Source organism: Bubalus kerabau, chromosome 3 (assembly GCF_029407905.1).
Source record: "Bubalus kerabau isolate K-KA32 ecotype Philippines breed swamp buffalo chromosome 3, PCC_UOA_SB_1v2, whole genome shotgun sequence".
In the NCBI taxonomy this organism is placed as follows: Eukaryota; Metazoa; Chordata; class Mammalia; order Artiodactyla; family Bovidae; genus Bubalus; species Bubalus kerabau.
The window spans coordinates 85,032,399-85,289,287 of NC_073626.1; the positions used below are offsets into that span (position 1 = coordinate 85,032,399).

At 38.3% G+C, this 256,889-nt stretch overlaps 1 protein-coding gene and 1 long non-coding RNA gene across 6 annotated transcripts; one reads left to right on the plus strand and one right to left on the minus strand.

The window, feature by feature from the left end:
• Positions 1-16,281: 16,281 nt before the first annotated feature.
• COBLL1 (cordon-bleu WH2 repeat protein like 1) lies at positions 16,282-181,987 on the plus strand. The gene is made up of 17 exons (XM_055572396.1): positions 16,282-16,563; positions 17,255-17,369; positions 114,061-114,249; positions 127,883-128,084; positions 130,268-130,496; positions 131,364-131,402; positions 136,307-136,404; positions 136,516-136,752; positions 160,462-160,615; positions 161,090-161,164; positions 161,679-161,789; positions 164,849-165,083; positions 166,098-166,192; positions 169,569-170,846; positions 171,045-171,337; positions 175,586-175,762; positions 180,707-181,987. Exons 1-17 carry the CDS (start codon positions 16,554-16,556, stop codon positions 180,791-180,793), a joined length of 3,624 nt encoding a protein of 1,207 aa, XP_055428371.1. The 5' UTR covers positions 16,282-16,553; the 3' UTR covers positions 180,794-181,987.
• On the minus strand, positions 165,017-216,393 carry LOC129646364 (uncharacterized). Of its 5 annotated transcripts, XR_008711886.1 has the most exons (5): positions 215,582-216,393; positions 182,523-182,635; positions 179,855-179,895; positions 179,580-179,726; positions 165,017-165,141 (listed from the first exon to the last, which is right to left on the minus strand). It is a non-coding gene; the product is annotated as an uncharacterized LOC129646364 (long non-coding RNA). The 5 variants fall into 5 exon arrangements; XR_008711884.1 differs by lacking the exon at positions 179,855-179,895 and having other exon boundaries at positions 182,523-182,660; positions 215,582-216,389; XR_008711883.1 differs by lacking the exon at positions 179,855-179,895 and having other exon boundaries at positions 215,582-216,387.
• Positions 216,394-256,889: the final 40,496 nt, after the last annotated feature.

Below are 256,889 nucleotides of genomic sequence, written 5' to 3' on the forward strand. Positions count from 1 at the left end.
TGTAGACTGCCAGGCTCCTCTGTCCATGGGATTTTCAAGGCAAGAATACTGGAGTGGATTGCCATTTTCTTCTCCAGGGGGTCTTCCCAACCTAGGGATCGAACTCTCATCTCTTATGTCTCCTGTATTGGCAGGTGGGTTCTTTATCACTAGTGCCACTTGGGAAGTCCTTGTCCCCTCTTAGTTATGTGTAAAATGTTCAAGACTGTCTCCTGAATATTCGCTCAGTTATATATTCTTAAATTATCATTTATTAAAGGAAGTTGGTCTTTTATGTGATACACACGTCCTACCATTGAATGCAAAGTTCATAGTTTTGACAATGCTCTGTTCTGTTTTCTAAACACTCTTCTAGACTGGGTCCATGTTGTCTCTCCAATTAAGAGTTTATTCCAATCGCCACACATTAGGCTAAGCTGCTTCCACAATGAGGAATACTTTTGCATTTGTATTTCAAATTAACGTCTATCCAGGCCTCCCTCCTTAGCAAAACATTCTACAGATTTCTTCCAACTCTGAACTTCAGGAGCACTTGCTTTCTGAACCACTTGTTTGCACACAGGAACATATTTGTGTGGGCATCCCAGGTAGCTCAATGGTAAAGAACCTACCTGCCGATGTAGGAGACACAGGTTTGATCCCTGAGTCAGGAAGATCCCCTGGAGTAGGCAATGTCAAGTCACTCCAGTATTCTTGCCTGGAAAATTCTCTGGACAGAAGAGCCTGGCTGGCTACACAGTCCATGGGGTCACAAAGAGTCAGATAAAACCAAGAACTGAGCATGTACACATTCGTATGTTTCTGTACTGCTGTTGTTTCCTGTGTATACCTCTAACTACACCCAGGAAAGGGAGCAAGCTGCTAGAAGGCAGAAAACCTTGTTTTATTATTATTTGTTTTCACTTTGCCAATTCAATAAATGTATGATGGACCTTATGCACATCTAACTCTGAGCTAAGCACTGGGGATATTGACATCCTTAAGAATTTCTATGTGTAGTCAGGAATTTCACAATTACTCAGTATATCCCCCAATTTTTGTCTCAGTAGAGACAAATGAAGGGCAATAAAAGTTTTTGTTGTTGTTGTTGTTTGTTTTTAAATTGCTTACCTCAAAGTTTCCCATATTTTGAGGTGTAGTTTATACTTGGGTTGGAAGGGCAGGGTGGGAGTGGATCAGAAGACTAGGAAACCAGTATCTGTAATGGGTATACTAGTGATTATGCAGCTCAGCCTATTTAAAATCCTCTACTATTGTTAAAGACCAAATAACAGAACTGTCACAGAATTATTGAACTCCATAAATTGCCTTATTTGTATACTTCTTTTAACCTCTCCTTTGAGCAGGATTTTATTAATGTAATCAATGCTCAATGATTAGTTAGTTAGTTCAATGTCGGACTCTTTGTGACCCCTTGGACCGCAGCATGCCAGGCCTCCCTGTTCATCATCAACTCCCAGAGCCTACTCAAACTCATGTCCATCAAGTCAGTGATGCCATCCAACCACATCATTCTCTGTTGTCCCCTTCTCCTCCTGCCTTCACTCTTTCCCAGCATCAGGGTCTTTTCCAATGAGTCAGTTCTTCGCATCAGGTGGCCAAAGTACTGGAGTTTCAGCTTCATCATGAGTGCTTCCAATGAATATTCAGGACTGATTTCCTTTAGGATGGACTAGTTGGATCTCCTTGCAGTCCAAGGGACTCTCAAGAGTCTTCTCCAAAGCCACAGTTCAAAAGCATCAATTCTTCAGTGCTCAGCTTTCTTTATAGTCCAACTCTCACATCATACATGACTACTGGAAAACCATAGCTTTGATTAGATGGACTTTTGTTGGCAAAGTAATGTCTCTGCTTTTTAATATGCTGTCTAGGTTGGTCATAGCTTTTCTTCCAAGGAGCAAGCATCTTTTAATTTCATGGCTGCGGTCACCATCTGCAGTGATTTTGGAGCCCAAGAAAATAAAATCTGTTACTCTTTCCATTGTTTCTCCATTTATTTGCCATGAAGTGATGGAACTGATGCCATGATCTTAGTTTTCTGAATATTGAGTTTTAAGACAGCTTTTTCACTCTTCTCTTTCACTTTTATCAAGAGACGTTTTAGTTCCTCTTCGCTTTCTGCATTAAGGGTGGTTTCATCTGCGTATCTGAGGTTATTGATATTTCTCCCAGCAATCTTGATTCCAGCTTGTGCTTCAATCAGCCCACCATTTCGCATATGTACTCTGCATAAATGTTAAATAAGCAGGGTGACAATATACAGCCTTGACATACTCCTTTCCCAATTTAGAACCAATCCATCATTCCATGTCCAGTTCTAACTGTTGCTTCTTGACTTGCATACAGATTTCTCAGGAGACAGGTAAGGTGATCTGGTACTCCCATCTCTTGAAGAATTTTCCACAGTTTGCTGTGATCTACACAGGCAAAGTGTTTGGCACAGTCAATAAAGCAGAAGTAAATGTTTTTCTGGAACTCTCTTGCTTTTTGTATGATCCAACGGGTGTTGACAATTTGATCTCTGGTTCCTCTGCCTTCTCTAAATCCAGCTTGAACATCTGGAAGTTCACAGTTCATGTACTGTTGAAGCCTGGCTTGGAGAATTTTGAGCATTACTTTGCTGGTGTGTGAGATGAGTGCAATTGTGTGGTCATTTGAACATTCTTTGGCATTGCCTTTCTTTGGGATCAGAATGAAAACTGACCTTTTCCAGTCCTGTGGCCACTGCTGAGTTTTCCAGATTTGTTGGCATATTGAGTGCAGCACTTCCACAGCATCATCTTTCAGGATTTGAAATAGCTCAACTGGAATTCCGTCACCTCCATTAGCTCTGTTAGTAGTGATGCTTCCTAAGGCCCACTTGACTTTGCAGTCCAGGATGCATTCTGGCTCTAGGTGAGTGATCACACCATTGTGGTTATCTAGGTCATGAAGATCTTTTTTGTATACTTCTGTGTATTCTTGCCACCTGTTCTTAATATCTTCTGCTTCTGTTAGGTCCATACCATTTCTGTCCTTTATTGAGCCCATCTTTGCATGAAATGTTCTCTTGGTATCTCTAATTTTCTTGAAGAGATCTCTAGTCTTTCCCATTCCATTGTTTTCCTCTATTGCTTTGCACTGACCACTGAGGAGGCTTTCTTGTCTCTCCTTGTCTTTCTTGTCTCTCACAGAATTCTTTGGAATTCTGTATGGGTATATTTGGAATTCAAATGGGTATATCTTTCCTTTTCTCCTTTGCTGTTAGCTTCTCTTTTCTCAGCTATTTGTAAACCCTCTTCAGACAACCATTTTGCCTTTTTGCTTTATTTTTCTTGGGGATGGTCTTGATCACTGGCTCCTGTATAATGTCACAAACCTACGCCCATAGTTCTTCAGGAACTCTGTCTATCAGATCTAATCCACTGAATCTATTTCTCACTTTCACTGTTTAATCATAAGGGATTTGATTTAGGTCATACCTGAATGGTCTAGTGGTTTTCCTTACTTTCTTCAATTTCAGTCTTGATTTGGCAATAAGAGTTCATGATCTGAGCCACAGTCAGCTCCTGGTCTTGTTTTTGTCGACTGTATAGAGTTTCTCCATTTCTGGCTGCAAAGAATATAATCAATCTGATTTTGGTATTGACCATCTGGTAATGTCCATGTGTAGAGTCTTCTCTTGTGTTGTTGGAAGAGGGTGTTTGCTATGACCAGTGTGTTCTCTTGGCAAAACTCTGTTAGACTTTGCCCTGCTTCATTTTGTACTCCAAGGCCAAATTTGCCTGTCACTCCAGGTATTTCTTGACATCCTATTTTTGCATTCCAGTCCCCTATGATGAAAATGAGAACTCTTTTGGGTGTTAGTTCTTCAAGGTCTTATAGGTCTTCATAGAACCATTGAATTTCTGCTTCTTCAGCATTACTGGTTGGGTCATAGACTTGGATTATTGTGATATTGAATGGTTTGCCTTGGAAATGAACAGAGATCATTCTGTCATTTTTGAGGTTGCACTCAAGTATTGCATTTTGAACTCTTTTGTTGACTATGATGGCTACTCCATTTCTTCTAAGGGATTCTTGCCCACAGTAGTAGATATAATGGTCATGTGAATTAAATTCACCCATTCCAGTCCATTTTAGTTTACTGATTCCTAAAATGTCAATGTTCACTCTTGCCATCTCCTTTTTGACCACTTCTAATTTACAGAATCTTGGAGGCCACAAACAAAACCTTGTGAGCACCAGGACCCAGGAGAAGGGAGCATGACCCCACAAGAGACTGGCCCAGACTTGCCTGTGAGTGTCAGGAGTCTCCGGCAGAGGTGTGGGTTGGCAGTGGCCTGTGCAGGGTTGGGGGCATTGAGTGCGGCAGTGGGTGCATGGGACTTATTGAAGGAGGTTGCCATTATTCTCATTACCTTCACCATAGTTTGGTCTCAGGTCAAAGAACAGGGAGGGAATAGAGCCCTGCCCATCAACAGAAAATTGGATTAAAGATTAACTGAGCATGCCATCAGAATAAGACCCAGTTTCCCCCACAGTCAGTCTCTCCATTCAGGAAGCTTCCATAAGCCTCTTATCCTTATTCATCAGAGAGTAGACAGAATGAAAACCACAATCACAGAAAACTAATCAAACTGATCATATGGATAACAGCCTTGTCTAACTCAATGAAACTATGAGCCATGTCATGTAGGGCCACCCAAGAAGAGTTCTGACAAAGCATGGTCCACTGGAGAAGGGAATGGCAAACCACTTCAGTAAAGGCAAAAAGATAGGACACTGAAAGATGAACTCCCCAGGTCTGTAGTTGCCCAATATGCTATTGTAGAAGAGTGGAGAAATAACTCCAGAAAGAATGAAGAGGTGGAGCCAAAGCGAAAACAATGCCCAATTGTGGGTGTGACTGGTGATGGAAGTGAGATCCAATGCTGTAAAGAGCAATATTGCATAGGAACCTGGAATGTTAGGTCCGTGAATCAAGGCTGATGATAAATTAAACATTTTAAATTTATATTTAAATATTGTCTATGCCCCTTAAACTGGGAGTTTGAAAATGGAATCTTAATCTCTTGGAGAGTCAAAATGGGGATTTCCTTTAGGAAATCCTTTAGGAATTATGTCAAGATTATGTGGGAATCTTGATATTATTTATTGGTATAAAGTTGAGCGCTGAAGAATTGATGCTTTTGAACTGTGCTGTTGGAGAAGACTCTTGAGAGTCCCTTGGACTGCAAGGAGGTCCAACCAGTCCATCCTAAAGGAGATCAGCCCTGGGTGTTCATTGGAAGGACTGATGCTAAAGCTGAAACTCCAATACTCTTTCCACCTCATGTGAAGAGTTGACTCATTGGAACAGACCCTGATGCTGGGAGGGATTGGGTGCAGGAGGAGAAGGGGTGACAGAGGATGAGATGGCTGGATGGCATCACTGACTCCATGGACATGAGTTTGAGTAAACTTTGTGAGTTGGTGATGGACAGGGAGGCCTAACGTGCTGTGATTCATAGGGTTGCAAAGAGTCGGACACGACTGAGTGACTGAACTGAACTGAAATCATTATTGTGGGCTTCCCAAGTGGTTCAGTGGTAAAGAATCCACCTGCCAATGTAGGAGACACAGATCCAATTCTTGGATTGGGAAGATCCTCTGGAGAAGGAAATGGCAACCCTCAACCCACTCCAGTATTCTTGCCTGGAAAATCTCATGGACAGAGGAGCCTAATGGGCTACAGTCCATGGGGCTGCAATAAACAACAACAAAATCATTATTGTAGGTGTTTATCAAATATTGCTTGTATAATTTGTTTAGGTTTGGATATTAATTTTGTTAATATAGTTTTATTAAATATCTCAATAGCAAATGTAAATAAGTGTAAGTAAATACTAAATATGTAATGCTAAATAGTAAATATATAATACTTAAATGTATAAATAACATGAAATGTACAAATTAAACACAATATATAATGCTAAATAATAATTAACATTAAAATAGTTATCATATTCTCACTATCCAGCTGTTGTTTTAACAGCTTCTCAGTCTCTCCACATTTAGTAACCAAAATCCCCTGAATGTAGTAGATACTTATCATTTCTTATTTAGGAGCTTTAGTAAATTTGAGTTAAGATCACTATAGGGAAATATTGTTCATCTAAATGTGCTCTCTACCTATATGACAAAGAGGAACCCTTTCTTAAGGGATTTCAAAATATCCAGCTGATTTTGAGATAGATTTTAATGTTTAAATCATTTTATTTGTATATTGCACTCTTCTTATAAAATAATACTTTTGGCTAATGCCATCCTGGCATGACTATTTTTATAAGAGAAATTTTAAGGCCCTTCTATTTTTACTTCATTTTGTTATTTTTACAGTGATTTTAATATTATTAGTTAGAATAATCTTAATGTAATGGGTTTTTCTGTGGTCATGTATGGATGTGAGAGTTGGACTGTGAAGAAGGCTGAGCGCCGAAAAATTGATGCTTTAGAACTGTGGTGTTGGAGAAGACTCTTGAGAGTCCCTTGGACTGCAAGGAGATCCAACCAGTCCATTCTGAAGGAGATCAGCCCTGGGATTTCTTTGGAAGGAATGATGCTAAAGCTGAAATGCCAGTACTTTGGCCACCTCATGCGAAGAGCTGACTCATTGGAAAAGACTCTGATGCTGGGAGGGATTGGGGGCAGGAGGAGAAGGGGACGACAGAGGATGAGATGGCTGGATGGCATCACCGACTCGATGGACATGAGTCTGGGTGAACTCTGGGAGTTTGTGATGGACAGGGAGGCCTGGCGTGCTGTGATTCATGGGTTCGCAAAGAGTTGTACACAACTGAGCGACTGAACTGAACTGAGAGCTATATGATACTACATTATTCTTAGTTTTTCATAGCTAAGGTTTCACTATAACTAAAAATTACTTTAATCATTGACTAGACATATTCAGAAACATGCTTAGAGGAATAGCTGCGATTCAGTTCTGTTTAACAGTGAGGACCATATACTCTTGTTTTAGAAAAAAAAAGAAACTCTAATTTTTAAATGTGAGCTCTTTTCAAATTCTAAGAGAATAAATTAATTCAGAATTTGGTTACTAGAGTCAAGAGATTAGAAAGTTTCCATTTTAAATGATTTGGTTATTTTCAATTTTTATAAAATTATGTTTATGACATATTGTTACTTTGTTTTTCTAAAACATTCTACTATAGAACTTAATTCTTTGGAAGAGTTGTCTGTAAACCTTTAATTGTTCAGATTCTATTCCTTCATCAGTGTATAGTTAACTGTATACCCTTTGAAAAGAATTATGGAATTCCCTGGCAGTCCAGTGGTTAGCAATCCACTGTAGGGGGCAAACGCTTCACGCCTGGTTAGGGGACTAAGATTCTGCATGCATGGCATGGGCAAAAAAAAGAAAGAAATTAAGATACCTCTGTGGGTAAGGTTTCTGGATAAAACACAGGACACCCAGTTAAATCTAAAATTCAAATGGACAACAAATGATTATTTAGTATAATTAAATATTACATTGGACATACTTATGCCAAAAATTACCTATTGTTCATCTGAAATTCAAATTTAACTGGACATCTGGTGAAATCTGACTACCCTATGTCTCAGTTTTCTAATAAATGTAATGAATGGTTTGAGTAGACAATCTCCAAAGACTTCCTCAGATTTAACATTGTGTGATCCCTGTTTATTACAGTTAGACTTTAAAAAATATTTATTCATAATTCAAACCTTGCAACATAGGGTATCATACTAATTTATCACCATCTTATTGATGAACAAACTTACAAAATTATTTTCTAAATTTTCCTTCAGATATGGGATTACAAACACCGACTAATAAATCTATGATAATTATAAAATTACTAGCTTCACTGAATTGACTTGACTTTAAAGTGTGAATGGAAGGATTATATCCAAAACTACCATTCCTGTGTTTCACCAACTTATTCTTAAATTCCTCAACCTCCTCTAACATTCGGGGAAAAGAGAAAAGGTGAGATATTTCAGAATTAATTGGAAGGAAGCTCTTGGGTGTTGAAATAGTAACGATAGCAATAGCTCAGCCTGTTCTAGAGCATTAACAGATTGCAAAATTTGTAATATGCATAAGAATCATGCCTGGAGCTATGAGGCAACACTTAATCCAAATCAAAATATATAGAGAGAAAAGTAGCTTTACATTTGCCAGGTGTAAAACTATGTTTTAGTGATATTCCAAATAAAAGGTCACTGATTATCATAAATAGTTCCTATATATCAGGGAATGAAGAGGTTAAAACTGATACGGTTGTACACAATCTTCATTAGCATCCTCAGAACGAACATCTTAATCCCATTTTTATGTTTTTATCACCAAAATAACTGTATTTATTTAAAACATTCCCAGATCTCTGTATGAGAATATTTGTTCCTTTCTGAGCAAAGTCATCACTTTATTTAAACAGAAAATCATAAATACCTAGAAAATATATATTATTACCCCTGAAATTTACACAATAGCTCCTGTAACTATGTCATCATATAAAAACATACCAAATAAGAAAACCACTTTGTTCAAGTAGTCTTATTTTCTACCTACTCATCTTGCAATGTCTGATAACGCTATACCTTCAACACTGACCTAGAGTTCAGAGATGGGAAAAGATGTTCAACATGCTATTTACCTAATAACATTAATTTGCTGTGGTAGTACTTTTTTAAAGTGCTATACTTGCAGCAAAGTAGCCGTAGTGTCAATAAAAAATTTAAAAATAGAAACCAGATGAGGTAATTTTTGTTCCTAGTCATGCCATTTCACTCGTACTGCAGTTTTGGGCAAGTCACTTGCTGCAGTTTCCAGAACTGCTAAGTGGGGATAGCAGTGTCTGTCTCTGCAAATTCTTGAAAGGCTTGACCCAGTCTCAGTAAACAAAAATGTTTCACATGGTGTTATAGTGCAAAGTCTTTTTATTAATCATCCACCTATAAAAATTCAATAGTTCTTGACAGTAAGTTTGATTGCTCAGCACAGAGACAAAAAGAACTTAGAGATCATGGAATATTTATAGACTCATTATAGAGATAAGGAAATTGAAAATTCCCTAGTTGAGTCACTTGATTAAGATCATCAAAAGCACAAAAAGCCAGAAGTCTCAGCTTGGAGCAGGAAGACTTCTGCTTCATAAAGGGAGCCTTAACCAAGACACAGGTGACTCCCATTTGCAACATTCTTTAAGAAAAGGATCTTCATTACCTTCCCTGGATGCTGATTTTATCTTCACTGCTGGTTTTTCTCTACCAGGAACAGTAACTCTCCTCTTGTCACCCTGATAGTGAATAGCCAGGCCAGGGACGTGAACTCAAATCTGCCTGGCTCCAGAGCCTGGGCCACTGTGGTAGTTAGTTAATCACACACATGCTCACTCAGCCTCCCAAGAGAAAAGGCAGAGAAGGGGGTGGCAAGCCCTGCCAGAAGGAAATGTGCTGAGACTTGTTAGATTTTTAGGCCTGGAAAGCCAGAGTCAGTGGCTGCCTGGTTCAAAGTTGTGTATTTTGATACATGGAAACTGACAAGCAGTTAAGAGTTTACCAAGCTCTTTAAGATTTATAAAAGGAGAAGTGTAGTTCCCAGTTATATTTGCAATTTAATAGGCAATATTAAAATGCTAAACACCAAGATTTTAATTGTATTATATCAAATAGATACTATTTGAATTGATTTTTCATCCTTAGCCTTTTGTTAAAAGAGAGGAAATAATCATTATTTGAATGGCTTTTAAATTTTCAATCACAAGGATATTTTTTAACACCACTGGTACTTTAATGACCTAAAAGGGAATATTCTCTTCCAATGAGTAAGAAAATTTACTGCCAATCAGCAACAGATTACATAATAACCGAAATTCACTTTGACAAAAGGGCATCTTAAAAAGTGAAGGAGAGAGTGGGTTTTAGACAACATGGTGCTGACCTATCTAAATCTGTAGCTTAAAATTTGGATTGGTACTGAAAAGTTGGCCCTCCTGCATGTTCATTGTACTAAATATTTTATACATCCACATGCCCATGCTTGTTTCTCCAGGCCTTATCTTTATCCTAGAAAGTATGCATATTAATTAGAAAGTCTATGCCTAGAAATGTTTCTGATGATATAGACATATAGTGCCATTTATAAGAGACATGTAATTGCAATAAACAGGAGGCATATATTACAGTAACACTTGAAAACATGAATAGTTATATTACCACTTCATTTAAGTATGTCATTTATATCACATTATAAATTTCATGAGCATTCTTTACATATAAAAATAGCTATGATTACCATGGTTATCAAAATCTATATAGTAAAGCTTTTAATTAAATTTAACTGACAAACACTCATGAAGCAATTTCAATGAACAAAATGAATCCTGTAAGTTTTGCAAAGATGGGCTTGATAAAGGACAGCAATGGTATGGACCTAATAAAAGCAGAAGATATTTAGAAGAGGTGACAAGAATACACAGAAGAACTGTACAAAAAAGATCTTCACGACCCAGATAATCATGATGGTGTGATCACTCACCTAGAGCCAGACATCCTGGAATGTGAAGTCAAGTGGGCCTTAGAAAGCATCACTATGAACAAAGCTAGTGGAGGTGATGGAATTCCAGTTGAGCTACTTCAAATCCTGAAAAATGATGCTGTGAAAGTGCTGCACTCAATATGCCAGCACATTTGGAAAACTCAGCAGTGGCCACAGGACTGGAAAAGGTCAGTTTTCATTCCAATCCCAAAGAAAGGCAATGCCAAAGAATGCTCAAACTACCGCACAATTGCACTCATCTCACACGCTAGTAAAGTAATGCTCAAAATTCTCCAAGCCAGGCTTCAGCAATATGTCAGCCATGAACTTCCAGATGTTCAAGCTGGTTTTAGAAAAGGCAGAGGATCAGATCAGATCAGATCGGTCACTCAGTCGTGTCCACCCTTATGGCAGAAAGTGAAGAGGAACTCAAAAGCCTCTTGATGAAAGTGAAAGTGGAGAGTGAAAAAGTTGGCTTAAAGCTCAACATTCAGAAAATGAAGATCATGGCATCCGGTCCCATCACTTCATGGGAAATAGATGGGGAAACAGTGGAAACAATGTCAGACTTTATTTTTCGGGGCTCCAAAATCACTACAGATGGTGACTGCAGCCATGAAATTAAAATACGCTTACTCCTTGGAAGGAAAGTTATGACCAACCTAGATAGCATATTGAAAAGCAGAGACATTACTTTGCCAACAAAGGTTTGTCTAGTCAAGGCTATGGTTTTTCCTGTGGTCATGTATGGAGTGAGCGTTGGACTGTGAAAAAGGCTGAGCGCTGAAGAATTGATGCTTTTGAACTGTGGTGTTGGAGAAGACTCTTGAGAGTCCCTTGGACTGCAAGGAGATCCAACCTGTCCATTCTGAAGGAGATCAGCCCTGGGATTTCTTTGGAGGGAATGATGCTAAAGCTGAAACTCCAGTACTTTGGCCACCTCATGCAAAGAGTTGACTCATTGGAAAAGACTCTGGTGCTGGGAGGGATTGGGGGCAAGAGAAGAAGGGGACGACAGAGGATGAGATGGCTGGATGGCATCACTGACTCGATGGACGTGAGTCTGAGTGAACTCCGGGAGTTGGTGATGGACAGGGAGGCCTGGTGTGCTGTGGTTCATGGGGTCGCAGAGTCAGACACGACTGAGCAACTGATATTCCAGAAAAATATCTATTTCTGCTTTATTGACTGTGCTAAAGCCTTTGACTGTGTGGATCACAAGAAACTGTGGAAAATTCTGAAAGAGATGGGAATACCAAACCACCTGATCTGCCTCTTGAGAAATTTGTATGCAAGTCAGGAAGCAACAGTTATAACTGGACATGGAAGAACATACTGGTTCCAAATAGGAAAAGGAGTACATCAAGGTTGTATATTGTCACCATGCTTATTTAACTTATATGCAGAGTACATCATGAGAAATGCTGGGCTGCAAGAAGCACAAGCTGGAATCAAGATTGCTGGGAGAAATATCAATCACTTCAGATATGCAGATGACACCATCCTTATGGCAGAAAGTGAAGAGGAACTCAAAAGCCTCTTGATGAAGGTGAAAGAGGAGAGTGAAAAAGTTGGCTTAAAACTCAACAATCAGAAAACAAAGATCATGGCATCTGGTCCCATCACTTCATGGGAAATAGATGGGGAACCAGTGTCAGACTTTATTTTTTTGTGTTTCAAATTCACTGCAGATGGTGACTGCAGCCATGAAATTAAAAGACGCTTACTCCTTGGAAAGAAAGTTATGACCAACCTAGATAGCATATTGAAAAGCAGAGACATTACTTTGCCAACAAAGGTTCGTCTAGTCAAGGCTATGGTTTTTCTTGTGGTCATGTATGGATGTGAGAGTTGGACTGTGAAGAAGGCTGAACACCGAAGAATTGATGCTTTTGAAGTGTGGTATTGGAGAAGACTCTTGAGAGTCCCTTGGACTGCAAGGAGATCCAACCAATCCATTCTGAAGGAGATCAGCCCTGGGATTTCTTTGGAAGGAATGATGCTAAAGCTGAAACTCCAGTACTTTGGCCACCTCATGCGAAGAGTTGACTCATTGGAAAAGACCCTGATGCTGGGAGGGACTGGGGGCTGGAGGAGAAGGGAACGACAGAGGATGAGATGGCTGGATGGCATCACTGACCTGATGGACGTGAGTCTGAGTGAACTCTGGGAGTCGGTGATGGACAGGGAGGCCTGGTGTTCTGAATTCATGGGGTTGCAAAGAGTCGGACACGACTGAGTGACTGAACTGCTACTGCTGCTGCTGCTAAGTTGCTTCATTCATGTCTGACTCTGTCCGACCCCAGAAACGGCAGCCACCAGGCTCCCCTGTCCCTTGGATTCTCCAGGCAAGAACACTGGAGTGGGTTTCCATTTCCTTCTCCAGTGCATGAAAGTGAAAAGTGAAAGTGAAGGCTCTCAGTCCTGTCTGACTCTTTGAGACCCCATGGAGTGCAGCCTACCAGGGTCCTCCGTCCATGGGATTTTCCAGGCAAGAGTACTGGAGTCGGTTACCATTGCCTTCTCTGAGCGATTGAACTGAACTGAGAATTTCTCTCTAGCTAGTATTTTGAAATTACTTCCATGCAGAGAATAAATCTTCTCTAATAGAACAAACTCAACTTTTATCTGTTCCTTTTTAAATAATCCACTAGACCCTTTGAATTGGAAAAACCTTCCCTGACTTGAGGTCCCACTCACCTCTTACAAGTAACCTAGAAGTGGAGTTTTTAAGGATTCCCTTACTCCTTAATAGGGCGTTCCCGGTAGCGCAGCTGGTAAAGAATCTGCCTGCAATGCAGGAGACCTGGGTTGGATTCCTGGGTCAGAAAGATCCACTGGAGAGGGATAGGCTACCCATTCCAATATTCCTGGGCTTCCCTTGTGGCTCAGCTGGTAAAGAATCTGCCCGCAATGGGGGAGACCTGGGTTCGATCTCCGGGTTGGGAAGATCCCCTAGAGAAGGGAATGGCTACCCTCTTCAGTATTCTGGCCTGGAGAATTCCATGGAAAGAGTTCCATTCCTTTCATTTCTAAAAAGCAACAGTAAATAATGAAACATTTCAAATAAAGTTTCTGTGAGAAACATAAACACAAATAAAAAACACCTGCCATTTATTCTGGAATGTGAAAACTGACTGCTTGTAATAGCACTTTATTTGAATAAGTCATACTGTCACAGTGACCTTTACTGATATACTATTTCCCAATATAAAGCATCAATCCTGCTGCTTAAAAGATCTTTTTTTGTGTGCAAGACCTGCAGATCCATCAGGTAACAAAATAATGATTTGCTATCTGTATAGTCCATGGGGTTGCAGAGAGTTGGACATGACTGAGTGACTTTCATTTTCACTTTACTCCTTAATTCATTCCACAAATACATGCAGAGAACTTCCCATGTTCTGGGCTGTTCTTTCAGGACATAGAATAAGAGATGTCCCCCTAAACACTCTAATTGTGTTCTTCTGTAAATGAAAAACTGAAACAAAGTGTCATGGGGCCTGGCCCCACCTTGCAGAATCTAAAGGGGACTAACCATGACTGGATCAAGAGGTCAAAGGAGATTTCCAAATAGAAATTGAGCAGAATGTTGGAAACTTGGACAATTTTGCAGTAGTTCATCACAACGAGAGGAAAGGATGCGGGGAGTAGGAATAATTTCCCACTATTATATATAAAGACTTATAGCAACTTTATTTACTATTTTGCTAATGAACTATGTAACCAGCAGACTATAGGGGGAACAGTTTAGTGCCTACCATATGAGAACACCAAGTCTAGCCTATTAGGGATTCTGAAAATGGTCAACTATATCTAAGATAGGCTAAGTCATACTGGATAACAAATTGCTCCAATATTTTAGAAGCTTAAGCCAAAACAAGTTTATTTCTTGCTTTATGCAGATTCTGTTGTAGGTCCTGGGCTATCCAGGGCAGCTGTGCTCAGGGTAATTAATAGGGCATCCCAGGGTCCTTCAGTCCTGTGCCACTTCCATCTTATTATAACCTTCCGTGATTGCAGCGGCAACGGAAGGGAACCTAGAGAACCAAGCGCTAGCCTGTCAATGAGTCTACCAGGAAATGAAACATTACATGTCTGTTCACATTTACTTACAAGTTACATCACCATACCTAATTTCAGTGGGGTGGAGAGTATAATCCTCCCCTATACCTAAACCCAGAAAGAGGACAGGAAAAATTGGTAAGCACTCAAAATGCCTTCAGCAGTCATGAAATGTTATGGTAATGTTTTATGGTTCAGATTAGATTAATGGAGTTTACTGCTGCTGCTGCTAAGTTGCTTCAGTCGTGTCCAACTCTGTGCGACCCCATAGACTGCAGCCCACTAGGCTCCTCTGTCCCTGGATTCTCCAAGCAAGAATACTGGAGTGGGTTGCCATTTCCTTCTCCAATGCATGAAAGTGAAAAGTGAAAGTGAAGTCGCTCAGTCATGTCTGAGTTTTAGCGACCCCATGGACTGCAGCCTACCAGGCTCCTCCATCCATGGGCTTTTCCAGGCAAGAATACTGGAGAGGGTTGCCATTGCCTTCTCCGAAGGTTGAAACTAACTAAAGTTTATTCTTCATCTAGCGATTGAAAGTTACATATCTGATTCATAAAACTGTTTAACCTGTGTCATTTAAAGACTAAAATTCAGATGGATTTAAATGGAGTGATTTGATTATTAATATCAAAGAAAATATAGAAAAGCAAATTTTTCTGGTATGGTTCTGATATTGTAATCCACATAAGCTACTTTTTTCCCCTTTTTATACTCAGAGATAAACTGAAAGACATATATCACTCACAGGAGGGAATAAATATTAAATTAATGCCTCTCCATAGAGACAAAAGGCTACTACTAGATATTTAGTATGTTACTTAGTTTCAGCAATCTTTGTATCAATCACTGTAGTTTCAGCTACAATGGGTATATAACTGAGAGTACATTTAGTCAAGCAGTGGTTCTAAGTATCAACCTAATTTTTGCCACCTTCCAAATGTTATTGTGTCAATAGGGTGAAATGGCTACAGATGTACTACACGATGCTAATACCACAGTACAGGCCTCATTTACGACCTTCTTTCACTTAACCTCTCTACTACAGTTGATGGAAATACTTTAAACTGTAAAGTTACTTTCTTAATTAATTCACATTATTTTTCGGAATGCAAACTTTCTTTCGGGCCCATCAGAAATGGCTTGCGCCTTACAAAACCTGGCAGGCACATATAATAGCACACAGGATTTACCAATACTTGTTTGTCAGGTGTAAAGAATCCGGTAAAGAGCATGCACGTGGGAACTAAAACGTATACACAAGTACACGGTTGTGCCTGTGTGAGTCCTTTCTTCCCGTAAAACTTTCAAGAGGTGAATAAAACCTTCATTCGATTGTTAGTTTATAGATCGTTATTAGACATAATATTGTCTGGTCCTCATGTCACAGCTGTTAAAAGCTTAAAAATAAAAAAAAAAAGAAGGGAAAAAAATGCCTCTGAAGACAGGACAAGCTTAAACCTGCCACCAATTAGAAAGATCACAGTGTCACAGGTATGCTTTTAACAGGACAGCAACCTCAGAGGTCAAGTTGGGGGGAGGGGAAGAAAGCGCCCTGGACGGAGGTCAGAGCAGGGAGGGCAAGCTGCAGGCCCCAGTCTGAGGGTTTCTCCCGGTACTTCCGCAGCGCCCAGGTCCTCCGCTCCGGTCCTCGCAAGGGGGTACGCTCCCTTCCTCCCCACCTGTCCGGCTGGGCTTCCCGAAGCGATGCCCTAGCGGTGGGAGTGAGAACACGCCGCGCGGGAGCCTCCTTTCGGTTCGGCTCCCCCAGCTGGACCCCGAAAGCCCGGGGGAAGGAAACTACTATTCAGTGCTCTCCCATCCCCGCCCCGTTCCTCTCTCCGGCTCGCTGCCTGTCTCGCTTTGATGCCGCCGAGCCCCATCGCCACTTCTGGGCGGCCGTCAGGCGGAGGCAGCTGCGAGCTCCCGGGCTCCAGGGACGGAGATGGGGCAGGGTGAGTGAGCCGGCCCGGCGAGAGGCTCCGCACCGCCCCGCACCCGCCCACGGGCAGAAGAGGCGCTGTCTGGCCCGCCCGCGCGGGGCAGAGTCTGGGAGAGGCTTGCCGCTCTCCGCTTCCTCCCAGTCCCGTCTGGCAGCCGAACGCGAGAGCGCCGGCCGAGGGAGGGAAGAGTGGGAGAGGAAACCGCGGGAGAGAACAGGGAGCCACTGTGTCCTTTTGAAAAGAAAGTAGGAACCCTCGGTGGGGAAAAAACAAAGGCGCCCTCCCAACTTTTCTTCGCGGAAAGTTTTCCCAGGGCGTTTTGTTTGTGCGAACTCGGCCGGCGGAGCCCGGGATCGCGCTGCCGGCGTGGCGGCTGTGCCTCTGCGCCTCGCCCCGCTCCTCCTCCTTCCAGCCTGGGCAGCTCCGCTCCCTCCCCGAGAGGCGCCAAATGGCTACCCAGTAACCTCGCGGGGCGGGGGCTGCAGCGCCGCCTCCTGCCGCCACCGCTCCGGGCGGCCGCTAGACCCGGCGGCGGCGCTGCCCGCGGGCGGGGAGCCGGGCCCGCAGGTGGAAGCGCACCCTGGAGGCGGGCGGGCGGGTCCCGAGCTGGGGGCGGCTCGGGCGGGCTCTTGTGCGGCCAGCCCCGCTTGGGCCTGGGGTAAACGTGCGTCCCGCCCTGACCCGCCGGCCTCTCCCACTCCAGCAGTGACGCGCCGCCTCGAAGCCAGAGCCCGCGCAGCGCCCCGCAAGGCGATGGACGGCCGAGCCCCGCGCGTGCAAGACGCTCCGGCGGCGCTCCCGCCGGCCACACCCGCAGGGTAAGCTTCGAGCGCCGCGCCGCCGCTCACCCGGGAGGTCGAGAGCTGCCGGGCCTTCACCCGTCACCTGGCTGGCAGCTCGCCGCCCCGTCGGCGGCCGAATTCACGGGACACGCGGCCGACGGGGCTGCTTCCTCCCGGCCTCTTCGGAGGCCGCCCCAGGGTGGGGGCTCGGTAGCTTTTGATTGCTTTCCTACCCGGGCTGCTCTGAGTTGCTAAAGGGCAGCTGAATGCCAAGAATTGGGTAAGGACTCCGGGAGCAAAAACGGTTAACAAAGGGCTCCTTGTTGGGGCTCTGGGAGACCGGCGGACGGTACCTGTGAGTGAGCTCCTGAGAAAGGGAAAAAAGTTTCCTTGGCCGAGGGCTGAGGCTCAGCAGGTGAGCCGTGTCAAGGTGACTGTAAGGAAGAGGTTTTCTGCGAGCGGGTGGAGGGCGACAGGACGGTGTGCCAGCTGTCAGCCCACAATGACAGTTCCGGGACCCGGCCGGGTGCGCGCCTCTGATTGGGGGTATGTATGTGCCTGTGGCCAATTGCCAGTGCCAAAGCCTAGCGCAGAGTCAGACCGCAGACACGGTACATTTCTTTGTACCCTCACATGTTTAGGAGAGATTGGAATGGAAGGGGCTGTCACATGGTGAGTTAATATTCAGTGGAGCACGTCTTCCTGCCAGATATGCTAATAATCACCTTGCTAAGCGTTTGGGTAAACAGTAATGAGAACAGGTAGTTCTGCAAGAGGTGGGGAGAACCTCAGAATAACCTTCGTCTTGGTAAACAGTGAAGGCTTAACATGGGCGCTAGTTGAACTTCTGAAGTGGGAAATCCCTTTGGGAAAGTGTAACATTTTCCTTCAAATGTTCCCCCAATTCAGTTTCTTTTCCGATAGTTAATAGGAACACACCGGTGCTCTCAAGAGACCATGAACATTCAGAAAAGAATAGGGAAGGAAAAGTCTGTTTTATAGCTAATGAATGAGAGTTGTACAGTTTTCTTGATTTGAGAGTAGAAAAATCATTTTTACCCCGGAACATGACACACGTTTCCTTAGAAGCAAGTCACAGCATGTTTATTCATCAGAGACCATTCGAACATTGGCAGTTGTCTAGAGGAAACATGGAAAAGTCTCAAAGCAGCATGACTAATATAAAAGATATTTAGTATAATGCTTACGTAGAGGAAACATGCAGTGTATGAATTAATTCTTTTTCTTCCAATTAGTTATCTTCTCCCCTCTGCAAACAGCTGTATTTCTGTTGACTTCTGTTGCTATTCTTTACCCAGTTTTTTCATTATTTAGATATGATCATATATATTATCACATTAGGATGTATGGGGAAAGAAGTACCTTGGCAGGAAGATATTAATCATAAAAGCATGAACGTCTAAAGGCAGCTGCGGGAAGACTGAAATGTATTCAGGTTACCTCAAAATAAAATAGTATTAAATTGGTGAATTTGGAAGTGGATTAGATTAAGGTACTATTTGGGCTTCCTCCATGGCTCAGTGGTAAAGAATCTGCCTGCAATGTAGGAGACAGGAGTGGAGGGTTGGATCCCTGACTGGGGAAGCTCCCCTGGATGAGGAAATGGCAACTCACTCCAATATTCTTGCCTGGAAAATCCCAGGGACAGAGGAGCTTGGCGGGCTACTGTCCATAGGGTTGCAGAGAGTCTGACATTACTGAGCACACACACAGATACTATTCAAAAAAAAAGAAAGAACCCAGCATATGCATGTACACAAAATAACACTAGTATACTTTTATGGGTGTTCAGAAGTTAAATAATTCTGTGAGTAAAATAGGCGAGGTCAGATGCCTCTGACATAAAGGAAATGAGAAGAGCTTTCTAATGATAAGCATGACTGTAGTAGGACACTTCAGATTTTACTTTTGAGGATTTAAAGGTTAAACTGAAATTCTGTGCTACAAAAAATGTATAAAATTGCTTTATCTAATTTCTCAAATATGAAGAAAATACATTTTAGAAAATTTGTCCTGCCCTCTCCAAATTTAAAAAGAAATAAGTTGAAAAATGCTTCAACATCTAAAATAGCATCCCCTCCCCCATATCATTTTACTCTGTATTATTTGGAGACGTTAACACTATTTGAAAGGTATAAATGTTAACAAAAAAAATTACTTCTCTGCTTTCACTTGTCTATCTTGTCCCTGGGTGTATTCCAAGTGCCTGTTATATAGTATTTGTTGAATATTCATTATTCAATATTACTTTTGTTCTTTTTCTCAAAACCCCAGTACATTAAAAAGGTTTTAATTCTGAGGGGAAAAAAGGAATTATCAAAGAGATGAACAATTCTTTGGGAAGTGGTAGGGCCAATCTATATGTTATAATAAAATGTTAGGTTTGGAAAGTACATTCTTTACTAATCATGATTCATGACTCCAATAACTTATGAGGCCTAGCTTAGTCCTTATTCTTGAATATTGCTGCTCTAAAGAACGCTTCTGTATGTACTTTTCCAAGTTTTAGATCCTTGTAACATGTCATTTTAAAGAAATTTAATGCAACTCCTTATTTTACAAATGAGAATCTGAAGCACAGAGACAGTGATTTTCGAAGGCCTAGAGCAAATTAATGGCAAAACCTGAAGGAAAACCCAGGGTGTTAGTCGCCTAGTTCATTGCATTAATTGCTTTTAATCTTTTTCAGATCACAATATGATAACATTTCAGCTGGATACATTATCTTTAGAGCGACTAGTGCTGGTTATTTTACTTGCCAAAGTAGATAGATATTTTTAACTCTTTGAAATTTAAATGTCAAAAGTTGACCTTGCTTTGAGGGACCTTATTGGTGTTTTGATTCTGAAACAAATTTTCAGGCATGGCATATTTGCATATTTCTTTATTGTCTTGCAGCATTGGAACTATGGAGCTAACTGAAGGCATAGTGAAAAAAAACTAAGAAGAAATGATTTAGCAGCTGCTTCCTTTAGTTTTTATTTGGAGGCTTTGGTTTGAAAGTTTTACTTTTGATTGTCTAAACAAGTCTTGTTAGCTAACATGTATTGACTACTTAGAAGCTGAATGCCTTTAGCAAAGGTTTCAACATAATCACCTGGGTATCTTTAAAATAGGTACACATGCTCTCACACTCCTACCTGTCCTAATTTTAATTGGTCTAGGAGGGGAGGAGGACATGGGGAATTTTAAAATACTGCTAGGTGATTCTAATATGCATCCAGATCTGAGAATCACTGATAAAGCAGGTATCACCAGCTGAGATAGAGATGAAGCCATAAATGGAATGGAGGCTGCTGTTAATCATTTTTAGCGAACTCAAGACCCTAGAGTTCAGCTTTCTTTTTACCTTTTGAAAGATTCCATTTAGATGCTCTATAGTATTGTTTAATTTTTATTTTATATTTTTACTTTTTGAGGAAATATATTAACTCCATTTTATGATTTTGGAACTGGGGCTCAGATAACTTAATTAACATATGCAAGGCTATACAATGCTAAGATATGCAAGAGTAATAAAAACAAGGTCTGATCCCCAAAACTATGCTCTTCATCCCTAGGCCTGTTATCCAGAATGTTTGCTACCATGGGTGATACTGAATGGATTATTTAAAGTGGCCTTATGCATACGTTGTCTTGATTCTTTTTAAAATTATGTTTGTAGTATCTTTAAAAAAACAAAATCCTACAAAATTGAATGCATATGAAAAAAACCCAAAGCCTACCATTTAAAAGGAACTTAAATTTTTGGTTTATATCTTTAAAGTCATATTTAACATTTTCATGTGTTTGGGATGATTTATCTCATAATAAATTGGCACCTTTCTTTTTGTCAGATGACAGATATGTCATAGCTGTACTTATTTTTGCTCTTAGGCAGCAATTAAATTTATTATAGCATAGTTTCAAATGTAGGATTTTTGACCAAGTAAGAAAAATAAGTGTTTATTAAGACACTGCTAGACATTTTCTTCAAAGTCTATAATTTTCTCTGAATGTATTAGAGGGTAATTTAATACTGTTATCACTTAAACTAATTATTGAAATGCCAGTTGTATTTATATAATAGATTTCAAGCTTCAGGTTATTGAGACAACTGCTCTAATGCAATTAATTAGTCAAAACGTGTGAGCCCTTATTTTATATAAAATACATTTTTCTGGGCACGGGGAGACTGGCTCCTGATCTAAAGAGTTTTACAAAAAAAACTATTTGTAACTATGCAGGAAAAAAAATAGAGTGTTGTTAGTGTAGAAGTGGTACTTTGATATTAACTTTAAAAGCATATACTTAGGATTTAAAATATAATGTCATGGTTCATTGGTCAGCAAACTTTGTTCAGAAGGTTGAATTCTGTTTGTATTATGTTTTCCTCCTTTTTTTTTTTTTTATTGTGGTGTAATATACACAAAATTTACCATCTTAACCATTTTTAAGTGTACAGTTCAGTATTGGGTACATTCATATTGTTGTGCAACTGTTATCAGCGTCTGTCTCCAGAACTCTTTTCATCTTGCATAATAGAAACTCTGTACCCTTTGAACACTAACTCCCCATTTCTCCTCTCCCCACCACTCCTGACATCTGCTCTTCTGCTATCTCCATGATTTTGGACTACTCTGATTACCCCGCATCAGTGGAATCAGTCTTTTGTCTTTTTGTGACTGACTTAGTTCACTTATTATAGTATCCTCAAGATTCATCTATGTTGTATCGAATATCAGAATTTCCGTCCTTTTTGAGACTGAATAGCAATCTACTTTTATGCATTTATTTATCAATGGACACGGGTTGCTCCCCATGTTTTAGCTACTGTGACTATTGCTGTTAGGAACATGAGTATTTAGCTATCTCTTTGGGACCCTGCTTTCAGTTCTTCTGAAGCAGAATTACTAGATCTTATCGTCATCCTGGGCTTCCCAGGTGGCGCTAGTGGTAAAGAACCCTGCTGCCAATGCAGGAGACAAAAGTGACGCAGATTCGATCTCTGGATTGGGAAGATCCCCTGGAGAAGGGCATGGCAACCCACTCCAGTATTCTTGCCTGGAGAATCACATGGACAGAGGAGCCTGGTAGGCTACTGGCTATTGGTTCTCAAAGAGCCAGACACGATTGAAGCGACTTAACACAGCACACACAGCATGGTCATCCTATTTTTAATTTTTTCGAGGACAGCTTTACTGTTTTCCATAGCAGCTATACCATATTGCATTTCCCAGAACAGAGCACAAGGCTTTTGGTTTTTCTTCATCCTTGCCAACACTTATTATTTTATTTTTTTGAAAGCATCCATTCTGTTACGTGTGAGATGGTATCTCGTTGTAGTTTTGATTTGCTTTTCTCTAATGATGTTGAGCATCATATCACATGCTTATTGGCCATTTGTATACCTTCTCTTGAGAAATGTCTATTAAAGCTTTTGCCTATGTTTCATTTGATTTGCTTTTTCTGGCTGTTGAGTTTTAGGAATTCTCGTCATATTTCAGATAGTAATCCCTTATCCTCTACCTGTCTTTGTAAGGCGTTATTGGCACACACCCATACCCACTTATTTGCATATTGTTTATGGCTGCTTTCATATTATAGCTGAGTAGTCCAGGCAGAGATATTATGATCTGTAAGCTAAAAATATTAGCCTCTGTCCATGTACAGAAAAAGTTTGCTGATCCCACAGGCCAACTTATGAAATTGGTAAATGAAGTAGTGGTGATTCCAAATTTATTTACTTGGGAGGGAGGCATGTAAGTATTGAACTTATAAATTAGAACAAAATGATATTTGTTTGCATAAAGCAAGATAATTCTTATAGTAAGCATTTATATTCAATGGTGATCAGTGGTTGTGTTTCCTCCTGCCCCTGCCAAGTGAAAACTTAGGCTTGGCCCGTTGGCAAGCAATGTGGAAATTATAACATTAATGTGATATCAGAATATATTTTAAAGAAAAGTTCTACACTTCTGTGCTGGAGATTCTGTCATGAAAAATGACTGATGTATGATAGTGTTTCTGCAATATGGTATAGCTGCTATGGAAAACAGTAAAGCTGTCCTCGAAAAAATTAAAAATAGGATGACCATGCTGTGTGTGCTGTGTTAAGTCGCTTCAATCGTGTCTGGCTCTTTGAGAACCAATAGCCATAGGTTATGGCTATCATAAACAGTTTCTAAACATAGGTGTTTAGAAACAAACGTGCCTACGAGAAGCTTGACCAAAGGTATACTTAATTCCTATCTAGTTTTTTTCAGCCTATACCTATTTTCAGTTAAGCAAACTGTCTTTATAATAGTGTTTCATATCCTGCAGCTTTTAGTGCTCTAACATTAGAGTGACAGTTATTAGAAGACCTTTTTTTTTTTAATGACTTTGCTAAATTTTTTCCCATCTGTTATAGTAAAAACAAACTAAAAGTATGGGAGAAAGAAGTTTCCCATGGCTATTTATAAAGGGCCAAATGTCTTCAGTTTTGATACAAACTTCATATCTGAGGAATGAATCCCTTGGAAAAGATTCTCTAAGACTGACTAGTCTTTAGAAATATGCTAGAGTGAGCTTGTTCCCCCCACCCCATACTTTAAGTTCACACTGCTGCTTATAAATTTAAATAAGTTGAAACTATTTATTGACTCTGGACATTAAAAAAAAAAAAAAAAGACTGTAGAAGGGAGTCCCTGGTAGTCTAGTGGTTAGGATTCAAAACTTACACTGCAGAGGCCTGAGTTCAATCCCTGATCCTGTGTGCCACACCATACAGTCAAAATACAAAAAAAAAAATAAGAACAATCTCACTTCAGATGAGCATGTATACTTAGGAGTGGAATTGCTAAGTCAGAAGAGTATGCATGTATATTCATCTTTTATAGACAATCATTTTTCCAAAGTGATTCCACCAATTTATACTTCCCATCAGCAACATGCGAGAGTTCTAGTTGTTCCACAGTTTTGCTAAGAATTAGTAATGGTCAGTCTTTTCCACTTTAGTTTTTCTGTCAAGTATGTAAAAATACTGCATTCTGTAATATCTCAATAAAGCTGGGGGCGGGGAATGGAAAAAAAATGCTGTGGAGTTGAATTGTGGAGTAGTTTGACCAAGAAATGCTTTAAATGGGATGCTCATCTCATCATCACAACAGCAAAGAATGCAGACAGGAGAAACAGTTTAAGCTCAACTCGTAGAAAGCCAAAAACTAAGAATTATTTGCAACTTTTACTGTATTTTAAATAGCTACACGTCTTTACAAAAGTTACAATTTCCAAGTTTCACAGGGAACAAATGAAGATATTTAGGTATCCTATATGGAGCAGTATCGTGATGTGCCTTTTCATGCTGTGTAGCTCAGACTGATAGCTCAGACAGAGTCAGGCTTTCAGGAATTTGGTGGGAGGGAAACACAGTACATTACAGAACTGAGTCATTTTCTTAACCTCTACTCTCTAGAAAAAAAAAAAAGGTAGCCTCATTATGGCTTTCAGGTATGTGGTTGTGACATGGTGAGGATGGATGGAGGTACTAGGTGAGCAGGGTGAAGAATGATGTCTGAATTCCTGTTCTTTCCTATAGGTACTCATGTACCCTTCCTACTGAATGCCCTCCTCCACTGAAAGCAGAGCTTTAGAGACAATGTAAATAAATAATTACTTTTTGAAAAAGAGTATGGGTTAATTGGACAGGGGTTTTCCTTGGTTGCCTCAGGCTTGGAGAAAATTGCTTTGGATGGAATTAAAAGTGAAAATGCCATCCATATTGGATGGGATTTGATTTTTTTAAAATAGCTCAGTTGGTAAAGAATCTGCCTGCAATGCAGGAGACCCTGGTTAGATTCCTGGCTTGGGAAGATCCGCTGGGGAAGGGATAGGCTACCCACTCCAGTATTCTTGGGCTTCCCTTGTGGCTCAGCTGGTAAAGAATCCACCTGCAATGTGGGAGACCTGGGTTTGATCCCTGGGTTGGAAAGATTCCCCTGGAGAAGGGAAAGGCTACCCACTCCAGTATTCTGGTTTGGAGAATTCCATGGACTGTATAGTCCATGGGGTCACAAAGAGTTGAATACGACTGAGCGAGTTTCACTTTCAAAATGGTTCAGAGTTGAGCCTCTGCAGTGGGATCAGAAAAGAACCTGAGATACAACACTTTGGGTTCAAAATGTGGATCTGCTTTTAAAATAATGATTTTGATTTTCTCATGTAGGGAGTAACTTGATTTAAATAGGGTTGAATACCAAGGGAATCACAGTATGTTTTTTAAACAATAATATCAGTGGAAAAATGCATTGTTTCTCAATGTAATTAATTTGAGAGATTAAAACTACTTTGTATATGTTTTGGTGTATTTTTTAAAATTACACCATTTTACTTTGTAGCGATGCAATTGCTGCTTTTATACTTAACACCAATATTCATTTGTAAGGAAATAGAGTTAAGATGCTCAAATCTGGGTGGGCCATTTATCACCTGTCCTTGACTTTCATCTCTGTAACCTGTACACCTGCTATTACAAGCACATTCACACATGCTATTGTGTCTGGAGAAATGGAAGTGAAGAAGTATTAGAATAACCCCAAGGGGAACAGCCAGAGTTTTAACAGCTGCTATAGTCGTGTATATCAGTTCAGTTGCCCTGGGAAAGCAGGAAATTGAGTTGCTAAATCCGAAAATGGCTACCACTTGGCCTTTCCCACGTCTGATGGATGTGCTGTAGTTTCTAGATCAATTGAGTTCACAGTGGTCAAGATAAATATAAAGCCATTGAATTGCTTTTCTTCTTTGTGCTCACGTGGTCGCACGTTACACACGAAGTGGAAGTGGCCTAGAGAGGAGCAGTCTCCTCCTCCTTTTTGTCAGGTATCCCAGCTCCAGGACAGTCAGGAAATAGACAGGGTCCCTGTCTTATAGGACAACCTCTGTGTTTTGAGGTCTGAGCAGCTCTCGTTATTCTTGGGTGTGCATGGTTCTGTTTGTTACTGGCTGCAGGACTACTGAGTAAAGTGTCCTACCTCCCTCTCTCTCGTTTCTACGTAAGGTGCTCATTCCCAGAAAGCAGTTAGATGCTTTACCTTAAAACAGAATTTTTTTGCTGTGTTTCAAAAGAGCAAAGCTGAAAGTGGCAAAGAATGTTGGCGGGTGGAGAGAAACTACTTTTTACACATTTGTCTTTTGATACCAGGCTACCAGTCGTCTTTCCTCAGTTTTCTCTTTCTCTAAAACAGGAGAAGTTTGACTGACTCTATTACCAGTGAACGTTCCCCTGCCTGCAGAAGAGTTAGGTGTGACTTCATCTGAAAAAATATATATATTTAATTTAACACTAGATCTCAAAGGGGAAATAATACTGATTTTTTCCCCCCTTACATATAATTAGGACAAATTTTGTATCTAGAACTTATTCCAACCTATAGTTTACTCTAGTTTATCATACATTTTTGATATACAGTCTGATCTGAAAGGAGCAGTGTCCAAGAGTAGTTCATATAGTCTGTTCATCTGTTGTGATCCTGTATGTATGTGGAAATACATAGGAAATTCACTCTTAGATGATGTTAAGAAAACGTAGTCCTGAAGTTTGAACTGGTAACTTTGTGAAGCCTAGGAATGTGTTTTCAGCTAATTTAGTAGTTGTAAGTGATATAGCCTAGAATGAATGCATTTAGAGGCATTTTTAGAGTTTCCTAATTAAATTTAGGATTATGTATGTGTGTGTGTGTGTGTGTGTGTGTGTTGCACACCAAATATTTTGGACTTTTATTTTTGTGTGACTCACAGTTATTTAGGACACTAAGCAGATTATTCAAGCTCAACTTGGTGGCAATTCTGAAAGTTATCTGAAGGTGTTGAATGAATATTTGCTGTAATTTTTGTATTCTCCCAGGTATTAAGCATAACACAAGTTGAAGTTGGCAGTGTAGATATTTGAATGTCCTGGATTTGGGGAATTCACATTTTCCTTATATCACTGTAAAATCTAGGCAAGGTAAAGAGATCAAATTTCTGGAACTCCTCAGAAAATTGTAATGGTTTGGACACAAAAGCATCCCAAGTGCCATTGATGTTAAAGGACCAACCAAAGGACCATCCAGAAATGACGGGCTATACTGAAGGCACATTCACTATAGGAGGGAGTTGTACAGCGGTAGCTGTTTTTATCATCGACATCTTTACCACCTACCAGTCTTCACAGGGGATATCATAAAATTTCCTGTCAAGAAACAATTTTTAAAAATTCTGGCACTTGGCCATTTTGCTTTACTAGGTAAAGGCATTTCAGAATGCTGTGCTGTCAAACCCAGTCAGAGCCTTTGTTCATTGTGATGAGTGCGCATCCTGGCCTGTGATCTGTGTGACTGGGGAGGGTGTGTCTCAGGGCTGAACTTTGCACACTTTATCTCTCTGGCCCCTGGAGTATTTCCTCAGGATGATACTCACCAGTGCAGCCCTGAGTCGGGGACTCTTGTGAAGGGGGATGGAGAATATGCAAGAAAAGGAGAGGAGCCTTGAGGAGTTGAGAATGGAGGCTTTTTTCTTCCTTGAATCCTGGAAACCCAGTTTAAGATTAACACTGCCAACAAGAAACAGTTTTCACTGATGTATGTATTTAAAATTCTAAAACTGGGGACTTCCCTGGAGGTTTAGTGGTGGGACTTCGTGCTTCTACTACAGGGGGTGTGGGTTTGATCCCTGGTTGGGGAGCTAAGATTCTGCATGCCCTGCAGCACAACTAAAAAGGAAAACAAGTCTAAAATTGGCTATGTCAGTGCAGAAACAATGTTCAAAGTATTTATTTTTAAAATAAAGTGGGGAAAATGGTAATATCTGTATGTAATTTGATTTTTTATATTTAAATACATTAAGTGTATTTCAGTTGTATATTGAGCCCTTAAGTGATCTGCTTATGTTTTTACACTTCTGTTTCATGAAAAGTGAAATTTCATGGTTTGTGAAGGGGAGAATTTTCTTGACATTTTTCCTTCTTTGGTTAGCCAAATAGATGCGTGCTGAGTTAGGTGGAAATGTAGAGGTAATTACAATTTTCTTTGGGGAGGTAGGTGAAGAAAGGAACAGGAAAATAGGCAAAATATATTCAGTGATGGAAAAATGAAGAGCAGAACAGTCTCTGATGGCAGAAGAGGAAGCAGTGGTGCAAAATTGCTAGACTATGCAGGCGCTAAACTAGCAGATTGAGGCTTGTAGTCTTTAATCTCTTACATTCAGTTGGTAACTCTGGTACTATTAATTTGTGAAACACTTCTGTGATCTTAGGTTATTAGAAAGCATTTTCTGCCCCAAAATGTATATATAACATCTTCAGAAATACCCTGTATGTTTTGTGGGAGGATAGATTCCATGAATGTTAATTAATGGCTATGCCAGTGACAGTTATTCTCTACAGTGTTATTTATAGGTCACATCACTTTATTGCTTATTTTTATAATAGGCAATATATTCAATGGCACAGAATTCAAAAGAGAAAAATGATGAAACAGTGAGAGATTCTCCCTATACACCGTTCACCCAGGCTTTCTCCCTAGAGGCAACCGTGTTATGGTTCTTACAAACCCTTGTGGGATACTCTACACCAGTGCTGTCCAATGGGAATATAATATGAGCCACAAATACAATTTTAAATCTAGGAGCTAGATTTAAAAACTCAATTTAAATGATATATTGCATGATGTAGTGGTTAACATGTTTCTAGTTCCACAGAACAGTAAAGTTGTCTTTAATAGAAAAAAATATTTTACATTGTCAGATTTGAAATATAGATAAGCTATGCAAAATTTGAATTTTAGTTTCTTAGTCACATCAGTCACCTCTCTAGTGCTGAAAAGCCCTATGTGGCTGGTGTGTACTCCATTGGACAGAGCATCTCCTTACACTCAGGAGGAAATGGGTGTGTGTGTGCACATTGTTTCTTACCCTTTTATATTCTATTTTATTACATAAAGGGCTTTATTGTTTTCTCCATAACTGCATGTTATGTCTTTGTAGGGATGACCATAATTTATACAACCAGTCCCTTAATGATGGATACTTGAATTTATTTCTCCCTCTCCTGCCCTTTTACTGTTATTAAGTGATTATTAACTTTTAATAAGCATCCTTTAATCAGGGTACAATTTCCTGTACTAATATCCTTTCCTGGTATGTTTGGTTAAATTAACTAGATTGTGAAACCCTAAAAAGCAGAAACCGTATTCTTTTTTTCTTTTTAATTTTTCATCTTCAGTGAATTTCTACATATGTGAACTTGTAATCACAAACCAGATCAAAATATAGAATATTTCTAGGAGCATAGAGTCCTCTATCTTGCTCTCTCCTCATTACTCTGACTTCCAGCACAATAGATTAGTTTTGCTTATTTGTAAACTTCATATAAATGGAATCAAATAATTCTTTTGTGTCTGGCTTAGCATTATGTCTGTTAGATTCATCTACGTACTTTTGTTGGTAGTAATTCTTTTTTTTTCATTGCCGTGTAATATTCCATCATGTAAGTATATATTTTTATTGTTATATTTATAGACATTTGGACCTTTTACAGTTTTTAGCTCTTATAAGCAAGGCTTCTGTGAACAATTTTGTACCAGTCTTTTCATTGGCATAAGGATTCGCTTTGGCTAAATAACTTGGAGTTAACCTCATCTCTCTCCGCATACATGCATGTGTGTGCATGCACACACACACGATTCTTAATTCCATGTGGTTCTTAACACATGCTAGATGATCACTAAATGATTAAAGATACATTACTAACTAGTCATGTACTGAGAGGTTAGTTGAATCTTACTAAAAATATTGAACAATAGTTCCTTATAGATGCTATTATTCTTATGAGATATAAAACATAGTATTTTACCCAGGCTATACACATTTCTTTTCTCTTGCTCCCCTTTTTTAAACCTTATTTTAAAAACTGAGGTATAGTTGATTTACAATGTTACATAAGTTTCAGGTGTACAGCTTAGTGATTTCAATTTTTAAAGGTTAGAGTACTGGAGTGGGGTGCCATTGCCTTTTCCTATATTCCATTTATAGTTATTATAAAATACTGGCTATATTCTCTGTTAGACAACATATCCCTGTAGCTTATTTATTTTACACTTAGTAAAATACTAAGTGTATTATTTTATTCTTTGTACCTTTTAATTGCCTACCCCTATCTTGTCCCTCCTCTTCATTTTCTGCACTGGTAATTACTGTTTGTTTTCTATATTTGTGAGTCTGTTTCTTTTTTTTTGTTATAGGGACTAGTTTGTTCTATTTTTTAGATTTCACCTGTTAGTGATATCATTCAGTGTTTGTCTTTGTCTGACTTACTTCACTAAGCCTAATAGCCTCAAGTCCATCCATGTTGTTGCAGATAGCAAACTTTTGTTCTTATAAAGTTTATAACTGAGTAATATTCCATTCTGTGTGTGTGTGTGTGTATGCCACATCTTTATCCATTCATCTGTTGATGCACACTTGGGTTGCTTTCATATCTTAGCAACTGTATATAATGCTGCTATAAACATTGGGGTGCATATATCTTTTCAAGTTAATGCTTTCCTTTTCTTTGGATATATACCCAAGAGTGAAATTGATGGATCATATGGTAATCCTGTATTTAGTTTTTTGAGGAACCTCCATACTGTTTTACATAGTGGCTGCACCAGTTTATATTACCACCAACAGGGTACAAGGGTCCCCTTTCTCTACATCCTCACAAACATTTGTTATTTATGGGCTTTTTGATGCCAGCCATTCTGGCAGGTGATATCTTATTGTGGCTTTGATTTCCATTTCTCTGATTAATGATGTTGAGCATCTTTTCTTATGCCTGTTGGCCATCTGTGTATCATTTTTGGAAAAATGTCTGTTCAGGTCTCCTGCCCATTTAACTGTTTTTTTTTTTTTTTAATGTTGAGTTGTATGAATTCTTTATATATTTTGGATATTAACTTCTTATTGGTTATATCATTGTCAAATATTTTCTCCTCATTCGGTAGGTTGTCTTTTTGTTTTGTAAATGGTTTCCTTTGTGAAACCATGTTCTTAAATATTGTTCTTGTATGTATTGCTGGGTTTAATTTAATGCATGAACATACCTAGATACATAATAAGTTATTGGTTGGATGGGTGTTATTTAAATTATTTGTGTGAACCTGGGCAAGAGATCAGTGTTGGGGATACGGATCAGCAAATTACTTGTCTACTTGTTACTTGTGGTATAAGCTTAGTTACACAAAAACTGAGTAGTTAACATTCATCTTCTTATTTGAAACTGTCCAATATTTTTCATTGAAATATGGTTGATGTACAATGCTAAGTAAGTTACAAGTGTACAATATAGTTAACATTCATTTTTGTAGCCATTAACCAACAAATTGTTGCTAAGACCCTATCAAATAGCCTCACATGTAAAAGTGCTATTGAAAATCTCTCAGTATTCTACTATAAAACTCTATTCTTTGTTTGAGATTCTCTTTTAGCATTAATCCCTGCAGTAGTATTTATGAAAGAAATATACATTTCATTAGTAGTTCAAGTGAAAATTCTGAGTAATGACACTTCCATCACAAACTTCCAGGAAAGAATAACTCTGGCCTTCATGGGTAGTGTTGTTTAACAGGACATAAGTGCTGTATTATTATTTGCAGCTTAAATAGTCCTATTTGAATAATGATAGCAGAGTAACATTTGATTTACAGAATAATTTATAGGTTTGAGAGTAAAACAAGTAGTCATGATTAATTAGTACATACGAATTCTTCTCATTTGTGTCAACACCCTGAAATCTAAACTGACGAGAGCTTTACTATTTTGATCCAGTTCCTTCTATCAGTAGAAGAAATTAGTATTTTGATGTGAACAGTAATTACAGAAGAGTAAGATTAAAAAAAAAAAAGAGGGTATATTTTCCAGCTCATGAAAGAAGAGGTTGAAAATTTAGACGTGTCATAACGAAAGAAATTATATTGTCAGATAGGCACTTAGGAAAGAAAAATGAGTATGAGTGTTCCTCCTAGTGTTTTTGAGAGTTACACTTCAAAATGGGTCTAAAACTGTGAATATTATAATGGCAAACAAGTTCATTCTTATTTTTTTCTTAAGAATGCTTTCACCAACAAGTTGGCATTTTACACTGTTCCAAAGTAAGATAAAATTCTTAAGCCAGAATTGATCTAAAAAAAAAAAAACCCTCTAAAGAAGTAATCATTTAATTCATGGGCAGGTGAGAGGTCATTCTGTAAAGCATTCTAAGCAAGTCTGATCCTCTCCATGTAACTCAGCAGCCTACCTTACTGTTGTCTGACACGGCAAATGAGTACATTTAATTTGGCTCTCTGGCGTTTAACAACATTTGGTTTTGGTTTCAAATAAAACTGGTCCAGCCAGAAGTCAGAATAAGCACTTGGCAGGCAGCTATTACAGAGGGCAGTTGGAGGCAGTAGGCCTGGAACCAAATCTCTGCTCTGCCACTCACTGGCTTAGGCACTTTCTCTTTTGTCACAGGTGTTTCCCAGGTGGCTGGGTGGTAAAGAATCCACCTGGCAGTGCAGGAGACTGAGGAGTCATTGCAGTTCCATCCCTGGGTCGGGAAGATCCCCTGGAAGAAGAAATGGCAAGCTACTCTAGTATGCTTGCCTGGAAAATCCCAGGGACAGGAACCTGACGGCTACAATCCATGGCCTCTCAAAGAGTTGCACACAAATGAGAAAGCACACACACTCCTCTCACCTGGCCTTGGCTTCCTCCCTGGGGGAGGAAGTGACAGCCCAGAATGAAAGTACGAAAGTAACACCACACGCCAGGCGTTGTGTTTATGTTTGTTAACTTTTAAATATTATCTACTTTGTTGGTACTCAGCCTTTGTAATGCTGGCATCATTACTACACTAACTGGAAACCACAGAACAAGGAGTCAGGCCCTATTTTTATTTTCCTCTCCCCGGAAGTGGGCAATGGGTTGGTTTTCTTCCTAAGTATACTGTGAAAGTCCCCATGCCAGATGCAGGGAAGTTGTTCTTGGAACACTGAATACAGAATTGGTACTGATCTGGATGAAAATCACATTTCCTTTTAAAGGAGAAAAATGCCCTGAGATTTGGAATATGCTACCAAGGTGATTGCAATTGTTTGTTTCTCTGCTTCACCATTTGGGAAGTGCCTACCTTTTAATATTTCACTTTTCTCCTGTGTAAGATGAGAGTAACCCTAACTGCATTTCTCTGATTTTGTTAGAACTGATATGTAGTGACTGAAAGTTTTCCATTGTAGTATCATACATTAGATCATCAGTATTCAAAAGAGGGAGTTGAGGTATGATACACCATTCTAATCATAAGCTATCATGTTTTGAAGAGAACTTTGTTGTTTTTACACATAAATTATAATAAGATCTTTCACCTCCAGTAAACAAGAAAGTTTAGTCCAGTTCAGTTGCTCAGTCATGTCTGACTCTCTGCGACCCCATGGACTGCAGCATGCTAGGCTTCCCTGTCCTTCACCAACTCCCAGAGCTTGCTCAAACTCATGTCCATTGAGCTGGTGATGCCATCCAACCATCTCATTCTCTGTCATCCCCTCTCCTCCCACCTTCAGTCTTTCCCAGCATCAGAGTCTTTTCCAAGGAGTCAGTACTTTGCATCAGGTGGCCAAAGTATTGGAGTTTCAGCTTCAGCATCAGTTCTTCCAATGAATATTCAGGACTGATTTCCTTTAGGATTGGCTGGTTTGATCTTGCATCTTCTCCAACACCACAGTTCAAAAGCATTAATTCTTCAGTGCTCAGCCTTCTCTGTGGTTCAATTCTCACATCCATACATGACTACTGGAAAAACCATAGTCTTGACAAAATGGACCTTTGTCATTAAAGTAATGTCTCTGCTTTTTAAATATGCTATCTAGGTTGGTCATAATTTTCTTCCAAGGAGCAAGCATCTTTTAATTTCATGGCTTCAGTCACCATCTGCAGTAATTTTGGAGCCCCCCAAAATAAAGTCTGTCACTGTTTCCATTGTTTCCCCATTTATTTGCCATGAAGTAATAGGACCAGATGCCATGATTTTAGTTTTCTGAATGTTGAATTTTAAACCAACTTTTTACTCTCCTCTTTCACTTTCATCAAGAGGCTCTTTAGTTCTTATTTGCTTTCTGCCATAATGGTGATGTTAAGAAAATTTACTTGACTCAAAAGTATAATGAATCATTATATTTTACCACAAATGCTGTAGAATGAAGTGACAATTTAGAAACTAACTTTAGTTATTGATAAGAGGGATCTCCAGGTGCTGACTCTTTCACCCTCAACGATGCTATGACTGTATTATTTAGTACAGAGGAGGCAAGTGGGCAGCATTTGTCTAGATTATGTTGGACATAATCTGGTTGTACTTCTTTAAGTTCTGGTGGCAACATGATGACATAGTCTGAAAATTAACCCAGTATACCCTTGACTAAAAGTCTGTTGTCGAGAAAATAGTTAAACTAGCCTTATTCATTTTCCTGGATTCACTTTTTATGTTGTTGCCGTTGTTCAATTGCTCAGTCATATCTGACTCTTTGTGACCCCATGGACCGCAGCACGCCAGGCTTTCCTGTCCTTCACCATCTCCCGGATATTATATAGGAATATTTTCTCTGTTCTTGGAGGTGAGTTTTGATGTCAAAGAAGAAAGACTAATTCAAAATTTCTTTGCCTAATTAAGATCCATTTTCCCTTAATTGTTGTTGTTGTTCAGTTGCTAAGTTGTGTCCAACTCTTTGCAACCCCACAGACTGTAGCATGCTAGGCTCCTCTGTCCTCCACTGTCTCCTAGAGTTTGCTCAAATTCATGTCTGTTGAATTGGTGATGCTATCTAACCATCTCATTCTCTGCTGTCCCTTTCTCCTCTGATTGCCTTCAATCTTTCCCAGCAGCAGGGTCTTTTCCAAGGAGTGGACACTTTGAATTAGGTGGCTAAAGTATTGGTGCTTCAGCATTAGTCCTTCCAATGAATATTCAGCGTTGATTTCATTTAGAATTAACTGGTTTGACCTCCTTGCAGACCAAGGGACTCTCAACAGTCTTATCCAGCATTACAATTTGAAAGCATCAATTGATGCTTTCCAAGTAAACTTGATAAATTTAATGAAAAAATTCAGGCAGAATAAATTATACCCATGTACAGACTCTGTACTTGGAAAGTTTCTTGAGCACTAAGGTGTTCCTGGTAAATATACTTTTTAAAAATATGGAGTGTGTTTGCTTTACAATGTTGTTAGTTTCTGTTGCACATTGACGTGAACCAGCTATATGTATACATATATCCCCTCCGTCTTGGATCTCCTTCCCCCTGTGTTTTACAAGATAGTATGTAAAATCACATGAAGCCTTATTAAATGCTTCAAAGATTGAATGAATATTTGTAAATTCCTTCAAATTTCTACTAAGTGAAAGGATCCGGGTCACAGTTTTTTAAGAACAGAGGATGATGGCTTGAGTGACTCTGATCATACAAGCAAAAAGCGTTTACGGAACACTGTTCACCAGGTTTGTGTTAAATCCATGGCATGTACTACTGCATTTAACAGTCAACAACCATTCTATAAAGCCGATGTAGTTGTTATCCAGGTTGTGCAGAAGAGGAAGCTGAGGGTCCTGTCTGGGGTCACATGGCTAGGCAGTGGCCGATCTCAGAGTGGGATGCATTGTTTTGACCACTTTGCATTCTGTTTCCCTCCCTCCTCAACTGCTAGGGGTGGCAAAGCCAATATAATAACTAATAATAGGAGTGACGTAAACTGCGATTAAACTTTTTTTGGTATTTTGCTTTATTTTATTCTGGTTATTAAATGATATGCTTATCACAGAATATTTGAAAGCAATTAGACTATATGTAAAGAAAAATAATCATTATCTAGACCAACTGGAGATAACCACTGTTACATGTTTACATTTTAGCATTCCCCAAGCTACTTTCTGAATAAGACATGGTAACATGTTTTCTGTCAAAACAACTTATATGGTCAAATAATTTTGGGAAAGTGAGAGTGAAAGTGAAAGATGCTCAGTCATGTCCTACTCTTTGCAACCCCAAGAATTCTCTAGGCCAGAATACTGGAATGGGTAGCCTTACCCTTCTGCAGTGGATCTTCCCAACTCAAGAATTGAATTGGGGTCTCCTGCCTTGCAGGCGGATTCTTTACCAACTGAGCTATCAGGGAGGTCCCAATTTTGGGAAAGTCTGGGTTAAACAAAATGAAACTGTTTTCTTCCCTAAAGGTCTTCTTGGAAACTTTACTATGCTAATATGTGCAATGGGCTTCCAAAATGGAAACATGGAAAAGAACATTTTTCAAATTTATAAGAAGAACACTAATTTGTATCTTAAAATGAGTGTTGTCTCAAATAAAATTTAGATAAAATGCATCCTTCTAGGCTCTTAAATAAACATCTAAGTTTTTAACTACAAATACTATTTTTCTTTTCCTTTTCTTCAGGATTGTATTATAGGTTATTCTGGCTATTTAAAACTCATTTAAAGATGCCTTTTGAAATAGTTATATAACAAACCATATGTGGGTCTCTGTGTGTGTTTGCATTTCTTTTAAAAAAAATCTTTCATCTGTGGTTAAACATTTGGACCGTTTCCCATGAAATCATTAATAGGGTCTGAGTTTCAGATTTGGGTAAATGTGATTCCAGAGCTGAAAGACTGCAGAGTCTTTAGCAGTGAGGAAACCAGCCTAGCTAGAAACTGTGAAAACCATTATAAGTTTCAAAGAAATCTGTGTGGGATGGCCCTGTGACTTGCTCTCTGAGAGAGACATGCCAGAGGAAGAACATTCTTAGGGGGAATAGGAGTAGTCAGTTATTAGAATGGGCTGGGAATTTAGGTGTCTCTGTGTATAATTAGTCACTTAGTTTGGAAGAATGCATTTCTTCACATGCAGCCTGTGTGGTCCCCAGGCTAGGCTTGATCTCCCAGAAGCCTGGACACATGGGGAGTTTGGGTTAGTAAATCTTCCCTGGGTCAAGGAGGGTGAGAGGGCTGGGAGTCCCAGGCTCTGTTGAGGGGTGATAAAACTGGGCTTGGCTTTTTAGAAGGCTGGTTTTAAACTTGGATTAACTGGGGAGATTTGAGTTTGAAGTTCTTTAATAGATAACTCATTTTAACAACAACAAGGAAAAGAAATCTCCCTGAAAGAATCAACAGTTCATTTTTTTCCCCCCATTCAACAGTCACTTATTGAAGGTTAATGATGTGTCAGGCATTGGGCTGGGCATTGGCAGCTAATTATATTGAAAATATACAGTACATGGAAATTATATTCATGGAATAGAATTACTTTGGCTGGCATGAAAATGTGATTCAATCTTATTAAAAATACACATCTTTGAACAACCTCCAAGGCACAGTAAACAATACCTTCTCTGTTTTAAAATAAGTAAAGTCCAAATCTCTGAAATGCCAGTTACTCTGTAGTTTCAAATACTTTTTTTTTTTTTTTTCTTTTTTGCCTTGGTTAACATTATGTCTGGTTCCTCAGATGAACCTTTCCTTGAATATAGAACTTATAAATGTAGATGTGCCCTCTCCCTCCCCACATGAAAATTCTCCTTGAAATTAGTTCTTCTCACTGGACTCTAGGAAGTTGTTAGCATTGACTTTCTTTGAACTGAGTGTCTAAACTGTCTTCCTCAGGCTGAGATTTTTAATGGCAAGACTGGAGAATGCTGCCCTCACTGGGGCAGTGGATTGCAAGGCCCGGTGAGGTGCCAAAGGGAAAATTCCTAAAGGGAATATCCAGCAGCCCAGGAGGCCTGAGGACCGTTGCTATGGCAGCAAGAGGTGGTTGGCTGTGGCCTGTTCCCTCCCCGCCTGGAGCTCCCAGCGGGGTGGTGGGGGTGTTCGGGGGGTACAGCTCAGCAGGCGCAGGGCAGAGCCACCAGTCTGACATCAGGCAACAGTGGAGGTTATTCTTCATCCTGCTGGGCTCCAGCCGTCACCTTTGTAGCCTTAAACTTGTGACTGATCTGTGTGAAGTGACAGTCAAGAAGAACTGGAAATAGTCTTGGCATTTCAGGACAATGTAGTATTGAATTCTGGCTCAGCCACTGAACACTTAGAACATTTTGGACAAATTGTCTCACCTCTTTGCTTCTGTTTTCTTTTGCTTTTTTCCATCTGCAAATGAAGATACCTATTTCATAGGCTCAAGCCTGAGGTTAACTGGAAGTATTTGTTTGTGAAATCATGAAATATTGACAGAATAATAAAGCTCATTGGCTGTGATTTAAATTTAACAATTAAATGTCTATAGTTAAATTATTAGAGATTTTGAACATTAGCCATATGAAAAGTTCACATGATTGGTTTAAGCTGGTGTCTCTTGGTTTCAAGTAAATTAGTATTTGACATTTGGGTAAGGATCATGGTTCCCAGATAAAAATCATGCTGTTTTGTAATTTGTTACTTCGTGGAATGTGGTTCTCTGTAAGCAGGCTTTCTTGTCCTTTACAATCATTGGAAAAGCCTCTACCTGGTAAGATGTGGAGATAGTGAGCACACAATATGTATATTGTCAATATTTGTTCCTTTTTTCCTCTAAAAAAGAAAATAACCAACTAACCAAATATGTTCTTTCACTGGGCTTTATTATTGGCAGTGTTTCCTGATGAAAAGAGCTTATCTTTGAGATTCCAAGGCAGTTCGCTCCTGTATAAGAAGACCAGGTTTTAATTTTTGGACCTTCCCTATCCATGGCTCGGGTTTCACTCTTTTATCAGGAAGCTGCAGGAGCAGAAAACAGGCTGGCCACCTGGTACCAGGTGTTCACATACTGTAAAGTATAAATAACCATTTATAGTTTATGTTAAAAATGATCTGTAAGATAGGAACCGTTTATGCATTGTTACAGATACCTGTCTTGAAGTGATTTGGTTGAACGGGTTATGCATTTCCTTCTAAGATTCTTGATGAGGTTAGTTCTCTTGACAGCACAAATTCTCTTAGGTGTGGAGCACAAGGTGACATCTGCATAAAGCTGTTCTTTCTCATCACGTGTGTTGGTGCCATCTTCATGTCCTGCCAGTTTCGTTTCCACATGATGTGTGTTCAGTCATGTCCAACTCTTTGTGACTCCACGGACTGTAGTCCACCAGGCTCCTCTGTCCGTGGGTTTTTCCAGGTGAGAATACTAGAGTGGGTTGACATTTCCTACTCCAGGGGATCTTCCTGAGCAAGGGACTGAGTGTCTTCCCAACCCAACAATCCAAGTGTCTTGATCTCTTGTGTTGGCAAGTAGATTGTTTACCACTGTGCCATACCCATTCAATTCAAAGGTGTCAATGCCATTTCTGAAGGAAGATAGATGATTACTTTGGTCATAAAGTGAATAGCTACATTGTTTTCTCACTACGGTATCCAAACCAGCTTCCCTCTGGTCATAAACTATAGAAAATTGATGAGAACCCTCAAGGTCGTGAAGAAAGAAGGAATGATCATGGAAGAGGGTAGCACATTATAGTGTGTTCACATTTTGAACTGATGTGTTTTGTTAAAAGTGCAAGCATTCTTATTGAAACTGGCTGCTCTTTGAATGGTATGAACACTAGGTGCACATTACTAGTTTGTGATTTCAGAGAAATAGACATACTTAGTTTCATGACAGTAGTTATATATTTTATGGGGCTTCCCAGCTGGCTCAGTGGTAGAGAATCCAATGTGGTTGACAGTTTGGCATCTTTTCTGGTATCACTGAGTCTTCACTGCATTTTTTTAGTTTTCAATTTGATTTAAAAAAAAAAATCCTTTTCGGCCTTGTAAAACCTTGATGGTTTCCAGTCTCATGGGGGAAAATAATTATGATTATTTTAAATGTGTATTTCTTAGATCATTTGTGATGTTTGAGGAACTCTTTAAATGTTTAATTTTTATTCACTTTTCTCTTAAAATTCTACTTCATATGCTTTATCTCATTTATGTTTCTATATTCATCTTTCTCTTATTGATTTTGTGAAAGTCCTTAATATGTATTTTGCTCTTAATATGGAAAAAATATTGACTTTTGATTTCTTGTGTTCTAAATATTTCTGCAGTCTTAATCACTTATCATGCAGGTTTGTTTATGGAAACATATTTAGCATTCTAGTTTTTCATTATTTGAGAGACAATTCCATATGTTTTCCTTTGTCTTACTCAGAAATGCATGTACTTGCTTAGGAATGCATTACTGTATAAGTCTTAAAATTATTCCTTTATCTTAAACTTATGATAGATTAAATGTTTGACAGAAACAAACTGAAGTTAATCCTTTTGTGATATGAAGTAAGGTCTAAATTTTGAAAAATTGCCTCAACATTATCTATTGAACAATTGATCTTTTCCTACCAATTTGAAATGGCACATTTATTATATATATTTTTGCTTCAGTGTTTGTTAATGTGTTGTTTTGTTTTGTGTCTGTGTTCTGTGTTTCTCTTCCACTCTGTTGATTTTTCTGCTTTCCTATGGGTCTAAAATGTTTTATTTAAATGTGTTTAGGGGTCTCTTTAGTATGTTTTAATGATCTGGTAGGGTAAGTCATCATGGTTAGTTTTCTTTGTAGAAATTCTTCTGGCTGCTCTCAGGCATTTCTCTTTCCATGTTAAATTTAGAATTGGAAATGAGAATTGATTAGCAGCTTCAGTTTTTATGCAAATGTTTAGGGAATTGGTATTGCTATTCTATTGAATTTTCTCATTTGGGAACATGTCCCCAGCACTGTTCTCTTCCCTTGATGTCTACCTCTGTTAAGAACAGCAGAACTTACAGATTTTACCATTGGGAAGAAGTATGCCTTCCTAGATGCCCTCTGCCAATAACAAATCACCTTGAGAGCTACTGAATTAACCAAGTATCTACAACTAAGTAAATTAACTTTGTCATTACAGTACACTGCAGTGGTTTTCAAAGTGTAATCAGCAGTGTTAATATCAAGTGGGAACTAGATAGAAAAGCAAATTCTCAGACCTACTTAATCAGAAAGTCTGAGAGTGGGGCCCAACAGTCTTTTACTAAGCCCGCCAGGCGATTCTAACTAAAGGGAAAGATTGAGAACTGGTGTAATGGATGGAGCATAGCGCTGGAGTCATACAATTGACCCTTGAACAACACAGGTTTGAACTTTGGGCCTTCTTAAATGTGGGTATTTTTCACTAAATGCATGCTACAGTAATATGTGATCCTTTCTGGTTGAACCTATGGATAGATGCAGATTCCAGGATACAGAGAGCTGGTATAAAGTTACACTCAGATTTTCAACTTTGTGGAGGGTCAGTCTCCCTGTCCCCATGTTGTTCACGGGTCAACTGTAGTATAAATTCCCACTTTAGCCCTTTACTCCTTGGAAATATTGGGTACTTACATATTTTATATTTATATATCCTCATCTGTAATATGGGCTGTTATGAGAATTACATGTGAGTGTATGTATGTGTGTGTGTATATATATATAAAAGAATTATATCTACACCCATAAGCAAAGGGTATAGACGCTGAGTAGCTATTATTGTTATCAGATTGCCTTCTAGTACACAATATGAGTATTAGATAGTTGTGACATCTTGGGAAATGGAGAGAAAGGTCTGGAAAGCAAGGGGTGTTGCTGGTTTTGATGGGTTCTAGATAATGGGTGATGCCCAGAAAGGCATAAGAATTCCTAGTGTAGGACAGTGAGGGTTAACACTTTCGGTCTTGTTCAGGTTCGATGCCTTTTAAGTGAGAAAACACGATAGCCCTCTATTATTGAAATCCCTGAATTCCATCAGGAATTCATGGAACCCTGGAAAATGCAAAAAAAAAAAAAAAAAGTTACTCAGTATATGGATGGGTTAGTTTATGCCAGAAATGTCTAGGTATTGGGCATGAAATAGTGGTTAGGGTTTAGATATAGCTTGAGTGGTTCACAGTTGAATGGTGGAAATGCCTATTGGATGTGACACTGTCGGTAGCAAGGCTAGGAAGAAAGGCACACGTGGGCGGCTGTGAGAGCTCTGAGGCTTCCTGGAAGAAGCGACTCTTGAGCTGATCTTGAAAGACAAGTATATCCTCCTCCGGGAGAGGTATGTAGAAAATGCTGTAAAAACTCACCCAGTCATTAGTTCTGGTTGATGGCACCAGGGTTCTTAAAGTGAAGGTGACTTAAAGGATAGGTGGAAGTTGCCAAGCCAGAAAAAGGAGACGGTATTGTAAATGGAGACATACATACACCAGAATGCCCTGAATGTTGGGGACTGTGGAGTAGTCTGATGTGAGTAGAGCTTATGGGCTGGGCAGGGGGCAGGTGAGGCTACAGACAAAGCTGAGCCCAGTTACGCAAGTTCCCCTAAGATTATGGTGGACTAAAACACATTTTGCTTTAGTACTTTGCCTTGTTTTTAGGTCTTCATCTTTTTTTTTTTTTTTGGTAACCTATACCATTACAATCATATCACCTAAGGAATTTAGGTTATGAGTTCAGAAAAGCATTTCTGTTTAAAGTTCATGTTATGTAGCACAATTTTATTTTGTGTCCTGTTTGGCCTTTCTCAGTATTAAAGACATGACTTGTGGGTTCAAAAGTTGGTTAGTGAATTCCAACAAAGCCCCTTCCCCCCTTGGGTGGGGTCTAGAATTACTCTTGCTGCTTGAAGCGCCATTGCTAAGCATGCTGGCAACATCCACGTACCCGAGGCTTCCCCACCGAGCCTATGGATGTTTCTTATGCCTCACTGGAGTCATGCCTTGGAACTAGGCCATTTGACTGGGCCCTGAGTCCCTGGCTAGCTAATTTTTTACTCTTGGGGCCTGGATTTCTATGGCCTTTAATTAGCTGTGAGACTGCTATGAATCAGAGAGACCCACCAAGAGCCTTGACCGCATCCCCAACCTGACTTCCACACATACCACAAGTGTCTTGAGACCTGGGCTATTGTGTTTTATCTACCAACTGATAGCCCTTTATTATAGCATAGCTACCTTTTATAACCAATACTGAACCTAAGCCTAGCGACTCTGGGGGGTTAATTTTGACTTTTGGTCTCACAGGCTGGTCAGCCCTTCTCGCCCCCATGCTCCTTAGCCCACTGTTTACTTTTATTCTGAGTGGAAGAAATGTATTTGTACATTATAAGAATTAGAAATTGCTGAATCTTGTGGCCTCTTACAATAAAATGTCCTTTTCCTTGATGTTCTTGTTTGAGCCTGGGCTATTTTGATAGCCCCTTTTAGCTCTGAGTTTTTACTTTACAGGATTTAATATAATTATAGGAATGTTTCCAAATCATGACGTATTTCTTATCAAGCTTCCCTTGCTGTCCCCCAAAAGGTCTTTCCTTGCTATACTGTAAAGGCCAGACTCTGTAGCAAACACTGGGAATGCATGGATGCCTGGTCTTAACTTTCCTTTCTAACTTCATCTCCCATCATCTCCTTCTATTCACATGCTTTTCAGACCTGGGGGTATCTCCTGAATACTGGGAAGTTTCAGTCTCCTTGCTTTGGTCAAGTGTTTTTTGTGTGGAATTCTACTGGCCCACCTCACTGCCCAGAGGAATCCACATATTTTTTTCAAGGCTCAATTGCAAATTCCACCTTCTCCTGGAAGTTTTTACAGATCTCCAAGCCAAATATATTTCTTTTTACTTTTTGCTTTCACGGTACTTTGATTCTAACTCTGTCAGAGCATGTATTATTGTGTTTTATTTTTCTTTTGTTTATAAGCTTGTTTCTCACTAAGTTGTAAGTTTCCTAAGGGTAAGATTTATTTATCATTTTATCCACAATAGCAGTGGTTCACATTATTTTGTTCACAGTGGGTTTTCAATTACTGCTTTGTCCATTAGGATTTTGGTGGTCTAAGAAACTACTTTTTGCGAAGAGCAATGTAGTGGAAGGATTTGTGTTTTTCTGATAGTTGCCTATTTATTCTAGCCTGTTCTTCCTCTCTTCTCCTTCTTACATGACAGAAGAATCTGGGTGAATGCTTGAGACTCTAAAAGGAATAGTTTGGGAAGGAGCACTCCCTAGGGACCTTTAACTAATTAAAGTGATTGCAGTGCTTTCATTGAAAGTTGCTTGAAAATAAGTCATAATCCTTATCATTTATTGATATGATTAAAACCAACTACTATGGCAACACTTTCACATACACTGGCTCACTTAGTCCTCCCAACAACCCTATGGGACTCATGTTTCATTCCTTTTTATACAGGAGGACACTCTGAGGCTCATAGTTTTCTTAACTGAGATGGAGGAAAGGATAGAACCATGTTTTCATGTCGTCTGATTCCAAAGCCTATATTCTCCATCACAGTGCTGTCCTGCTTTACCTTAACATTTGAATAGTGTATGTTTCTGACCCTACCTACCTGTTGTAGAGATCAAATTAAGTTCAGCTTCAAGATCAGCTGGCAGTGGAAAAAGTAATTTCAGTGTGTACCCTTCCCCAAACTAGTGCTTATCAGCTTGTAGATGCTTAAGTTGACAACAAGGTAAATTAATTTATCAGAATCAATTATAAAGATGTTAAGTTAAAAATGTAAACATTAATTCAAAGACTTTTATATCATATAGAGTTGGTCAGTGGATAAACACAAAGAATTGATTTTTAGCTCTTCTTCCTTTGCTGTATGATTAGAGGACTAGTAATCAGATCCTACTGGAGGGTGGTGGAAGATTTCAGAAGATGAGAATTTATACATTTTTCTAGAGTTCAGGGTGATACCTTCAAATGGAGAAGGAAAAGCTGTGAATTGAATTTTTTTTTTCATATATGTCTACCTAGTTTTTCTTTACCTCATGTATGGAAGTTCTGTTTTTTTGTTTGTTTTCTTTTCTTTTTTTCCTCTTTAATCAAATAGGATTTCCAATGAAGGATCATTTGTCCTCAGAACTTTTGAATCAAGTCATCATTGTGGGAAAAATAAATTAGCAAAAGTGATAACTTTTATTTTACTGACCATCAATATTTATGCAGTTAGATAAAAGTGAATGGGAAATTATTAGATTTATTTATTCAATAACTGTTGAGCACTTACTCTATTCAAAACTCTCTAATAGGACAGACCCAGTGATTTCTTCAGAGACCTCATAACTGATGATCAGTAGAGAATACTCTTTAATTTTACACATGACAGCAAGAGTAATGCATAAAAATTGATGAGCATTTATTAAGACCTTATTAGATGCTAAGGACTTCCCACATGTTGCAGTGGTAAAGAATCTGCCTGACAATGCAGGAGACATGAGATGCAGGTTTGATTCCTGGGTTGGGAAGATCCCCTGGAGAAGGATATGGCAACCCACTCCAATATTCCTGCCTGGAAATCCCATGGACAGAGGAGCCTGGCAGGCTACAGTCCATGGGGTTGCAAAGAGTCAGACACAACTGAGCACACATACTATTAGGTGTTGGATCTTATGATAAGTGTGTTAACTATGTTAGAGCATTTGTCTTTCTAACTTGTGTACGAGATACTACTATCTTTGTCCTTATTTATCAGATGAAAAAATAAAACAGAACAAAACCTGAGATAATGAGAGAGAGAGCAACTTCTCCAAGATCATCCTTGGTACTTTACTGCTATGATCCATCCTTTCAAAGTGTATGTGATTTTAGTATGTCTCATGTGAAAGACTTTCTTTAGAAATTACTTTTCCAAAACTTCTTGACAAACAATATTCTGCTGCCTGTTCTGACTTTGTCACATGAACTTGGGTCTGAAGATGTGCCATTTTCTTATTGAGTAACCTTGGGGAAGTTACTCTCAGAGCCCCTGTTCCCTTGCTCATAAAATGGCAATTAAAACATTTTCATGTATTTGTAAAGCACATGGTAGTAGATCCCTAAAAGCAGCTCCCATTTCTTTTCTCTTTTACTTTTCCATAAAATGACTCAATCACAAAACCATATAAAGAAGTAGTACTGAATTTTTTTTAGCTTGACCACTAATAATTTTCTTGTAAACAACATGAGTTCCAGCAGCCTAATAAGTTGTGAAGTTGGAAAGTAAACATTGAATTTAAAATTGGAAGTCTTGTGTTTTGTTTGCTACTTTGTTGTCCATTTCTTATTTTAAGAGGGATGGAAATGCTTTCAGTTGATAATTACCTCATGACTTTTACTACTTCTTCATGTTTGAAAGAGCTACCAGTCAGGCAGCTCTGCAGTCAGGCAAAGAGAAATAATCCACACCCTTGATGTTCCATTTGGATGATGAGAGTCAGTTACATAATGGGAATAATGCTGTTTCTATCTCTCAAGCTAAACAACCGTGTGTGTGTGTGTGTGTGCGTGTGTAAGCTTGCACGTGTGTGGGCCTACTCTCACACAATCATGCTCAGTCATGTCTGACTCTTTGTGACCCCACGGACTGTAGCCCCCAGGCTTCTCTGTTCATGGAATTTTTGAAGTCAAGAATACCGGAGTGGTTTGCCATTTTCTACTCCAGGGGAATCTTCCTGACCCAGGGATCAAACCCACATCCCTTGCATCTCCTGCCTTGGCAAGCAGATTCTTTAACACTGTGCCATGTGGGAAGCAACTGTGATTCTAGATAAAATCTTTCCTCATGGGTAAGCTTTTCGAGTGCCCAGTTTGACTTTACAATTTCGTAACATTTGGTTATCCCCATGAGGTCTTTGAAGGTACATGGTTGTTTATCCAGTGGTTAAAGTAAATGCATGACTAGAAAATCTTTGTTGTTGATTAAACAAAGATGTCATATGACAGTGTGGATTTTCTTGTTGGTATTGTGTTAAACTGTGCTGAAAAACTAGATTTAAAGTAGCAACTCACTACAGTGAAGATGTGTAATACTGTATTAATTTAATGTTTCCGCATCATTCTGTTTGATACACCTATATGAATCATAATTAAAAGTATGTCACTTTCTGGAAAAGTTGTTCAAAATAGCTTTTTTAAAATTTGGAACTTTGACTTTTGATCTTAAATATACTGAAAGAAGTTTATTTAAAGGAATCAATGTGAAATTTGGGGTGAGGTGAATAATCAAACCCTAATATATTTGAGTTTACATAAATGAACTTTTGAGAAGGAAATGGCAACCTACTCCAGTATTCTTGCTGGAGAATTCCATGGACAGAGGAGCTTGGTGGTGTGCAGTCCATGGGGTTGCAAAGAGTCAGACACAATTGAGTGATGAACACAGCAACAAATGAACTTTATTGAGTTACACCACATTTATGGACAAAATACAAAAAAGGACTATCTTGTTACACATCATTTTGCAACTGTGTAATTAAAGTTAATAACTTTTTAAAATAAGGTCTATTCTATTTTAAATCAGGGCCCTACTTTTTTTTTTAAACATAAAACCTAGCAAACAGTTATGAAGTGTTTCCTTATTATAAGCCAGGCATTGTACCAAGAGCTTAGCATGTGTTTTATTTTTGTAGCAACTCAGAGATGACTGCTAAGATGCTTATTGAGCATCTGGAGGAATTCAGGCAGAGAAAGGCGAGACCTTGTCAAGATTAGAGACTTAGAAGTGGTGAGAGCAGCAGGGTGGACCCGTTCACATTCACTTCACCACTAGTCTACCAGGCTTCTCTGGTACTAGAAGAATGGTCCCTATTTGATGAAGGTTTTTTCCTGTGGAAATGAAATTTATCATTAATATTTTATTCTAGAATATCGATAAATACTAGATGTGAACTAAGTTGATTATGAAACTAGAGGACTACAGGGACAATGTATGCCTTACCCACTTCCCTACATTGGTCACAAATGCCTAGCACACAGTAGACCAGTTAATTCATTTTTTAAATGGAATCAGTTAAAATGAATATTTGTAGAATTGTGGTATGAAAAAAATTATACATGTATAATGATTTAAATTTTGTCTGTAAAGCAGGCATTAACCATAAAGGCATTCAGTGTCTTGTCTACTGATCTAGTTTCTTACATAATATAATGAATGTCAGAAATTCTATTGGTTTTCTTCTCTTTTATTTGTGGTGCTGGATGTTGGTGGAAGTAAGTCTCTAAATACCTCTAGTTGTGATGTCTTATGAAAATGCTACCACAGAGGATGATAAATTTATATTAATAGGTATGAGTAGATGTCTAGCATTTGACTTGGAAGATATAAACGAAAACTTTTCCCCCTGCATTTTTGCAGATTGCTGTTCAGATTCTTGATTTATTCTTAGCCTTAACTTGATGGCAGAAACTTGGACTTGCTTTTTGTCTGTGTCATTTTTTAAACTTGTAAATTTCATCCTTAATGTTTGATTTTTTTCGAGAATACCTCTTTTTTTATTTTCCAGAATATCTTTTTAAAATCAGTAGTCATAGAGGCAAGGAAATTGAGAGAGAAACTGGTGCAAATATTTGCATTGGGGTGTGGAACGTCTAACCCAATATAGACACTGGTCACACATGATGGATTTTAGCTCTCTAACAGTCACTGTTTATATATATTTCATTGAATCTAAAATGCTATCGAGTTTTAGGTTCACCTTTATTTTATATACTACTAAAAGAAAAAACACTATCAATTAAACTAGTACACTGTTCTTAAGTTTTTCTTTTTTTTATTAAGGCATAATTGTATGGTAAAATTTACTTAGTTTAATGTTTATTGCTGCAAGTTTTGACAAACAAATGCAGTCTTAACATACCATCCCAACACTGTCAAAACTGAGCTATAGAAAAATTCCGTACACAATATATTTCCAATTAGTTTTTATATTTAACAATGTTGAAAGAGATTTTAAATAAATTTGACATATTTAATTATGTTGTTGTTCAGTCACTGAGTCATATCTGACTCTTTGTGACCCCATGGACTGCAGTACGCCTGGCCTCCCTGTCTCTCATGGTCTTCCGGAGTTTGCCCAAGTTTGTGTCCGTTGAGTTGGTGATGTGACTCTGCACATCTTTGTTGGCAAAGTGATGTCTCTGCTTTTTAATGTTGCTTTTCTTATTTCACTTAAATTCTATTTCTTGGATATAAAAAATTTCAATTTAATTATTTTTTTTTGGTAATCATAAAAAGGAACATATAAATAAAATAAACATTTTTTCCCCCTTAAATTTCTTCATATTCTGAGTCTGATTCTATTTTTGGACTCAGAGTTGTCAGTGACTACTATTTCATTCAATCTCGTCCTCTGCAGTCAAGAGCATGGAGGATGATACGGCACTCCTGGAAATATGCTCTGTTGTTGGCTCTTGGGATTTTTCCTTCAAGTTGATTATATCCATTACATAAATTTTGGCTAACATTTTCTTATTTGACTAACTTCTAGGTTTTGTTTTTCTCTTGAGTGGACTGTCACTGAAAGTTAAGCAACTTCTGTGCAAAGTCAGTAGGAACTTTCTCACATATTGAGGCTTGAAGCCTTTGTGTTATTCTTTCAGTTCAGTTCAGTTGCTCAATCATGTCCAACTCTTTGTGACCCTATGGACTGCTGCACACCGGCCTCCCTGTCCATTGCTAACTCCCGGAGTTTACTCAAACTAACGTCCATTGAATCAGTGATGCAGTCCAGCCATCTCATCCTCTGTCATCCCCTTCTCCTCCTGCCTTCAATCTTTACCAGCATCAGGGTCTTTTCAAATGAGTCAGTTCTTCCCATCAGGTGGCCAAAGTATTGGAGTTTCAGCTTCAGCATGAGTCCTTCCAATGAATATTCAGGACTGATCTCCTTTAGGATGGACTGGTTGGATCTCCCTGGAGTCCAAGGGACTCTCAAGCATCTTCTCCAACACTGCAGTTCAAAAGCATCAATTTTTCGGTGCTCAGCTTTCTTTATAGTCCAACTCTCACTTGTTAGATGCATAAAGTCATTGGTCTCATTAGCTGTTTCTTGCTTTCAGGTATCTTTGTCTTTTCCAAGAGCTCTGGTAGTTTCTTTACCTCCTGCTGTTTTATCTGGTTGGCATTATCAAATGAGTAGCTGCAAGAGTGCACATAATTCCTGGACGTTAATGACAACATGGATACCTAGGCCCGCACGTGGATATCCTGCATCATGACTGTGACCTGGCCAACAGCGAGTGTCAGATGACATTGAGTGTTAGACACAACTAGGCTTCACACTTGTTAAAAAGTGAGGGAAAAGTGTGGATTAGCATTGACAAAATAGTGTTTTATGCCTACCACTACAGCTTATTATGCATGAGAAAATTGAGGTACACAGTGATTAGTTTCGGGTCATAGAACTCTGGGAGCAAAGCTGAAGCCAGACACTAGGTTTCTGTCTGCTAGTTTTAAGATCTTTTCATAATACCCCTGGGAGAGATGTTTTGATCTAACAGGAGTGATAGCAAGCCTATTGGCTTGGTGGTCGAACAGATGAGTTATTTGTATTCTGGTTCTGGGCTTACAAACCTGTGTCTTGGGAAGTTATCTGCATTCCTTGCCTCTCATTTTTTCTTATCCAAGAAATGAGATGATGATGATGATACTTCTTCCTTCAGAGAATTGTTACAATTAATGAATACTTGCATAAAAATATGACATACTCTTTTTTAGAATTGAAAAAATATTATTTTTTCTCCACACTTTTTTCCTTTGTATGAAATTAAACCTGTTGTCTCAAATGTATGGTAGATAACTCTAGAGGCTTTTAAGTTTCTCTATCATGTTGTGAAATTCTGTGGTCCTGGCGTGTAAGTGTTGGGGCATGACAAAAAAGTCCCACGAGTCTGATCATTGACATGAAACATATACTCGGTAGTTCCTTCCTCAAAGTCATGGGAGCTTCCTGATTCAATAAGTGACTCTAGCACAATACTGTCCAAATGTTTAAAGGATTCTATGTTGTTTTGCTCTTTGTATTTGTTTTGAAAAGTTAAACACAGTTATGTTTTAGAAGTTACAAAACACATTCAGATTTTCACCACCCAGAAATCATTTAACATTTTTTTCATAATATTTTACTATCTTTTTTTCAAAGACAGAAAGCATTATAGATAAAGCTAAAGTCCCCTTTAACCACCATTCCTGTTCTAGTCACCTTCGAGAAGTGACCAATACCACTTAATGTGTGTGTATTTCTGATCTAATTTTTGTACTTAGATAGGAGTAAGCAATATAGTGCTTTTATAATTAATTGGTAAAGCTTTTCATATATTTATTTTTCTTTATTTCTTTTCAAGTAATTTTTGTTTAGGATAGTTTTGGTTTTAAAGCTCCCATTGTCAACCACATTTCTGACATCTGAATTCTATTTAGGGAACTGAATAAAATCCAGCAGTAAGAATTTTGATAATTGGTGATTTGGAGAATAATCAATTTTTAAAATCTGTTCATGGCATAGATAACAATACAAAATTAGCTTCAATTTTGCTATCCAAAAAATCGAATATTTTGATTTTAGGTGTTTTTTTTCTTTAACTGCTTTAAAATTTTAGATTCTGTATTTTTCTATAAATATTTCTATGTTGGTACAATCTTCATCAGAATTTTAATTCTACATCATATTCAATTGTATTGTTGTGCCATTATTTAACTCTTGTTTGGCACATGATTTCTTATATAATTACTCATGTTATATAGCTTGAATTTTTAGAAATTAAGCTTTTTTAAAAAAACAAATTTTCCTGTTAAACGTTTGCTCTGGAAATATATATGACATTCTTATATTTTCGGAATACAACCAGTCCCCACCCCTAATTCAATTTTCATATCTCTTAAGAAAAAAGATCTTGAATTGAATACATCTAAAATATCAGCCAATGAAGGTATTCCATAGTCAAGCATCCAAAAATATGTTGATTTTCATTAGAAGTATAGGCAATAGAACTGACTTAAATGGGTTTCTTTTAATGTCCGAGTCCCTGGTGGCTCAGATGGTAAAGTGTCTGCCTACAATGTGGGAGACCTGGGTTCAATCCCTGGGTCAGAAAGATCTCCTGGAGAAGGAAATGGCAACCCACTCCAGTATTCTTGCCTGGAAAATCCCATGGATGGAGGAGCCTGGTAGGCTACAGTCCATGGGGTCACAAAGTCAGACACGACTGAGTGACTTCACTTTCATTTTCAATATTCCATTGTGTATATATATATACCACAAATTATCTATTCATCTATCAGTAGACATCTAGGTTGCTTCCATGTCCTAGCTATTGTAAGTAGTGCTGCTATGAACATTGGGGTTCAGTTCAGTTCAGTTGCTCAGTTGTGTCCGACACTTTGCAACCCCATGGACTGCAGCATGCCAGGGCTCCCTGATTATCACCAACTCCCGGAGTTTACTCAAACTCATGTCCACTGAGTCAGTGATGCCATTCAACCATCTCATCCTCTGTCATCCCCTTCTCCTCCTGCCTTCAATCTTTCCCAGCATCAGGGGCTTTTCAAATGAGTCAGCTCTTCACATCAGGTGGCCAAAGTATTGGAGTTTCAGCTTCAGCATGAGTCCTTCCAATGAATATTCAGGACTGATTTCCTTTAGAATGGACTGGTTTGATCTCTTTGGAGTCCAGGGGACTCTCAAGAGTCTTCTCCAACACCACAGTTCAAAAGCATCAATTTTTCTGTGCTCAGCTTTCTTTATACTCCAACTCTCACATCCATACATGACTACTGGGAAAACCATAGCTTTGACTAGACAGACTTTTGTCGGCAAAGTAATGTCTCTGCTTTTTAATATGCTGTCTAGGTTGGTCATAGCTTTTCTTCCAAGGAGCAAGCTTCTCTGAATTTCATGGCTGCAGTCACTATCTGCAGTGATTTTGGAGCCCCAAAATAAAGTCTGTTACTGTTTCCACTGTTTCCCCATCTATTAGCCATGAAATGATGGGACCAGATGCCTTTTAAGCCAATTTTTTCACTCTCTTCTTTCACTTTCATCAAGGGGCTCTTTAGTTATTCTTCACTTTCTGCCATAAGGGTGGTGTCATCTGCATATCTGAGGTTATTGATATTTCTCCTGGCAATCTTGATTCCAGCTTGTGCTTCTTCCAGTCCAGCATTTCTCATGATGTACTTTGCATATAAGTTAAATAAGCAGGGTGACAATATACAGCCTTGACGTACTCCTTTTCCTATTTGGAACCAGTCTGTTGTTTCATGTCTAGTTCTAACTGTTGCTTCCTGACCTGCATGTAGGTTTCTTAAGAGGCAGGTCAGGTGGTCTGGTATTCCCATCTCTTTCAGAATTTTCCAGTTTGTTGTGATTCACTCAGTCAAAGGCTTTGGCATAGTGAATAAAGCAGAAGCAGATATTTTTTCTGGAACTCTTGCTTTTTCGATGATCCAACAGATGGCAAGAGTGAACACTGGGGTATATGTGTCTTTTCAGTTACGGTTTTCTCAGGGTGTATGCCCAGTCGTAGGATTGCTGGAACATATGGTAGATTTACTCCTAGCTTTTAAAGGGATCTCTATACTGTTCTCCATAGTGGATGTATCAGTTTACATTTCTACCAACAGAGCAAGAAGGTTTCCTTTTCTTCATACCCTCTCTAGCGTTATTAATCTGAAGCCTGTTATTCAGACTGAAGTAAGTCCAAAAGGGAAAAAAAAATTTCGTCTATTAATGCATATATATGGAGTCTGGGAAAATGGTACTGATGTATCCACTTGCAGAGCAGGAATAGCGATGTAGACATAGAGAACAGACTTTGGACACAGCAGGGGAAGGAGAGGGTAGGACATATTGACAGAGCAGCATTGAAATAGACACATTATTATATGTAAAATAGACAGATAGCTAATAGGAAGTTGCTGTCTAACTCATGGAGCTTAACCCAGTGCTCCATGATGACCTAGAGGGGTGGAATGGGCTGGGGGGTTGGGGAGAGGTTCGAGAGAGAGGGGACATATGTATACTTATGGCTGGTTCACATTGTTGTGTGGAAGAAACCAACACAATATTGTAAAGCACTTATCCTCCAATTAAAAATAAATTAAAAAAGTTAAACTGGCAACACCCCCCCAAAAAGAAATACAGGTAATCAATCTTATGATTGGATGGTATGTCCTCTCTGTTATAAATTCATCAGTACATTACTGGGTAGGTTGATAATAAGTGACAGATCTCTGAAAGAGTTGCAAGTTTGTTTTGTCTCTATAGTCTTTAAAGCCCCAAGTATGAAATTTATTGATAAACTCCTTAGTAGCTAACTTAGAGACTAAATGTTATCTTGTCATTTCTTAATATTCCGAGAATTGACTATTTATTTTTGAAAGAACAATTCTATAATTTGGAGGTATTTTACATTTACTTTGGGCAACTAATCCTGTACAATTTTAGACCACAAAAATATTTTTATGTTAATCTTCTGATAATATAGGTGAAGACTAGGAATCCCTAGCATGACTTTTTAGAAACAAGAATTTTGTTGTCTAGGGAAATTTTATTATATAATGTAGAAATAATTCATCATCAAATTTGTTATGTAATAAGGAATATTTATTTCCTTTGTATGTGAATATGTATATTACATAGTTTATATGAATGTTATTAAACATACCTACCAGAGTATTAAAATATATAAACTGCATATATTTCTCAGCTTTGTGGTTTCTACAGAAATGTGGTAATAGATTGCTGAAGATTAATTGTTTTTTTGAAATTCATCATATAAATTTTATTCAGATCCAATGAATTGGATTGAATTGGATCATTCTATCTGATTGAAAGATCTTATTTATTTGGATCATTTATTATGATCCAAATAAATTTATTCTCTAAGTTAACAAAACACTGTTAGACAAAATGGGAATGTGAGCTACTTAACGTATTATGTTTTGAGGATGATAGTCCAGTGGTTAAAGAATCCTAAGTATGGTCTAGTGCTGTTCTCAAAGGAAGAAGGTACATTGAGAAGAGTGAATGTTGTAGGAAGTACCACATTGTTTAGTTATAAAAAGAAACATTGTTCTTTCTCTTTAAGACTGTGAGTGGGGGAGCAAAGCAGCTATTTCTGGTTGAAACAGTTTCACTTAGTGATAGCCTCTCTCAAAGACAGGGATATAGGAAACACTATAAAAATACTGCAGACTTTTCTCTGTATACTTAACACAAATTAAAAAAATAATGAGTAGCATTTTATTGTTTAAATGTACTTGTACTTTTAAAATCCTTATAATTAAAGTACATAAATACTTTAAAGTATTTTACTAATCTCTGTGCTATGTGCTTAGGCCCTCAGTCATGTCCGACCCTTTGTGACCCCAGGGACTGTAGCCCTCCAGGCTCCTCTGTCCATAGGGATTCTCCAGGCAAGAATACTGGAGTTGCCATGCCCTCCTCCAGGGGATCTTCCCAACCCAAGGATCAAACCCATGTCTTCTGCATTGCAGGAAGGAATGTTAGTTAAACTTACTCTGTGCCTTGGGAAACTAAACTGAGAGCAAGAAAGTAAGTAAATATTATGAGATTGGAATAGCTAAAGCTTTTTTCACAGAGGTCAAGCATTTTTCTCAAAGGGTACTGACAGACTCTTGACTGAAACCTTATCAGGTCTTCTTTAACATTTATTCCTAACAGGTGATACTATTACATTTCAAAAGCAAAGGCAGATGCTGGAAGGAGTGATTTAGAATCGTGGAGATAGACAACTGCAAGTGACACGCTAACAGCAAGTGGTGGTGACTGAAAGAAAGAGGCAGAAAAGGCTGTTAGAACTAGATTCAATGACTTGGTGGACCTTACCATGAGGGCCTGTATATACTAGTGAAGCCCCCAAAGTGGTATGTAATCCAGTACGCGTAGAGCGCTGAAAATCGTGTTCACCCACTTAGAAGAGACCATAGGGCAGCAAACGAAGGTAAAATGTACTTTTTATATTTAAGAAGGTTAAAAATTAATTATAGACTGGGCCAGAAGAAAACCTAGTTTATTTCCATAAATATGAGTTGTACAGAGACATTATTTGACCCAAAGATATTATTTAAAGCTCAAACAAAGACTATTTATGGAAATAATCATCAAATTCTTCTAAGCTCTTAGGGTAACAAATGGGCATCCCAGATGGCTCAGTGGTAGAGTTCACCTGCCAATGCAGGAGATGTGAATTTGATTCCTGGGTAGGGAAGATCCCCCTGGAGGGGGATATTGCAACCCACCCTAGTATTCTTGCCTGGAGAATTCCATGGACAGAGGAGCCTGCTGGGCTATAGTCCATGGGGTCACGAAGACTTGGACACAACTGAACTGACTGAGTATGCATGCATGCATGCAAAATAAAATAAGAATATTTAATAAAATAATAATAGAATAAATGTGTATGTCACTAAGTAGAATTATTATAGGAATTCACAAATGGCTTAGTAGTATAAAGCTGTATCTCACACTAATAAATCAAGGGAAAATCATGTTCAGGGTTGCATAGTTTATAAGTGACAGCCCTAGGTGTTAAACTTAGTTTTGTGATGCAAAAGCTAGCCAGTCATTATCCTTTCCTGGGAAGTGATTTCTTATTCTTACAAATTGAAGTACTTATCCTAGGTTGTTGGAGGTTATCTACCTTGCTGTATCTCCCAGTTTTATCTTTTCTCTAATACTAAAATAACTCCAAGGCAAGAGGCCACACACCCTTCTAAGCCGGTCAAGGTCCTTGACATCGTACTTGGCCTTTCATCCTATGAATGTTGACTGAGTGCCTGCTCAGGACCAGCCACTGTGTTAGTATCTGGGGAGACAAAGGTCAATAACAGAGGGTTCCCGACTGGAAAAATTCCTGGTCTATCAATACTTCTGAATGCTGTAACAAACTGTTTTGTGGAGGATATAATTTTTTTCCTTTTAATGCTCATTTTTATTCTTTGTTAGAAAATATAATTTCATGGATTTGATATATTGTTAATTAAAATCAAAGAAGTTAAACTGAGTAAAATATACAAATAAAACATTAATATTACTCTAATGTGGTGAAAACCTTGAAAGGAAATAGATTAGGAAACATTATATGGTATAACTGGGCAGCTTAGACAGAACAATGTCTTTATGGAACTGAAGTGCATGTCCTTATAACTTTTACTTTATAGTTGTATATAGTTATATATATACAGTTATACATAGTTATGTCCTCTAAAGAGATAAAGCATTGTCTAGTCCTTCTGTCACTGAATAGCTCTTCTCAAAAGATGATGGAAAATTAAGAACTTAGAAACCTAGAAATGGAGGGATATCAATTAAGCAATATGTGTATTAAGCTAATAAAAAACATTGTATTTAATAATGAAATATTAGCTCTGTCACTGAAACCAGGAATGAGTCATCATTACTGTATAACTTTTCCCCTGAAAGTTCTACAGAGTGCTGTTAGATCAAATATGGCAATGAGAGGTAAACAAATTTCAAAGGAGTGTACTTTTTCCCCTCCCCTTTTTCTTTATTCCTGCCCCTTTTTGGTAAGTAAGCTACCTAAGATAATCAAGGGGCAAAACATTTAAAGACAATGAAAAGTTTTAGAGAGTTGTCTGGATGTGAAAGTTAATATGCATATATCTGTTAAAACGGTTAAAATTCAAAACACTCACAACACCAAATACTGACAAAGATATTGAATGATAGGAACTCTCATTCATTGCTGGTGGGAATGCAAAATCATACAGCCACTTTGGTAGACAAGTGAGCAGTTTCTCACAAAACTAAACATACTCCTAACCATACAATTCAGTTATCATACTCCTTGGTATGTATGTGTTTCAAAATGAGCTGAAACCTTATATCCACACAAAAACCTTACATGATTGGTCATATCAGGTTTATTCATAAAGGCCAAAACTTGGAAGCAAACAAGATTTCTGTAAATAGGTGAATGGATTAACTGTAGTATGCTGCTGCTGCTGCTAAGTTGCTTCAGTCGTGTCTGACTCTGTGCAACCCCATAGATGGCAGCCCACCAGGCTCCCTCGTCCCTGGGATTCTCCAGGCAAGAACACTGGAGTGGGTTGCCATTTCCTTCTCCAGTGCATGAAAGTGAAAAGTGAAAGTGAAGTCGCTCAATCGTGTCCGACTCTTAGTGACCCCATGGACTGCAGCCCACCAGACTCCTCCATCCAGAAAAGCACAACATGAGATTTGCAAGTTAAGTTTCATGTGGGGCAAAATGAGGACTACAGCCCAGAAGACAGCATTTCAGATAGCTCTGAGAAACTGCTCCAAAGAGGCAGGGTGGAAGCTTAGTGTCTGTGTGATTTTGGTGAAGGGGGGATACATACAATCCAGCACATATTTTTTAGCAAGTTTCTGCTAGTCATGAGGAGCAGTCATCACCATGAAAGATTTTAGTGCTTTTCTAGATGTGAGGAGATACAAGAATTGGGCTCATAAAATTGGCTCTTGAGAGTATCTCACTGTCTGAAGACCTGTTCTGCCAGTTTTTCCCAGAGCGCTGCTGCTGCTGCTAAGTCGCCTCAGTCGTGTCCTACTCTGTGCGACCCCATAGACGGCAGCCCACCAGGCTCCCCCATCCCTGCGATTCTCCAGGCAAGAACACTGGAGTGGGTTGCCATTTCCTTCTCCAGTGCATGAAAGTGAAACGTGAAAGTGAAGTTGCTCAGTCGTGTCCAACTCTTAGCGACCCCATGGACTGCAGCCTACCAGGCTCCTCCGTCCATGGGATTTTCCAGGCAAGAGTATTGGAGTGGGGTGCCATCCCCTTCTCCGTTCCCAGAGCACAGAGTGCCTCGATTCTGCTCTCCACTCTGAGTTCCTTTCGGGACCCAGGGGTGTAGTGGGGAGGGGTTTGAAAATCAGTAGGTGCAAAAGCACATGGCTTAATCCTTGTAGAGGTAGATGGCAAGTGCCCGTGGCAAGTGCCAATTTGTAGAATTTGTAATTGACACCCATACAATGAAACTTTATTCATGGATGAAAATAAATGAGTTATCAAGCCATGAACAGACAGGTAGGAAACTTAAATGTATATTGCTAAGTGAAAAAAGCCAGTCCGAAATTATATACTGTGTTATTCCAACTACAAGACATTCTGAAAAAGGCAAAACGATGAAAACAGTAAAAAAGAAATCAACTGCTTGACATTTGGGACTGGGGAAGGGGGTGTGAATGAGTGGAGTCTGGGATATTTAGGGCAGTGAAGCTATTCTTTATGATACAGTAATGATGGACACATCACTACATTGTTTGAAACCCACAGAACTATACAACATAAGTGGTGAATCCTAATGTAAACTATTGACTTTAATAATAATGTTTCAGTGTTGGTTCATCAGTTGTAACACATGAACCACACTAGTACAAGATATAAATAATAGGGGAATGTGGGAGAGGAGAGGGGCACAGGGTATATGAGAACTCTTTGTACTGTCTCATCAACTGTTCTAGAAGCCTAAAATGTTCTTTTAAAAAGTCTGTTAAAAATGTCATATGGAAAAATCTGCATCTTTGCCCCTTAGCCATTTTAGGGCATCATCATCTGCTTCCAAATCAGTGGAATCTCCAGGGAAAGGGTGAGTAGGGGATGACTCACTGGTGTGAGAAAGTATTAGAACTTCATTGATATGTAATTTTAAAAGAAACCAAAGTTAATTTTTAATTGATTTTTAAAACATGGTTAAGCACTGAGGACATGACTCAGTCTGTGGGTCAGAGACTGTATGTGTGGTGCTGAAGTTGCGCTGTGGGAAGAGACCGTGGGCTTTCTGTGCTGGGGGCAACCTTGGCCAGCCTCATGTGGCTCTTTTAACATATTGCAATTTAAGTATGGGGTTTTGGAGAGTGGGTTATTTTCTGAGTTCTTCAAAGAGGAAGGCACATATGGACAAATAGATGGACTCTTTCTTTCCCAAACCCCTATCCCACACCTTGATCTTTTCAGGAAAGGACTCTTGTGTATGGAAGTGGCACCTTGTTTTAGATGCTGTATTTTTTTGTGTTTGGTGTTTCTTAAAGTTCTTGGCAGAAACTTGTAGCAGTAGGAACTTAATTCAATTCTTTGAGGTCCCTTGAATGGTGGAGTGGATTTTCTGCAGCCTCAGTCAGAAATCTGTCTGCTAATAAAACTAAATGTACGTGGAGGTCAGGATCCCAGTAGTAGGTAGGGTGGGGGCGGTGTTTGGGGATGGCTTGCCACATGATTACTTTTCAGTATTGGTGATCATAATACTTGTCTCCTGATCCTTTGGACATTAACCCTCCCTCCTCCTTTGATTTCAGTTCAGTTCAGTTTCTCAGTCACATCCGACTCTTTGCGACTCCATGGACTGCAGCACACCAAGCCTCCCTGTCCATCACCAACTCCCAGAGTTTACTCAGCCTCATGTCCATTGAGTCAGTGATGCCATCCAACCATCTCATCCTCTGTCGTCCACTTCTCCTCCTGTCTTCAATCTTTCCCAGCATCAGGGTCTTTTCAAATGAGTCAGCTCTTCCCATCAGGTGGCCAAAGTATTGGAGTTTCAGCTTCAACATCAGTCCTTCCAATGAATATTCAGGACTGATCTCCTTTAGGATGGACTGGTTGGATCTCCTTGCAGTCCAAGGGACTCTCAAGAGTCTTCTCCAACACCACAGTTCAAAAGCATCAATTCTTCGGTGCTCAGCTTTCTTTATAGTCCAACCCTCACATCTATACATGACTATTGGAAAAACCATAGCCTTGACTAGATGGACCTTTGTTGGAAAAGTAATGTCCCTGCTTTTTAATATGCTGTCTAAGTTGGCATAACTTTCCTTCCAAGGAGCAAGAGTCTTAATTTCATGGCTGCAGTCACCATCTGCAGTGATTTTGGAGCCCCCCCCACCGCCCCCCGCCAAATAGTCTGCCACTGTTTCCACTGTTTCCCCATCTATTTCCCATGAAGTGATGGGACTGGATGCCATGATCTTAGTTTTCTGAATGTTGAGCTTTAAGCCAGCTTTTCACTCTCCTCTTTCACTTTCATCAAGAGGCTTTTTAGTTCCTCTTCACTTTCTCCCATAAGGGTGGTGTCATCTGCATATCTGAGGTTATTGATATTTCTCCCAGCAGTCTTGATTCCAGCTTGTGCTTCATCCAGCCCAGTGTTTCTCATGATGTACTCTGCATATAAGTTAAAAAGCAGGGTGACAATATACAGCCTTGACGTACTCCTTTTCCTATTTGGAACCAGTGTGTGTTCCATGTCCAGTTCTAACTGTTGCTTCTTGACCTGCATACAGATTTCTCAAGAGGCAGGTCAGGCGGTCTGGTATCCCCTTCTCTTTCAGGATTTTCCACAGTTTATTGTCATCTACACAATCAAAGGCTTTGGCATAGTGAATAAAGCAGAAGTACATGATTTTCTGGAACTCTCTTGCTTTTTCGATGATCCAGTGGATGTTGGCAATTTGATCTCTGGTTCCTCTGCCTTTTCTAAAACCAGCTTGAACATCAGGAAGTTCACTGTTCATGTACTGTTGAAACCTGGCTTGGAGAATTTTGAGCACTACTTGACTAGTATGTGAGGTGAGTGCAATTTTGCGGTCATTTGAGCATTCTTTGGCATTGCCTTTCTTTGGGATTGGAATGAAAACTGACCTTTTCCAGTCCTGTGGCCACTGCTGAGTTTTCCAAATTTGCTGGCATATTGAGTGCAGCACTTTCACAGCATCATCTTTCAGGATTTGAAATAACTTAAATGGAATTCCATCACCTCCACTAGTTTTGTTCATAGTGATGCTTCCCAAGTTCCACTTGACTTCACATTCCAGGATGTCTGACTCTAGGTGTATGATCAAGCCATCATGATTATCTGCGTCGTGAAGATCTTTTTTGTACAGTTCTTCTGTGTATACTTGCCACCTTGTTAATATCTTCTGCTTCTGTTAGGTCCATACAATTTCTGTCCTTTATTGAGTCCATCTTTGCATGAAATGTTCCCTTGGTATCTCTGATTTTCTTGAAGAGATCTCTAGTCTTTCCCATTCTGTTGTTTTCCTCTATTTCTTTGCACTGACCACTGAGGAAGGCTTTCTTATCTCTCCTTGCTATTCTTTGGAACTCTGCATTCAAATAGGTATATCTTTCCTTTTCTCCTTTGCTTTTTGCTTGTCTTCTTTTCACAGCTATTTGTAAGGCCTCCTCAGACAGCCATTTTGCTTTTTTGCATTTCTTTTATTTTTTCCTTTGATTTAAGATAAGGTTTGTCATAGGGAGGAGCTTCCCTGGTGGCTCAACTGTAGAGAATCTGCTTGCAGTGTGGGAGACACAGGTTCCATCCCTGGGTCAGGAAGATCCCCTGGGCAAGGAAATGGCAACCCACTCCAGTTTTCTTGCCTGGAGAAGCCCATGGACTGAGGATCCTGGTGGGCTACAGTCTGTGGAATCACCAAGAGTTGGACAGAATAGCATCATAGTCCCCATGGGAACACCTCCCTACCCCCCGGTATAATGCAAGTTTTAATCCTTGATTGAAGTGACAATTTCTGTTCTTCAGAAAGGGAAAGATCATTTAGCACTGCTATGCTATCTGATTATTCTTTTGGTTTTGGACAGCATCTGTCATGTCTTCGCTTAATCATTTCACTCTTTCCCTCTCTCCTTCCCTCCCTTTCCTTCCTGACTCCCTTATTTTAAGTTTGATATTTAAGTGTCATTCCCAACTTGATAGTAAAAGTAATTGGATGTTTCTTAGAGAATGGTACAGGCTTTTAAAAATAGTTGTATGTCAAAATATAGGTAATTAAAAGAATGAAACCTGTTAGCATTGAAATAAAACTATCTCAGAATTTCAATTTGTTTCACATTTTCTGTGGCCTACATCCCTGAACATCCACATGCTCTAACTTCCTCTGTTCCACCATCCAGTGGACCTTACTTGGAAAGTAAGTCAGTGTATTCGGGTGAATGGTGCCGAGGAAGCTGAGCATATACCCTCCCCTTGACTTCAGTAACCCCCATCCCTTGCTTTTTCTTGCTGTGCTGGGCCAAGTGAATCAGTCTTTCCACATTTACATCACTCCTGTCTTCAGGTTTATTACTGGTGGGTGCTGCCGCATGTTTGCCTGTGTGAATTGTTAAAACTTAGCTTTCCATGTATTGGTACATGCTTGGTCTGGGTGCCTAATATTGGATATTCCTTTTTATTAGGTGATAAGTTACAGAATTATGGTGATTGTTTCCGATGTGCCAGGTACTGTGTCAAATGCTGTGAAGTCTATAAAAATGCAACTCTTTTACTTTCTTAAAGATTCTTAACTTTGATTTCCCCACAGATATGCTTTTCTTTTTTGTTATTTGCTAGCATCCATTTGTGAATGCTCATCTCCTGTTACTCAGGTGCTAACTCTATATTTCCAGGTTCTAAGCTAAAATGAACTTCCACACTTACTTCAAGTGTAATTACAAAGAATCAGAAAAAAACATTATGTTCTTTTTATTTTTACTTTTGAATGCTCAGACAAAGCATGATTCAGATGACTAGCAGAGTCTGTGGGAATTGATACTCTATTCCTTGGTGGCTCAGACAATGAAGAGTCTGCCTGCAGACTCAGACACAGTTTCGTGCAGGAAACCTGGGATCAATCCCTGGTTCAGGAAGATCCCCTGGGTAAGGGAATGGCTACCCACTCCAGAATTCTTGCTTGGAGAATTCCATGGACAGAGAAGCCTGGCAGGCTACAGTCCATGGGGTCGCAAAGAGTTGGACATGACTGAGCAATTAACACTTTCACTTTCACTAACCTCCCTTCAGTCTCTAGAGCCCATTGTTTTGCTAGAAATATATTGCATGTTCACAGATAATGGAAATAAATGTGTTATTTACTTGTTCAATTGCCTTCTCCTGACATGGATATTTTTACTTTAAAATGGAGTGGAGGAAGGAACGTGAAAAATTATGTCACAGTATGGATATAAATAAAGGCCATTCTATTAAAATTTATTTAACTTGTGTAGACATCACATTTATTGGGTGTCAAAATTCTAGGAATTTTGACCCATGCACGGATTCGTGAAAACACCACAGTCAGCACACAGAGCGATTCTTTCTAGAAAAACTCTTCTTTGTAGTTAGACCTTCCCCTGTCACTAACACCTGGTGACCTCTGATCTAGTCTGTCTCTAGGCTGGCTCTTTAAGAATGTCACACAAATGGAATCATAATCTTTTGAGACTTTCTTCTTTCAGCATACTGCCTTTGAGATTCATCCAGTTTTTATATGTATCACTAGTTCTTTTCTATTGCTTAGTGTAGTATTACATAATATGGATATTCTATGGTGTGCTTTTTCATTCATCCATTGAATGCCATTTGGGTTGTTTCCAGTTACGAGTCATTTTAAATAGAACATTCATGTACAGGTTTTTTTGTAAACACTAGGTTTTCATTTGTCTCACGTCCAAGAGAGTGATTGCTGGGTCATACGATAAGTGTGTATTTAACTTCATGAGACATTTCCAAACCATTTTCCAGAGTGGCTGTAGCATTTTGCATTCCACCAACAATGCCTGAGACTTTTGTTTGTTCTGCATCCTCATCAGCACTTGGTATTGTCCGTATCTATTTTAGTCATTCTAATAGGTGTATAGTGATCTCATTTTGCTCATAATCTATATATCCCTAGTGGTGGTAGATGTTGAAGAACTTTTGTGTGCTTATTTGCCTTTTGCTCATCCTCTTTAGTGAAATGTCTATTTAAGTTGATTTTTAAAAAATTGGCTTGTTTTCTTATTGTTGAATATTCAGTTATTAATGTATTCTATATATAAGTTCTTTGTCTAATGTAAGTTGTGAATATTTTCTCCCAAACTGTAGTTTGTCCTTTCATTCTCTTAATGGTGTATTTTATAATTTCTTATTTCAATAAAGTCCAATTTGTCAGTATTTTTTCTTTTATGGATTGTTCCTTGGTGTCTTATCTAAAAACTTGTTTCCTAACTCCAGATCATGAAGATATTCTCCTGTATATATTTTGTGTGTGTAAGTCTTACAGATTCTCTTTTCTAATTAAAGCTATTTTTTATTTTGAGCTAAATTTTGCTAAAGGTATAAGGTTTTAGCATACATATGTCCAATTACTCAAAAATCATTTGTTGAAAGAGACTATCCACTGTCTATTTAATTTTAACCTACGTCAAAAATGCTTTCTTTATGTTTGTGTGGCTTTCTTTCTAGACTTTCTGTTGTGTTTTGTCAGCCTGTGTGTCTGTCCATTTATCAGTGCTGCACTGTTTTTATTAATGTAGCTTTAGAGTAAGATTGAAATCAAAGAGCTCTCTCTTCTTTTTCAAAATTGTTTCTATTTTTACTGTTTTGTCTTACTGTGTATTTTATAATTAGCTTGTATATAGATACAAAAATTCTGCTAGAATTTTGACTGGAAGTGTGTTAAATATATGGATCAATTTGGGAGGAACTGACCTTTTTACTGTGTTTAGTCTTCTCATCCATGAACATTGTATGCCTCTTCATTTATTTAAGTCTTTTTTTATTTCTTTTATCAGTGTAATGTGGGTTTCAGAAAATAAATTCTGTGTGCATTTTGATGAAGATATTACACCCAAGTAGTTCATCTTTGTGGTATTAAAATTTTTTTCTTGGCTACTATGTAGAATTTTTTTTTTTTTTTTATGAAAGGAAAATGTAAAAGGTATTTTCCTTTTAATTTCTGTGCATTAAGAGACTATTTTCCTGCTCCTGGACCCTGAACTACAGGGCTGGGTCTCTCTTTGCATCTGTTGTCTGCTTCTGAGTTTGGGGCTGTCTTAAATCCTGGCTAGGGTATACTGAAGGAGAGGTTAATTCACTGCCAGTTCAGTGGTACTTTGAATTCTGGTCATCTTCAGTCTGCTTATACCAGTTTACTCTGAGTCTTCAAAATTGTTTTTTCATACATCCTGTCCAAGATTTATAGTTGTACTCCGAGAGAGAGGGTAATGTGTGCTTACCTGATCTTTCCTGCAACTGGAAGAACTATCTCTTTTGCAGTGATTGTAGCTATCTTTTTAATCACATATCTAATTTTGTTTGTTATTAGGGAATCCACCGATGTGTTGAGATCTTGTAACATTTCTTCCTCATTTACTCCCTGTAGAAAAATTATGGTACTCTTTTCTTAACTCTGAATGTCCAATGCCTATTTGTAGTCTTAAAGTATTTTTTGAAGTATTTTTAGTTTGAGTAATTGAAGTTGAACATGTGATGCCAAAGTGACATATTTATGACAATTTCCCTTAAAGGACAGTCATGAAAGATTATATTTGAGTTATTTAAGACTGATTAGGCTGGTAGCCTTGGCAAACTTTAGAGAGAATTAAAGAATTAATATTTAAAAAAACAAATCTGTGTATATGAAACAAATCATGGAAACAAAGGAGGGGTCAGTTCTTTCACAGGGAAACAAAATACTCAGTGACTTTTTCAAAAGTGAGCAGAGTCCTCCATATTCCCTCCTGCTTTTCTTGGAAGAAAAGTGTACCTTAGTTCAAAAAATATAACTGAAATATCTTAAAGACTAGCTGACAAAATATTCAGTTATGCTCGTTTTGATGAAGGATAAGCATCTGAAGGGAGGAATGGGTAGATGGTCTTGATGAAATAAAAGCGCATAGACTCTGGGATCAGAAAGATCCCATACAGGATTTATATGGACATTTTATCTTTCAGGTGAGCTCATGAAGGTATTAGACTGATAAGAAGTTGCACAATAAAAAGTAATAGGCCAAGTAGTGATTATATGAGTTTCTTACTTCATGTTCCTGAGAACACTGACCATGTTATTTAGCATCTGTAGTCATCTAGGTCTCCTAAGGACGCAGAAAGCACACACTAAGTTAAATGGGTAATTTATTATAACACAAATGATTATTTATATTTAATATAATATCAAGAATTATTAACTAAGATAGATGAGTAACTATAACATATAAGGAAACACTGCCTAGTGTCCTAGGGCAGGAGGAGAGTAACCAAGGATGAATAGACTCTCAAAGGGTTCAGACCTCCTTGAAGATGTGGATCAGGCCCAGAGAGCAGAGAAGCTTGCTGGGTTAGCCAGTCTAGAGATGCTCTGCAGTTTCTGGATGAGCAGTAGACCACCTTCCACAGTGTAGGCATAGAGCAGACGTGAGCTTGCCGTGGGAGTCTTAAGTGCTGGAAGTAAAAGGTGGCAGAAGTCCTTCCCAGTGTGTGAGATAATGGGAACCAGGATGATGGGGCTGGTGAAGTTGAAGGGATGTAGAGGAGTCACTGCTCAGTATGACCTTCTGGGTCACAAGTAACTGTGTGTGGGCCATGAAGGGCCTTGCCTAGGAAGTGAAGACACCAGTACTACAGGCAGAAGCCCTTCAGAGCATTTGGTATGTGAGGGCTCTCAGAAAGGTTATTTCTAGGAAGCAACAGCAAGATCATGGGGAATAGTGATGTATGCCCTGAGTGAGGCAAGGTCTACCAGATGTCCTTACCCAGCAGCAACAACTAGTAGACTCGGGGTAGGAATTCCAGGAAGCCCCTTACTTTTTAGTGTCCTAGTGCCCTTTCTATGAAAGCTTAACATCATATCTACTTTAAAGGAGGAGTGCTTAGAGGAATTTCATTGTTTATCTCAGGGCCTTCTTTGGAGCATTTGGGACCAAGAGGCAGTAAGTTGATAACTCACATATCATCTGTTCTAGGGGTTATACCAGCTTATCAAATCTAGAGATTATGCAAAATGTGAACTTCGTACTCATTTTGCCTTGCATACAATTTCTTGTCTTCTGTAGGAACTATTTATAAAACTTATGAGAACTGAAATCTTAACAATGGTATATGAAAGACTTGCTGAACTTTGATCATAACATCCTTTAAATCTGCTGTAAGCTGTTTAGTTTTGCATCATCTGGTCTCAAGTTAATCATGGTGGTCTTGGAGAGGGTATTTTAGGTTGTAGTATAAGTGGAGAAGCTGCAGGTCCATCCCTCCCTCTCTGTTACCCCTTATCATCCCCCTCTTCTAGCTTGCCTAACAGATTTCAGCCAGCAGGGAGCCAACATTGCTTAGCTTGGTAATGCCTGCACATGAAAGGACTTTCAGTTACATCGATACTTTACCTGTGACTGATGACATCACCTAAATTCCTAGAAGTAATGCTCTATTTTCCTTCTAGTCTTGTAAATAGCACTAAGTTTTAGAACCTTAATGTGTAGTACTAGATGTGAAAGGATTTCAGTTAACTTTTTTCCATCAGACGGTTTTATTAACTAAACACCTTTCCTTCTTTTTGGAAGGCCAGCAACTTTACCTGTCATCACACAGATACCTGTCTCCTATAAAATTTTAGAAGATTGGTTGCCTGGGCAGAAGCCCAACCTTTTTCTTTTTCTTTTTTTTAAAGGTTTTTATTTAATTATAATTTTGTTAATGCTACTTTATTAAAAATATCCATTCTAGAAAGTAGAAGATATTAATAAGCAAAAGTAAGGTAAAGAGACATTCTCTTATCTAGAGATTATCTCCATTTACCCTTCAATATGCAGAATTTAAGATCTGTTTATGTCCACACACATTTGTTTTTATGCAAATAAAATGCTGTTTATGCTGGTTTATCAGTTGCTTTTTTTTTCTGTTAATACTTTTAACCTTCCCATGTCAATACATTTTCATTTTCCATAATACCCAGTCCATTCTCACAATGGTTCAGTCACCTCTAAATCATTTATAGGTACTTTGTTCTAACTAGGACCTACTCTGGGACTTTGCCGTGCATCTGGTTATGTCCTGTAAACTTCTCCACTCATGACACTGACTTTTGAAAGAAGCAGGTCATTTGTCCAACAAAATATTGCACTTTCTGGATTTTTCTGTTGCTTCCTTGTGGTGGTGTAAGCTTGTTCTTAAATCCTGTATGGAAAAGTTAGATCTAGCCAATGTAGGTTGAAGTTAAATGGTTTTTGACTAAAATATATTTGTCATATGAAATCATAGCATGTCACATTAGGAAGCACAAGCTCAGGCTCACAATCCTAGAGAGAGTTAATTTAACTGGGAGATGATAATTGTGCAGTCTACCCACTCCAGATACAAGAAGGGTTTAGAAGATATTTGCATGGTAAATTTAATAAAATATAATCAATGGAAATGATTAGTAATAATGCCATGAAAAAAAATTAAGTGGCATTTAATTCATTTTAATTTGCTAGGCCCTAAGGGAATTGCATATTTTTATCAGAAGTAAAAAGTGTCATTTCCCTTTTGTAATGTCTTCTCTGTTGCCCTCTTTCTCTCTTTCTCTGTGTATATCTTTCTCTGTGTATATGTGTATAATGTGCATAATCCTCTTCTGTTGAAAACTTCAGTGCATTTCAAAGTACTGTGTCACTTTTTAAAAAACAAAGTTCTCATTTTAGTATGTTATTATAAAGGAGTAACTTTAAAAGAAGCATCTAAGGTAGTTTCCCTTTCAGAATAAACATATTTGATTACTTGATATGTGGAAGCAACTTTCCCCTAGGGATGAAGATGAGAAGAGTCCTAGAAGGAAGTGGGCTTAGTGAAGACTGGTAACTGTGATAAGTATTCCTCACAATTCACTGTTGTTTGTATTGGCTCTTGCTGTTGGCATTGGCTTAGGAGGCTTAAAAATTCATATTCTTGGCTTTTCTAAACAATACCAGGTCTTCATTACTAGTCCTTATTGGGTGGGGAAGGGATTTGTGAGTTTACCAATGTCTTTCACTTTTATGTATAAATGGTATTGACTTAAGAAGAAAACACTCCAGCAACCCAAGGCAGGGAGGGTGGAGAAGGGGGTGGAGTGAAAGGGGATGTCTTTGAACAATCATACTCTGTTTAGGGAGTTTAAATTCCCTTGTGATTCTTGGGGAGTTTAAGTACCTGCGCTGTGTATGTAACTGATCTCCACTTAGTCCTACTCTTTCTCTTCCCTTCATCTCTGACTGCATTGTTCAAGAGTGTGCACTGACTGAACAGTGGAATTTGCCATTTAGTATGAAATTTGCTGGGTCATCACCATACCTAAACTAAAGGGTCACTGAATGTCAGAATTCTAAGTATGGCATTGTACAATTTTTAAGAATGTCTGCATTTCCCTGATTTTTGTCTCTCCTGCCTACCTCACCTCATGCCCTCAAATCACCTGAAATGAATTTGCATACTTCTGAAAATTCTTACCAGGACTGTCCCCAGGTATAAGATACCTCTCAAACTCAAAGATACTCTCTCTACCCTTCACATGTAGCCTGTAGACAAGTGTACTTTTCTTTCTTTCTTTTTAATTTTAGTGAATCTTCTTTCTTTTTTATTTTTTTAAATTATGAAAGTATGATAACACATTTGCAGGAGACTTGGAAAATATAGAACAAAGTTGTATATAGTTCCACTATATATTATAATTATTTTTTAAGTAGATAAAGATTTTTAGTTGAAGTTTTGATATAAAACTCTCAATACTTAATGAAATGAATAGACAGAAAAGTAGAAGGATGTAGTAGACCTGAGAGGTACTATGAACCAATTTAACATAATTAGGATTTATATAGTTTTCACACAACCAGTAGGATTCAAATTGTATTCAAGTTCCCATAGACTATAAACCAGGAGACACTGGAACATATCCAGGGACATAAAACAATGTGCAAAATTTTCATAGTCTAAAGGTATTGAAATCATACAGAGTCTGTTCTCTTATCACTATAGAATTATGTTAGAAATCAATATCAAAAGATATTTGAAAATAACCACATATTTTCAAGTGCAAGAAAGATTTTACCAAGAGAGATTTTGACTTAGCCATTGAAAGCCTCAATATAACTAAAAGACTGAAAAGACACAGAGGGTGATGGCAGAGAAAAAAGCATTTAAATGAGAAATTAATCTCAAAATGAGAAATTAATCTCAAAGCAACCTAAAGAAAACCCACATAGTTAGAAATTAAATGTCCACTTTTAAATGATGGGTATATCTTAGAAACCATAACAAGGAAAATTAGAAAATATTTGTAATGGAATAAAAATGAAAAGAGAATTTATCAGAATTTGTTGCATGTAGCTGATACTATGTTGTAAATAAAAAAATTTTTTTAAAGACAAAAATTAACATGTGATACAGTATTACTAACTAAAGTACAGATTTGGTTCAGATCTCACAGCACTTTATGTTAGTGTCCATTATTTGTTTTCATATCCTATTCAAGATTCCATATTGTATTTAGTTGCATTGAGCAGCTTCAGTTGCAGTTTTCTTTTATCTGACATCTATGGAATTATTACTTAGGTATGCATAATTTAAGCCTTATAATGACATTAAGAATAGGTACTATAGGTGCTATGATAATCAGGATACACATGAGAAGGTTGTGTGTGGTTCTACTTCAGTTTTGAGGGACTTTTTCCTTTCAAAGAGATTGGCACATTAAAAAGGCAGACAACTCTTTTGCTTGATAGAGAGAGTCCTGCTGTTACTTTATTCAAATTTATTCTTTGTGTTCTAGGTATGTGTGACCTAGTGCTTGTAAATCGAATACCATGTAATTTGGGGAGGTCCTAACTATGGTTGAGTAATTAAATAATATTATTATATATAAATAACATATAGAAGCTGTTTTAACTGTCTTGCAAACCTTTCATAACATGAATTTTAACACACACACACACGCACGCACGCGCGCGCGCACACACACACACACACACACACACACACTCTTTGCCTTCCAGTGCAGTCAGGAGTGAGGGTTGGATCCCTAGTTTGGGAGCTAAACTCCCACTTGCCTCCTGGCCAAAAAACCAAAACGTAAAACAGAAGCAGTATTGTAAAAAATACAATAAAAACTTTGAAAATGGTCTGCATCCAAAAAAAAAAGAAAAATCTTAAAAGAAAGACTCAAGAATGGGAGGAATTGAGAGAGTAGCACTGAATTATATGCATTACCATATGTAAAATAGATAGCTAATGGAAAATTGCTGTGTAACACAGGGAGCGCAACTGGGTGCTCTGTGACAACCTAGAAGGGTGCGATGGGGTGGGAGATGGGAGGGAGGTTCAAGAGGGACAGGATGTATGTCCCTCACCTATGTCCCAGACCTATGGCTGATTCATGTTGATGTATGGTAGAAACCACCACAACACTGTAAAGCAATTATCTTCCAATTAAAAATAAAAAACCCAAGCACACAAATCTTTAATTTGTAATTGAAAATTGCTTTTATAATAAATGAGCCTCAAGATTTTCATACTTTGCAATGCTTTGGAAAGGAAAATAACTTCTGGTCTTACTGGTTTTTATGATAAGCAATATGATACTAATCTCAGCCTGCTATCCTGCTTATAAAATAGGCACTGATGCTTGCTTTTGAGTTGCTGAATGTTTCCTCATACAAATGTCTGTCTTATTCTGTGAAATACCAGGACTCCTTTTTTCTTTTTATTCCTTATCACATGTAGATCCATTAATATTGGAATAGATTTTTTCACATAGAACTTAACATGAAAGCTGTAAAAACAAAAATCTGTCAAAGTACAAGACACTTCCTAATCAATCACTAATGATTTGAGCTATAAGGATCTGATGAAAGAAGATGAATTAGCATAAAATATTAACATAAAAGTCTCTCATTTGTTTTTCTCTAGCGTTTCCCAGCAAAATGAAATATATGGCAAAATTACATACATGTGAAAATTCTTGAAATTAAGTCTTGTTAGCTAAAGTAGATCACATTTGTAAAAGGTTCAGTTTTGGTGGTTCTGGAGATCTAAGATGGTTTAAGTCCCTTCTTTCTTATTTTAATATTTTGAGGAAAAAGCCAAAACCTTTCCTGAAAAGGATTTATAAACCACTATTATGTAGGAGGGTTTTGTTCCAGCTGTAAAAAGAGTTCCATTTATTTCTACAATTTAAGTAGTGTGCAAGTCACCTTAGAAAGGGATAAACCGGGTATTTCAAGAGATTTCAATCATATTCTACTTAGAGGTACATCTGGCTTATTAGGGTAAACAAATATTTCTGCTTCTTGGTGGGGGTTTCTAGGAGCATATTATCTCTGGATTGTTTTTATAATTAAGGGGCAGAAGATAAATCGGTGATTCTTTTTACCCCAGGCTGAGTAGTGACACCTAATAGGAAATTCCATGGAGTTGTGTGGTGGGAATGCCCATGGGTGGGAACCGCGGGATGAGCTTCCCCTGGAATGTCTGCCCTGGGGAGAGGTCCTGGAGGAGGAGGCCATGGAAGGGGTTAACCCTGGGGTGGAGCAGCAAGGGGTCACTTAATCTGTCCAACTTTGCAGGCAGGAGTTTTTAAAGGGCTGGATCTTCACAGAGAAAGAGTACATGCTTAAAAGTGTTCTCTCCATATGAGCATTAGTTGAAAACTGGAGGCTTCAAAAATTTAAATGTTACTAGAAGTCTTATTGAGCCCTAAGAACATTTAAGTGACTTGAAATGGGAATTTCCACCCCCCTCATGACATAGTGCTTGTTAAGATACTTGACATATGTAATTTTAATACATAGTGTTTAGTTTTGTTTCTGTGTGGTTGTTGTTCACTCGCTAAGTCGTGTCTGACTTTTTGCAATTCATGGACTTCAGCATGCCACACTTCACTGTCTTTCACTATCTCCCAGAGTTTGCTCAAATTCATGTCCATTGAATCAGTGATGCCATCCAACCATCTCATCCTCTGTTGCCCCCTTCTCCTGCCCTCAATCTTCCCCAGCATCATGGTTTTTTTGCCCAGTGAGTCAGCTCTTTGCATCAGGTGGCCAAAGTATTGGAGCTTCAGCTTCAATATCAGTCCTTCCAATGAGTACTCAGGGTTGATTTCCCTTAGGTTGACTGGTTTGATCTCCTTGCTGTCCAAGGGACTCCAAGAGTCTTCTCCAACACCACAGTTCAAAAGCATCAATTCTTTGGTGCTCGGCCTTCTTTATGGTCCAACTCTCACATCCATACATGACTACTAGAAAAACCATAGCTTTGACTAGACAGACCTTTGTTGGCAAAGTGATGTCTATGCTTTTTAGAATGCTGTCTAGTTTTGTCATAGCTTTCCTTCCAAGAAGCAAGTGTCTTCTAATTGCATGGCTGCATTTACCATCTGCAGTGATTTTGGAGCCCAGGAAGAGAAAATCTGTCACTGCTTCCACTTTTCCCCCATCTATTTGCCATGAAGTGATAGGACCATATGCTGTGATCTTAGCTTTTTCAATGTTGAGTTTTAAGCCAGCTTTTTCACTGTCCTCTTTCATCCTCATCAAGAAGCTCTTTAGTTCCTCTTTACTTTTTTTTGCCATTAGAGTGGTATCATCTGAAAAGAAGGAAAGGTAGTTGTTTTAAATAGAAAAGAAAAGGGAATGGTACTTTTGGAGTAGAAGGACCTGAGCTAGGCCTTCAGGTGTGGAAATACCATTTATCTGGTCTGATGGGTACTGTGCCTCTCCTATAGTCAGGAAGGTGGAGAAGCTGCCTTGGGAGTGTATCTGTGATCTAGGAGTCATAGTGACATCACTGTAAACAGCTCAGAAACCACTCTGGGCATGTTACCTTCATCCCAGGAAAAAAAAAAGTCCCATGCTTTGCTTTTTTTATATCCAGGAGATTAGTTACTGGACACTGGGTTGCTGCAGCGGTGTCTCACAGCCTTGCTTAGCTCACTTTCTTTTTCCTAATCTCATGCTTGTATATCTTATTAGTAGACCACTAGTTGCAGGGGAGCCTGGAAAAAGAAATGTGACTGGTTTGGGCCTGTATTATATAGGAAGGCACACAGGAAGAAAGTTGGCATGGAGACTTTTTCCTCCAAGAAAACTGGCATGGAGCACCCATCCACTATATTCATCATACCATTAATCCCATTAAAAAAGAAGCATGGCAGTGGAGAAGATCTTGTTTTTTTTTTTTTCTATGATCACATTTCCTGATCTTCCTCACCTCCAACCCTCCTTAAAATATCACCTGCAGCCTTTCTGGTCCTGTGTCCTGTGGAAGATTTTCCAACCTTTCCTGTCCAGTGTTTTCAGCAGGTACATATATATAATTGACAACATTTTTTCCTAATAATAACTTAGTTTCTAAGAAACTGTCATCATGATATGTTACTGACTACTAGATGTAATCTGTTTTCAGTTATTATGTTTGTCCATTTTTTTCTTCCCATTTTATTAAGATTTAATTGACATACAGCTCTGTATAAGTTTAAGGTGTGCAGTGTAATGATTTGACTTACATATATCATGAGATGATTACGAACAAGTTTACTGAGCATCCATCATCTCATTTAGATACAAAATAAAAGAAAAAATATTCTTTTGTTCTGATGAGAACTCTTGGGATTTGTTCTCTTAACAACTTTCACACATAACATAGAATAGTCTTATAGTGATCATATAGTACATTACATCCTTAGTACTTTTTTCTCTTATAACTGAAAACTTGTACCTTTTGACCACCTTCATCCAATTCTGCCCCCCTCCCACCCCTACTTCTGATAACCACAAAGGTTTTCTTTTAACCATGCCATTAGGGGACTTTTTAGGGGATAAATACTTTAAAAATAAATATTTGATTATACTTTTTGTAGTTATACTTTTTTTTTTTTTTAATTTGGGAGGTTGGATATTATAGCAAATGGAGCAAGGGATTCTAGAGCTAAACTCTAGTTCTTAATCCCAAAGTACCTGAAAAAAGTTAGCAATATAACTCTAGGAGAGTGTCCTAAATCTCAGGGAGAGTGTTCTGCAGTATTCTATTTTCAAAGGCAAGCTGCAGAGAATTAAGTGTGTACATATAATATAAACATATATTTATATGTATCTTATTTCTGAATGGAAAGTAATTGAGATATGAATTTTCCTGGAGATTTCTGATGGGTGTTATCTTTTGGAGAGTACTTTATAAGGCAACCATTCCAGTTACATAGAAGTATGGAAAGAAGGAAGTTATTTTAAAGCTAGAATTGTGTCTTTTGGCAGTTGTTTTTAGGTCAGGTGCCTAAAACTGTCAAAAGCTGAATTGGTTACTAGAGGGAAGTAGAGTGACCTCCAAAACTTTCCCTTAATGACCGATGTGTGTTATATAAGCCATGTTTTATTTTCTGAAGTTCCTTGTGTAGACTTTCCATTTTTTTTCTTTGCTTATCTTCTTAAAACTTTTTACGCTTAGTGAGCAAATACAAAATACCAGTTTATAAGCTAAAAGAAAAAATTGACTGAAGAATCTTTGGTTCATGTTTAATTATAGAAAATGTATATTCATATTTTTATCTTGACATTTGTATTTTTATCACCTTCATCTGTTTCTTCTCAATGTATTTGAGTATAAGAAAAAAACCTGATAGGCTAAAAAAAGACAGCTCACTGTTTTGGAATTATTCAGTTCAGTTGCTCAGTCGTGTCTGACTCTGTGACCCCATGGACTGCTGCTCACCAGGCCTCTCTGTCCATCACCAACTCCTGGAGTCCACCCAAACTCATGTCCATTGAGTCGGTGATGCCATCCAACCATCTCATCCTCTGTCGTCCCCTTCTCCTCCTGCCCTCAATCTTTCCCAGCATCAGGGTCTTTTCAAATGAGTCAGCTCTTCGCATCAGATGGCCAAAGTATTGGAGTTTCAGCTTTAGCATCAGTCCTTCCAATGAACACCCAGGACTGGTCTCCCTTAGGATGAACTGGTTGGATCTCCTTGCAGTCCAAGGGACTCTCAAGAGTCTTTTCCAACATCACAGTTCAAAAGCATCAATTCTGTGGCACTCAGCTTAATTCACCCAATATGTATGAAACATTCATCAACTTAAGGGCAGCAAAGTAAGTAGTAATCTTAGTTGAGAATTATCCAGTTGCACTCAATTATTACTTATTTTGGAATATGTCCTATGAAAGGCATAATTGCAGAGAGAATATATGCAATTACAATCTATATTCTGGTGTGAGAAATAGACTTGCTGATTATAGGTTTTCAGGTAGGTATTACATTTAAGTAGTAATTAATCTTCTAACCTATTCTGAAATCTGCATAGAAATAATACAATGCTAAAAATAGTGAGACTTGAGAATTAATGGATTGGCTAAGTGTTCAGTATACCCTCTGAACTTCTCAAGAGCAAACACAACTTCACACCTCTGTCTACTTGCCCACGTTATTCATGCCTTTCAAGAACATTGCATTTCCTTTGGAAGATAGTCATTCTCCTGAGCACAGAGGTAATACTAGTAGTACCTTTTCCCTGAATCCTGTTTTTGCTTCATATTATTCTATATTTTTATCAGAGGGGATATAAAAAAATCAAGAATCCTTACTACCTTAGAGATTGATAGCAATGCTCATTACCTGGTAGATGGATACTGTTTGTCCAAACACTTGACCGTATAAACCATGTTTTCTTTTCTGGAGTTCCTTGTGTAGTCTTTCCGTCTTTTTTCTTTTCTTCTTAAAAGTTTTTATGCTTAGTAAAATATCAGATACCAGTTTACAAGTTAACAGAAAAATAGCTGCCCATCCCCTACCAGTTTTTTTCTCAGTCCCTTTAAACTGTCTTCATTCTCTCCATTAAGATGGAGTATTTGACTCATCTAGTACCCTGGATGTTTTATGTTTTTATTTTAAAAATTAAAAAATCCCCTATTTTGTAGTCCTGCCAACTGTCTCGCTTGTTATGAACTGGAATTAGCATACCTCTGAAATTAGTTCAGACATTTCACTCACTCTATAGATTCTAATCCTCCTCTCTTTCTTATTGCTGCTGCTGTGTTACTTCAGTCATGTTCGACTCTGTGCGACCCCATGGATGGCAGCCCACCAGGCTCCCACATCCCTGGGATTCTCCAGGCAAGAACACTGGAGTGGGGTGCCATTGCCTTCTCTGCTCTTTCTTACTAAACCTGTTCTATTTGCTCTTTACACCTCTTACACATTTTTATATCTTGTTAGTTACCTGACTTCTTATGCATTTATTCTTCTGTCTAAATTCCTGGATCAGTCATTTAAACTCCCTTCAATAGCCAGCTCACTTTCAAGTTTTCTTTTCTCCCTGGACAAACATGCCACCAATCATAAAAATGAATTAGCCCAAACTATAATATCTCCCATTTCAGTCCTCTAGATAATGGGTGCTACTAGGGTGAAGTACGACAGACCTAGACAGTGTGTTGAAAAGTAGAGACGTTACTCTGCTGACAAAGGTCTATATAGTCAAGGCTATGGTCTTCTCAGTGGTTGTATACAGTTATGACAGCTGGACTGTAAAGAAGGCAGAATGACAAAGAATTGATGAGAAGACTGCTGAAAGTCCCTTGGACAGCAAGGAGATCAAACCAGTCCATCTTAAGGGAAAGCAACCCGGAATACTTGTTGGAAGGACTGATGCTGAAGCTGATGCTCCAGTATTTTGGTCATCTGATGCAAACAACTGACTCATTGGAAAAGTCCCTGATGCTGGGAAAGATTGAGGGCAGAAGGAGAAGAGGGAGTCAGAGGATGAGATGGCTGGATGGCATCACTGATGCAATGGACATGAACTCGGGCAAACTTCAAGATATGGTGAGGGACAGGGAGGCCTGGCGTGCTGCAGTCAGTGGGGTTGCAAAGAGTTGGACATGACTGGGTGACTGAACAATAACAACAGGTAGGGTGAGAAAGTGGGCCTGGATAACTTGGTGGCAGATTCTTTGCATATATCTCATAATTTCCCTAACCTCTATAAAAGTTATTATCATTTTCTAGATTAAAAAAAGATACAAAGTTGATTTGAGTTCAGCTCTTCTGATGCATTATAATAGTGCAATAGATGCAGCAATTCAAACATCATATCCGCACTGCAATCGTTCTTGGGGAAGAAAGTCTGTCTTCCCTGATTGTCAAAGAGGACTCCTGGGCTTCACTCTGGACTGTTTTTAAGCTGTGGTCTCCATAGCAATTCCTATGGTCAGAGTGATGCCAGCCTCAAGTTAGTTTGGGCTTGAATTACTGCCAATCACAATAGTAAGGTTGTGAGATTTTGCCAGTTGTTTTAGGCCAGTACCCATTCGTGTGGCTAACTCATGGAAATCAGTTCTGTCTAGTCACCAAAACTGCTTAACTGTACAGGAAGTATGAAATAGAGATTGAGGAAGCAACTGACAAGAGTCTGCTATGGTGGCTGATATTTTTATTCAAAATGAAGAAAGGACTTCTTACATTTTCAAATTCTAATAGTTTATATTTCAGTTTTGTTACAGACAATATAAGACTAAATCATGAAAGAAGACAGTCTGAAATCAATAATAGAACAATTTCATGGGCTTTTTGTAGCCTCAGCTAGGACTAGGGGAAGTATTACTATAGTAATTCCAAGTTGGGATTTTATGAGCCATAAGCTTCAAGATCTAGGATGCAAAGTAGTTAAGATTGTAGGTGAGAGTGTAGCTCAGGTGATTTCACCAGGTAGTCTGTGGTGGATGGCAAGTGAATGAGGCTATAGTGTTTATTTGAGAGGTCAAGTTCACAGAGCAGGGGGATGCAGGAGTGGAAAAGGTGTAAGCAGGATGAAGTATTAAAGTATAGTACTTCTGAGGTGGCAATCTTTCAGGCAGTGGCAAGACCCTGTGATGATGGGGTACCAGTGTGGCGATGGGTATAGGTGTCAGGAGGCCAGTGCTCTAGATGCATTCTCTTCCTGGAGAATAAGCCTTAGATGTTATTTTTCCTTTCTTGGGCCCAAACTCATTGAAAACCCCTCAACAAGCAGATAGCATAGTTAAATGATGACTGGCATATCTGTACCAGGGTTTTTCTTGCTGCTGTTGCAAATCTGAGCAATTGCACTGTCTCACTTTTGGAGCTCCTGCGTGCTCAGTTGTGTCTGACTCTGCAACCCTGTAGACTGTAGCCACCTGGATCCTCTTTCCATAAATTCTCCAGGCAAGAATACTGGAGTGAGTTGCCATTTCTACTCTAGGGGATCTTCCCCACCTGTGGATTGAACCTGCATCTCTTATGTCTCCTGTATTGGCAGGCAGATTCTTTACCATGGAGTCACCAGGAGCACCCCCATACTACACTTGATCTTAGCCAAAAGGCCTTTCACACGTGAAAATGTTTGGGGTAACTTCCCTTCTGGAAGTTGTGTCTCTCTTTCTGTTTCACCATAAAAAATATTGCCTTTTTTTTTTTCTGTAAAAAAAACCCAAAACAAACAGAAACACAAACACACAAAAAACCCAACTCTAAACCTCTGAGTACTTCAATTCATTCATGAGGTTCTCTGGAAGTTTTCTCGTGAATAAATTAAAATACTTTTATGTCCATTTGTCTTTTTGTCCATCATTACAAATCATTTATAGATCCTTCTGGTACCATTGAAATTGAAAAATGAAAAATTTCCTGCCCTATAAATTCCTGTAAATAAATCTGTAATATAGGAAGGAAAACAAATAAATGAGTAATAAATATCATATAGAGTTTTTTACCCTGATTACCTGTGAATGGCCCACTCTCAGTGCTTAGTGGACACAGGACGGGGGGCTAGCATGTTCTGGAAGGAGAAAGGACTAAAGATTACAAAGAATTAACATCATAACTGGCTTTTTAGGGGTTTCCCTGGCTTCCAGTGATTAAGACTCCTTGCTTTCATTGTAGGGGGCATGGATTCATCCTTGGGCTGGGAATTAAGATACTGCATTGCACACAGTATGGCCAAAAAAAAAAGAGGAGAGGGAACTGGCTTTTTAGAGAGAACCAGTGCTTTGGACAATAGATGTGCACACATCACCAAAGGGGTTCATGGGAGTGGCCGTGCAAAATAATTATATGTGTGAATTGAACATCTTCTATATGCTTTAGTAGTGTGTAAGGAACTTGGGGGACTAAAAAAATGTATCTATGAATATTGAACAAATGGAACTCAAACTTTAGTTAGAGATACAAAATGCTGGGGCTTCCCAGGTGGTGCAGAGGTAAAGAATCTGCCTGCCATACAGGAGACACAGGAGATTCAGGTTTATCTCTGGGTTGGGAAAATCCCATGTAGTAGGAATGGCAACCCGTTCCAGGATTCTTGCCTGGAAAATTCCATGGACAGAGTAGCTTGGTGGGCTACAGTCCATGGAGTCACAAATAGTTGGACAGGGCTGAGTCTATGTGGTTGTGTGTGCCCGTGCATGTGTGTGCATATGCGTGCACACAGACACACACACACACACACAGTGCAGACATGAAAATAGAACAATAAGACAATTTAGGATTGTAAGTGTTCCTAATGTTTATGGTGTGGCTGCTGCATCATGGTCTGTGGGGATAGCAATCCCTTCTTCTCTGCTTAGTCGCTGAGTCATGTCCGACTCTGTGACACTGTCTGTGGGATTTTTCAGGCAAGAATACTAGATTGGGTTGCCATTTCCTGTTTCAAGGGATCTTCCCAACTCATAGCTCAGTTGGTAAAGATTCCACCTGCAATGCAGGAGACCCTGGTTGGATTCCTGGGTCAGGAAGATCTGCTAGAGAAGGGATAGCTACCCACTCCAGTATTCTTGGGCTTCCCTTGTGGCTCAGCTGGTAAAGAATCTGCCCGCAATGAGGGAGACCTGGGTTCGATCCCTGGGTTGGGAAGATCCCCTGGAGAAGGGAAATGTTACCTACTCCAGTATTCTAGCCTAGAGAATTCCATGGACTGTATAGTCCATAGGGTTGCAAAGAGTCAGACACAACTGAGCGACTTCCACTTCCACTTTCCCAACTCAGGAATCAAACCCACATCTCCTGTGTCTCCTAAATTGCAGACCGATTCTTTACCTACTGAACCACCAGGAAAACCTGTTTTTAGTCTATAAAGTCTATTTGAGAATATAAAACATACATAGAGGAAAGCTTAGCATTTTAGACAATCCATAAAATTAATATGAATGCATTAGAGATAAGCACTGTGAACACTATGGAGTGAGAAAAAGAAATCATCACTAGTTAAGGAGAGAAAAGAACCCTGAGGTTGTAATGGTCTCCTTGGACCTGCTACTTCTCTTCTTTGTGGCCTGGTTTGGGTTAAGGATGAGTTCAAACCATCAGACACTACTGATAGGAGTGGATATTGTCACACTCTTTCTACAGACGCCGAGTGAAGTGAAGTCGCTCAGTCACGATATCCGCTCCTATCAGTAGTGTCTGATGGTTTGAACTCATCCTTAACCTCTTGCTTACAAGATTAGAATGTGCAATGCCATTATCTCTAAATCTGGGATGTGTGTGGAATGTCTGGAATGGAGGAGGAGATTTTAGTGTTTGGTTCTGGCCGGTCCAGCCAGGACTTGTGTTTCTGACACTGTCTGATTGAGTGGATGGCCTGTCAGGGCCACAGACCACAGTCCAAGAGGTATGCACTCTGCCTTTCTGACAGATCTGTGAAATTTTGGCATTTATGGTTGGATTATTGCTGTAGAGTCCAAAAATACATGGTCATCATGATCGCATACTAATCTTACCTGTGTATAATAGGTGAAAAAAAATGTTGGAAAGTAGACAATCTACTGAACTATGGATAACATTTTTAAACCTAGCCATTTTACTTTACTCGTAACTTTCTTTGGGAAGTTATAGTGTTCTAGGAGATATACTGTTTTAATGTGTGCACTATAGTAGCATTTAATACATGTACAGTGTTGTGCAACCATGACTATCCAGATCTAAAACATTTCATCATCATCCCCAAAAGGAAACCCATGCCCATTCAGCAGTCACTCCACATCCTGTCTCCCCAGCTCCTGGCAACCACTTTTCTGTTTGGTCTCTGATGTATATACTTTGATGTCATAGGTTGCAAAATAACGGAAGTACTTTGGTTTGATTTTTATTGCTCAGTTTATACAGTGGTATAATAATACTTCTCTATTCAATTTGTTAGACTCATTTTCTGATCAGGTGAATTTTTTTTTTAATACATTCACCAACATATAGAGTTTATTTAGGGATGAGCAGCTGTACATTAGAAATTTTCTTTAATATTAATATATTGGTGATTTTATTAACAGACTAAACTCACAAAATTGTTATAGAAATAATTAGGTTAGGTATTTTCTTATTGTAAAACATCAGAGTAAAAAGCAATGCAAAGTAACCAGGAATTAACATATCATCTAAATGAAAATACATCCTAAATTACAAGGATAAAAATTCCATTTTTTCCTACTAGATAATCTACTCTGAGGCTAAAGACAAAATACTATTACAAAATAATGTGTGACTTTGTTCAGGTTTAAAAAGTAAGTGCATTGATGATAAACGATGTTATAATTTATTTAGAAAAGCATTTGTACTTTTTCCTTAAAAAACAGTAGTGATATTTGAATACTAATTATAGTCTTGATTAGTGGTCTTGATATCTGTTGAAAAATATGTTTTATTGATTTCCTCTGTGCATGTAGCTCCCTTATGCCTTTTAAAAAGAATGTTTTGAGGGCAGAGTGCTTATAGATAAGCTCTTTCACAGTGAGGCCCTTTGGAACAAAACCATGTGGGCAGATTTAATACGGAGCACATTTGGAATGAAATTTGACTTTAAGTTTAGTGAGGTCTGGAGTCAGACTATGTGTTAGTCACTCAGTTGTGTCTGACTCTTTGTAATCCCATGGACTGTAGCCCTCCAGGCTCCTCTGTCCATGGAATTCTCCAGGCAAGAGTACTGAAGTGGATAGCCATTCCCTTCTCCATTGGCTCTTCCTGACCCAGGGATCAAACCTGGGTCTCCTACATTGCAGGCAGATTTTTTTTTTTTTACCATCTGAGCCACCAGAGAAGTCCCAAGAATTCTTATTCACATCTTTGGATATAATATATTATGAGGTTAGGCGAAGTTGTATATGGGTTGTGACTACTAAGTAGAAAAGCCGATATTACATTGTCTAGTTCCTATGATTTTTAGAAGATATTTAGTTATTGATTATGGTGTATTTTCCATGGATTCTAACCTATGCCTACCTACCTTTTTTTCCATGGACAGAGGAGCTCTCCAAAGAGTATATGAAAATGCCTACTTTACAATTTTAACAACACTGGAGTCAGACTTCTGAGGTTCAAATCTTGCCCCTCAGTTGAACTATTTCATTGACAAGACTCAAAATTTTTCTTATCCTTAAGTATTACTATCTTGCAGACAAGTAGAGTGCCTGTTTGTGGGCTGTTATGAGGAAGAGTGAAAGAGGGCCTGAGAAGCTAAGTGTTCAGTAGGTGGGGGCCCCATGACAATGACAAAGCATTCTTTATCTGAATATTAAAATGTTAGCTCAACACTTGTACAGCTCATTAGGAGCAATTTTATTGTCAACAACCTATGACAAAACTGTTCCAACCCCTCTCCATAAGTATCCACATACCATTTGTCCTTTGGATATTGGCCATTATTGTGATGTTTTTGTCATATAGATGCATCCATGCATGCTAAGTTGCTTCAGTCATGTCCAACTCATTGCAACCCTATGGACTGAAGCCCACCAGGCTCATCTATCCTTGGAATTCTCCAGGCAAGAATACTGGAGTGTGCTGCCATGCCCTCCTCCAGGGGATCTTCCAGACCCGGGGATGGAACCCTGATAGAAGGCACCTAAAAATGAAGACTTTTGATAAAAAGTCTGATAACTTAATGCAAAGAAGGTAAATGGCTGTTTTCTCTGCATTATTCATGGTGATCTTCATATAAGGTATCAAATCTTATTTTCATGCTTTTGATTTTAAAGTCAGGAAAATTATTTTTACAAAGAAAATACAATAGTATGAAGTTCAGAATATTACAGAGGAAAACACATTACTCACCGCTGGTGAAATTCTGGAGGGATGTGTGTGTGCATTTAAAATTCACCCAAGATGAGAGAAACACCTAGGGGAAAACATGCACATCACAGGCAAGGTATTCTTAAAGGGTGTCTGTTCTAGAGTTTGACCAAGTGGAAGAGCAAAGTATTGACTGGGAATTATATTTATCCCTTGCCCAGAGACCTCACAAGGTAACCACTTGTCTCCATGAAAACAGCATCTCCACTGTGTCTCTGCTTACCCTGCCTTTGAGTTTCCACTTAGCCCAGCAGAGACACTGGCGGCAGCACCCAGGGCAAACAGTGTTTGGTTTCTAAATAAGGCACAAAGCTGAAAATATGTAAAAATGGAGTGGATACTAAATCAATAAGAGTCCTGCATCTTCTGTCCATACTTTGTGGTGATGATGTCTCTGTCTTTGTAGAGCTCATAACCCAAAATCTTGAGAGCCAAGGAAAATAATGTTTAACTCTCCAACTTATTTACCTCTTCAACTAATGTTTAATTATTAACTATTTTCCAAGAGGAAGCCACATGAAAAAAGCCGGTTTTTTCATGAGGAAAAACCCTCATGAAAAAAATCTCAAAACTTTTTCATGTGACTCACGCAGAATCCCTTTAAAAAAATAGACACACACACACACACACACGTACACACATACATATATAGTTTAAATTGACCGATAACTTGCAAATTAAAAAACATTTTAATTGATTTACCTTTTTAAAAATGGTATTGAATATCATTTTACTTTCTGAATTATTTACTATGAAGGTCTGCTTATATTCTCTTTAGGGCATTGTATATTCAGTCACTAAATCATGTCTGACTCTTTGTAACCCTGTAGACTGCAGCACGCTAGGTTTCCCTGTCCTTTACTATCTCCTGGAGGTTGCTCAGATTCATGTCCATTGAGTTGGTGATGCTATCTAACCATCTCATCCTCTGCTGCCCCCTTCTCCTTTTGCCTTCAATCTTTCCCAGCATCAGGTATGACCTAAATCAAATCCCTTCTGATTATGGAGGCGATGAATAGATTCAAGGGATTAGATCTGAAGAACTATGGACAGAGATTTGTAACATTGTGTAGGAGGCAGTGATCAAAACCATCCCAAAGAAAAAGAAATGCAAGAAGGCAAAGTGGTTGTCTGAGGAGGCTTTAAAAATGCTGAGCAAAGAACAGTACTGCATTTGAAACTCTTGTGGCTTTGAGGCATTGGAAATCTCAAAGTATTAGTTATTTCAGGGCTGTAGGCACTGTGCTGAGGACTTTATATTAACTTACTAAATTTTCACAGTAAACCCCTGAGTATGCATTATTCCACCTGATTTCACAGATAAGCATCTAAGATAGACTGAGGGTAAGTAACTGGCCCTGGATCACGCAGCCACTCAATGCTGGGAATCAGCCCAGGTGATCAGCTGTATCTTGCTAGATTGCCCCATATTTAGCAAAGGTAGCAATTTGAATTTTAAGACAGGGAAGTGATGCCATAATTGTATATCTAAATCACAAAAGGAATAAAAGTAATCACATCATAATTTTCCATTTTAAAATATAAAAGTGCATGAGGCTTCAACAGGCCTCACCTCAGGCTCAGTGCAACAGGAGAACTCTGCAGATGGAGGCCTGACCCACATTTCCCGCTTTGACATCTCTTACTTTGCTTTTAATTTTGCATCTAAGCTAGTGGACCTCTATCCCCTAAGCTCTTCTTTTCTCTCCCTAGACTTAATTACTGGGATGGTGGCTGGTGGAGTTCCTAGTCTGTGCCTTCTCTCTTGCTGGAGCAAAAGGGACTTGTTGGTTAGGTGCTCAAGGGGACCCCCTGCTCTGAGGACCCAGCCCTGACTGGGCCTGAGGGTCTGTGGGAGGCTGGGAGATGTCCTGCAGTGAAAAGATGGCATGGTATCTCTTGTCAGAATTTAGATTCTGAGGGAAGCTGAGTTTGTCGAGGACAGCCAGACCAACAAAACATATGAAGGAAAAATAACAGTGAGATGTGCTTTGAAGACAATTAAAATAGGGTGATGCGATAGCAACTGGCTTGTTACTGTCGATGAGATACAAAGTCTTCATGAGAAACTGAGATCTCAGGGATGAGGAAGGTTCAAGGAAAAAAGCCTCCTGGGTGTTGGGAACAGCAAAGGCAAAGCTGCTAAGGCTGGGAGAACTCGTGGATGACAGACCTTCAAGAAAGCCAGGGCTGTTGGAGCACAGGAGGGGGATGGAGTGAGGAGTGTGTGTGTGTGCAGGGGAGGCTAAGGAAAACTGTGAGAGCCTGAGAGGCCAGTTTTGTTGGGCTTCATTTACCAGAATGAGGCATTTGGGATTCATTCTTAGAGCTGTAGAAAGGCTTCAGAGGATTGAAAATGGAATAAATTGAAAGAGTTTGTTTTAAAATGATCACCATGGAAGTTTCGGGAAGAGATTGGATTGCTGCATGAGCAAAGAGGCAGGAAGACCTGGATTGCAGGTGGGAGTGGGTGGTGGGTTGACTGGGATAGTTGTGGTGGAAATTAAGTCTATGGTTTCAGCATCTATTCTGGGTTAAATGCGGGCAGAGAGGGAAAGAAAGGGCTTACGTTTAATTATTAGATTTTTGGCTTTAACGGGGCTGTTTATTGAGATAGGAAAGACTAGGGAAGGAGAGACAAAGATTTCACTTCCAGCATTGTCAAATCTAGGATGCCTAATTAGATAGCAAACAGGAGGTGTAAAGAAAATGGGCAGAAACACCCAGGTAGGGTGACCAGGCAATTAGCTGTGCAGCCAGGACCGCCTTCAAGAGTGAAAGGAGAGTGGGGTGGGATTTGAATTTAAAGTACTAAAGCTGGGACAACAGAGGCCAGATGGGACTGTCTTGGCAAAGTGGAATGTATGATATGTGGGAATCCACTTCCAGGCAAATATTTCAGGATTGACAATATCAGATGTTTAGAATACTACAAAGATGTCAAGTGAGATAAGAACAGAGAAGAGGTCACTTCAGTATCCATCGAAATATACAGATGATATATCACTGATGATGATAAAAACCATAGGACAGCCTTATCTTAGTGGGGTTAGGGATACTGGTAGGGGTTAGTGGTAGCCAGATGGGTATACACTTCTGAGTGAACATGAAGTAGGGAAGTAGGGATGGAAGCCATAGATACTCTTTTAAAGAGATTTTGCTGTGGAGAGGTTGGTGAAAAATATCTGGAGTGCTATAAGAGACCATTGCTGCTGCTCCTCAGGCAACAGCAACTGTAACCCACCAGGCTCTTGTGTCCACGAGATTTTCCTGACAAGAATACTGGAGTGGGTTGCCATGCCCTCCTCTGGGGGATTTTCCTGATCCAGGGATCGAACCTGCGTCTCCTTCATCTCCCGCCTCGGCAGGCGGATTCTTTACCACTGAGCCACCAGAGAAGCCCAAGAGGCCATTGATTCTCCTCTCCTCAAAACTGGAAAGCAAGCCCCAGAACTTCCCAGTGGAGGTTCTCAGTTTTATTTTAGACTATGATTTCATTAGTTTCAATATTGCACTTGTTAAGAAATAACCACCTCTATTAGTGAAAATAATGGTACATGCAATTTTGGATCAACATTTCTGTTGTTTTTATTTGAATAATGTGTATTTGATTTTGAAGTTCCTAGAAAAATCTAAATTGTTGCAAAGATGAGCTTTAATTTATAAAAGGACCAACTACAAAATATACCTTTTCAGATTACAGTGCGTTCACATCAGGGCTCGTGTCTTTCTGGAGTAGTGGAGTGAGCCTGTGCAACTCAAGTATCAGCTTCCATTGGCTGTATCAGTGTTTCCTTGGTAGGAAATGGTGCTTGTCTTGAACCAACTGGAGCATCTGCAGGGAATTTTCCTGTTTCTTTTTTCTTTTTACAAATTTTAAAAGCCTGATCTTTTCTCTGAATCTGATTTTTATATACCCAACTTTCTTCAAACTATCCGCAAATAATTTTTTCTTTAATATTATATAGATGTGTTTCTTAACTAACATCTAATAATTATTTAGTAAGATGTTGCTTAAAATCTTTTTAAAATTACATATGTTGAGAATCTGCAAGCAGTTGTAACTTTATAAAGGAGACACATGTTGAAATTTTCGATTTTAAAACTACTTGGTAAGGAATTATTTTTAAAACTACTGTGTAAAATACATTCTTTTCAGAAAAAGACCTGTGAAAACATTACATGATCATTCCTGGAATGATGTTGTAAGACCGGTGAATTCCTTCTTTTATGTACTTGCCAGAAGTAAGGACTACCTGGCACTTAACACACGATAAACAGAAGAGTCAGTAACAGAACAGGACAGTCTGTGTAACATTCTCTAAGTAGCCAATAGAACAGTACTGTTTCATAGAGACTTTCGGAAAGAATTGTAAGTATATATGATTTGTAAAACTTTTAATTTCACATTTTCTGATCACCTGCTTTTAAAAATGGTCTGATATTGTCCTATGAACTATTATTACTCTTAAACATTTTTTAACATGTGTGAGAACTCATTTAGTCAAAATTTTTATAGAAAGGGCTGAATTATACTTATGGGTTTTTGAATTGGTATTTTGGAGAGTAAATCACTTAATTTATTTTCCTTGACACATAAATATATGGCAATGATGTAACTTACATCATTGTAAGTTACAATGTTGGAGTAACAAGTAACTCCAACAAGTTACTTGTTGAGGAGGAGAAAAAAAATTTAATGTTTAATTCACTAAACTCCATGTATATATAAAATTAATTACTGCTGTTCATTTCTGCTCTTGAAACTTGCAAGCTTGAAGATGCAGTAAAGTTTCTTCTATCATGAACATTTCAATAAGTCGACTGAGCGACTTTCACTTTCACTTTGGGCTTCCCTTGTGGCTCAGCTGGTAAAGGATCTGCCTTCGATCCCTGGGTTGGGAAGATCCCCTGGAGAAGGGGAAGGCTACCCACTCCAGTATTCTGGCCTGGAGAATTCCATGGACTGTATAGTCTATGGGGGTTGCAAAAGGACATGACTGAGGGACTTTCCTTTCAATAAGAATGTATGGTAATTACACTTATCTAGAGTTTTCACTTTTACGAAGTACTAATCACTATCTTTTTAAATACAAGAACCTTATAAACATTCTTCGGATGTTTTCTTCATTCAGTATCAGTAAATAGGAAAGCTGAAATTCAGAGGTGTGAAGTTATCTAACAAGAGAAATTCAAACTAGAACGTAGTATTTTGATCTCTGGATTTGTGCTCTTCACTTATACCTTCCTGGTATGGGGCTTGTCTGTGTTAACAACCCTTTAGGTAGTGAGTAAAAATAGCATGTAGTCAAATTTACCTGAATTAAAAAAAAAAAAACGCCAATGGTTAACACAATACTTTTAGAGCAGACCCTGAATGTAATATTAACTCTGTCAGCATATGATGTAAGAAAGTTGCTAGTGGAAATTCTAACTTGGCTGGTACTTGATTACTTATAACTTTACTTACTTAACTAATCAAAGAATACAACCTGACTCATCACTTTGCTTAGAGTACTGTACTTCTTTTGTAAAAATGTGGAAATATGATTTGTACAACTTTTAAAATAATTTCACATTTTCTAATCATCTGCTTTTTAAAATGGTCTAGTATTTTCCTTTGAAAATATTTTTTCTTTTTAAAGATTACACTAACCTCATCGCTAAAATAGATGCCTGTCATTATGTAATCTTAGATGAAATGTGAAAATGAGTCTTTTTGTATATGCTGAAATTTGGGGGTAGATATCTGTGGAGGTTTGATGACTTAAATAATAAAATGAAGAAAAATATGAGCTACTGTTGTCTTGTAGGGGAAAGTATCTTTTTCCAGCTTTGAAAGAAAGAAAGTGAATTCGCTCAGTCATGTCCGACTCTTTGTGACCCCATGGACTGTATCTTACCAGGCTCCTCCATCCATGGGATTTTCCAGGCAAGAGTACTGGAGTGGGTTGCCATTTCCATCTCCAGGGTATCTTCCCGACTCAGGGATTGAACCCAGGTCTCCCACATGGCAGGCAGACACTTTACTATCTGAGCCACCAGGGAAGAGTTTATTTATTGAGATGTAATTGACTTATAACATGTATGAATGACTGTAAGTTATACAACATGTTGGTTTGATACACTTATATACTGAAAATTATTATCGCCATAGCTTTAACACCTCTATCACATCATAATTACTTTTTTTTTTTTTAACGGTGAGAACATTTAAGGTCTATTCTTGCAAGTCCTTTCATGTATATAATAAGAGTATTGTTATTGGCTATAGTTGCCATACTGCACATTAATGATTTCTAGAACTTATGCATCTTGTAACTGGAAGTTTGTACTCTTTGACCAACATTTCCTGTTTTCTCCACTCCTTGCTGCTGCTGCGTCACTTCAGTCGTGTCCGACTCTGTGCAACCCCATAGACAGCAGCCCACCAGGCTCCCCTGTCCCTGGGATTCTCCAGGCAAGACCACTGGAGTGGGTTGCCTTTCCTTCTCCAGTGCATGAAAGTGAAATGTGAAAGTGAAGACACTCAGTTGTGTCTGACTCTTAGCGACCCCATGGACCGCAGGCTACCAGGCTCCTCTGTCCATGGGATTTTCCAGGCAAGAGTACTGGGGTGGGGTGCCATTGCCTTCTCAGTTCTCCCTTAGCCACTGTTAGAACCATTTAATGTCTGTTTCTCCAAGTTCAGCTGTATAGATTCCATATGTAAGTGATATCATAAGTATTTGTCTTCTCTGTCTGATTTATTTCACTCAGCATAATGGCCTGAAGGTCCATTCACAAAGTCACAAATGACAGAATTTCCCTTTTTCTCCTAGATGAATTGTATTTCATTATATATATGGAATATTATGATATATTATATATTCACCACATCTTTATCCGTTCATCCATTGATAGATACTTTGTTTTCATGTCTTAACCATAGTAAATAATGTTGAAATAGATATATGAGTACAGATATCTCTTTGATATCCTCTTTTTATTTCCTTTGAATATATACCCAGAAGTGAGATTGCTAGATCATATGGTAGTTCTATTTTTAAGGTTTTGAGGAAGATCCACATTGTTTTCCATAGTGGCTGCACCAATCTAACCTTTCCATCACAGTGCACAGAAGTCTTACTTATAGGTGTTTAGTAGTTAAAGAAGTCTTAGAAATGATAAGACTATAGAAACCATAGGGAGTAGAGAAAAAGCAACAATTATCTGTCCCTAGGAAAGATTTTATGTGTTTCAGATTATGAATCAACATGCTATTATAAAATAGATCTTAAATCTGAAAAATAATTTGTTTGATAGAATCAAAGTGGTTATATTTTTCACAATGGCTATATTTCTAAATACCTTGTAGAACTCTGACTTGCACAATTCAAATTTAGTTTTTCTCATAGAAATAAGTACATGAGATTTATATTTTTCTAATTTTACTCACAAAGAAACATGATCATACCTAAGGGTCACATAAGTCAAAACTATAGAAAATGCACAATATTTTATTTTAAAGATCAAAAAGATATGTTATTATCTCCTTCTGGTTAATTGCTGCTAGGCACACACTGAGGATTAAAAACTAAACAAATCCATTTATCCATGTAAGCCATGAGGTCAGACAGTTGAGACTATAAATAGGCAGATTTAATGATGCCATTAATAAGGAAGTAGAGAGAGTACATCTAGGGTGTCTTGTTTACTCCCACTAGGCATATGCTCTTTAGAAAGCAAATTACTGAACCAGATGGAATAAGGGAAAAGCTAAGGTGAGTAATAGAATTATTTAACCCAAAGTCATTATACTTTCAGTATTAAGGATATAATTATATTCCATGTTCATGTTTGAAATGATTATGCGTTAATCTTTAGAATTAACTTTGGGTGAGTGTTTTCTGCAGAACCATGGAGTTGTATAGTTATGACTTTAAATGGAATGTGAGGATGCGTTCTTCTCACTCATTAACTGTCAAAACAAAGACGAGAGTTATTTGTACAAAGACAGATTGCGGTGGTTAGTCTATAAACCATATATATGGAGATATACAACTAGAAACACATGTTTTTTGAACCCTACTGTTTCAACCTTCCCACAATGCTGTCCCTTGTAATGACTTGCGTTCCCCTCTTTGCTTTTTATTAAACTTCAGCCTATAGGCAATTCTGATATTAAATAAACTCTCAAGTCATATGGAAAATCCACTGATGGTTCTGTTTGTCAGAGTAATTTGTTTGTTAATCGTTTTCATTAACATATTTATAAAATATGTACCTACCCAATTTTTTTCCTCAAAGAGAAACTCTTTGGAAAACAACGTAAAACTGTTGTATAAACAAACAAAAATGATGAAGTATTAAACTGATAACTGGTTACATTTGATTGAGGGCTTTTTGTTTTTTTGTTTGAGAATTACTTTCATGGAATCACTAAAGATAGTTTTCCAGTTTTCACAGTGAATTGGAAAAAAGGTTGTTGGTCAAAGTTAATTGTCATTTTTTGAAATGCAGATACATTATATCTCATCTAATTCATGAAAACATGCAATAGTTTATCATGCAATAGTTTATCAAAGAGAAATAGAAAAAAGGTTAGTTTTGCTTGTGAGATAAAATATAACATTCTTTATCTTTTCTAGTGGTTATTTTTTTTTAACATTTTTAGTTTTCCTAAATGTAAAAATAACATGGGACTGGTGCTTAAGAAATTTGGGGGACAAAAAGAATGTAATGGTCTTTTTGTGAGATCGTTGCAATAAATACATCCAATACGTTTTTATTTTAGGGTCAAAAAGTGAATGTGTTGTTATTATTCTAGCTGCTTTATCTTGGCATTTATCATAACAGGACCACACCTATTATACCAGAATTCTTCTGCTAAAAAAAAGTTGTTTTAATGGCTTTGATATTCTAAGAGCTATTTTTGAACAAAATCTTTGCTAAGACTGTGCTGTATTGACCACGAGTACTTGGCATGTTATATATGCCTTTGTTTCTAGTTCCACCTATTTCCTCAGGGAAAGTTTATATAAATGAGACTACTGTATATTTCTTTGTCATTTCCTTCTGTTGTTTCTCAGGAGGAAGAACTGCAATGGATTTTATTGTATTTCTATGGTAAATTAGCTACCTTTTTGTGGAAATGAAATATATGGTAGTTGGGAAGGCCTGGAATAGTATTTTGGGTTGCTTAAACTATGCAGATGACACAAAACTTACCTTTTAGCGTGTGAGTAATTTCCTATTTGAAAGGATTGTGGTTTTATAGAGCACAAAGGCACGGTTCTGATGAAGTTAGTCTTTAGCATATACATGTCTCATGGTTTTCTTTTACTGAGTCAGTGCTTCTTTCAGTGAAAATAAATTGTATTTATTGGATAGATTCACACAGTGTTTTTTTCTTTCCAATCTGTCACTCTAAGTAGAATTTTAAGACTTCCAATAGTTGTTTGACCAGTGCTGGATGTACATAGTAGGAGATTCAGCAACAGAATGGCATCAGAGAAAGGAAACAAGCTTGGAAATGAACTGTTGTCATTCAGTCTCTAAGTCACATCCAGCTCTTTGCGGCCCCGTGGACTGCAGCACACCAGACTGTCCTTCACTATTTCTTGGAGTTTGCCTAGATTCATGTCCATTGAATTGGTGATGCTGTCTAATATCTTATCCTCTGCCACCCTCTTCTCCTTTTGCCTTCCATCTTTCCCAATATCAGGGTCTTTTCCACTGAGTCAGCTCTTTGCATCAGGTGGCCAAAGTATTGGCGCTTCAGCTGCAGCATCAGTCCTTCCAATGGATATTCAGGGTTGATTTCCTTTAGGATTGACTGGTTGGATCTCCTTGCAGTCCAAGGGACTCTCAAGAGTCTTCTCCAGCACCACAATGAACAGTATGAAAAGGCAATAAGATAATGTAGGTGCTGAATAATTTACCTGTTGCATGGGAGTGTATGCGGGGAGACCTAGTGTTTCTTTGTCTCCTGGTTTAGAGTCTTTCTCCTGTATCATTACCTTTAACTTATGATTACTACATTAAAAGTGCTCATTTTAATTAATTATGATTTGATTTTTTTCACAAACTGAAATATAGAGTACATTCTTATTTGCTGTGATTATGGGAAACTACGTATAAAATAATTTCTTGGGAAGAGTTGCCTGACAATGTAAGAAAATATTAACAAAGATAAATGACTTTCTGTTAGATGGAAGGAGGAAAACAAACAGTTTTAATAGGATCTAGATGTTAGAATCCTAAGTGTTGATTGGTTATTTTTATACATTGCTTAAAGACAATCAGAGTTTTGTAGGACTGAGGATAATTTATTCCTTTTATAAGTTTTTCTGTGAATCAGGGTCAAATGGTCAAAGGAAATTGTCATTTCATACCAAATACATCAAATGTCCTATCCCAGTATGCTTCTAAGAAATTTGGATATTTTTTAGAAAATTAGGAAGATGGTTAAGTACCTGATGCACATGTGTATGTTATTTATCTGAAAGAGAGAATCCATTCATTGAACAAGATTTTATTAAGCACCTTCTCTGTGCCCAAAGTTTCCTAGATCCTTCAGGATATAGCACTAAAAAGAGAATAAAGTGCCTCGACTCAGTGAGCTCTCATTCACTAATAACTAATCAGAAATGTGACCGTATACAACAAGCCATTTGATCATTATCATCACTGTATGAAAAGGATATGGTATGTAAACGGAGGTCTTTTGTTTAGTATGCCACTATGTGCTTACAACAAAGAAATACCTTAAAGATAATTAAGGAGATAGGAAGGACAACTCTTTCACAGAGGTCTTTATCTCTTTGTCAGTATTCTTTGTCAATAAATATTATTTGGTTTTAATTTCATTGTGATTTTTAGTTATGATGGCATAAATACAGTTTTTAATAAATTTTTACTTCCTTTGGTGAAGTTGTTTACTTGAGGACTGAAAGTAGTCATTAAAACATTTAATAAATAGAAATGGATTGTTTCTGGGGGAGGGAAAAGTTTGGGAACTTGGGATTAACAGATACACTCTGCTGTGTATAAAACTGATGGACTGCAGGGGCCTGCTGTGTGACATAGGAAGTATTTTCAGTGTCTTGTGATGAATGGGAATCTGTAAAGAATGCGCGTGCACAGTGTGTGGGGCTGAGTCACTTGTTGTACACCTGAAGTATTGTGGGTCAACTATACTTCAATGCGGGGAGTGGGGGCAGGGAAGAGAACTGGGTTGTTTCATGTCTTTCTTCCTTGGATAAAAGGGATTATTTCTACATAAGTTTAAAATGATGGTTTCTGGAGAGTTATACTTATGTATTTATATCCTACTACAGCTTAGATTGTTATTCTATTAAGAGAAAAAATAGTATCATTTCTGACATAGATGGAGAAACAGTGGAAACAGTGGCTGACCAATTTTGGGGGGCTCCAAAATCACTGCAGATGGTGACTGCAGCCATGAAATTAAAAGACGCTTGCTCCTTGGAAGAAAAGTTATGACCAAGCTAGACAGCATATTAAAAAGGAGAGACATTACTTTGCCAACAAAGGTCCATCTAGTCAAGGCTATGGCTTTTCCAGTAGTCATGTATGGATGTGAGAGTTGGACTGTGAAGAAAGCTGAGTGCCAAAGAGTTGATGCTTTTGAACTGTGGTGTTGGAGAAGACTCTTGAGAGTCCCTTGGACTGCAAGGAGATCCAACCAGTACATCCTAAAGGACTAGAAGGACTGATGTTGAAGCTGAAGCTCCAATACTTTGGCCATCTGATATGAAGAGCTGACTCATTGGAAAAGACCCTGATTCTGATGAAAGATTGAAGATGGGAGGAGAAGGGGACATCAGAGGATGAGATGGTTGGATGGTATCATTGACTCAATGGACATGAGTTTGAGTAAACTCTGGGAGTTGGTGATGAACAGGGAGGCCTTGCGTGCTGCAGTCCATGGATTGCAAAGAGTCGGACATGACTGAGTGACCGAACTGAACTGACATGTGTGAACTGATCCATAGTGTTCTCATTTTTCACTATCTTTCTTACAAAATTAAGTGGTAAATGAAGAGACATCTGGTGTGGTTTTTGCTTGGACTTCAAGTGTTTGGATGAACTAACAAATTGAGTTTTGGGCCACAAAATTAAAGGTTTGTCTGTGTGTGGGTGAGAGTTTTCCAGCAATCTTATGTCTAGTAATACTGTTGAAGCTCTTAAATTTCAGACAACTCATTCATTGGGTCAAATAAACTTTCCATTCCCTTAGTGAAACATGCTGAGTGGCTGTCCTTGGCACAATGAACTCCCAAAGTCAGTAAGCTATTAATACATTGCCCACACATGCCCCTTGTTGTATTTCATCAAAAATTTGTTTTGACTATTTCCTAACCTGTTAAGGCCTGTTTTTATAATTACTTATTATAATAATGTAATTAACCTAAATATGACAGACATATGATTTGAATTCAGTAAGAGTTGTCTGATAAAAGCCAAGTTAAATACTGAAGAAAGAGTCTTTGGTGAGCCAGCTACCCCACCCCTCCAAAAAATGTACTGTTGAATTACATGTAATAAGGCAACTGAAGGAATGAAACAAAATGCTAAAATCAAGGAATTTGCGTTCGAATTGCTTGCAGGTGTCTTGAAATCCTTGACAAAGTTAAAAAAAATTGCAAGTGGGAGGCAAGCCTTTATGTGCTGCTTATATAAGGACAAGCTGAAAATTCAGTAAGTGGGTACAGTTGCAAATATAAACATTTCACTCTGCAAGATCAAGAATTAATTTATCGTGTATTTTAAGTTACAATGCTCAAGGTTTCCTTGAACTTTTGATTTCTCACTTTAAATGGCTTTTTAAAATAACCTACTTAAAAAAAATAAAAATAAAAATAAAATAACCTACTGATTAGAAATTTTAAAGGGTTTTTGTTATATTTGCATTGCTTTTTGATCCTTTTACTAAATCCCTATTCTCAAACTTTTGTTTTCTGTAAGAGAACATTGATATCTATTCTATTTATATATTTAGAAATGCAATAGATTTTTTCTCCCAATGAAAACTTTAAATATATGAGAAAAATACTAAAAACATTTCCATAGTTTTATGTATGAGTATAAAAGTACAGTTTTGAACTACACTTTGTTATATAAGCAATACCTAGTGGAGAGTCTTATGTTTTCTGTGTTTAGGTAGTGAAGCCAGTATATAAGTTAAATGTAGTTATACTGAGTTTTCATTATACCAACTACCTCTTCCTTTGTTAGATATGTCAGTTTATTCAATGATTATTACTTTGTATCTTGTCTAAAAACAAATAAGTTTAATTATATTATTCATTATAGTTAATGGAAGAGCAGAATCTTATGGTCCTTGTTGTTGTTTAGTTGCTAAGTCATGTCTGACACTTTTGCAACCTCGTGGACTATATAGCCCACCAGGCTCCTCTATCCATGGGGTTTTCCAGGCAAGAATACTGGAGTGGGTTGCCATTTCCTTCTCCAGGGGATCTTCCTGACTCAGGGATTGAACTCCTGTTGCTTGCATTACAGGCGGATGCTTGTATACCCCTGAGCCACCCAGAAAGCCCTATGGTCTGAGCTGTTTTAATTATAGTTGAAATGTTTCTTGGATAATCAGTTTGTGTCTGAGGCTGTGTTTTGTATAGTCTACATGTGGCTTATAATTCTTGAATACTTATTTGTCTTTTGTAACTATGTGTTAATTTTAAGTGCCAGTGACTTCAAATAACGTTGAGGAATCTTGGCTTTAAACTATTTCCTTATGCCTGTGGGAGTTGGGAGGAATTATTACACTGAGTATGGACTGAGCATGCTTGTAGTTATACTGAGTACTAGGAATACTAGGAAGAGACTGTATTAGTTTGTAAAGTCTTCATATGAACGACATACTGTACCAAGAATGGATGTGTACAGTTTGCCTATAAATGTTCATAGTAGCATTATTTACAATAGTAAATAGAAAAAAGTACAAGCAATTCAGTATCCATCAATTGGTAGAAAAATAAATAAAACGTTATATATTCGTATAAAGGAATCCTATCGGGTAATAAAGAGTAAAAAAGTACAGATAACATGCTACAACATGGATGAACCTCAAAAGGTTGTGGTCATTGAAAGAAGCCAAACTCAAAAGGACACATATTGTATGATCTCATTTGTATGAAATGTCCAAAAAGGCAAGTGTACTGAGACAGAAAGTTGCTTAGTGATTGCTTAGGGCTTGAGATGTGTTAAAGTTAAGGCAAAGATATTAGGAAGAAAAATGATGATCCTTGCTTACTTGAAGCACTTACGAGGACTATTTGAGTAGAAGAAGCAATAAAGACTTTAAACATACTTTCTGCGGTATTATTATACCCAACAAAATTAACAATTCCTTTTGCATATCATCTAACACCCAGTTTTTATTTAAATTTCTCTAATGTTCAGTTTGTCCAAATTGGATTCAGTTTCACACATTACTTTGGTGTTTATGTCATTTAACTCTCTCATACTATATCAGTTCTTACCACCTCATCTTTCCCCCCACATTGTCAATTTGTTAGAGAAACTGGGTTGTAGACTATCCACATTCTAGATTTTGATAATTAATATGTTGATAATTATTAAACAGCTGAACTATTTGAGCATAATCAGAAAATGACTCATGTTTCATCCTTTTGAATTGTTTTGAATTAGTTTTCCACAGAGCTGAGAGCAAGGGAGCTAGCATTTTAGAGTTTATAGCAACTGTTTGAGATAGAGATTAACAGTCTTTCAGAAATTAGCAGCTTTAGGTGTTCTAAGACTTGATTTATTCTGTTATATTGCTACATTTTTTCTGGTAATAAGATGGATGGAAGACAGTGTGAAACTGCCAGTCATTCTCCCTGAGGAAAGTGAAAGGAACCAGTGGGTCCTTGGCACAAAGACTCCCGAATAGAAATGCAAAAACCACTGGTCTGAGTTTGAAAATTGGGCTGCTTAGTGAGGGGATAATTGATGGAAGTCTTGGTAGACTTCTTGGGCTTTAATTCTTAATTTGTTGTATATGACGTAATGCCTGCTGCTGCTGCTACTGCTAAGTCGCTTCAGTCGTGTCTGACTCTGTGCAACCCCATAGACAGCAGCCCACCAGGCTCCCCCGTCCCTGGGATTCTCCAGGCAAGAACACTGGAGTTGGTTGCCACTTCGTTCTCCAATGCAGGAAAGTGAAAAGTGAAAGTGAAGTCGCTCAGTTGTGTCCGACCCTTAGCGACCCCATGGACTGCAGCCTACCAGGGTCCTCCGTCCATGGGATTTTCCAGGCAAGATACTGGAGTGGGGTGCCATTGCCTTCTCCAGAAGTAATGTCTAGGTTGATCTTTTTAATGCTTTATTTTTCAAAAAAATAAGCTTTTAGATCAAATGCGTTCATGCTTATGTATGTGTGTGTAATTTGCCAACTATAGTGGTTTTACATAGGAGCACAGGTAAGGACCTTTAATAGACATTTAAAAATGTGACCTGTGTTTCTTATTGAGAATGTTTCCCTTACATGCCTTTGTTTTAATAACATTTTTTTTTAATGCCAGCATTTTCCCTTCTGTATTGATATAACAGATTTGGGTTATGAATATTGATATTTGCATTTTAAAAAATAGATCAGGTATTGGTTTATTTGTATGTCTTTCATTTAGTCTATAAATGAGAGCCTCTTGGCTCAGTAAGATAGTCTGTGAATGAGGTTCTGTGTAGGTAAGACTTCTTTAGTAATTAGCCATTAAATACAACAATATGTATTGATGGAAATCATCATTTTTCTTTCTAATACCTTTTCCTTTATTTTAGTCCAGTGGGTCTCAAACTGTAATGTGCTGGACCACTAGTATATAGTATTAGGACCCCATATTCAGATTCTATTTTAAAAAGTATAATGTGGGCCCACTCAAGCAGATCTGTATTAAAATCAAGTTCCATAGATAACTCTAATGCTCATTGAATTTTGAGAATCTCTACCTTAGATATAATTTTATTGTAAATGAAATAGTGTATAGTTTTATTTTTAAATAGTTTGATTTGGAGGAAATTGCAAAAATAATGCTGAGGTTTTCCTTTGCCTTCCCCCAAGCTTCCCCTGATAATAATATCTTACATAACCACAGTATGTTATCAAAACCAGGGAAGTGACTTTGGTACAATACTCAAATTGAGACCTTATTTAGATTTGTATCACCTCTTACATGCATTCTTTACTTTAAAAAATTTGTCTTGATTTATAATTCTATGAAACTTTCATACATGTGTAAATGTGTGCAGCATTCCACAGCAGAATATAGAACTGTTGCATCACCACAAAGGCACTCCCTTATATTACTCTTAATGGTTACACCCTGCCTCCAACCCTGGCAGCCAGCGATCTGTCTTCTATGACCATAATTTTGTTACTTTAAGACTCATATAAATAGAACATATAGTACTTAACCTTTTGAGACTGGTTTTCCCCCCCTCAGCATAATGCCCTTGAGATCATCCAAGATGATGTATATCAAGGCTTGCTTTTTATTGCTAAGTAAGAGAAGGCAATGGCACCCCACTCCAGTACTCTTGCCTGGAAAATCCCATGGATGGAGGAGCCTGGTAGGCTGCAGTCCATAGGGTCGCTAAGAGTCAAACACGACTGAGCGACTTCACTTTCACTTTCCACTTTCATGCATTGGAGAAGGAAATGGCAACCCACTCCAGTGTTCTTGCCTGGAGAATCCCAGGGATGGGGGAGCCTAGTGGGCTGCCGTCTATGGGGTCACACAGAGTCGGACATGACTGAAGCGATTTAGCAGCAGCAGCAGTATTCCATTGTGTGGATGCATCACAGTTTATTCATTCTCACGTTGGAGGACATTTGGGTTGTTGCCTGTTTGGGTTTGTTTTGAAGAGAGCTGCAGTAAACATTTATGTACAGGTTTTATGCAAACATAAATTTTCATTTCCCTCATGTCAATACCCAGGAGGAGATTGCTGGGTCAATGGTATGCATACGTGTAGTTTCATATTATGCTGCCAAACTCTTTCCCAAAGTGGCCATACCACTTTGCATTCACTTTGTTCAAGACATCTATGAGAGATCTAGTTTCTCTGCATTTTTGTCTGTATTTGATATTATCAGTAGTTTTGATTTAGGTGGGTAGTGGTATCTCATCATAGCTTTAATTTGCATTTCCCTAAATGAATAATAGTGTCAGACATCTTTTCATGTGCCTCTTTGCCATTCTTACCTCCTCTCTGGTGAAGTGTTCAAATCTTTTCCTATTTAATGATTGGATTCTTTGTTTTTTAGCTATTGCATTTTGAAAACTATCTATATATTCTGAATATGACTTTTTGTTGGGCATGTGTCTTAGAAATAATTTCTCCTGGTCTGTGGCTTGTCTTTTCATCCTGTTAACTTGGTCTTTCACAGAGCAAAAGGCTTTAGTTTTTGATGAAGTTCAGTTTACTGATATTTTAAAGTATCTTCTGGATTGCATCTTTGTTGTCATGTCTGAGATCGTTTGGCCTAAGCCTTGGTCCCAAGGATTTTCTCCTATGTTTTGACCTGAACATTTTATAATTTTATATTTTACATTTAGATCAATTTTAGGTTAACTTTTGTAAATTCTGAGACACTGTTTCTAAGTAGTTTTTCTAGCCAGTGTTTGACAAAGCTTATAGCTAGGAAACTTAACTTGGAAAATTCATTCCTAGGATTTTTCTTTATCAATAGGCAGTGAATGTTATGCCTTTGAAAATGGTTTATGACAACAGACACCATTCCCAAACATAGATTTAAAACTTTAACAGAGACTAAGGACTAAGTGCTATTTAATATTTACCAAAAAGTACATATTTGAGAGTAGGTTATTGAGGTTATGATTCAAAAGCATCTTATGCTTTCATTTTAGGGTTGGTTAGTCTACCAGTGTGCTTGCTTGGCTGACATATACATTCCTACTGTTTAATATGCATGTGTGCATATATTTTAATAATTATAATATCCACATTTAATCCACATTTAATGTTCTTCAGTTCCTTACCTAGCTTGATTAAAATTAAGAAAACATTTCAACTAAGAACTCTTTTTTTTTTTTAAGACTTAATACTTTTAGGGTAGTTTTAGGTTTACAGCAAAGCTAAACAGAAGATACAGATTTTCCATATAACCTTGCCCCTACACATGCATTCTCCCCAGAATGGTACCCTTGTCACAACTGATGAACCTACACTGATACATTACAATCACCTAAGTCCATAGTTTACATTAGTAATCACTTTTGATATGCATTCTACAGATTTTTGTAAAGAAATGATTTTGGGTAGTGCTGGGTCTTTGCTGCTGCACGTGGGCTTTCTCTAGTTGCAGTGAGGAGGGGCCACTCTTCCTTGCAGTGCAAGGGCTTCTCATTGCGGTGGCTTCTCTTGTTTGGCTCACAGGCTCTAGGATTATGGGCTTAAGTAGTTGTGGTACATGGGCTTAACTGCCCCATGGCATGTGGAATCTTCCTGGACCAGGGATTGAACCTATGTCCTCTGCATTGGCAGGTAGATTCTTATCCACTGTACCACCAGAAAAGTTCAATTCTGCAGGTTTTGACAAAAACATAATGACATGTATTCATCTTTATAGTATCATATAGGGTATTTTCACTACTCTAAAAATCTTTTGCATTCCACCTATTCATCTCTCACCAAAACACCTGGCAACCACTGGTGTTTTTCACTTTTTCATATTTTTGCCTTTTCTAGAATGTAATATAGTTGGAAGTATACAATATACAGCCCTCTCAGACTGGCTCCTTGTATTTAGTAATATACATTTAAGGCTCCTCCATGTTTTTTTCATGACTTAATAGTTCATTATTTCTTTTTTAGTGAAAAAAGTGGAAATGATAGGGTAATATTTTATTGTCTTATGTACCATAATTTATCCATTGACCTACTGAAGGACATCTAGGTTGCAAACTAAGAACATTTTAACTTCCTTATAGGGGTAAAAAAATTTTTTTTTTACTATTTTGTTATTTCAGAGAAGCTAGTACATAAAACAATCCAATTGTGGATCATTTTTCTGTCTTAAATTTAATAAGTAACCTCTTTTGAAAAAGTGGAAATATTAATATATAAGGCTTTTTATACTTAATTATTATGTGGCAAAGAAAAAAGAAGCCCAAGATATTTTGTGTAGTCTTCTCTACCCACCATTTTTGAATTTTTAAGTTGTATTGTCGATCACATTTTTTATTTACCTTTTCAGACTAATTTTCATAAACTGCATCAACTTTTCCATGTACATTGCCTGCAAGGCAACAATATGAAGTTCAAAGGAAGCTTTCAGTAAAGGATGCTAAGCCCAGTTGCTACTGATATTTATTACAGAGCAAAAGCCTAATGCACAGAGTGAATGGGGTAGCCAGTGAGCAATGGGTCATGGTTTTGGAGTTACAATTTATTTTGAAAAAAATTACCTACTAATCTCTATATGGTTTAAGAATTTAATAAGATACTAATTTTTTTTCAAAAAGGAATAGCACTTGTTAAGGGATTATCTATGTAAAACATTTGCACAGTTCCTAGAACTAGATAAGCTTCAGTTAAGTTAGTTTTGTAGGGCCCATGTAGGATATCTTTGAAATTGCTTGCTTGGACTCACTTCATTTTTAAGCTGCTAGTGTCAGAGGACCTCATGCGGTATTTCTTTAATCTACCCAGATTCTTTCTATAGCACTGAAGGACACAGTGGGTGACCAATTAATGTCGATGACTGTCTTTTGACTCACTGTTTACATTGCTTTCAAGTCTGTTTTTTCAACTTTGCTCATTTGTTTTGATGAATTTTGTATCTCCTCCATTGATATGTTCTTTGCTAGTGAAGGCTTTCCTCATTTCTCCTCTTGTTGATGTTTGACTTTCTTAACTGCATAAAACAAACATCCCACATAAGATATTTAGAAAACCCTGAGACAAGCTGAAGTTGCAACAACATTTATGGGACAGATATGAGAAATTTAATATTTAATTTTTAATTTATAGATACATTTGCCTACTTTAATCTTTGTATGAAGGTTCCACATTCCACATTCACATATATATGAAAATGTATCTGTTTATATTTTATGTTTTTCTGTGTATAAATTGTAACTTAGTGAAAAATATCAAGGGAAATTTATGTTTTCTTTCCTTTCATAAGGAATTTCCTTCTTAGAGAAAAAGAAGCAAAAATATAACGAAGATTTTAATTTGGAAAAGTTATTACTAAACTTCAGGCATACTTTTAAAATTTGTTACCTTCACTGAGACCTTGATTTACACAAACTTGATTGACCTAAATAGCAAACTTCAGGGGGTGTTTCAGACTCTGCAAAGTCGTTAGGAATGTAAATCATTAACTTTAAATGAATACTTACTATCTGTCAGGCATTATGCTAGACCTGTAGTTATCAATTGGCTGCCCTTGAGAATCCTTTGGGGAGATTTAAAAAATCCTGCTAACCAGTTAAATTGGAATTTCTGGGCATGGAACCCGGGCATTGGCATTTTAGAAAACTCCTCAGGTGAGTTCATTCTGTTGTCAAATTTGAGCACCACTGGGTGAAGACTGGGCTGAGATGAGTGGGTATAGGAATTGGCCCCTTTCTGAGTGGTCAGAGAATACCTATATGACAAGGAAATTTGTCATATTATTTGACCTGAAAGAGCTGAAGGCACAGGCAGTTTGAAGTTCTGTAGTTAAAACTATTTGGGGCAGAGGGAGTAGCTCTACAAATCCTCAGATGTGAAGGAAAGGAAAGAAGGCCAGGGTGAGCTACACAGTGAGCTGTAACGGAGTAATAGGAGTGGCTTCCCAGGGCTTTCCACTGTGTCTCAGGCCGTAAAGAATCTGCTTGCAATGCCGGAGACCCAGGTTCGATCCCTGGGTTGGGAAGCTCCTCTGGAGAAGGGAATGGCAACCCACTCCAATATTCTTGCTTGGAGAATTACATGGACAGAGAAGCCTGGCAGACTACTGTCCACAGGATCCCAAAGAGTTGGAAATGACCGAGCAACCATCACACACACAATCAGAAGGGAGCTCAGATGTTGGCATGGGGTGGCTCAGTGATTTCTTAGACATTCACTTACATCAGGAGTTCTGGGAGAGTTGTCAAAGGTGCATTGCAGGGCTCTACCCTCAGTGTTTCTGATTATTTAGGTTTAGGGTAGGGCCTGAGAGTTTGCCATTCTCACAAGATCCCAGCTGCCACTCTAAAATCACGCTTTGAGAACCAGCAGGCTGGCTCATCTAGGGCTAGTAAATCAGGACAAGATTTGGTTTTATTCTCAATGCTCTGGGAGCCCAGTGAAGGGTCAGAGATGTGATGTAATCTGATTTACATATTTAGCAGATCCCCCTTGACTACAGAGAATAATAGATTTTAAGGGACAAGAGGAGAAGATTTTAAGGAACAAGAGGAAAAGGGGAGAGATCAGTGAGGAGGCTATTGGAGCAGTCCAAGCAAGAGATGATAGCTTAATTGCTAGGGTGTAGCAGAGAAGCTGGTGAAAAGTATACAGATTCAGGTTATGTTTTAGAGTTGAAAGCCCACAAGACTTGATAATGGATTGAAAATAGAATAGAGAAGAATCAAAATATGCCCAGAATTTTTGCTTGAGTTTTCAAGGTGGTTAGCGTGGAGCCTTTTCCATGGATGGGACATCCTGGGGACGGGTTGGATGAGAATTGGGGGAAGAGACGAGAATCAAGAGTTTTGATTCTGAGATACCTTTAGGACTATCCAGTGGAGAAGACCATGAAATTTGGGGGCATGTAAGTCAGAACTCAGTAAACATGTCAGGGTTGGAGATGTGAATTTGAGGGTTATCCATTTGTAAATGATGTGTAAAGCCATGGAGTTTATGAAATTACTTGGGGGTGAGGATTGTAGAAAGAGAAGACAAAGGGGCAGACAAGAAACCCTGGGGTGGCCCAATACTTAGAAGTCAGACAAGGAGACTTCTAAGGGCATTGAGGCTGAGGAGTGGCAGTAAAGAAGAAAACAGGAGATTGTGTTGTTACACAAAGAGATAAAGGGAAGAGAATTCCAAGCAGAGGCGGGTTGGGCAGCTGTGAAATGGGTCCTGATTGGAATTCAGGAGCTTACTCAAATGTGACTGAGATGAATTGTATAATTGTCTGTTAGATTTGAACACACACAAGTGATTGGTGACCTTGACCAGAGAAATGTCTGTTAAGAGTCATAAAATGCCTTGGGTCTCCCCATGTTGCCTTTCATCACTGCTTATCTTTTAAAGCCACTTTGATATAATCACTTTGATTAGCTATAAGGCTCATCAAGAAAAGGCACTTAATTGCATTCCCTCAAGCACATGGCACAGTGTTATGTTCACCATTGGAACAGATTTTTGTTTAAAATAATCTTCCCTTGTTTTATTAAACCCAGGGAGACACACTAAGAAATTATTTTGAAGAACTGGTCTCTATCATTGAAATGCCTAAGTTAGGAACAATCAAATTATTGCCAGATGCTTTGAAGGATGCCTCGTCAACACTTAACTACAATGCTTCTAACGCTTGATTAGTACAGCCCTCTGTATTGAGAGAGTGAAAGTCGCTCAGTCGTGTCTGACTCTTTGCAACTCCATGGACTCCAGTCCATGAAATTCTCCAGGTCAGAATACTGGAGTAGGTAGCCTTTCCCTTCTCCAGAGGATCTTCCCAACCCAGTGATTGACCCCAGGTCTCCCACATTGTGGGCAGATTCTTTACCAGCTGAGCCACAAGGGAAGACCAAGAATACTGGGGTGGGTAGCCTATCCCTTCTCCAGTGAATCTTCCCGACCCAGGAATCGAACTGGGGTCTCCTGCATTGCAGGCAGATTCTTTACCAACTGAGCCATTAGGGAAGCCCAATACTGAGAGAGGGTGGCTATTAAATTTCTTTTTGGTCATTGGAATTTAATACTTAAAAAACCTACTGTTAAGACATATTATTCTTACATTTTTTTTTTTAATATCAAAGCTGTATTTCCATGTAGTATTTCTCTGAATCTATAAGGATACAATATAAATATAGCAATCAATTGAGATCCCACTGGACTTGAGTAGCTTATTAAGAATGCAAATAGATCTCATATTGGGTTGGCCAAAAAGTTTGTTCAGTCTTTTCCATAATATCTTATGGAAAAACACAAATACATTTTTGGCCAACCCGATACAACTGAAAGCTTTTTTTCTTTCAAGCTAAGTAGAGGTGTTTGAGTAGACACTTGTTTTGCTGATCTTCTCATTTATTCCTTTTCATTTGTCTTAAAGATACTAATATTGACAGAGATGGAGAGATGATTGCAATGGAAACATGATTTTGAAGTACTGTTTAGATCAAATGATAAAAAAAATCGATCAGTAGTAGTAACAGGATACCACTTAAATTCTGTGTTAAAGTTAAATTTGGGTATTTTAAAGACATATTATTTCATATTGTGGGATTGTACCTTAATTTTCATTGTGAAAATTGAATGTGATATTCAGATAATTTTAATGAGTAAAACAATGCTTAAGCAATAATTTTACTGTGGCTTGTTATTTTTAGGGCTCGAGTAATGGATTTTTGGCTTGACATAGACAATATTTCTATCTTAAATATCTTTTCAGTATTGGAGAAGGAAATAGCAACCCACTCCGGTATTCTTGCCTGGAGAATCCCGTGGACAGAGGAGCCTGGTGGGCTGCCATCTATGGGGTCACACAGAGTCAGACACGACTGAAGCGACTTGGCAGCAGCAGCAGCAGCAGCTACCACCCTTGTATAAAATTGGCTGTTGTTACTGTTGAAAGTAGTGGCCTCTGAGGAGCAGAAACGGAGTCAAACTAGGCCACTGGTGAAGAGGAGCTTCAGTGGAAATCCCCTAGAGGAGAAAACTGGTTCAAACATTATTCTTATTTAAAAAGAGGTGTAGGGACTTCAATGGCAGTTATGGTACTATAATTTTAATATATTAATAAAAACTAGCATTCATAAGCCATAAATGATAGTTGTTATTGCACGTTGATATGTTACTCTCTTTACCAGAATTTCCTATGCTTAGATTATGCTAAAAAACTTTGATTATTTTTACTGTACTTTGGCTTTGGGTGACATTTAACCTAATTTTGCTATCACTTCAAAGCATCTCAACTAAAACATTTAAAACATTGGGAAGTATGTGAGTAACTGAAAGGCATTTAAAAAATTTTTGCTGGTGAGTAAAAGGTCAAGTAAGTTAAAAGTCTTAAAGCTACTTAGGATTCAGGCCCAATCCAGGCCTCTGTGTGGTATTCCTTTCACTAGACTATAGGATATAGTGAGCAAACTAGATAGACACATTCCTGAGTTTAATGCAAATGGATCACAGTTGGGAACTAACGCATAGACGAACCTACAGCCTCTATCTCCTAAATACTACTTTTCTTTCACAAACTGAGTCACTTTTCTTTTTTCTTTGAAGTATACCTTAATACTTGCCTTCTCATCCTCACAGAGGATTTTAGCTTGCTCTCATTGCTCTGAATTTTCAAGGTTACCTGTTATATATATATTTTTTTCCTTTGTATTTGTTGTTTGAAAAGTGAAGTCGCTCAGTCGTGTCCAACTCTTTGTGACCCTATGGACTGTAGCCTATCAGTCTTCTCTGTCCATGGGATTTTCCAGGCAAGAGTACTGGAGTGAGTTGCTTTTTCCTTCTCCAGGGGATCTTCCTGACCCAGGGATCGAACCCAGGTCTCCCGCATTGCAGGCAGACGCTTTACCTTCTGAGTCACCAGGGAAGCCTAATTACCTACATATTGCATCTTCCCTGTTGAATTTCTGATTCATTGTGGAAGGATCTTGGTTTGATTCTCAATATGCTTGCCAATTTTCAGGGCTAAAGGTGACAAATGCTTTATTATAATCATAGGGAACACTGAAGTGATCTTAATAGGTGTTCCATGTAAAAAATATTCCAACAAATGCTTTGTTCTGCTTTTTCTTTTAGGTTGGCTTACCTTTAGTAATTTAAGGTGGATTTTCATCATAGACTCAAAGCTTAGGAAATGAGACAGTCACATATATACAGAACATTAAAACTGTTAGAATTCATTGCAGTGTGCAATAGACAGGGAAAATGTCACAAGGAATTGTGATTCAATCTGGACCTTAAAGGATAGATAATATGTGTCAATGCAGGAAAAACAGGGAGGGCATTCAAACAGAGACCAGAAGGAGGAGCACTTGGAGATGGGAAGGTACCCTCAAAGATGAAAGCAGGAGATAGGGAGGTGACTGGTAGAAGGCGGTGCCTATTAGACCTTCTATGGTACCACGTCTCTTAAAAGCCAGGTTCATTGTGTGCAAGGTTGTTCTTGATGCTCTACCTCTGTGCCTATAAAGAGTTGGACTTGTCATCTGACCTTTCTCATGAAACTCCTCTAAAGCCCTAAACTTCTCAGTTATCCTTTGCTAATAAAACTACTGCATAATTTTCAATATTCATCTTCTTAAAAATAAAACATAATTAGTTTCTAAAATCCAACACAGCTAATTCTGACTGTGTCGAATTAAAAAAGTGGTACGACTTTTTTCCTTCTCAATTACATGCTTGGTACCTCATCTTACGGGAAGTATTCACAGAATTCATTCATTTAGCAATGTGAGTGCCTGCTATGCAGCAGACATTGCTCTAGAGATTTCACATATTAGCAATTATGTGTGACAATAGACAGTGGAGACAAGAACCTGTACTCAGGGGGTTAATTACTAATGGAAGGAGACATGATAAGCAAGAATGTTAGTTGCTGATAAGCCCTCAGACAAAAGTAAAGCAGAGAAATAGAGGTGTTATCTTAAGGTCAGGACAGACCCCTTAGAGAGGCCTGAGTAAGAACCGTCCTAAATGTGTTCAAAGAAAAGGCAAGAGTCATAGGCCTGGAGTGCAGTGAGCCTGGGAAGAATGTGGGAGAGGAATCTGGAGAGGCTAGGGTAAGGGCGGACAGATTATAAAACTCTACATCTTATTTCAGGTGAGGTCAGAAGCCATCGAAGGGTGGGAAAGGAAGTTCTGTGACCAGACTTAACATTTTAAGAGGATCACTCCAGCTGCTATGTTGAGAATAGAGTGTAAAGTGACAAGGCTGGGAATGGGAGGACCAAGAGCAGCTTGAACGGAGGTATTTAGTAGTCAAGGTTGTTGATGGATTCTGGGTCTATTTATAATATAGAGCTGGCAGAATTTGTCAATGAATTGGATTGTATGTGTATGAAAGAGGAGATTTGGGGCCCAAGCAACTGAAAGAATTATGATTTACTGAGATGGAAGTCTTGGAGAGTAAATCGTTTGGTTTGGAGAAGCTGCGGAGAGGAATTGGAAGGTAAATTAAGTTGGAGATTCCAGTCAGTCATCTGAGTCCAGATGTCAAGTAGGCATTGGATTTACAAATCTGGAGTTGAAGGGAAAGATCCAAGCTGAATATTTGGCATTTAAGATTTTCTTCATATAGATTTTTCAAAATCCTTGTTGTATTTACTATAATAATTTTTAAAATTTATTTTTGTTGCTACTGTAAAAGAAGTTTTCTCTTTCATTATACTTTGACTGGGTTTTGCTTATGTTTACGTAGGCTATTGATGTTGGCATGCTCACTTCGTGCCAAGCCACCTTGCTGAATTCTCTTATTTATAAAAACTTTTTCATTGATTCACTGATTTCTCCTCTCCTTTGGCTTCTCTATGGAATTTTACCAAACTCTTCATGTTTGAGAAGTACCACTTTCTTTCATGGTTCGATTTGCTTTTCCCTGCTAAAATATCAATTATTTCTTGTCTTTTCCTGTGAGTTTCTATTCATTCCCCAAACTCAACTCATGTTTCCCATCTGTCAAACATTTCTGGATTGCTACACAGGTTTCTCTTCCTATGAGCTTCAGCTGTATCATCTGCATACCTGTACTAGAAGAGTCATCAAACTTTACTCTAATTTTGCATGTATCTATCAGTCCTTTTTGGGGTAGGAGAACTGGTCTGGCTGTCGCAGTCTTTACATCCCCAGTGTTTAGCTGAATCTGCTACATAATTGTCAGTTACAGGATAAATGTTTGTTGAATAGATGAGCAGTCAAATTTAATAGATTAAAAAGCATTTGGAAATTGGATAAAGTTATTCTTCATAGAAATTTTATAAACTTGTTATATTTACTGAAATACTTCCCAAAAATTCATTTTTATCACTATTGTAGAAGAAATATTTTCTAAAGTGTAATATAACTTTGCAAGTATACTCCTAAAAATTAAAGTTCTATTATTTTAGAAAATTAATGTAGGAACCTTGTTTCTGTTTTTACATGATGCTGAGCACACAACGGTGCTTAGATTTGTGAGACATTAAGTTTTGAAAATACTGAATGACTGGATGTTACATATTTACTTACAGAGAAGCCCTTTTATCTTTATGGTTTTTATTTTTCCCTAGGAATGGAAAGAGGGAGAAATTAAAATTTGTATTTTTCTGAATAGAAAGCAGAAGTATTTTTTCTTTCAGAATCAGTCTGGGGATGGGAAAGAATAGGTGAAGGAAATTAAGAGATTTGTTGTTTAGTTGCTAAGTCATGTCTGACTCTTTTGAGACCCCATGGATGGTAGCCCTCCAGGCTCCACTGTTCATGGGATTCCCTACTCAGGAATACTGGAGTGGGTTGCCATTTCCTTCTCCAGGGAGTAGTCCCTGACTCAGGGATTGATCCCACTTCTGCTTGGCAGGTGGATTCTTTACCACTGAGCCACCAGGGATGTCCATAATTAAGAAGTACAAATCTCCAATTTTAAATAAGCCACAGGGATATAAGATATATTAATAGCACAAAAAATATTATCAGTAATATTGTAATAACTTTGTATGGGGACAGATGGTTACTAGACTTAGGATCATTTCATAACATATGCAAATGTCAAATCACTATGTAGTACCCCTGATACAACGTAATGTTATGTGTCGACTATAATTCAATAAAGGAAAAAGGAACATTTTCAAAAGCTCTAATTTGCAGTACTTAGAAAATATGTGTATGTACTTACTTATAGTTACATGATGTTTATTTCCATGTCTCATTTTTTTCAACCCCTTGAATCATTGAATTGGTCTTATGCAGAATGTCTACTACTGTTTCTGTTATAAATCAGTTAAGGGGTTGTCCTGGTAAGTGACACTGAAACATATTTATTAGAATAATTGTAACATTTTTTTATCTTTAGGGCTTCCCTGGTGGCTCAATTGGTAAAGACTTCACCTGCAGTGCTAGAGACCCAAGTTCCATCCCTGGGTCAGGAAGACCCCCTGGAGAAGGAAATGGCAACCCACTCCAGTATTCTTGCTTGGAAAATTCCATATAATTTAACAAATAACCAATTGCAATTCACTGTTCATTAGTAAGTCCAGTGGGAAATACAGCATACTTCTTTCTTACAAGGAGTAATAATTGTAGGCAGAGAGATGAAATTTTCCAGGGGGGGAAAATGGAAAAAAAAAATGTTACATTTGTGTACTTTGTTGTATGTGCCATGTAGGAAATGTGCCACCTCATATTGATGGAGGGGGTGGGAGGATGGCGGTTGCAGCTAGATTTAGTAGCATAGGTAGAGTTTAATCTGGATAAAGATGCAGAATACACTACATTAGAAAAAAGCAGAATGAAATACATGAAAGCAAGAGCTAATAGGAGGTATGGGAATGAGATATTAGGACAGTAAGAATTTTATAATTTGTTCCATCAAACAAAATGCAATACTTTTGCCTGCTGTAGTGAACACACACTAATTGAATTTAATGAAGGCCAATATCACATTTCTTTGTTATCCTGTTTGTTTGTATTGTCAAGTAATGCAAGCATATTGTTGAAAACAAATATACTGATTTTTAAAAAGGCAAAATTTTTTTTAAATTTAATTCTACCATCTCTAGTAAGCTAACAGTTGTAATATTTTAGTGCATTTTTCCTGGATGTGAAAAAGCATACACACATTTTGTGTTTTTATTAAATGAGATCGCATTAGCAAGTTATTTTTAAAACATGTATACTTTATTCTTTGTGTTTTGTTTTTGTTTTAGGAGAAAACCAAAAGCCAAGGCACCGCTTCCTCCAGCTGAGACCAAATGCCTTGATGCCTTTTCAGTTGATGATTCTGTAGAATCTTCTGCTTTTATCATGGATCAGAAAGAGAACATGACAGATAAAGACATTGAACTCTTGGTGGTTCTACCTGGAGATATTATCAAATCTACTACTGTTAATGGCAGGTACGGTGGAGTGAATGAAACATCAGGATTTCCCTTTCTTCTGTAATTGAAACCCTCTGTTTGGACTTCTCTTTTCTTTGCCAGATACGTTATTCAGCACTCAGTTTAGTTATCTTTAAAAAAAGAAGTAGATGATAAGAGGTATTAAAATTTTCCTGACAGTGCTTTGAATATCAAATATATGGATTCCACAACCCTGGTGAAGTAACTCTTGAAATTTGGAACTATTTTACATTTTGTTAGTCATTTACTAAGTTTTTTTTTTAAATGGTCTTTTCCAGAAGAATAGTCATCAGTTTTATTGATTTTCTAAGTCAAACTTACAAAGCAAGCCAGAGATCCATAAGAAAACTCCTTCCCTTCACTTCCAAATTATTCTTTCTTTTTTAAGCTGCTTCTCCAAATTTGACTTGCAGAAGCTGTGTTAGCTACTCTTAAAAGGTACTCTCTTATTTATCCAAACAGATAAATCTGTCTTTAAAACTAGCAGGATTTTTTACATCATTGAATGATTTAATGAATTTATTAAAATGTAGATAAATTTAATAGAAACAGAAAATTAAACTTTAACCCAGGAGGAAGGGAATATGTGATTTAGCAGACTGATATTTTTAATACCTGAATAAAAACTGGAAAAATGGAATGCAGCCAAGTGTAATTTTCCATTTCATTTTGAAGAGGAAAGTTACATGAGTTGTATCCTTGGTCTTGTTCCACCTTTCACCTTTACCTGTTTGTTATCAGGGGTGTTGTTTTAGAAACTGAAGCTATTTTGACCTTTAGTTGCATGTGTATGTATATATATTTGTTTGTAGAATGAAAGAATAAGTAAGTAATCGATTGGGTATTGCATTTTTATAATGTGGTTTTATCTAGAAGAAATTCATTCATGATACCTTACTTTGGAGATTTATCCTTATGTACAACTTTATGAATTATTGAAAGTACGTGAAGATAGAAAAGTTCAGCATTAGCAGACAATACATAGTATTGCATATTAAATTCTTATTAAATTCAAGGAAGTTGCACTTTGCCATTTGTTTTGTATTGAAAGCAGTTTTGGAGATGACACATTGAATCATGTGTTAGAGGTTGGGAACCCTGTGACTGACCTTGGTGGGCTTCCACCTCTTCTGGGTGAAGGAGGCATCTTGTGAGTTAGAGACAATGGTCATTGTATCATCTTTAACCCTTGAGATCACACCATTACCCTGGTTTGAAAATAATGATGATAATGGATGTGGCTCGGGTAATGTAAAGGCAATTCCTCTTATGTTCCCTGGATTCAAGGTAATTTTTTTAAGTCAGTTATTTTTCCTAGTTCTTCACTAATGCTGACGGATAACAGTGTTTTCATCAATACTCAGAATTTCTTCTTGAATGTACCACTCACCTGTTTATATTGCCATCTTCCCTACTATTAGCCCTCTGGGTTCTTTAGATTTTTTTTTTTTTTTTAACCTCAATGACTTTAGTATTAGAATCACAGGTTTCCTTTCTATCCTGTAACCCACTGTAATTACTTCAGATTTTCCCACCTGCTACACCAAGCTAACTTCCTTCTGTTTCCTTAACTCTGGAAAACTGTGTCCATAGTCTACTTCCCCTGTCCAGCTGGACAGTGGTATCTTATTACTGTTTCAAAAGTGAGATCTTTGGGTTTCCGCTTTGACACAGTTTTTTTGAATCTAGCTTATCCACTTTTTAAATTGGAGTTGTTCTTCATCCTCCTTAAGTCTAATTGATGACTTCTCTTCCGATTGCTGCATGTTTTTTTCATATTTGACTTGAATTCTTCATTGGTCATTTCTACTACATTTGTACTTACAAGGACCCTAGATTTTCTGCACCCTTTTGACCTTCTAGCCTGTTTGCCTTCCAGGTTCCTAAACTGGAGTAATTTTCCACCAGTCAGCTTTTTGTTTCTGGGCTGCTAACTATTGTTGAATTGCTTCAGTTTTCTTATCTATAAAAATGTTTTATAACTGAATTGTTTTGGGGATTAAATGAAATACTATCAGTGCCTGGCACATAGTGGCCTCCTCCATTTTCTATTGAGGACTGTTTTCCTTAACCTTGGGCTGTCTCCATTCATTCTCCACCCTCAGGGTAATCTGACTAAAACACCCCTCTGTTCGTGGCACTCCCTATGATAAAAGACTGCGGGAATGGCAATTCAGCACCAAAGTGAGGAAGTCCAAGCTACCAAGCCTGGACATGAGGTGCCTTGCCTAACTTCTTCTCTGAAGTTAGGCAGGCTTTCCTTCACTACTCCCCTCTGAATAGCTTCAGCTTTAGCCACACGACTCTTTTTTTCTACAGATACTCTGCTTTTTCCACTCTCACATTTTTTTTTGAAAGCCTTTCCATCTTGAGTACCATACCAGCCACATTTATCCAGTTAATATAGTTCAAGTGACACTTTTTATATAAAGGCTCCCTGATCTCCCAAGAAAGAACTGTTTACCTCTAACTTCCAAACTCTTCTGACACTGGATACCATTGATAGTTATCATACATTATCTCAGGCTGTAATTTGTATGTGTGTCTTATCTTCTTAAACAAACCAAAACATCCATGCAAGCCTCATGACTTTTCTTCGTAGTCTTTATCATAGTTTCTTTTTTCTTTCTTTCTTTTTTTTCACAGTTTCTTGCAGTATAGTAGACATTTAGTAAATTCAGATGTTGTCTCCTTAAATCTTACGTGCTGATGGAGTAGCAACTTAAATGATGTGTCTTGAATAGGCATTTGGATGGGCCTCAGTAGCTTTCCCAGAATCTCTTAAATATTTTCTCAGATAGACAGCAAGGCAAGAATGCCCCAAATTCTGATTGCTTTTTAAATTTTGTTTGGGGCTGAAAAACTTTTCTGAGAGTAGAATTTGTTTTATATCAGTATTTTTATGGGGGAGTTTGATTTTAGAATTTGTTCCTAATAGTTTTATCACTCAGGAATGACTCGTTGAAAACACTATGACTAATTTTTTTTATATTAATTCTTTATGATTAAAAGTGATTGTGGAATTCTGAATATTTCAGGAGTATGATTCTGGATATCTAGGAGTGATTCCAAATATTTTAGAGGGCAGATCAGGCTATCTTGAGTGTGATTTGGGATATTTTGAAGGTTGCAGCAATTGCTGGCTCATTGTTTAAAAAAAAAAACACAATGTTTAACAATAACAAGAAAAACAAAAATGTAATTCTAGAAAAAAATTCTATTTTTGAAAAATGTTAGCTACCTAATATACAGAGCCATGGTATAGATAAATTAAATTTCTTCCTGGCTTTGTTACCATAAGTGGAATAAGACAATTTTCAACAAAATGATACAGGGATTTAATGGAAGAGTATACTATGGAAGAGTATTTTAATTCAGTTAAGTAGTTTAATTAAGGGCATAAAGTTTTCTTAGCAATTAATAAATCAAAGCTCCTATGTCACTATGAAGGAGCTCTCTAATATCTTTAATATTTTGAGGCCATTTTTCTTAATTTGTCTAAGTATTCTTTGTATTGTATATTTCAATGGTGTTGCTTATATATATTTCCTTTGAAGACTAATGTCAATATGAGCCTGAAATAAATATTTAGAAACTTATGCTTCATTTAACTTTTCAGGAAAATTGTGCTTCTCAAAATGTATGCTTGGGGAGGTTCTTCAGAAAGTTCCCCTCTGTTCTCATACAGCGCATGCAGAGGTATGCTCAAAGGCCCATTTTTGAGGATGTAACAGACAACATTATCTTAGAATACACTTGTTTGTACATTGATTTTTCACCGAAGAGCTTATTCATATTAGGGAACACAATAAAGTTGGAGATGGTAATAGACTTATGCTCAAGGGCAGACTAAAAACTTGTTATCCTGAATCAGGTTAGGAGCTATCTGTGCAGGCTTACCAGTCTTTTGGCATCAGAGCTTAGTGATACTGCCTCTTTAGTGACCAAAAGTCACCCAGTATCTGTCATCCTGCCTTTGTGATCCTTGGCTTACATCGAAGATAGCTGAGTGGCAGCATGAAAACTTTGGGCATTTCTGTTTGTCCTGTTATTACAGATGATTGGATTGAAGGAAGGAAGTACAGGTGTATGTGTGTATATATATATATGCATGCATACACACGTATATATATCTCTGTCTGTGTGTGTGTGCAGGTCAAGTAAACAGTCTTTTTCACCAGGCAAAGCAGCTCTGGGCCTTGCTAAAAGTGAGCATTAAAGAATATTGTTGTTAGAGGCAAGCTGTGTAGGGGCTAAGCTCCTCAGAAAATGCCACGCTATACGATAGCACATGTGGTGGTATCTACTATTGCTTGGGAAAAGTTAATTTTTAATGAAAATGAGCTTATAGGTTAAACTCGGATGGAAATATGCAGGTATGTTTGTACGTCTTTATAGTCAGGTGTCATTCTCATTGAATAAATATTTTTCCCTTTTTCTCTGGGGACATTTTAAAAGCAATTTTAATTTGGAAATTTAATAAAAGACTGATATTAACTCTCTTTGTTGGCCTACAGGGAGAGCACTCTATGTCTTAGCCTATTCTCTCTCCTATAATTTGTGTTGTTTTATGTCCTGAATACCATAAATAGGGATTTGTTTTGATATGAGCAAATCTTAGAATATCAGGGATGAAAACACAAATAAAGAAAGCATGGAACTTGAAGTTAGAAGTCTCAGGCTCTACAGTTTATTCCATAACTTGCTATGTGACCTCAAGCAAGTCACCTCATATGTCTGACCCTTGTGAGCAGAGTTTTGACTGGTACCCGCTGGGTCAGAGAACTAACTCAGGAGTGTTTTACGTGAACTGCAGTGCCACCTACTGGAAGAAAGTAGACTATAAAAAATAACATTTCACTGGATTAATGTGGGTCAGTTTTGCTTACCTCCCACATCTAAACCAGTAATAAAGCAAGTGGTATGGATCTCAGAAGAACTTCAGAATTTCAGAATCATTCTTATATTTACTTAAAAATGTCAAATGACAGATGTGTAGTAAATACATTATATGATAGGGTGATAGATTTCAAAAACACACTGCTGAAAATCTGTTGCATGGCACAACCACATTGAGCTCCATTTGTTGTTCATGGCTTCTGGTCCCATCACTTCATGGCAGATAGATGGGGAAACAATGGAAGCAGTAAGAGACTATTTTTTGGGCTCCAAAATCACTGCAAATGGTGACTGCAGCCATGAAATTAAAAGACGCTTGCTCCTTGGAAGAAAAGTTATGACCAACCTAGACAGCATATTAAAAAGCAGTGACATAACCAACAAAGGTCTGTCTAGTCAAAGCTATGGTTTTTCCAGTGGTCATGTATGGATGTGAGAATTGGACTATAAAGAAACCTGAGCGCCAAAGAGTTGATGCTTTTGAACTGTGGTGTTGGAGAAGACTCTTGAGAGTCCCTTGGACTGCAAGGAGATCTAACCAGTCCATCCTAAAGGAAATCAGTCCTGAATATTCATTGGGAGGACTGATTCTGAAGCTGAAACCCTAATACTTAGGCCATCTGATGCGAAGAACTGACTGATTGGTAAAGACCCTGATGCTGGGAAAGATTGAAGGCAGGAGGAGTAGGGGACGACAGGGGATGAGATGGTTGGATGGCATCACCAACTCGATGAACTTGAGTTTGAATAGGCTCTGGGAGTTGGTGAGGGACAGGGAAGCCTGGCGTGCAGCATTGACTCGTGTCCATTGAGTCAGTGATGCCATCCACAATTGTCTCATCCTCTATCACCCCCTTTTCCTCTTGCCCTTGATCTTTCCCAGCATCAGGGTCATTTACATTGAGCTCCATAAGAGAGCTCTAAATTTTGATTTAGATACTTATTCAACTACAGCTGCTAAATAAAAGTTGTAGTTTTAACTGTTAAATTGTTTAAGTGTAACAGCCCTCACGACTGAGGCAACTTAGCAGCAGCAGCAGCAGGATTTGGAAATTCACCTAGGTAGTTGTTGGAGCTGATCTGAAAGCTCTTTGGTGAATCCTGACTTTCATTTTACATACCTAAGTGGATCTTTAAAATCTCAAAGCAGAAGTCTTCTTTTATCTAGCAGGTAATAAAACTAGGACAAGATTACCCTTCATATGTACCATGAATGCAGGAAGGGTCATTGGAGGATTCCAGGGAGTTATTTAGCGATGCCATCAATCTTTGAAGTAAAACCGCAGTAGATAGCGGTTGCAAGCCATCTGCTCTGAGTCTTGCATGTGATCCTGAGGCTAAAGTGTAGCTGGATTAGGAGTCAGGACGTTTCCACTCTGACTGCAGCCAATTCTATTTATGCTGTTTGTAATCTGTTTATGTCACTTTTCTAACCACAGTTTCTTCATTCGTAAAGTGGAAGTAGCTTTTGCGGTGGTTGTGAACTCAAAGGAGATACTAGATATGAAATTAATACAAAGAATTGTTATTTCAAAATGGAGTGGGAAATCTCATAAGGATTTCTTCTGGTTCAAAGAAGAGTGTTTTTTTTAAGTTTTTTTTTTTTTTAATTCCCTCTCAAGAAAGTCATTTTTTTTACAAGATTAAAAAAAAAATCTATAAATAATAGTGCAAAGCAGACTTTGTTCAATAATAAGCCAAAATTCAAAGTAATATGGTGATATAGAGGAGGAAAAGACAGTTTCTTGTTTGAATGAGGAAGTGGTGATCAAATTCAGCCAATCCTATTCAACATTCAGTTATTTGGCTTGGGTTTCAGGTGGACTGCTGGCACGTGCTCCCACCTTAGCAAATAGGAAAACAAGTGTCCTTACTATGGTGATCACGTGCTTAGACCTTTCAGCCAACGGCTGTTAGGTACATCAGCTTAGGATAATTACCATCAAACTAAAATTGTTGTTTTTGGTAGAAGTAACTAGGCATTCGGGTGGATAATTCTAAACTATCCTCAAGAGAGGATTTTGTTTTCTAGGGGAGCACTTTGTGACTAGTTAATCCTCAAAGCAGTCCCACTGTGTGCAGGGCCTGCTTAAAGTTAGTATCCTGCTTTTATTGTGTTACAGCTCCTTTAAGGTAGAACCAGATGGTCAGTAATTCCCACCCTCAGAATTGGCTAGGTCAGGGTCATCTATTCTGCACTTTTAGGGCCAAATGCTGAGCCTTTAATTAAATACTTCAAGCAGTCAAACTGATCTGAGGCTGATTTTGGAGGAAGTCTTCAGTTCAGTTCAGTTAATGCTTACACCCCACTTCTATGTTAAGTGTACTGTCTTTAGATGCAACAAGGCTACTAGTCAAGTTTGTTAATTAAAAAACAAAAATCAAAACCGCTTTCTTACCTCTGTGTTTTTTTTTTTTAAGCATGTGAGTCTCCTTTTGACAGTTTCACCTTTTCATGCATCGGACACTGAATAGCCATCTCAAATGCATATTGTCTGCTGTATGTTTGAGCTCATAGATATTTAAGCAGAATTACCTAAGAGATAAGTAATCATTGGCTCCTATAAATTCCTCATTCAGTGACGCTGACCTGTGTTGTATTATGTCCTGGAAAGAAAGTCTGCTAAGAGGTGGACCTACTAGAGAGGAGTTCACATCTAGGTATAGTTAGTTCAGTTGCTCAGTCATGTCCGACTCTTTGCAACCTCATGAACCACAGCACACCAGGCCTCCCTGTCCATCACCAACTCCTGGAGTTCACTCAAATTCATGTCCATCGAGTCAGTGATGCCATCCACCTATCTCATCCTCTGTCGTCCCCTTCTGCTTCAGCCCCCAATCCCTCCCAGCATCAGGGTCTTTTCCAATGAGTCAACTCTTCACATCAGGTGGCCAAAGTATTGGAGTTTCAGCTTCAGCATCAGTCCTTCCAAAGAACACCCAGGACTGGTGTGTTCCAATGAACATCTTTAGGATGGACTGGTTGGATCTCCTTGTAGTCCAAGGGACTCTCAAGAGTCTTTTACAACACCACAGTTCAAAAGCATCAATTCCTTGGCACTCAGCTTTCTTCACAGTCCAACTCTCACATCCATACATGACCACAGGAAAAACCATAGCCTTGACTAGACGGATCTTTGTTGGCAAAGTAGTATCTCTGCTTTTGAATATGCTATCTAGATTGGTCATAACTTTCCTTCCAAGGAGTAAGCGTCTTTTAATTTCATGGCTGCAATCACCATCTGCAGTGATTTTGGAGCCCCAAAAATAAAGTCTGATACTGTTTCCACTGTATCCCCATCTATTTCCCATTAAGTGATGGGACCAATTGCCATGATCTTAGCTTTCTGAATGTTGAGCTTTAAGCCAACTTTTCCACTCTCCCCTTTCACTTTCATCAAAAGGGTTTTTAGTTCCTCTTCACTTTCTGCCATAAGGGTGGTGTCATCTGCATATGTGAGGCTATTGATATTTCTCCTGGCAATCTTGATTCCAGTTTATGCTTCTTCCAGCCCAGCGTTTCTCATGATGTACTCTGCATAGAAGTTAAATAAGCAGGGTGACAATATACAGCCTTGACGTACTCCTTTTGCTATTTGGAACCAGTCTGTTGTTCCATGTCCAGTTCTAACTGTTGCTTCCTGACCTGCATACATATTTCTCAAGAGGCAGATCAGGTGGTCTGGTATTCCCATCTCTTTCAGAATTTTCCACAGTTTATTGTGATCCACACAGTCAAAGACTTTGACATAGTCAATAAAGCAGAAATAGATGTTTTTCTGGAACTCTCTTGCTTTTTCCATGATCCAGCGGATGTTGGCAATTTGATCTCTGGTTCCTCTGCCTTTTCTAAATCCAGCTTGAACATCTGGAAGTTCACGGTTCACGTATTGCTGAAGCTTGGCCCAGAGAATTTTGAGCATTACTTTACCAGCGTGTGAGATGAGTGCAATTATGCAGTAGTTTGAGCATTCTTTGGCATTGCCTTTCTTTGAAGTTGAAATGAAAACTGACCTTTTCCAGTCCTGTGGCCACTGCCGAGTTTTCCAAATTTGCTGGCATACTGAGTGCAGCACTTTCACAGTATCATCTTTCAGGATTTGAAATAGCTCAACTGGAATTTCATCACCTCTACTAGCTTTGTTTGTAGTGATGCTTTCTAAGGCCCACTTGACTTCACATTCCAGTATGTCTGGCTCTAACTGAGTGATCACATCATTATGATCAGATCAGATCAGATCACTCAGTCGTGTCTGACTCTTTGTGACCCCATGAATCGCAGCACACCAGGCCTCCCTGTCCATCACAAACTCCTGGGGTTCACTCAGACACACGGCCATCGAGTCAGTGATGCCATCCAGCCATCTCATCCTCTGTCGTCCCCTTTTCCTCTTGCCCCCAATCCCTCCCAGCATCAGAGTCTTTTCCAATGAGTCAACTCTTCGCATGAGGTGGCCAAAGTACTGGAGTTTCAGCTTTAGCATCATTCCTTCCAAAGAACACCCAGGGCTGATCTCCTTCAGAATGGACTGGTTGGATCTCCTTGCAGTCCAAGGGACTCTCAAGAGTCTTCTCCAACACCACAGTTCAAAAGCATCAATTCTTCAGCACTCAGCCTTCTTCACAGTCCAACTCCTCACATCCATACATGACCACAGGAAAAAACATAGCCTTGACTAGGCGGACCTTTGTTGGCAAAGTAATGTCTCTGCTTTTGAATATGCTATCTAGATTGGTCATAACTTTCCTTCCAAGGAGTAAGCGTCTTTTAATTTCATGGCTGCAATCATCATCTGCAGTGATTTTGGAGCCCAGAAAAATAAAGTCTGACACTGTTTCCACTGTATCCCCATCTATTTCCCATGAAGTGATGGGACCAGATGCCATGATCTTCGTTTTCTGAATGTTGAGCTATAAGCCAACTTTTTCACTCTCCACTTTCACTTTCATCAAGAGGCTTTTGAGTTCCTCTTCACTTTCTGCCATAAGGGTGGTGTCATCTGCATATCTGAGGTTATTGATATTTCTCCCAGCAATCTTGATTCCGCTTGTGTTTCTTCCAGCCCAGCGTTTCTCATGATGTACTCTGCATAGAAGTTAAATAAGCAGGATGACAATATACAGCCTTGACGTACTCCTTTTGCTATTTGGAACCAGTCTGTTGTTCCATGTCCAGTTCTAACTGTTGCTTCCTGACCTGCATACATATTTCTCAAGAGGCAGATCGGGTGGTCTGGTATTCCCATCTCTTTCAGAATTTTCCACAGTTTATTGTGATCCACACAGTCAAAGACTTTGACATAGTCAATGAAGCAGAAATAGATGTTTTTCTGGAACTCTCTTGCTTTTTCCATGATCCAGCAGATGTTGGCAATTTGATCTCTGGTTCCTCTGCCTTTTCTAAAACCAGCTTAAACATCAGGAAGTTCACGGTTCGCATATTGCTGAAGCCTGGCTTGGAGAATTTTGAGCATTACTTTACCAGCGTGTGAGATGAGTGCAATTATGCAGTAGTTTGAGCATTCTTTGGCATTGCCTTTCTTTGGGATTGCAATGAAAACTGACCTTTTCCAGTCTTGTGGCCACTGCTGAATTTGCAGGCAGTATCAAATCCCTGTGTATTTTTGTCTGTTACAGACTTACTGATCTTTTGATTTTATTATCTGCCCACAAATATCTTCTAGAGAGAATTGGCCTCTGGAATTAAGTAAAAGTTGAAGCTGTAATTATAGAATGAGAGAATAAGGTCATAAAGAAGATCTGTAACTTTTAGTTGCTTTTCCAAGAGTTGTTTATTAGAAAATATTTAGGCAGTGAATTCAAAGGTTCTAGTTACCATGCAACTTTTTTTGCTGTGAAATCTGGTATAGTGTGCAAATTATTAGGTGACCACTTTGACTAAAGGAATAAAATTTGCATATCACAGATAAAAATACAATAATTCATTAAGGCATATCAGAAGAGTTAGAGTGTCAAATTGTTCTTTAAAAAGTTTTTAAAGTATCCTTTTCCCTAATAGATAAAAAATGGTAGCATAAAAATAAGAGATTAATAAAAAAAAAACAAAACTTTATACTAATCACTGTTTTTGTTTTGTTAATGTTCAGTGTTTCTGGCAGAGATTCTCGACGGACTGTACATTTAACAAGTAAAAGATGTGAAGTGTAAAGTTTAGAGTTTTTAACATGTATTAACTGGCACATTTATATATATAGAGAGAAAGGAAAATATAATCTGAACATAATACCATTTATTCATAGACTACAGTGGACATGTCTCCATTGAGTTGGCACTGAAAATTCTCTCCTCTTCCAGCTTATATGTAGAAGGATTTATAATTTATTGTAATTTATAATTATTTTGTATAAACATTTTGTATTTATAATTATATTGTATTTATTTAGACATTACCTAATCCTTTTTAACTTTATTTACTATCAGGGAAATAAGTACCATTTTCCAATCTAGAATTGGTATTTAGCATCAAATTGCTATCATAGAGTACTGTTACCAAAAAATAAACTTCAACAATACTATTATGCTAGTCTTTCTCTGGATAAAATTGAGTGTGTACTATCCAAAGCCAAAATCTGGGCAATTATAGAAAATTTATGTATGAACATACTAGGTAGCTCAAGAGAAGGAGATAAAACTCCTAAATATTACTGTACAAGCCTTTAATAAAGACATAGGAAACATATTTGGGGGACTGAAACATATTACAGAGAACTTTCTTATTTTTTTACTGAGGGACTTATTTTTTATTTATTCATTTTTCTTGGCATATATATAATGGGTACAACTAGTATGTGGGAGAGAGAAAAGTAAGTGCACCATTATGAAAAATGCCTCTTTATCCCATAACAAGTGGAATGGCCTAAGAATGGGCAACAACCGCAGAAGCTGAGGGTGAGGTAGGGAGCTGAACCCAGGGGATGGTTTGAAAATCTGTATAAAGTATTTGACCTCAGGACCACGGAATGTCAGACAACTAATTCTTCCCCAGCAGGATACTTCCTCTCTGGAAACGTTGAACCAGAGAGGCTACAGACCTGGGAATTCCACCTAGGAGACTTGAGGGTAGGTGCTTATGGGAACAGATGTACTAAATTAAAAATAGCATACTGAACAGTGAGGTTTTTTAGTCTCATTTCCCTGTCAAGTTTCTAAAAGACTGATAGCTGTTCATAATCTAGGCAAGAAATTGGAGAATTATTTTTTATTGATATTTATACTTACCTTTGGGGTGGGGGGAAGCTGGTCACCTGATTACCCTCAAGTGAAGCCCATCAACCTGTAAACCTCAGTTCACAAAAATAAGACTTTTAGACAGTATTTTATTGCCTCAGTCTTGAGTATGAGCTAACAGCTTAGGACCTCCAGACATTTGCAGAAAGCACATAACATAAAAGATTTTTTTGGTATGCTTTCCTCAAATGCTGACAATTAAGAAAGAGTTTGAGACCACACAATTCTGTTTATTTCTCTTGGTATATGTATAATGGGTACAACTTGTTTGTTGGAGAGAGAAGGGAGATGAAGTGAATGAAAAAAGCCTGTGTTAGCAGTTGGAATCTGTAGAAAGGGAAGCAAAAAATTAAATGTCTCTGAATCTCATGTCGAATTAGCAATTCCGTATAGAAATAGGTTCTGTATTACTATTAGTGTTCAACACTTAATCACTGTTTGAAATTTTATCATACATTTACTTGGTTATTTTTTCACTGTCTAGCACAAGAGTTCCTAAACTTTTTCTGTCAAGAGCCAGTTAGTAAAAAAGTATTAGGTTTGGGGGGCCCTACAGTCTCAGTCACATCTACTCAAATCTGTCATTATAACACAAAAATAGCCCTAGATATTATATAAACAAATAAGCTTCGCTGTGTGCCAATAAGCTTTTATTTACAAAAACAAGACTGTGGACCCACTTTGACCTGCAGACTGTAGCTTGCTGACATTTAGTCTAGTCCATCGGGCAGTGTTTTGGGTATATGAGAGAAGGTATGCCATAAAGTTGTACCCTGTCGCCAATGCCTAGGGATATTAAATGCTGTTTGAATGAATTGAAGAAGTCTGTATGACACTTTTCGTTAGGATTTTGTGGCCTTCCTCATGTAGATTCTATGCTTTCTAAAGACCAAAAGTGACAATACTGTATTCTTATCAGAACCAATTTGTAAGCTAAAGATTGGTCATATTCCAAATGACATTGTAAAGGAGCATCTGCTAAGTTAAGTGACTGCTTTTGGGTAAAGAAGATCTTTTTCTTCTCCTGAAATCTATGATATGAAGACAATTTGGCAGATAAAATATACAGAATTTTTATTTTTATTTATTTTTTTAAATTTTATTTTATTTTTAAACTTTACATAATTGTATTAGTTTTGCCAAATATCTTAAACCAACACAAAGATCCAAGTTTTCTTCAATACTACTTAGAATTTTTAAACTATTATAATTTTGTCTGCTTAAATATAATATCTTGTACAGTATTCTGTAGGCTTGTTTTATCTGCTGAAGATAAGAAAAAGGAAAGTTAGTCACACAGTTGTGTCCAACTCTTTGTGATCCCATGGACTGTAGCCCAGCAGGTCCTCTGTCCATGAAATTCTCCCGGCAAGAGTACTGGAGTAGGTTGCCATTCCCCAGAGGCCCCATAAAAAATGCTTGAAACAATAAATTGAACAGGTAATGAAACTGTTCCATGATCAGCACTATTCTTGTTTTACAGTAAACCTATGATGGACTTGTTGATTTTCCTCTGTGCACAATATCACTTAAATCCATCAAGTCACACAATTGATCTGCTCTCAGCTGAAAAGAACCCCATTAAATTTAAGCCAAACACACCAATAGGAATGTTGGAGGTGGAGCAAGTAATTTTAAAGCCAAAAATTCTGGATAAGAAGAAACCTACACCTTTAATACCAGAGGTAAGATTTTCATAGTAGATTTTGACATAATACTAAGTTAATTTTTAAAATCATTCTTTGCAGCTCAGTGTAAATGAAATAAAATTTGCCTTTCCTGGTCTAATTTGGTGTAAGTATGGCTATCGTGTTTTCCTGGACCTTTTTTGCTTAGGATTCACTTGGTTGTTTATCCTTGGATTAACTAGGATTTGGGGAATACTTTAGATTTTAGATGTGCTAAAGTGATCTTTTTGACAGTATCAGAATCTGACAGTTATGAAAGATCTATATTTTGAGCTACTCTTTTAAGAAGTATTTTACATTTTTTTTAAAAGGCTTTAGAATTCTTTAATACAAATTCCTCTAAGAATTTAAAATAATTTTTTTTTACTTCTCTGTACGTGGCAAGTGGTGGTTGTAACTTTTTAACTTATAAATTATTGTTAATTTGAGCTGCATGATGGCTCAGTTTTCTGTAATGTATGAATTTTAAGCAAAAATGTTTTACCATAGTGATAATATCATTCATCAGTTCTCCTTTATAAAATTGTTCTGTTTCTGTAAGCAAACAGGGGGTAGAAGTAATGGGTTTCTAGAAATACTCTTTCATTAGGAACAACATAAACCACTTTTAACCTTAAAAAATATATAAAGGTTTATTTTTAAAATTAGTTCATTTACACATGACTTGAGTACATACATTCTCATATTTTCTTCATATTCTTATGAGAAGTTTTTTTTTTTTTTTTTTTTTTTTAACAAAAACGGTAACTTTTTTGGACAATACTAAAAATCCTTTGCTTTCTACAACATTTGATTGAATATTAAATATTAGGATATTGGGCTATTTTCCATAAAGATATGTATACTATTTATCTAGATGGAAATTGTATTATTTATGCTGTAGCATTTGACTACATGTGGTATTTTAGGAATATATGTTAAACTTTAAAGATCTGCAATCTGTAAGTTTCATTTAACGTGGTCATGTTTCTAAATTCCATTTACATACAAAATTTAATTCAATTGCATTAAAATATGGAGGTGCTTAAAATCTTCTTGGTAACTTTGAGTTAGCAGTATTAAATATCTAAATGAGGACTATTATACTATTCTTTACTAATATATTAAAATTAACCAAAGTAGTAATAATAGTAGTGACAACAATAGTTACTTACAATTGCTAATGTTTATGTGTTGATAATTTACAATATGCCAGTGTGTTAAGCTCTTCATATGGATTAACTCACTTATCTCAAATACAAGCTCAAAAATGTTAGTGTCTTAATTAAAATATCCCTTTTTTTCCCATTGAGACAACTGACAAACCATTAGAAAGATAAATATTTCTCAACTAAAAAAAATAGAATAAAACATTTATAATTCCATCATGTATGCTAATTTTAAAGTAAATATTTTAAGGAATAAAGCAAAAATACCCGTAGGACTAGATAAGAGGCTTTTATGTTTTGTTTTGGATTTAAGTCTACTTAATACTGTATAAGAGTTATGAATTTAATCTAGATTACTTAATAAGCAACCTTTTTCAAAGAATCTGGTTTGGATTTAGGAAGTAACATTAATCAAAATGAAAATTTTACCACAAAGTAGAAAATACTGTATATTGTATTTGTTGCAACACATAATTTTCCATAGATTATCTCATTGTTCTAGACATCACTGTAGAAAGATGGGCAGTAAACTATGGTAATTTCATATTATGCAATGTGAGGGTGCTAGAGATATAGGAATAGAACCTGGGGCTTAGGTTAAAGTCTGAAGTATGAGACAGAGATTTATGACATTCTAGTGCTACAAATCCAGTCTTCTTGCCTGGAGAATCCCAGGGACGGGGAGCCTGGTGGGCTGCCGTCTATGGGGTCACACACAGTTGGACACGACTGAAGTGACTTAGCAGCAGCCCCGGTACTACAAAGACTATTCTAGAAAATGCCTCCAATCTTCTCCAGATCTCAGGATGGAAACTCAGGCCACTTCCACCAGAAACACCATAAGTTAAAAATAAGGTCACAGGACTTGTATATCATCATGTTATTCACTTTAATTCTTAATGTTACCTATATTATTGAACTTGGCTATAGAAGGATTCTTACACAATAAAATGAAGGTTCTTATTATCTTGAAAAAAAAAAACAAAAACCCAGTAAATTATGGTGTAACTCTGGCTTTAATCTGTGTTTCAGAAAACTGTGAGAGTAGTGATCAATTTTAAGAAAACGCAGAAGACAATAGTGAGAGTTAGCCCACATGCACCACTTCAAGAACTTATCGCCATTATATGCAGCAAATGTGAGTTTGATCCATTACACACACAGCTATTGAAGGACTATCAGTCTCAGGAGCCCCTTGACTTGACAAAATCTCTTAATGAGCTGGGACTGAGGGAATTATATGCCATCGATGTCAGCAAAGGTAAGTAAGACTTTTCATGTTGTTCATTTGACAGGATGTGCATATGTGTGCCTGTTTTGTGTTTATGTATAAGTATTCTCAAATTCATAAAGAATCCTGTAGTAAAGTCAGTACATGTCATTGGAAATAAAAAGAGAAAACTAAATGTAATAAAATTTAACTTGAGTTCAGTTATTACAATTGGAATAAAAATTTGTCTTTCTTAGCTGTCATTTACATTTTACACTTTTCTGTCTACCTTTGAATATTTAGGGCATCCCTGATAGCTCAGCTGGTAAAGAATCCGCCTGCAATGCAGGAGACCCTCGTTTGATTCCTGGGTCAGGAAGATCCCCTGGAGAAGGGATAGGCCACCCCACTCCCTTATTCATGGGCTTCCCTGGTGGTTCAGACGGTAAAAAAAATCCAGCTGTACTGCGGGAGACTCACCATGGTTTTGTCTGAGTCTTAATTTTCTTTCAAATTTGGGAATATATTGACAAATATTTTTCTAAGTTCAGCACCCAAAATCAATTAGCTTATAAAATGAGTCAGTCTAGTTAACAAAAGTCTTCAAAATAGGAATAACTTGGAGTATAAATCTATAGATATAATGTATTAAAACTTGGAGATTTTAGATAATGTTGGTTTCTATGATATCTAATAGATAAATGCAAGTTTCTTTATTCAACACAAATCTGTTTTATTAGGAGTAATAAAAGCTTTGTGAAGAATGATTACTTACACCATCTCTGTGTAGAGAACTTCAACTTGAGATTGTGGCTTTAAATAACTCATAGACAAATGTTTCAACTCAGTGATGTTTTATACTTGAACAGACATTAGCTTTACAGTCAATTTACCCTCTTTTACTCCCTCCTTCTGTAGCCACTTCTGTTACTGCCTTCAACAAGTCATCTTTACAAGGTAAGATATATGAATCTGTAGAATGATTATAATATGAAATCTCTATTTCTATTGGGTAAATTATAAAAACTGCTAATGGAACTTTTCTGGTGGCTTAGATGGTAAAGAATCTGGAGGACCTGGGTTCGATCCCTGTATTGGGAAGATCTCCTGGAGAAGGGAATGGCTATCCATGCCAGTACTCTTGCCTGGAGAAGGGAATGGCTATCCATGCCAGTACTCTTGCCTGGATAATTCCACGGACAGAGTAGCCTAGCGGACTATAGTCCACGGGATTGCAAAGAGTTGGACATGACTGAGTGACTAACTAACCAAGCTGATAATATTACCTATCTTCTTAACACTATTAATATGTACATTTTGTAAGAGATTTTAATTTAGAAAATCTTTGGGTTTTATTTCTGAAAAATAGTTTATAAGCTTCCACCTTGATTTCTGAATTTAATACAATAATTACATTTCAATAACTATTTGAAAATTAACATCACATTAAGAATGAGAAAAACATATCCTTCACTCTCAGACAAGAAAAAGTGATTTTGCTAGGGCCTTTATTGGGTACATACACTGAAAGCTTGGTGGTTCCAAGAAGGGTCCCAAATTATTTCTTTTGAAATAGTTATTCAGACTATTAAGGGTATATTCATTATAGGAAATGTTTGCAAATTTAAATTGCTTGTGAATATGTTGTAATAATATGGAAAGTGCTTATGCTAAAATCAGCTGTTAAAGCTCTTTAATGTTTAGTATATTTTAAAAAAACTTTTACATGAAATTTCTGAAAATGAATATATAAAGAAGTTGAAAATTCTTATGATTGTAAAGTGTATGCTGCTAAGTCATTTCAGTCGTGTCCGACTCTGTGTGACCCCATAGATGGCAGCCCACCAGGCTCCCCCGTCCCTGGGATTCTCCAGGCAAGAACACGGGAGTGGGTTGCCATTTCCTTCTCCAATGCATGAAAGTGGAAAGTGAAAGTGAAGTCGCTCAATCGTGTCCAACTCTTTGCGACCCCACGGACTGCAGCCTACCAGGCTCCTCCATCCATAGGATTTTCCAGGCAAGAGTACTGGAGTGGGGTGCCATTGCCTTCTCCATGTAAAGTGTATACTGGCTAATAATCAGAAGATAGGCATGTTAATCCTGATATTGCCTTAGCTACTAAGCTCATCTGGCAAGCTGATCAGGCAAATGACTTTATTTGTCTGGATCTCACCTCCCACTTTTATGATAATCAAGAGAAAAAAATGTTCTCTTGATTCTTTCCAGCAACAGCATTCTGTTACTTGTACATGGCTTTCACTCCTAACTTTGCCACTCTCTACATAACCTAACCCAAAGCACATTCCATAATCTTGTTGGCCTCGTTTTGAAGCTGTTGAATGCACTGATTTCTAATATCCCCTCCAGCCGAAAAAGTATGTGGTTTATGCAGAGTATTAAATATTGTGAATATAATCTTAAGAGATTGTAACAGGAAAATGTAAAAAGCTCCTTCTACAGTGTCAGAATCTACAAGGTCAATCCAAATGTTGTAAATGCTCCTGCCTCCTTATTTTGTCTGATAAGATCAGAAGGCTTAGAACTTTGTGTGCAATTATTTACAGCCTCTCTTTGAGAAACAGGAAACTACAGTATTTAAGTTGCTTTTCTAAATAAGCTCAAGTCCTTGTTTGTCCTGCTGTTTAACTCTGACTTGTAGTGATCCCTGAAATTGAGCTTTAAGTGAAGACTTAGGAATTAGCCACTGTTGAGGATGCCTGGAAATTACTTTGCCAAAAATAACTACATGAGTACTCTGGTTACCGCCATGTGAACTTGCTATTCACTGTTCCAATGACATTTAATTGTATATCTACATTCAACTAGTGGAGGAGTCTACCTTAAAATGAAATAGTAGCATTTCTTAAAAAAAGAAGTCAGAGGTATTGCACATCATCTTTAAATGGGTACTGGATTCAATTCTAGTGTTTATGTCTATTTGTTTTGGTGCAAGTTATTCAAACTCTCTAGTCATCGTCACCCAGGCCTTTCAATTCTTTACAGTCCCCAACTTATAACAAGGGCTCAGAATAGCTCAGGTAGCTTGTGACACCTACCTCCCAGGATTGTTCTAAAGAATGAATTAGGCATGTGAAAAAATTTGTGACCATAAAATGCTGTCCACATTCCTATTATTGTTAGTTGCTAGCATTGTCAGTAAATTCATTGTACAGAATACATAGTGCTTATTTAATATTTGAAGCATCAGATTTATTAAGTTTTAATTTGTGAAATATAGTTCTCCTTTAATGTCTTATTGAGGCATATTGCATTAATATATTTATTGGTGTTAACTATCTTTGCTTTCCTGGAATAACTCCTACTTTGTAATAAACTATTTAATTTTTGAAACTTTTTCTTTAAATAAAAAGACTAGAAAAGACTATGTATTTAAGACTATCATTGAGCTCTAAGTTCTGCTAAGGATATATCCCACACATTTCAACGTATAGTACTTTGTCTCCAATGTCACAGAGATTATATTGTGATTTGCCATAAAACTCGTGTGTGTTTCACAGGAGAGATGTTTTTAAAATGTATAAATGCCCACTGCTGTCTCTCTTTTTAAAATCTGCAACTTATTTGTTGAAGAAACCAGGTCATTTGTCTTACGGTGTTTTCCACATTTAGAATTTGGCTGATTGCATCCTGTGGTGCCACTTAACATGTTCCTTTATCCTCTATTTCCTGTAAATTGATTGTTAAATCTAGAGACTTGATCAGATTTGGGGGAGGTATTTTTGGTAAGAATATTTCATGGGTTGTTATTGTGTATTTCCATTAACAGACATGTAATAACAAGCTACCTTGTTAGCCATCAATAATCATTGCCGGTATCTTTTTAAATTGAAGTATAGTTGACATATCACTCTACAGCAAAGTGATTCAGTTATACACATATATAATTCTTTTTAACATTCTTTTCCACTATGGTTTATCACAAGACGGTGAAGATAGTTCTCTGTGCTATCCAGTAGAACCTTGTCGCTTAGCTATCCTAGTTTGCACCCCAGCTGCCACTCCATTCCTTCCCCACCCCTGCCTTCTCCTTGGCAACTGTACGTCTGTCCTCTGTGTCTCTTGGTCTGTTTCATAGATAGATTCATTTGTGTCATATTTTAGATTCCATGTATAAATGATAGCATATGGTATTTGTATTTCTCTTTCTGTCTTAGTATGAAAATCTCTAGGTCCATCCATGTTCCTGCCAATGGCATTGTTTCATTGTTTTGTGGGGATGAGTAGTATTCCACTGCATGTGTATACCACGTCTTCTTTATCTACTCATCTGTCGTTGGACATGTAGGTTATTTCCATGTCTTATGTATTGTTGGCAGTGCTATTGTGAACATCACTGCACATGGCTTAGTTAATTGAGTTATAAAACATTATAATCTGTAACAAATATTCCTATAATTGGTAGTTGAGATATTTCTAAAAAAAGCCACTGTTCCTATGTCAGCTATTTCTCTCTCTCAATAGAATTCATTCAGAAAACGCAGGATAAAATGTGATTCCCTTACTTTTTAAAATAATGGCCAGTGAGAATCGTTACTTTTTAAGTATTGTTATGAATTTATGGAATTAAACATGTGTGCTGTTTCACTTTATTGAGTTATTCTTACGATGTCCAAATTGTTCTGACTGCGGCCCGGAGACACTGTGTCAGATTGGTTCCTGAGATGGTTCCTTTTAATGGGAAATGGGATTTAGAAACAATCTGGGCCAGGGTGACTTGGGGGTACTGGATTTGTTGATTGTAGGCCCTTTCAGTTGACATTAGAAAATACTGTTTAGAAAATGAAATGTTACCTATGCAACCTCGAGGTTTGACATTTGCCATTCTGATTAAAATATGGTTTAATTTCGGCACTATTGACATTTGGGGCTGGATAATTCTTTGTTGTTCACTTTAGAGTATTATTGTTGTCTTGTGCTTTAGAGTATTATTTAGCAGCATCACTAGCCTGTATCCAGTAGATCCCAACAGCACATTCTCTTCACCCTAACTCAGTCGTGACAACCAAAATTGTCCCTACTGTTACTGCTGCTAAGTTGCTTCAGTCGTGTCCGACTCTGTGCGACCCCAGAGACGACAGTCCACTAGGCTCCTCCGTCCCTGGGGTTCTCCAGGGAAGAAAAATCGTCCCTAGACATTGTTAAATGTCTTCGGATGAATGTGTGTGTGTGTGTTTGTATGTGCAAAACCACCCTCAGTTGAGAACCCCTGGATTACAGAAATAAAAATTTTAAAACATTTAACAGAGTGCTAAGTAATTTGATGGACAGGGAGGCCTGGCGTGCTGCGATTCATGGGGTTGCAAAAAGTCAGACACGAATGAGCGACTGAACTGAACTGAAGTAATTATAATGAATCATGCTTTGGAGAATTAAATACTTTATGATAGTTTAGCTGAGACAAAAAAGTATAATTCAAAATCAACAAAGATACAAACTGTATGATAACAACATCCTTTTTACAACATCCTTTTAAAAGTAAAAAGTGTCCTTTTTACTTCTAAAATGTTGGTAGTTGTGTATAAAACACACTCTGAGTCACTACGAAATGGGTTTATGTCCTATAGCTCTGTCATTTCCTGACCTTTGCCCCAAGTATGTATCTTAGTTTCTCTAAGCTTCAGTTTTCCCTACTGTGGAACAGGAACAATAATACTAAATGTGCTTGCTGCTTTGAGAGTCAGTTAAAATATGAGGTGCCTAGCAGAGTGCCTGGTTCATAGTAGACCACAGCTAGTAGCTTTTATCATTAAATAGTTATCAAGGAAAAGTAATCAAGAGAAACCTCAGAGATGAACATATAACCCTGTGAACAAAAGTAAGGTGCTTTTTTTCTGTTTTAGAGTCCTGCCAAATATCACAAAACCTAGACCTTATGAAGGATAAAGAAAGTAAAGGGTTTTTCAGCTTATTTCAACGCAGTAAGAAAAAGCGGGAGCAAGTACGTATTTTCTTATGTAGTATTTTATAAGACTCTTCTAATCTGTTTTTAATTGTGTGTGCTTTTTACCATGGAATTACCTGTAGATTTTGCCTTTTCATTCTGTGTTAGACTGTCAGCGCCCCTGCGACTCCTCTAGTAAGCAAGCACCGGCCAACTTTTACAAAGAGCAATACCATTTCCAAACAGTATATTTCAAACACCCTGCCGTCAGATGCCCCCAAGAAGAGGCGTGCTCCACTGCCTCCAATGCCAGGGTCTCAGAGTTCCCCCCAGGACCCCGCGCACATCCAGGAGAGGCCAGCTTCTTGTATGGTGAAATCCCTGAGTGTGGATGAAACAGAGGAGGTATGTACATTTGTTTGGTTTGTATTTTTAAGATGGAGAAGGGGACCATCCATTTTTCCTCTTTACTAACTTGTCCTTTTCCACATAGGCTGCTAATAGTAACATTTACTCATATGTAATTAGATGAATAACTAGTTACTAACAGCATTGGTACCATGAAGAGAGTCCCTATGTACAGTTCTGAAATGCAGTAAAGAATAAAATATGTCTATTTTAAGTAGCTTTTATATACAAGCAAATACATCATCTGTAAACCTTAAAGTCCTGGTTCATTAAGGCCCAGCTGGAAGTTCTTGTTTGATGCATGTATTAGGAAAGGAAATATTTATTTTTGAACACAGCTTTTTTTCTTTTTGTTAACAGCAACACAATCTATGTTACTTTCATGGATTTCTAACTACATATAGTCAGGTCTTGACCTGACTCTCAGATTCTCAGGGGGGTCTGCCTGATACATATATACTCTATTATAAAAAGTCTTTATATATAAAATACTACAGTTACTATCATATACTTAGATGTTCAAGGCACTGTTCTAGGTGTACCTTTTTCCCAAACATTCTCACTATTACTTCTGTTTAATCCCAAATTTTCCTGGAACATGCTATTTTGTAGAAATCCACTTGCAAACAACTTTTCATGTCTGTAATGTCTGTACATTCTTTGCTTTATTCAGGTGAGTTATATTTGAAGTTTTAAGTAACTGTGATTGAACATGAGACCATATATTTTGTTGCTTGGAGTTGACAATTGTTTTAAGTAACTTTGAGAGCAAATTTATTTTGAGGTGTTTGAGAAACTCAGTTTTCTTGTGTCTAGTTGAAGGATTTTGTTTTCGCCTTAGAAAGTTAGTAAATTCAATGCTCAAGAAATTAACCCTTCTCAACTAATAAACTTTTTTGTATTTTCTTAATCTTAGAGATATTTTAACTATAGTTTTAAATTGTAATTTATAAACTGTCATATGTGTCTTTAGAAAGTAGCAACTGGATTAGATAGAAATGAACTTAAAAAAATGCTGAAACTCAGTAATTACTTGGAAAGTCATTTAATAAGCTGTCTTATTATTTCTATAAGGCTCTCTCGTCAAATGGCTGTGGTATAAAATCTCATCTTACGCATCAGGAGGATAGTTATATTTTTTAAAATTATAGAATCATTTACTACAGAGTTTTCCAGGGCAAATGCTTGGTGGTTGGGTTCAGTCTTTAAAAATGTGTGGGGGTGTATTAGTCAGGCAAGAGGAGCCCTGTGGAAAGATGCAAGGAATGTAAGGACTGTTGGTGAGTCTGAGCATGCGCAAGAAACTGAGATTAAAGCTGAGTGAGAGAAGCAGGGACCCCACGTCAGGGTCAAAGACTTCATTTTGTGACCATAACTAGTTTGTACTTCTTCACAGCAAGTCATTTAAAAGGTAGCACTTTCAGGATCATTTTATATTTTTAATTACCATAAAACTGTACTGTAAGAGTATAAATTATTACACTCTTGAGTGGTTACCAAAGTCTGTCTTTTCCTTTCTACAGAAATACATCTTAGCCCCTGCTCACAAACCTTTCCAGATGACTTCATCCAATCTATTACAGTAAACCTCCTTTGTGTTTGGAGCCTGAAGAGGTCTGCATTGTCTTTCTAAAAGTCAGCTTCTTAAAATTCTAGGCTGTACTACCAGTGACCTCACCAAAAACCATTTCTTTTGATTCTCACCCTCTGTTCTGTGACCAGTTGATGCCCCCATGTTCAAGGCTATTTTTTTTTTTTTTTTTTTTTTAGTTGCCTTTGGAAATTTAGACATTTTTATATAATTTTCTAATTATTTTTTCCTTTGATCTGGACATCTGGTTAGTTCTTTGATGTATTGTTTAGCAGGATCTGGAATTATTTATTTTTCCCTAGAGAAGCTGAAAAATCATTTTAAAATATTTATTCATTACAAAAATTTCTTAACAGTGAAGCTGTGGTTCTCTGTGTGAGTATGTGTATGAGTGTGTGGACATGCACACATGCATGTTCATAAGTTCATGCCTTCCAAGGCATCTTACCACATATTTCCTTAACTTCTTCGCCATATTCAGTGGGATAGATCTCCCTTTGGTCTTATTTTTTCTCTCTTCCATGGCCCTAATTCTCTTCTTATAGCTCAGCTCTCTTCTTTTTTTTTTTTTTTTTTTTGCCACAAGTTCTTCACCCATTTTCTAAATTTGGAGGTACCTGAATCCATGATCTTAGTCTGTGTCTACTCTTTCAGAGAAAACATCTATTCTTTGTTGAGTTTTCAGCTGTAGTGTTTGGAATAATGTCCCCCTCAAAAGAAGTCCAAGCTGAAAATCTAGAGATGAGAAAGTCCTGGACTTAAGTTGGGCCCAATCCAGTGACTGGTGTTGTTACAACAGCAAGAGGGGAATGTTGTTTAGTTTTTCAGTCATGTCCAACTCTTTGCGGCCCCCTGGACTGTAGCCTACCAGATACCTCTGTCCATAGGATTTTCCAGGCAAGAATACTGGAGTGGGATTCTGTTTCCTTCTCCAGGGGATTGTTCCAACCCAGAATGGAACCCACATCTCCAGCTTTGGCAGGCAGATTCTTTACCACTGAGCCACCAGGGAAGACTCAGGCACAAAGACACAAAGGAGAGGTCATGTGATGACAGATGGAGGTTGCAGTGGCGCTGCCACAAGCCAGAGAATACCAGGAGCCTAGAGGAGGCAAGGAAGGGCTCCTCCCCACTGACTTCTGAGGGATATGGTCCTGCTGACACGTTGATCTCAGACTGCTAGCTTCCAGAACTGCAGCAGAATAAATTTTTGTTGGTTGAAGCTGCCCAGTCATGGTCATTTGTTGCGGCAGTCTAGGAAACAAATACATCAGCTTTGTATTCCAGTCTCAATATCGTTCCACTTGAAGTTTGAACTCATGGTTGCTTATTGACTCCTCACTGCCTGGTTGGTGTTTAGTTGCTAAATCATGTCCAGCTCTTTGAGACCCCATGAATTGTAGCATACCAGGCTTCCCTGTCCTTCACTATCTCCTGAATTTACTCAAACTCATGTCTGTTGAGTCAATAATGCCATCCAACCATCTCATCTGTCACCCCTTTCTCCTTTTGCCCTCAATCTTTCCCAGCATCAGGGCCTTTTCCAAGGAGTCAGCTGTTTGTATCAGGTGGCCAAAGTATTGAGCTTCAACATCAGTCCTTCCAATGAATATTCAGGGTTGATTTCCTTTAGGATTGACTGGTTTGATCTTGCTGTCCATGGGACTCTCAAGAGTCTTCTCCAGCACTACAGTTCTAAAGCATCAATTCTTCAGCATTCAGCCTTCTTTATGGTCCAACTCTCACATCCATACATGACTACTGGAAAAACCATAGGTTTGACTATACAGACCTTTGTCAGCAAAGTGATGTCTCTGCTTTTGAATATGCTGTCTAGGTTTGCCATAGCTTTCCTTCCAAGCAGCAAGCTTCTGTTAATTTCATGACCGCAGTCACTGCAGTGATTTTGGAGCCCAAGAAAAGAAAATCTGTCACTGTTTCCAGTTTTCCCCATTTATTTGCCATGAAATGATGAGACAGGATGCTATGATCTTCACTTTTTTAGTGTTGAGATTTAAGCCAGCTTTTTCACTCTCCTCTGTCACCTTCATCAAGAGGCTCTTTAGTTCCTCTTCACTTTCTGCCATTAAAGTGGTATCATCTGCATATCTGAGACTATTGATATTTCTCCAGGCAGTATTGATTCCAGCTTGGGCCTCATCCAGCCCAGTATTTCACATGATGTATTCTGCATGTAAGTTAAATAAGCAGCATGACAATATACAGCCTTTATATACTCCTTTCCCAGCTTTGAACCAGTCTGTTGTTTCATGTCCAGTTCTAACTGCTGCTTCTTGTCCTTTATTCAGGTTTCTCAGGTGACAGGTAAGGTGATCTGATATTCCTGTCTCTTTAAGAATTTTCCAGTTTGTTGTCATCTGCACCATCAAAATGGCTTTAGTGCAGTCAATGAAGCAGATGTTTTTTGGAATTCCCTTGCTTTTTCTGTGATCCAGCAGATGTTGGCAATTTGATCTCTGGTTCCTAAATCGAGCTTGTACATCTGGAAGTTCTCAGTTCATGTACTGCTGAAGCCTAGCTTGAAGGATTTTGAGTGTACTCTTGCTAGCATGTGAAGTGAATGCAGTTGTGCAGTAATTTGAACATTCTTTGGGATTAGAATGAAAACTGACCTTTTCCAGTCCTGTGGCCACTAATGCATTTTCCAAATTTGCTGACATATTGCATGCAGCACTTTAGCAGCAGCATCTTTTAGGATTAAGAGCTCAACTGGAATTCCATCACCTCTACTAGCTTTGTTTGTAGTCATGCTCCCTAAGGCCCACTTGACTTCACACTCCAGGATTCTGACTCTAGGTGAGTGACCACACCGTTGTGGTTATCTGGGTCATTAAAACCTTTTTTGCACAGTTCTTTTGAGTATTCTTGCTACTCTTCTTAATCTCTTCTGCTTCCACTAGATCCTTGCTGTTTCTGTCCTTTATTGTGCCTAACTTTGTATGAAATGTTTCCTTGGTATCCCCAGTTTTCTTGAAGAGATCTCTAGTCTTTCCCATTCTATTGTTTTCCTCTATTCCTTTGCATTGTTTGCTTATGAAGGCATTCTTATCTCTTCTTGCTATTCTCTAGAACTCTGCATTCAGCTGGGTATCTCTTTTTCTTTCTCCTTTGCTTTTTATTTCTCTTCTTTTCTCAGCTATTTGTAAGGCCTCCTTAGACAACCATTTTGCCTCCTTGCATTTCTTTTTCTTGGGGATGGTTTTGGTCATCACCTTCTATACAATGTTAGGTTCCTCCATCCATAATTCTTCAGGCACTTTGTCTACCAGATCGAGTTCCTTGAAACTGTTCGTCATCTCCACTTATAAGAGATTTGATTTAGGTCATACCTGAGTGGCCTAGTGGTTTTCCCTACTCTATTCAGTTTGAGCCTGAATTTTGCAATAAGGAGCTGATGATCTGAGCCACAGTCTGCTCCTGGTCTTGTTTTTGCTGACTGTTTAGAGCTTCTTCATCTTTGGCTGCAAAGAATATAATCAGTCTGATTTGGGCATTGATCATCTGGAGATCAATGTATGTAAAATCAATCTCACTTGTTTCTCCTAGTTTGAAAAGCTCAAGATGATCTCTGATGTTCTTTCTTTTTCTTTCCACATCCACTTAGTGACTAACCATTCAATTTCTCCTCACTGTGTCTCCTTGTCCCTTTCTTCTATTCCCTCTGCTAAAGCCATGCCTCAGGGAAGTCCAGGGGCAGGAATGTAAGGAGAAGGTCAGTACTTAGCTTGTCTTGCCCCTTCTCATCTTCACAATATGAAGGATGTGGCAAGCTGCCACATTTATGTTTTATAATAGTCACTTGTCAGTTCAGAAACTTTGGATAGATGGCTGTTATTTTCCAGGCATTTAAGGCCCTCTACACAGTTTGGTGGGTGTGAAAGGCTCGACACACATCTTCCCTCCTCTCTACCCATTCTCTCTTTCTTTCTAGTTATTTTGAGGTATAATTGACAAATAAAATTGTAAACTATTTAAATACATTGTGGCAATTTGAAATACATTGTGAAAGAATTCCCACTATCTATTTAATTAACATGTCCATCACTTCACATATTATCGTTTTTTTATATATGAACATTTAAGTTCTGTCTTAGCAAATTTCCATTATATAATACAGTGTTGTCAACTGTAGTCGCTATGTTTCAGTTAGATCCTCAGATCTTATTCATCTTTTAGTTGAAAGTTTGTCCTCTTTTATCAATTTCTCTCTATTCCCCCATTCCCCCAGCCCCAGGTAACCTCTTCTACTCTGAGTTTGATTTTTAGATTCCACATGTAAATGAAACCATGCAATATTTGGCAGTCTTTGGCTTATTTTGTTTACTGTAATGCCCTGAAGGTCCATCTATGTTGTTACAAATGGCAGGATTTCCTTCTTTCTCATGGTTGAATAATATTCCCATGTGTGTGCATATGTATGTGTATGTATTATATATATATGTGTATTATATATACATATACACATATTTAACACATATTTAACATATCACATCTTCTTTGTCCATTTATCCATACATGGACACTTAGGGTGTTTCTATGTCTTGGCTATTGTGACATGGGAGTGTAGGTATCTCTTTAATATCCTATTTTTGTTTCCTTTGAATACATATCCAGAAGTGCAATTGCTGGATCGTATGGTAGTTTCTATTTTTAATTATTTTACTAACCTCCAAACTGTTTTCCATAGTGACTGCACCAATTTATGTTCCTACCAAGAGTGCACAAGGATTCTCTTTTCTTAACATTCTTGTCAGCACACATATCTTATAGTCTTGATAATAGCCATTCTAACAGGTATGACATGGTATCTTACTGTAATTTTGATTTGCACTTCCTTGATGATTAATGATGTTAAATACCATTTCTAATACTGATTGACCATCTGTAAATCTTTGTAAAAATATTCAGTTCCTCTGCCCATTTTTAAAATTGCATTTGTTAGGCTATCAGGTTGTATGAGTTCTTTATATATTTTGGATATTAGCCCCTTACCAGATACATGATTTGCAAATATTCCCTTTCTGCAGGTTGCCTTTTCATTTTGTTGGTGGTTTCTGTTGCTGAAGAAAAGCACAAGTTTTTTGGGTTTTTTAATGTTAATTCCTCATCATTTTCAGGATGCTTCTAACTCTAATCAGAAGATTTGACATCTCTTGTGCAAAAACCATGTTTCCTATGCTTTTAGAATAGAATAATTCCCCCAGCTTCATCTTTATTCCTCCTCGCTCATTCAAATTATACCTTTCCTTTACCTGCTTCGTGGAGAATTTTTTTAAAGATTCCAACATGGGATAATCTTACTTTCTCTGAATTTGTCTCTCTTGTGTTTTTATGTTTCATTTTAATTTATGTATAAGTTTAGGTAGTATATTCCTATGATATATATTTCTAAAGATGAAAAGGAAAATATAGTGAAAATTCTCCATTCCAACCTTGCTGCCAGCCAAATTCTTGTGCCTAAAGGCAACCAATAACAGTCTTGTGTATTCTTCCAGCCTGACTATATGTATATATATTCAAGTCAGTATTCAACCTACATGTTTTTAATTTCTCAGCCAGTCATATGCTACATGTATTATGTTATACCTCACTTTTTGGTACTGAATAATATATTTTGGATATCCTTATCAATACATAAAGGGCTTCCCTTTTTAAGATTGCATAATATTCTATTGATGGATATAACATGTTATGGGATAGACACCCCATCCTCTAAAGATGAACATTATTTTATTGTTTAAAGCTTATAACATTGTTAAATTCTCTCTTTTTAAATTCCCAACCAGAGGATGGGATTTGTGTTCCCCAGAGAAATTCTGTAACACAGTAGGTGTTCAAGAGAATTGATAAGTAAACTTTTAACCACAGTTTCACACAATCAGGTATGGGATATACAATGAAAATGTCAAATAAAATTCTAGTATTTCATGGGTTCAGTTCAGTTCAGTCGCTCAGTCGTGTCCGACTCTTTGCGACCCCATGAATCGCAGCACGCCAGGCCTCCCTGTCCATCACCAACTCCCGGAGTTCACTCAGACTCATGTCCATCGAGTCAGTGATGCTATCCAGCCATCTCATCCTCTGTCGTCCCCTTCTCCTCCTGCCACCAATCCCTCCCAGCATCAGAGTCTTTTCCAATGAGTCAACTCTTTGCATGAGGTGGCCAAAGTACTGGAGTTACAGCTTTAGCATCATTCCTTCCAAAGAAATCCCAGGGCTGATCTCCTTCAGAATGGACTGGTTGGATCTCCTTGCAGTCCAAGGGACTCTCAAGAGTCTTCTCCAACACCACACTTCAAAAGCAGCAGTTCTTCGGCGCTCAGCTTTCTTAACAGTCCAACACTCACATCCATACATGACCACAGGAAAAACCATAGCCTTGACTAGACGGACCTTTGTTGGCAAAGTAATGTCTCTGCTTTTGAATATGCTATCTAGGTTGGTCATAACTTTCCTTTCAAGGAGTGAGCACCTTTTAATTTCACGGCTGCAGTCACCATCTGCATTGATTTTGGAGCCCAGAAAAATAAAGTCTGACACTGTTTCCCCATCTATTTCCTACGAAGTGATGGGACCGGATGCCATGATCTTCGTTTTCTGAATGTTGAGCTTTAAGCCAACTTTTTCACTCTCCTCTTTCACTTTCATCAAGAGGCTTTTGAGTTCCTCTTCACTTTCTGCCATAAGGGTGGTGTCATCTGCATATCTGAGGTGATTGATATTTCTCCCGGCAATCTTGATTCCAGCTTGTGCTTCTTCCAGTCCAGCGTTTCTCATGATGTGCTGTGCATAGAAGTTAAATAAGCAGGGTGACAATATACAGCCTTGACGTACTCCTTTTCCTATTTGGAACCAGTCTGTTGTTCCATGTCCAGTTCTAACTGTTGCTTCCTGACCTGCATACAGATTTTTCAAGAGGCAGATCAGGTGGTCTGGTATTCCCATCTCTTTCAGAATTTTCCAGTTTATTGTGATCCACACAGTCAAAGGCTTTGGCATAGTCAATAAAGCAGAAATGGATGTTTTTATGGAACTCTCTTGCTTTTTCCATGATCCAGCGGATGTTGGCAATTTGATCTCTGGTTCCTCTGCCTTTTCTAAAACCAGTTTGAACATCAGGAAGTTCACGGTTCACATATTGCTGAAGCCTGGCTTGGAGAATTTTGAGCATTATTTTACTAGCATGTGAGATGAGTGCAATTGTGTGGTAGTTTGAGCATTCTTTGGCATTGCCTTTCTTTGGGATTGGAATGAAAACTGACCTTTTCCAGTCCTTGGCCACTGCTGAGTTTTCCAAATTTGCTGGCATATTGAGTGCAGCACTTTCACAGCATCATCTTTCAGGATTTGAAAGAGCTCCACTGGAATTCCATCACCTCCACTAGCTTTGTTCATAGTGATGCTTTCTAAGGCCCACTGGACTTCACATTCCAGGATGTCTGGCTCTAGGTCAGTGATTACACCATCGTGATTATCTGGGTTGTGAAGATCTTTTTTGTACAGTTCTTCTGTGTATTCTTGCCATTTCATGGGTAGATCTGGTAAATTTTAAGAAGTACTTGGATAACTTACACATTGCTTACATTTACTTTTTAATAGTAATTGGCTCAAATGATTCTTGGCCATATTTTTCCTAAGCTTTTACAAAGAAGCCAGAATTTTGGCAGGGTTGTGTTAAAAGCTTAAGGACCAACAACTAAAATGTAGTGTGCATTACCTAATGCATATAAATGAAATTCACTCTTGAATTGAAATTTTTTTTATAGCATCAGATGAAAATATTCAGGAAATTTAGCAAAGCATATAGTCATAATCACTGTAGACATTTTATATGTTTTAACAATTTAGTTTTGAATTTGAAATTTTAAAAAGGCACTATTTTTACTGCCTAAAAGCCTAAAAGTAATACCAAACTTGGAAAAATTACTGGAAAAAAATAAACAACACAATAATTTCCAAGTTGGTGAAAATTTTGGATACATCTTTGTCCTATGATTTTTATTGTTTAGGTGGTAAAATAAACCACAAGGGTGCGCTGTTTAACAGAACTATAGCATTCTGATTTTTCCAGTTTTTCCCCCCAAAGCATCCTTTGAATAAAGCAGAAAGAAAATACTGTACTGGAAATAGTTACATTATATTAGAAATAGCAAATGCTTATCTCTTGTGGGTGAACTACCAGGAAACTGAGCTAGAGAGAGAAATAACAGTAATGTGTGAGAAAATGATTTATAGTTAGCACAGTTTTATTCATTTTGAGTTTTTATTTTAATGTTCTTTAGTAATCACTGATAATTCTATTTGCCTTAGGCTTAGAGATAAGTCAGTCTGTAGCTTGGAAAAAATGTTGCTAACCACATCTATTTTATACTTTTTGGCAGTCTGTATTTAATAGTTTGCCTCATTCCTCTAAGGCATTTCTCAGCACTGGCAAATTAAGGTATTTGGATAGTGATTTTGGAGCATCAACTGAAAATATTCACATAAAAGGCTGTTGATTTTCTGAGCTAATTTTGGCAACCAGTCGTGCAGTTTCCAAAGAGAACTCAATGATGATCCTAGTTAGTAAAATAATTTGTCCTAACCTTTTGGGGGAACATTTCTGCATCTCTAATTCTATCCATCTACAGCATATATTTAAAAAGACTGCATAGTTTACTGTCACTTCTACAGTGTCATTTTCCTTGTAAAGGTGAAATACCTTGTTTTCTATGGAAATGTTCATTTGGAAGAGAAAACGATCCAATTAGAAATTTTCTGGCAGTTTTCCTTGGTTCTTTTAAAGCATTTTTTGAATATGATTCTGCCTGAAGATGTGAAATGCCATTTGTGCAACAACATATGTAAGAGCTGGCCCATGCTGTCATTTCATGGACTAGATCACATGTATCACTGCACAAAATGCATATACTTTTTTAAATAAGGTTGTCCTTGACTTCATACATGACAGAAGTCAGAAATGCAGTGGTATTGACTTAAAAGTGACTTAGAGTTGTGGGATTGAAACTAAGTTCAGAAATCCAGTTTCTGACCCATGTCTGCTGACCAAGTATCTGTGAAGAGCACATTTAATGAAATCAGTGGCCAAAGGACGTCCTAGTATTATTGACAAGTTAACCTTTTATGCTTATTTTACATTTGAAGAAGTGGAAGGAGAGTTGGACAGAAGCTGTAGTAATCTTTACCCATTGAATCCAAAGAATCTTTCGGAGAATTCTTCACACATTTGGTGTGACTTTGCTCCTTGGATGTGTGTGTATACAACAGAAAACTGCTTTTCCCTGCTACTAGCATGACATCTCATTTTCTTTAGGATATTGACTTTTGGCTGGAAACACAACCAGGAATGCTTTTGACTGGGCATTTCACTTGGTCTCATTTTGCTCTCTGCTGCAGACAAACACTCAAATGTTGAGAAACTGAAATTCTTTGCCATATAGTCTTATGCAAGTGAAATATAATACCTAGAGTGTTAGTTTTTTAACAGCTGATTTGTTTTTTTTTAAATACTTGACATTTTTCATCTCTTACCCAATTTCGTCTTTTAATATTTATCATGCTTTACAAATAGATGAGAGATTGTCATACATTTAGGAAATGTGCAAGCATATATTTGGACTTGCTTCACTTAATGAGTTTAATCTAGTCATTTTATGCAGAGTCATTAAGGTTGTTGTAATAGAGCATATATTTATAATTTTTCAGAAATATACCCCTTTTTAATTTTTTTCTCCATGTTATCTCATAACATTTGATTTTCACCTCTACTTTCCACTTATGATATAGAAAGTGGACCACACATATAATTCTCCAATTGCCTAGGAACAGTGGTTGCCATGGCATTTTCAGCTTGATATACAGTATACAGCTGTCTGTACTTCCAAAAATATGACTTGTTTCATTCAGTAGAGAAATGTACCAGCACAATAAAATATTTAATATGCTTCCTCTTTTAAGGTTTCCCCAGATACAAGACATACTTTGCATTGTACTTTTCATCAATTCTTGAAAGGGTCATAATCACACAAGGGCAGAAATTATGACTAATGTTTATATAACATTTGCTAATATTTCAGACAAGGCTCACTTTATTCATTTAATGTTCATGACATTCCTCTGAGCAATTACTTTTTAAGTTTCTGCCAGCTTTACCTCTGACCTAAATGCAAAGAACTAAGCACATTATAAAATTGCTAAATTTTAAAGAACAGTACTATTCAAAGAACAATAGGTCATTTGTGGAATTAGTGGGACTTTCACTTCCTTATCTAGTTTGCCTCTCTAAAGTACATATTCTGAGTACATATTAATAAATATCATTGTGGGACTACCCTGGTGGTCCAGCGGTTACGACTCCGCCTTCCAATGCAGGGGGCACAGGTTCAATCTTTGATCAAGGAACTAAGGTCTCACATGCTGCAGGGTACAGCCAAAACTTTTTTTTTTTTAAGTATCATAGAAAATAATCGGTGTTAGGGGTCTTCCTTTACAAGTTCTTGTAGGACAAAGCTTTCTTAGCCTTTCTACCACTGTGATATTTGGGACCACATGGTTCTAAAGACATGCCTTTCTCTGGTAACCAGCATATTAACAGAGGTCAGGGTGGAGAGAAGCTGGCCCCATTCCTGGAGCTTCAGTAATAAAAAGGTGGGGGTCACTTGGATAATGCTGGCCATACAGTCTGAACTCTCTTCTGGGATGAACTGAGTTGGTCCTAGTCTGTTCCCTTGATTGCTCCTTTACTCTGGTAGAGACCCTAATTCAGTTACCTGTAGAGTATTCTCCGCTGTGCCTCTAGACATCCCTCTGTTTTGATCACTATGACCACAGAGAACCATAGTTACCACTGTCCTCTTTTTAACTTGATCCTGATCTCGGCTTTCTCCTGGTTCATCTTGTCTTTTTTCATTCAAGATATACTACTTAGGCCCATATCTTCAGGCATTAAAAAATGTTATAAGTAAGGGATTACCACTAATAAGACTTGATTACATACTTTCTCAAAGTACTGGAGGATTGATAAAATGGAAGCAGATTGCCTGAGGGAGAGAAAAGTAAAACCCTTGAAAGAACAGGTGTAACACAGGTTGTAAAATTTGTGTTTTAGTTTTATTCTGATATGTGTGGAGAGGGCTGGAAAGAATTATTTTGTGGCAGAAGAAACCCTAGCCTGGCTTGAGAGAGACTCTTGAATCTGCCAGAGGTCTCTTATATTCTTCGTTTGGGGGTCATTTTTCTCATTGTCTTCTTCATCATCTTCTACCTTGAAGGACAAGACATTGAATTTTGTGGCTTGGGTTTCTCCTCTGTAGAATAAGGTTTTGTAACAAAATTTCCAAAAGTCTTTTTCAACTCTAGCATTATAAAATTGTTTTTTGTTTAAGTTGTTGTCATTTAAAATTGGGCTTTAACAAATGAAAGTGCTCTGTTGTAGGGGTCTTGGGTTTGGTCAGTGTTACACTAGACAGTGATAACTAGTCTTGGTATTACTCATCCAAAGACTTTTGAACCCTGAAGAAGGATAAATCATGGGCTAAGTGAGATCTTTCTCCTTGAACTCTTGATTGTAACACAAAAAGCCAACACATGTGTTTTGGGCATCCCTTAAAAGAGGCTGAAGGTAATAAAATTTGAGGAAGGTATGCTCAGATTAATGAGTCTGTTAACCAGACAACACAGATGTTATTATCATTGACTAACAATGAGTTTGCCACTGTTATGCCAGAAACTTGGAAAACTTAGCAGTGCCACAGGACTGGAAAAGGTCAGTTTTCATTCCAATCCCAAAGAAAGGCAATGCAAAAGAATGCTCAAACTACTGCACAATTGCACTCATCTCACACGCTAGCAAAGTAATGCTCAAAATTCTCCAAGTGAGGCTTCAACAGTACATGAACTGAGAACTTCGAGATGTTCAAGCTGGATTTAGAAAAGGCAGAGGAACGAGAGATCAAATTGCCAACATCCGCTGGATCATTGAAAAAGCAAGAGAGCTCCAGAAAAACATGTACTTCTGTTTTATTGACTATGCCAAAGCCTTTGACTGTGTGGATCACAACAAACTGTGGAAAACTCTTCAAGAGATGGGAATACCAGACGACCTGACCTGCCTTTTAAGAAATCTGTATGCAGGTCAGGAAGCAACAGTTAGAACTGGACATGGAACAACAGACTGGTTCCAAATAGGGAAAGGAGAACGTCAAGGCTATATATTGTCACCCTGCTTATTTAACTTATATGTGGAGTATATCATGAGAAACGCTGGACTGGAAGAAGCACAAGCTGGAATCAAGACTGCTGGGAGAAAAATCAGTAACCTCAGATATGCAGATGACACCACCCTTATGGCAGAAAGTGAAGAGGAACTAAAAAGCCTCTTGATGAAAGTGAAAGAGGAGAGTGAGAAAGTTGGCTTAAAGTTCAACATTCAGAAAACGAAGATCATGGCATCTGGTTGCATCACTTCACTTCCCATCACTTCATGGCAAATAGATGGGGAAACAGTGGAAACAGTGACAGACTTTATCTTTTTGGGCTCCAAAATCACTTTGGAGATGGTGATTGCAACCATGAAATTAAAAGACGCTTGCTCTTTGGAAGAAAAGCTATGACCAACCTAGACAGCATATTAAAAAGCAGAGACATTACTTTGCCAACAAAGGTCCATCTAATCAAAGCTATGGTTTTTCCAATAGTCATGTATGGATATGAGAGTTGGACTCTAAAGAAAGCTGAGCACCAAACAACTGATGCTTTTGAACTGTGGTGTTGGAGAAGACTCTTGAGAGTCCCTTGAACTGCAAGGAGATCAAACCAACCCATCCTAAAGGAAATTAGTCCTGAATATTCATTGGAAGGACTTATGCTGAAGCTGAAACTCCAATACTTTGGCCAGCTGATGTGAAGAACTAATTCATTTGAAAAGACCCTGATGCTGGGAAAGATTGAAGGTGGGAGGAGAAGGGGATGACAGAGGATGAGATGGTTGAATGGCATCACTGACTCAATGGTCATGAATTTGAGTAAACTCTGGGAGTTGGCAATGGACAGGGAGGCCTGTCATGCTGCAGTCCATGGGGTCACAAAGAGTCGGACAAGACTGAGCAACTGAACTGAACAGTGACTTTAAAACTAGATGATTCTAAGACAAATGGTTTGGTAGGCTTGGCCACTCAGAATCCTCTGAAGAGATTTAACTTGTTAGTAACTCTAAAAGTCACAAGTGAAAGGTGGTGGTAGTCATTTAGACATCTGTAAGTGGATCCTGCTCTAATCTCATTGCTACCTCTTGTAGAATTCATTTCAGGGGATTGATAGAAACAGCATTAAAATTAGCAGAATAGATGCCTGCTTATATAGTGTGGATTTGAGAGCTCCAGGCCCTGAGACTGCTTCCCTATTTCTCCTTTCCCTAATTATAGTTGTCTGATACCTGGAATATCACCCCTATTGCTTATACTCCTTCACTGATATGACTTTTTAAAATCTAAGGTGACTAAAGCAAGCTTAGACTTTCAGTGCTATCAATGAAGGATCTTAAAACAGGATTACAGAGAGAATTAAAAAATAGAGTATGTAAGTTCTAAATGTTTAGGAGTCTTGACAAAGTGCTGCCCAAGGGGGAAAAGGGTATAGAAAAAGCAGGATTCAAGACAGCAAAGGAAACTTGCTCTAGACCCACCAAACGATAGCATACTGTGTGAAAAACCATCATAGACAAAGAAACTGGCACGTATGCCTTCATCCAGCACAAGTCAAAACTGGTGTGCATTTGTCTGTGTGAGTGTATGCAGGTATAAGGTAAAGGTTGGACAACAAAATTTCTAGGAGGTAACCGGTATTTACTGATATTTACAGTGATGTTTCTTTTTTTTTTTTTTCTCATCAACATATGCACTGTTTGAATCTCATGGGAGATTGTGCTAACTTTATGATCAAATCAATAATAAAACCAATTTCTTTGTAATAAGAAAAACCTACATTCAGAGCTTTGCCTATTTTGAAATTCAATAGAACATCTTATACTTCTATATTACATTCACTCTGGTATAATAGTTATGTTTAAAGTTTAAGAAAATTGATTTGTCGTTTAAGTTGCAAAAGTATTTTAGAATTCTATCAAGAGTTAAGAGTTAGGAATTCCCTGGCGGTCCAGGGGTTAGGACTCCATGTTTTCACTGCAGAGTTCAGTTGTTGGTCAGCGAACTAAGGTCCTGAAAGTTGTGGTTTTGGCTTAAAAAAAAAAAAAAAGTTAAAGCATGACCTTCAGTTAAATGGAAATTTAGTCATTAGGATAGAAATGATTAATCCATAGTAAATTAGGAAAAGCTAATGTCAATTATAAGGTATTATTTTACAGCATTTATTGAGAGTGTCCAAATTGGAGAAGGATAATGGGAATCTGTGCCTAAAGAAGAAAAGAAAATTATATGAGTTTTAAGACAATTTTAAGAGATTGCTTAAGTTCTCTCTAACCCAACCCCGCCTTACATGGAAAATCGTATTATAAACAAACTAAAATCCAAAAGCTTCTAATAGAAACACTTAACAATGTCATTGAGGTTGAATCACTGTATTTCCATCCTTTGATTTAGTCTTTTTATTTTCCTAATTGTATTCTCTTTTAACCAGAATATATTGATTTCAATGATCCACATCAGGTAATTCAACTGTGATTAATAAGTAATTTAATAACTACTACAGTTCTAGTACTAAGTAAATCTATTGAATGCCATTCAATTCTATTTTCTTCAGCTAAATTTACTTTTATTTTGAACCAGTGAATTCTGATCTGGATGTAAATTATGAGGGATTAACTATCTGGCACGGTTTTCAGCTTGACCTTGTCACTTTCATTAGTGAATTCTGTTTATGCAGTAATTTTTTTTTCACAGGCAATAAAATTCAGTGATGTACGTTACTATTAGAGGTGTAGTTTTTGCTGAAGGCAGTCAGACTTACTGACTCTAACTAAAATAAATAATTGGAGATTTCTAATCATTAACCAAAGCATTTTTTCCCATAGTAAGAAGAAACCTCTGTTTTCTTGTTTTGTAAATCCTCTGGACTTAAATATAATATGATCTCAACTCCTTTTGGAGAAGGAAATGGCAACCAACTCCAGTACTCTTGCCTGGAAAATCCCATGGACGGAGGAGCCTAGTGGGCTACAGTCCATGGGGTCACGAAAAGTCAGACATGACCGAGCAACTTCACTTTCACTTTTCACTTTCATGCATTGGAGAAGGAAATGGCAACCCACTCCAGTGCTCTTGCCTGGAGAATCCCAGGGACGGGGGAGCCTAGTGGGCTGCGGTCTATGGGGTCGCACAGAGTCGGACACGACTGAAGCAACTTAGCAGCAGCAGCAGCAACTCCTTTTAAAAATTTCCATTATAATTTGAACAAAGGAAATGTACCTTGGCTAGTTGGTAAAAACTAAAGACAGTTCTAAGCAGTTCTTTTATTTTAAATGTTTGCACTAAATGTATGAAATATTTCAGATTTATATACTTTAATACACCCCCCCCCCACTAAGATTTAACAAACTGGTATTAAACATTTAGCTTTCATTAAACTCCTTTAACGTCTGATGAAGGTATGATGAAGCTGCCTGAAGTGACTTAAAGTGGAGTTTTACACACAGTGGAATTGTTTTGTAAAGTGGACTAAGCACAAGCTCCTGCAGTTGTTTGAGGTTGACTATACCTGAGACTGACTCTAGTAAGACTCCCACCACCACCAGCACTAAAGAAAGGACCAGTCTTAAATACCTCCTTTTACCTATACTTTTTGCTCTAACCCCTAATTATAACTGTCATTTGCTTATTTACACTTTCACGTGCTTGAAAATAGGCAAATTACGTGTCATAACATGAGCTACTATTTGTGGAGCAGGTTCCCTGTACCAGGTGCAGCACTCTGCCTGACACAGGTCATTTCACAGGAGCATCCAGCCCCAGTGAAGCAGGTACTGTTACTTGTCCCACTTTGTGGAGGAGGAAGCAGAAGGTTGCAGGGACCGTAAATGCTATGCTGTCCTGGTGCAAGCCCTGGCACTGACTCCAAAGCCCCTGTGTTTGGTAACCATTACATTGCCTCTCTTCCAGCTTGCAAACCCTCTGTAAACTTCTCTCCAATTAGACAGATTCACACTCAGCATCCTGGGTAGCTCAACCCTGATGAATGAAAGAGTAGAACCACTGGGAGTCGATTAAGGAGCATATTCCTGAAGTGCACAAAATGGGGCTGAAGAATACATAATGCCCTTCCTCACCCTTTTTTATTTCTTTACTATTTTATATAGGCACTCATGATGTGTTTACTTAAATAACTGCATTGGTTTAGTATGTCTACTTTTTAGAACATACTAAACATATGTAAACATATGTCTACTTTTTAGACATACTACTTGTGTACTGGATACTTGTGTACTGGATCTGTTATTCTACAAGTATCCCAAGGTACATGCCAGTTTTCTTGGCTACAATCTATTTAGAAATACCTAGATCTTCTTCCTTAAATGCGCTTTCTTTTTCTGCAGGTTTTTACCCAAGAGAAATGTTTTCATATAGGATCCAGGGGTTCCTTCAGTTTAATCTTAATAGCGATATTTTAATTAACATGGAATAAGTCCAAGTTTGATTTTCTCTTGGCTGCTGCTTAGCTGATTAAAATTCTTTTCTAACAGCCTCTAAACACACACACACATATTTAAAAACTCTTGTGGCGCTCTCTTATAGGACAACAAAAAATGTATATTAAGCTATTCTTTGAATGCTAATATCATTCATATCTCAGAATGAAAGTAATATTCCCATCACTAATTGAGGCTTATTTTTTAAACTCATCATTCTTACTCCTTAAAAAATCCTGCCTGGTCCATCTTACAGCATCCGTTAAGTTTACATTTTTGTCATCAATTTAATAAGCTCTTATCATTAATTATAGCATGGAATCAAGTGATATAGTTAACATAAGTTGACCTGGTCACACGCAGTGATGATCATGTTCTCTTCAAAGGTCTTTGTTCTTAAGTCTGTATGACCCATGTGCTAGTCTAGAAACACAAGTCCATTTGCTTTCATTACACACCCGTACAATAGAGGAAGGGGATAAATCTTACAGAATAAGGTTATAAAACGTATGCTCCCTGCAAGACATTCATGGCTTTGCCCTTCTAACATGCATTCCCTCAACTGTCTTCACAAATGCTACTAAAAATAGTTTAACATTTGTGATGCTGAAATATGTATATTTTGACAAATTTTAAATTATTTATCCATAGAAATATAAATATCCTGTACAAAAAAAAAGTTAGCTTATTTTAAGACCTCTAGGATGATAAATGAAATACATGACTTTATTTTTACTCTGTCTTTGAGTTATTCAGTCCATATAAATTTGTGAATCTCTGTATATACATTTCTCCCTTTTTTTAATTTCTGTGCTATCTGCTTTATTATATTATAATCACATTTTAAGAGCTCTAACTCTTAAACAGATATAGTTGTCTGAGAAATTCATGTTGTGACTGCCTTTGTCAGGTCAGAGAAAAGACCAATAAATGACTGGGAAAACCAATAAAGTGGCTGGGAACTTGACCTGGAGGGGAACACAAGTTGTTTTCAGATGACATGAAAGCAGTCAGTCCAGAGATGGGAAACATGGCGTCAGCGTAGAATTAGGAGGACCAGATGAAGCCATGGCTTCATGCACTCACCAGTTACTTCCTGATCACCTACTGTGTTTCTTTTGATAAACTAGGTCTGTGATAGGAATGAGGCATACTTGAATAGGGCTTTACAGAAGTAATCTCATCAAGATATAAAATGACATTTTTACTGCTTTTGATATTTTAGATCAGTGTTTCAAAAAGTGAAGTGCCGCATTGTTTTAGGAGAATTTTTGGCCTTCTTCCTAACCATCCCTAAATTTGTTACTTTTATAGGATGGCAAGTGAACATTTCCAAACACAGACACATCATCATAAGAAGGTTTTTATTTAAACTTTATGTTCTACTCAAAATGATATTTAAATACTGCTGATTTATCACTACATTCCTTTCTCATCTCTTATCATCAAGGGCCTTTCTCCTAATTATTTAAAGGTCCAAGCAGCATATGGGTGAGGACCCACCCATATGCCCATCCAGGTGAGGTGCGTCAGGGGGTGACCCTCTAATTTAATCAGAATTGGCTTTAGTGACTCAGAATCAAAATCTGGGTTTGGGTGGCAGGCTCTAACTCATTTCATGCTGGATTTTGGAGACGTCTGAAGGGTTCTTTGGAGAAGGCAATGGCACCCCACTCCAGTACTCTTGCCTGGAAAATCCCATGGATGGAGGAGCCTGGTGGGCTGCAGTCCATGGGGTCGCTAAGAGTCGGACACGATTGAGCGACTTCACTTTCACTTTTCACTTGCATGCATTGGAGAAGGAAATGGCAACCCACTCCAGTGTTCTTGCCTGGAGAATCCCAGGGACAGGGGAGCCTGGTGGGCTGCCATCTATGGGGTCGCGCAGAATCGGACACGACCGAAGTGACTTAGCAGCAGCAAGGGGTTCTGTAGAAGGGACCAGAGTAATGAGAGGAGAGGAGATTGATGGTTGCAGCTATTTATCAACTGGTACAGAAGTCTAATGTTTCAGTTACTGATAAGGTCAGCCTGGTGCCACCGTCTGACCCCTTGTTAAAATGACTTAACCATAGTGAGAGGTGTGTTCCGCCAAGTGCCTGCCACTGTGGACCAGAGCCTGCTTCTGTCCCTGTGAGATGATCTGCCTTCCACTTTGGTACCTAACAGACAACAGCTGACTCAAAATTTTCTCTGGGAGGGCAGGCTTTCTTCCTTCTCTGATGGAAATATGACAATATTTCAAAAGAGTAATTGGCTGAACTTTTTGTGGTGTGTAGCAAAACATAATGACTAATAAACATCTTACGAACTAGACTGCTTTCCTTAGCTGTACTTACATTGTCTCATAAGATTGGAATGGCCCAAGCTTTACATACTCTCCAAATTTATCAAGAGCCTCTATTTGCAAATGAAGAAGGCAATTTTTGGTTCATTTCTCTCATTCATTCAACAAATATTTATCGAGAATCTTCTATGAACCAGACATTGTTCTGGAGATACAGCAGTGAGCAAAATAGGAGGAAAAAACATCCGGACCCTAAGAGTCAAACCTGGTGGAAGCAACAATAAACAAGGTAAACAGGCCAATCCTGTAGTCTGTTAGAGAAAGATTAAACATTGACAGTAAATATCCCAGGCGGCACTAGTGGTAAAGAACCCACCTGCCAATGCAGAGTACACAAGAGATGTGGGTTCAATCCCTGAGTCGGGAAGACCCCCTGCAATAGGAAATGGCAACCCACCACAGTTTTCTTGCCTGGAGAATCCCATGGACAGAGGAGCCTGGCAGGCTATGGCCCATAGGGTTGCAAAGAGTCAGACAAGACTGAATTGGCTTAGCACAAGCACACAAGCACATAAATCAAGCTAGGAAGAGAGATTGTGTGTGGGTGGGTAGGTGGGGGGAGGGAGTCAAGGAGGAGCTCACTGAGAAGTGACATTTGAGAAATGACCTGAAGAAAATGAAAGGGTAAGATGTTAAGTTACAAAAAGAGCATTCCAGGGATAGGGAACAGCAAGGGCAACCATCCTGAGGTGAGAACACTCCTTCTGGCACATTCAAGAAGCAACGCGAAGGCCAGTGTGGCTCACTCCGCTCCACACTTGGAGGAGGTCAGAAAGATCTAGGTGCTGGGTCACTGATAACCTTAGAAGTCATTACAAGGACTTTGGCTTTTCTGTATCACTTGGGAAATTATTAGGGGGTTTTGAACAAAGTGCTTTCACCTGATTTTTTTAAGATTTATTTATGGCTGTGCTCAGTCTTCAGTTGCTGCATATGGGCCTTTTCCAGTTGGGCTGAGTGTGGGCTACTCTTGCCTGTAGTGTGTGGGCTTCTCATTGCAGTGGTTTCTCTTGTTTCAGAGCATGGGCTCTAGGCGTGTGGGCTTTGGTAGTTGTGGCACATGGGTTCAGTAGTTGCAGCTCACGGGCTCTAGAGCACTGGTTCAGTAGTTGTGGCCCACAGGCTTAGTTGTTACCTGGCATGTGGGATCTTCCCAGATCAGGGATTGAACTGGTGTCTCCTGCTTTGACCAGGCAGATTCTTTACCACTGAGCCTCCAGGGAAGCCCCTTGATTTTTGTCTTAACAGGCGCCTTTGCTGCTATGTTGCGGAAGGACTGTAGGGAAGCAGTGTGGAAGAAGCAATCCAGGTAGAAGGTTCTTAGTGGTGACTCAGGCTCTGTGGTAGCAGTCGAACCTGATGAGCCAACAGGATAGACTTGATGTGCAGTGTGAGAGACAGAGGATGAGGAAGCATGACTCCACAAGTTCTGGCCTAAACAAATGGAAGAATGACTTGCTTTTTATTGAAACAGGGAAGACTGTGAGAACAGGATTATTTTTAATGGGGGAGATGAAAGGAGGGATTATCAGGATCTTAGTTTTAGACACGCTGAGTTTGAAATGGGCTTTGATACTAAATGAAGATCAGACAGAGGTCCAGGAATGGGGACATAGTTTGGAATCACCACCATATAAATAATACAAATATTTATTTATATAAATAAATATAGAAAATATGTATACAAGGTCCAAGATCTGTAAATAATATAAATAATACAGAAAACCTAGAGATAGTGGAGATTACTAAGAGTGAGCATAGATATTAAAGAGAATATGTCCAAGGACTAGATGAAAAGGAACACACACAGAAATAGAAAGTTAGATGTATGCAGAATAAGGATATAGTATTCTGGATGTAAGAAAAAAGAGACTTTAGAGGATGGTCAGCTATGTAATGCTGCTAATATGTCCAATAAGTGAGCTCATGTGAAGAGTTGACTCATTGGAAAAGACCCTGATGCTGGGAGGGATTGGGGGCAGCAGGAGAAGGGGACGACAGAGGATGAGATGGCTGGATGGCATCACTGACTCGATGGACGTTGAGTTTGGGTGAACTCCAGGAGTTGGTGATGGACAGGGAGGCCTGGTGTGCTGTGATTCATGGGGTCACAAAGAGTCGGACACGACTGAGCGACTGAACTGAAGAAGTAACCTCTGATTTAGTCAGGGAGGAGGTCATTGATGACTTTCATAGTATAAAGTAAAAACTCCGTTTTCTACCAATGTAGGGAAAGCCCAGTTCTTTCCTACTATGTGTTTCTTCCCTGAGTCTTCTCTGCTACTCACACAAAATATTTCACTTCTGCTCACCAGATGTGTGGCAGGAACCAGGGCCCAAGACCAATATTAGAACAAGAGATGATTCTAGTGTTCCTGTCAGTTAGGAAGGTTCAAGGGTTTTAGGAGCTCTGTGCCAGCAACAGGGACAGAGACCTTAATGTATTTCTATTATCTCACAGACAGGAATAGTTTTAATGGATCAAAGACTGAGAGAAGTCTGATTGGAGGGGTTCAAGTGGCAGATGAGAAATGGGAGAAAAAAATTATGAATAACTCTTTTAAGCAGGTTTGTTGTAAAGGTCAAGAGCAAGATGACATGGCGATGGGCCAGGAGGCACTGGCCAGCCTGCTGACAGTCACATGCTGTGAGTGTGAGCGTCAGCTGGGTATAGAGTCAAGGACCTCAGATGACCTTGCTTTTGGTAAACATATAGATTTTTGAAATGTTTGTCATTGATGTATTGTGCTAAAAAGAGAAAGATCAAGCCAGTCTCAATGTACAAATATTCTTCCCTTTTTCACTTCTGACTTTACTCCAGTAGTTTCCTCTAGATTTTTCTTTGGAAGCTAGTTTTTATGAGTCATGTACATTTTAATTAGTTGTTTATATGCCTGCCTCCCATTCTAGCCTGACTTTCTTGAGAAGAACCATGTTTTATTTTTCTTTACATATCCATTTCTGGCACATGGCAGATACTCTGTAAATGCTTCCTGACTGGTAAGCTCCATGTTGGCATGTGATGTGTTTGAATGGAAAGGTCAGTGTCTTCCTAAAGCTTGCTGTTCATTTTTGAATGGAGATTCCATTTGGTTGTTTTGTTTTCTATAGAGTTCCTATGGAGCAGGCAGGGTGAGGACGGGTTCTCTGCAGCTCAGCAGCACATCTGCTGGGAATTCATCTTTGAAAAGGACAAAGCGAAAAGCACCTTCCCCGCCCTCGAAAACAGTCCTGCTGCAAAGTGATGAGAACAGTCATGTGACTGGTAATGTTAATTTTCCCATTAACATTACATTTGTGCTGTATTTTCTTTAGACAACAGAGATGATATGTTATAAATCATGTCTTTTTATTAAATAATAATAGTTCTTAAACTTAACTTTTAATTAATTGATTTTAATAGTAATACTTAGATTGTCCCTGATTATTCTCACCACCTTTGAAAAATCTGCAACCTAACAAAGTGTAAAGCTGTATAGCTCCATGATCCTAAAATGAGCATATTATAATTTATGAGTCTATTAAGAAGATACTATCTTTCCAGGACTGACTACATGTAGGATTGGGAATCTAACCAGATTTAGCTGTATCAGAGCTAGACAAGTAAAGTGTTTTCTAACGAGGTTAGGGCTATCTCTTTCTGAATTATATAAACGTCACTAAGTTAGGCTAGTAAGGAATTGTTTCACTGGTGAACGTGACCTGCCTGCTTATAGGTTATGTCTCTTCTGTCCTCTAGCCACGCAGTCAGTACCTGCAGTTCCTACCGACAGTGGTGTAGAAGTGAGCTCTTCGGAGGGCCTGTCCAGCCCAGGTAGGACACCTCTGTTCCTCATCTTGTAACCACTGAGAAAGAACTTCCAGTAGAGTTGGGGAATGAAGTTAGAAGCTACTTGTAATGCTCTGTACAGGAAGGAGATACAGATACTTTGACTCCATTTCCCACCAGGGAGGGGCTTCCCTGGTAGCTCAGTTGATAAGAGTCTGCCCTCAGTGCGCAAGATATGGGTTCAATCTCTGGTCAGGAAGATCAGAGAAGGAAATGGCAACTCATTCCAGTATTCTTGCCTGGAAAATTCCATGGACAGAGGAGTGGCTATAGTCCATGGGGTCACAAAGAGTCGGATACGACTGAGTGGCTAACACCCACATTATACAGTATGAAATGAAAAATATTCCCCTCCTGAGCTCAGAGCATGAAATACAGCAATCAGAATTTTAATTCTGTGATGGTGATAAATATAATTTCTTCCAAAATGCCTTTCGGCCTCTGTTTGCTTAATTCTGTTTTCTAAGTGCCATCACCGCAGATTTTACTTCTTTGGCAGAAGCCTCCCTCGGCCCTGGGAATGAACAGTGCGCTGTGCCCCAGCTGCCCGCCGAAGCCCCTGTCTCGGGGTGCCCTGGAACGCCTGAGGCTGCTGCCACATCTCTGCCCTGTAAGTTACCTGGCCTTTCCTCAGTGGCTAAAAATGAAAGCAAAAATAATTCATGTAACAACCACAATAGTGTTGGATACAGTGAGCATTTTTCTGAATAAATGACTTTTTTTTTTAAAGTTCACAAGAATAGCTTTAATCTAATACAATTCTGTTTTAGCAAAGGGTAGTGTTTGTCAAACAATTTTGCCCTTTTGACTCTTTCCAGGAAAAATATACAAGATGTCCCTAAAGGCTTAGTGAAATTTTAAGCTTTAATAACATAAGATGCTACAAACTAAGTTTATTTGAATTTCTTTTACACAATTGAATTTTGTGAATTTTAAATTTTATTTTTGTTTCAATTTTGTAACCTTTAGAAGGATTGAAAAAATTATGATAAATATATTCAAATTATAGAAAGCTAAGTAAATGTAAAAGAAATTTCAATAATTACACTTTCAAATGATATTTTTGTAAATTTTTTTTTTAAAACACACTTTGGGAGTTGTTGTATCTTTAAACTACACTAAAGGTTTGGATATTCTGTTCTTTGAAAGTGAATTGTCTTCCCTTAGAATGTATGAAGCTGAAATATGATAGTTGCGATATAACATCTGTGAAAAGTATTCATTGTTCACAGCCCCTGCCTCATTTTGTTATAATCGTTGTTATTGTTGTAGTTCTAAAATTTGGTCATTTGCCCATAGTATCAGTAAACAAACTTGATTTAATATTTTTTAAAGCTTGGGAAAATCTGTACTAATCAAATAACAAAGTGTGAAAGTGCTCTTGGATGATTAGAATTTTTTTTAAAAGAATCACAGCCTTTTCTAAGATTTTTAATGACAGGAATGAATTTATTTAAGAAAGCCTACATAATGCTTGGGCTTCCCAAGTAGTACAACGGTGAATCTGCCTGCCAATGTAGGAGATGCAGAGTTCAGTCCCTGGGTTGGGAAGATCCCCTGGAGTAGCAAATGGCAACTCACTCCAGTATTCTTGCCTGGTGAATTCTATGGACAGAGGAGCCTGGTGGGCTACAGTTCATGGGCTCACAAAAAGTCAGACACAACTGAGCATGCACACATATAATGCTTGTAACTCCTAAGTATAAGTGGCTCAGATGGTAAAGCGTCTGCCTACAGTGCGGGAGACCTGGGTTCCATCCCTGGGTCGGGAAGATCCCCTGGAGAAGGAAATGGCAACCCACTCCAGTATTCTTGCCTGGAAAATCCCATGGACTGAGGAGCCTGGTAGGCTACAGTCCATGGGGTAGCAAAGAGTTGGACACGACTGAGCGACTTCACTTCATAAAACCCCAGAAAAATAATTTGAAAAGACTTGAAACATGTGACTCATTCTTCATACTTTAGGACCAGTTTCTCAGTGAGGACCTCATGCTTAAAATTGTGTATCTATATAAAATACTTGTGATTGTGAAGAGAGAAATAGGGAGAAAGATCAATAATTTGCTAAATGTTACCTTGGTTAATTTCAAAAGAGCTTAGCATATATCAAGGAGCCATCTATAAAACACACTTGCATCTAAACCGTAATGGCCATTAAGTTTTCCTGGATACATTTTTAAAATTATGTAAATACGCTCTTAATATATAGATGTCATATCTATATAGTTACTTTAAAGGCATAATATTGTACATTGGCATCAAAATAACTATTTCATGTCACAATAAAGACTTGTATGTATAAGTATGGGCACATATTTATATAAATTTACTTAGAGTCAAATTATTTTTTCTTAGTAATCTACTTTTCGATTTATAACAAAAATGTTGTTAAAATTCCCCATATTTATTAAAAATCACAAATGGCATACTACTCTGTCTATATGCGTAAAAACAAATACATTTTAAGTATTTCAAATATTCTTCAAATATATTAAACTTTTTGTTAAATTTTGTAGATGTGCAGATCACTACAATTCAATGCTATACTACTTTTTTCCCCTCCCTCAATTGGGGCAAAATTAAACTTTGTTCAGCTGCTATTGTGTGGGTGGAGGAACTGAATTATATTCAAATAAGCAGAGATCCAAAACTTCATTCTTTGGTTTAAATATACTTTCAGAACTTGTGTGGACACTAACCACTTAGGATGGCTCCTTGTCTTTTACCCTGTTGGCCATTTGTTGTTAGAAATAATAATAAAACCATTTTATTCAACAAAATATTAACCACAGCCATTGAAAAGAATCATACACACACACACACACATATTGATATGGGACAACCTTTAAGATACAGTTGAGTGGAGAAACAAAAGTTGAAAACATCAGATACATGATGGTTCCATTTATATTAAATAATCCAACAAGAAAAAGAGAAGGAAATGTATGTGTATCTGCTTAAAAGGTATATGCTCATTATACTTTGATAATATAGAGAAAAGACTTAATGGAAGTTGCCTCTGAGAATCAAACTCAAAAGGAATTAAAATCAATTTTCATAGCATAATGCTTATTCTATTATCTTAAAAATTATATTAAGCATCTAAGTAAGTGGCTTTTAACTTTGGTTACACACTAGAATCACCCAAAGAATCTTAAAAATTCTTGGTCCTGTCCTTCAGAGATTTCAATTTAACAGATGTACAGTAGAGGTGAGCATCAGTATTTTTAAAGAATGCTCAGACAATTCTCAATCACAGTACTGATAACTACTGAGTCACACTTTATAATTACACTTGTAGACTATCTAAAAATTTGTGTTCTTTTTGTTTACATTTAATGCTATTGGATCAAGGTAAAAGTCATTTAAATTGAAAGACACGTTCTTAAATGAAATATATAACTTGAAGTTTATAAGCTTAAGTAACCATTTTTTCTACCACAAAGAAAACCTAGAGCGATAGCATATTTTTAGAAATGCATGTCTGCGATAATCTGATTATACATTAACATAATTATTCACCATTAGACAAGTATTTTGCTATTAGCTTTGAATCAGAATTTAAAAGAGTCCAGCTAATTATTATTTTAAAAATTCCTTCCTTGCCAGAATTGCATTGGATAAATGAGACAAATTAATATTTAGGATTATATCTTCATTTCTTTGTAGCTGGAATAAGCTCTGATTATAGCCTTGAAGAGATAGATGAAAAGGAAGAACTGAGTGAAATGCCTAAAGATGAGGCTGAAAATACTTCTCTGAAGTCACAAGACATTCCTACTGTATCTACTGATATAATAAATACACTGAAAAATGATCCTGACTCAGCCCCTGGCAGTGCTACTGGAGAGTCCTCACAAAACTTCAAAGAAGAAAAACAAGGAACTAGAAACACAGATGAACAGTAAGTAGTCCGTATGCCAGAAGTGGTGGTGGTGCTTTGTTTAACTGATAGTAGTCTTCTGAAATACAGAAATGATATTTTAAACACAAGTGAATCATTTCTTTATACTTTATCCCTTTTACCATCATTAAAAAAACTTTATTCATAGAGTATCTATTTACATGTGATTGGTTTTAAATAAAATCAAACCCAGTGGTTTTGGTGTCCCTGTGCCAGATAAACCACAACGTGTAGTTATTTTGTATGAATATGATTAGCATTTTTGTTTCTGTTGTGTTTGTTTTGCCTGTTACCTATTTGGCCAAAATGAAATATTTAATCTCAATTTGCACCAAATACTCCTAAAGAACTTTTACTGACTGGTTTATAAAACAATTCTGTATATTAGAATATGATGTTAAGCCACTAATCATTTTTACAGTCAATTTTGTGAAGCAGAGAATGCACTTTCCCCTTGGTTCTAGAAATAGAAAGTCATAATAAAGTACACTTACATTCTGTTAGAAATACCACACTATGAATAAAGATGAAATCAAGAACGTAAAATAAACCATTTTATCAAAGTTTTATTATAATTTGCATGAGATTGTCTCCAAATTAAACTCCTCTATCATTTAAAAAAAAAAAAAAACCCAGTGAAGTTAATTCACATTCTGACTTGTCACAAGGTGACCTTGCCAGATGTAAGGGAAATGTCTATGAAAGTAAATTTCATTTAGCTCCTTTTTCTTTAAAAGATAATAATTGATAATAAGAAAAAGATACTCTCTTGAGGAAACTGTCCATCCTACCAAGCTTCTAATATCTTGCTTTGTTACAGGGCCACATATGAAAGCTAATGTTTCATAGCACCATTTCCTCTTAGCTTTATTTTTTCTTTGCTATTAAATTTCCAGTATTTGGCATAAAAAGATGATTGTTCCAGTCTGTCTTTGGAAATTATTGCCTGTTTTATTATTGTGTGAGTGTGTGTTTGAATAGTATCATATATAATATACAATATCATTTTTACAGAAGGCCACACATTATGGTATGTAATTCAAGCGACAAAGAGACAGTAGTTGACAGTGTAAGAAACCTGAAGTCACTGGACCCAAACCAAGAGAAAGGTGAGTTCCATAAGCACTACTAACACTTTCATAGCACATACTGTATGCCAAGGACCTTTCTTAAACACTTTATATTAGCTCATTTAATCTTGTATACTAACTCATTAATGGGTATTGTTACTTTAGTCCCATTTTACAGATGATTGATCCACAAAGATATTACATAACTCACCTGAGGTCCCACAGTAAATGGCAGACCTCAGATTTGAACTCAGGCAGTATGTGTTCAATATGTATTGATTCCAAAATTTGCTTCTCACTACCATGTCTTATGATGTTGTTAAATCTTAGAGGTTATCTAACTTAGCTCTGAATCTTACCGATGTATACTCTCTGCATACTTATGATCTACTTCTTTTTCCTTCTACTGACTCCCTAACTCAAGCCTGTTTTAGTTCATAGTCAAGTTGATATACCTTGGGTAAAACTTGTCGGCCTGATATTTCGGGCTCAAGCCATCTAATCATGTAATAAAGTTTACCAGTATTTCCTACTCCTCCCCCATACCTCCAAATCAAGATAGTTGATTCTTTCTCATGGCATATATATTTCACTCAGTTCTATCATTAGAACTATGGTTATTTTATTATTATCTTTGGAGAATAATCTTCACCCATTCAACTATTATCCAAATCCTGCCACTTCACTTATTCTGTTGCTTGACTGCTGGAAGCCATGTAGTTCTGTGTCTCGACTACTTGACTAGATTGGACAGTCTTTGATCAGAGAAATTATATCTGATACTTTGTTTGAATTTCTTATGTAACCTAGCAGAATACTGAGATAACAGTTAAAATATATAGTTAGGATTGAATTTCAGAAAAAAGAAACTATACAAATCAGAATTGCAGTGAATACACAATGGTATTTTAAGGGGATATGAAGGAAATGGCTTATTCTCAAGTCCAATCTATTATGTTAGTACATAAAACTAGGTTAAGATCCATAGAAAATATAGAGAGAGATATATGCTGTTGCTGCTAAGTCACGTCAGTTGTGTCCAACTCTGTGCGATCCCATAGACGGCAGCCCACGAGGCTCCCGTACCTGGGATTCTCCAGGCAAGAACACTGGAGTGGGTTGCCATTTCCTTCTCCAATGCATGAAAGTGAAAAGTGAAAGTGAAGTCGCTTAGTCATGTCAGACTCTTCGCGACCCCATGGGCTGTAGCCTATCAGGCTCCTCTGTCCATGGGATTTCCCAGGCAAGAGTACTGGAGAGGGTTGCCATTGCCTTCTCCGGAGATACATAGATACGTATATAAATTCAATAGGTATTGGATTATCCCAATGTCACAAACAAGATAGACAGATGTATATAGATATGACACTTTATACATGTGGTATGTGTTGGTTAATTTGAATATGAATGTCTTTGATTCATTGTCCTTATGGTCAATAACCTCCTGAGATACAAGTGTACAACTTATATACTTGTATATAATTTCCCCATTTTTTCTTCTTGATGCAGCTTTTTAACAACATATATTATGATGGCAATAGCATTTCTATTGAGAAGATGTGATTTAAAAGCTGCTTACTGTTTAAAATCATAGTAAAATTAAATCATTTTTGCAAAGATCTGGGTATCATATTAGTATTAGGGTCCCAAGCACATTTCTGTAATATACTTATTTTGATTTGCACTTGATTTACAATGACCACTGTCAACTCTGGGTGGTTTTTAAAATAATTTGTTATCCTTAGAACTAATTTTATTCTGCTTTTCTCCTTTTTTCTTTAAACCTAAACTGTGCACTTATCTAAATGATCCTTTCATCAGGTGGTTGATGTTCGTGTCAGTTTTGAGTAGGGGAAAGTATAGTATAGTACAAAATATACCTTCTCCCTCTACTGGCCATTTCTGAAAAATAGCCTGCCTATTCACTGACATTTTGTTTGCATTATCAGCAGATATGTAGCAGGAAAAGCTAATGAATTCAGTAGTGTTTGTAGGCCTGGCAATCACTGAAATTTTTGCAATTTTGGTGAGAAATTCAGTAGATAATGGTGAAGTAATTATAACCCACAGAAAATGTGAAGAAGTTCTAAAACCAATAAATTAGGATTTATTATAGGGAATTTCATTTTAAAAATATATTTTTATAATGATTTACCTTTTTTTAGAAAGTATTTCCATTCTGTAACTGGGATATATCTATATTCAGTGGAAAATGAGAAATAAGCAAGAGAAAAGGAAATACATTTAGGCTCCTTTTTTTCTTTTCATTTTTCACAAAGGATCCATTTTATAGTTTAGACAGTGAACTTTATCTTACAAGTGAAAGTGAGTGATTATAAAACTATAGAGAAATACTTGACATTCGTTCACAATTTGATTTCCAAGGCCCACACTTCATTTGTGCTGTGCAAACTGTCATATCGAAAGGAGAGGCCACCAAGGATTTTGAGGCTAGCTGGTTATTCAGAAGAAATGATTCTTCATGGTACTTGACTAGAGGACGACAGTATATATGAATCACCTGGCTCAGTCATAAGCCTCTGTTTCCTTCCAGAAGCCTCATTCCAACTCTTTGCCATCATGTTGTTGGCTGGCAACTGTTGCTTTGTTAACCTAGACACTGGCAAAAGACTTTTGTTTTCAGGAAAAGTAGTGTTGGGAGAGGAAAGTTTGTTTTCTCTACCTGGATTCTAACATGAGAAAAATAAAGTTATCTTTTCTCACAGAGAAAAAAATAAAAACCCACATGGTTGTTTTTAATGTAGTTGAAACCACCCCATATTGTGACTGAAAACAAAATCCTCTAAAATTATTTAGCAAGGACACCTAATTAGTCAGACAATAACTTACGTTGTTTTTATTTCAGCTCTTAAAGGTAAGGTTTTGTGGTCTGTCGTAAGTAAAACTGATAACATTAAAAGGGAATAAGTATACTAGGGATTATAGAAAAGACAGAATCAAAATGGAAAAAAACAGAACAAAAACATTTTTTAAAATCTGTCAGTATCTTTTTGTCATTCTTAACAAAGACTGAAATATCATCTTAAAATCATAGCTATCTTCTATGAGTACTTGTTTTGGGCAATATGGTATCCTAATAAGCATGTTACTGTTACATTAGTGATATATAATACATAGTTTTGTTTTTGACATCTGAGGCTCAAACGGGGTGAGTAAAATGATGTGGTCCATACAGATTGTAATTAGTCAAGCTGGATTCCTGACTCAGGTCTCTATGATCCCAAAGTCCATGCCACTTTCTCTGTATGCCATTACCTGTATAATTACTGTATAATTGGTGTGCTGAATATTTATCTGTAGAATTCAAACCAACCTGTTCACTTTGGGGGAGGGTGGGTACTGAAAACTTGCACTTTTCTATTTTTTTCCTATACTTTATATTTTTTTCTCTCAGCAGATCAACATGAAATAATTGTCATTCCAACAAACACAGAAAATAATATGAAAAATGGAGTGAGGAGAACAGAAATCAATGTAGCAGGTGTTGCCAAAAATAACGTGGACATAGAAGTTGAGAGACTATCAAATTATCAGGCATATAAAACTGATACTGCTGGACGTTACAAAGAAAATCATCTTGCTGTTTCATCAGCACCAGATCAAAACCTGATTCAACCCAGTGCAGAAAAGACAAAAATGCAAGATGCAGCAATTCAGACAATCCCTTCCTGTGGCAGTTTTGATGGGGATCAGCAAGATCATAATTTGTCTGATGTCAAAGTTGATGAAAGTGTGCAAACTTCAAGTAACAACAAATCAACTCAACACTTATCTTTAAGCCCACAAGACTCTATAGATATCTCAGGAGAATTCAGGAGTAAGGGCCCCCTTGTTGTACATACAGAAGAGCAACTCGCCATAAAAGATCCAACTTGTGCACATGGTAATGACAATCTTTTGCCTTCTGTAGACGGAACTGATAAAAATCCAACAGCTTCTTATGTAAAGAATTATCCATTTTACAGACAAGATTATAATCCCAAGCCAAAACCTTCAAATGAAATTACAAGAGAGTACATACCCAAAATTGGGATGACTACTTATAAAATAGTGCCTCCCCGCTCCCTGGAAATATCAAAAGATCGGGAATCGGAAACCATAGGGTATAAAAATGATCAGGAGATACATACTTTAGGGAAAAAGGACACTTATGAGAATGTGAAAGAAACTACAATCCAAACAGAAGATCTGGTCATTTCTGAAAGCCCAAAGGAGTCACAAGCAGACCTGAAATCAAAGCCTACCCTGAAAACAGAGCATCAGATGCAAAGTGACGAGAGCTTTACCCGCAGCAGAATGGTGAATCCTCTGAAACCTCCCAGAATGGCGAGTGACACTGGCACAGCTCCTTTTGCGCCAAAATTGGAAGATATAAACAATATTTTGGAGTCAAAATTTAAATCGCGGGTTTCTAATCCCCACTCCAAACCAAGTGCTTTTTTCTTGCAGATGCAAAAAAGAGTTTCGGATCACTATGTGTCATCTGCAGCCGCCAAGAGTGTTCAAGCTGCCTCTAATCCTACTCCAAAGGAATTAAAGAAAGAGGTGGAAAGAGAGAAAATACCTCCTCCAGAGCCAGCTCTTTCTCCCTTAAGTAAAACTATTCAATCTCTTCCGCAGCCACACGTTCAAAACACTGATGATGAGAGCAATCAGAAGCCTACTGAAACCTCTTCTCCTGTGGCCTTTCCTCCGCCGCCTCCACCTCCCCCTCCTCCCGTGGCCTCGCCCCTTTCCCCTCCCCCCGTGGCCTCGCCCCTTTCCCCTCCCCCCATGGCCTTCCCCCTTCCCCCTCCCCCCGTGGCCTCGCCTCTTTCCCCTCCCCCCGTGGCCTCGCCCCTTCCCCCTCCCCCCGTGGCCTCCCCCCTTACCCCTCCTCCTGTGGCCTCCAAACCTGTTCCTCTGCCCAAGAGTCAGTTAGCAACACTGAATCTGAAAACCCTGAAAACTTTTGGTGCCCCACGACCATACTCCAGCTCTGCTCCTTCGCCGTTTGCCCTCGCTGTGGTGAAACGGTCACAGTCCTTCAGCAAAAGCCCTACAGAGTCATGCAGTGAGGAGGTCAAGGGTGCCTCTGCCAGAACTCCAACTGATGCAGAGAAAGGGAAGATTCCTTCTGTAAATACATTTGGGAACATGCCACAACTAGGTGTGAGTGATAAGGTAAATATAACCTTTTATAAAATAGGGGATTCTTATACAACATGACTTAAATGGGTTTAACAAGCTGTGTTACTTAATTCATAATCTGCAATCAAGATGCTGTAGGGGAAAAAAACGAGTAGTAATACATAGAATCTGATTATTTACTCTCAGTCATTATAATTCATATAATTTAATCAGATATTACTATAAGGTCATTATATAATCACCTCAGTAGCAAATATTTAAAGTTTCTTTGCTCATACATTTGTATACTGTACTATAGTTCTGACTAGTTTTCTGTGTTTTGCTTATCTCAGTTTGTTGAAAACTTTCCTGGATGTTCTGGTTTACTTTATTTTCTTCTCCAATTCTCCATAATAGCAAAATAAATTGTTTTAATTATATAAAAACATAAGCAGCATCAAAGACTAGATAAAATAAACAACATATCTCAGCTCTGCACTGTCATATACACTCAACCTGAGCTTACCAAATATTGTTATATATAATTTAAATTAAAATCAGAGTTTAAATATGTAATTTTCTTTTTTTAATATAAATTTATTTTAATTGGAGGCAAATTACTTTACAATATTGTATTGGTTTTTCCATACATCAACATGAATCCGCCAAGGGTGTACATGTGTTCCCCATCCTGAATCCCCCTCCCACCTCCCTCCCCATACCATCCCTCTGGGTCATCCCAGTGCACCAGCCCCAAGCATCCTGTATCCTGCATCGAACCTGGACTCGTGATTCATTTCAATATGATATTATACATGTTTCAATGCCATTCTCGCAAATCATCCCACCTTCTCCCACAGAGTCCAAAAGACTGTTCTGTTCTATACATCTTTCTTTTGCTGTCTCACATACAGGGTTATCGTTACCATCTTTCTAAATTCCATATATATGCATTAGTATACTGTATTGCTGTTTTTCTTTCTGGCTTACTTCACTCTGTATAATAGGCTCCAGTTTCATCCACCTCATTAGAACTGATTCAAATGTATTCTTTTTAATGGCTGAGTAATATTCGATTGTGTATATGTACCACAGCTTTCTTATCCATTCGTCTGCTGATAGACATCTAGGTTGCTTCCATGTCCTGGCTATTATAAACAGTGCTGCGATGAACATTGGGGTACACGTGTCTCTTTCCCTTCTGGTTTCCTCAGTGTGTATGCCCAGCAGTGGGATTGCTGGATCATAAGGCAGTTCTATTTCCAGTTTTTTCAGGAATCTCCACACTGTTCTCCATAGTGGCTGTACTAGTTTGCATTCCCACCAACAGTGTAAGAGGGTTCCCTTTTCTCCACACCCTCTCCAGCATGTATTGCTTGTAGACTTTTGGATAGCAACCATTCTGACTGGCGTGAAATAGTACCTCATTGTGGTTTTGATTTGCATTTCTCTGATAATGAGTGATGTTGAGCATCTTTTCATGTGTTTGTTAGCCATCTGTATGTCTTCTTTGTAGAAATGTCTGTTGGCCCATTTTTTGATTGGGTCATTTATTTTTCTGGAATTGAGCTGCAGGAGTTGCTTGTATATTTTTGAGATTAATACTTTGTCAGTTGTTTCATTTGTTATTATTTTCTCCCATTCTGAAGGCTGTCTTTTCACCTTGCTTATAGTTTCCTTTGTTGTGCAGAAGCTTTTAATTTTAATTAGGTCCCATTTGTTTATTTTTGCTTTTATTTCCAATATTCTGGGAGGTGGGTCATAGAGGATCCTGCTGTAATTTATGTCGAAGAGTGTTTTGCCTATGTTCTCCTCTAGGAGTTTTATAGTTTCTGGTCTTACCTTTAGATCTTTAATCCATTTTGAGTTTATTTTTGTGTATAGTGTTATAAAGTGTTCTAGTTTCATTCTTTTACAAGTGGTTGACCAGTTTTTCTAGCATCACTTGTTAAAGAGATTGTCTTTTCTCCATTGTATATTCTTGCTTCTTTTGTCAAAGATAAGGTGTTCATAGGTGCATAGATTTATCTCTGGGCTTTCTATTTTGTTCCATTGATCTATATTCCTGTCTTTGTGCCAGTACCATACTGTCTTGATGACTGTGGTTTTGTAGTAGAGCCTGAAGTCAGGCAGGTTGATTCCTCCAGTTCCATTCTTCTTTCTCAAGACTGCTTTGGCTATTCGAGGTTTTTTGTATTTCCATACAAATTGTGAAATTATTTGTTCTAGCTCTGTGAAAAATACTGTTTCCCATTTTGTTAATTCAGTGTCAACTTTCCAGTTATATGTTCACCAAAATACCAATTAACCACCATCTAACCTTCAGTTCAGTTCAGTTGCTCAGTCGTGTCCGACTCTTTGCGACCCCATGAACTGCAGCACGCCAGGCCTCCCTGTCCATCACCAACTCCCAGAGTTCACTCAAACTCAACGTCCATCGAGTCGGTGATGCCATCCAGCCATCTCATCCTCTGTTGTCCCCTTTTCCTCCTGCCCCCAATCCCTCCCAGCATCAGAGTCTTTTTCAACGAGTCAGCTCTTCACATGAGGTGGCCAAAGTACTGGAGTTTCAGCTTTAGCATCATTCCTTCCAAAGAACACCCAGGACTGATCTCCTTTAGAATGGACTGGTTGGATCTCCTTGCAGTCCAAGGGACTCTCAAGAGTCTTTTCCAACACCACAGTTCAAAAGCATCAATTCTTCCGCGCTCAGCTTTCTTCACAGTCCAACTCTCACATCCATACATGACCACTGGAAAAACCATAGCCTTGACCAGACGGATCTTTGTTGGCAAAGTAATCTCTCTACTTTTTAATATGCTATCTAGGTTGGTCATAAGTTTCCTTCCAAGGGGTAAGCGTCTTAATTTCATGGCTGCAGTCACCATCTGCAGTGATTTTGGAGCCTAAAAAAAATAAAGTCTGACACTGTTTCCACTGTTTCCCCATCTATTTCCCATGAAGTGATGGGACCGGATGCCATGATCTTTGTTTTCTGAATGTTGAGCTTTAAGCCAACTTTTTCACTCTCCTCTTTCACTTTCATCAAGGAGCTTTTTAGTTCCTCTTCACTTTCTGCCCTAAGGGTGGTGTCATCTGCATATCTGACTTTAGTGATGTACAAAAAGGAGAATTTGTTGACTTCATGTTGGATCAACTAAATGATATAATTTGCTAGATTCAAGTAGTATAGTTAGAGGATGCAATTCACAGTATGAATTATGATAATCCCCATGCAATTAAAAAAATACATTGTGTACTTTTTATGATAGTGTTTAAAGAATACTTTCATATTTGTATGACAGTTCCAGAAGTATCTTATGCTATTTTTTCAAACACTCCCAGAGTAAGAGAACATGTTGCCAAGTAAAGATTTTTCCATAATTTAAAGCAATATTTACCTTGAAAAATATTCCTTTATAGTTTGCATTTTTATTACTTTGATATCATATCAGAAAGAGATATATGATCTAGAGATTAATTCTTGGGAGCAAAGCCTGTGTTTTTTTCTTAGAATGGAATACCACTTCTAAACAACAGAAGCTTGATTTAGATAATACAGTTTTTGAGCTATTGCCTGAGTTCTGTTTAACTCATTTTTTATAAAGATATTTATTTGGCAGTTTGAAAAAGACATTTTTAAGATTGTTTGAATATAGTTGCCAATGAAATCAGTTACTAAATATTCCTTTCTAAGAAGTTTAATTAAAATTTTGATTCTTAAATTTCTAATATTTATTTTCAGTCTCATGGGAAAAATAAAACATGGGCATCACTTCGTCCTAGTGACTTCTAGAAAGACAAAATAAGCTGTTACATAGTCATTAATACTCCTTTATTAGAAGATGCATTAGGTTCAACCAGTATGAAATTGCCAATATTTGTCCATTTGTACCATCAAAAATAATTTTATAATACTAATATATTGGAACTATGAAAATGGGTTTGTTTTTGTTTTTTTAAGTCTGGATTTTTATTATTACTTTGTCTGTTCTAACTGACTCTATTGGAGAAATCAGCATTATTTCATTTACTCAAGGACAGTAAAATTACCACTGCACTGTGAAACAAAGAGACATATCACTTTTCTTCCTTAGCCTCCTGAGTTCAAAATGAGGGAAAGTAAGGCCCTTATCTTCCAGCTGAGCCTGACATCAGAGATAACTCAGAGGATGAGGAAATAGTTTAAAGCACCAGTGTAGCAAATGGGGGTTCTTAAAGAGCTATTGATGATGAAAGTGTTTTGAACACTGGCCCATTCTTCACCTGGTATTCATATAACTTTCACATTTATTTTTATAGGAAAATAATTCTGCACATAATGAACAGAATCCTCAAATACCATCTCCAACTGACTGCCCGTCGTTCACCCTTAAGAGACAAAGTTCTTCGACATTCCAAAGCTCTGACCCAGAACAGATCCGACAGAGTTTGCTGACTGCAATTCGTTCTGGAGAGGCTGCTGCCAAATTGAAAAGGGTAAGTTTTCTTTATCAGATGGGTGACATTGGGTTTATTTTCAACACTGTCAAACTAATACTTAGGGGAAATTGTTTTCTGGCTTTTAAATCTGAATAGGGAAGATGCCAGAAGTTCCCCTTTTATAAGTCAGGGGTCATTTTTGAAGTATAAGCTCTGGACTCTCTCAATGTTACACATCCTTAAAACTATGTCAGGTCTGTTTTCCAAAACATGAGCCAGGTGCAGAAAGCAAGTTTTACTCATTATTATATAACTATATATAGAAAGTGCCCCGGACTCTTATTTTAAGAAACTGTGTTAGCACAGCAAGAAAGAGTCTTTTAGAGAGAAAGTCCCTCCTTTTTTCCAGAAAAGCTGCGTTATTGTAAGAGCCTGCGTTTTCAGTCCTGGCTCCTATAGTAATCAGTTACTACCATACTAATTGGCTGGTTAAGGGGGGAGGCGTTTTATAGGCTAAACTAAAAAAATGCAGGGAATTTAGATGAGAGCTAATGCAGAAATTCAAGTTTTAATAATGCACTGCCAGAGTCTAGCTTCTACTGATATGTGAGAGAGCAAGGTGACGCACTCTGTTCTTGGGTAAACCCCAGAAAGCATCACAGGGAGTTATTACAGATAAGTTTCCTCTCTGTCACCCTTATCCTCTGAAACAGGATGTAGTGAAGCCTTAAGCCTGGCATCATGACTTGGACTTCCCAGAGGCTGCAGTCTCCCCTAAATGTCTTTCTTGTTCGCCTTAGTCATCTTGGTTGCAAGTTCCTCAACACCAAGACAAGAAAAGTACTCATTATTTCACTGACTCCCTAGGCATTTCATTTTGTGAATTGCTTTTCTAATCATTTTAGAAGCTATTTAGAGAAAAGTAAGAGACTTGTTGAGCAAATCACTGGACTCAACAAAAATGAAATTTGCGAAGGAACAGGAATGCTGCAAAGATAGAAAAAGGGGAAGGCATTTCGTGAGGGTCAGTCAGCTTCCTAGTGGGTTTCAGTGGAGCCCTGAGTGACGGCCATTTGCCCAGAGGACTTAGCATTCCCATCTGGGAACACGTGGTGACAAGGCAAAATATTGTGTGCTGTTAGGAGTGGAGGAAACACAAAGGAATAATTCAGGGGGGTAGGTCTGAATTTCGTAGATTATTTGTAGAATTTGAGTTTAGTCCCAGGCAGCAAACAACAGCAGCGAAAAAGGAATATTGAAATTGGTATTTCACAGGTCATGACATTTATACTTTTGGGGGGAAATATGTTCCTGTAAATAAATTGCACATTCTCATTCATGAAAATCATTCTATTTCTAATTCTGTTTCTAATCTTATAAATTAAGGATAGAGTTTCAAACTTCTCAATTCAGTAAATTTGATAAGCATTTTTTAAAAACAGAAAAATACCAAACACTGTACTAGATACTGAGGATACAAAATTCAGTCAAATGAAGCCTCTGCCTTCTGGGTGTTCAGAGCCAGGGATTGAGAACAGCGGTTCCTCACGCTCACGGCAGAATAGAAAATAAGTGCAGTATCTTTGTATTAAGTCAGTGGATGTATTATTAATAATCAGTTTCAATGAACTAATTGCAGAAAGTAGTGCATTAAGTTGGAAATGCCTTTTAGGCCAACAGAATCATACAGGCAGGCAGCAGTATACTTGGTGTGTTATGGGCCCTGATTTGGCAGTCTCTTCACAGATAAAGCTCTCATTGCTTCCAGAATGAGCTGGATGTGAATCAATACAGAAAGCAGGCCCTAAATGATGATCCTATAATTGTATCCTATTTATTACTCATTACTTAAGGTTCTATTGAATCTAAATTTTCTCTCTCTCAGTAGGAGGTTATTGATAGCTCTGACTCTCTATAGTGCCAGCTCCTAAATTCTGTTTAATGAAAATCCCTTACATAATCCTTTTTCTTCCTCTAAAAGACATGGGGTCTAGTGGAGTTTATCATATCTATATGCCATGATTAACATCTTCACTTCTAGTTATATATGCTAAAAATGTGTTTCAATGTGTCAAGACTCAAGAATATTATTTGTAATAGCTCCAAATACATATAACCTTAATATCCAAAAATGGTAGAATAAATAGTGGTATATTTAAAGCATGGACTATCAAATGGCAATAAATTAGATAAGATATACTAAAGACAACAATGTAGATAGAGACATAAATAAACGGTATGTGTAAAGTTGACAGCATGCAAAACTAAATTATATAGTGATACATGTATAGGTGGTAATTATTCCTAAAAGTTGGGAAATAATTACAAAAGTCACAATAGGGTTACTTCCAGAGGGGAAGAAAAAGGGTTGTTAAAGGTTTATTGGAGCAAGACTGGAACATAATTTAAGAGGGAACCAAAAAAATTAGTAATCAGGATGAATATATCTTAATGCAATATTTTTAAATATAAAAATTAATGCAAAAATCCATGATAAAGTCAAAATTTTAAATAAAGACAGGATCAGGAGGGAGCTGGAGGTATTCTTTCTCTTGACCTGGGTGGTGGGCTACCTATATGTCTGTTTTCATTGCACTGTTCAATGCACGTCTCTGTACGTGTATTATATTTCAAAAAATTGCAGAAGGTGGTAGAAACAGACACAAGGCTCTGGTTTCTTACGCTTTTTTCCTTTCTTACGCTAATTTCTTTCTTGTGCTTAAGGCCCATATTTCTGTGCTGTTCTGAACATGTCTCTTGGTTTGTTTTAAATTCGAACATTTCTTTTATAGAACACCAGTTATAGTGCCAAACAAAATCTCCAGTGATTCTGACAGTGGGTTTAGACTGTTCATCACAAAGTTGGCTCTGTGTTTGCCTGTATTTTGGCACCCAAATGTTCACTTTAACTCCAGGTACCAACCTGCCTTATGGCTCTTGTTCATACTTGAGCAATTAACCTTCATTATATACTTGGTTCACATTAGAACAAGTATCTAGTTGATAGCTCTAATGTAAATGTAGTCATGAATTTTCATGCTTCTGAAGGCTTTTTCCTGTACCTTACCCCCATCTCAACCTGCATATAATCATGGTGATTTGTCTTGTCTTCATATAAAGCATTACTACATCCACAGTATTTTATAAAATGCGTTTGATGTTAGGACATACATATGTGTTTTGTGCTTAGTTGCTCAGTCGTGTTGGATTCTTTGTGACCCTATGAACTGTAGCCTGCCAGACTCCTCTGTCCATGGGATTTCCCAGGCAAGAATACAAGAATGGGTTGCCATTTCCTACTCCCAGAAGCTGTACAGTGCAGCCAAAAAAAAAAAAAAGACTACACAGAATTTGTGTGAAAGAACCATAGCTTATTTGCTCCTTATTGGTAGACATTTAACTGGATTCTAGTTTTTTACCCTATAAATGATGTTACAATGAGCATCTTTATTTGTAGATATTTAGGCAATGGCACCCCACTCCAGTACTCTTGCCTGGAAAATCCCATGGATGAAGGAGCTTGGTGGGCTGCAGTCCATGGGTCGCTAAGAGTCAGACACGACTGAGCGACTTCCCTTTCACTTTTCACTTTCATGCATTGGAGAAGGAAATGGCAACCCACTCTGGTGTTCTTGCCTGGAGAATCCCAGGGACTGGGGAGCCTGGTGGGCTGCCGTCTATGGGGTTGCACAGAGTCAGACACGACTGAAGCGACTTAGCAGCAGCAGAACCATCTGTATCTTTTTTAAATGCTTAAACCAAATTTTCTTTTACTTTACAAAGAATGTGAGAACTGCAGTTTTGGCAAGAATTACAAAAATACCCCTCACACACAGACTTTTCAGACCAAGACAGCATAGCAAAAAGCCATCACCTGTCTGTTGGCTGCACTTGGAAAGCAATCCCACATGAGTACTGAAAAGGATGCAGACAAGTGTTCTTCCTCTGGTGGCAACTTTTTTTCCTTAGCTGTTTTGTTTCAGGTGGAGGGTTGTCAACCATTCTACTCTGTCCTGGGTTCCTAAGATAGTCAAGAAAATTGATTAGTTTGGATTACTTATCTTTGTTTAGTATAAGGCAAGAAATGAAGCACCAGGAAACCAAAGCCAACTAAATTTGCCAATTTTATTTTGCTTTCCACTAACTTACTCTGTTGCTAGGCAGAATCTGGCCTTTTGTACTTCAGTTCTCTGCTTGGGAGAAGAGGATAATGTTTGGTTAGGAAGCTAAGCTAGTCAAATTATAATCAAGAGATAAATCATTTTTCTTAAAATATTGTTATATTTTACATGTAATATTTTAAAATACTATACCTGCTTACTATGTAGAACCCAGGTAATTTTCTTCTACATTCTTATAATGTTGGAATTTCAAGCTATTTAGGAAATTTTGTTTTAGTGTTTTTTATTTACTTACAGCTTGTAAACAGGAAACTTTGCCATAGAATTTTGGAACTTAGGAATGTATTTGCAGTTTTGGCAGAACAGTCACAGGTTTGACATTTTTAGCCCTTCAAATGAAGGCATTTTAAAAACCAAAGCTATTTTTTCTTATAAATAAGGGGTACCTGGGAGAGAGTAACTTCAGGTTAATATCATCAATATGAAAATTATAGAATTCATTGCTCTGTGGGATTCACTATGTTTTTCTACATTCTCCAATGTACTTTGAGGGAACCAGAATTAATCTAGCTAAAAATGCGCTTTAACAGCTTGGCCTGCAGTCTGTTTATGCTCTTGTCCTTTGAGTTGATTTGGTAATTTTGTAAAGACTAAGATGTGTTAATGGATTATTTAACTTGTTTGTTGTGGAAATAACTAATTTTTAATTTCATGGTAGAATGAACATTTATTCTTGATTATTTGAAATTTATTGAATGACATGAAATGTTAGTATTTACAATTAAGCAGAAATTAAAATGTTGGTAATTGATGAAAATTCAAAATTAGACAGCTGTCCACTTTTACATTGATGGCTGCAAAGTGTGTTTCTTTCTCTTAGGTTACAGTTCAATCAAATACAATATATGTGAATGGGAAGTCAAGGCTCAGCCGTTCTACGTCCCTTGATGCCCCGGGTAACCATTAAATGTTGCCCTGCCATGCCGCACTTCACCGCCTCTGCTGCACAGAACAACTTCAGACTGATGGAGAATGTTAGCAAATGTATATTGAGATATACACTAATATATTATCTATTAAAGCATAAGAATTTGTGCTGTGACTTTTAATGCCAAAAGAAGAATTACCAGAATTTATAATTTATAATAATAAGTTTGGCTTTTTTTGCCTTAAGAACTGAATGTGCTGCTTCAGAACTTTAAGACAAGGTGTTGATAACTCATTTTTTCAAATGACAAATGGTCACTTTTTGTTGATTTCACTTATTTTCCACTTATTAACACATTATCTACAATGGTGACTTAGACAAAAGGATAAATGAGGATTCATAGACTTATGTGACACCTAAATAGCTAGGCAAACATAGATCTGACATTTGCTGCCTCAATGTTACAGTTTAATTGGAAATGTTTTTAAGTTATATTAAAGCCTGTTTGTGCTGAAAGTTTGATCTAGAAAACTAATGATGTCAATAAGTATATTCAGTTTAACAGTTAATTTCAATGATGAATCACTTAGTGTGCAGGTCTTATCTTGCACATTCTTTATGTAATTACAAAATCAGTGTCAAGTTTATCAAAAAGCTCATAGTATTTTAATATTTTATTAACATGGACATTTAAGTTTTTTAATCTTTAGAGCTTAAGTTGCTCAAGGAGAATTTTAAATATTTTCTGTATATAATTATAACATTATTGTCACACAGATTTTGCACATTTTATGTGCCAGAAGCCTTAAAAATCTTCCTGTGAAAATGTTGATATATTGTGACAGTTATTTCAAATTCGATATGTAGAGAAGAATAGGGGTTAGTTTATGTCCATATTGGAAAACTTTAAAAGATTACTTGGAGGTTTCAGAAATCCTGGTTTTAATTAAAGTGATAAAGTCATTATGTAGTTCAGAAGCTAATATTCTAAATAATATATATTTACATTAAAGTTAAAGTTGTTGAGCAGAACAATGCCTAACTTGTTGGCTAGTAACGATTCTGGGGTCTGGAGCTTGTTGATGTTCTGTTCCTACCTGAAGAATTTAATTGCTTGCTTATTCTAAATGCCTTGTCAAACAAACTGATGTTACGTTAGTTACTGGGATATCTGCCTCTTTGGAAAATATGTTGATTTTTCCCCTGTTTAATAAAAGCAAGTTATATATTTGGGATGCTTTTTTAAGTGCAGTGTGTGTCAATCAGGTATTTCTACATTGCACCTGATTTCATCTCCATCACTCAGTAAACGTTATCCTGAGACCCTGCATTCATCAGGGCTCTCTCGTATACATAAGCCCGCATGTTCAAACTCCAAAACCACCACCACCACCAGTGTATGTAAGCCCACGCATTCTAGCTTCAAAATGCATAACATGCTTGGCAGAGTTTCTGACACAGGGAAAGTACACATTAAGTTAAATACTGCTGCTATTACCTTGAATCAGACTTGAAAAGACCTACATAGATAGAAACCTGTTACATCATTATAAACCAATAGGGAAAGGAGTGACTTTTTTGAAAAAGTGTATTTGATTATCCTCTTGGATATATTGGAGTTAAAGTTTTGAGATTAATATTTTAAAACTCAAATGAATATATTCAACATATTTTAGACCTCAGAATAGGAAAATTATTTAAATAAGACAAAGGCACAGTCATAAAAGATACACATTTACAAATATTAAAATATGCACATTAGACTTACTTGGTGGGTCAGACGATAAAGCGTCTGCCTACAATGCGGGAGACCAGGGTTCGATCCCTGGGTCGGGAAGATCCCCTGGAGAAGGAAATGGCAACCCACTCCAGTTCTCTTGCCTGGAAAATTGCATGGATGGAGGAGCTTAAAAGTGAAAAAATAACCCACAAAGTGTTTATTGTATATAAGGATTAATTTATAAAAATGTAAAAATCCCTAAGATTCATGAAACTACTAGCCAATAGAAATATGCACACACTGAAAACAAAGGTATTTCTTATAAGAGTAAATCTGAAAGGCTAATAAACATATGGAAAAAATACTCTGCACTAATAATCAAGGAAACACAAGTTACAAACCCAAAGAAGTGTACCACATCACACCCAAAATGTAAGTTTCAAAATAGCAAATGTTGTCAAGGACAATGAAGTAATGAAGACTTTTTTTTTCTTTAACTGTTGGTGGCAAAGTAAACTGGCACAACCATCAAATGTGCACTATTTAATAAAATTTAAGATCTCTTACCATGTTACCTTAAGGAAGTACTTATGTGTGTGCTCGTGTACATGCCAAGTTGTTCAGTCGTGTCCAATTCTTTGCAACCCTATGGACTGTAGCCCACCAGGCTCCTCTGTCCATGGGATTCTCCAGGCAAGAATATTGGAGTAGGTTGCCATGCCCTCCTCCAGGGGATCTTCCCAACCCAGGGATCGAACCTGCGTCTCTTATGTCTCCTGCATTGACACACAGATTCTTTAACACTAGCTCCACCTAAGAAGCGCTGTGTGTGTGCTTGAGACATAAAAATGTTCATGGCAGCCTTATATATAAGCAGCAGAAATGAATTCTAACTGGCACTCAACACTGATAGTATATTCATACAATAAATTTCTATACAACAGTGGAAATGAAGAGTTATGCATATGAACATGGATACATCTCAAAAATAATGAGGAAGAAAAGTTGTGGAACAATGCTTGTTTTATGATGCCAGTTATATAAAATAAAAAAATGCAAAGTGTTACTATGTATTATGGCTATAAATACAGAAAAAATAGAATACACATGTTTGCTAGTGGGAATCAAGAAATGAAGACTGGATTGGGGAAATGTATAGGAACCATCAATTGTGTTTGTAGTCATTTCTTTTACAAACTGGTTTGAAAACAAGTTTTACTCCAGATTTTAGCGTACTTGAAATAGTTTGTAATTAGGATATTTTTTAAAGATCACACAGGACTTAGGGGGATATATATGAACCATGAAAACACATACATTCTGAAAAAAGTTCCCTTATCCACACTATTTTTGAGAAAAGCATGTGCTACATTCTCTCCCCAATTGGGAAAGGATGTGAAAACTAGTGAAACTAGTGAAAACTATCCATATCCTTAAGTGACAACAAAATGAAGACACAGGAGTGAGTCAGAACTTTCAATTTTCATATTTAATTTTTGGCATCTAGGCATTTTGCTCTTTCCCTCCATCAGGTTATTTCTTTATAATGCATATTTTTAGAAGCAACTTTAAATTTATTTTCATCTTGAATTTGGGGCATCTAAGTATTTTCGTTTTCCGCCAGTTTATTTCTTTACAATGCATATTTTTAGTTATGCAGATTCTATGTAAATTATAGGGTATGAACTGAGATACCCTCTTTTCTGTCTCCAGCATCCCACTCCCCTCTTCAATGATAACCAACATTAATGTTTTGATATGAATTCCTATATGTAGATATATTTATATCCAATACATAGGTTTGTTTTGGGCTTTTGTATTTTTACAGGGTTTGTTTTTGTTACTGTTGTTTTTAAGATTTAATACTATTTAGCATCTTCTCTTTGTACCAGCAGTGTCTGGAAGAGCTTCTCCATTTGCCCATACAGATCTACCCTGTCATGTTTCAGTTTGCTGTTCTATTATTTGTTTCTTGCTGTGGTACACAGTTCTGTCCGAGAGTCAAGATACTTGGGTTCAAATCATATGTCTGCCATTTATGAATCATGGGGATTATTTTCTCTGTGCCTCTTTACCTTTGAAAAATTGAATTAATAAACTTACCTCATGGTGATGGTTGTAAAGTGAAGTGAAAGTTGCTCAGTCATGTCCAACTCTTTGCCACCCCATGGACTTATAGAGTCCATGGAATTCTCCAGCCCAGAATACTGGAGTGGGTAGCCTTTCCCTTCTCCAGGGGATCTTCCCAACCCAGGGACTGAACCCAGGTCTCCAGCATTGTAGGCAGATTCTTTACCAGCTGAGCAACAAGAGAAGTCCAAGAATACTGGAATGGGTAGCCTATCCCTTCTCCAGAGGAGCTAAAACTACCTATATTAAATACTACTAGTAGTGAACAGGTATTATTTATCTAATAATCTATTTTCCATCCTCCTGAAGAGTGACCTTCCCTCTCATTTTAAGATCAGATCTGGCTTTGGCCTGAGACACCAGAATCCACACTGTGCTAGTTGGTGCAAGTCCTTGAATGAGACCAGCCATTCTCCTGAGACCTAATGTTGTGTGTCCTTGAAACTTAAAAGAATTGCAGTTGATACAATTATTTGTCTAGTGCCAATTCATTTCTAGAGACAAAAAAACACAAGAGTTAAGAAACTCATCATTTTTTACTATTCATTGACTATTGTAAATGTCTTCAAAGAAAAGGGAACTTGCAATTAGGGGTCACAATGAAGATTTCCATGGATAAAATGTTTCTCTTAGATGATATTTTATGTAAAAATAGCTAATTTATGTGGTGTTTGAGTTTACACAAAACTTTTATATTATTTGATCCACACATGGAATAAAAAAAGTACACAAGAAATTGCTACTTTACAAAGGTCACACAACCAGACAAGTGACCGAATACCATATCTCATTTCCAGTCTGCTCTTTCCTGTGGCCAAACTGTGCAAATGATGGAGAATCTGGGGCTAGATTTCAAAGGACACTTGATTAGGGACCTACTTGTTCCAGATCTTCAGTTGGTCTTGCTTTTCTCTTAAATGTTACCACTTTCCTGCAAGTTTTCTTCCTTAACACCTCAGACTCTTCATATGGATAGATATATTTTGTTTATGGCAAGAAAAAATGCCACCATGTGCTCTCTCAAAAGAATTTTCTGACAGGTATTTCAAGAGAAATTGTGAAACATTCTGACAATTTGTGTAGAACTGTTGGCATTTCTGCTTCCACAAACTGGAGAAAATTCATTTGGATGCCTCACAAATTACTCATCTTGAAGCAAAAGTGCTAGAATTCCAAGGAATTTCTTTACCTCCCAACTGATCCTTATGTTCCTACCCACTCCTTGTGGTAGATGGCCTCGATTCTTTACCGCACCTGCATCTACACCTTTTGCCACATGACTTTGCACTTCCTTTCACTAAGGAGACACGGCCCGTTTCCCCACCCAGAGAAATAGGTTTCATGACCAACAGAATGAGATGAAAATGACACAGCACCAGCTCTGAGACCAGATATCCAAGTGTGCATGTTTTTGCTTGCTCTCCCTGTGCCTGAAATGCTGCTGTGAGAGACATCTCTGGGTTGGCTGAATGGTCCTTAAATAAAGGATGAGCGATGCAGAGAGCAGTGCTCCCAACTGAGGTCAGTCTACAGCATTTAACAGTCAGAGCTCTACACATGAGCAAGTTCAATCAAGATTAGCAGGGCCACAGAGCTGCCCCTGGTATGTGAGCAATCAATATTTACCAACTCGCGATGCCCTCAAAGTTCCATGGTTGATTGTTATACAGCATTAATGTGGCAATAGATTCAATACATCCTTTTAAACAAATATACATATGACTGCAACCCAAAATATAAATTCATTCAATTGGTTCCGATTCGCATGCCCTATTTCCCCCAGAGTTCCACAGACTATTTACTAAATCCATCAGAAATATACCTCTGAATCTCTCTTTAGCTCCCAGCTAGCTCAAAAAACCATTCTACCTTAAAAATTCCTGTATTACTGATAGTACAGCAATATTTTCTTTCCCTTTCTCACCTCTCAATTTATCTTCAGAACTGGGAGAATGAGAGATCCAATATCAAAGAGATCCACAACCCCCTTAGAAACTCTTTGGACTTGTTTTTTATACAGTTGCCAAATAAAATAAAGATTTCCCAGCTAAATATGAATGTCAATGATAAACAATGAATTATTTTTAAGTCTAGGTATGTCCCATGCAATCTTTGGGAGATACACTAAAAAATTAATCACCGATCTGAAATTTAAATTTAACTGGACATCCTATATTTGTCTTTGCCAAATCTGGCAACCCTACTATTTCATGAAAGTCTAGAAGGAGGATATGAAGCATCCCACATGTGGGGAAAGGAGAGAGCAGGCCCAGCTGACTCAGGAAACTGGAAAGTGACCTTGTGGAAGGGTGACTCAACCTTCCACAACTTTACCTCATATGGTAAATAGGAAAAGTTTCATTGAATAGTTCACAGTGAAGAAACCCTGTGGATGACTTCTGTTGGTGGACTTTAGATACCTTCTAAGTCATCAGGAAATAATGTACTCGCAAAATTCTGCTAGAGACTAGCCAAGATGGCAGAGTAGAAAGACAGTGAGCTCACCTCTTCTCACAAGTCCACCAAAATCATAACTATTTGCAAACAATGATCAAGGAAAAATACCAGAGCCTACCATGAAAGACCCTCTACGATTAAAGACATAAGAAGGCAATGAGACAGTTAGGAGGAGCAGACTCATGATACAATCCAGTTCCACACCCCTGGGTGTGTAACCCACAAGCTGGAGAATAATTATATTGCAAAGATCCTTCCACAGGAATGAGAGTTGAGCCCCAAGTCAGTCTCTCCAGCCTTGGCCTCCTGCATTAGGAAGACAAGTTCTCATTGCATTTGGCTCTAAAGGCCAGCAGGGCTTAATTTCGGGAGCCCCACAGGACTAGGGGCAAGAGAGACTTCACTCATAAAGGGTGCTGACAAAATTTCATGTGCACTGGAACCCAGAGCAAAAGCAGTAATTTGATAGGAGCCTGGGCTTTCCTGGTGGCTCAGATGGTAAAGAATCAGTCTGCAACGTGGGAGACTCAGGTTTGATTCCTGTGTCGGGAAGATCCCCTAGAGAAGGGAATGGCAACCCACTCCAGTATTTTTGCCTAGAGAATTACATGGACAGAGGAGTTTGGTAGGCTGCAGTCCATGCGGTGGCAGTCAGACACAACTGATCGATTAACACTTTCACTTTCTTTAGTGCCAGATCTACAAGTGGGTCTCGGAGAGTGTCCTAGGGAGGTGGAGGGTGGCTATGGCTAACCTTGGGGACATTCAACTTGGGAATTGGGACACGCTGCTGGGAGCCATGTTGGGACCCTCCTTCTAGTTTATCAGTGCCAAGATCCGACCCCACCCAACAGCCTCTAGGCCTGTAGCCTAGGACACCTCAAATCAAACAACTAAGTGGGCAGGGAAACACCTTGTCTATCAGCAGGCAGTCTGGCTAAAGACTTCTTGAGCTCAGGCTACCTCTACACATCCCTCTAATATGACCCTGCCCATCAGAGGACTAAAACCCAACTCAGCCCCACAGTGGAGAGGCACCAGTGCTGCCTCCAGGAAGCATGCACTAGTGTGTAGACCAGCCTCACCCAGAGGGCAGACATCAGACAGAAGAAAACCATAATCTTGCAGCCTACAGACTCAGCCGGCCTAGAGAAAGCCAGCCCTTTCCCTGGGACCCCAGCCCGACCCACTAGCAGGCCAACACAAGCTTCAGGACACCCAGGACCCCATACCCAAAGGTGTCAGGAACAGTCCCTCCTCCCACCAGTGATCTGACCCCAGCTCCAGGACCCCTGGAGACTATAGGACCTGGTTGTGCCAGCTGTAGGCCAGCACTAACCCCATGATCTGGCTTCACTCTCCAGTGAGCAGGCAACAGCCCTTGAGTCTTTTGAACCCTGATTTCACACACTATTGAGCCAGCACTAGCCTAGGATTCCCCAGGGTTCTGCAGCAAGCTGCTCCATGACTCGGCCCCACTAACCGGCAGCATCTGCACAAAGCAGTACATGGCGATCAACTGGGCTATGGGCCAGTCCAGCTTACCAGACCACTAACATAATCAGCCTGTCACAAAAGAAGAACCCACACAGCCCTCTGAGAGGAAACCCCTAGAACACATAGCTTAGGTGATGAGAGGGGAGTGGGCTGCTAGAACACACAGAATGTCTCCCACAGGAGGCCACTTCTCCAAGGCTGAGAAACGTAACTGACACGTACATAAAAATACAAATAGCAATGCAGGCAAAATAGGGCTGCAGAGGAACATGGTTTAGACAAAGGAACCAGATAACACTCCAGAAGAACTAAGTGAAGTGGAGATAGGCAGTCTACCTGAAAAAGAGTTCAGAGTAATGATAATAGAGATGATCAAAGATCTTGGGAGAAGAATGGATCCACAGAGCAAAAAGTTAGATGTTTTTAAACAAAGAGAAAAAGTAAAAAAACAACTAGGTGGGTGAAAAGATACAGTAATTGCAATGAAAAAATACACTAGAAGGAATCAACAGTAGACTAAATGATACAGAGGAACCTATCAGTGAGCTGAAAAACCGAGTAGTGGGAATCACTGCCTTTGAACAGAAGAAAGAAAAGAAAATGAAGACAAGTGAGCACAGCTTAAAAGACCTCTGGGGAAACATCAAGTGCACTAATATTTGCCTTTTAGAAGTCCCAGAAATATGAGAGAGAAAGCAACATAGAGAACATATGTGAAGACATAATAGCTAAAAACTTCCCAGACCTAGGAAAGAAACAGTCACCCAAGTCTAGAAAGTTCAGAAACTAGAACATTCTCTAACACTATCCATAAAAATAAACTCAAAATGGATTAAAGACCTAAATGTAAGATTGAATACTATAAAACTATTAGAGGAAAACATAAGCAGAACACTCTTTGACATAAACTGCAGCAATGTCCACCTTCTAGAGTAATAAAAACAAAAATTAATAAATAGGACCTAATGAAACTTAAAGGCTTTTTCAGAGCAAAGGAAATCATTAAAAAAAAAGACAATACATGAAATGAGAGAGAAAATATTTGCAAGTGGAACAACTGACAAGGGATTAATCTCCAAAATATACAAATAATACATGCATTTCTATATCAAATAAACAAAAAACCCAATCAAAAAATTGGCAGAAGATCTAAATAGACATTTCTCCAAAGAAGACAGACAGATGACCAAAAAACACATGAAAAGATGCTTGACATCACTATTAGAGAAATGTAAATCAAAACTACAATGAGGTAACACCTCACACTGGTCAGAATGTTCCTCTCCAGAAAGTCTACAAAGAGTAAATGATGGAGAGGGTGTGGAGAAAAGGAAACCCTCCTATACTGGTGGAGGGAATGAAATTGGTAGCTATTATAAAAAATAAACGGTCCAACAATCCCTACTGCTGGGCATAAATGCAGAGATATCTATAATTTGAAAAGATACATGCAGCCCGATGTTCATTATAGCACTATTAATAATAGTAAAGAGACAGAAACAAAGTAAGAGCCAGTGACAGAGGACTAAAGATGTGGTCTATATACAATGGAGTATTACTCAGCTGTAAAAAAAAGAATGAAAAACGCCATTTGCAGCAACATGGATGGATCCAGTGATGATTATACTAAGTGAAGTAAGTCACATAAAGACAAGTATCTTATGATACCACTTACATGTAGAGTCTAAAAATGACACAAATGATTTTATGCACAGAATAGAAACAGACTCACAGACTTGGAAAACAAACATGTTTACCAAAGGGGAAAGGTGGAGGGAAGGAAAAATTAGGAGTCTGGGATTAACATATGTATACTACCATATTTAAAATCAACAAGGACCTACTATAAATTATATAATATATATATAAAATATATATAATTTATATACTACCATATATAAAATCAGTAAGGACCTACTGTACAGGGTAGTGAACCCTACTCAATATTCTATAATAACTTATAAGGGAAAAAATCTGAAAAAGAATGGTTATTTGTACATGTATAACTAAATCACTTTGCTGTACAACTGAAACAAAACATTGTAAATCAACTATAATACAAAATAAAAATTAAATTTTAAAAAGGGAGAACCCTCATATATGGTTAGTGGGAATGCAAATTTGTTCAGCCACTGTGGAAAACAGTATGGAGATTTCTCAAAAAATCACAAAGAGAACTACCACACTAACCACAATTTCATACCATGGTATGTATCTGAAAAAAACAAAGACACTAGTTTGAAAAGATACAACCACCTCAGTGTTCACGTTGGGCTTCCGTGGTGGCTCAGTGGTAAAGAATCTGCCTGCCAATGCAGGAGATGCAGGTTCGATCCCTGGATGGAGAATGTCCCCTAAAAAAGGAAATAGCAACCCACTACAGTATTCTTGCCTGGGAAACCTCGTGGACAGAGGAGCCAGCTACAGTGCATGGGGTCATGAAAAAGTTAGACATGATCTAGTAAGAACAATAATGTTCATGTTTACATTTAGAGCATTATTTACAACTGCCAAGACATGGAAGCAACCTGTATCCATCAACAGATGATGAATAAAGAAGATGGGATGTGTGTGTGTGTGTGTGTGTATACACCCACACATATATATAATGATATATAATGGAATATTACTCAGCCATAAAAAATAAAATTTTGCCATCTGCAGCAACATGGATGGACTTGAGGACATTATGCTAAGTGGAATAAGTCAAACAGAGGGGGAAAAATGGTGTATAATATCACTTCTATGCGGAATTTTTAAAAAGTATAGCAAACTAGTGAATATAACAAAGAAACAGACTCACAGATATAGAGATGAACTAATCATTACCAGGAAGGTGAAAGAACTGTGGAGCTGCCATGTAGGGAAAAAAGATTATTGTGGTAATACATGAAATTATGTGTTTGAAACTTTTGAAAACTGTTTTGAAAAATTGTTTCAAAGCATTATAGAATTTAAAAATCTTTCATTCAATAATATAAAATAAAAAAGATTCTGCTATGGTTCTCATTAATCTCAGCATCATTATTATGATTATTATAATGACTATGAAACCTAGACAGGAGATATGTGGATTATAATTACACAAGGTTTTTTAAACTTTCCTTCATGTTTTAAAATTATTTAAAATAAAGTTGGAAAACAAATTATTGAGATACTCCTATTATAGAGGTCAGCTGCACTAACATATGTGGAGAGGGAAAGATTAAATGGTGGTCATTTGTTTCCCTTCCACCAATCAAGAATTTTAGGCAAGTCAGGGGAGATGTGGTGATGCAAGTATTAATTTGGCAAAAGCAACTACCTATTAGCAAATTTTACTGAACAGTTTTATTGTTAAGTCTTAGCTAAAAAAGATACACTTCAAGATTTGATTAAATATAGCATTATCTGTGAGAGGAAGGACAGAAATAAGGAAAATAAAATTTAAGAGGGAGTGTTATGAGGATGGCAGAGGGTTAGGACATGGAGCTCATGTCCTCCCACAAATATATAAAAAATATAGCTACATGTGGCACCTGATATATGAGCACCCAAATACATAAAACAAAACTAACAGACCTAAAGGGAATTGACAGAAATACAGTAGTAGTAGGAGACTGTTACACTCCACTCACATCAATGGATAGATTTTCCAAAAAGAAAATCCATAAAGCAACAGAGATCCTAAGGGATAGATTTAAGGGATATTTTGAGGAAATAGAGAATTACCATAAGATTCAGCAATCCCACTCTCAGGCATATATCCAAGAAAAACTATAATTGAAAAAGATACGTGCACTCCTATGTGCATAACTGCACTATGCAATAGCCAAGACATGGAAACAACTTAAGTGTTCACAGACAGATGAATGGATAAAGAAGATGTGGTACATATACACAATAGAATTCTACTCAGTGATAAAATGAATGAAATAATGCCATTTGCAGCAACATGATATAACTGGAGATAATCATACTAAGTGAAGTCAGAAAGAGAATGGCAAATACCACATGATATCACTTAATGTGGAATCTAAAATATGATACAAATGAATCTATCTACAAAATAGAAACAGACTCACAGACTCCAAGGACAAAAGAGAAACTGCAATAAGATGGTAGGAGGGGGGCAATCACATTAAAATCAAATCCTATACCCACTGGGTGGGTGACCACATCTGGAGAACAATACTACCAAAGAAGTTCTCACACTGTTGGGAAAGTTCCAGGCACCACAACAGACTTCCCAAACTGGGGATCAGGCTAAGGGGTTGGGAATATCCAGGGAATCTGATTTTGAAGCCAGCAGATTTGATTACAGAACATCCACAGGGACTAGGATAAACGGAGACTCTTGGTACAAACAAAACCTTGTGTGCACCAGGAACCATGGGAAAGGAGCAGTGACCACACAAGAGACTGAACCAGACCTGCCTGCAAGTGTTTGAGGGTCTCCTGCAGAGATGTGGTTGGTAGTGGCCTTCTGAAGGGATACGGGCACTGGCAGCAGCAGTACTAGGAGGCCCATGTTGGCCTAAGTCCTTTTGGGGTTAGCCTTTAGCCCTACCATAGAGCCTATAGACTCCAGGACTGGGCCACCTCAGGCCAAAAAACTAACAGGAAGGGAGCACAGCCCCACCCATGAGCAGAAAACTTGATCAAATATTTACTGAGCATGGCCAGCCCACCAGAGTAAGACTCAGTTTTCCCCACAGCTTGTCCCTCCCATCAGGAAGCTTGCACAAGCCTCTTATCCTCTTTCATCAGAGGGCAGAGAGAAGAACTATAATCACAAAGCCTCCAAAACAAAAACTACATCAGGGAAAGCTAACCAAGATGGTCACATAAATCAAAGCCTTGTGTAACTCATTGAAGCGATGAGTCATGCCTTGCAGTGCCATACAAGATGGATGGGTCATAGTGGAGAGTTCTGACAAAATGTTGTCCACTAGAGAAGGGAATGGTAAACCACTTCAGAATTATTGCCTCAAGAAGCCTATGAACAGTTATGAAAAGGCAAAAAGGATGATACCAGAAGACGAGCCCCCAGGTCAGTAGATGTCCAATAGGCTATTGGGGAAGAGTGGAGAAATAGCTATAGAAAGAATGAAAAGGCTGGGCCAAAGTACAAATAACACTCAGTTGCAGATGTGTCTGGTGGTGAAAATAAAATCTGACAGTGTAAAGGACAATATTGCATAGGTACCTGGAATGTTAGGTCCGTGAATCAAGGTAAATCAGACATGGTCAAGTAGGAAATGGCAAGAGTGAACATCAGCATTTTAGGAATCGGTGAACTAAAATGGAGGGGAATGGGTAAATTTAATTCAGATGATCCTTATATCTACTACTGTGGGCAAGAATCCCTTAGAAGAAATGGAGTAGCCCTCATAGTCAACAAGAGTCCAAAATGCAGTACTTGGGTGCAATCTCAAAAAGGACAGAATGATCTCGGTTTGCTTCCAAGGCAAACAGTTCAACATCATGGTAATCCACGCTTGTGGCTCAGTCACAAATGCTGAAGTAGCCAAAGTTGAACAGTTCTATAAAGATCTACAAGACCTTCTAGAACTAACACACACAAAGAAGATGTTCTTTCATCATAGGAGACTGGAACGCAAAAGTAAGAAGTCAAGAGATACCTGGAGTAACAAGGAAGTTTGGCCTTGGAGTACAAAATGAAGGGCAAAGGCAAACAGAGTTTTGGCAAGAGAACACCTGGCCATAGCAAATACTCTCTTCCAACAACACAAGAGACGAAACTACACATGGACATCACCAGGTAGTCGATAACAAATTCAGACTGATTATATATTTTTGTACTCAAAGATGAAGTTCTATACAGTCAGCAAAAACAAGACTTGGATCTGACTGTGGCTCAGACCATGAGCTCCTTATTGCAAAATTCAGGCTTAAACTGAAGAAAAGAGGGAAAACCACTTGGCCATTTATATATGACCTAAATCAAATCCCTTATGATTATACAGTAGAGGTGATGAATAGATTCAAGGGATGAGATCTGGTAGAGAGAGTGCCTGAACAACCATGGACTGAGGTTCTTAACACTGTACAGAAGACATTGACCAAAACCATGCCCAAGAAGAAGAGATGCAAGGAGGCAAAATGGTTGTCTGAGGAGGCCTTACAAATAGCTGAGAAAAGAAGAGAAGCGAAAGGCAAAGGAGAAAGAAAAAGATATACTTATCTGAGTTTCAGAGAACATCAAGGAAAGATAAGAAAGCCTTTTTAAGTTAACAATGAAAAATAGAGAAAACAATAGAACAGACTACAGATCTCTTCAAAAAAAAATTAGAGATACCAAGGAAACATTTCATGCAAAGATGGACACAACAAAGGACAGAAATGGTATGGATCTAACAGAAGCAGAAGATATTAAGAAGAGGTGGAAAGAATACACAAACTGTTCAAAAAATTCTTAGTGACCAGGATAACCAAGATTGTGTGATCACTCACCGAGAGTTAGATATCCTGGAGTGCGAAGTGAAGTGGGCCTTTAGAAGCATCACTATAAACAAAGCCAGTGGAGTGATGTAATACCAGCTGAGCTATTTCAAATCCTAAAAGATGATGCTACTAAAGTGCTGCACTGAATATGGCAGCAAATTTGGAAAACTCAGCAGGGGCCACAGGACTGGAAAAGGTCAGTTTTCATTCCAATCCCAAAGAAGGGGAAAGCCAAAGAATGTTCAAAGTACTGCACAATCATATCATTTCACATGGTAGCAAGGTAATGCTCAAAATATTCAAGCTATGCTTCAGCAGTACATGAATAGAGAACTTCCAGATGCACAAGGTGGATTTAGAAAAGGCAGAGGAATCAGAGAGCAAATGCTAACATCCGTTGGATCACAGAAAAAGCAAGGGAATTCCAGAAAAACATCTACTTCTACTTCATTGACTACGCTAAAGCCTTTCACTGTGTGAATCATAACAAACTGTGGAAAATTCTTAAAGAGATGGGAATACCAGACCACCTTACCTACCTCCCAAGAAACCTGTATGCAGGTCAGCAAGCAACAGTTAGAACTGCACGTGGAACAATAAACTGATTCAAAATTGGGAAAGGAGTACATCAGGGTGGTATATTGCCACCCTGTTTATTTAAGTTCTCTACAAAGTACACCATGTGAAATATTGGGATGAATGAAGCTCGAGTTGGAACCAAGCCTGCTGGGAAAAATATCAATAAACTCAGATAAGCAGATGACACCACCCTAATGGTAGAAAGAGAAGAGGAACTAAAGAACCTTTTGATGAAGGTGACAGAGAAGAGTGAAAAAGCTGGCCTAAAACTCAATATTCAAAACACTAAGATTATGGCATCCAGTCCCATCACTTCATGGCAAAAAGATGGGAAAAAATGCAAACAGTCATGGACTTTATTTTCTTGGGCTCCAAAATCACTGCAGATAGTGATTAAAAGATGCTTGCTCCTTGGAAGAAAAGCTATGAAAACCTAGGCAGCATACTAAAAAGCAGAGACATCACTTTGCTGACAAAGGTTTGTATAGTCAAAGCTACGGTTTTTCCAGTAGTCATATACGGATGTGAGAGTTGGACCATAAAGAACTTTGAGGGCTGAAGAACTGATGCTTTCAAACTGTGGTGCTGGAGAAGATTCTTGAGAGTCCCTTAGACTGCAAGGAGATCAAGCCAGTCAATCCTAAAGGAAATCAACCCTGAATATACATTGGAAAGCCTCATGCTGATGCTGAAGCTCCAATACTTTGGCCACCTAACGCAAAGAGCCAACTCCTTCTAAAAGACACTGATGCTGGGAAAGATTGAGGGCAGGAGGAGAAGGAAGCAACAGAGGATGAGATGGTTGGATGGAATCACTGATCAATGAACATGAGTCTGAGCATACTCTGGGAGACAGGGAAGGACAGGGAAGCCTGGTGTGCTGTGGGCCATGGGTCACAAACAGTCTGAAACAAGTGAGCGACTGAACAACAACTAGTATCCCAGGGCCCTACAGCCAAACTATAGGACCTGGCTCTGCAAGCCAGCACTTTAGCACTAACCCCATGATCTGGCTTCACTCTCCAGTGAGCAGGCAACAGCTCTTGAGTCTTTTGAACTCTGATTTCACACACTATTGAGCCAGCACTAGCCTAGGATTCCCCAGGGTTCTGCAGCAAGCTGCTCCATGACTCAGCCCCACTAACCAGCAGCATCTGCACAAAGCAGTACATGGCGATCAACTGGGCTATGGGCCAGTCCAGCTTACCAGACCACTAACATAATCAGCCTGTCACAAAAGAAGAACCCACGCAGCCCTCTGAGAGGAAACCCCTAGAACACATAGCTTAGGTGATGAGAGGGGAGTGGGCTGCTAGAACACACAGAACGTCTCCCACAGGAGGCCACTTCTCCAAGGCTGAGAAACGTAACTGACACGTACATAAAAATACAAATAGCAATGCAGGCAAAATAGGGCTGCAGAGGAACATGGTTTAGACAAAGGAACCAGATAACACTCCAGAAGAACTAAGTGAAGTGGAGATAGGCAGTCTACCTGAAAAAGAGTTCAGAGTAATGATAATAGAGATGATCAAAGATCTTGGGAGAAGAATGGATCCACAGAGCAAGAAGTTAGATGTTTTTAAACAAAGAGTTAGAAATAACTAAGAAACAACCTTCAGTGTCCTATCTTTTTGCCTTTTCATACTGTTCATGGGGTTCTCAAGGCAAGAATACAGAAGTGGTTTGCCATTTCCTTCTCCAGTGGACCACATTTTGTCAGCAAAAACAACACCCAGTTGTGGATGTGACTGGTAATGGAAGCAAGGTCAGATGCTATAAAGAGCAATATTGCATAGGAACCTGAAATGTTAGGTCCATGCTGCTGCTGCTGTTGCTCCTAAGTCACTTCAGTCGTGTCCGACTCTGTGCGACCCCAGAGACCAGGCTCCCTCGTCCCTGGGATTCTCCAGGCAAGAACACTGGAGTGGGTTGCCATTTCCTTCTCCAATGCATGAAAATGAAAAGTGAAAGTGAAGTCGCTCAGTCGTGTCCAACTCCTAGCGACCCCATGGACTGCAGCCTTCCAGGCCTCTCTGTCCAGGGGATTTTCCAGGCAAGAGTACTGGAGTGTGTTGCCACTGCTTTCTCTGGTTAGGTCCATGAATTAAGCCAAATAGGGAGTGGTCAAACAGGAGATGGCAAGAGTGAACATTGACATTTTAGGAATCAGTGAACTAAAATGGACTGGAATGGATGAATTTAACTCAGATGACCATTATATCTACTACTGTGGGCAAGAATCCCTTAGAAGAAATGAAGTAGCCATCATAGTCAACAAAAGAGTCTGAAATGCAATACTTGGATGAAGTCTCAAAAATGATAGAATGACCTCTTTTCATTTCCAAGGCAAACCATTCAATATCACGGTAATCCAAGTCAATGCCCCGACCAGTAATGCTGAAGAAGCTGAAGTTGAATGGTTCTATGAAGACCTACAATACCTTCTAGAACTAACACCTGAAAAAGATGTACTTTTCATTATAGGGGGCTGGAATGCAAAAGTAGCAAGCCAAGAAACACCTGGAGTAACAGGCATATTTGGCCTTGGAATACGGAATGAAGCAGGGCAAAGGCTAATAGAATTTTGCCAAGAGAACTTACTGGTCATAGCAAACACCCTCTTCCAGCAACACAAGAGAAGACTCTACACATGGACATCACCAGATGGTCAACACCAAAATCAGATTGATTATATTCTTTGCAGCCAAAGATGGAGAAGCTCTATACAGTTAGCAAAAACAAGACCGGGAGCTGACTGCGGCTCAGATCATGAACTTCTTATTGACAAATTCAGACTTAAATTGAAGAAAGTAAGGAAAACCACTAGACCATGCAGGTATGACTTAAATCAAATCCTTAATGATTATACAGTGGAACTGAGAAATAGATTTAAGGGACTAGATCCATAAATAGAGTGCCTGATGAACTACGGACTGAGGTTCGTGACACTGTATAGAACACAGGGAGCAAGACCATTCCCAAGAAAAAGAAATGTAAAAAAGCAAAAAGGCTGTCTGAAGAGGCCTTACAAATAGCTGTAAAAAGAAGAGAAGCAAAAAACAAAGGAAAAAAGGAAACATATACCCATCTGAATGCAGAGTTCCAAAGAATAGCAAGGAGAGATAAGAAAGCCTTCCTCAGTGATCAGTGCAAAGAAATAGAGGAAACAATAGAATGGGAAAGACTAGAGATCTCTTCAAGAAAATTAGAGATACCAAGGGAATATTTCATGCAAAGATGGGCTCAGTAAAGGACAGGAATGGCATGGACCTAACAGAAGCAGAAGATATTAAGAAGAGGTGGCAAGAATGCACAGAAGAACTGTACAAAAAGATCTTCATGACCCAGATAATAACGATGGTGTGATCACTCACCTAGAGCCAGGCATCCTGGAATGTGAAGTCAAGTGGGCCTTAGGAAGCATCACTATGAACAAAGCTGGTGGAGGTGATGGAATTCCAGTTGAGCTATTTCAAATCCTAAAAGATGATGCTGTGAAACTGCTGCCCTCAATATGCCAGCAAATTTGGAAAACTCAGCAGGGGCCATGGTACTGGAAAAGGTCAGTTTTCATTCCAATCCCAAAGAAAGGCAATGCCAAAGAATGCTCAAACTACCGCACAATTGCACTCATTTCACACACTAGTAAAGTAATCGTCAAAATTCTCCAAGCCAGGCTTCAATAATATGCAAACTGTGAACCTCCTGATGTTCAAGCTGGTCTTAGAAAAGGCAGAGGAACCAGAGATCAAATTGGCAACATCCACTGGATCATCAAAAAAGCAAGGGAGTTCCAGAAAATCATCTACATCTGCTTTATTGACTGTGATAAAGCCTTTGACTGTGTGGATCACAATAAACTGTGGAAAATTCTGAAAGAGATGGGAATACCAGACCACCTGACCTGCCTCTTGAGACATCTGTACGCAGGTCAGGAAGAAACAGTTAGAACTGGACATGAGACAACAGACTGATTCCAAATAGGAAAAGGAGTACTTCAAGGTTGTATATTTTCACCCTGCTTATTTAACTTCTATGCAGAGTACATCATGAGAAACACCGGGCTGGATGAAGCACAAGCTGGAATCAAGACTTCCAGGAGAAATATCAGTAATCTCAGATATCCAGATGACACCACCCTTGTGGCAGAAAGCAAAGAGGAACTAAAGAGCCTCTTGATGAAAGTGAAAGAAGAGAATGAAAAAGTTGGCTTAAAGCTCAACATTCAAAAAACAAAGATCATGGCATCCAGTCCTATCACTTCATAGCAAGTAGATGGGGAAACAGTGGAAACAGTGGCAGACTTTATTTTTGGGGGCTCCAAAATCACTGCAGATGGTGACTGCAGCCATGAAATTAAAAGACACTTACTCCTTGGAAGAAAAGTTATGACCAACCTAGACAGCATATTAAAAAGCAGACACATTACTTTGCCAACAAAGTCTGTCTAGTCAAGGCTATGGTTTTCCAGTAGTCATGTATGGATGTGAGAGTTAGAGTATAAAGAAAGTTGAGCGCCGAAGAATTGATGTTTTTGAACTGTGGTATTGGAGAAGACTCTTGAGAGTCCCTTGGACTGCAAGGAGATCAGACTAGTCATCCTAAAGCAAATCAGTCCTGAATATTCATTGGAAGGACTAATGTTGAAGCTGAAACTCCAATACTTTGGCCACCTGATGTGAAGAGCTGACTCATTTGAAAAGACCCTGATGCGCGAAAGATTGAAGGCAGGAGGAGAAGGGGACAACAGAAGATGATATGGTTGGATGGCATCACCAACTCAGTGGACATGGGTTTGAGTAAACTCCGAGAGTTGGTGATGGACAGGGAGGCCTGGCATGCTGTGATTCATGGGGTCGCAAAAAGTCGGACACGACGGAGTGACTGAACTGAACTGAAGAAACAACTAGGCAGATGAAATGGGCCTCCTCGGTGGCTCAGATGTTAGAGAATCTGCCTGCAATGCAGGAGACTCAGGTTCAGTTCCTGGGTCAGGAAGATCCTCTGGTGAAGGAAATGGCAGTCCACTTCAGTATTCTTGCCTGGAAAAATCCATGGACAGAGGAGCCTGGCAGGCTACAGTCCATGGGATCACAAAAAGACAGACACGACTGAACAACTAACACATAGGCAGATGAAAAGACACAGTAATTTCAATGAAAAGTACACTAGAAGGAATCAACAGTAGACCAAATGATACGGATGAACCTATCAGTGAGCTGATAAACTGAGTAGTGGGAATCACTGCCTTTGAAGAAAGAAAAGAAAATGAAAACAAGTGAGCACAGCTTAAAAGACCCTTGGGAAAACATCAAGTGCACTAATATTTGCATTTTAGAAGTCCCAGAAAGATAAGAGAGAGAAAGGACATAGAGAACATATCTGAAGACATAATGGCTGAAAACTCTCCTAACCTGGGAAAGAAACAGTTATCCAAGTCTAGAAAGTACAGAAACTAGAACATTTTCTAACACTATACATAAAAATAAACTCAAAATGGATTAAAGACCTAAATGTAAGATCTAATAATATAAAACTATTAGAGGAAAACATAAGCAGAACACTCTGACATAAACTGAAGCAATATCCACCTCCTGGAGTAATAAAAATAAACAAATCGTACTTAATTAAACTTAAAAGCATTCAAAGAAAAGGAAATCATAAACAAAAAGACAAACCACAGAATGAAGGAAAATATTTGCAAGTGGAGCAACTGACAAGGGATTAATCTCCAAAATATAAAAACAATTCATATATCTCAATATCAAAAAACAAAACCCAATCAAAATTCAGCAGAAGATCTAAACAGGCATTTTTCCACAGAAGACATACAGATGGCAAAAAAACACATGAAAAGATGCTCAACATCACTAATCATTAGAGAACTGTAAATCAAAACTACAATGAATTATCATCTCACACTAGTTAATGTTCATTTTCAAAAAGTCTACAAACAGTAAATGCAGGAGAAGGTGTGGAGAAAAGGAAACCTCCTACACGGGTAGAGGGAATGTAACTGGCAGCCACTACAGAAAATAAAACTATCATATGACCCAGCAATCACTACTACTGGGCATATATGCAGAGAAATCTTAATTCAAAAAGGACATATGCACACCAATATCCATTGTAGTACTATTTATAATAGTCAAGACGTAGAGACAAGTTAATTGTCCATTGACAGAGGTGTAGTTAAAGATGTGGTATATATACAATGGAGCATTACTCAGCTGTAAAAAGAATGAAATTATGCCATTGTAGCAACATGAATGGATCAGAGATTATCATACTAAGTGAAGTAAGAGACAGAGAAAAGACAAGTATCATATAATATCACTTATATGTAGAATCTAAAAAAAAAATGACACAAATGAACTTATTTATAAACTCGAAACGGACACCCAGAATTTGAAAACAAATTTATGGTTACCAAAGTGGAAAGGTGGGAGGAGGAGGAATAAATTAGGTGTCTGGGATTAACATATATACACACACACACACACACACACACACACACAACCATATATAAAACATAATCAACAAGCACCTGATGCATAATGTAGGAAATACTCAATATTTTGTAATAAACTATATGGTAAAAGTCTGAAAAAAAGATGGATATTTGCACATGGATTTTTCCAGTAGTCATGTATGGATGTGAGAGTTGGACTGTGAAGAAGGCTGAGTGCCGAAGAATCGATGCTTTTGAACTGTGGTGTTGGAGAAGACTCTTGAGAGTCCCTTGGACTGCAAGGAGATCCAACCAGTCCATTCTGAAGGAGATCAGCCCTGGGATTTCTTTGGAAGGAATGATGCTAAAGCTGAAACTCCAGTACTTTGGCCACCTCATGCGAAGAGTTGACTCATTGGAAAAGACTCTGATGCTGGGAGGGATTGGGGGCAGGAGGAGAAGGGGACGACAGAGGATGAGATGGCTGGATGGCATCACTGACTCGATGGACGTGATTCTGGGTGAACTCCGGGAGTTGGTGATGGACAGGGAGGCCTGGCGTGCTGCGATTCATGGGGTCGCAAAGAGTCAGACACGACTGAGCGACTGAAGTGAACTGAACTGAATCAATTTGCTATACACCTGAAACTAACAAATCAACCATATTCTAATACAAAATAAGAATTAAATGTTTAAAAAGGATAATCCTCATACACTGTTAGTGGTAATATAATTTGTGTAGCCACTATGGAGAACAGTATGGAGGTTTCTCACAAAACCACAAATAGAACTACTATACTACCCAACAATTTCACTCCATGGTATGTATCCTAAAAAAAAAAAAAAAAAAAAAGACACTAGTTTGAAAAGATACAAGCACCTCAATGTTCACATTGGTGAACACCTCACCTTCACACCTCAATGTTCACATCAACATTCCCTGGTGGCTCAGTGGTAAAGAATCTGCCTGCCAATGCAAGAGACGCAGGTTCGACCCCTGGTTTGGGAAGATCCCCTGGAGAAGGAAATGGCAAGCCACTCCAGTATTCTTGCCTGGGAAATCCCATGGACAGAGGAGTCTGGAGAGCTACAGACCATGGGGTGGCAAAGAGTTGGACATGACTTAGAAGCAGCAACAATAACAATGTTCATGGTTATATTCACAGCATTATTTACAACTGCCAAGACATGTGAAACAACCTGTATCCAGGAACAGATGATGAATAAAGGAGATGTGGAATGCCACATAAAATCAAATAATAAAATTTTGCCATCTGCAGCAACATGGATGCATGGATGGACTTGGAGGGCATTATGCTAAGTGAAATGTCAAATGGAAAAATAAAAGTGGTGTAAAATATCACTTACACGTGGAATATAAAAATACCAATTAGCAAATTAGTGAATATAACAAAAAAGAAACAGACTCAGATACATAGATATATAGAACAAACTAGTCATTACTAGGAGGGAGTAAGAAGGGGGGAAAGACCACAATATAGTGGAAAAAAAAGGGATATTCTGAGAGTATATGAAATTGTGTGTGTGAAACTTTGGAAAACTGTTTTGGAAAACTGTTTAAAAGCATTATAGAATTTAAAGACACTTTCATTCAATAAAAAATAAAATAAGAAAGATATTCTGCTAATGTCCTCATTAACCTCAGCATCATTCATATGATAATCATTATAATGACTGATAAATCTAATAGGGGGTTATCTGGATTATAATTACACATGATTATTCAAATTTTCCTACATGTTTGAAATTATTCATAATATAAAGTTGGGGAACAAATTATTGAGATACTCCTGTAATAGTGAACAGCTGCACTATGCACAAGTTGAGAAGGAGAGTTTAATTTGTGGTCATTTGTTTCCCTTCCACCAATGAAGAATTTTAGGCAAGTCAGAGGAGATGTTGTGATGCAAGCATTAACTTGGCAAAAGCAACTAGCTACTAGCAAAGTTTATTGAACAGTTTTATTGTTAAGTCTTAACTAAAAAAGATACACTTCAAGATTTGATTAAATATAGCATTATATGTGAGAGGGAGGACAGAAATAAGGAAAATAAAATTTAAGAGGGAGTATGATGAAGATGGCAGAGGGGTAGGACATGGAGCTCATCTCTTCCCACAAGTACATCAAAAATATAGCTACATGTGGCACCGGATGTATGAGCACCCAAATACATAAAAACTAACAGACCTAAAGGGAGAAGTTGACAGAAATACAATAGTAATAGGAGACTTTTACACTTCACTCACATCAATGGACAGATTTTCTAGACAGAAAATCCATAAAGCAACAGATATCGTAAATGATACGACAGGTCAGTTTGACTTACCTGATACTTTCAAAATAAATAGAGAATTACCATAGTATCCAGTAATCCCACTCATGGGTGTATATACTTTTCAATTATACAAAAGTATAATTGAAAAAGATATACGTACCCCTATGTTCATAACCAGACTATTCACAATAGCCCCAAACATTAAAACAACATGAGTGTCCACTGGCAGATGAATGGATAAGGAAGATGTACATACATACAATGGAACATCACTCGGCCTTAAGATGAATGATGTCATTTGCAGCAACATGGTATAACTAGAGATTATCATACTAAGTGAAGTTAAGTCAGAAAGAGAAAGACAAATACCATATGATATCACTTAACGTGGAATCAAAAATATGACACAAATGAATCTATCTACAAAATAGAAACAGACTCAACTCACAGACTCCAAGGACAAAGGAGAAGCTGCAACACATGATAGAGGTGCAATCACATTAAAATCCAATCCCATACGCACTGTGAGGGGGACCCACAAACTGAAGAACAGTAACAGCAGAGACGTTTCTTGCACTGTTGCAAAGGCTCTAGGCCCCCACGTCAGATTTCTTGACCTGAGGATCCAGCAAAGGAACTGGGAATACCCAGAGAATCCAACTTTAAAGGTCAGTGGATGTGATTACAGAACATCCACAGGGACTGGGGTAAACAGATACTCTTGGGAGGCACAAACAAAACCTTGTGTGCACCAGGAACCATGGGAAAGGAGCAGTGACCACACAAGAGACTGAACCAGACCTGCCTGCAAGTGTTTGAGGGTCTCCTGCAGAGATGTGGTTGGTAGTGGCCTCCTGAAGGGATACGGGCACTGGCAGCAGCAGTACTAGGAGGCCCATGTTGGCATAAGTCCTTTTGGGGTTAGCCTTTAGCCCTACCATAGAGCCTGCAGACTCCAGGACTGGGCCACCTCAGGCCAAACGACAAACAGGGAGGGAGCACAGCCCCACCCATCAGCAGAAAACTTGATTAAAGATTTACTGAGCATGGTCCTGCCCACCAGAGCAAGAGTTTTTCCCCACAGCTTGTCCCTCCCATCAGGAAACATTCACAGCCCTCTTAGCCTCATCCATCAGAGGGCAAAGAGAAGAAGTAAGAACTATAATTGCACAGCCTCCAAAATGAAAACTACAATCAGAGAAAGCACCCCAAAATGATCACATGGATCACAGCCTTGTGTAACTCATTGAAGCTATATGCCATGCTGGGCCATCCAAGACAGACAATCATGGTGTAGAGTTCTGACAAACGCGGTCCATTGGAGAAGGGAATGGTAAACCACTTCAGAATTCTTGCCTCAAGAACCCTGTGAATATGAAAAGGCAAAACCTTGCTCTGTTTTTGCAAGCTGACCTTTAGAGACTTTAGTCAATGGGCTCCCTGGCATTCTGGTTGAGTTGGGTTGAGCTAATGAGAGACTCTGCCAAACACTGAAGGGACGGGTTGAGAGTGAGGTCAGGGTTGTTAGTGAGATCAGCTCCCTCTCTGCCAGGCTGTTGATTGGTAGAGTTCTACGAAAAGCCAGAGCTCTGTTGGGTAATCCCCCCTACAGCTGCAGCTGCCCTCTTCAGGTTCCAGTAATTCCTCCCTCTCCCTTCCTCTTCAGGGATGGGATGGCCATGGCTCCCTGCCCTTGCTAGAGCTAGCATGCTTCATCATCCCATAATAGTTCCTTTATTTAACTTTCCTCAATTACACAATTTGACCTTGTTCCTGCCAGGACCCTTATTGGTACAACCTAAAACTCAACAATTTCACTCTTAGGCACACACCCAAGAGAAACCAAAGCAGGAATGCTTTCCAGGAGACATGTTCAAGAATGTCGGCAATACACTTGGCACACTTTGGTAATAGCAAAACAGAAAACAAGGAGGGTGGGATCAAAGCTAATTGTGATATATTTGCAACCTAATATTATACAAAAGTGAAAACTAACCAACCGAAAGACATGCAACAACACAGACGAGTCTTGGTAACCAAATGTTGAGGAAAACAGTTTGAAGCAAGCCATAGAAGGCAAACTAGAGCATGATAAGCTTTTATAAAACTGAAGGTTATTTAAATACGCTAAAACATTTTAAGAATGAAGCATGACAAACACCAAATTTAGGACTGTGGTTAGCTCTGAGAGAGAGGAAAAGGGTAAGATTAGGGTAGACAAGGAGGACACAGGTAGGTTATTAGTATTACCATCTTGTTATGAATTAGATGGCAAGTTCAGGGCTGAAAATAAATTGGTTTAATAAAAACAAACCTATACTTTATTAATGTTAAAACATGAAAGCAGGTTTAGCAAGTCTAGATCCAGGTGAAGAGTTTCAAATTTATCCTCTAATCTTCTAAAGTTTTTGAGCAGAAAAGTGGTGTCCCTACACATTTATGTTAATCTGCTGGACGTAGACAACAGTAGAAATTCAGAAGTTAGCGATGGCCTTCGGGTCCTGGAATCACAGCAGGAGCATCAGAAGGAACAAGAAGCGGGGCTAAGTGTTGCTAGTTTTCTTGGTGGAAACACAGAAGGCCAAAACAAAGGAAGACTGAAGAGGCTAAGAGTTAATTTCCCAGGATAGGTTTTTCGTCACAGAATTTTTGAAGCCAGAATTTTCAATATCATCTTTTAAGGCGATGTGAAGAATTTTAAATTTCTGATGCTGTCTCTATAAGTGGCTAAATTTATGCTAAATAAACTGAATGGCTTAATTTCTTGGGCTCTTCCCAGTCCTACTGAATGGGAATTGAATTCAAGGGTAACATGACACCATAAATCGCCAGTGAGTTTTAGCTTCGTGTGCTAGATCAGTTATGTCTAGCTAGCTGATGTTATTATCCAAATTTGGGTGGTTTTTTTTTTTTTTTTTGCATTTTTGTTTCTAAGTGAGAAGAGTACCATTAAAAGATATAAAGGGACTTCCCAGCTGAGAAACTGAAAAAAACCCTATTTCAAATAAGTTGTCATTGCTTGAATGTCAATCGTCCTTAAATTCTGAACATACTTTCATAACCAAGATTGCTCTTAAATATTTAAATGGTATCCTGTTTGCTACATTCAACAAAAACTAATATATCTTATTAGTGAATTAAATCCTGTGCATTGAGTTGTTAATCCCAGTACTCTATTTATACAACTTTTTTCAACTTTATTTCCTATTTTTATCTCGTCCTTCAACTGCAGTAATAGTTCAGGGTTGCCTATTTTTAGTGCACTCAAGTACCACAGGGCAGAAATGCTTTAACACTTCACTATATAACCGCGGCAGTCCTGGGCTGCACCTTCCCTTGTAGCAGGCGGCCTCTGCTTAAGTCATCTGTGTATTCCAACTTAAAGGGTGAGTCTAAATTTTCCTATTTGCCCAAAGAATACCCGTGTTGTGGCAAGAAGAAAAAAGAGCAATAAAGTATTTTGATGACCCTGTATTTGACAGGGGACCTCAAAAATCTTGTCTAAAAATAAGACATTTAATATAAGTGTCAAAGGTCAAGTAAATCATTTTTAGTAAACCTAGGACTTTGATTGTGTCCAGGATTGATTTGGGGAATCCTTGGATAAGAATTGTTTTATTCTTTAAGAAAAAAAAAAAATCAAAAAAAAAAAAAGCCTGATTTCTTGCTGAATCTGACCATTTTCTTTTTTAAACCCTTATGAGCAGTCTTTGGAACAAGCTGACCTTCATTTAAATATGAGTTTACAATCTGCCTCAAATGTCTGGGTAGGGCCAAAATGCCAAGCATACTTAGGGGTATCTGGTTAATATTAGTGCAGATTATCCAAATCAGCTCCCTCCTAGAAGGCTGAGACTTGAATGAGAAGATGTGACTGTAGTCGTGATGTGGAGCTTTTGAGCGAGACGAGAACGGTTGGGTGATGGGGTTGTGCGTTTCCTCCTTGGCACTCAGGCTGTCCATGCCATCTGCTGCTGAATGGAAGAGACAACTGGGCTCCTCCTCAACAAACCTTGGCTCATGCTCTCTTCATTTTCTCTCAGAAGAACTTGTCTTTATTAGGACAAAGGTCTCTGGAGCATCGCAGAGATTTATGCCTTAAGAAATGTAGTGAACCATTGGGAATTAGGATTGCTGTCTTGAAATTGTGTGCGTGTGTGCACGCTAGTCTCTCAGTTGTGCCTGACTCTGTGACCCCATGGACTGTAGCTCCCCAGGCCCCTCTGTCCATGGGATTCTCTAGGCAACAATACTGTAGTGGGTAGCTATTCCCTTCTCCAGGGAATCTTCCTGACCCAGGGATTGAACCCAGGTTTCTTGCATTGCAGGCAGATTTTTTACTGTCTGAGCCACCCTTTTGAAACTTTAAATGGTCATAAAGCAATGAGAAGTGGGAAAATAAATTATTTTGAGGATGCCTGCCCAACACAATGGTCCTGATGTGAAATTCCATTTGCTACTCACTTGAAAGTGTATGATTAATCCTAAAAATATCAAAGATTTTGAGACTCGGTCACCATAGAGGGTGTGGAGCAGCAAAATGAAGTGTGGTTCTCTTGGTTGCAAACAAGACAATGACACGTGAACATTTGGAGAGATGTTATTTCCACGTGATATTATTCATGTTGTACTTCCCTTAGCGCTTAACAATTGTATCTTAAAGTTATTTATCCAGTTGTTTACTATTTTTCAATTACTAACTTGTTCTCCATGAGGGAAAAAAATCATACCTAGTTTATCTTCCATCCATAGTCCATAACACATAATAACAGCAGCAGTTAACATTTTGCCCTAATCATATGCTCTTTTAAATGCTTTGACATTAATCCTTTAATCTAACAGTAGATATTCTTACCTCCAATTTTACAAACAAGGACACTAAGGAACAAATTACCAAAAGACCACATCTAGTAGGCAGAAAACCAGAACATAAACCAGGTACTCTGACTTCAGAGTCCCCATTCTCCTATATTACCCGTCATATTCTGCAAGCGATAAGTATTGGTTAAAGCATGAATGAGCAATTCAGTAAATAGCTTTTAAAATCTTGGCTAAGTGAGAAACGGATCATTTGAATTTTTCTTCTTTTCTCTCATTAGAAATATTGATCTGCCTCTCTACAAATGTAAGAAAATAATGATAGCCAATTGTATTGAGAGCTTAATAATGACAACCACCTAACTTCAATCTTGATACAACTATTGTAGAATTCCCTCAAATTCTAAAGAGACAGAAAATTTGGGTAATTGAGGTTAAATTTACTCAAAGCTGTCTTGATTTCCACTAAAACATATTCTGCCAGAAATATATACAAATACATTAGGAAGCACAGAAACCTTTCATAGTATTTGTAAAAGTGGTTTCCAAAAAGAATTTCTATAAATGAGTTTATTGATTTTTAAAATCCTCATCCCTAACTCTCTAAAATATTATAGCTCTAATCAAGTCACCACCTCTTCCAGGGCCTTTGATTATTCCCTCTATAGAGAAGGACTCCAAATGGTCACTTTTTCCAGACTCCAATTCACTGTGTATTTTACACTTGGCTTAATTACTACTTGTCTCCATTTTAAAAGATTTTCCAGGGGAATGGATGAATTTCATTGTTTCAAAAAATTCTTCAAGTATAAGAAATAACTCAGTCGGTAAAGAATTCGCCTGCAATGTAGGAGACTCAGCTTTGACCCCTGGATCAGGAAGATTCCCCTGAAGAAGGATATGGCAACCCACTCTAGTATTTTTGCCTGGGAAATCCGGACAGAAGAGCCTGGCAGGCTACTGTCCGTTGGGTTGCAAGAGCTGGATACAACTTAGCAACTAAATCACCACCAATGAATACATCTGAGAGTTTCAAAATTCTACTTCATGATAAGTACAGTAACATTTTACTGAAGAGAGATCTTACTGCTTTTGTTAAAATCAGTTTCATTCAGGAGTATGTAGGGCCTCAGACCCTGGAGAAGGAAATGGCAACCCACCCCAGTATTCTTGCCTGGAGAATCCCATGGAAAGAGCTTGGCAGACTACAGTCCATGGGGTTGCATACAGCTGGACGCGACTGAGCAACTAAATAGCAAACAGGGCCTCAGAAGGAAAGAAGGCTTGCATTCTGGACTGGGACACCAGAGAGCTGAAGTCTAGGCCTGTAATGCTACTAACTTACTAGGAGACCTTACCCAGGCCATTTAATTTCTCAGAACCTCAATTCCTTCATTAGTAAAGCTAAGATTCTATGACATGACCCTTACCACTTCCAGAGAATATACACTTTTTAAATAAATTACAGAACTACTATGAATTTAATAGTAACATTGTAAAGGAGTCATTTTTAAGGGGAAATAAAACACCATTCTTTCTTGAAATCTAGAGTCCATCTAAGTGATACTGTTTCTCTATGAAGAAACAGAATGAGCTATGGTGAGGTGACTTTTGCAAATGATCTCATTCAGGAGGTACCGAGGGGACAGAGACTTGTCATTGCCAAGTAAGTCACATTTAAATTCCCTCAAGCCTTGAGAAATAATGTAAGGGAAAGTGCAAAAATAGCACAGTCATTCCTCTGGACCAAGTCGACTCCGAGGCCTCCTGAGAGTGCCACAGTTGCGTATTCATCTATATGCAAAGAGAAATAAGAATCCTCTATATTTGGCATATGGTGCTCCTCTATACACCAGTGTGCTTGTCTATCAGTGTATTTCATGCTGAGCCTTTCGGTAAGGAAGGAGCCACCATGCACACTGCCTCACACACAGCTACATATATTGAAGATGCTTTATTTTTCCCTTGCAATATGGAAAATTGCAAGAGCACACAGCCACACTGAACCAACCAGAATGAAACTAGAGGCAGCTGTATCTGATTGAAACTGCGGAGAGAATTGAGATTGACAGAGTTGCAGGGCTAGAAGGTTAATGAGTCCATAGTCCTGCCTCCAGGCAGAACTGTCCTGAACCATTCCAGGCAAATGACAGCTCAGCCTCTCAGAAAAAACAAAAAACTTCAGAAGACACTTCGGTAACATATTCCATTGTCTAAAATGTCCTTATCCTCATAAAGTTCTGAAAGCAATATAAGTCCACACTCCTGTTTAAGCTCCCTGTTGACAGATATATAGAATAATAAAATTGACAGAAACATTGATGATGAGAGCCTTCGAGATGGGTCACAGAACTGGTTATATCTTCTCAAAGACCTCAGAGAAGGGAATAATTAGCACATTTGTGGACACTGGTTCTAGTTATAGTAACATTATGGTTCCAACTATTTATTTTCTATAAATCAGATCTAGGATTTATCATACATCAATAAATGAAATTTTGCTTTGTAATTCATACCAAGAATCACAAGTTTAGCAAAAACCATCTAAACTGAAACATGTAATCGAGAAATAAGCTCTTACATAAAAAAGCAAAGGAAGTACAGACTGGTAGGCAAATAGACCCATATTTATTTACTAATGTTACAGTATTCCAATTTATGGATCTGCTCTTATATATAATGCTTCTTATAGATTACTGCCTCTTATGTCTCTGGGCACTAGGAATGATGAAAGTGTTGGTGGCACTATATAAAGATTAGTGTAGGCCACTGGCAGATCAGGGTTCAAATTTCAAGTCTGCTGCCTGTCCTCTGGGTGACTGAGCAAGCTGCTGAACCTGATCCTTACTGCCCCTACCTGTAAGAGGAACTAATAATACCTATTTCACATTGGTCTTGGATGATAAAATGGGAAAATGCTGGTAAAAGCACACAGGACCTAACAGGCAGTAGAGTAAGTGTTAGTTGACACTAACCATTAATCTGATGTGCCACACACTGCCTTTCTTGCCTCTTCTCCATTCGTTAAGAGTTCTGGGAGAGAAGTGAAGGAGTGTAGGGCACACCTGACTCCTCTGAGTGTCACCAGGCTGTGTTTCTGCTTTCATTTGGCCTCTCTTCTGTTGCTGATCCCCATGCAAATTCATCAGGGGATTTCCCTTAGAGACACTAGGGGTAACAGCAAGAAGACCCTACGATGCCAAGCTCAAGGCGATGCTGGATGTTAACTTGATTTTAATAAAATCTGTGTATGTGATGTTTGTGCTAAGAACAAGTAGATGGAATTCAGATTCTAAAACACTATATTCATTTTTAGAAAGCGGTAATAGAACTGCTTTGTGCAAAAGATAAAAAGACTGATTCAAAGATAGACTTCCTTTTTGGTTCACAGGAGTGAGCAATAAGAGGAACTATTATTCATTATGAAACAGAAATGCTAATATATACAGAATCTGAAATATATTTAAATATGCAAAGTCTCATATTATCAGAGAAATATGCTCTTACTACATAAAACAGATAGAAGTACCCACTCCAGTGTTCTTGCCTGGAGAATCCCAGGGATGGGGAAGCCTGGTGGGCTGCGACCTATGGGGTCACACAGAGTCAGACACGACTGAAGCGACTTAGCAGCAGAGGCATTTTAAATCATCACTCCAACTTTATGATCCAGAAACCACTGATATTTGAGTACATTTTCTCTTTTTCTGCACATATTCTGACAGGCAGGACTGCTTTTAAGTTCTGCCACTTCCTAGTTAGCTGGTGTTGGGCATACTTATGTAGTTTAAGCTTCTGTCACTGCACCTGAAAATTGGTATCAACTTCATAGTTATTGTGATGACTCATAAAATAAAGCATATGAAGCACTTAGCACTGTGCATGGTACATAATAAGCATTCATTCACGACAGCTATTGTAATTATTCTCTTTGTTATATATTACTTTAAATGAAAAAATGACAGTTGGAGAGGAAATGAAGATCACTAGTAAGCTACTCTGTCTTGAGCTTGGAGCCAGCACAGTACAGAAAGATCTCTCATGTAACAACATCAGAGACAATTTATTCCATGTTTCATTACGTGCTTCTAGACACTACGATATCATTAATATAACAGATTCGCAATCCTGTACCAGTCCTGAGACAAGTGGTATCACTATTTTCACTTTACAAATGAGCAAAATGAGTCAAAGACAGGTTAAGTAATATGCAAAATCTCATAGCTAAGTGACAAAGCTAGGGTTTGAACGCAATCCATTTAGTTCCAGAGTCCATTCTTATAAACTGCTAGGTGGCAAGCCCTGTACTTGCCCAGCCTTAAGACTAAAGAAAAAGCCCAGAGTAAGCGACAGAGACATCAGTGGTTTAACGGATAGAGGGATCTTATCCAAGGTTGTACACCCTCCTGTGCACAGACGGTGGGAGGGACATGACAGCAGTCTTCACTACTCAGGGAAGAGGAGGCTACCGTTAGCAGGGGGGACTGATGTCAGGTTGGCTCAGTTACCAGAGAGACCGGCACCTGGGCCAAGGGGCAAGCACACAGGCTGTTAATTAGGCCCTATAATTAAGAGAAGTAGATAGTCATGTGAGAGAAGCAGGGCCTGGTTAAGCAGAAAGCAAGAGAACAGCCATCTTGAGCAGCCTGACTATACACTCATCCCTACACACGTGTGTCCACCCATCTTCCCGGATACCCCTGGAGTAGGTATGTAGAGGTACATGGAAACCATATACCACACATACAGAATCGACAAGCTGTAGCTAACGAGTATCGAGGGGCCAAGAGATGGACAATTTGGGGGTCACATGCTTATCAAGTCAATTTTTCATGGAAGTCCAGAAGAGGACGACACAGTCATCTCGCTTTAGCAGCTCAGCAATCATACTTGTTTTGCAGTGAAGCCACATGTTCATGAACAGATTCCCTCTGCTCAGACTAAGGATGAAATGCAAGATGTTTAACAGGCACAATATAGGGGAGATCATGACCACTAAGCAAAATACAAGCAGAACAGCCTTCTGAGACAAAGTCAGCCCTGCCTGTGGTTTTCATCCTGGTCTGCAGGGCCATCTCGCCTGTCCACTCACAGTGCTGACTGTTGGTGCTGAATACTGGAGAAGCGATGTGACAGACCCCATGGTAACATAAGGGTTCCTTTCTCCAGTAGAGAGCCTAGAGTAGTTGCTTTACTAAGTGAGGCCCGGCAGGAGACAGGGGAGATCTGTAGGCAGCAAACTGAAGCCACCAAGCACCTGCCAGTCCCAGGGCCATTTTACAATGTGTTCCTCTGGGGCTAGATCTTGTGGCAAGGGCAGAAGCAAGTTAAGTGTCCTGATAAATAACCAGCAGTCATCCTTTGGTGGTCAGTAGTCGAACTCAGATGGCCTGGACCAGCTGCTTGTGGGTTAACACGGCATGAGAACCGTGATGGGACCACACATGGGGAGAGAGGGTTTCCATCTCAGTAATGAAGTAGCCTGGCAGAAGTGGGGTTGTAAGGAAGGTGGAAATACCAGTGTAGGCCAATTTTATTGGCCCATTCCTGAATTCATGATCAAGAAAAGTGGATCCCTTGGTTCTTATCAATGTTTACAGTAGCGGGTGGGGGGGGAGTCTATCATGCATAGCTATTCTAGATCCCAAATAATGTTTTTTGGGTTGCTAGATAACTAGGATAGGCCTCCTGTAATGCTTCCACCTTATATGGTAGGCTACATTTAGCTGTTGTTTCATCACGCTGCATTGTCACTCTGCACTTTTGCATAGCTGGGACCTGAAGCCCAAGAATGCTCTAATTATTTTGCTATTGTCACAGTTCCCTAACAAACCCTTCCAAGTAAGCAGCCATTCCAATTTACAAGCCTGTCCCTGAGTTAATATCCCTAAAGCCTGTGCCTGTAATTGCTTAGGGGTGGTGCGTTAGGGGTATGCTCAACATAGTTGACAAAGAATCTACCAGTAATGCAGAACACCATAGTTTGATCCCTGGGTCAGGAAGATCTCCTGGAGCAGGAAATGGCAACTCCAGTATTCTTGCCTGGCAAATCCCACGGACAGAGGAGCCTGGCAGGCTACAGTCCATGGGGTCACAAGAGCTGGACATGACTTAGTGACTAAACCACCACCGCCACCCAACTATAAAACAGCCAGGTATATGAGAACCCAGGTCCTGCATTTTGTCAGTATTCATCAGCCATTCCTGTACACAAGCGTGGGGCTGCTACTTTTCAACTGGCAAGAGACTGTGAGTTTAACAGGATTTCATCGACATAATGGAATAAAAAGACACCTTTCATGGTAAACAGTGTCCACAGGGCTCCACATGCTGGGGGTGGGGGGCTACCTTGCAACTTTCATTCCCTGTCCTTATTTCCCAACATCTTGACATTTACGGGAGTTTTCTCAGCCACCCGGCTGGCTCACCAATTGTTAGGCTGCAAGTGTTGTTCAGTTCAGTTGCTCAGTTGTGTCTGACTCTTTGCGACCCATGGACTGCAGCACGCCAGGCTTCCCTGTCCTTCACCAACTCCCGGAGTTTACTCAAACTCATGTCCATTGAGTTGGTGATGGCACCCAACCATCTCATCTTCTGTCGTCCCCTTCTCCTCCCACCTTCAATCTTTCCCAGCATCAAAGTCTTTTCAAATAAGTCAGTTCTTCGCATCAGGTGGCCAAAGTATTGGAATTTCAGCTTCAGCATCAGTCCTTCCAATGAATATTCAGGACTGATTTCCTTTAGAATGGACTGGTTGGATCTCCTTGCAGTCCAAGGGACACTCAAGAATCTCCTCCAACACCACAGTTCAAAAGCATCAATTCTTCAGTGCTCAGCTTTCTTTATGGTCCAACTCTCACATCCATACATGACTACTGGAAAAACCATAGCTTTGACTAAAACGGACCTTTATTGTACTTGCCCAGTTATAAGACTGAAGAAACAGTCTGTAGTTATGACAGAACCACCAATGGCTTAAGGGACAGGAGATCCTACTTGTCTGAAGTGAAGTCCCAGAGCAGCATCCCACTGTGTGCTGTGTGAGGCAGCCAGCGAGCAGGAAACACCAGCAACTTTTGCTACCTGGGGGTGGGGGTGGGGGGGGGGCAGGAAGCCTCCATTTATAGGAGAATTGATGTCAGGTTGGCTGTTACCAGGGAGACCAGCAGCTAAGGCAAGGGGCAAGCACACAGGCAGTTAATTAGGTTCCATGATTAAGAGGATTGGATATTCATGTGAGAGAAGCAGAGCCTGGTTGAGCAGCGTACAGAGAATAAGAGAACAGCTGTCTTGAATGGCCTGACCATACATAAACGGATATAGAAGAGTTTAATATTGAGCAGATATTTTTGTTAATGTTGCAGTTTAAGTCAAACGTTCTAAAAAGACCTTAAATTTTTTACAATTTAATTGCAATTAATTAGAAAAGGACCAGATAGATAACTACCAGGAAAAGAATTAGATAGATGCCCTATTCTTTAAGAAAGAATGTTTTGCAATGTTCCCAAGTGACTTATTACACCCGTCCAGAGAAGTTACAGGGCCTCAGAGCTGATCCGTCTCTTCTGAAACTTTGTAGGTAGCTAGAAATGGTTAGGCAGCAAGCAGTGTTCTTGGAAAAATAGATTTGTATTACCCTTGGAAACAGACTGTGTTGCAAGAAAGTTTTTGGCATGAAAGGAGACTGAGTATACACAGTTGTCTCTCAGATGGTGTGGGTTTGGAAACATAAGTGGACAAGCCAAACCCTTTAAGTCTTCCTTTTCCTTTGAATTGAATTCCAGAATGTGTTTTTCATGTTACTATGTAGCATTTGTGTTTATCCTTATTTATTCCTGCATAATATTTCTTTGAGTGGATGTAACAACAGCTATTGAATGAAAACAAGAACCCTCAGTCATTCCAAACTGACTAAGTTAAAAGTCCCATTCTTTTCATGTTCATCTACTTATCCCTTTCAGATAGTGAGGAAAAAAAATCCCAAAGCATGTGTGTGGTCAAATGATAAAGCAAAATTGCTGTCAGCTTTTGGAGAAGACGGATATGTTCAGATACTGCTGATGAAAGTATAAATTGGTATATTCCTTTTAGAAAACAATTTGGCAACATTTACAAAGTGCACTATAAATGTTCATAATATTTGGCACAGTTCCTCCTATTCCTGGGAATTTATCCTAAGGCAATAATTAAAAAGGGGAAAAAAAATAAATGGAGAGAGAATTCAAATATAGTGTCAATTATAAATAAAACCTAAGGAGCATACTGATTGTTCAACAATAGAGAAACAGATAAGTAAACAACATGGAATATTTCATTCCCTCAAATAATGATAAACTGCATAATAACATAGAAAAACAACATGTTAAAAATCAGAGTACTAAATGATCTGTTTACTTTGATTATACCATGTGATGTGAATAAACTAGAAGGTTAACACTGAATAATGGAAGCAATGGTGTTAAAATAGGAATAAGGATTCGGTGATTTTTTTTTTCTTCTTAAATTTCTCAAACTGTTGCTTGAGATATGCAAGAGAATTAACAAATAAGATAAATAAATGATGGAGAGTTTTCTTTGCCATTAGAAGAATAGATAGAGCTTTCGCTTCCCACCCCCAGTGATAGAAACCAACCAAACACACCAAAACTGGAAAGAAAGAAAGAAACAAACAAACATTTAAAAAACTCCTTGCCATTTGCTTTCAAGGAAAGCTATTATGTTTAGAGCTTACACTTCTGAAATAGCCACTCTGGTGAGAAAAGAGACAGAACAATCTTCCGGAGTAGGGTCTTCAAATTGTAGTCAACTTTGAGATATCTTACTCTCGGACTTCCTGGTGGTTCAGTGGTTAAGTATCTGCCTGCCAGTGCAGGGGACATGGGTTCAATCTCTGGTCTAAGAAGATCCCACAGGCCCTGGGGCAACTAACCCCATACTCCACAACTACTGTGCCCATGCTAAAGGTCTGTGTTCCACAAGAGAAGCCACCTCGATGAGAAGCCTGAGCTCTGCAACTAGAGTAGCTCCCACTCAGGGCAACTAAAGAAAGCCAGTGAACAGCGACAAAGACCCAGCAGAGCCGAAAATAAATAAATAAATGGATACATAAATAAATAAAAAGAGATCATACCCTTCTTGCCTCCCTCTTTCCTTCCCTCCCTTTCTTCCTGTTCTTCCTTCAACTACAGCAGATGTTTATATTGCTCCTTTCTTCTTTCCTCTTACAAATTTCTTTTCAATATGGCTTTAAGGCTCCCTTTTCAATGCTTTTTACTAAATTTTTTTTCTTTACCTTCCATCTTGATATAATTATTTTATCCTTTATTTCTATATGTTATTTACAGTTAATTCATTAATGTACTTTTATTCTCACCCTATTTTTTGTGTGTGTGTGTGTGTGCTTTGTGTGTGTGTGTGTGTGTGTGTGCGCTTAAAGATATCCTGGCTGACTGGCTATAATTTCATTTTCAGTAGTGGACATAAATAAAGGTTAATTCAACTCTAGCCCTTAAACAGTACTTCATGGTTAAGTGGTTATGGCTAAGTTTATGGTTATGGTTAACTTTCTCAGAAGAACTAAACGACAATAGCTTCGTGTCATTAAGAACATCTTCTAATTATTCCTGTCTTCTATTCAAATTCTGTTACAAACAGAGTAAATGCTTTAAATTTCTTTATATTAGGTTGGTGCAAAAGTAATTGCTGTTTTGCACTGCTGAACTTTGCTGTTTGACATTGCTGAACTTTGCTGTCTGACATGGCAATACATTCTTAAACAACTGCGGTTATATTATACATCATTTTAATGCACATTTCTCACTTTATGTTTTTCTCCTAATGATATTACTTGCTGTGTATATTTATCTTAGACAACAGAACTCATGTTAGACAAAAAACAAATCTGAGTGATTTTTTTTTTATTCGAGTTCAAAATGGGTTGTAAAGCAGCAGAGACAACTTGCAACATCAACAACACATATGGCTCAGGAACTGCTAATGAATGTACAGTGCAGCGGTGGGTCAAGAAGTTTTGCCAAGGAGATAAGAGCCTTGAAGATGAGGAGTGCAGTGGCCAGCCATTGGAAGTTGACAGTGACCAACTAAGAGGATCATCAGAGCCAATCCTCTTACAGCTACACGAGAAGTTGCCGAAGAACTCAATGTCGACCATTCTTCAGTCATTTGGCATTTGAAGCAAATTGGAAAGGTGAAAAAGCTCAATAAATGGGTGCCTCATGAGCTGCCCCCACCCCAAATATCGTTGTTTTGAAGTGTTGTCTTCTCATATTTTACACAACAACAATGAACCATTTCTCTATTGGATTGTTATATGTGAGGAAGAGTGGATTTTACTCAGACAACCTGAGATGATCAGCTCAGTTGCTGGATCGAGAAGAAGCTCCAAAGCACGTCCCAAAGCCAAAGTGCACCCAAAAAAAGGTCAATGGTCACGGTTTGGTGGTCTGCTGCCGGCCCGATTCACTATAGCTTTCTGATCCTGGCAAAACCATTATATCTGAGAAGTATGCTCAGCAAATTGTTGAGATGTACCAGAAACTGCAACGCTTGTAGCCGGCATTGGTCAACAGAATGGGCCCAATTCTTCTCTGCAACAATGCCTGACCACACACCCCACAACCAACGCTACAAAAGTTGAATGAATTGGGCTACGAAGTTTTGCCTCATCTGCCATATTCACCTGACCTCTTGCCAACCAACTAACACTTCTTCAAGCATCTCAACAACTTTTTGCAGGGAAAATGCCTCCACAACCAGCAGGAGGCAGAAAATACTTTCCAAGAGTTCTTCAAATCCCGAAGCACAGATTTTTACGCTACAAGAATAAACAAACTTATTTCTTGTTGGCAAAAATGTGTTGATTGTAATGGTTCCTATTTTGATTATTAAGGATGTGCTTGAGCCTAGTTATAATGATTTAAAATTCATGGTCTGAAACCACAATTACTTTTGTATCAACCTAATATTTACACAGTGAAAATAAATGCTTTGTGGGAAAATTAAGTGTACTTTCCCACTTGTTTTTAAAATAGCTTTTGTCACTTAGTGTATAGTTTGTCATACAGTTGAATAGTATTTCTGGTCTTCATTGGTGTTGGAGTAAATTAGCCAGGTATCTGTGGCTTAAGTCTGTTTGCAGTATTGTATTTTCATTCTGTGTTGCTAATGATTTATTTTCTGAGTTATTCATATTGAAACATTTTCAGTCTAAGTGGATCAACTGCCCTAAAATACTTTTCAACTTACTAAATATAAGTAAAAGTTAGACTTTTCATTTTGTTATGAAGCCTTGATTATAAGCAAAGACTCTAAGTTGACTGTTTTCTTTGACTTAGTTCCTTTAGCATTTGAAAATACCAGACAGTATTACAAAAACTTATGCTTCTCTAAATGAGAATGTAACACTGTTACATTTTCTGTTTCATCGCTTTTATAGATGACACGTAAATCATATTTCTCTGTTTTCATAAGAGTACCTCTGAAGTTTAATCATCATAGGTGAACACTTAAGCAATGTCATCATGAAATAATATTCAAATACCTCACCTTCATTAAACAATCATCTGCCTACAATGCAGGAGACCCAAGCTTGATCCCTGGGTCGGGAAGATCCCCTGCAGAAGGAAGTGGCAACCCACTCCAGTACTCTTGCCTGGAAAATCCCATGGACAGAGAAGCCTGGTAGGCTACAATCCATGGCGTCACAAAAAGATGGACACAACTGAGTGACTTCACTTTCTTTCTTTCATTAAACATACCAAGAACCTATTATGCATTAGCTCAGTGTGGTGCCTAATGGAGAAGGAAATGGTAACCCACTCCAGGGTTCTTACCTGGAGAATCCCAGGGACAGAGAAGCCTGGTGGGCTGCCATCTATGGAGTCACACAGAGTTGGACACGAATGAAGCAACTTAGCAGCTGCAGCAGCAGTGTGGTGCCTTGGAATACAACAGGAAGGAAAACTCTTGGCACCCTGTGCTTTTCTCTTGTAAAATAGGAAACTGATAACTTCATAAAGCTCCCTTTGGTGTAAACTGTCTAATTCATCTGATTGTTTTTATTTCATGGATCATAAAAGATTACCCATTTTAGTAAATGCAGAGCTTTAAAAAAAATAAGATATTTTAAGTGATACTTGGTTCAATATCTAGAGTTTACCATGGTAGGCTATAACTGGTGAATGTTAGAGTTATCTTTGAATATGACTAAAGATGTGTGTATTTCTATTTTCAAACATTGGATAATACATGTGTATTGTACAAATGAATTTAAATTGTAGGTCGCCCTATGCACTCAGAAAATTGAACAAAAGCAATGAAACAGGATAAATACAGCTTTACAAACAAAAGTTAAAGGATTTTACATAGTCTCAACCTACTCCCTTCGGTGCATACATTAAATATTTCTACTACCACGATATTGAGATGAGAGGATGGCCTTATGTTACATATCGACTCTTTGAAAAATCCAATATTAAAAATTCTAAGCACATGAGAGAAGTATGTGTATTAGTGCCATGTTACACAAGGAGTAATTCTTTTGGTTTTCTTTAAAAGGGATCATTGTGATCCCTCCATGAGTATATTTATAACAGTATTTCATGTACAAAATTTTTGTTTCTGCACAGTTTATCAGTAATGAATCTATTGTGTAAAGCATGGTTCACTTGTAATCTTCTTATACTGTACTAACTTTGAGTAGCCTCAAGGTCATTCAGACTGGTTTTCGCTTCTGTGTAAAGACAGCCTCAAGCTATTTAAGGAATATCTGGCTGCTGGAGAGCTTGGAGCCAAATTTGCAGTTCAGCAGCAGCAAGTGTATGCTTTTTAGATATTAACCTCACTCCTGGCTCCATCTAACTTTTCCATTCTTATTTTTTCCTTGTTTAAAAGTTCAAAAAAGATTTCACATGTGAAATAAACTCGCAATCATCTACCCTAAATTGTTCTGGGTGCTTATCTAGATATAAATAAAGATGGGCTAAAGAATTTGTATGATTATTAGGAAACCCAAAGACCAGAATTATGAAATAGCCTTTGTATGCTTTAATTATGTTTTAATTATGTTTGTGCTAGAATATCCAAAATGAATAGCTATAAGAAAGAATCACTTTTTAGCAGATAATAAGTCATGTATCAGGACTTCCCAGATGGCTCAGTGGTAAAGAGTCTGCATGCCAAAGTAAGAGATGCAGGAGACTGGGGTTCAATCCCAGATCTGGGAAGTAGGAAATTGCAACCCACTCCAGCATTCTTGCCTGGAAAATTCCATGGACAGAGCAGCCTGGCAGGCTACAATCCATGGGGTCTCAAAGAGTCCAACACAACTGTGACTGAGCACACACAAGTCATAAATTGGTAAACATGAAGAGTTCTCACGGGTAAATGACTTATTTAAATAGTTTTACTTGAAGTAATCCTAATAGCACTTATTTGTAAGTTCTAAACAGGTTCTAAACAAACCTGAATAAATGGACTATGACATTTTGAAAACTGCTTCAATCTTTAAAACGGTACATTAAAGTTGATTTACTGAAAATCTCGTGAAAATACCTATGACATCTACATTAAATATGGTGAAAGGATAGTAATCAGTGAAACGTCTGTGATTTCCAAATGAATCAACAGTGGTACATTGCTAATGCAACACTCAATTACATCATGTTTAATTTATGGGAAAATGTTTGGATATGCTTAAAATGTCTGTGGTAAATCATTTTGGGATCTTAATTGAACATTTTTCTGTGATAAATTACTCTGTAAACACTGAAATAATATTCTTATATAACTACCAATTTATTTTGAAAGACTCCAACAACCCTAGATCATTACGTTATTTTCTTTGTATGATCCAAAGCATGTACCCTGCAGGACTTAATTTCCCTTTCTGGTAGCAAATAATCTTAACATTTATGAAATTCTTATTTCCATTCCACAGCCATCAGTTCTTAAAACTTAAAATATCTATGTTAGTTTAATGTACTAAATATCATGGTATACTATGGTTTCTTCAATAATGAAAAATGCTTAGAATTATAAATTTGACACTCTTTTCCCCAATAATAAGCTACTTAATTTAATATACTAATGTTCAGCTCAGTTGAGTTCAGTTCAGTCGCTTAGCGGTGACCGACTCTTTGCAACCCCATGAATCACAGCACGCCAGGCCTCCCTGTCCATCACCAACTCTCAGAGTTCACTCAAACTCATGTCCACTGAGTCGGTGATGCCATCCAGCCATCTCATCCACTGTCGTCCCCTTCTCCTCCTGCCCCCAATCCCTCCCAGCATCAGAGTCTTTTCCAATGAGTCAACTCTTCGCATGAGGTGGCCAAAGTACTGGAGTTTCAGCTTCAGCATCAGTCCTTCCAATGAACACCCAGGACTGATCTCCTTTAGAATAGACTGGTTGGATCTCCTTGCAGTCCAAGGGACTCTCAAGAGTCTTCTCCAACACCACTGTTCAAAAGCATCAATTCTTCGGCGCTCAGCTTTCTTCACAGTCCAACTCTGACATCCATACATGACCACTGGAAAAACCATAGCCTTGACTAGATGGACCTTTGTTGGCAAAGTAATGTTTCTGCTTTTGAATATGCTATCTAGGTTGGTCATAAGTTTCTTTCCAAGGAGTAAGTGTCTTTTAATTTCATGGCTGCAGTCACCATCTGCAGTGATTTTGGAGCCCAAAAAAATAAAGTCTGATACTGTTTCCACTGTATCCCCATCTATTTCCCATGAAGTGATGGGACCAGATGCCATGATCTTAGTTTTCTGAATGTTGAGCTTTAAGCCAACTTTTTCACTCTCCTCTTTCCCTTTCATCAAGAGGCTTTTAGTTCCTCTTCACTTTCTGCCATAAGGGTGGTGTCATCTGCATATCTGAGGTTGTTGATATTTCTCCTGGCAATCTTGATTCTAGCTTGTGCTTCTTCCAGCCCCGTGTTTCTCATGATGTACTCTGCATACAAGTTAAATAAGCAGCATGACAATATACAGCCTTGACGTACTCCATTTCCTATTTGGAATCAGTCTGTTGTTTCATGTCCAGTTCTAACTGTTGCTTCCTGACCTGCATATAGGTTTCTCAAGAGGCAGGTCAGATGGTCTGGTATTCCCATCTCTTTCAGAATTTTCCACAGTTTATTGTGATCCACACAGTCAAAGTCTTTAGCATAGTCAATAAAGCAGAAATAGATGTTTTTCTGGAACTCTCCATACTCTATTACTTTATTATTAAGAATATTTAAGAAAAGGGTTCATTTTTATGATGGAGACTAGTTGAAATGTCATTATTACAGAAAATATTATTATTATTAATGTATTATTAAAACATTATTAATACAGAAAAATTTTATGTAAAGTTGAGAAATAAGTATTTTTAATCATAAAATACTATGATACTAAAAATTAATAATTTCCCATGTTACTATCATTCACTACCTGATGAAATGTTTAAGTCAAATAAATATTTAAATCAAATAAATCCTATTTTGAAAATTTATATATCTGTCTACTTGAAATACAATAATTCTTCCTAAATTATAATTAATTTAGATAATATAATTTAAAATCGATGCAAATTTATATTATTCCAACAGCAATAAACTTAAACTGGACTGTGGTTTTTCTATCACTTTCCAGAAAAATGAGTTAACAACAAATTTGGAGACTATACCAGTCCAAGTTCTTGGCTGCAAACAATAACACAAACAAAGCAACATGACACAGCAAAAGTAACCGTGGCTTCTTCGACTGAGGCCTTAATTGGATTCTGTGACTCCCTTTGTCCATTATACTTTCCTTTGCCTTTAGTTTGAATATCAGTGGGTCATGACTTTGTACCCAATATGGTGAGGGAGCTGAGCCCCCATTAACCCTGTTTAAGTCAGCTTGCAGTATACTGACATTTTCTTCCACCCACCACTGTGACAGTAAGTCTATTTTCCCTTAAGGAGAGCAGACAAACATAGCAACGCAGCAACAGTCATCTTCTCTCTGCAGCAATTTTAGTGGTTTTTTTTTTTAGTATTTATTTACTTGGCTGCGTCGGGTCTTAGTTGTAGCACATGGGATCTTTCATGGTGGTGCACAGGCTTCTCTCGTTAAAGCACAGGCTCTCTAGTTGCGGCACTCGAGCCTAGCTGCCCCGTGGCATGTGGGATCTTAGTTTCCTGACCAGGGATGGAACACGTGTCCCCTGCCCTGGAAGGTGAGTTTCCAACCACTGGACCACCAGGGAAGTCCTTCTCTGTAGGTTTCTGTTTTTTCCCCCAATGGCTCAGTGGTAAAGAATCTGCCTGCAATACAGGAGATACTGGACACATGGGTTCAATCCCTGGGTCGGGAAGATCCCCTGGAGAAGGAAATGGCAACTCACTCCAGTATTCTTGCCTGGGAAATCCCATGGGCAGAGGAGCCTGGCAGGCTACAGCCTATGGGGTCGCAAAGAGTTGGACGTGACTGAGCATACACACACAAACACACATAGGGCATGAAGAACCCCGTCTGATTAGGTGCAGCCTTACTTTTCAATTCAGTGGAATTCCAATCCTCATGTAACTATTCCATCAGAATCTAAAATCAAAAGGATAGAAAGCAAACAATTGGCATGAGAGTCAATAAATATAACCCTGAGAACCTCCATCCCAATTTCAAACCCTAGGGTTTCCGACTTGAATATTTAAGTGGAAAAGGAACTCCATGTGGTAATCATTTATTCAAAGTGTATAACATGTCCTGCAGGACAACACATCAAACCCCCATACTGTTGACTCTCAAGTGTAATTTACCTAAGTGACTAGGAATGGGGTATGCAAAAGGAACAGTGAATCCCTGGAACATTAACTCGTTGACTTCCCGTTTCTTTAAAAAATGACTTCCTTTAATCTGAAATATTTAGTGTGGGGTACCACATCTTTGCATAAGGCAACCAATTAATCTACAGGTAGCATAATGACGGAGAAAAATGATAAGGGAAAGCAAAAATAAATTCAGAATATCTACTACAATTTGGAAAAATTGCTGCTCTCTGCTCCCCATACCATAAAGATGACTGGTATTCCATGTAAACAGTGCAAGTTGCTCAGTTGTGTCCGACTCTGTGGCCCCATGGAATTCTTCAGGTCAGAATACTGGAGTGGGTAGCTGTTCTCTTCTCCAGGGGATCTACACAACCCAGGGATCAAACCCAGGTCTCCCGCATTGTAGGCGGATTCTTTACCAGCTGAGCCACCAGGGAAGTCCAAGAATACTGGGGTGGGTAGCCTATCCCTTCGCCAGGGGATCTTCCCAACCCAGGAATCAAACTAGGATCTCCTGCGTTGCAGGCAGATTCTTTATCAGCTGAGCTGTTTGACATTAAATTGTTCTTTGGTCTCTCTAGGTATAATGCTGTTTAGAAGCCCATGATCAGTTACTGATGCTAGAAAAAGGAGTGTTACCTGTAGCTGGATGGCCACTGATGAGAACTCCATGTTGTTGAAAACCAGGGATAATCTTCATTCCCTCTATGATAAACGTTTGATTCAGGAACCCACTGACATTGCCAAGAAAGGAGATTAACCTGTATTTATGGAGTGGGTCACATATCCACACAACAGGCTTTGTGGTGAACATATAACCTCCCAAGAAAGGTACTCACATTATGAGAGCACAGATTTGTTCAACATATGCTTTCCCCAAACTCCTCCATCATCCTCCAATCCTACTCTTCCCAACTGCCTGGCCGTCTGACTAGTTTCATTAGCCACTGGATTGGCATAGGTTCTTGTTTTGATTATCTTTGGTGTTTATAAAACTAACCTACAATTTAGTGGCTTAGAGCTTCCCTGGTGGCTCAGACAGTAAGAATCTGCCTGCAATGCAGGAGACCAGAGTTCGATCCTTAAGTCGGGAAGATCCCTGGGGGAGGAAATGGCAACCCATTCCAGTATTCTTGCCTGAAGAATTCCATGGACGGAGGAACCTGTGGGTTACAGTCCATGGGTCACAAAGAATTGGACACCACTGAGTGACTAACACTTTCACTTTATTTTTTAGTGGGTTGAAGCAATCACTCTATTAGGATCATGAATTCTGTAGGTAAGGAATTCAGGTGGAACCCTGGGGAAGGGTTTCCCCTGTCCTGTGATGCCTCAGTTAGGATATCCTGAGCTTGGGGATGACTCATTAACTATGGACTGGAGCCATCTGAAGTCTCCTTCGCACATATCTGGTGCCTAGATTGGACTGACTCAAGGATGAAGACTGATGACTGAAGTAATTACATAAGGCCTCTCTTGGCAACCACAGACCATGATGGTCAGAGAGTGGTAGGATTTCATTCCCAGGGACCACAAGAAATAAGTTAATCAGCTGTTTCAGGTCTTCATACTAGAATCAGGCAGATCTACATTCTATCTCTAAAATGACTAGAATTTTCTATTCCTTCACCCTCAACAGAGCCAGATAAAAGCCCTGGATCCTGCCCAATTTCACTGAGGTTCTATGCTGCAACTCACTTACTGGTAACAGTTTCTGTTTAAACTGGGGTCTTGCTTGCATAGCAGAAGCCTACTCTGATTCTACAAAACAGAAAAGGACTTCATTGGAAGAAAAAAAGGTTGGCTCAGACAGTCTATAAGAGGGCTAGAGAATCAAGCTCAGGAAAGGTGCCTGGGTTAGAGACTGGGAAGCAGAGAAGGTAACTAAGCTTCTCTCTCAGGATCAGCCTGGATGGAATATCCCCATTAGCAGGGCTGCCACCGGATCCTGGCTGCTGCGCTAGCATGAAGCCTGGAACCGCTTTGAGTGAGCTGCTCAGCTGCCTCCAGAACAACCCTCATCTACTGCTGATTGTGTCACTTCCTAAAGCTCCAGCATTCCCATATAAAGCTTCCTGCTGACCAAACCTAGGAGACATGTCTGCATCTTAGCTCTCGGGGTGAGCAGAGGGAATGAATGTTCCTTCTGGTTCCCCAAAGGTATTTCCATAATAAGATTCCTACCAGATAAAAAGGGGTCTTAGATTCTGAGCGACAAAAATGAAGGACATACCCATTGAAACATGCTTAATCTGATTATTTAATAATTAAATGAATGGGTGAAATAACAGTAAGATTTAATTAGTTTATGCAACTACTCTAATAAAAAGAACTCGAAGCTGCTAGCCTTAGTGTTGAAGTGTGACTGGGTAAATCATTTAACCTCGTGAGTTCTCTTGTCTTACATATAAAATGAGAGTTTGGCCTCTGATCTCAGATTTTCATTAAGACTAACTTCTTTTAAAAAAATTATTGGCAGTGTAACTTGCAGAGGCTCCATCCACATGGTGGAGCCATATGCCTGGGACTTGGCAGTACCCGCTGCCTCAGTTTTATAATATTAAAGAAACTCTTAGTAAACCAAGTTGGCTAATTTCTTTGAAGTTACAATGGATTGTTTTAATATGTGTATATTAATGAAAGATTATTGAACAAAGCTTGGTTAAACTTAATGGTTATCCATCCAATTTTCCATTGTGTGTGCAGAAATTTGGGAAATTTTTTTCCCCACAGAGTCTCATTTTGTTTTCTCAACTCCAGCACAGTCTGGAGATAGCCAATAGATTTGAAAATGGCAAATTCAAGAAATATCCTTTCCCAAAGAGTGTGGGTTCTTGGTACAGAGATCTTTTCATGAGAGACTTGGTTCAAAGGTTCTCCATAAGGAAATCTGGGGACTTTCCATCTAATTTGCCTCATGTCTCATCTGAGTCATTCCTTCAGTGGCCTAGATGTCACCTCTGAGGGATGATCCAACCTGTTCAAGATAACACGGAATCTTTTCCCTCCCCTCTGGGAAAGATCACAAATATGCTTTGAAGGAAACGATGATGGCCCTCCAGACTGTCTGGCTTCCCCTTTCACGGTAATTCTATTAGGGAGTCTCAACCTTACAGGGAATCCCCCTTGGATCTGTCTTTTGGCAGGCAATGCTGAACCAAGACCAAATCTTCAGAGAAGACTTTACTCACAGTGACTCCCACAGTCCATCCCTCACAACAGAGCAATGTTTTGTAAATTCAGGGAAGTATGTTTGCATTCTGGACAAAAATATACTCGGTCAAAATTCTGCACAGTGTGCTATAACATAGGATGGGTCCAAATTTCCCAACAGGGTTATGACAGGAAAATTAGACAATTGGAATAGGCATTCAGAAATGTCTGCTCATCCAAGCAACATGAAGTTCTCATAATTGGGGACTTTGGGTTTTATTTAGCTGACTTGAGTCATGTCTGTGTAGGGGAAATTCCTAGTGAGGTCCTGGATGTGACCGCTGGGTGTGCTCCAGTCTCCTCAAGCCAACACCAGCTCAAACAGGACTTCATTCAAGGGAAGCTTACAGTCAGACTGGCTCCCACAGTCTTTCTGTGAGACTAGCTCCATGATTACAGGGATGTTCACACAGTGGGAATATGCATTCAGAAACTACGTTCTGACCAGCTATATTAAATCCCCATATTATGGCAGACAATGGCTATTATATTTTATTACATAGATGTAATTAAAGATCACTGGTTAGGTGAAGATTTAATATGAACAGACAATGGGTAGATTTCACAAGTGACAGTGCTGTTTGGAACATTTTCATTTTCTCACTAACATTACAAAAAAACCCAAAAACATGCAGCTGAAGGGGCCAGTAATAATGATCTACTTCATGAGCTGATGGGCTTCCCTGGTGGCTCAAATGGTAAAGAATCTGCCTGCAATGCAGGAGACCAGGGTTCAATCCTTGGGTTGTGAAGATCCCTTGGAGAAGGGGATGGCAACCCACTCCAGTAGTCTTGCCTAGAGAATCCCCATAGATACAGGAGCCTGGTAGGCTACAGTCCATCGGGTCACAAAGAGTCGAACATGACAAAATAACTAACACTTTCACTTTCATGAGCTGATAGAAAAATCAAGGAGATAGTAAATGTTCACACTTATATTATGTTAAAACTCTTCACATAGGGCCTGGCATAAAATGACCATAACAATGAACTAATATTTATGTTAACTTTACAACATGGACATATTATTACATCTAATTTTAGGGAGAAAAACTAAGGTACAAAAAAGTTAGTCACATTGCCTAAGTACATCCTGTTAGTTACAGATGGGTTGAGGTTTGAAGTCAGGTCTTTTTCTACCACAACCCATGGACTTAGCCACACCACTTTGCCTGTGATGGATGCAAACTGAATAGGTATTTATTTTTAAATAAATAAATACATTAAACACTGAAATTATGGAGGACAAAACTCCTTGGATTATGAGTTTTTAAAACCCCTCTTCATTCCTACATAATTTTGTTAATTTATCTTATTAGTGTCTCAAATTCAGTTTAGCAAAAATATTATTCCTAAACTTTAATAAAATCTGTTGGCTAATATTAACATAAACACCTTGCTTTGTGTTAACTTCTTATACATGGAATTGTGCTGACCTTTGATGTATATACTGTATCGTTGTCTTATTTCCAAATTTAATATATGTAAACAAAAACAAAAGCTCTTGCATTTTTAAAAAGATTAAGTGAAGTCGTAGAGCACATTGATGACCTATGTAAATACAAGGGATTTGCTCAAGAGACTGCTTCAGTGGCCTTTACATATCAAGGTCAAGTTCAAGCTAACATGGCAAACTTGTTCCAAAAATACAAGGAAGTTTTAGAGGCCACATTTATTTCCCAAAAGACATTCTTACGTGCTATAAAAATGACAGTCATTTTACGAAGACACCTTTATTCACTTACCACTATTCTCTGTTTCTTTTTAGGATTTCTGAGGATTTTCATTTCCTATTGTATATCCAAACCAACCTCATTCTATCCCTTAGAACTTTGCAGAAAAACATCCAGGAATTAATAAGCAAGCAATAGAATATTTTTAGAGAAGTTTTATAGACTGTTCAACTGTCACATATGCCAAAAAAGGCATTGTTTTTATATAGTCTAGTAAATAACCTGATGATCTGTGTAGGAAATTAGTTGTTTTATTCACTTATATACTTATGCATTACACCATTATATAGGCATCCACTGCTTTGGGGAATGAATACTTATAAATATTTGAGTTTAAAGGCCTTTGTCAAATAAGATGAAATTTAGTTGCAAAATCAGGGGCTGGCAAACTTTTTTGTAAAGGATCAGGTAGTAAGTATTTCAGTCTTTCCTGGCCATATGGTTTCAGCTCTGCCATTGCAATGCAAAAGCAGTCGTACATGAACAGTGTGACTGCATTTCTATAAAACTTTATGGACACTGAATTTTGAATTTAATTTTTATGTATCACAAAATATTATTCTTTGATTTTGTTCAACCATTTAAAAATAAAATTTTTGTTCAACCATTTAAAAATGTGAAAATCATTCTGAGCTAGTGGGTCCTCTGGCTGTAGTTTACTAACCCTGCAAAAAACAGTGAAGTCAGGTGTAGATGAAAATAACAAAAATCTGCCAATGAACTGATTTTTTTAAATGTCAATGATAAAGATGTAGAGACAGTGGCATTTTAATTAGTATATCTGCTTTTGCTTTTAATCTCTGCTGAGAATTTTCTTTTGTTACCTCTTCCAAATTTGCAATGTTTTCCAAATCTTTTTTTCTTTTTTTACTGTCCATCAACCATTTTACCCTTGATCCTGTGTTCTTCAAAATGTGCACTGATTTGCTCTATTGTTATTATTTACAATAATTGATAAAAATTGAGACAATTGATAACAAAGAATATATCGGCTACTTTATCCTTGCTCTGATAAATGGTTGTCATTTTATGTTTTTAGGTTTTCATAAATGTAGTAAGTATTCCTCTGTCTTCTTAATAATATAAAATTCTCTTCTCTCACCTTTCTCTTTATGTTAGACTATCTTTAAAATATGGTGATGTACTATGATTTTGGCTATTCTAATAATGATGTAATCTAAAATGGGGATTAATAGCTATTAATAACATTGGGACTGAACTTTGGCCCTTGTGGAACTGGTAAGAATATGGAAGAGAAGAACCAAGTACAGGCAAGATTAAAAGTTGGGTGAAGACCTGAAATAGAAACACACAGGATAATTGCTTTAATGATAAGGAAGTGAAGATGTGATATTAAAGGGAGTTCAAGGCCTGACCCTACATCCAATTAAAAAAAAAAGGATAGTCACATTACGAGAATAAGTGACAAAAGTCCTAAAAGTTCAAAACTGTCTTTTTAGAAATGGACTAGGCCATTGGTCAAAACTAAAGAATACTAATTAGCTGGCATTTTAATACAGATTATGATTAAGATTAATAAACAACACAGTGTCTGAAAAAATTACTTTTATCATAACATTATCAATATTACAAAAAAAAAAAAAAAACACAAAAACCTCAGAGAAGAGAAAAGATCACTGTGTTTGAACTGATGAGCTGAGATACTGGTTTGGCAACTGGTAATATGGGGCCGGAACTAGAGAGGCCAGGGTTCAAGTGTATGTGAATGGCAGGCACCGCATGGTGAAAAGCCCAAGCATAGAAACTGGCATATAAAAATAGGGTAACTAGAGACAAGGTAGAAAGATGAATGGGATCAAAAAGGATATTCACAACCTGGAATCTGAGTCATCTACCAAGCATAGTTCAAAACTTGCAGGGAACAACCTGAATTTTGAGTTCCTGCCAGCAGTGGGAGAGTAGTCACAGATGAGGCTCTTCTGCTGAGAAATTAAAACTGGCAGGAAAAAAAGAGAATGAGCAAGAGCTGTACTATAAACAACATAAGAATGAAGTGACACCATAGTCAGATTACATTATTTATTATAAAATGAAACTAGGTCTTCCAATTATTCATTTAAATTATGTCACTATTCAAATTATGTGTCATCAATTAGAGATTAGCTGATATTTATTTTAGTCATCCTATTGAAAAATGTGGTCATGGAAAATGCATATTTGATTGTTTATTCCCTAAAATCTGGTACTTATGCCTGTTTGGAGGAGTGCATCTGGTCACATAGCTGGCCTCAGACCTTATTGACCCATCACTATGTCTGTCCTAGCCCCCTGAACATCTCTTGAGGCCCCTACTTCTTTCCTCCTGGTTGCCTCAGTTTAGTTCAACTCTTTGGCTTATTTCACCTAGATTACTGAAATGTCTTCTTAAAGTCGCTCTTCACTCTTGAGTCAGAATGATCTTTACAAAACAAAAATTAATCATCCCCCTTCCCATCACCTTTAAAAGCCTAGCATCATTAACACCCAGATGAACAACTTTGCTAAAGGACTTTTAACTCTCTTTGCCTCAGTTTCATTATCTATAAAAGTAGGCATAATAACAGTACCTAGAGCATATACCAGTTATGAAGACAAAATGAGATACATTTAGAACAATGTGGAGCCATAATAAGCACTAGAAGTGCATTACTCGTCACTCTTACTTTTTAGCATGACATCCAGAGTGCTTTGTAGGGCATCCAGCACCCCTCATGATGTTGCCATTACTTTCCTGTCTGGCATTAATCCTTTTCACTATTATCTTTCCCTCCTTCACACCAGCAAGCTCTGCTCTCGCTATACTGAACTACTTGCATCTATTTCGAACTTTCCATTCCTTCACTTGGACTTCCATGGTGGCTTAGCAGTAAAGAATGTGCCTGCAGTGCAGGAGACGCAGGAGATGTGGGTTCATTCCCTGTGTTGGGAGGATCCCCTGGAGGAGGGCATGGCCACTGACTCCAGTATCCTTGCCTGGAGAATCCCATGGACAGAGGAGCCTGGAGGACTAAAGTTCATAGGGTTGCAAAGAGTGGGATAGGACTGAAGCGACTGAGCACACACATTCTTTCTCTTGCATGTGTAGCTGTTATATCTGGCAAGTCCCATTTCACATAATTTGCCTGATTAAATTCTATTCTTTTTTAGGACATGGCTTCATGGCCATCTTTTTTTAAATAATTATATTTATTTTAATTGGAGGCTAATTACTTTACAATATTGTAGTGGTTTTTGCCATACATTGACATGAATCAGCCATGGGTGTACATGTGTTCCCCATCCTGAACCCCGCTCCTACCTCCCTCCCCATCCCATCCCTCTGGGTCATCCCAGTGCACCAGCCCTGAGCACCCTGTCTCATGCATCAAACCTGGACTGGCGATCTATTTCACATCTGATAATATACATGTTTTAACGCTATTCTCTCAAATCAACCCACCCTCACCTTCTCCCACAGAGTCCAAAAGACTGTTCTTTACATCTGTGTCTCTTTTGCTGTCTCGCACATAGGGTCACTGTTACCATCTTTTAAAATTCCATATATATGCGTTAGTATACTGTATTGGTGTTTTTCTTTCTGACTTACTTCACTCTGTATAATAGGCTCCAGTTTCATCTGCCTCTTTGCAAAGACTTTTCTGGTCTCCCATTGCAGGACCAGGTGCTCTTTCTGCCTGGATGCCCTGTAGGACCTGTGTTTTCACCTGCCTTCATGAAACTGCTTGCTTCTTTGGCTCTCTCCCCTATTAATCCATAATAAGACTCTTGGAGGCAGAATTTTCTGAGGCCAGAGCCTACGACAGTGCCTGAAACATAGTGCACATATAATAAATATTTGCTGCCTTCATGAATGAACAGGATGGCATAATACAATTATTATTTCAAAAGTGAAACAAAACAAAGCTTATTGGTGGCAATTATATAAATGTCCTATTTGTTCCCTCCCCAAATATTTAAGCATGCTGGAAATACATAAGTAAATGTATCATCTGGAATATAAATATGTCTTAAATGAAAGTTTGTAACCATTATATATCAAACATTTTATAAACGTACTATAAAAATATACTTAATGTTACAAGCTGGAAATTATTGAACCACATAGAAAAAAAATCAAACTGGCAAACTGAGTGAGTAATTTTGTTTCTATTTATAATTATTTCTTTTTGTTTAATTTCAGGCTTTCCCTTTAACTTTGAAATAAACATGTTCATGGAGCTTAGCTTACTGGACTGTAACCCAGGCCTGACTGCATTGAAGCACACTGGGGGAATACAAATATATTTTTATTCATCACGGCAGATGCTCTTTGAGACTTGAATTGTGAGAACAGAAGTTCAATTAATGTGTTTTTCACTTGTTCTTCTGACAGATAGAGGCCAAATGACACAGTGGAAAGATCCTCAACTAAGTGTCAAGATAAAAACTTGTATTCTAGGGTCCTCTTTGCCACTTAAAATAGCCTTGTGACTATAAGTGCATCATTCAACATCTCTAAGTCTTGGAAATGTAAAAGAAAGACATTTTGTAAGTGGCACAGCATGGGTGGTAGAAAGGCTCTGATATGTACGTGCCTGAGGAGTCCTGGTTTTGCCACTAACACTCGGGTGACCACTGAACCATCTGTTTTCTATTTCTCTTTCACTCATTTACATACTGTAAATGCTCAGCATACATTGACACTTTGTTAGGCATTCAGAAATAAAATATGTGGCTCTTATTTAGAGGAGCTCGGAGTTCAGGGTAAAAGATAGAGATCCAAATCTCTGATAATAACATTTCTATTCACACATCCCAAACATTTGTGTGTGTAAGAATCACCTGCAGATTTCCTTAAAATGCAGATTGTGATTCAGTAAGTCTGGGGAAGAATCTGAGATTCTACATTTTTCACAAGTTCCCAGGCTGTGGAGACTGTTGACCAATGGACCAAAGTTTAGGAGCAAGTTCATTGAGATATAAACAGAGTGATGCTAAAAGAGCACAGAAGGAAGGAAACTAACTCAACATGGAAGGCTCCACAGAGGGAGATGGAGTTGAGGGATAGGCAATAGAAGGTGAAGGTAGGTATTATATGCATTTGAGTGGGCTTCCCCGGTGGCTCAGCAGTAAAGAATCCGCTTGCAATGCAGGAGACCCAGGAGATGCAGGTTCAATCCTGGGTCAGGAAGATCCCCTGGAGGAGGACATAGCAACCCACTCCAGTCTTCTTGCTGGGAAAATCTCATGGACAGAGGACAGTCTCCTGGGCTACAGTCCATAGGGTCACAAACAGTTGGACAGGACTGAAGTGACTGAGCACGCATGCATATGTGTTTGAGTTGAGGGAGTATTTTATATAGGACACAGGATGTGCAAATGGCCATAGTCCGGGTGAAAAATAAAAGAAAATTGGAGGAGGCAAGTGACAGGGACACCAATTTCCAGGAAGTGCAATAGTCCACAGGAGGGATGATGAGGACCTGCTTTGATGCATTCATCTGATTATTTGTAGCTCCATTTTGCAGAGTGGGTATGGTGGAGGGGGCCTCATGAAGATGGGGATAGTGAGGATGAAAAGGAAATAGATGTCTCCCTATATATTTATGAGGTAAAAAAACAAGACAAGATCTGTGATTGAATGTGATTCAAAGTAAAGGGTGAGGCTGGGACGCTTGCGTCTCAGACGACTGGAAAACAGGGTTAATTTTTAACTCAGAATTCAGCAGAGACACACGCTTGGATCAGGTGGGGGAAGTGAAAAATGAGCATAAAATGAGTTTTGACATCGAAAATTTAATGACTGAAGGATGGCAGTTCATGTCTATTTAGGTCTAAAGATCTATTGCTGTTCACTTTTGTTAAATCCACTGCCCTTGAACGCTGCATAGTTATTTTTCCTATTTGAAAGAAGTGTTAATTGCTTAGTCATGTCCGACTCTTGGTGACCCCATGGACTGTAGCTCGCCAGGCTCCCCTGTCCATGAAATTCTCTAGGCAAGAATATTTGAGTGGGTAGCCATTCACTTCTCCAGGGTATCTTCCCAAACCAGGGACTGAACCAGGTCTCCTACATTGCATGCAGATTCTTTACCGTTAGGGACAGGGAAGCCCACTCTCTATTTAGCAATCCATAAAACAACTTTAAGAGACAATTAACATTTTACCCTCATCTCATGAGTTCCTTTAGGAATTTTCTTTTCTTAGTTATAAATTCTCTTTGTGTATCCTTAAAATTTGACTATTATGATTTTAAATAGTGTTAATTTTTTTTCTGAATACATCTTTTTATCTTGCCCATGCATGCTTAGTCGCTCAGTCATGTCCGACTCTATGCAATCCCATGGACTGCAGCCCACCAAGCTCCTCTGTCCATGGGATTTCCCAGGCAAGAATACTGGAGTGGGTTGCCATTTCCTTCTCCAGGGGATCTTCCCAATTCAGTGATTGAACCCAGGTCTCCTGCATTGCAGGCGGATTCTACCATCTAAGACATCAGGGAAGCCCTTATCTTGCCCATGGGTGGGTCATATAATACAATTCATTTTCCTGTGTCTCTTCCTCTTAACTATTGCTGCACTGTTTCAGCTGTTTTTGTGAAAAAGTGATTATTGACCTTATTTTTTCCTTTGACACTACCTTCTCATGGGCCCATTTCTCATGGGCTCTACCTGATTATATTCCAGGCTTTTAAAATAAGTCATTCATTCTGAAATAACTTGTCCTGAATAAATTCATTTTGGTAGTTCTATATCTTAAAGTTTATACACTAAAGTTGGACTTTATTACTTAATATTTCTCCAATATATCAAACATCTTGCCCCTTTACTTTTGCTGATATTGTGTTGCTGCACAATCTTGAAAACCCAGTTCTCTCTTTCAAGATCTTTTGAGTTTTCAAGAGAATTAGAGATCTAGACTTTTATTTGAGGTCTAATGATCTTACTGTTGACTCACATATTTAAAACAATGCTATTCATAGTTGTTGCAGTTTGATCTGGCCTCTAAAAAGATGTGTTGAAGTCTACACTTTAGTGCCTTTGGATGTGACCTTATTTAACTTGTTATTATTTTACTTGGCTGTGTAGGTTCTGAGTTGCAGCACTCGGGATCTTTGGCACGACATTTGGGATCTTTTCAGTGCGTCACATAGACTCTCTAGTCATGGCACCTGGGCTTAATCTTAGTTCCCCAACCAAGGACTGAACTCGTGTCCCTTGCAGTGCAAGGCAAATTCTTTACCACTGGGCCACCAGGGAAGTCCCGGACCTTATTTCAAAATAGGGTCTTTGTAAATGTAATCAAGTAAAGATGAGTTCACCAGTTCAGTTCAGTTCAGTCGCTCAGTCATGTCTGACTCTTTGTGACCCCATGAATTGCAGCACACCAGGCCTCCCTGTCCATCACCAACTCCCGGATTTCACTCAGACTCACGTCCATCGAGTCGGTGATGTCATCCAGCCATCTCATCCTCTGTCATCCCCTTCTCCTCCCGCCCCCAATCCCTCCCAGCATCAGGGTCTTTTCCAATGAGGCAACTCTTCCCATGAGGTGGCCAAAGTTTTGGAGTTTCAGCTTTAGCATCACTCCTTCCAAAGAAATCCCAGGGCTGATCTCCTTCAGAATGGACTGGTTGGATCTCCTTGCAGTCCAAGGGACTCCCAAGAGTCTTCTCCAACACCACTGTTCAAAAGCATCAATTCTTTGGCACTTAGCCTTCTTCACAGTCCAACTCTCACATCCATACATGACCACTGGAAAAACCATAGCCTTGAGTAGACGGACCTTTGTTAGCAAAGTAATGTCTCTGCTTTTGAATATGCTATCTAGGTTGGTTATAACTTTTCTTCCAAGGAGTAAGCGTCTTTTAATTTCATGGTTGCAATCACCATCTGCAGTTATTTTGGAGCCCCCAAAAATAAAGTCTGACACTGTTTCCATTGTTTCCCTATCTATTTCCCATGAAGTGATGGGACCGGATGCCATGATCTTCGTTTTCTGAATGTTGAGCTTTAAGCCAACTTTTTCACTCTCCTCTTTCATTTTCATCAAGAGGCTTTTAGTTCTTCTTCACTTTCTGCCATAAGGGTGGTGTCATCTGCGTATCTGAGGTTATTGAGATTTCTCCTGGCAATCTTGATTCCAGCTTGTGCTTCTTCCAGCCCAGCATTTCTCATGATGTACTCTGCATAGAAGTTAAATAAGCAGGGTGACAATATACAGCCTTGACGTACTCCTTTTCCTATTTGGAACCAGTCTGTTGTTCCATGTCCAGTTCTAACTGTTGCTTCCTGACCTGCATACAAATTTCTCAAGAGGTCACTAGGGTGGAACCTAATTTGACATGACTGGTGTCCCTATAAGAAAAGAAGGGAGAAGAAACGCACGAGGAAAAGGTCATGCGAGGAAGGCAGATGTTGTAATGATGCATCTACAAAAAGGATTGCTGGGTGTCACCAGAAGCCAGGAAGGGAGGCATGGGACAGATTTTCCCTCACAGCCCTCAGAAGGAACGGACTGTGTTGACTTCTAGACTCCAGAACTATGAGACAGTAAAATTCTCTTGTTTTAAGCCACATAATTTGTGTTGCTCTGTTACTACAGCCCTAGGAAACCAATACAATTGTAAGGAAAAAATTCACCTGTCAGTTTCATATATGGTTTGCCAGTCTGTAATATTAAGTAATTTTGTTAAATTTGTTTTATTTTTTAGATAAAAACCCTAGGAATTTGTAAAAATAGATATTTTGGGCTATGCTTTTCTGGAATACGGCAAGTGACTTCATACCATTACCTACATCTCCATTTTCATCTGATATTTCAGCTAAATTGTTGTTTTTAAGTAGTTCAGTCATGTCTGATTCTTTGTGACCCCCATGGGCTGCAGCACGCCAGGTTTCCCTGTCCTTCACTATCTCCCAGAGTTTGCTCAAACTCATGTCCATTGAGTCGATGATGCCATCCAACCATCTCATCCTCTGCTGCCCTCTTCTCCTCTTGCTCTCAGTCTTTCCCAGCATCAGAGTCTTTTCCAATGAGTCAGTTCTTCACATTAGGTGGCCACAGCTTCAGCATCAGTCCTTCCAGTAAATATTCAGGGTTGATTTCCTTTAGGATTGACTGGTTTGATCAAGGGACTTGCTGACCTATGTACTCTCAAGAGTTTTCTCCAGCACCACAGTTCAAAAGCATCAATTCTCAGTGCTCAGCCTTCTTCATGGTCCAACTCTGACATCTGTACATGATTACTGGAAAAAATATAGCTTTGGCTATATGAACCTTTGTCAGCAAATAGATGACTAGAAAGTTAAGTTTTTGAATTTATTCCCTCAATAAATATTAATATTAAATACCAGGTACCAGAAACTGAACTAGATACAATGGATACAACTATGAATAACCGTTTTCTTAAGAAATTTATCATTATCACAGTAGTTATCCTACAATAATGGCAATGAGGGAAAAGTAGTACAGATGGCTACAGGAAGACAGAGGAGGCACTTAATATGATCAAGAGATCAGGAAAATCATTCTACTGTGATGTGCATAATTTAATTCTACAGAAGTGACATATCAGCTGAACTGTCTTACAACTAAATATATAACAGAACTGAGATCCCAATCCAAGACCTTTGACCCAAATCTCTTTCTACAGTACCGCACCACTTTGCTTTTTGCATTTGCAAAATTGAGGATAATACTACTCCTTAAAGCTCTTGTAAAGATTCAATAAAACTTATGAAGCACATTGACTGGATGCATGGTCCTGACAGACCTTACTAGTGCCCACCAGAATCTGGTTCTTTTACCTGTCCTGCATCTTACTCTATCCTAACTAATACAATGATCCATAATACATGCTCCACAAATTTTCTTCTTTCCTTTGACAATAATGTAGTGGACGAGATGATAGAAATAAGGTTTAAATTTAAAAAAAAAATTAAAAATTAGGTCATGTATTGCCTGCTTGGATATAATATATTCTTATTCCAGATTCTGAGACAAACCAAAAGCAGCTTAAGATACTTGAGAAAGTCACCGTGTCCTAAGACCAGCTGAAATGAAAAATCTATTTGCTGTCAGGAAAAAAGTCACCTCTCATTAGGGATTATTTCTTTCATTCTTCCAAACCAAATTATTTAGGGTTAAAAATAGCAAAAAGAAGCTTATGAAAAAACATAAATGCTAAAAATCCCAGCTTGAGGTTTCAGCAACTATTCTTAACATACCTTCAGAGAGTTTTGACTGTCATTACTACAAATAGAAGACTTCCAGGAAGGAATTATTCAACAAAAAGAAGTCTTTTATTTTCTCCACAAATTTGGGACATGGAGAGAAAAATGAGAGTAAATATAATTCCAAGTTTTCCGCTCACACAAATCTAAACGCTTCTGCCTAACATTCAACGTCTTGATGATATGTTCTCATTTGCTAACTAACCGCATTTCCCACTTTTTTTTTTTTTCTAACATAGACACCATTTTAATCAAGTCTCCTCAAAGTCCACAAATAAGCCATTTCTTTATGCCTTTATCCATTTGCCTGAAATGCCTTCTCGCTTACTTGGAGAATGGGCTCTTGGTCCGCATCCTGTAACTGTATTTTTTACTCAAAAATTCACTGCTTTTTTAAAAAAAATAATTGATTTGCTTTTAATGTTTAAAAAACTGAGATATAATTGAAATATAACATTAGTCTCAGGAATGCAATATATGTTTATTGCAAAATGATCACAACAATAAGTTTAGTTAATATTCATTGATACTTTTTTATTCCTAATAATTTTGTTTCTGGCTTCCCAAGTGGTTCAGTGTAAAAGAATCTGCCTGCCAAGGCAGGAGATGTGAGTTTGATTCCTGGGTTGGGAAGATCCCCTGAAGTAGGAAATGGCAATCCACTCCAGTATTCTTGCCTGGAGAATCTCATGGACACAGGAGCCTGGTGGGGCTACAGTCCATGGGATTGCAAAAGAGTTGGACACGATTTAGTGACTAAACAACAACTTTGTCTCTAATTTGGTCTATAAGTTCTCAAGAACAGGAATGCTTTTTACAACCCACCTCCATCTCCTCAAAGCTCTGGCACAGTCCTGAGCACACCATCAGCAGTAAGCAAATACTTTTGGGTTGACTGCTTTGTGAGTGCCTGTGGGGATGGCTGCATAATAGAGTATGAGGAAGAAGAACAGAACATTGAAGATATTCCAGCAGAAGAACTTGTGATTGAAGTCAAAACCAGTGTCTGGGGGTATGAGGGGGCTTTAAACATCACCCTCTGCAGTTTTTTAGAACTGTGTATTGACAATTAGTGAGCATTGGACAGTAGGCAGTAGTATGACTGCCTCACAGAAAATGAAAGCAGGCAATAAAGCATTTCAAAAACTCTCCTGCTTGGGAATAGATCTGGTGGCTAGAGAAATGAGGCCCTGAAAACACTTTTGACATTTTAAATAATAGACGTTGCATTCTCTGCTATCGTCTTCACTTCTGTGAGGCAGATACATGATCAATAGGTATATTGCAAGTGCCATGTCATTTTACCCAGACTGTTATCTATGTTATAGATGCAGCACAAAGATGTTTTATGTAACAACAGAGTGCCAGGTAGTTAATGATGTGATACATACTCATGTTAAGTGTATTAACACCAGTTCAGTTGCTCAGTCATGTCCGACTCTTTGCAACCCCATGAATTGCAGCACGCCAGGCCTCCCTGTCCATCACCAACTCCCAGAGTTCACCTAAACTCTTGTCCCTCGAGTTGGTGATGCCATCCAGCCATCTCATCCTCTGTCATCCCCTTCTCCTCCTGCCCCCAATCCCTCCCAGCATCAGAGTCTTTTCCAATGAGGCAACTCTTTGCATGAGGTGGCCAAAGTATTAGAGTTTCAGCTTTAGCATCAGTCCTTCCAAAGAACACCCAGGACTGATGTCCTTTAGAATGGACAGTTGGATCTCCTTGCAATCCAAGGGACTCTCAAGAGTCTTCTCCAACACCACTGTTCAAAAGCATCAATTCTTCAACACTCAGCCTTCTTCACAGTCCAACTCTCACATCCATACACGACCACAGGAAGAACCATAGCCTCGACTAGACGAACCTTTGTTGGCAAAGTAATGTCTCTGCTTTTGAATATGCTATCCAGGTGGGTCATAAGTTTCCTTCCAAGGAGTAAGCGTCTTTTAATTCATGGCTTCAGTCACCAGTAAATACTAACAAACATTTAAGGTGTTTGGGTAGGTTTTTCTCAGCTGTCTAGCTGTACTGCACCACCCTGTATCCTTTTACTAAAAGGATACTAAAGCACTTTTCAGATACAGTACATTAAACTAGGTGTTGAACTACATTTGACATTCCTAAAAGGAAAGATCACATGGTTGACAGAGCCGTGGACTTCAGTAGAAGCAGAGGAAGGAAAGACTGAGGTCGCGGTTGCCTTGAGCTCAGTTTTTTCATCTATCACTTGAATGCCAGGCACTGCTACAGACTTTGAGGAGCTACACATGAACAAGCCAGACATCCTCTGTAACCACGGTGCTTGTGTTCCATTTGGTGAGCTAGACAATCGATCAATGAATTAATGATCACGATTCAGACATGATCAGTGCTATAAGGAAAAGAAATCAGGGTGTTCTAACAGAGTAGTGAGGGACAGGGTGGCCAGGAAAGACTGTCTGGGGAGATGACATGTAAGCAGAGCCCAAAATGACAAATGGGAGCAGTGCTGCCCCAACGCAGGGAAAGAGTGACCCAGCAAAGGCCTTTAAGCTGCAGGGAGCTCAACACATTTGTGAGGAATGGTGGGCAGGCCATTGTGATGGGGACCTGATTAAGGACACCGGAATTAAGAGGGCGGGTCAGAGGCGCGGGCCCAGGGGAGGAGCTGGGCTCCAGTTTCACTGAAGACTGGGCCCTCACTGCGCTGATGCCTGGAGCACCCGCACGCCGTCTGCCTGCTCCTCAGCTGTAGTTTCAGGTCCATGTTCGCTCCTCTCTCCTGTGCTGGCTGCTGTTCTGGGACTCCCTTATCTTTCAAACAGAAGGACTTCATGTCTTTGCCGGATCATTTAGAGAAAACATATACCTTGTGTTTTGCATTAGTCCTTCCTTACAAAGAATACTTGGTCCTCACGTGTAGTTATTTTGTAACAAATGGTGTACTAGTTATGGTGCTGAAATCTGAATGTGAGAAGCTGTATTTTTCATCTCTTATGGTGCTGGTGCCAGGGTCAACTTGTCCATGTGCTATGGTCCACAATATTTAAAATATGCAGATATTTCAGGGAGGAGCCAAGATGGCGGAGGAGTAGGACGGGGAGAACACTTTCTCCCCCACAAATTCATCAAAAGAGCATTTAAACATCGAGTAAATTCCACAAAACAACTTCCGAATGCCGGCAGAGGACATCAGGCACCCAGAAAAGCAGCCCAACTCTTCGAAAGGAGGTAGGAAAAAATATAAAAGACAAAAAAAGAGACAAAAGAGGGAGGGACGGAGTTCCGTCCCGGGAAGGGAGTCTTAAAAAGAGAGAAGTTTCCAAACACCAGGAAACCCTCTCACTGCCGAATCTGTGCCAAGCTTTGGAAGCACAGAGGGCAACATAAAAGGGAGGGGAAAAAAAAAAATAAACAATTAAAAATCGCGGACTGTGAGCCCTACGGGAACTCCCCCAGCGGAGAAGCAGCGCAGACGCCTGCACACGGCATTAGCAAGCGGGGGCTGGGCAGGGAAGTGCGGCGCGGGCTGTGTCCCTTAGAGTAAGAATCGGGCCGAATGTCCTGAGCGCTATCTGAGCGAAATAATTTGGGCTAGCAAACCAGACTGTGGGATATCTACCACGCGAAAAGCCAGCCCTAACCTAAGACACCGCCAGGCCCGCGCACAGAACAAAGGACTGAACAGAGATAGCCGGCTGCAGACCTCCCCCTCCGGTGACAGGCAACCAGAGCCGGAAGGGGGCAATCGCAGCCCCAGAGAGACACTATCTATAAAACTGTAAGCAGGCTTCTTTGCTAACTAAAACTTCTTGGGGGTCTGGACGGTCAACATCTGCCTGAGAAGGTGCGCCGGTTTTACACCCAGATAACCGAGTGGCGGGGAGGCGATAAGTCGCAGCATTGGCGCCCGCCAAGCACCTCATCGCCTGAGCTGCTCGACCTGGGAAGAACACAAAACGCAGGCCCAACCGAGTCTGCGCCTCTGAGGACTACCCGAGTGCCTGAACCTGAGCGGCTTGGACCTGGGAGCTCAGTCCAGGGCCGGCCTCTGATTGTTCCCGGCGGAACAACCTAGAGCCCAAGCAGTGTGGGCAGGGAGGTTACACGCGCCGTGAGCCGGGGCAGACCCAGTGTGGCTGAGGCACTTCGAGCGCACACCAGTGTTATCTGTTTGCAGCATCCCTCCCTCCCTCCCCACAGCGCGGCTGAACAAGTGAGCCTAAATTAAAAAAAAAAAAAAAAAAAAAAAAAAAATAGGGTCCTCCACCGTCCCCTTTGTGTCAGGGCGGGAACCAGACACAGAAGAGACCAGCAAACAGAAGAAGCTCTAACAGAGGGAAACGCCTTGGAAGCTACAGGCCATAGATTAAAACCCTGTGGTTACTACGGATTACATAGGAAGGGGCCTATAGATCTTGAGAAATATAAGTCGGACTAAGGAACTGCCAAAAATTAACTGAACCCACAATACTCACAACAAAACCAGAGAAAGACCTAGATATATTTTTACTATTTTTACGATCAATCTTTCTTTCTTTCTTTTTTTTTTTAATTAAAAAAAAAAAATTTTTTTAAGTCCTCTATTGTCCTTTAATTTTCACTTTTATAACTATTACTTTGCAAAAAAAAAAAAAAGACCCTATTTTTTTTTTTTCTTCTTCAGCAAACTTCATATATATATTTTATAATTTTTTGACCGTGGTTTTTTTTTTTTTTTTTTTTTTCTTTTTCTTTTTTCTTTTTCTTCTTTTCTTTAACATTGCATTTTTGAAATTCCAAACTCTACTCTAGATTTTTAATTTTAGCCTTTTGATATATGTTATCAATTTTGTACCTATAGTTTTTTTCATAATTGCTGTGACTTTTTTTTTTTTCCTCTGTTTCTTTCTCTTCTTCTTTTATATAACATCGTATATCTGCAATTCCAAACTCTACTCAAGATTTTTAATTTATGCTTTTTGGTATTTGATATCAATTTTGTACCTGTATTTTCTTTATAATTTTTGCGACATTGTTTTTGTTGGTTTGTTTGTTTTCTATCTTTATTTTTCTTCTTCTTCTTTTTTTTTTTTTTAACGTTGTATTTTTGAAATTCCAAACTCTACTCTGGATTTTTAATTTTTGCTGTTTGGTATTAGTTATCAATTTTGTACCTGTAGTTTCTTTATTACTTTCACGACCTTGTTTGTTTTTCTTTGTTCGTTTTTTCTCTCTTTCTTTTCCTTCTCCTTTTCATTAACATCGCATTTTTGAAATTCCAAACTCTACTCTAATTTCTAATTTTTGTTTTTATGTATTTGTTACCAATTTTGTACCTTTAAGAACCCAATCTTCAGGACCCATTTTTCACTAGTGTACGAGATTACTGGCTTGACTGCTCTCTCTCCCTTTGGACTCTCCATTTTCTCCACCAGGTCACCTGTATCTCCTCCCTAACCCCTCTCTACTCTACCCAACTCTGTGAATTTCTGTGTGTTCCAGACGGTGGAGAACACTTAAGGAACTGATTACTGGCTGGATCTGTCTCCCGCCTTTTCATTTCCCCCTTTTATCCTTCTGGCCACCTCTGTCTCCTGCCTCCTTCTTCTCTTCCCTGTATAACTCCGTGAACATCTCTGAGTGGTCCAGTTGTGGAGTGCACATAAGGAAGTGACTACTGGCTAGCCCACTCTCTCCACTATTGATTCCACCTCATCTCATTTGGGTCACCTCTAACTCCCTCCTCCCTCTTCTCTTCTCCATGTAACGCTGTGAACCTCTCTGAGTGACCCTCACAGTAGAGAAACTTTTCATCTTTAACGTAGATGTTTTATCAGTGGTGCTGTATAGAAGGAGAAGTTTTGAAACTACTGTAAAATTAAGACCGATAACTGGAAGTAGGAGGCTTAAGTCCAATCCCTGACTCCAGGGAACTCCTGACTCCAAGGAACATTAATTGACAGGAGCTCATCAAACGCCTCCATACCGACACTGAAACCAAGCACCACACAAGGGCCAACAAGTTCCAGGGAAAGACATAACAAGCAAATTCTCCAGCAACAAAGGAACACAGCCCTGAGCTTCAAGATACAGGCTGCCCAAAGTCACCCCAAAACCATAGACATCTCATAACTCATTACTGGACATTCCATTACACTCCAGAGAGAAGAAATACAGCTCCATCCACCAGAACATCGACACAAGCTTCCCTAACCAGGAAACCTTGACAAGCCACCTGTACAAACCCACACACAGCGAGGAAACGCCACAATAAAGAGAACTCCACAAACTGCCAGAATACAGAAAGGACACCCCAAACTCAGCAATTCAAACAAGATGAAGAGACAGAGGAATAGCCAGCAGATAAAGGAACAGGATAAATGCCCACCAAACCAAACCAAAGAGGAAGAGATAGGGAATCTACCTGATAAAGAATTCCGAATAATAATAGTGAAATTGATCCAAAATCTTGAAATTAAAATGGAATCACAGATAAATAGCCTGGAGGCAAGGATTGAGAAGATGCAAGAAAGGTTTAACAAGGACTTAGAAGAAATAAAAAAGAGTCAATATATAATGAATAATGCAATAAGTGAAATTAAAAACACTCTGGAGGCAACAAATAGTAGAATAACAGAGGCAGAAGATAGGATTAGTGAATTAGAAGATAGAATGGTAGAAATAAATGAATCAGAGAGGATAAAAGAAAAACGAATTAAAAGAAATGAGGACAATCTCAGAGACCTCCAGGACAATATTAAACGCTACAACATTCGAATCATAGGGGTCCCAGAAGAAGAAGACAAAAAGAAAGACCATGAGAAAATACTTGAGGAGATAATAGTTGAAAACTTCCCTAAAATGGGGAAGGAAATAATCACCCAAGTCCAAGAAACCCAGAGAGTCCCAAATAAGATAAACCCAAGGCGAAACACCCCAAGACACATAGTAATCAAATTAACAAAGATCAAACACAAAGAACAAATATTAAAAGCAGCAAGGGAAAAACAACAAATAACACACAAGGGAATTCCCATAAGGATAACAGCTGATCTTTCAATAGAAACTCTTCAAGCCAGGAGGGAATGGCAAGACATACTTAAAATGATGAAAGAAAATAATCTACAGCCCAGATTATTGTACCCAGCAAGGATCTCATTCAAGTATGAAGGAGAAATCAAAAGCTTTTCAGACAAGCAAAAGCTGAGAGAATTCTGCACCACCAAACCAGCTCTCCAACAAATACTAAAGGATATTCTCTAGACAGGAAACACAAAAATTGTGTATAAATTCGAACCCAAAACAATAAAGTAAATGGCAACGGGGTCATACTTATCAGTAATTACCTTAAACGTAAATGGGTTGAATGCCCCAACCAAAAGACAAAGACTGGCTGAATGGATACAAAAACAAGACCCCTGCATATGTTGTCTACAAGAGACCCACCTCAAAACAGGGGACACATACAGACTGAAAGTGAAGGGCTGGAAAAAGATTTTCCATGCGAATAGGGACCAAAAGAAAGCAGGAGTAGCAATACTCATATCAGATAAAATAGACTTTAAAACAAAGACTGTGAAAAGAGACAAAGATGGTCACTACATAATGATCAAAGGATCAATCCAAGAAGAAGATATAACAATTATAAATATATATGCACCCAACACGGGAGCACCGCAGTATGTAAGACAAATGCTAACAAGTATGAAAGAAGAAATTAACAATAACACAATAATAGTGGGAGACTTTAATACCCCACTCACACCTATGGATAGATCAACTAAACAGAAAATTAACAAGGAAACACAAACTTTAAACGATACAATAGACCAGTTAGACCTAATTGATATCTATAGGACATTTCATCCCAAAACAATGAATTTCACCTTCTTCTCAAGCGCACATGGAACCTTCTCCAGGATAGATCACATCCTGGGCCATAAAGCTAGCCTTGGTAAATTCAAAAAAATAGAAATCATTCCAAGCATCTTTTCTGACCACAATGCAGTAAGATTAGATCTCAATTACAGGAGAAAAACTATTAAAAAATCCAACATATGGAGGCTGAACAACACGCTGCTGAATAACCAACAAATCACAGAAGAAATCAAAAAAGAAATCAAAATTTGCATAGAAACGAATGAAAATGAAAACACAACAACCCAAAACCTGTGGGACACGGTAAAAGCAGTCCTAAGGGGAAAGTTCATAGCAATACAGGCACACCTCAAGAAACAAGAAAAAAGTCAAATAAATAACCTAACTCTACACCTAAAGCAACTAGAAAAGGAAGAAATGAAGAACCCCAGGGTTAGTAGAAGGAAAGAAATCTTAAAAATTAGAGCAGAAATAAATGCAAAAGAAACAAAAGAGACCATAGCAAAAATCAACAAAACCAAAAGCTGGTTCTTTGAAAGGATAAATAAAATTGACAAACCATTAGCCAGACTCATCAAGAAACAAAGGGAGAAAAATCAAATCAATAAAATTAGAAATGAAAATGGAGAGATCACAACAGACAACACAGAAATACAAAGGATCATAAGAGACTACTATCAACAATTATATGCCAATAAAATGGACAACGTGGAAGAAATGGACAAATTCTTAGAAAAGTACAACTTTCCAAAACTCGATCAGGAAGAAATAGAAAATCTTAACAGACCCATCACAAGCACGGAAATTGAAACTGTAATCAAAAATCTTCCAGCAAACAAAAGCCCAGGTCCAGACGGCTTCACAGCTGAATTCTACCAAAAATTTAGAGAAGAGCTAACACCTATCCTGCTCAAACTCTTCCAGAAAATTGCAGAGGATGGTAAACTTCCAAACTCATTCTATGAGGCCACCATCACCCTAATACCAAAACCTGACAAAGATCCCACAAAAAAAGAAAACTACAGGCCAATATCACTGATGAACATAGATGCAAAAATCCTTAACAAAATTCTAGCAATCAGAATCCAACAACACATTAAAAAGATCATACACCATGACCAAGTGGGCTTTATCCCAGGGATGCAAGGATTCTTCAATATCCGCAAATCAATCAATGTAATACACCACATTAACAAATTGAAAAATAAAAACCATATGATTATCTCAATAGATGCAGAGAAAGCCTTTGACAAAATTCAACATCCATTTATGATCAAAACTCTCCAGAAAGCAGGAATAGAAGGAACCTACCTCAACATAATCAAAGCTATATATGACAAACCCACAGCAAACATTATCCTCAATGGTGAAAAATTGAAAGCATTTCCTCTAAAGTCAGGAACAAGACAAGGGTGCCCACTTTCACCATTACTATTCAACATAGTTTTGGAAGTTTTGGCCACAGCAATCAGAGCAGAAAAAGAAATAAAAGGAATCCAAATTGGAAAAGAAGAAGTAAAGCTCTCACTGTTTGCAGATGACATGATCCTCTACATAGAAAACCCTAAAGACTCCACCAGAAAATTACTAGAACTAATCAATGACTATAGTAAAGTTGCAGGATATAAAATCAACACACAGAAATCCCTTGCATTCCTATACACTAATAATGAGAAAACAGAAAGAGAAATTAAGGAAACAATTCCATTCACCATTGCAACGGAAAGAATAAAATACTTAGGAATATATCTACCTAAAGAATCTAAAGACCTATATATAGAAAACTATAAAACACTGGTGAAAGAAATCAAAGAGGACACTAACAGATGGAGAAATATACCATGTTCATGGATTGGAAGAATCAATGTAGTGAAAATGAGTATACTACCCAAAGCAATCTATAGATTCAATGCAATCCCTATCAAGCTACCAACAGCATTCTTCACAGAGCTAGAACAAATAATTTCACAATTTGTATGGAAAAACAAAAAACCTCGAATAGCCAAAGCGATCTTGAGAAAGAAGAATGGAACTGGAGGAATCAACCTACCTGACTTCAGGCTCTACTACAAAGCCACAGTTATCAAGACAGTTTGGTACTGGCACAAAGACAGAAATATAGATCAATGGAACAAAATAGAAAGCCCAGAGATAAATCCACGCACATATGGACACCTTATCTTCGACAAAGGAGGCAAGAATATACAATGGATTAAAGACAATCTCTTTAACAAGTGGTGCTGGGAACTCTGGTCAACCACTTGTAAAAGAATGAAACTAGAACACTTTCTAACACCATACACAAAAATAAACTCAAAATGGATTAAAGATCTCAACGTAAGACCAGAAACTATAAAACTCCTAGAGGAGAACATAGGCAAAACACTCTCTGACATACATCACAGCAGGATCCTCTATGACCCACCTCCCAGAATACTGGAAATAAAAGCAAAAATAAACAAATGGGACCTAATTAACCTTAAAAGCTTCTGCACATCAAAGGAAACTATTAGCAAGGTGAAAAGACAGCCTTCAGAATGGGAGAAGATAATAGCAAATGAAGCAACTGACAAACAACTAATCTCGAGAATATACAAGCAACTCCTACAGCTCAACTCCAGAAAAATAAATGACCCAATCAAAAAATGGGCCAAAGAACTAAATAGACATTTCTCCAAAGAAGACATAAAGATGGCTAACAAACACATGAAAAGATGCTCAACATCACTCATTATCAGAGAAATGCAAATCAAAACCACTATGAGGTACCATTTCACACCAGTCAGAATGGCTGCAATCCAAAAGTCTACAAGTAATAAATGCTGGAGAGGGTGTGGAGAAAAGGGAACCCTCTTCCACTGTTGGTGGGAATGCAAACTAGTACAGCCACTATGGAGAACAGTGTGGAGATTCCTTAAAAAACTGGAAATAGAACTGCCTTATGATCCAGCAATCCCACTGCTGGGCATACACACTGAGAAAACCAGAAGGGAAAGAGACACGAGTACCCCAATGTCCATCGCAGCACTGTTTATAATAGCCAGGACATGGAAGCAACCTAGATGTCCATCAGCAGATGAATGGATAAGAAAGCTGTGGTACATATACACAATGGAGTATTATTCAGCCATTAAAAAGAATACATTTGAATCAGTTCTAATGAGGTGGATGAAACTGGAGCCTATTATACAGAGTGAAGTAAGCCAGAAAGAAAAACACCAATACAGTATACTAACGCATATATATGGAATTTAGAAAGATGGTAACAATAACCCTGTGTACGAGACAGCAAAAGAGACACTGATGTATAGAACAGTCTTATGGACTCTGTGGGAGAGGGAGAGGGTGGGAAGATTTGGGAGAATGGCATTGAAACATGTAAATATCATGTATGAAATGAGTTGCCAGTCCAGGTTCGATGCACGATACTGGATGCTTGGGGCTGGTGCACTGGGACGACCCAGAGGGATGGAATGGGGAGGGAGGAGGGAGGAGGGTTCAGGATGGGGAACACATGTATACCTGTGGCGGATTCATTTTGATATTTGGCAAATCTAATACAGTTATGTAAAGTTTAAAAATAAAATAAAATTAAAAAAAAAAAAAAAAAAAAAAAAAAAAAAAATATGCAGATATTTCAATTTATTTTAAAAATCAGAAGAAAAAATGAACTTTTAGGTTAGAGAATACAGGTAATATTGATATATTTATTTTCAGCCAATGCAATTATAAAATATAACTTAATATAGTTTTATGAAGGAAAAGGCCCATGAAGGCTGTGTCTAGGGTCCTTCAAAGTCATAATAAAAGCAGCATGTGTTTACATGATAACAGACACTAAGGGGCTGTGTACTCTTCAGTAGAATTATTATTCTCACAGAAAAACATGTTATCGTGTTCACTCCAGTTTAATGATTGAATAGACTCTAGACTATTTGAATGTGTGTGTGTGTGTGTGTGTGCATGCATGGGTGCTAAGTCACTTCAGTCGGGTCCAACTCTTTGTGACTCCATGGACCATAGCCCACCAGGCTCCTCTGTCCATGGGATTCTCCAGGCAAGAATACTGGAGTGGGTTGCCATGCTCTCCTCTAGGCAAATTCCTGACCCAGGGATCGAACCCACATCTCTTGCATCTCCTGCACTGGTAGGCAGGCTCTTCATCACTAGCACTACCTGGGAAGCCTGTGTGTATCCTGGAAGCTATAAATAAATAAATAATTATAATATATATATCTACCACTGTTCTATGATAGTGTATGAAATATAATATATACATAGTTACAAGTATATAAACGGAAGACTTTAAAGTCTAGATTAAAGATGAAGTAATGTTTAAATAATTCTTAAGTTATTAATGATAAAATCTTTGCTGTTAAAGTTATTGATAATTATTTTTAGAGAAAACAATATAACCTCACATGCTGAATTTCTATGAAAGTTTTAACATTTAGTGATCTGAAAGTCAAGTTAAAGGTTCAACTTTTTAAACTTGGTTTTAATGCCTAATATATCTGAAGAAGATACTTTACAAAAAAATGTTACATTCCAATGAAATGAGTATATCAAGGAAAATACTTAGGAAATCATACTACTACTACTCATTTTTCAAATCCATCTACCAATTACCAGAATATTTTTTGAAATTCAGCAACTTGGCATTTTCTAGATTTTGACACCTAATCAGAAGTTGTTGCATTGTTATACTTTTAGCAATGAGCTCAAGATCAACTTAAATTTTCAGTTAGAAGACTTTAAAACAGATTAAATCACGTTAGTTTATGTTTTAAAATAAGGAATGGATATTTATAGATGTCATATTTACATCTGTTATTAAAATGCAGAAAAATCACATATTTTCAAAAATGCCTTCTCTAATTAATGAGTTGCAAAAACAATTTGTGAACCACTCATTGTTAAGCAACCATTGTTGCTTAATCACTCATTGTTACCTCGATGGGCTGGATGAAAACATGTCTTTTTTCAAAAAATATCTACCAGGTGACATTTTGCTGAGACCCACCTACCAGTGCAGAAAAGTCCAGCAAATGTGAAGCCCTTATTTAATATATAAAATAAAAATGTATAACTCAATTTTTATTTCAACAATCACTTTAAGTACTTCAGTGAAATAACTAGTGAATGACTTTGTAAGACAAAAGTTTTTAGATATTGTCTTTCTCATTACAAACTATTTAATGGTTATAATACTGAAAAAAATAAATTTAAAAATCACTTAATGGGACAAGGAAATTGCAACACATGGCCAAAGGCTGAAAGGGAACCCAAGAGCGATGGAGCAGCGCTGGATGCCACAGGGTGCCCTTGGTGTGCTTACACTCATCGTGCGATCCGTGACCTCCTGACATACACGGCGAGTAAGGTGTCAGTGTAAGTATCTACATTAAAGATTGGTACAACTGAATTTCTTTTCTATTTTTTAGGCAAGAAATGAATATAAATAGGAGACTTGATGTTTTTGCCTTGCACTAAAGTGGATTATTTACCTTTAGAGAACATTCTGTTAAATTCCCATTGGGTGTTTCTCATCTTTAAAATTTTTTTAAATTCTAGCTATCTTCTCCTAATATATTTACTATGACATCAATTCCTTTTTAAAATTTTAGCCAATCAAAATGTTCTTTTACAAATAACCATAACAAATAAAAATAGAGATTACTGACACTTTCTAAACAGTCTGTGCATTTATTAAGATACTTTTTGGGGTTTCTCATATCAGTTGAAATTAATCATAGAGATCAACTGAAGCAAAAACTCCTTTCTGCAATTAAAAAGCAATTTTCCAAAGACTCCATTCATTATTCAAAAAGAACAAATCTACATTAGCAAAAAATATTCAGGCTATGAAATATGCATATTTTTATTAAGAGTGAACACAGGGAATATAGCCAATACTTTATAAAAACTACGTATAATCTATAAAAATACAGAGTCATATGTTGTACCTATGAAACTAGTATAATATTGTAAATCAAGTATACTTTAAAAGCAAAAAAAAGACTAAGCAAACAAGTTTTGACGTTGAGCAATAGTTATTTTTTCACCTTTTTTTTGTGTTCTATAAAAGTATCACATAATCATATAATCGAAATATACTGTGTGTTTATCAACCCCCACCAAAAATCCAAATATAGAATAGCATTTCTGTGACTTTAGCATTATTAAAGGTCAGAGAAACAAATGTTACTTATGTCAAATTTGAATTTTTAAAAAGTAAAATGACAGTATCTAACTTACTAAAGATTGGAAACCAGAGGGCAAAGAGGGATTAGTATTTCAGAGACAAAATATAGAAAAAGAAAAGAGTACAATAATAGCTAAGATAAAGTCATTCAATTAATAGACTATTTTCAATTCAAAGTCAATTTATAACATCAGTCGCTAGTAATTCAATTCATATTTGAATCAAGTCTAAAATGCAGCTTCAAGTCATATTCCTGAATGTTTTAAGAATTTACCAAGAATCCTTTATGCATCACTGCCTATTACTTTTGTTCAAAATAGGGTGGGGAATGCTTGGGAAAATAAGCCAGTTTCGAAGTAGCATTGTAAAAAAAAATGTTTTAAAAGTAAATGGCTGCCAAAAAAAAAATTCTATTCAGCTCATCAAATTTGCCTTGGCCTAATCCATATTTACCAACTTACTTCCTCCTAGCTATTTCCATCATTTTCTATCATTAAACTAAGACAGTAGTTCTCAGTCTTGAAACTAGCAGAAATAACCCCCGAGGGAAGTAATAACTACCTACCTCTTTGACCGCGCCTTCTGTGTCTACTTGGAGGCTTCTTCTTCCTCCTTCTATCCCCTAAATGTTCCTGCCTGAGATTTGTTCAAGTTTTTACTTTCTGCTCTTCAGACTCTTGCCTCTGATAATCTCATTTACCCTATGATTTCAGTGTTGCCTTCTTACAGAAGAATCCCAAATAAATGAGTCTAGCAGAAATTTCTCAGGCTATAGTCTCACATTCCAACCTCCTGCTGGTCTTCTTTGCTACACTCCGTGATCAGTTGCATCCAACTCTTTGTGACTCCATGGACTGTAGCCCACCAGGCTCCTCTGTCCATGGGATTTTCCAGGCAAGAATACTGGAATGGGTTGCCATTTCCTTCTCCAGGGGATTTTCCTGGGCCAGGCATCGAACCCCTGTCTCCTGCATTGGCAGGCAGATTCTTTACACTGAGCCACCTGGGAAGTGCTCAGTTCAGTTCAGTTCAGTCGCTCAGTCGTGTCCAACTCTTGGCAACCCCATGAATCGCAGCACGCCAGGCCTCCCTGTCCATCACCATCTCCCGGAGTTCACTCAGACTCACATCCATCAAGTCAGTGAGGCCATCCAGCTATCTCATCCTCTGTCGTCCCCTTCTCCTCCTTCCCCAATCCCTCCCAGCATCAGAGTCTTTTCCAATGAGTCAACTCTTCACATGAGGTGGCCAAAGTATTGGAGGTTCAGCTTTAGCATCATTCCTTCCAAAGAATACCCAGGACTAGCTCCTTTAGAATGGACTGTTGGATCTCCTTGCAGTCCAAGGGACTCTCAAGAGTCCTCTCCAACACCACAGTTCAAAAGAAGCGCTACTCTTCTACATTTGGATAAAATAATTCCTCTTTTCTGCTAGTACTTTTCTCCTATCTATGTTGCCTTGAGGCTCAGAGCTCTTTGGATTATATGCTTCCTCCCTTACTGTTCCACCTTTCCTATTATTATTTGCACTACTTTCAGTAACATCTTAACTAGTCTCCTTGCTTCCAACTGAGGAACATGTCAAGTTGAATCATCATTCTAAAGCATGGCTTCAATCATGTTTCATATCATCTTTAAAAATCTTCATTTGAAAAAAAAAATAAATAAAATAAAAATCTTCATTTGCTTCCAATTTATTTAGTTGGCCG

Bases quoted from the DNA above. Each gene is read 5' to 3' on its own strand.
- COBLL1 (XM_055572396.1), top strand. The intron at 136,753-160,461 runs GTATGTACATTT...TGTTTTCTATAG, and splicing joins GTGTGGATGAAACAGAGGAG to AGTTCCTATGGAGCAGGCAG. The intron at 165,084-166,097 runs GTAAGTAGTCCG...TCATTTTTACAG, and splicing joins ACTAGAAACACAGATGAACA to AAGGCCACACATTATGGTAT.